Source organism: Acomys minous (genome assembly GCF_964271855.1).
Source record: "Acomys minous genome assembly, chromosome: 1".
NCBI classification, from domain to species: Eukaryota; Metazoa; Chordata; class Mammalia; order Rodentia; family Muridae; genus Acomys; species Acomys minous.
In genome coordinates, this window is record NC_140483.1 from 40815921 (window position 1) to 41082998 (window position 267078).

At 44.4% G+C, this 267078-nt stretch overlaps 2 protein-coding genes across 4 annotated transcripts; one reads left to right on the forward strand and one right to left on the reverse strand.

Annotated features, from left to right (window-relative positions):
• Positions 1 to 22857: 22857 nt before the first annotated feature.
• On the reverse strand, positions 22858 to 177141 carry NIBAN1 (niban apoptosis regulator 1). The gene is made up of 14 exons (XM_084782130.1): positions 176691 to 177141; positions 107949 to 108079; positions 103206 to 103337; positions 99992 to 100106; positions 96195 to 96359; positions 56487 to 56602; positions 50787 to 50891; positions 50333 to 50495; positions 45524 to 45711; positions 41760 to 41921; positions 38842 to 38952; positions 35590 to 35697; positions 29102 to 29213; positions 22858 to 27522 (listed from the first exon to the last, which is right to left on the reverse strand). Exons 1-14 carry the CDS (start codon positions 176743 to 176745, stop codon positions 26405 to 26407), a joined length of 2781 nt encoding a protein of 926 aa, XP_084638256.1. The 5' UTR covers positions 176746 to 177141; the 3' UTR covers positions 22858 to 26404.
• Positions 177142 to 235832: 58691 nt separating this feature from the next.
• RNF2 (ring finger protein 2) lies at positions 235833 to 261396 on the forward strand. Of its 3 annotated transcripts, none has more exons than XM_084782331.1 (7): positions 235833 to 236000; positions 248279 to 248367; positions 252434 to 252594; positions 253106 to 253321; positions 257703 to 257975; positions 259080 to 259251; positions 259471 to 261396. In XM_084782331.1, exons 2-7 carry the CDS (start codon positions 248281 to 248283, stop codon positions 259570 to 259572), a joined length of 1011 nt encoding a protein of 336 aa, XP_084638457.1. In that variant the 5' UTR covers positions 235833 to 236000; positions 248279 to 248280; the 3' UTR covers positions 259573 to 261396. The 3 variants fall into 3 exon arrangements, with proteins under 3 accessions (XP_084638457.1, XP_084638458.1, XP_084638456.1); XM_084782332.1 differs by having other exon boundaries at positions 235833 to 235985; XM_084782330.1 differs by lacking the exon at positions 235833 to 236000 and adding an exon at positions 236412 to 236436.
• The last annotated feature ends 5682 nt before the right edge of the window (positions 261397 to 267078 follow it).

The following is a 267078-nucleotide window of genomic DNA, read 5'->3' on the forward strand; positions in this document are numbered from 1 at the left end:
CAACAGGAGTATTTCATGAAAAGTCCTCAGTAAATATTATGGATTGTCTCCCGGAATGGCTGACTGGCTTATCCAAATTCCGGAAAGGAAGTGAGGAATTTGGATGACTCATTCTCAGCAATAATTTGAGATCTTCAAAGCACTTCAGATGGTTCTTATGTATGTCTGTTTCCCTGGAGGTCAGAAGAGGGCATGGGATTCCCCCTGGAACTGGAGTTATAGATGTTTGTGAGCCATCATGTGGGTACTGGGAGCCAAGCTCGGGTCCTCTGGAAGAGCAGTTAGTGCTTTGAACTATTCAGCCATCTCTCTAGCCTATACATGAGGTTTTTTCATTCTCGTATATATATGTTGCATGCTTGTATATGTGTGCGTGCATGCATGCATGCATGGGTGTGTATTCATATGCAGACCAGAGGTTGACACCAGATGCTTTCTTTCCTCCATTGTTTCCACCTTATTTTTTGAGGCACCATCTTTAAATGTACACTGAGCTCAGACTGACCAAGGCTGACCAGCAAGCACCAGGGTTCCATCTCCCTCACACCACAGCCAGGCCCACACCACAGGCAGGCTAATGCCACAGCCAGGCCCACGTCTCAGCTATGCCCACACCACAGGCAGGCCAACGCCACAGCCAGGCCCACGCCTCAGCTATGCCCACACCACAGGCAGGCCAACGCCACAGCCAGGCCCACGCCTCAGCTATGCCCACACCACAGCCAGGCCCACACCACAGCCAGGCCAACGCCACAGCCAGGCCCACACCTCAGCTATGCCCACACCACAGCCAGGCCCATACCACAGCCAGGCCAACGCCACAGCCAGGCCCACACCACAGCCAGGCCCACACCTCAGCTATGCCCACACCACAGCCAGGCCCACGCCACAGCCAGGCCCACGCCTCAGCTATGCTCACTCTTTTCCTTGGGTACTGGGATCTGAACTCAAGTCCTCACGTGTGTGCAGCTGTCTCTTTACCAACTCAACCATCTTTTCCCAGCCTTGCTTTGTTTTTGTAAAAGCACATCATGGGGTTGGAGAGATGGGTCAGCAGTTAAGAACTCATACTGCTCCTACTGAGGACCCAAATTCAATTCCCAGCACCGCGCGCGCGCACACACACACACGCATAAATATAAACAAGTCCTCATACTTGTCAAATATTTGAAGCTTACTATTTTTCACTTTCTTCTTCAGCTTTAAGTTATATGAAAGTACTGCTTTTCCTATTTCTTTTCCAAATATATTATTGAAAAATTGAGCTGGGCATGATGGCAAACACCTTTAATCCCAGCACTTGAGAGGCAGAGGCAGGTGGATCACTGTGAGTTCCAGGCCAGCCTGGTCTACAAAGCCAGTCTAGGACAGCCAAGGCTACACAGAGAAACCCTGTCTCGAAAAACCAAAAAAAAGAAAAAAAGAAAAAAAAAAAAAGAAAGAAAAGATAAATTGAGTTGTTTTTGTTACAATTTGCTTTTTGTTTGTTTGTTTTAACAATTAAGTAAAGCTTTTGGTATTTTAGGTAATAGCCAGGAGTATAGAAAAACGTTCATGATAAAAAACAAATAAGGGAGCCTCCCCTGTCCTAGAGATACCCCACACAGATTTCTGTTCTCTCTCCTGGTCCTCTCCTCTACTCCTCAGCCCCGCCCCCCACTCTGCCCACATCTGATTCCCACCTTCATTTCCCTCCCTTCTTCCCCTCCCTCCATCCCCTTCAGCAGTGATTTCCATTTCTCCCTCTGAGTGAGAGTCAAGCATCCTCCCTTGGGCCCTCCTTATCACTTAGCTTCTTTGGGTCTGTGGATTGTAGCGTGGTTGTCCTGTACTTTATGGCTAATATCCACTTATAAGTGAGTCCCTACCATATATGTCTTCCTGAGTATGAGTTACCTCACTCGGGATGATCTTTTATAGTTCCATCCATTTCCCTGCAAACTGCATGATGTCTTTGTTTTTAATAGCTGAGAGGGATTCCATTGTATAAACGTACCACATTTTCTTTATCCATTCTTTGGTTGAGGGTCATCTAGGTTGTGTCCAGTTTCTGGCTATCATGAATAAAGCTGCTATGAACACAGCTGATCAAGTGTCCCTGTGGTATCGTGGCATCTTTTGGGTATATGCTCAGCGTCGAGAGTCTATGGGCATGACCCTAGCTGAGACTCCTAGCAGCTAGGGATATGGAGTCTGAAGGTGCCACCTCCTGTGGCCAGGGGGGACTTCCAATGAAGGGAGGGGGACACAAATCCACCCTTAGAACCTTCCACACAAAATTTGTCTTGCCTACAAGAAGTGTAGGGATGAAGATGGAGCCGAGATTGACAGAATGGGAAACCAAAGACTGGTCCAGCTCGAGACCCACCCCATGGGAGAGAGCCAACCCCTGACACTATTAATAATACTGTGCTATGCTTGCAGACAGGAGCCTAGCGTAACTGTCATCGGAGAGGCTTCATCCAGCGGGTGATGGAAACAGATGCAGAGACCCACAGCCAAACAATGGGCCAAGCTTGGGGAGTTATGTAGAAGAATGGAGGTAGGACTGAGGGAGCCTGAAGGGTCAGGAACACCACAGAAAGACCTACAGAGTGAGCAGTTCAGGGCCTATGGGGTGGGGGAGGGGTGGGCTCACAGAGACTGAACCACCAGCTGAAGAGCATGCATGGGCTGGAGTAGGCCCCCTACACATGTGTAGCAGATGTGCAGCTTGGTCATCATGTGGGTCCCCTAAGAGTGGCAATAGGGCCTATCTCTGACTCTGTTACCTACCTTTGGATTCCTTTCCCCTAGCTGCCTTGCCAGGCCTCAGTGGGAGAGCATGCGTTTAGCCCTGCTGTGACTTGGTGTGCAGGTTGGGTTGGTACCCATTGGGGGCTTACTCTGCTCTGAGAAGAAGGGGCAGAGGGTGGGTTATGAGGGTGGGACTGGGAGGAGAGGGGAAGGGGGCTGTGATCAGACTATAAAGTGGTTAAATAAATAAGTAAATAAACGGAAGGAAGAAAAAAAATTTTAAGTGGGGAGGGGCTGGAAAGATGGATCAGCAGCTAAGAACACTGCTATTCTTCCAGAGGTCCTGGAGTTCAATTCCCAGCAACCACATGGTGGTTCATAACCATCTATAATGAGATCCAGTGCCCTTTTCTGGCATGTAGGTGCACATGCAGACAGAGCACTCTTGCATTAAAAAAAAAACATAAATAGATACATTTTAAAAATAATAAGACCAGCCTGGTCTACAGAGAGAGTTCCAGGACAGCCAGGGCTATACGGATAAACCATGTCTTTAAAAACCAAAAGAAGCCAGGTGTAGTGGCACACGCCTTTAATCCCAGCACTTGGGAGGCAGAGGCAGGTTGACCACTGTGAGATCGAGACCACCCTGGTCTACACAGGACCAGGAGACAGTCTAGGACAGCCAAGGCTACACAGAGAAACCTTGTCTCAAAAAACAAAAACAAAAAACCAAAAAACAAACAAAAAAAAAAAGAGGAAAGAAAGAAGGAAGAAAAACCAAAAGGGAAAAAAAATAGCATGTCTCAGGCATAGTGGCTCACAACTGTAATACTAACACTTAGAATGCTGAGGCAGGAAAACTGCTATGCGTTCTAGCCCAGTGTGGGCTACATAGTGAGTTCTAGGTCCTATATGCATCTTTGCTGGGGAGGTATGAACAAACATCTGTTCACCCATATTAGAGGACCAATAACACACAAAAGGAATGATTCTCCCCCTACCCCCCAAACCAGCTGAGTGAGGTTATTGGGCTTACTTCCGAGAACATGAAGAAAGGATTCTGCTCCAATCCATCTTGGTGAGTTTGCTAGGCTTTCTTCCAAGAGTGACCCTTAAAGCGCTATGTGCCTTGAAGCATTACAACTCAGCATGGCTGACGATCTCCCAGAGTGCCCCTGTAGTTAACCTTCCATCCGCACCCCACCCCCGCCCCCAGGACCATATGCAGCTGGGGAAGGTATGTAGGAAGGAGGAAGTAGTGGAAGTCCCAGGTGAAGGTATCCTCACCTTCCCCAACCTTCCTATGAGGCCCCGCCTTGGGAGTGTGTCTCTAGTGAGTATCACAGCTGCTTTAAGGTGACGATGGCTATTAAGGTGTCAGGACCGCAGTCCACAACACTGGGCTCCAGAAAGGACCCTGTCTCGAGAAACAAAAACAAACAAAAGCTTGTACCTAGTTCCCAGTCTCTTTACAGATCGATCGATCTCCTTGTGAGATCTCAGCTTACCACCTCCAAAAACAGGAGCTGTGCTTCAAACTTTGAGATGCGTGGTTTTTAGATCCCACCCACCCGTTTAAAGTCCATCGCCTCTTTCTGTGCATCAGATGATGAGCTAAGCACGAAGGCACAAAGATATGACTATCGACTCATCGCTAAAGACTGGTGGATTGTATTGCATAGGCGTACAACTAATTGATAAGCAAAATTTACCTTCGGAACCTTCCTAGCTTTTCTGTGCGGGCTTGCAGCCCGTTCTGGAGCCAAGGGCTCCCAGGATCCTGTTTGTCCTGAACCACTTGAGTTCATTTCCAATTTGTGAGTCATGCCTGTTCACAGACCCGTACATTGTGCCTACTCCTGACTGTTGAACTTTGAATAGTGTGTGAATGAGACGTGTTGTACATCTGAGACCTAGATATAACATTTATATTGTAAATGAACCAATTTCTCTATGATTCAGCTTTAGGTTGTATTCTTCCTAACGGAAGTTACCAAATTAAGTGAGCAGAGGTTCCAGATGTGAAGCTGATTAGTTTAAAGGTGGGGACTAACTGAACAACACAACGTTGGTGCTGGCTAGTTTTCCGTGAATTTGTCACAATCTGGAGCCATTTGAGAAGAGGGAACTTCAACTGAAAAAATAACCGGCCAGATTAGTGCAAAAGCTGGCATGTTGGAGGTTTTTGTTTGGTTTGGTTTTCTGTTTGGTTTGGTTTGGTTTGTTCGAATTAGATCTGCCTGCCTCTGCTGAGATGGAGGTGTGCACCACGAACTGCATTTTCTTGATTAATGATTGATGGGTGAGGGCCCAGCCCACTGAAGGTGGTACCACGCCTGGGCTAGTGGTCCTGGGTGGTATAGGGAATCAGGCTGAGCAAGCCAGGAAGCAGCGCCCCTCCACGGCCTCTGCATCAGCTCCTGACTCCAGGCTCCTGCCTTTAGTTTCTGCCCTGAATGACAGACTATAAGCCGAAGAGAAAATAAGTCCCTTTCTCCTCAAGTTGCTTTTGCTCACGGTAATTTTTGTTTGTTTGTTTGGTTTTTTGTTCGTTTGTTTTACAGCAATAGAAACCCTAACTAGGACACAGTTTAATCATACAAAACTTCTAGCTTGCTTTCAGCAAATAATTATAGCGGCCAAATTACAGGAGTTGGGAGAAAATTAACTGTTATCTGACCACCTTGGAGTGAGTTAACAAGGCAAGTCTCAGGCTAATTTCTCTTGGCAAGAAGTGACAAGGTAACACATCCAACCTATTTGAGTTTGGTTCAGTTCCAGCTTCTGTTCTTTCAGGATCACAACCATGACCTGCGTGAAACAATTACTTGAGGCAGGTGGAACGCACAAGAGCCTGTCAATCCAGACTCAGGGCTTTGCCAGGACCTTCTCCTGCCTTCTTCAGGCTCCCATGCTTTCATGTGTATATCCTCACCCCCACCACAGACATACACATAATTAAAAATATATCTTTTAAAAGAGGGGACAGTATTACCACTGGTCAGCAAGGTCAACTGGACAACCCGGAACACTTTGGCTGTAATGGTTTGTTTTGTTTTGTTTTGTTTTTTACCTTGGACCTTAGATTTGGTTAGACCCATTCTCTTTTCGTAAACTGCAGGAAGGTTTTGGGTGGCTGGGAACAAGCCAGTGGCAAGAGCATGAAGGAGAATTACTAATCAGAGTTACTTAACATGGTGTGCAAGGGAAAACAAGTTTCTTGAGCAAAGAATACTAAAAAAATATAGAGCGCAATGTTGTGTGAAATGTATGCCTGTTTGACTCTAAATCACGAGTCTCCGTAATAAAATCCTTCCCAAGGGCCAAGAAGTAAAAAACATTTTCTAATAAAATTGCTTTCTACAGTTTAATGAATAATAAATACTAATGAGTCTACCATTCGCTTCAGAGGATCAGAAAACACCGTTAGAAACAAAAATGTGTGCAGAGATATTACTGTACTGCAGACTCTACCATGTAAATGGTTGTGGAAAAGCTCCTTTTTGTTACTGTTTGCTAAAACAATATTTATATACATAAATCACTTAATAAACATTTACTAGTCCAGGCATGATACCTTACATCTATAATCTCCACCCTTAGAAGGCAGAGAGACAGGAAGACCACCACCAGCTAGGCTGGTCTTCATAGAAGTGAGTTCTAAGGCAGCCAGGGCTACACAGTGAGATCATTGTCTCAGAAAACCATAAATAAATAAATATTAATGAAATAAGCTTGATGTACACAGTGAAAACACCTGCTGGTTATCTGTGGTGTGATGGACAACATGGTGGTCATGGGAGTGTTTTCTCCTGGGAAGATGAAAGATTGTTCTCTTTCCACGTCTTCCGTTTTTCCCCTCGTCTACAGGAGCACTCCCCTGGCCGTCTACTCCTGTGTTTTCTTCCTGAAGAGTAATAAGAAAATAACGGTTTGTGTTCAATGAACTTGAAAGTAGTTCTGCGTGGTGTACTTTGGTTCTATCCACTAACAGCATCTTGGTAACTACTTCTGTGAGTCTCAGTTCCAGAAGGAGAGGAAAAAATAAATAAAAGAAAGAAAAAAGAAAAAGAAAAAGAAAATCAAAGTGGCAGGAGTCCCTCATCTCCCATAGTAGGAGCAGTGTCAACGCATGCAGTCGAGCCTTGAGGCAGCGTTCACCCACCCAGGCCCTGGCCTCCTCAACACTTCCCATGACGAGTTGGCCTGTTCCTTCTGCCTCGTTGATTAAAGCAAAACTCTAATGTTTCTTTAAACACTGAGCTTGCTGCTCTCATATTGAAAAGGATAGAATGGAGGCTGGAGAGATGTAACTAGTTAAGATCATTTCTTGTTCTTGCAGAGGGCTGGGGCTTAATTCCCAGCACCAATGTAGTCCCTCACATCCATCTGTAATTCTAGGCCCTGGAGGATCCAACACCCTTTTCTGGCCTCCAGGGCACTGTGCACATGGGGGGGGGGCACAAAATACATGCAGAGGAGACACTCACACACATGAAATTCTGAGATCAATACAAGCTTTATACACTCATAATACTTACTTGACTTACAGGATATTTACACTGCCCCTAAATGAGATTTTTTTTTAACATAATGAACTATTAACCCAATTAGGGACTACTTACTCTCCTCTTCAGAGTCTGCAGTAGGGTCAGGGAAGGATCTCTTTGATAGGGTATATGATAGACATAGAAACCATAAAGCAGTCAATATCTGCCACCAGCAAAATGTTTTGGTTTTGTTTTCTGAGACAGGGATTCTCTGTAGCCTTGGCTGTCCTGGCACTCTCTTTGTAGACCAGGCTGGCCTCGAACTCACAGCAATCTGCCTGCTTGCCTCTGCCTCCCAAGTGCTGGGATTAAAGGCATGCGCCACCACGCCCGACTGCCACCAGCAAAATGTAATAAAAAAACAAGAGTCCATGGAGGTGATGCTGCCAAATTTAATGACCTAAAACTCAAAAGAGTGCCCCACGTTCCCAAATATTCCTTAATAGCTACTATGCATAAGCCATGCTGAGACCCTTGGGTGACATAAGGAACAAGATCCTAGAGGAGCTATTAATAATTGAGCATGTCATAGCCGGGCATGGTGGCACACACCTATAATCCCGGCACTCTGGGAGGCAGAGGCAGGTGGATCTCGGTGAATTCCAGGCCAGCCTGGTATACAAAGCAAGTCCAGGACAGCCAAGGCTACACAGAGAAACCTTGTCTCAAACAAGCAAAGAAACAAATAAATAATTGAGCATGTCTTATTCATGTGGTAAAATTAATAAGCTTTCATAAATTATATTTATATCACCTGAAACATTATTTTCTGACCAACTCTGTTCCTTAATTTCCTGAAAATATGGTCAAATTTCAATCTTTAATGGAATCAATGCCTTAAGTTAGTAAATACTTAAAAAATACTCAACAGTGTGAAGAGTTAAAAATAGGCTCACTTAGCCAGGGGATAGTGGCACACACCTTTAATCCCAGCACTTGGGAGGCAGAGGCAGATGGGTTACTGTAAGTTCAAGGCCAGCCTGGTCTACAAAGAGAGTTCCAGGACAGCCAGGGTTATTACATAGAGAAACCAAAAAGGGGGGGGGGGGGGGAAAGGAGGCTCCCTTGCATCACTCTCAGTAGCGATCGACTATGATCTTCAGATTTGATCAATTTTCCCACTTGCTTATTACTTCAGGTATTCAACACACATTTGTTGATTAGTAGCAGTTCGGGATAAATCCCTTACTTCTTTATTACACAGGCAAGTGATTAAATGGTTTCCTCACTCACTACAGTGGAAGCCATAGGGTAAATGGCCATAGCAGAAAAAGAGGGGCCAGGTGAGCTCAACTGGGCATGATGACTTTCAGGTTCCTGTAAACAAGCTCAACCGGCAGTTGTGTGTGCATGACTCTGAGGCCAATTAGAAAAGGCTCGAGTGTTACCAGTCACCACAAGCTTTACTCATAGCAGTAAGAAAATCGTTTTTTCCAGCCAGTGGTGGCGCACGCCTTTAATCCCAGCGGTTTGACGCCAGCCTGGCCTACAAAGCTAGTTCTAGGAGAGCCAAGGCTATGCAAAGAAACTGTCTTGAGAAACCAAAAAGAAAGAAAGGGAGGGAAGGAGTAGGGAGGGGGAAAAAAAAAAGGCAAAAGAAAAGAACTAACGCCCAGACAAAGCATTGTGAGAGCAGCGACTAGGAACATTCAAAAATTCCACTGAGTTCGTTTTGTGTTGGCCATCTAGTGCTGGGCATGGGGTCTGTCCTTAAGTGCGGTTTGTATACCCAGTGAGACTCCACTGTAAAGGTTGTATGTAACCCAGGATTGCCCACTCAGGGAACAGTTCCACTCAGAGTCAATGCGTCTTCCTACACAAATGAGTGTAACCCAGATAAGCCCCCACAGACATCCTCAGAGACTAGCGTTCATCTAGACATCGCCTCACAGGCGAGCCTCGCGAGAGGCGGTTAGTTTTGACCATCACAGAAAGACTTAGCATTTCAGCTGTTTCCTTTTCGTGTGAATTAAATGTAAATGACATTAGACTCATCTCTGTTAGCCAGTGCTGACTTAGAAGCTACCTGAGAGAAATGAGAGATGGCCGCCTTTACAAGTTTCCATTGGCCTAAGCCACGGCGCTTTGTCTTGTCCCAAAGGCTATAGCGGTTTAAGCTTTTTCCACCGTAAAATCCTTTAGAGTCCAAATCAGTGCACTACTCAGGAGCGAGTGGCAAATCTGTTCCATGATCATCTGGGAACTCAGGTTGCTGTTTCATCAACTGAAAGGCTCACCAATGTTGTAAAACACCCAGGCTGCCTGAAGGTAGAAAGCGGGGTGGGGTGGGGGGTGCGGGGGAGGAAAGGAAGCCACTTCCTTTGAAAGGGGTGTGAACAGGAAGTTGAGCATGTCTCATTCCTCACGTCCTTTTCGAATGGAGTTATGAATCGCTCACACCTAGTTACAAGGCTTGGGATTTGCTTCTCAGTGAGCATAAATGTGCCCGACCTTAAACGCAAGGGATTCTATAACTTGAAAGGAGAACAATAGTCACTGGGAGTCACTTGGCATTCGGTGCCAAGTCCTTGCCCGCTGTCCTGCTTGCCTAGTAGAGTGCAAGTAAGAATTTTGGATACATCCGTAGATGCATTTATTTATTTTAATATTTTATTAATTTATTCACATTATATCTCAATTGTTAACCCATCCCTTGTATCCTCCCATTCCTCCCTCCCTCCCATTTTCCCCTTACTCCCTTCCCCTATGTCTGTGACTGAGGGGGACCTCCTCCCCCTGTGTATGCTCCTAGGGTATCAAGTCTCTTCTTGGTAGCCTGCTATCCTTCCTCTGAGTGCCACCAGCATCCGTAGACTTTAAGAAATGGATTAGTTGTGAAAAGCAAGCCCGTTAAAATATTATTATTATATATAGTTTATTGGTTGAAACTCCTAGCACAAGTTCACGGGGAAGTACTGGCATATGCATCACTTGTTATTTTTACTGGGAAAACCTAATCATTGCATAAGGAGCCATTTTTAACCTCATGTCTTTCCTTTCCTTGTCTGTGTGAGATGTGCAGAGATAATGTTACTGTAAGTGCCACGAGGCAGCTTCCCCTGTGAGTTTCCACGTCCCATGGTGATGAGAGCGGCAGTCAGTAAACAGTAAAAGCTGTAATATCAGTAACTGCAGGGGCTCCTAGAGCGGCACATTAGCATAAACAACCTGCAGGACAGATATTTACTATTCCACCTTTGGAAAGGAGGAGCCTGTTAGAAGTCAATAAGAAAGCTTAGTTGTTTGCAAAACTGACTGATATATTTAATAATAGGTTTGGGGAGAAAGCGTGGGAATTAGCAGTGCTGTCAACCATGGAAGCAAGGATGCGTATTTGTTAAACAGAAGCTCTTCTTTGCCATAGTCACTCCCCTAGGATGCCAGGGAACCTGGAGTTTAGAAATCATTTGTATGCATTTGTGAAGATTTCTTCCCTCCTGCCCCCCCCAACTCCTGCAAAACCGATTTATGGTTTTATCAATGGTACATGCTAGAACTATGCAGATCAGAACAGTGGGTACTAACAAATATACTTTGGGATTTTCTTCCAGGATACAAGATTTTTTTATTTTTCGAGACAGGGTTTCTCTGTGTAGCCTTGGCTGTCCTGGACTCACTTTGTAGACCAGGCTGGCCTCGAACTCACAGCGATCCGCCTGCCTCTGCCTCCCGAGTGCTGGGATTAAAGGCATGTGCCACCACGCCCGGCTCAGGATACTAGATTTTAAAGACTTGTTTAAACGTGTAAAATAAGGCCACTGGCGTGGCTCAGCAGGTAAAGTCACCTGTTTCCAAGCCTAATGACCTAAGTTCGAGTCCCAGAACCCACTTGGTAGAAGAGCGCTAGCTCCCAAAAATTGTCCTGTGCCCTCCACAGTCACGCCATGGTATGTGCAAACTCATTCACTCATCTCATAAAACGAATAAATAAAAAGTAAGCTCAAAAAAGAGAGAAATAGGGCTGGAGAGATGGCTCAGAGGTTAAGAGCTCTGCCTGCTCTTCCAAAGGTCCTGAGTTCAATTCCCAACAGCCACATGGTGGCTCACAACCCTCTATATAATAGATCTGGTGCCCTCTTCTGGCCTGCAGGTGTACATTCAGGCAGAGTACTGCATACATAATAAATAAATAAACCTTTAAAACATACTTATTTTAAAAAGAGAGTAAAATAACGATTTTAATGTTGATTAAATATGTAAATGACCACTTCAGATATATTGGGTTACATAAATATCATCACTAACTTTTACCTGTTTCTTTTTACTTTTCATGTGAAATAAATTAAATTTTAGAGTATGGAAGATGCAGTTCTGTTGGGCAGTGCTGATTTTAGAAGCTACATGAGAGAAGATGGCCACATGTACAAATTTGAATGGGCCTATTCTACAGCACTTTGTCTTAGCCTGAAGGCTATACAGATTTAAGCTTTTCCACCCCAAAATCTTTTAGGCTCCAAACCAATGCAAGACTACTGCTAGCGTTTCCAGGATTACTGACATTGGGGTGCGCTTTCTCCAATGGTGAATGTTTTACTATTCTGTTAAATACTCCCCATTTCCAACTATTCTAATTATCAGAAAGCCTTTCCTCACACTGGGACGAAATTTGTCCTTTGTCCTTTTAATGTCTGAGACTTTTTTCTCAAACATACTTAAGTCTAATCCTTGCATTGTTTAGACTTTTTGTTAGGTGACAAGAACCCAAGACAAGCAGTTTAAAGAAATGATTTATTTTGGCTCCTGCGTTTGGAGGTTTGGTCAGCGGTCTCTGTCTCTGTCTCTGTTTCTGTCTCTTTTAGGCCTGTGGTGAGGCAGAAGCCTTGGGGACTTCCTTCAGATGATTAACTCTCTAGGAGGTGACCTCTGTATAGAGTTTTATAATTATTTATTAATTTTTGTGTTGGAGGCATTGGGCCCATGAGTTGCGTAGTGCACACGGAGGTGAGTGGATAACTTTTGGGAGCAGGCTTAATTAAGAACGGCAAAGTCACTGCTTCCATGGTAGGTACTGTGTAACTATGAGGAGAAAGAGAGGGAAGGGAAGATTTCTCCCATTTCTATGGGCTTGCTGAATTATAAAGAGCATCTTTGAACCTATTCTGTTCATACAAATGTACTTCAATGCTTTTTGCTTATATGTTTAATCCCATTTACTACTAAAGTCTAGTAACTTTATCTTCTTTGGTTTTTTTTTTTTTATTGTTTTTTGTTTTTGTTTTTGTTTTTTTCTGAGATAGGGTTTCTCTGTGTAGCCTTGGCTGTCCTGGACTTGCTTTGTAGACCAGGCTGGCCTCGAACTCACATTGATCCGTCTGCCTTTGCCTCCCAAGTACTGGGATTATAGGCATGTGCTGCCTGCTGTTTCCACTACCACCATCTAGCTTAGTAACTTTATCTTAAGGTAACTTTTTCCCCAGAAAGAAGAAATTTCTGTTTTTGTGCCTTTAAGCATTATTTGATATTTTTTAAAAAATCATTTAGACACCAAAAGATGTGCAAGTGAAAAATTTTAAAACTCAGTATGTTTTTTCAGACTTCAAACGCCATCTGTTGTGTTTTCTCAGCATGGGCTGGCACCTTTCTGAATATGAGAGCTCTCATGTCTTTAACTTATTAAAGTGTATCGAGGAATGGGACCGGGCTAGACTGTTGGGAGGCCTTTCTTAGCAGGCCTGTTGGGAGAGGCCTCAGTAATACACAGCTGAAAACACACCTCAGATGTTTCTTATTCGCACCTGGGCAGTCTGTCATCTTACTATGTTTAGATGCCTGGCTTCCCATGGAGGAAGGAGAGTGCCAGCAAAGTGGCTTGGAAGCCCAATAGGGAAATCTTCATTTAAAAAGATCCAAGGCAACATCAGAATGTCATCCACACTTTAAACAAACATATTACTTATTCCTTGAAAAGTCCATAGATGCATAGGAAGAATTCTGATCAGATCTACCCTAACTTCCCTCCTCCAATTCTCCCATGGCTTCCCCTAACACATCTCCCTCCCAAATTCACATCTTCCTCCTCCTCCTCTTCCTCCTCTTCTTCCTCCTCCTCTGCCTCCTCCTCCCTTAATAATTCACTGAGACGGGCTGGAGAGATGGCTCAGAGGTTAAGAGCACTGGCTGCTCTTCTAAAGGTTCTGAGTTCAATTCCTAGCAACCACATGTTGGCTCTTACCATCTATAATGAGATCTGGTGCCCTCTTCTGGTGGTCACGCACACATGCAGGCAGGATGTTGTATACATAATAAATAAATAAGTCTTGAAAAAAAATAATTCACTGAGTCAAACTCATGCTGTTCCCATGCACAAGGGTACATGGGTGTGAGGTCATCTACCAGAGCAAGAGTAACCTACGCCCCCCCCCCAAAAAAGCTGACTCTGCTTCCTCCAGAAGCCATCAACTGCCAATGGTTCCTCAGGCGCAAGCGGCCCTCAGGAGCCCCTCTTCCATCTGCACAGGAACTCACTGGCTTGATCTTGGTCAGGTCTTCTCGTGCAAGTAACCACAGCTGCCGTGAACCCCTAAGTTCACCCCACTCCTGCCCAACTTTGGGCTCTTATGCTCTTCCTGTTTCTTCCTCCAAAGAGCAGAGCAGTGGCGGCCTTCCGGAATAGTATTGCCAAGTGATTCTTCATGAAACCACATGTCCATTTGTCCTTTGTCTGTTTCTGCGGTGCTGGGCATCTAACACACGGCCCTAGGCAAGTGTTCCATCTCTAAGCCGTATCACTAATAGCAGGGACCCAACATTAAGTTGTCAAAGCTTTCTGTGACTTCTTCCCTTCGCTTGTCAGTCATTCCCAATTATGTTTTGTTGTTAAAGGGACAGCACTTGGGAGGCAGAGGCAGATGGATCTCTGTGAGTTCGAGGCTATCCTGGTGTACAGAGTGAGTTCCAGAACAGCCAGGGTTCACAGAGAAACCTTGCTTTAAAAACCAAACCAAACCAAAACAAATGCACCAAAAGAGTCCCTTAACCCATGGGATTCTTGGAAAACAGGACAGTTTTGCAAAATTTGTATTTTAATTATTTTTAATGTTCTTTTTTCTGATTTGAAATTGTAATATACATTATATTAGTAAGTTGTGTTTGCTTGAGCTCACCAGGAAGTGGGTTTTGGAAGCAGGATTACACACAGCCTCCCATCTCAGCCCTAAGTGTATTTATCTCAAAATGTCCTTCTAAGCCCTTTGTCTGGGGACAGGCTAGCCCCTCTAAACTCTGTGTCAGGGAGGAAAAAGCCCAGGAGTAAAAATATAATATCCTCAAAAATAGCTAAATGGGGGTGGGTATGGTGGCGCACGCCGTTGATCCCAGCACTCAGGAGGCCGAAGCAGGCCGATCGATGTGAGTTCAAGGCCAGCCTGGTCTACAAAGCGAGTCCAGGACAGCCAAGGCTACACAGAGAAACCTTGTCTCAAAACAAGCAAACAAATAGCTAGATTGTAAGCCATTTGCAACAGAGGGTACTCTGTCCTTCTTTTCTTGCTTTCCTTGTGGCACGCATCACCTTGAAAATGGGCGGAGACTATGAATCAAGTACAGACAAGTAATGAGGTGAATCTGGAGTTGCTCACCTGAGCATCCACACAGAGGTTATAAGGCCCTGGCCCTTAGAGAGGAGCCAGGGGCCTGTCTTATATCATGCCTTTGTTTTTTTTTTTTCTTTTTAACCCAAAAGCCCTTGGGATTTTTGAAGGACTCGAGCCTTTGCCTATGGAAAAGAGGAAATAAAAGCCAGCTTGTGCATTCTCTCCACTGAGCCCGCCATGTCTTTGGATGGTCCTTTACTTTGTCTAGATTCTAGATCTGTCCTTTGTATTAAATCTCTTCACGTAGGTTGTGACCTGGCTCTGTTCCTGGGTCCCACGCCATTCCTTCACCGCCGCCCTTCCCCTCCTCAAACAACTCTGGTACCAAAGCAATTCCCCTAGCTCTCCGCCTGCTGATGTCAGCATTTTGACGCTTGTTATTGGCCTCGGACCCAGGCATGTCTTCCACCTTCCACCCCCAGCTCTTCTGCCTGGGGGGTATGGGAACTGACATTGTCGGTAACTTGGATAGAAACAACAGTAGGTGAATCTGGTATAAGCAGGAGAATAGCTACTATAGCAAATGACAGAATTATGCTGACAATTTCCACCAGCCAGAACAAAGAGCTGAAAGTGGCCATCAGAAGTCGGAGCAGAGTAGGAGTCTATGTAAGCACAGCATAGGAAGTCATGCGTTTCTCCTGCTGTGGATGAAAGTGTCACATAAGAGACAGGAAAGCAGATTATATTGGATATGAATCTGTTGGATGGTGTACTGAATGGTATTGTCCCCAAAACCACAATAATTAAAATAATCCTCGTCTCCAACTTTAATATGGTGTGATGTTCTATTCATAGAGACAAAGCAGATCACCAAGTGAGATGACCTGAGCTTACTGTACCAGTCAGACCACACATAGCACTTAAAACATGAGCTTCAGTTGGGGTGTAACACACATCAAGACAGATAAAGAGAAACCACCATGTCTGCCCTCCACCCACCCCCCACCGCCTCCATCCTACCAAGGTACTGATGGCTTTTTTAGAACAAACAATGGACAAACTTCCTCCCTTATCAAACCTAAGCTGTCCAAAGCACTTGACACATTGATTGCTTCTTCCTTCAGGTTGTGTTCTCTGGCTTTTCATCCTTACACTTAAAAAAAAAAAAACCCCAACTTGTCTTTTTTCCCTCTTCATTTCACAAATGCTGTTGCGGAAAGTACCATGGATCACTTGTCTATAGATTTTCCATCTATTCCCCAAGAGCTTCAATCACCAAACTCTTATTTTCAGACTGACCTTTTTTTTTTGGATTCTTGAACTCTTGTACTATTTAATTTATGGAGCTTAAAGTATTTGGTCAATAAACATCCATTAAAAAACAAAGAAGTCTCAACGGGGAACAGGAAAATGTCAAAAGCAGATTGACAAGACAAACTTAGTAGAGATTTATTGCATTCTGGAAGCCTTGTAGATGACACCATGAAAGCCCTTGTTTTGTCTGAATTGCATTCTGGTAACAATTATTTTCTTCAAAGAGTAGATGTCTACAATCTGAGGTCAGAAAGAGAAGGGGGCATGGGGAGAGAGAAAGCTCAAAGCTCAGTCAGTGAAGTGCTTGCTGAGGAAGCATGTACACTTGAGTTCAATTCCCTGAACTGACATAAAAAAGCCAGGTGTGTTGCCACATGTTTGCAGTCCCAACCACTGGAGTCAAAGACAGATCCCCAAGGCTCCCTACAGGGCTAACCTGCCTCGCCTAGTGGGCAAGCCCCAGACCTATAAGAGACCATGTCTCAAAAACATGTTTCTGAGGAAGGAGAGTTGAGGTTGTCTTCTGATCTCCACACTCACGTGTACACATGTGCATGTGTACCTGCACACCTAAACACACATACAAACAACAGTAGTGGTAATTGTAGCAGTGGTAAAGACGTGGAAAGCATATGTTTGGTGAGTTCCACGTGTGTAGAAATAAGTAGTAAGCTGACAAGCAACCACTTTTCCCTTACTTTCTCCGGAGACAAAAACGGTTGCCTTGGAAACATAAGTGTAAATGTTTACTCTTGTAATTTTAGAGTTTTCAATCATTTCCCCTCCCTGGGCTTTTTTTTTTCCCATAGTGTTTGAAAACAAAAGCTATAGCAAGGAGGAGGAGGAGGAGGAGGAAGAGGTAGGTGAACAAAAGAGGAAGAAGGGAGAGGAAATCCTGTGAAGGGGAAGAAGCCAGGTTTGTGGGGGAGGCAAGCCTCAAGAGCAAAGGACTTAAACTAGGGCACTAGGGCACTGATGGGATCAGTGTTAGGAGGAACTTCAAAAAGGAAAACACAAAAAATTAGTTTATCTGGAAGGGAGGGAGGCAGGGGGCAGGGGAGGTTGATTTAAGATAGGAATTCAAAGCCAAAGAAGGGCTGGTAGAGAGAGTGTTGCAGGATATTTGATCCCATTGTGAACCCCAAGGTTGCGAACTATGAAAACCTGTTTCTTGTTTGGTGTGGCTCAGCCCTAGCACACACCTTTAATCCAAGAGTTTTCTGTATGCAGGATTTAATAAAGTTGACCCTAGGTCAAGAGATGGAGGAATAAACAAGCCGACAGGGATTAAGTGCTCAGGAGGGACTTTGAGAGAGAAGGGACTTTGAGAGAAGGGTAATTAAGACAGCGTAGAGAAGGAGCTCCTTAGCTCTGTGGCTTTTGGCTTTCCATGTTTGCCTTCTGGGATATGAGCTGAGTGGGAAGGTGAGCTGGGTACGTTCTCTGCCTCTCTGAGCTGGCAGGTTGTCAGCCCAGCATTTGGCCCGAGTCTTCATTGGTAAAAATCAAACAGTTTGGGATTTTCATTCTTTATAACACCGAGAGAGTGTGTGTGAGTTAGGGGTCTCCAGCCATTTGAGATGTTTGAGAGCTGTCATGAGGAAAGGTCTAGAATGCTGAGCACAGCCTGGATGGACAGAATCGAACCCGTAGGTAGAAATTATGGGCGTGGGGGGTTTGAGAGGAAAAGGAGACAGAGTGTCTTTCTGCTCTAAGTGAAGCTGTCTGGAAATGGAGTGCACTCCCCGGGGAGACGGTGAGTTTCCCACGCCTGGTAAATGACAGTATAACAGAAAAGGTGTAGAAAGGAACGCAGGCACAATGGACGGGTCTTCACTGCATGGCTCCCACCCCATGAATGCATGGTTTGCTGTACGTTGCCAGGCATTTGTAGAAAAGTCTCTCCTCTGAAAGCTGTCCCTCTGGTTATGAGTCAGAACACGCAGGAAATCATTAAAAGGTTCTGGGAGCTGTGGTGGTTTAATAGGGACGGCCCCCATAGACTCATGTGTTTAAGTGCTTGGCCGTAGGGAGTGGCATTATTAGGAGATGTGACCTTATGTCACTGTGGGGGTGGGCTTTGAGGTCATATATGCTCAGGGTGGCATACAACAGTTTCCTTCTGCTGCCTGCAGATCAAGATGTAAAACTCACCCAGCGTGGTGGTGGCACACACCTTTAATCCCAGCACTTGGGAGGCAGAGGCAGGCAGATCGCTGTGAGTTCGAGGCCAGCCTGGTCTACAAAGTGAGTCCAGGATAGCCAAGGCTAACACAAAACTCTCAGCTCCTTCTCCGGATCTGCCTACATGCTATGACAAGAATGGACTAAGCCTCTGAAACTGGAAGGCAGCCCCAAACTAAATGTGTTCCTTTCTAAGAGTCGCCGTGGCCATGGTGTCTCTTCACAGCAATAAAACCCTAACTAAGAGTATCACACGCTTAAATCCCGAAGCCAGTGTCCTCAGCAGTAACAGCTGAGAGAATGCGCAGCCAGGAGGCTTGAAGGCGTTGGGAACAACAGTGTTGAGTCTTACTACATCTTTATGGAAGGGGAAGAACATTCCTGGTGCCATAGCATGTTCTCTGTGAGGAAGTAGGACCAGGCTTGTACCCCCATGGTAGAGTGCTGGCCCTACCTAGCACCACAAGCAAAGTGGTATTCTATAGGTCTCGAAACCAAATTTTAAACAGTAAGGAAGGGCAGCACCTGCCTTGGGTGCTGTAAAGAACTGGGGCTCACACTTAGGAGGTGGGTAGTGGATATTTGCAGAGCAGCGACCGAGAGTACAAAGAATACAAAACGGTAAATGCCGTGAGATCTGTGTTTGGCCGTGGGAAGCTGAGTTTCTAGCTAACCTTTTGGGGCGAGGAGGTTGTTTTAATTAGAGCAGTGGTCCTCTACCCACAGGGGGTCCCATATCAGATATCCTGCAAATCAGATACGTACTTACATTTTCACTCCTAATAGTAGTAGCAAAATTACAGTTATGAAAGTAGTAGTGAAATAACTTTATGGTTGGGGGGAGGGTCACCACAACACAAGGAACTGTATTAAAGGGAGGTTGAGAACCACTGATCAGAGAGAGGAAGAGAGCTTCCTTTAAAGAGGATACAGATTTAAAGTTAATCCACCCCCGCCCCATAGGCGGCAGCCTTTCTAAAGACTGTGGTTAGTTGCTACAGAAAAACATGTCTGCATCTGAAATTATAAAATGTGTTCGTCACAGGTGATGTTTTGTCACTCATCTGGAGATGATAAACAAGTTGGCCATGGCCCCTGACTGTCTTGTGGTTAACCTCATGGTATAGAAGCAATGCAGATTTTGTTGCTTAGTTCCAGAGGGAAGCCTCATATTTTTAAAGAGATGGCTCAGTGGTTAAGAGCAGTTTCTGCTCTTTTCAAGGACCCAGATTTAGTTCCCGGCACCACACATAGCAGCTGATAGCTGTCCCTAAGTCCAGGTCAGGGGATTCAGAGCCCTCTCCTGGCCTCCCCCTGCACCAGGCATACATAAACCACACATACATACATGCAAGCAAAATACACATGCACATTCAAAAATACAAATAAACACATTTTTAAATATCTTAAACCTTAACTAAGCAAAGAATCATTTTATTTTTATTATCATCTCAAATGACAATAATTTCATTTTAATTTTAAAATTAAATTTAAAACTTAAATTCAAAAATAAAAAATTCAATTAAAAAATTTTTTTAACAGAGCATGGTGATGCACACCTGTAATCCCAGTACTCGGGAAGGCAGCCAGGCAGATCTCTGTGAGTTTGAGGGCAGCTTGGTCCACAAAGCGAATCCAGGGCAGTCAAGGCTACACAGAGAAACCCAAATCAAAAACAACAAAAATCTTTTTTGTATAGGCGGGGGGTTCGTGTGCATGAAGCTGGCCTGGGCCTCCGTGTGAGCTGAGGATGACCTTGAACTTTCGATCCTCCTGTTTCCATCTACCAGGTGCTGGGACTACAGGCATAAACCACCATGAGGGATTGCTTTTGTCTTTTAATTTCCTTGGTTTTTAAAATTTTTTTAATTATTAATTTTTTTTTTAATGTTGGGTTTTTTGAGACAGGGTTTCTTTGTGTTGCCCTGGCTGTCCTGGAATTTGCTCTGTAGATCAGGCTGGCCTTGAACTCACGGAGATCCATCTGCCTTTGCCTCCCCGGTGCTGGGTGCCACAGTTCAACCTGACTTTCTCTTTCAGGAAGGGAGGTTTCATTGTGTTGCTCACGCTGTTATCCAGCTCCTCGGCTCAAGTGATCTTCCTGTTGCAGCCTCTCCATATGGAGGACACCACTAGGCCTGACCCAAAAGTCTCATTTGCATCTTCAAAAATGTTTATTTATTGATTATGTGTACAGTGCTCTGTCTGCATTTATACCTGCACACAAGAAGAGGGCACCAGATCTCATCATAGATGGTTGTGAGCCATCATGTGGTTGCTGGGAACTGAATTCAGGACCTTTGGAAGAGCAGCCAGTGCTGTTAACCTCTGAGCCATCTCTCCAGCCCCTGCATCTTTCTTACAGGATTTAAAAAGCAGGAATAGCACACTCCCTTCACACAAAGGGGGCACCCAGCTGAGTCTGCAGAAGGCTGGAGCAACATTCATGGAAGACCTAGCTTTCAGGAAGAGCTTAGGTAGGGGTTGGGTAGATGAACCTTCGGAAGCTTTTCCTGTCTCTGCAAAACTGGGACTGCCTCCTCTTCCCTGCCCCACCCCGAAAAGAGCGCTGTCCCCATAGTAATGCTGCCCTGTGGTCCATTGCTCATGTTTTGCAGACCTGATTGCACTGCAAGGGCAAATTCTTAACCTTTTTGTGTAGTTTACATGCAAGAGACCTTAGGAAAATCCAGTAATGGCTGCCTACTACCCTGAAAACTGTGCTTATAGTGGGTAGCTTGTTTGTTTGTTTGTTTGTTTGTTTGTTTGTTTGTTTTAATGACAAGGCTCTCAGCTCTCTCCCAGAGATGTGAGTAATTTCATTACTGCAACAGAAGTATCTGGGAAGGTTAAGGATGTGTGAATAAAGTTGCCAGCGTCAGAAGCCCTGTGCTGAAGGGACAGCATCTGTCCTACCTCCTCTTGTCTCTGTCCGGGATGGAGGGTCTTTTTCGATTCACCCAGTCAATGTGTGTTGGGCATTTTCTGTGTGCAAGCTGCTCTGCTAGAGACGCAAAGATTAAATACTGAAGGATCTCTTCCCCAGAGGCATAGGGAAAGTAGATGGCTGCAGTGGACATGGAGAAGATGACCAGTAGGCTGCAGTGGACACGGATAGGTGGGCCAGAAGGCTGCGGTGGACACACACAGATAGGATGACCAGAAGGCTGCGGTGGACACACACAGATAGGATGACCAGAAGGCTGCGGTGGACACACACAGATAGGATGACCAGAAGGCTGCGGTGGACACAGGCAAGTGACTAAAGGTTGGCAAGTAAATTAGGATCAAAGCTCAGAAGATGATGCTGAGTGGTGTGGGAACCGAGTAGAGTGTAACCTGACTTTTCATGACTCTTGGGGGTTGGGGGATGGGAATTGGCCAGCTGGAGAAGGGACAGTCAGTTGTTTTCGACAGGTGAAGAATGTGACAAAGACTCTGGGCTGTTCAAACAGAGGCAGAGCCAAGTGGCCCCTCCAAGGCCTCCATCTTCCCTTCCTATGTCACACTCAACAACCATCTCGCCGAAGAACGACCTGCAAGCATAGTTTTAAGTCACCTCCCTCACCCCCATCTCCTGGAGAGGCCACTCTAAATGACCTTTATACACCGGAAGTCTGACAGGCAAGAAGGGGGAGTGATGATGTAGCAACCACTTTGAGCGCCTCCCATCCCTACCGGACTGGATATCTCCTCTGTATTTTTTTTTCCTCCTGAATTTAGCTGTTGTTACAGAGTTAATACTGACATCATAGACGAGGTTTACATCATTAGAGGAAACAGATTTGTGCTTTAAGTTCTCCCTGGCTATATCCACCCTGAGAAATTGAGGTTGAAAATGTCCAGGGGGCTGCTTACTGCCGTCACTTCTATTTCTCTGCCATTCATGGCAGTGTCTGCATCTAAGAGACACACGGCGACTAGTTTTTGGGTTTTTTTTTTTAATGAGTAAATTCATGGGTAAATGAGCAACTGTGAAATTAGTAAGTAAACACTGGTTTATTTATAATCACAGAAGGAAGGAATGCTTTACTCAATCTCGCCCACTGAAAATATACCGAAGTTTGAACAGCCGTTCAATTACATTAAGAACCATTGCCCATTGCTGGATTATGGATTCGATCCAAGTCCTTGAAAAACAAGTGTGTTATTTATCAAAGCAGACTTTCACTGGACATTAAGTGGCACCCCAGCAGATTTCTCCCCAACAACGGAGAAGTTGGTCTCTGAAGCAAGCAAGAGTGACTTGCTTTTTCATTTCTTTCTTTTTAAAAATTTTATCTTATTTGATTTTTCGAGACAGGGTTTCTCTGTGTAGCCCTGGCTGTCCTAGACTTTCTTTGTAGACCAGGCTGGCCTCAAACTTACAGAGATCCACCTATCTCTGCCTCCCAAATACTGGGATTAAAAGTGTGCGCCACACTGCCCGGCCCCAACTTTTCATTTCTAAATATTGTTCCTTGCAGCTTGAGTATGACATTTGCTTAAAAGATAAAGCCAGCCCCATTCCAAATAAAAGGTTATCTGGACAGTCCTTCAAGGGAGAATGTTTTATTGAAATATAGGCACTTGGCAGAGTAAACACATGGTTACAAAGTATTCTTAGTTTACTTGCTTTATATAATGAGTGCAAAAATAAAACACAGTGTAGAAGTCCTTTTCACAAAGTCCTGGACTTCAGAAAGCAAATCCTCAGTCTTATGTGTGTTTGTGCAAAGAAGGCACACGTCACCAGTATCCTCACATAATGAAACTATATTATGGTTTATAGCAATGATGACATTCTGTCCACCATACTGAAATGACCGATGACTACTCAGCACATATAGCATATAGCTTTCCTCAACTCCAACCACAACTTTTGAGTTGAACTAGGGCCTCCAGCCTGCTAGGCACATACTCTATCTGAAACCATGCCCTCAGCTCATGTCACACTTTACAAAAATAACAAATTTCAATCACTTTTGTCTAGGAGAACTGTGAAATCATCTGAAGTCATTGGCTTCAATCTGAAGAATTGCAAGGGAAAACGTGAGGTCTGTATAATAACATACACAGAGGGTCAAACCTAATGACTTGCCGTTCTTCACACTCAACCGCTCTGAAAAAGACAGCTGGAATCTGAGCGTACAGTCTCCAGTGTCCTTCTCTCTCTCTCTCTCTCTCTCTCTCTCTCTCTCTCTCTCTCTCTCTCTCTCTCTCTCTGTGTGTGTGTGTGTGTTGAGCTTACTGCATAATTTCATACACTGCACCAAATTACATGGGATAAAATGACAAGTCATTTTTTTTTTCCCCAATGAAAATCCCTTTCTTTGTAAAAGGTCAGTAAGCAACATAACTAGTTTAAGGTCCTGGAGTTTTGGCCAAGACCCAGGAGTCTGTAACAGCTTTGCCCAAGGCAGAGATGGCCCACTCAGATCACAAGCACCTTGCTCCCCTGTGGAAACACTAGAACACACACAAGTCTATGAGAAGTGTTACCACACATACAGACTATTTTAACGCACTGCAGGTTCCTTGTCCATCTTCCAGTGTAACAGTTGTCTTGCCTATTTTGGAGAACTTGGTTATGTGGAATACACATGGAAGGGTTCTCGGTGTTTTCTAGAATGTCTTGCTGCTTAGTGCCAATTCTTCTCTGGCTTTCCTGACTGGCACTCATACTCACCCTGGCAGTTCAGTGACACAAACCCTCGTTTATTCTTAGCTTCTGGTGGAGGCATGACAGGTGACCAAAAGCAGGAGGGATGGGAGGCTCTGGAGTGGAGTTAGCATGGGCTGAGACTCCTTAGTTAGATAGACATGGCTCTCCAAGAAAGAAGGGCAGTATTTGTGGGACTAGACCCTGCTCTCTTGGCTCCCTGCCTTACTGGGCTGTGCTGCTGGCCATTTGGCCATCTGCCTCTTTAGCACTGGGCTTTATTCAACAAGGGAATATTCAACAAGGTCAGAAAGCTTAATTTAAAACATCTCCCTGCCTAGAAGCCAACCATCGTGCCCCCTCCACCCCCGTCCAGTAGTGTGCCAGGTGTTCAGGACCCACATTTCCGGAGCATCGTGAAAGTTACCTGGTCTTATGCTAGGCCCTGGGATGGTAACGTTACTTGGCTTGCAGGAAGCCATTATCCAGGGCTCTGGGTTTCCAGGAGAAAGACCAAGAGATGATTAATGCCCAGTTTCAGTCCTTGAAGGAAGGAGGAGGTTATGGAAGAGTCGGGAAGTAAACATAGTTTTGGTGCACCATGTTGAAGGCCATGGGCAAGATAAACAGAAACCACAGGAGCCTGAGTAGAGCTTCCTCACTTCGTGGTGTGATATCTCAAGGACACCGAGGATATACAAACATTCTAAGAAAAGGTGAAATGACTCAATATGAGCCCGTGCTGACGTGATTATTACTCATCCTTTATGACTTAGAAGTCTTTGTGGGAGAGGGTGGGAGGGAAATAGCTCGGTTGCTGCTTAAATGGCTGAAGTGTGGGGTGACGTCTCTGAAGGCCGTGTTTGACAGTGATGACTGAGACAAACTCTGAAGACAACGCGTGAGGTTCTAACGTTAAGATCTGAGAGGAAGCTTCTGTCTCACTACCTGGGCCTGAAACTTTCAGGGAACAGTCTGGGATTTATTATTTTTTTTTCTGAAACACTATGAGATTTGTTTTATTGTAACTGAGTATGCCCATCTCTTATACCAACAGTTCCAGGTTGCAGTCTATTTTATGGGTGACGTTCTTTCTGTCTCCTTCAGAAGGAAGGAACATCTTTCATCATGGCATTCCCCAGGCTTGGCACCTGAGAAGGTCCCTAAGAAAATAATCTGATGAGTGATCACACAGTTGCTACTTTTGGGAGAGTCCGTGGTAATGCCATAGACTTGAATGATTTCATTCATTGCTTCGTTTATTCATGCACCTAATTCACTCACTTGTTCCCTTCTGAGAATAAACCAGGACCGTGTGAGTGGGAAGAGTGAGAACTGTCATGGTTCAAAACTCAAAAATTGGAGGAAGAAATATTCTTTTCTTCTAGTCTAAGTTCTCATGAGCCTTTTAATGTGTATGAATCAAAGCACTTGATCTTCCACTTATCACTGTGACTAATAGAGCGTGCAGTAGCTGTTCAAATAATGTCTGTGTAATTGGTAGGTTTGGGGATAGAAAATTTAGCCATGTACTTTGCACAACCTACGGCTACTTTGCGCCAGTGAAATCTCTTGCCCCATCTGAATTTCCCTAAAAGGTGATTAAGTAATATAACTCAACAAAATTAACCAGCAAGGAATTGATAGCAGGATTAGGAGCAGGCCTAGAAGTTCCATAGACCTCTACCTTGGATTTCTGTTCTTTGTCACCTGAAATCTATCAGCCATGACAGCACTGAGCATGTCACAGGGCAGGGGAGCCTGGCTCGTGACTTCCTCTTTTTTATGACCTGACTGTGGACAAATGCTACTTAAGAGACAGTGGAGGTGAAAACTGGGCTTGGTGGCACACACTTGTAATCCCTGCACTCGGGAGGCAGAGGCAGATGGATCGATGTTAGTTCAAGGCCAGCCTCGTCTACAAAGTGAATCCAGGACAGTCAAGGCTTCACGGAGAAACCCTGTCTTGAAAAACAACAACAACAACAACAACAAAGAGACAGTGGAGGTGACTGAGCGGGTGGTGAGGCTGGAGTCCTTTGGGCTCTTGCTAAAAATGCCTTAAAGTGCAGCACAAGCTTTGTACCACATTTCAGTGATGAGAGTATTGAGGTGCCATTTCCTGCTCTTTCAGTCTCTGCTGCCTTATTGCCCCCTCTCTGGAGCCCCTTTAACTGCTTTTCACCCCAATGCTCCAGCTCTCTCTTACATTTCTATCAAATGCTATAGTGATCGATGATTCACAAAGAACAGTCCAGCTCCCCAAAGCCAGCGTCAGTGCTCACACCCTGTATACATTTCCCCCTGGCTTTATCATTCGTACTAAGGAAATATTTTTTATCATCTTTCATAGCAAACCGCATGCAATCCCCTATGGATACCCATAACTAAAACCCTTTGACTGACAGTTTCAAAAAAGAAAAAGGACTGGCAAACCGTTCCTACCAGTCCTCTGAGGGCTGCTCTGAGGAGCTCACATCATAATCGTGTGCATCGATGATGTCAGTGCTTGGAGCATCCTCTACCACCCACTGGCACTCATGCACATGCAGAGCATGGACTGGCTCTGAATCCACAGCAAGAGCTGGGCTTTCATTCCCTCCCGGCACATCTTGATGTGCAGAAACCTGGGGCATCTCATTGCTCTCCACAGGACAGACGGGATTAGAACTTAACATGGCCTCTTCTTGGAGTGCGACAGCCACAGCAGGCACAGCCTCACCTCCTGCATGGGTGGTGTCCTGTGTGGAAATGACAGCTGGGGACACCTCCTCAGTGGTATCTGGAGCCTCAGGTGGCTTCTCTACGGGGCTTAGACAGCTTGTGTCCTCAGTGGGACCCCCACCGGTGGACTGAGAGGTAGGACAGCTACCTTCTGGCAATGTCCCCAGCTCCACCCCAGGACCCTCAACCTCCGAAGCTCTGGCTTCACGTTCTTTACAGGTGTCCTGCTGGATGGCAGCTAGACAGCTGGCTTCTGGGCAGGTCTTGTTCTCTTTTTCTTTCTCATCTTCTTGGGGAACAGGCGCATCGTTTTCAATCACCAGGGCAGACTCTTCGAACACTGTCACAGTCAGCAACTCTTTCAGCTCCTTCAGGGATCCTGGAGTGGTGTTGGACTCTGGCTTTTCACAGATTGGCTCCTCATCTTTAAGGGTCTCCCCAACTTCCGCCTCTGACAAGTGTGAGGTAAGGGGCACTGCTGTATTCTCTACAGTGAGAGGATTGCCAGCAGAGTTACCCACACTGGACACAGATGCCTGCCCATCCCCACCTGAAGGAAGACTGGACCCAGGAATGGCGAGACTTTCTTCTCTGGCCAACAAGGCAGGTGCCTCAGGCTGCTGCTGCTTTTCCTCTGGCTCAGGGAACACTTCGTTACTCGATGGCTCACTATCTGGAGCTCCAGGAAGAACAGCAGATGCTCTTTTGGCTGGGCTGGCCTGATTCGACCCCATGGAGGTTTTAAGATCTGTCAGGCTGGATACACTTTCACTGGGCAAGGCCATGTTGTCTTCAAATAAGTTGTGTTTCTTCAAGACAGCAGCCTCCGTTATCACTGAGAGAGACCAGAAAACACAACATGGCATTAGCACTCTGTCCATCAAACCTGGATTTTTTTGGCTTTACCCAGAAGCCAGAACCCATTCCTGTCAATTCCTCTGGCTCTCCAAATTCTTAGTTTCGGGACCCAGCTTATGACCACCCTGTTGCAGGTGCCTGTCCTGATGATCAAGACCTGCAAACTTAGGCTGGGTATTGTGGCACACGCCTTTAATCCCAGCACTCAGGAGGCAGAGGCAGGTGGATTGATGTGAGTTCGAGGCCAGCCTGGTCTACAAAGTGAGTCCAGGACAGCCAAGGCTACACAGAGAACCCCTGTCTTGAAAAACCAAAACAACCAAACCAAAACAAAACTCTGCAAACTTTCCAGACATGGAATCTTGGTAGTGTCTTTAACAAATTTCTTCAACCAAGAAACACTTGCCAGGCATCTAATCTGAGACCAGTTCAATCAAGAGGGAGAAAAAAAAAAACAAATCCTCTATTTCAAAGAGCTCAAGGTCTACAGGAGTACCACATTTGTTGGTGTCACCAGTTGCTAAAAGGAATGGCTAATTTGGAACACCAGTAGGACAGGGGCAGGGCTTTCCACTTCCTCACTTCAGCCTTCCCTGTGGTCCTGACTATATAGTGAGTATTCAGTGTTCCCTGTAAGGCTGAGAGCTTGTTTGGCCTGGAGTGTTCAAGACGAGCATTATGTGCACCTAGCTCAGTCTCAAAGGCATGGAGAGGACCAACCGGAAGTGACAACAGAAACAATAGTGCCTGACAATCTGGCCACAGACCTGTGCAGGGCTGTGGTGTCCAACAATGCCATCTCAAACAGGGTGTCGCTAACGACAGAGCTGCTGAGGGCAGGCAGCACGACTGTCCTGCTGTAACAGATGGCATCGTACAGCACACTTCAGGCAGAGGGGACGCTGCAGAGGACGAGAATCTTCTTGCAACTTACTTAGACATGTCTGAGGTGGGCTTTGTGCACCATGGCCTCTGTGCACAGGCCGTGTCAGCACTTTTGCTCTCCTCATCTCCTGGCCTTCCTGTGATTAGCCACTGTGACCCGAGGCTTGTGCTGGACAAGCTTTCTCATTGGAGGCAGACCTCCTGCAGGGTATTTTCAAAGTCTAACTACTCACACTGTAATCCCAGACAAGGCCCCGCTGCACAGTGCAGTGGATGCCAGAGTGCTAACTACACTCTCAGAGTGCTGTGCCATTGTCTTGTGTCTCTGTCTGGCTGAGAGTAGGGGAGGAAAGCGCTGAGAGAGCCACTGTTGCGCCTCACTGCTACTGGAGTCACCTCTGTCCAGCCCTGAAAGCCTTTCGTTGTTCTGACACAGAGCAGCAAAGACAGATCTTCACGGCAGATCCACTAAGCCCTGGTTTCCTTCCTCTTCGACGATAAAGCTTATACCCTCATTCTACAGAATTCATGCACATGGCGCAGGCCACATTGTGAGTGAGTCAAGGTTGGTCCTCCCTCCCTTCCTTCCTTTCCGCTCTCCCCTTGCTGTTTCCGGAGCACCCCCAGTTATGGAGAGTCCTCTCCAGGGCGGGGCAAGCCGTCCTCCTCACCTTTCAGCGTTTCATCAAGGAGGATCTGATACAAAATCTCTTCATAGACGTTCTCAACATGAATCATGTGGGTGTGGTCTGCGAAGATGAACTGCTCGTACTTCTGAAGCTCCTGGAGAATGAGAGATAAAAGGACGAAGAAGAAAAGACAGAATGTCAGACGAGTGCAACTCAAAGCTGCATTGAAATTCCACCTAACGCTATCATTGTGGCAAGAAAATCAATGCTGGGGAGAATGGGGAGAAAAGGCAACTTTATACATGGCTAGTAGGGATGGGAGTCAGTTGAGGCATCACAAAAATTACAATGGTCTTTTCTCAGAAAACTAAAATCATGACTACCATGTTCTGGCTACCACTCTGACAGATGTACCTGAAGGGACTGTTCAAAGCAGCCAAGACATGGAACCTAGCTACACGCCCATCAATAAATGAATAGATAAAAAAGTATGTTATATATACAATAAATGAGATTATGTCATTTGCAGGAAAATGGATCAAATGGAGATCATTATCTTTAGTGAAATAATCCACACCCAGAAGGATAAATTCACTCATTTCTTCTCACATGCAGAATCCAGATTTAGGGGGAAAAATTAAGAAGACATAAAAGGAGAAGGCAGGACATCTGGGAAGAAGAATGACAGGAGGGAAGAGTGGGAACAAGAGCAGGTGATGAGGTGAAGACAATCGAAGTGCATTATGCACACATGTAAAAATATAAAGGAACTCAGTTATTTTTTGAAATTAATGTATGGCGATAAAAATAAAGGAAAGAAAAAGGTACAAAACCTAATTTCAAAAGAAATAAGGAAAAGGAAGACTCTCACTTACGACCTCCTCCTTGAGAAGTGTGGGAGGACAGTAGCTGGTCCTTCAGGGTAAAGATGCTTAGATAACAATGTAGCCAGCATTGGCTCCTGTGTCCTCTTTGCCTCAAGCCTATGTACTAAGCACCTAATAGGTACTAAGGTACCTATTAATTGTCTGTGATAAGGAGGCATCCAGCCACTGGTCATTCCCTTCCCTTTCTGTGTATTGGGAACACATCAAACTGTACACTTCAAATGAGAAGAGAATAGAGATTTTCTCCCTCCTTTTCTCAATAATAATCAATGTTTCCTTCTTGATTAAAAAAAATTATTTATTTATTTATTTATTTATTTATTTATTTATTTAGATGACTGCTCTATTTGCATGTGTGCCTGTATAACAGAAGAGGGCATCAGATTCCATTATAGATAGTTGTGAGCCAATATATGGTTGGTTGCTGGGAATTGAACTCAGGACCTCTGGAAGAGTAGCCAGTGCTCTTAACCACTGAACCATCTCTCCAGCCCTCCATCTTCATTTTTCATCTGATGTAAACAATACTTTACCAAAGTACAAGTTATATGCAGTGAAATGCAGATTTTATAAATATAACTTGATGACATTCAACGTGAATATATTCATGCGACTATAACTTAGGTCCTCTTCCAGACCTCACTCCTCCACGAAATAAGGCCTGATCTGACCTCTTCACAATAGGCTGGATTTTGCATGAAAATGAGACCATATATTGTTTTGTGTTTGTTTTTCAGATTTTTCCATATTGCTACATGGGTTAGCAGCTCATTCCTCTTTATTGATGGATAAGTTGGAATTGTTCATCCATATTCATTTAACATTGGCTATCGTGGTATGAATAAGAATGCCCCGTAGGGTCATTATTTGAATGCTTGATCACCAGGGAGTGGCACTATTTGATAAGGAGGTGTGGCCTTGTTGGAGTAGGCGTGTCACTGGGGTGGGCTATGAGGTTTCACAAGTCAACACCAGGCCTAGTCTGTCTGTCAGTCTGTCTCTCTCCCTCTCTCTCTCTCTCTCCCTGCCCCCTCCCCTCTGCCCTCTCCCACTCCAGATCAGGATATAGTTCTTAAATACATCCTCAGCATCATGCTGGCCTGCCTGACACCATGATGGTTATGGACTCACCCTCTGAAACTGTAAGCAAGTCCCTATTTAAGTGCTTTCTCTTATAAGAGATGCCTTGGTCATGGTGTCTCTTCACAGCAGTAGGACAGTGACTAAGACGTTGACTTTTTGACTGATGAACATTTTTGTGTGTGTGTGCATATTCCATTCTGTATGGATGACTTAAGGACTCACTTCTCTTAGTAGATACTGAGAAGTGAGGTTGCTGGATCGGGCATGGATATGTGTTCAGCACTATTGGCCCAGGTGCCCTTTACCACCTGAAGAATCAAGGAGTCTTCTTCCTCTTCACCTGGCACTGACAATCTCCAGTTCCAACAGCTCAGATATGATACAAAACCCCTCGACTTCCCAGCCCCACAAGGCCTTCCAAGTGCCTTGTTACCAGCATGAAGGCCAGACAGGGATAAATGGTACCAATCATATGCCAGAGATGAGTTAGGCTATCCAGGCGCATGACAGAGCAGGAGGGGGCTCCCTGCATGCAGGAAACTACCACATTTAGACAGTGTTCAGTGCTAAAACATGGGGGTGCCGAGGCCCAGGATCTTATTGTACCATCAATGGATAACAATGGGGTCTCGTTACGCCCACCTGAGAAGAAAGGTGAAAGACTAAACAGACAGGAGCCTCAGTGATGTCTACAAGGTGTAATAGGCAAGAGCCATGAAGTAATGGACCAGACCTGACCAGGAAACTGGACATTGCTCATGGGAGCCTGGGTAAGCCAGGACACCACTTTGCGCCTTTGTATTTACTTCTATTACATGAGGGGCGCTAGCAGAGGCCTTAACACCCCTTTATCTTCCCTTGTTGGTCCTCACTCCACTGTCCTTCATCCTCCGGCATCAAGTTAAAGCAGGACTCTGGGAAGACCCTGGGAAGACCCCATGCACTGCCACAGCTCAGCTAGCAAAGCTGGTACCTTCCCTAGAAGGCTTCCCTGTGCAGCCATTGCTGTGCTGCCATCTTGTGCACCTCGCCTCTGCCCCTACACTGTGAACTCCAGGACAGCAGCGACAGTAACCTGGATCATGTTTGATACATTTTTGAGGTGCGTTTGCTGAATAAATACAAAACATTTTCATCCAGTTAAAGAATTCTGTGGGAAGGGAATAAGGGGTCATTTGTGTGGCTGGGATGTGTCTCACTTTACAGAGCACACCTTCCATGCTGAGACAATTGAGCTGGGTCGTACGGTTAATTTTCTGGATCAACTAAAATAGACTCCTGACATTGGGACTTGGAGAGTGGCTAATAAAAAGGAAACATACCATAGGCAGTTTACTACACAGCTAGGGCAACGTCAAACGTCACAGGTCTAGGAAGCTTGTTATTGAAAGAAAGAAAGAAAGAAAGAAAGAAAGAAAGAAAGAAAGACTCACTTTAGGAAATTAAACTCTCTTATGAAGCAGAGAATCTCCTAATATGTTTACTTATGAACCCAGGGTTTCCAAAAACACTCTTGACACCAATCCACAATATCCTTTATCATTGAAAACTCAGGGTTACTGGCTTTTGAAAACAACCTCTTTCAGCTAAAAGTGGCAAGAGCCATGGCTGGTACAAATGGTTCACTGGATAAAGCACCATCTTTGCTTGTATTCAGATCCCTAATAACCTCAATAAAGGTGGGGGTTGGGGTGGGAGGATTCGACTGCCTGTAAACCCAGTGCTTAGGAAGCAGAGACAGGACCCCTAAGCCATGCTGGCTAGCTGGCCTAGCTGACTGGCAAGCTCCACACTCAGAAAGATGGAAGAAGACACGCTGTGTCAACCTCTGCCCTCCACATACGCAGACATACATGCCTGAGAACATATGCACACCCACACCTACAAAACACATGTTGCATACATGCCACTCACACATGTGCAAAAACAAAACCAAACGGCTACAAGAGCTGCACAGACTGGGCACAATTCATTCCTTTAATGTTAGGAAACAGAGGCAGAGTAAGAAAAGGAGGCCTCTTTCCTCTCCTCAAACAAAGGAAGCCGTGAGGCCTCCGTGCTCTCCTCAGGAGTGAAAAACAAACCGTTTCTGAGGTGGATTGGTAACCCGCCAGGCCACGGAGTCATCCATCACATACAGCCAAGGACACTCCTTTGCTTTTGTCAGAACCTTTCCCCAAAGAAATACTTCAGGACAGGACTGGGTATGTCAATGACTAGCTGAAGAAAAACAGCACTTATAGACTATGAAAACAATAGTGTAATAACCCAGACAATGGATTTTAGTGTTCAGTGCTTGGAGACTCTCCAAACTGTCAAAAAGCCATTGAAGCATTCCGTGGTGCTCTTTCCTATTGGCTCCAAGGGGGAACAGGCCTTCCAGAAGGCTAAACTCCTAAGTCATTTTTTTTTTTTTTTTTTGGAATACAGGAACAGTCATAGTAACAGTTGTAGGTGTGGCTGATGCCATTTGCTGAGTGTCTGCTATGTCATAGGTAAATACAAACTGGATTCAGCTGGTGATAACCAGCTTTGTGACCTTGGGTCTGCTACTACTTGACCGATTAGCTTCCCTCATTAGCACAGTGAGTATGTGAACAGACTCTCTCCTCCTCCAAGGGCTGCTGTGAAATTCATTTTGATGACCCATAAGACTCCTAGTAGCAAGGGCCATAGAGACTGAAGAGGACTCCCCTTAACTAGACAAGACTCCTAGTAGACAGAGGGAAACACCAACCCACCCACAGAAACTATGGCCCAAAATTTACCCTGCCTACAAGATGTGCAAGGACAAAGATAGAGCAGAGGCTGAGGGAATGCCCAACCAATGCCTGCCCCAAGCCAAAGCCACCCCATAGGAGAGAACCACCCCTGACGCTAGTCACGATACTCTGCTATGCTTGCAGACAGGAGCCTAGCAGAGTTGTCCTCTGAGACGCTCCACCCAGCTGTGCTTTGAAACAAATGGACTCACAGTCAAACATTGGGCGATGCGTAGGGAGTCTTGTGGGAAAGTTGGCAGGGATGGGGGGTATGGAGAGGTGTTGGGGGGTGGGGACAGGACCTGGAGGATACAGGAGCTCCACAAGAAGACCAACCAGGGCCCAGAGGGGCTTACTGAGACTGAAGCACCAACCAAGAACCATACATGGACTAGACTTAGGCCCCCTCCACAGATGTTGCTTATGGACATCATGTGGGGTCATCTAGTAATGGGAGCAGGGGGGCAGGGGGTACAGGGAGGGGCAGGGGCTGTCTCTGACATGGACTTTGTTGCTAGCATTTTGATCACTTCCCCCTGGCGGGGCTGCCATGCCAGGCCACAGGGAAGAGGACACGCTCAGTCCTGATGCCACTTGATGACATGGGGTGGATGGGAAGGGGGGCTCCCCTTTTTCTGAGGAATATGGGAGGGGGTGAGGGAGAGGGAGAGAAAATGGGATTGGGAGGAGAGGAGGGATGGGGCTACGACCAGCAAGTAAAGTGAATAAACAAAAAAAGAAAAAAAAAAGATAGAAAAAGAAATGTTTACTTCTATGCCTGGCATATGATATGAACTTAATCAGACGACAAATACATCATTCTAATTTTCTCAGTCTTGAGACAAATAATCCAAGCCAGGTGTGGAAGTGTAATTTTAGTGTGTGTGTGTGTGTGTGTGTGTGTGTGTGTGTGTGTGTGTTTGTGCTGAGCCAGATGGATCAAAAGTTCAATGCCTAGCTTAGGATACACAGCAGGGTGCTATCAAAAACATAAATAAAAATAAGGAATTTGCTGAAGGGGGGAGGTAAAAGAAAAATAAAAAGGAAGATACACATTATTAGATAAATTTTATAAATGATGAAAGTTGATCAAAACTAGGAAAGCAGCTTGCCCAGCGGCCCAGAGCAGAGCACAGGGAGCCGGGACTTAAACAGAAACCTTGAAGCAGCTCCCAGATACTTCCGGCCTGTTGCTCTACTCACACCTCACACCCATACCTGCTCTGGAGCATCATGCTCACAAGGGCTTATGGCAGAGATTTCAGTAAACTGAAGTGGCTAAACACAGGAGAACAAACATCTCTCTGTGATCACGCTTAAGATCTCTTCTGGGCGTAGTGGCCGACTCTGAGTGTGCATGCTGAACAAGACGGGCAATAAAACGGGAGAGCATCTCTCCTTTTGCCAGCCATGACAGCCCTTAGAGCTCAGCTCAAGGCCAAGATTCTGACTTCCCATAGTCCAGGAGTCACAAATCCTGGGCTTCCCGTGTGTGCACCCACGTGCTCGCACCCACGTGTGCGTGTGCGTAGGTGCTAGTGTGCTTGTTAAATTTATCGAAACGCACACTTTGATGATATATTTATGCATTATCTCTGGCTGCTGTAGTACACAGCAGAGCTGAGGGGTTGCAACAGCAACAGAGCCGTGAAGCCTAAAACATCTACTACCTGACCACGTACAGAGAATCTGCCAGCCCCTGGTTTAGTCTACTATTTGTCAGTGCAGGAGTGCAAAATAAAGCATTTGAACGTCAAAGTCAACCGGAGCAGGCTCGCAGGAACAGCCATCTCCTTACTGGTTTGCATGTGGATGCCAGGGCCTTCTGCACAGTGGGCAGTGTGATTTGAATCAACGCCTCCTGAAAGATCTTCTTCCGGATGGTGCTGCTGTCATAATCGTATTGCTGTGAACACAGAGATGCACGCTAAGTGAGCTTCCACTTCAACAAGAAAGCAATGCAGCCACCCACACCATCGCCCTCCCTCAGCCTTCACTAATTTCTGAGGACTCTCATACATATAGGGGCTCAGGGATTTTTTTTCTGGAACTTTTGCACAAACTGGGTATGGGCAGAGAACTCAGGACCCATTTCACCACCCCTTTCGCAAGTCCGGAAACCTAGGCAAGATCAAAACAAAGAAGTGAGATCTGATTTATAAAGATCGGGTCAAACTGGTGAATGAGTCTGTGCTTCGTTATACCGGGCTGGGCAGACACAGGGGCTCCACAGATGTCAATTACTCGCTGTCCTGTAAGTAGGTAGCTTTGTAAAGATGTCCACAGGGAGAGAGGCCATGGCTCAAAACTCCGTCAACACAGAGGGTGATGGTTAACCAAAGACGTTTACTATCCCAAACTGGAGAGCACACAGCAGAAACAGGCCCATGAAGACTAAGCCATCTACACCTGACACCTACAAAAGACCTCACCCACTCCTCTCTGGGTTAGTCTAGTATTTTTGAGTACAGGAGCATGTGTGCACGCGTGTGCATGCGCGCACACACACACACACACACCAATTTTGAACTTAAGAGTCCACAAGAGCGGGCTCTTGGGAGCAGCCCATTCTTTACTGGTTTGCATATGAACACCAGTGCCTACTGCACTGGCGTGCTGGAGAATGCTGTGGGCATTGTAGGCGCAATGGTTCAGCCGAAAGAAGAATGGCTGGAGAGGGGAGCACTCGCACTGGAGATCATAAACGGGAGCACTCGCACTGGAGATCATAAATGGGAGCAGCATCTCTATTCAAGCCACCAGAGGCAAACCAGGCAGAGAAGGCTCCGAAGCAGGGTATAAGACGTAGGATCACCAGTTTGGAGAGCCTGGATCTGACATCGGAAAGCGTGCTCCTGTAGGCAAGTTTGTGAAAGGCAGAACCGGCTGTCTTGGGAGGTGGAATCTCTTCTGATTTTAGAGGTGTCTGAGTACTCGAGGGACTACCACTTTTTATTGTATTGTATTTTATTTTATTTTTTGGAGCAGCAAGTGGTTTAACTGCAGTAATAAGTTCATTTGAATAGGGAACAATAATAAAGGTCAAATAAAATAAATGCTTGCTGATCACCAGAAAACCTTTGGGCTGTCACACAGAAATCCGAAATCTCTGAGAAGCAAATTCTTGAAGATGTGTGCTCTCAGGAGTCCAGATGGTGCGGGTTCATGGTACTTGGCATCTGTAGCAGTTTTAAGTTGTCACCTTCTATCTAGACATATAAACACGGCTTTTAAAGATACCCGATGGACCAGTGCTGCCGGTTGTGGTCTCCTTCCAAACAAATTACTCTTTTACAAGTATTTGATTTTCGTATCGCTTGGGCTCTTCGTAATTACAATGGTAAAATACAGCCAGTCATCTCAGGATGTTTGAGTTCAGAAATGTGAAACCATCCATAGCTAGACCCTGTCACATAGGTCTGTTCTATGGCCCATTCAACCTTTAGGATGGCCCCAAGGTTTCCAGGAAAGCCTTGGCCTAAAGCAGGCCTCAAAGTGAATGTGAGTAAACCATGGTTGCATATTCCTGCAGCCCCAAACTACACCAGAAGTTCCCCACCCAGGACTCAGGAACTTTTGTTTTTGTTTTTGTTTTCCCAAGACAGGGCTTCTCTGTGTAGCCCTGGCTGTCCTAGTTTCACTTAGTAGACCAGGCTGGCCTTGAAACTCACAGAAATCCACCTGCCTCTGCCTCCCGAGTGCTGGGATTAAAGGCGCGGGCCACCACGCCCAGCTGGGCAGGAACATTTTTAATGCAGGCTACTTTAAAGTTGAACTTAGGATACTAAGTTCCTTTAAATCCCAAACCAAAGATTGGAACCCCTTTCTACTGCCTCTTCTGCCTTCTGAAGAAGGCAGTTTGTAGTTTGACTATCTCCTTCAACACAACTGCTAATGTATTTTTATTTGTTTTTTTCCCCCCTATGATCAACATTGCTTTTTATCTCAACAGTTTGGTTGCCACAGTAGCACCAAAATAAGGTCTGAAACTCTGGGGCATCCATCCCTTAGACGCTGGGGGGGGGGGGCTTTAACCTTCTGTCCTGAGGCACTGTGTTGGGAAGCACAGGCAGCAGAAGTGAGCGGGCCAGGTGTAAATATGCTTCTGCCTCAAGCTCATTGTCTCACTAGCCTGCTGAGCCAGAGTGAGTCCGACTCTTTCATCCGCTGTGCGGTGTGGTCCAGTCCTCTCCTAAGCTCTGCAGGAGCCAGTCGAAGTGGTAGTTCTGGGGTCTTTTCCTTAAAAGACTTTGAAATAAGCATGGAGAGATGGCTCTGTGAGTAAGAACGCTTCCTGCTCTTTCAGAGGACCCCCATTCTGGTTCTAGGACCTGCAGGCTGGCTGACTCAAAGCCACCTGTACCTCCAGCTCCAAAGGATCTGATGCCCTCTTCTGGCCTTCATGGGAACCCACACACACAGGTGGCATTCATTTACACAGACAAATGCAAACACATATAAATAATAAGAACCACAAATATAAACCCTTAGAATGACAACTTAGGAACAACCCATCTTAGGAACATAAATTTCAAAAAGGTTTTAAGTAAATGCTAAATATGTGCCAGGTCCTGTTATCATAACAGCTTTATTGCACGTTTCTACATAAAGTCCATTAAAAACTACCTCATGTGGCAGGCATAGTTTCCCTTGGGGTAGTTCCTTTGGCTCTAAGCGTTGATTTTTATTTAAAACGTTGACTAATTTAGTGAATTTTATTGTTCTTGGAGAGCTCGGCTGCAGCTGGCCTATTGTCATATACCACACACCCTGTTTGCAGCAGCCAGCCAATAAACATTTGTCAAGTTGCTAAAGTCACACCTAACTGGGTCTTAGTGCAGATGACATGCAGTTCCCTAAAAAGCCACTAGATGGCAGACGAAGCATGCGAGCCAAGCTGGGGAAACTGCTGGGAACAATGGTTATCTGTGTTTGGGGAAGGGGGTAGGACGTGGTAAAAGGGAGGTCAGGGAGGTTCCCACTGAGGAACAGGAACAAGGGGGTCACAGTTTTGTCAGACGCTCCCCACAAAGGAAGACAAAGCTCTTACCTTTAAAACACGGAGTTTAACCTTCTCGACGGCCGCTTCTGTTCTGGAAGCCTCTCCTTGGAGATGTGGGGAGAGCAACTGCTCAAACGTGAACACAGCGTTCTCCATGAGCTGCCCATCAAGCCAACACAGAAAAGAGACGCCAGTCAGAGGCTGGGAACAAGGGCCCCGGTCGGCCTGCCTGGGCTCTGAAGGAGGAGATGCACCGCAGCTGTGGGCTGACCCAGGGCTCCCCCTAACTCCCCGGAGTGTGAAATAAGAAACCTGGAGGCCACTGTGAGATAGGAAGAGGGTGGAAAACGCCCTTCTCTATACATGTGTGCATGTCTGTCTGTCTGTCTGTCTGTCTGCATTAATGGTATCCCTTTGTCCCCTCTTCCACCCATCATTCTTAACGGGAAAGGAACTCCGGTGCAGAGGCGCTCAGAGCCGTGGTCCTCCTCCGTGCTCTGGCAATGCAGACACAGATCACATGACAAGGTGGGAGCAGGCTGCACCGTGAGTCACCCTGTAGCACATCCTCCCTGTTTTCCATCCCGCCATCCCATAGCCCCTTCCTCCTCTGCCAGGCTAGCGTTCCAGTTTCAATAGGAAATGGTCCCTAGTAGGCTCATTCGTGTATTTGAACACTTGGCCTCTGGCTGGCTGCACTGTTCTGGGCGGTTATTGAATCTCCAGGAGGTGGCTCCTTGCCGGGGGAGGTGGGAGGCTTAAGGAATATAGCTGGCTTCATCTCGCTTCCAGCTTGAGGCCTCTCTGCTCCCTGCGCACTAACCTTCGAGGGGTCCCACCCCCTATGAACTCCACCATGATCTCTTGCGTTGTTGCACTGTCTCCATCTCAAGCCATAGGGCAAAAGGAAGCCTCCCTTCCTCAGATATTCTGTCTTGGCAATAGGGAAGGATATCGCCAAGGCTGAGGGGAGAGGCAGGGGCAGGCTCCTTGGCACTGGTCGTGATCACACTGGGGACAGGGCTTTTATTGCTCAGAAAACTAATGCAGCTCAGACGTCTTAGGCTGTCGTTGTGACTGTGCCTGCTTCTCCAGGATCCAGACTTAGCCAAGGTACTGTTGTCACATTGTTGCCGAGTTCTGTCATTTATCCTTTAGATTTTTTTTTAGGGAGGGTCTCATTCAGCCTAGGCTGGCCTTGAACTTGAAATCCAGACAAAGAAGGCCTTAAGCTCCTGATGCGATCCTCCTGCCTCTACCTCCTCGATTCTGGAATTCTAGCCGTGCACTACCACATCCAGCTCCCTGAATCATCTTCAACCACCCATAATTTAGAGGTTAGGTAATAAAACCCAAAAACTAACCCTGCCTGTCATTTTTAAGTAAAATACTTTATCACGGCACTTTCAACGCTACTGAATTTACCTAAGATTTGGTCTTACTTAGAATTTGTCATAACTCTAGATCCCTGAAGTGGCATCCGATTCAGTGTTTAGATGCAGCAAGCTCCGCACAGAACATGTGAGGAATATAAGTGTGTCCAATCAGGACCTTTCCTTCACTTAGGGAATACTATTATATGAAGGAATCTATACTATTTACTCATTTTTGTCTCTTTTGGATAGGGACCTCCTTATAAGGGAAAAAATCTATAGTATGGACTCAAGAAATTCAAATATCAGGGCTGGAAACATGGCTTAGCAGTTAATACTTGCTGCTCTTCCAGGAGACCCGAGTTCTCTCCCCAGCACCCACAGGGAGGCTCACGGCCATCTATAACTCCATCTCTAATTGTGTAACACCCTCTTCTAGTCTCCTCAGGAACCTGCATGCACATGGTGGACAAGCATGCATATAATAAGTTAAACAAATAAAAGTCAGCTACGAGGCTGGAAACAGGTCTTCTCTAGTGAGGTGGGGATTTGTTTGGCAAGTGTTTCTAGATCCTAGCTGCATATTAGAAACAGTGGGATAGGAGAAGAGAGAGTTCTCTGAGACTTTCAATTATATTGTAACACACACACACACACACACACACACACACACACACACACACACTCACACACGTGTTTGAAGCCATTAGGGGTGAGGCAACACATTGGTAGTTCTTTCGCTGCTGTAGTTTTAGTTTTGGTTTTTGGTTTTTTGAGACAGGGTTTCTCTGTGTAGACTTGGCTGTCCTGTACTCTATTTGTAGGACAGGGTGGCCCCAACCTCACAGCAATCTGTCTGCCTCTACTTCCTAAGTGCTGGGATTACAGGTGTGTGCCACTATCACCCAGCTACGTCAGGAGATCTTAAATTTTCCCTATGTGTTTCTAATGTGCAGTCAAAGTTTGAAGCTTTGACTCAACCGTCAAATAATTACCAGCTAATACTACATATTTTCTGAGGAAAGACGAAGCTGGAAGTACACTATGTGTCCTCAGTCAGCATGACTCTGGAAACAGGTCTCAATTCCCTGAGCTGCAGAGCACTCACTCCAGCCACATCTGCAGGCATGCATTTCTCCTCTTCTTCCTCTCTCTTCTCTTCTTTCTCATCTCACCCTCACCCTCACCTTCATCCTCACCCTCACCTTCATCCTCACCCTCACCCTCACCCTCACCTTCATCCTCACCCTCACCTTCATCCTCACCCTCACACTCACCCTCATCCTCAGCCTCACCCTCATCCTCATCCTCACCTTCATCCTCACCCTCACCTTCATCCTCACCCTCACACTCACCCTCATCCTCAGCCTCACCCTCACCCTCATCCTCATCCTCACCTTCATCCTCACCCTCATCTTCATCCTCACCCTCACACTCACCCTCATCCTCACCTTTATCCTCACCCTCACCTTTATCCTCACCCTCACCCTCATCCTCACCTTCATCCTCACCCTCACCCTCACCCTCACCCTCAACCTCACCCTCACCCTCACCCTCACCCTCAGCCTCCCTGAGTACCCTTCTGGCTCCCACCTCTTGCATGTAGTTCTGAGTCCTCTGGACCACCAGGTCAGCGTGAGGGAATCTGAAGCGGCTCTGAAGGTCCTGCAGGCCCTCAGGAAGCTGGGTGACTTTAGCGTAACAAGGTTCCATCTTCACAGAATCCAGAGGAAGCTTTGCAAGCTGGTTTAGATGCTGCATTTGGCGAAGGAGAAAAGCAAACACCCTTGACTTTGAAGTATTTCCTCTACAGTACATCACATGTATTAGGAAGCAATCACATGCATGGTGTTTTCATTACTACTTAGAGCACTGCATCTGAGGTGTCCTCAGTTGTCTTCTTTCTTTCTGTGATTCTCTGGGGCAGCGCTACTGCCAGGAAGGAGACACAGAAGAGCCAGAGGAAGACTCAGAGGCACACTCAGCACGGCTTTCCCATCTTCTTAAGCCTTCAGTAGCCTCTCAGCCCCCAGTTCTTGAACTCAAGACCAGCCAGGCAGGAAACTTGCTCCACTTTCTAAGCTTAATGTAAATGCTTTCAAACTTAAACACTGTAATCTTAAATAGGAGAATGGGTGAAGACAGAAAAAAAAAATGCTGATAATGCAAGATCTCTGGAGAAGCTGTGAGAAGGCAGGTGAGTGGGAGTGACGTAAGAGACGCTGTCAGTCATGAATTTTCAAGGGCCCCTTCCCATTGTGCTTTAAAGGGGAAAAGCATTCACTTTAAGAAGTGAACAACAGGTACTGGAGGGATGGCTCAGAGGTTAAGAGCACTGGCTGCTCTTCCAGAGGTCCTGAGTTCAATTCCCAGCAACCACATGGTGGCTCACAGCCATCTATGCTCTCTAATGCCCTCCTGGCCTGCAGGTGTACACACAGATACAGCACTCATACATAAATAAAATCTAAAAATAAAGTGAATAATGGAGATGTCTCCTGAAGGGGAATTAAACATTTAAAAAGGAAAAGGGGTACATTGTTACATTTTCTTTTGTCTTACCATTATAAGTATATCACTTTCTTTTTTAAAGATTTATTTTTAATCATGAGGGAGAGAGAGAGAGAGAGAGAGAGAGAGAGAGAGAGAGAGAGAGAGAGAGAGAGAGAGAATACGAATGTAGGTATGCATGAAGGCCAGAAGAGGGGTCAGATCCCCTGGATCTGGAGTTACAGGTGGTTGGGAGTCACCTGACATGGGTGCTGGGAACTAACTGTGGGTCCTGTGGAAGAGTAGCAAGTGCACTTAAGTGCTGAGCCATTGCTCCAGCAACAACAATGTATTACTTAAAAAAAAAAAAAGCTGGGTATTGTGATGTACACCTATAATCCCAGCACTCGGGAGGCAGAGGCAGGCAGATCTCTGTGAGTCCGAGGTCAGCCTGGTTTACAAAGTGAGTCCAGGAAGCCAAGGTTACACAGAGAAACCCTGTCTCAAAACGACAACAGCAAAAAAAAAAAAAAAAAAAAAAAAAAAAAAAAATCAAATAAGCAAAAGAGGAAACATGGGTGCCAGTTTTACTACTAGCAAATTGTTTAGAGTTTAAATAAGTGATGACAGCATCACAAATGGTAACATGGGGAGAAGGCTGCCTGCCACAAACAAATCAGTACAATGCAAAATTTAAAATCTTTTAAAATTTAATGGGAACATCTGTTAACATGAAAATATTTTTTTAACCTAGGAATCTTGGCTACTGAAATAAAAGCATCAAGATATAAGGACTGTATATGTATACACATATACATGTATCTATAATATGACAGGATATATGTACAAAGTTATTTATTATGGCTTTGCTGGTGATGTCCCCAATAAAGGAATGGCTGAATAAACCATGGCATTTCTAAACATGAAGTACTATGCTGTCATTATGAAATGTGATTTATAACTACAGCAGTTACCTTGGAAACAGTTTCATGAAATCATTTTGAAGAAGAAACATGATAAGCAGCACACTGTATAAAATAACTGTATATTTTAACAAGCAAACAATGTAAGACAACAGCTCTGAAGTGTGTTTGTTTTATATATCTTCTTGGAGGAAAGTACAGAACAGCATAAGCCAAGTTGGTGGTAATAGTTATTTGCAGAGAAGTGAGTGGTACCAGGAAACAGAAGGGACTAAAGGCAAGTTAACACACACACACACACACACACACACACACACACACACACACACACACCACAGGTACCCATGTACATATAGCCATGTACACACCCACCCATCCCCATGCAGGCATGTGCATGCACACACGCCACTGTAATAAGAAACATCTAGGCATTTTGGAAACGATCTTGGTTTTGTGCAATCATGCATGCGGGTATGCACATAAAGAAATAAGGAAAATGCAGCTCGGGAGGGTAACTACGGCTTACCACAATCTATCATGTATTCTATAATGAGCTCGAAGAGCTGCCAACACACAGAAATGAAAAACGTTTAAGGGAATAGAAGTGGTAATTACTGACTCCATCATTCTGCGCCATCGACATGTATAAACCGCTGAAACAGGCACGTGGAAGCTGCTTTTGCTAAATAAAAAAAAAGCACCGACTCCTCAGGTGGGTCCACAGGTAAACAGAGCAGGGCGAAAGGCTGGCATCTCTACCTTCACTTAGCATCTGCCTGTCTACTTTATTTTGGCCAAAGGCACAGAGATAAGTCATTGATCTAAAGCTACAGTCAATGCTGGGTCCTAGGAGGAGAAGAATCTCCCAGGATACACCCACAGTACAGATGAGGGCAGTCACCGTCGCAGGCCAGCCTACACCTGGAGCAGAAGGGATCATCCCACAGGACCCAGATGGGTCTCCTTAAAGGTTAATGATGGAGACTACATGGAACCTCAAGAGTTAGAGCTGGGGCAGTGCTCAAGGAGACCAGGAGCTCCGATCAAGGCCCCGCCCCAGCTCTCCCTCCATCTAAGCCTGAAGCTCATGTCAGCACTGGGAAGACAGACTTGGGTCTCTGGACCCCTGTATCTGTTCTTCTTCCCAAGATGGGCACATTGAACAGACCTCTTTCCTCTGCCTCTCACCATTACTCATTTCTTTTATTGGCATGTTGTGACAGGTGGCTGAGCGTAGCTTCTGCCAATCAAAGCTCTGGGTAACAGTGTCACACTGTAGCCACTAACTGTGTATAATTGCAACGCGCCAATTAAAAAGAAAAACACTTTAACTGATTATTAGGAAGGGAAGGGGAAAAACAGTCACCCCAACACCTTAGTGGTATGGAGAGTGTAAAACAAGCTGTCAGTGTCTGTGCCGGCAGATTCCAGCTCCTCCGGAGTTCATAGTCGAGCAGATTACAGGCCTCCCCTACGTGCTGATTCAGTAGACTGAGGTGCCACTGCTGCTTGACAGCATAGGCTTATATTAGGAGTCTAAAGCTGGGGAAACTAAGCAGCAACTGTTACTTAAAATACGAAGATATGCTTATATATGAACAAATTAAGCAAGCAGGAAAACGCACACCAGACTGTTTATATCAGTCAATTCAATGGCTTGGGAATAGAGGCGGAGGGACTAGGGGCAGTAGGTATCAATTCTGGCTACTAATTTTGCCTCTTTACGGACACAGAATTATATATTTGAGTTGGTTGCTTCACTTGTACAAGCATTATTTTTGCAACTTAAAACCATGAGTAAAGAAAATTAGGCGGATTTAGTCATGAACGGATGGATGGATGAGTCTGTTGGGTTGATGGCAGAAATGCCACATACATGGGTGGAAGGGAAAAGAAAAGAGGAGAGGCAGGCTGCGGCTCCTCTGCCCTCCATTGCTTTCCTACCTCCTTCAGCTGGGCGCCATCCTGGCTGGCATGGAAGCTCTGGCTGACTTCGTCTACTTCTTTTTCGAAAAGGGCTCGGACTTCACTGAAGCCTGAGCTCACCGGCCCCATTAGCTCCTCCAGAATGGACGCCAGGAACGGCTGCACACTCTCCCCACAGCTCTTCTCAGCTGGCTCAGCCACCATTGCTGAGGAAGGACAAGGTCAAAGGAAAACATGACTTAGGGCAAAACTGGGTCCACAGGCCATGTCCCAGCTATATGGCCACATGGGCACGTTGAGAAGGGCAGAGCAGGTCTAGATCCTTTGCCGGCAATCATCAGGCTGGAAACCCAATGGATGCTCTGAGACCCAAAGCATCTCCAGGATGTCTGCTTCCCCAAGCTTCATCCTGCCTTGGGAAGGACGCGGTCCTGGGCTCCTCAGGTGTCAACTCTAAGCACCATAATAACCCAAAGAACAATTCTATGATTTCCATTTTATAGACAGCAAAACTTAGACCATGGTTAAGGAGTTTTCCTGTCACCCTGAGGTGGCATGCAGAGGCTTATGACCTCAGCCCCACCAGCCCCAGCCTTCTAGGCTTCTCAAAAGCTGCCATATGTCAAGGAGGCTCTTTACTTAGTGTCACACCCATCTCGGCCATCACAACCTCCTCCCTGTGGGTAGCGCTGGGGCTATATCCCTCAGCTTTCTCTGCCTGCTCCTGACTGCAGTGTGCTCCACCCTGACTCCCCATCCTGTCATCCAGTGCCCTTTCACCTGGGCCTGCCTCCCTCCCCTTCTGCTTGTGAGCAACCCTTCAGGGACCAGTTCAAATGTCACATACCTGGGGACAATCTAATGACCCCACCATCAAACTGTGACAAGTCACTGCAGAAACTCAGTGGGTCACACAGCTCTGTCACATGTCACAGAACTAAAAAGGGAAGAGCCAACGGGCCTGGATGTCCATCCCTTCCACTTTACATATGGAAAAAAAGAGAAAGCTGGCCACCTTTTGTCCCATTCGTGAACTCACTGTGCTGTAGTTACCTGCTCAAGACCTGTACGGAGGCCAGCAAGATGGTTCAGTGGACGAAGGCACTTCCTGTCATACCTGACGACCTGTGTTTGATCACCCAGGACCCACATGGCAGAAAGAGAGAACTGACTCCTGAAAGATGTTCTTTGACCTCCACACATGTGAAATGCGCATACCTGTGCACACGCGTGTGCACACACACACACACATATGCACACACACTCACAAATAAATGGTGTCAAAAAAAAAAGAACTGCATAAGACCAGCCAACATTGTAGCAGGTAGCACTAACTGGATTCAGTGGTTTACTGGGAGGGAGGGAGGGAAGGAGGGAGGGAGGGAGGGAAGGAGGGAGGGAGGGAGGGAGGGAGAGAGGGAGGACAAATGAAGATGGAGGTGGGAGGGGGATGCAGAGGGAGAGTGAAAGAGGGCAGTTGGATGTAGATAAAATCAAGATATATTGTTTACATGTACGAAATAATCAAAGAATAAATGAAAGATCCTTTTGATGATATATTCAAACATGAAACCATTTGAGTTTTGTAAATTTAAAAAAGGACTCGTTTGAAACCAAATTGCAAAAGTGCTTGCCAAGAAAAGAAACTGTCAGTTAATTAACTTCGTGAGAGGAACTGTTTGAAAGGCATCTAATTGGAGGTCCAGAATAATCCTGAGCACTGACAACACACAGTAATGATCTGCAGTGCTGGGATGTCCTTGGTGAGGTGGGTAGTGATGGGGCCATATTCCTCAGCTTTCCCTGCCTGCTCCACCCCGACTCCATCCTGTCATCCAGTGCCCTTTCACCTGGGCCTGCCTTCCTTCTGCTTGTGAGCATCTGTTTCCTCATGTCCTCAGGGTCTAATTCATAAGTCACATACCTGGGGACAACCTAATGACCCCACCACCAAACTTCCTGAATCGTGGCCTTCAGGTGTTCCCTCCCAGGCCGAATCAAACCTGAATCTCCTATATATACACTGTGCCCTCTTTCAAGTACACAGGGATGAGGTCGTGATGACCCAGGTGGGTATGACACTAAGTAAAGAGCCTCCTTGCATATGGCAGCTTTTGAGAAGTCTAGAAGGCTGGGGCTGGTGGGGCTGAGGTCAGAACCCACTGCATGTCAGGAATACACCTTAACCACGGTCTCAGTTTTGTCACCTGTGAAATGGCAATCATTGAAGTCATTATCCTTGGGGTGATGAGGAGGAGGAAACAAGTTTACCATTTTCAGAGTGCTTAGATTAATACCTGAAGAGGCCAGGACTGAGGACTTCTCATACTTTCTAACCCACCTCACTCTAAAACAGTACCCTCCTGAAGAGTTCCTCTGTCCTTTCTGTTCTGGTTTTTCTGGGAGCATTTATCATGTCTTCCATCTGTCTCAGCATCTACAAAATGCTTCGTGTCCTCCGTGTGTAAGTGCGTTGACCTGGAGCCTCTCAGTCCTCGGCTCAGCTTGAGCAGATTAAGTCCTTGCTGAACAGACACTTGTAGAACAGAACTGCAGATCAATGGCTTTACTCCCGAGTGCCATATGGGGGGAAATGGAGGGACGACCCACTGTGGTGGCTTGAATAAGAACGGCCCCCATAGGCTCATATATTTTAATGCTTAGTCATCAGGGAGTGGCACCACTTGAGAAGGATTAGGAGGTGTGGCCTTGTCAGAGAAGGTGTGTCATGGGAGCAAGCTTTGAGATTTCAATAGTCCAAGTCAGACCCAGGGCCTCTCTCTTCCTGGCACCTTCGGATCTGAATGAAGACCTGTGGGCTGCTTCTCCAGCACCATGTCTGCCTGGGAGCTGCCCTGCTCCCCAGCATGATAATGGACGAAACCTCCAAAACTGTAAGCCAGCCCCAATGAAATGCTTTCCTCTACGAGTTGCTGGGATCATGTCTACTACTTAAAGCCCCCAAACCTTTCCTGAAATCTACTCCTCTTCGTCAATGCAGCTGGCCTCCTTCTTTGTTTTAAAGGGGGAGAACCAGAGGCCGAGTTAAAATGTGTCTGACATGTTTTTGTTTTTCTCTGCCTTTCTCACCTCCCTCCCTCCCTTTTCTCCCTCTTTTTTTCTCTCCAATGTCACACTTTCTTTCCCATCCCCCACACACCTGGAACTTACCATCCTCCCTCCTGACCACAGTGCTAAAAATGACTGTTAATTCCACTGAACCTGCCTGATACTTTGTTTTAAAAAAGGTTTGTCTGCTACTTTCTTGCCAGATTTCTTTTAGGGAACTACTACTAGTCTGGGAGCCACAGAGGATGATGTGAAAGAGATAGGTCTAATTTCAGCCTGGGTAGTTAGGCCCAGATGGGTCTGAGAGAACAGAATGTTGGCAGTTTTAGGTATAATATATTGCAACAGACACTCATCCTAGATTGGCCGTGAGGCTGGACCATATCTAACAGAAATCACACTGATGCTAATCTGTATCTGGCCTTGGAGGCACTGCAGAAACAGGCACACGGACATCACACTTGCATAGCTAAGCATCTTCTAATCTCCTCTTAGTGGTACCCATCCCAAGAGCTCTAAAACATGATGGGCTGTCATATAAAGAAGATGTGAACTGCAAAAGATAGCATGCCAGGCAGCCTCAGGAGCACAGGAACTCAAGCTCCATCACTAGCTCAGAGGGTACTCAGCAAATGTTCAATGTGTGAGTAATCACCTGAGCTATTCAGAAATACGGCTGAGAAGCAACTATCACTGAGGAGCTTACATGCCCTTCCTCCGCAGCAACATTGGCATACTCCCTGCACTGGGTACAGGACAACAGGGAACCTCAGAAAGTATCCTATAGACCCCTCCAAGCAACCCAAGGCTTTGGGGAGGTGGGGGTGGGGGTGGGGTATGGGTGGAGTGGGCCAGCCATTGTCTGTCAAGGGTCAGACAATAAGTATCTGTGGTTACGTGGTCCTTAAGCTTCCACTTAAGGTTCCAACAGCTCAGGTCTGATGTGGTAACACAAAGCAGCTTAGTCCATGAACACATGAATGAACACGGCTGTGTTCAATATGACGTCACCTACAAAGTCTAGGGGGCCAGATCCATCTTGATGGCCACAGTTCGCCACCCACACTTTAAACTGCAGATTAGGAGTCTAAGGCAAATAAAAGCCCAGTGGCCTCCAAGGGCACTTGACTGGCCAATATGCACACTGACTTGGCACCACAAACACAGATTTACTGATCCTAAGCCAAAATTGGGGGCTTGTGTCATCAAAATACACAGGCACATTATGAAACAGGAAGCAAGATTCCATCCACCTTGAGTCTACGAAGCATCCAGGGTAAAAAAAAAAAAAAAGAAAAAGGCCCTTACTAATACCACAGCATGCTCCTACTGTCTCTCATCAAGGCCCTCAGCTTAATTCTCCTCTGAAGCCAATATACTATCTGAGGGCAATCAGTTCTGATATTGCCCCCCAACCCTACTTCAGAGGAGGCCAAAATCCTGGGACACTAAAATTCCTGCTATCAAATGATACAGTCTTTTAACATAACCTGTGTACACCCAACTATATACCTCCTATGGTTTAAGACATCTTTAGTTTACTTATAATACAATATAGACGTCACCTAGTTGTCACACTGTATTGTTTGGGGAATAACAGAGGAGTTGGCACCTGATCACTGCAAACGTGTTTTCCTTGGGCATTTTCAGTCTGCGGTTGGTTGCATCCACACATGTGAGACTCATGGACACACAGGGGCAGCACAGTCTCTCGGTGTGCACATCTCTATAGGAGCAGGAAGGGGGTGTTCCACCAACCTCTGATCTTCCCGGTTAGAAAGTTCTTTGAGTTCACAATCTGATCCATGTCTGAGCGGATGGTCCCTTCCAGGCCCTTCGTCAGAGCTCTGCACTCCTCCTTCAAGGCACTTAATCCCTCTGACACCTGATGCTGAACCAGACTGTAGGCTTCCTCCAGGAGCTGCAAAAGGGAACAGCACATGATCTACAACTGAGTAAGTTACGGCTGGGAGGGAGGCGGACCCGTCACAGTCTCGCGCATGAACAAAACAGAGCACACGCTCAAATCTCAGGTTCAACTCTGACATCATTAGTTCGGATGTCAGTGGGGTTGAGTTGCCTCAAGGTAGACATTTTTTTCTACCTAAGAAGAACACCACCACCAAACACCCTAAAAAAAAAAAAAAAAAAAGGTAAAGAGATGATAACGTTCATTTTGACAGCGCGGTTGCCAAGCAGCCTTGTCACTTACTCCGAACCAGGCCCTCTTCCTGTCATTCTTCTTCCCCTTCAGCTTAGGCAGCAGGTCAGTCTGAAGGGTGGGCACGAGCTCCTCCATCACCAGATTGCTCAGGACCTGCAGAGTAAACGAGACGCCCAATGGGCATCAGCGGATGGTGGCCAACTAGAGACCTCACAGGCTCTGAAGTAAACAGAGGTGGGGGCGGAGGCGGAGAATGAGAGGCCTTGAGTGTTGACGCTGGGAACAGAACTCAGGGCTGTGCATATGATCAGCGCATAAAATCTTGGTTCCCGGTCTCGGAGGTGACTGTCCCCCAACGTTCCCCTGGGGACAGGAGTGTGCCTGCCGGCGTTCTCTATTGCTGTTATCTCAACAGGAAAGGCAATTTCCTCAAATTCACGCTCCTCATGTTCACACTAAAAAGACCTCACGCATTTGGAACGAGAGGAGAGCTTTCAATGGCAGATAAGGCATCGTTAAACGAGAGAATCCAGTCTGAACGCGATGGCTTGAGCCTGGTCTGGGGTCCTAGGCCCCCACTCTTCCTCAAGCCTCCACATGCCTCATTCTCTCTACTCCTACTGTTCCTTAGACACGCTTCCCATCCTCTGATGCTTACAGAAGGGAGGGACAAAAATGGAGGAACAGAGCGAGGAAGAGCTGAGAGCATGCCGGAGCACTCCAAGCCCTCTCTGCACTGCCTTCCATCGATGCTACTGTGCCAAGGGCTGGAGGGGCTGGTACGGGAGATAAAGCCAAGGTAATGGACAAAACCAGAGACGCTCTCCAAGGTGGCTGGCTAAACGTCTTCTGACGAGACCAAGCTGGCTAACGGGTCCTGTAAAGAAGGAAAAGATGGTACCAACGTGGCAAGAGAGAAGCTGATGCTGGCAAAAGTGGGAACAGCCTGCAGGAAACAGAGATGCCAAAACAAAGCAGGCTCAGAAAGCCAAAGGCACTGTTGATGCCAGGGAGAAAGTGGGGGTGGACGGGGGTGGGAGGGTGGGGTGCAGGGGCCGAGGAAGAATATAACTGTGCATACCTGGGGTGCTGCCTAGATATTTTTAAAATAAATGTTATTTTTAAAAGAAGTTTTATAAAAACGCAGATTTTTGCTGGGTGAGGTTGCACATGCCTATAATCCCAATACTTAAGAGGTTAAGCTGGGTGTGGTGGCGCATGCTTTTAATTCCAGCTCTCCCAAGGCAGAAGCAAGCTGATCAATGTGAGTTCGAGGCCAGCCTGGTCTACAAAGTGAGTCTAGGACAGCCAAGGCTACACAGAGAAACCCTGTCTGGAAAAAACCAAAAAACAAAAACAAAAACAAAACAAAACAAAACAAAAAACCACAAAACAACAACAAAAGTTAAGGCAGGAGGATCCCCAGGTCAGTGTGAGCTACATGGCAAATCCTGTCTCAAAACAAAACCAACCAAGACAAAGCTGCAGTTTTCTTGTTTTGAAGCTTACCACGGTAAGCAAAATATTTCACTGTTTCATTGTGTCTTAAAGGGGAGTGGCATATGTCATAAAGAAACATCTCCTAGGCTGGAGACCTAGGTGGGAGAAATATTTTTGCTTTATAGTTTAGAAGGCTCCCAGGAGAAGAGATTTCCTTCTGGGGACACACGGCTACCTGGGCTAATGCCTATGGCATTAAAAACCAAAACCAAACCAACAAAAAATTGCTAAAATTATTTTTTATGTTCTCTTCTCTCACTCTTCTTTCTGCAGTTAACAACACTAAACCCAGAGACCTGTTAGAACATGACCCTCCCCGCCCCACCGCCCCAAACTGGCTACCGGTATCCAGCTTTGCAGCAATGCCATGAAGATGGAGTCCCTTAAGAGAGCAAGTGGCTCCTTTGCTCTAGATCATCAGATGGATAATTCTGCCATTTCCCACTGCTTCCTGAAAGCCAGGCTAGGCTGGTGAAAACGTGTTCAATAGCATGCCAACTGTGAAGTGCCAACCTGTGAAATGCCAACCTGTGATATGCCAACCTTCACTTTAACCGTTCCTGTCCACGGGATGAAGAGAATATTGTGTTTTACAGTAACTTTCTGCTGCAGCCATGAGCTGAAGAAAGGGGCTAGAGAGTTGCTATGCACTGTTCATTACCCATGTACTGTCTGGTATACTGTGACTGTCTAGGAAAGGTATCATTAGGAAATCTCTCCAAGCTGGCTCGACAGTTAAAAAAATCTGGACCCTGCTAGGCAAGCAAAAAGAAAGATAAACTAGCACCAAATACTATGAAACAATTCAGCATCTGTGAGCTGAGCAGAATTGAGGGCACACTGAAAGTTTTCGGAGTGCTTTGTAGGAATGTCCCCAAATCTATCCTAAAACTTTGTGCTGCTCGGCGCTCATGCTCGCTCGGATCTGAACAGTACTCCACATGTCCACTCGTAATGGCCCCACCCTTCCTTCGCTGCCCCTGGCCCTGCCTTGGGGTAGCTCTGCTGCCCAGACTCAAGACCACAGCTCAGCAGCTACAGCAGGCTGCAGGCTGCAGGCTGAGGTCTGCAAAAGTGTTAAGGACAACACGGTTGAGAACGGCAGCAGGCAGCAGAGCACACAACCACTCAAGACATCTGGTCTGTGAAGTTGAAATGATATTTATCCAAAACAACTGACCTCCTCCTTCCATAAAAATTCAGATTACCCTTTGGGGATTAAGGAAGCTCTCTCTGAGCTCACTGCTCAGCCACAAGCCAGTGGAAACCCCCACAAGCTCACTGGCCTTGGCCGGTCTCCAGAGCGCCATTATGGCGGGGTGTGACGGGCTAGCTGGACTGAACAGGAATGCATTCAGGCTGGAAAGGACAAGCAGGCTGGTCCCCTGGGCCTGTGAGCTCCTGGGAAAGGAGCTGTGAGGCAAGGCTCAGACTGAAGGGCTGTCATCTGCTTCACTGTGGATCCACCTCGCAGATTGAAGAAAATGCACAGGTCTTGAAAGTTCACTAAGAGACTTGTGTTCATCTTTCTTAATCACTCTCCATGTCCAATTAAGAGATGAGTCACTATTTCTGGGGAATCTTATAAGGGACTTGACATATTCTGTTCAGTAGGTAACTGATGGTCCCCAGGCCCCATCCTGCCCAGGTGGGTAAGTTCTTGTTAGGAACCTATGCCCAAAACTTATCAAGTATGGCATAAAGAAAGAGAGCTACAAGGGATGGAGACTAAACCGAACAGGAAATGCTGTCACGGTTGAAAAGCCTTGAGCTCAAGAATCACAGTTATCCTAATTCATCTTCCTCAGGAGACTGGGTTGGTTTTGAGCTTGAGTGTGAATTGATCTGAGAAGAGCCAGAGAAGCAACATTCCATTTGGGTGGGCTTTCATATTCCTCTGGTCTTTCCCACACGACGTTCCAAGAAATTTGCTTCTATTTTACAGCTTAGGGACTTGAAAAGAAAATATGTCTGGGAAAAAGAAAAGAAAAGAAAAGAAAGGGGGAAGGGGACAAGAGGCTGCAAGGGTGGTGGGGGGTAGGGGTCGGGAATAACCCTGAAGCTGGCAGAGCCCTTGGTGCCAAAGCCCAGCCACATCTCATGCCAACACTATCTCCTTCGTCCTCTCATCTTGACTCCTCTGTGTCCCTCTCCTGGCCTTTCTGGTGTTACCTGCCCTGGCCAGCTCTCTTTATGGAAAAGAGAAGCCTGTGGGATTTTTGAGGGAAGGTAGCTAATCAAATAAATAAATAAACAAAACAATTAAGGTCCTCTTACTTCCTTGTAAAACAGGGCACACTGAGTTTTACCATAAGGAATCTAAAAAAATATAATGTTTATAATTTTGAATTTTTTCTTTATTACTTTTGTTTTTTCAAGACAGGGTTTCCTCTGTGTAGCCTTGGCTGTCCTGGACTCGCTTTATAGACCAGGCTGTCCTCGAACTCACAGAACTTACTTGCCTCTGCCTCCCCCGAGTGCTGGGATTACAGGTATATACCAACGTGCCTGGCTTAATTTTGTATTTTGAAAAGGAAGAGAAGATGGTAGGAAACCAAGTGTGTCATCAGATTAATCAAAATGAACACACCAAGCAGGGCATGGTGGTGTCTGCCTCCATTATGTGACTAAGGAAGCTGAGACCCACTCTCCCAAACCAACCAGAGCACACACACTGAGGTCACACCACTGCGCTTCCTTTCTGACTGGCAGCCGTGAAAAGGGGGTGAGGCTAGGCAAGGATGCCCCTTCTGACTGCACGCTGGGTCCATGGCCCCTGTGCTACTGAAGGGCTGTAGGTGAGCGTATCCACTTAGAGGGTCAAAGCTCTTTTAAATAAAAATGAGTCAATAAGGAATAGGCAAGGCCTCAAACGTGGGACATTTTCTGGTCTTAGAACCAGGCAGCACTGGGAAGCATGTGCCGTTCTCACCCACCTGGCTAATTTAAAGGCGAATAATAAATACACCTGTACCTGCAGCTACTTGACATTTTTTTGCGGATTGCTTTCTCTCGTGATTTCATTTGACAGTGCTCATAGCTCATATTGACAAGCAAAAAATACGTTGATGCTTTTACCAGCAGTCAAATATTTTCACCTGAACAGTCTCCCAGGCAAGTTACTCTGAGACACGGCTCTGCCTGGACCTTTGCCTAAAACAGCCATCACCAGGAAGGCCTGCCATCCTAGCATGAGTCATGACTGCCAAGAGAACAACGTGGAAAGGGCCATGCAGGTCTCTGGTGCTTTAAGTAGCACCTAGCACAGGTTAGCCTAAAGGAAAAAGTGGATAGAAAACACAAAAAAAAAATCCCTGAAACACTCAACCCCAGAAAAGACCTACTAAATTCTTGTTTTCGGTGGAAAGGAACTGACGTTGGATTAAAATTTTTAAGTGAAAGGAAACATGAAGCAAGTGGCATAGCCAAACCCCAGGAGATGATAACGGTGTTAGGCCATCTCCGGGGTTTGCATTAGTCTCCTGGATCGGGAGCAGAGGACAGCTTTCCTTTGTCATCTGTGTCCTCTGTCCACTCACATGTAACCCACATGAAACCACCATCTGTGCCGGCACGAACTATTGTCTCTCATGAGCTCTGAGCCACAAGCACCCAGCACGAAGCCTGGCCTGGAGCGGGCGCCCAGTGGAGTTCCTGAATGCACAGGGCTGCACAAGTCACTTAGCTGTTCTATGCTTAGCCCAGTTCCCTCGTACTACCTGCCCTTCCCACTCCTTCTGACGACTGTCAGCAGACTTAGGATTTGAACATTTTTAACACCCACAAGAGCATCTGGACACAGGTCTCTCTACTAAATATCTGTTAAACATTAAATGCTGTCTATTTGCTAGGTTTCCACTTCTTATGCTTTGGGGCATAAAATACTGTAAATTTTTCATCTACTCAAAGTTTCAAATAGACGCACTTCTGCAAAATATCAGAGAGGGGAAGCCTTCTGAACACTAAAACAACAAAGAACACTTCCGTCGCTGTGAGCAATCTTCTGGCTTACAGATTCAGAGACCTAAGCAAAGCGTTGTGAGGTGCCCTACTGAGCGCCAGGTCTGGTGGTTTTCATACTAGGTACGCAACAACGCACTGACTAGATGCTTTTAGATAGCTTAGGGACATGGCCTGGAAACCACATCATCTGTTTATATAACTTTCTGTGGACCATGCGATGCGTTAAATGGCTGGACCTCTACCGCGCAGATGAGGGAGGAGCCATGGCTCTGAGCCCTGCGTTACCTGGACTTCATCCCCAGCCATCGTTTCCCATGCTCCGTAGTGACCCTTCTCCTGCCGGAAGGACTGCACGGCTTGTAAAAAGGCTTGGGCTTCAAATGTCATCTGCTTCGTGTAATCTGAAAGAAAGAAAAGGGGCGTTTAATAAAGACGAGCGGTATTTTGCATTTTTCTGTGGTTCTTCAAGTGTGATGGGCCATTGGGGGAACATTTTCTATTATGAGGCATGAAACTATGAGAACACAGAAGGATAAGCGGGTGGTCCACCAGGAGCTCGGCTGAGGTGTACCTCACACTGCTTACTCACCTTCCAAGCTGCTAATTCCATCACTTACTGAGCAAAGTGGTCAGGACCACCATTGCCTTCCTTCCTTCCCTCCCTCCCTCCCTCCCTCCCTCCCTCCCTCCCTCCCTCCCTCCTTCCCTCTCTGTTGCCTCAAATGCTTTCCCCAGGTACCCAGTGACTGCAAGCCACCAAAAACAAACTTCTCATATGAGCCATCCATTGTGATGCATCTGAATTCAAACTAAAGCCCAATTTCTTTGTGAGCTGATATTAGCCCTTTCTGTCAAAGGCAAGTCTACATAGTATGCTAATTTATGCAAATGAAACGGTAAATTGATGGCTCATAGCAGTCTACTGTTTATTTAAACGCATCACCTATTTCATTCAGGACTGACAAAAATCCCAGAGGAAAGTATCGTTATCACCTCACTTAGCAGATGAGACTGACAAGGCCAAGCAAGCTGAATTAACTGCCTAAGGTCAGACAGACAGTGAGTGGAGGACCCAGGTGAGAACTGGTAGGCGTCCTACTCCACATCCTAACTTGACTGAGTTTGCCCCTCCAAAGATATTGCACGTTAATGGTGTCAAATCTGAGAAATAATCTATCAGAGGAATGGAATGACTGCCCAGCAGAGGGATTTAAAGTATGGAGAGGGCAGCTGGGGTTGAATAATGCCTGAAACTCCATAAGTCACATTGTGTGCCTTCCTGCTGGCCGGTGGTGGCACATGCCTTTAGTTCCAACACTGTCCTGAAAAACAGAGAGAGAGAGAGAGAGAGAGAGAGAGAGAGAGAGAGAGAGAGAGAGAGAGAAAGAGAGAAAGAGAGAGAAAGAGAATGAATTATGTACCTTCCTACCCAACACATAAAACTAGCCTGTGGTCTTTTGCTTGGGGTTTGCTGAGGGGCGCACACTGAAGCCCAGCACACGCAGAGCCCAGTGTAGGCTGTCCTGGAACCCATAATCCTGCCCCGGCCTCCTGAGTGCTAGGATTACAGGCATGTGTCACCACACCAGCTAAAACTAGCTCTTGATAGAGGAAATGATAACAAATGTGGAGATTTTCACTTGGGAAATGAACTTTAAAAATAATCTTGGAGTAGCAAGATGGCTTAGAGGAGTGGTTCTCAACTTTCCTGATGCTGTAACCCTTCAATACAGCTCCTCATGTTGTGGTGACCCCAACCATAATACTATTTTTGTTGCTACTCCATAACGGTAATGTTGCTACTGTTATGAATTGTAAAGTAAATGTTTCTGGAGATAGAGGTTTGCTGAAGGGGTCTTGACCCACAGGCTGAAAACCACTGGCTTACAGGGTGAAGGTGTTTGCTGCTGCCAAGCTTGATGACCTGAGTTCAATCCGTGAGACTTACTCGGTTGAAGGAAAGAACAAACTCTTTCAAGTTGTCCCCTTACCCATGTCATGGCACATACACAGTCACACCTAAACACACAATAAATCGATAAGTAAATGTAATTAAAATTTAAAAAATAATCTAACTAGGCATTTTCAGAGTACAGCTCACTTAGCATGCATTAGTCCCAAATTTAATTATGTTTCATGCCCAACACACACACACACACACACACACACACACACACACACACACACACATCTAATCCACTTGTAAAGAAATCCACACCTAGAAAGGAGACGTGAAGGGAGGTAAATGGCAAGCTTCCATTACTATATAGCACATAGCTCCTTGCTAGAAACTATAATCTAGAATCTGTATGTGTAGATGCTATTAGAATGAAGGCAGCCATTTCACTGCGGAGATGGGTGGCATCATAGCTTTAGCCCAGCAGAATTACTCAGTCAAAGTGAAATGGTTGTTATGGGGACTGGACGTAACTTAAGTGAATCCGTCTGCCCTGGCAGGTGACAACCAACTAGCAGGCTGTGAATTACCTTCTTTGAGGTTTACCAGATTATAAAGTACCAGGCACCTAAAGGAGAAAACACAGCTCAGGCCACAGCATCTACAAGAGCTAAACATTCTTTATAAATGAGAGGACCACGGAGCAAGCCTAGGAGCGACACCTTCAAAACCATAGAAGAAGAACTGACATCTCTAACATCAACACAGAGATTTGCTCAAAAATGGAAAATTGGGGAAAAAAAAAAACCTGGCCCATCCCACAAATCAAGTTTTCAAATTGAAGTATCTCCTTTCTTGTTATTTTTCTTGGCTTGGCAACTCATTCAGTGTTTAACCTCAGAGGATTAGAAAAAAATTTTAAATTAAGGTTGTCCTATAGACTTGCCAATACCAGCAGTGGTCCTCTGTCTCCCCACAGCGGGATTGCGATGTGGGCCTCAGCACACTGGGGAAGGACTGGACAGAGTGGCATGGGGACTGTAATTACCACGTGGAGCTTCAAGATGACTCATACGCTCCGATTTTTAACAGCTGGTTTCATTTCCAACCGAAGGAAACAAAGAGATGAGAGAAAATTTGACTCTGTTCGGATGGAGTAAGGATGGCCAGGCTTCAATTCCTCGGTGCTTTACAAGCAGAGTGACTTCGCTTTCTTCTTCCCCTGCTGACCTCAGTAATCGGAGGAGATATTTATATCCTGCCTGTTGCCTTCTGTGTCTACATCAAGACAAACTGACATGTGTACTGATGGGTACCTTGCTGAAGATCTTTGGGGTGGGGAGACTGGAAGGAAATGGGATTTGGAGACAATGATAATAACTTTAGACAAAAGCCAAAGAAGGGTGTCAGAAAGTGAGCATGGAATGGGGTGGGAATGAAGCGCCTTACCTCAGGCAGAAGAAGAGAAGGGACAGGAAACCACATGGGCCACAGGAGAAGCCACAGTCAGTCAGAAACGGAATCCGAGAGACACAGCGCTTTTACCATTAGGAAAATGAAAATTTTAAATCCCCTTTCCTATAGTGGGAGAAAGATGTACGTTGCTAATTTGTTGCTAGATTTTCAGCCTATAAACTAAGTAAACAAAGTGATTGATGAAAAACATGAAGAAGAAATCTGTTACAGAATAAAGTTCTCTGGGAGTGTCTGTTCTGGTGATCAGAAACGAAGCTGAAAAGGCAGTCACCACCAGCTCAGTGAGCAAACCAAGGACAGAGCTGTGCGGCACAGTGGGAGCGTGACCTCCGTTTCTCTTCGGCTGTTTGCAGAGGCTGAACTCGGTACAGGTGTGCGAGAGAAAACAGATGACCAGTTATTTGATCAGCTTCCTGGTTGAGTTCTCAGGAGAACATATAGTCTCCTCACAACTGCCTTTTTTCCTGCCAATAAGCAAACCAAAGGCCTCCAGGACCTCCCTGCTGCTCCATGAAGCTGTCCCTTTGCAGGAAGACTTACGGCAGGTAGCAAGCAGTCCAGAATTTCCTTTTTCCCACATGCTATAATTTTAAGACTATACAAGGGATCAGATAACAACTTAGCAACTGAGCCATTTGTTAAAGCCAGATGAGGAAGCTGGGGGGGGGGCGTGAGTTGGGGGGAAGGAGTCAATTTCTTAGCTGAAGGTCACACAGCTGGCCAGAGTCAGAGCCAAGTGGCCTTGGCATTCACACTTACTTAGATCATAGACTATGAGAATCAGGTGTGACCCTCATGGTCCCTGACCCAGAGTTCTTCTTCAGTGCTGAGAACCTTTAGAATGTCAGAGCAAATGCTCTCTCGGCCTTGGCTCAAATAGTTCCAGTGGCAGGAAGCTCAGAACGGTAAGGAAATGGTTCTTTCCATTCCTGAATGGTTCTAATTATTTTAAAATTTTTAAATTGCCCCCTTCTTTCAAGTGACTATGTTTCCACGCGCACACACGCCATCTGATCTCTCCCTTACAGAGGGAGGCAGTTGTCCTCACTCTCCTGCCATATGGAAGGGCTAAATCCCAGGTGGACTGACCCTCCTTCAAGGACTCTTTAAACAGTTTACCCTTTGGATCTTTTTAATTTGACCCTCTTTTCTCCTCAATGGTGCCCTCTAAATTCATCATCCTCTTGGCCCCAGCTCTCAGAGGAAGGGATAGCGCCTTGCCCTCTTTCTGGTTTCTCCTTTAATGGGGCCACAGCATCCGGGTGACTCATGCCTTTCTTGAAATCCAATAAAATCCATAAACTTTTTTTTTTTTCATATGAGATGCTTGCCAACCTAAGCGTCTCCGAACTTGCACTTCTCCTTTTGAGTTTAGGACAGCCTTTAAAGCGCATCCATATGAAGTGACAACTTGCTGTGATCAGGCCCCGCTAGCCCAACCATTTAAAAACAGCAATTCTGTCCCATAGCCCCTTTCACCCAGGAACCAGAAAATCTGCTAGATTTGCTTTCTTCGTTTCTATCCAGTTGGCAGTTAAACCATTCATGGAGTCCAGGGCACAGACAAACCCTGGGAAACCGTAAGCATCTGAGGAGACATGTGGGAGACACATTGTTCATTCAACACTCAGTATCCCCTGGGCCAAGGAATGTGTAGGAATGCACTGCCGGCCTTAGTCTCTCCCTGGGTCTTCATCCGTGCAGCTGCAAGGAAAACTCCTATTTGAAAGAAGTGAGTAAGGATTTTGCAAGGGGAGCTTTGCTTTCCTAGGCCTCTCGGGCACAGTTATTCAGGGGTCCAGCCAGAGACACATCATTTTTTTGTTTCTTCCGCTTCTACAGATTTACAACATGCCTGAGTTAGCCTAAACCCCAAAGCTCCCAGGCCTGTGGAGTCAGTGTGTGCTGGGACTCCTGCTGCTCGGCCAGAGCTGGGCTTGGAAGCCACCTTCTAATTCTATTTTATGGACAACCTGTACCAAGTCATGCTAGCTGATCTGCCTAGTGATTTTGGCCAAGTTATGTAATAGCATTTCCAGGGCTGCTGTGGTTCCCTTAGCCACAGACCCTTCTAAACTGTCCTCAGTGGCAGTTCCCAGGGTCCTGCTAGGTGAGCTCCAGTGAGGACGCTTGTCCTGTGTTTTATCTAGAACAAGGAAGAGCTGCTGTGTGGTGAAGAAGACCACGATCTGTTGAGTCACTACTGTGGATTAGAAACTGTCTTATAAAACCCCCAGCTTGCAAAAGATTAGGCTTAGAGGATGGACAAGGCCCACCCACCTCTGGATCCTTTTCTTTTCTTTTTTTTCCTTCTTTTTTTTCCAGATCCTTTTCTAAGCTTATATTTTACTGCTTCAAAACTACTTTGAGATAATTCACACACTATTATGTAATATATATTCTATATAATACATAGTGTGTATGTGTGTGTGTTGTAGTTTAATGTTTGAAGGCCTTTTTTTTTTTCCCCAAGACAGGGTTTCTCTGTGTAGCTTTGGTTGTCCCGGACTTACTTTGTATACCAGGCTGCCCTCAAACTCACAGAGATCCACCTGCCTCTGCCTCCCTGTTGCTGGATTAAAGGCCTGTGCCACCACATCCAGCTGACGTTATTTTCAAGGGGTGTTTCATTGCAAAGTTTAGAATCATATAATTCAGGAATTTGATCACATGCCAGACATTATCTACCCTAAACTCTTCATTTTACAACTGTCCAATCAAGGTCTAAACAGACCATGAATTTATATTATTAAAATTAAAGACAAATTAATATAAAGTTCCTCACTAGAACTAATAATAGCTGGTGCTCACTCTAATAATGGCAGTGAGTGCTTTTTGCTTTAAAAACTATTTATATATGACCAGCCTAAAAGGATATCCATTGCTACATTATAGGGGCTAACCTCAGGTACTGAGAAGAAATTCTTAAATTACCAGACATCCTTGAAGCATATCCTAGAAAAGCATTAGATTAACTGGGCGTGGTTGCACGCGCCTTTAATCCCAGCACTTGGGGAGGCAGAGGCAGGCGGATCTCTGTGAGTTCCAAGCCATCCTGGTCTACAAAGTGAGCCCAGGACAGCCAAGGCCACACAGAGAAACCCTGTTTCAAAACAAAAACAAAAACAAAAACAAAAAAAAAAAAAAAAGGAAGGAAGGAAGGAAGGAAGGAAGGAAGGGAGAAATTACACTAAAATGTAAGTCCAATGTTAGTTGCTCTAGGTGAGAATACAAAAACACAAGAACTCGGAGAAGATAAAATACTTCTCAACCAATTAAAAAAAAATCATCTCCAGTGAAGAAAATTGTTTTGTGAAAACTCTTAACCACACAGAAGAAAACCACATAGATGAACCATGAGCAGTCACCTCATGAATTCTTGGCTTGTCAATAAAAACTAAGAGGCTGTCAAACAGAGAAAAGGAAACAGCGGTCTTGAAAAGAAGCGAAGGCAGACCGGCCTCATTTCCTTCAGATAAACATATCAGATCAGCTGATTGGAAGGCTGTTGAAGACTTCTTGTGTCTAGACTCCAGCAAGGCACTTACCAACGGCTTGCATGACTTTGATTGACACACTGAAGGAGTTCAGGTTGGCTGATGATGCCAATGGACCCAGCAAAACCCATTAAAACAAGTGATGAGTGCTTGTTAAGGAGCCGAGTTTATTAACATCATAGAGGGAAATCTGAAGCGTACCTTCACGCATTGTCAGCTCCTTGGAAACGTCTACATCTATCTACATAATACAGCAAATATCAAATCTTATTTGCCCACTAACACATCACGAATTGCATTGCGGTAGGCCCAGAGGATATAAAGGCAAAATGGAGATAGTTTTTAACTCCAAGGTTTCCACAGTTGACTAGATGACAGAATCTGAATCTAAATATAATATGGAGAAGTGAACTTAAAACTTACTCCAAAAACACAACCACAAAATCATGTGGCACGTGTCCTACAACTTGTAGGTTTGCAACAAAAGACTGGTTAAGTGCATTCTTTTTTTTTTGGTGAAATCCTAATCTTTAATTTCTCTTCTATTTCTGGCATGTTGTATATCTGTGCACATTTGAACATTCTACAAGAAGAGGAAATCTTGTCTTCAAACACACACTAGTCTGCCAGGTAAGGTATGAACACTGTAAAGTGCTAAATTTGAAGACTGCCCGTAGTCTGGCTTTCGTGAGATCAGTGTGAGTCAGAGGCCCAACACAAAGCAAGTGAGGCTGGGCTTCAGACGTGTGGGTTACAACAAAGACATAGGTTGGTTCTGAGATTTGCTTCCCCAAGCTTATCATGCCATACGATCTCTTTTGCAAAACACCCAGATATATTGCAAATATTTTAAAATAAAGAGGAAAAAAAAAACTGGGCAGAGTATTTCTGAATTTGACTAACATAATGCAGAAATCTCACAGCCTCGGAGAGAGAAATCCAGAAGGAAGGTACCCTTGTGAATGAGATTTGCTTTGGCCTTGCTGTGCCTAGACTCAGATCCTAGAGCCAGGATGGCAGAATTAGATAGAGTGTGGCTGACTCTCACTCAGCACAAGGAATGAATTCCTAACACCTAGGCTTAGCTCAAAGTGAAATAGGCCTCAGTAGGATGTCAAACATTCCCCAAAGGGGAGCTGTTATGTCATCGCTGGGCTACTCTGGAGAAGACTCACTCAGATCCCTTTAGCAAATCCTCTGTGGCATCACAGAGCACAGCGGTTATCCTTTTATAGCTAGTATGAGCATGTCAGGCGTGCCCCTCTTTCATCCAGCAAGCTCCGAGAAGATGAGGGCTACCTACTGTCTGGGTTAACCGTGGCTTCCTCCGTCCCCAGTGCACAGGACTTAGCACAGAAAGACGAATGAGAGAAAGGAGGGAGCAAAATGGGTGAGGGAGTATTAGAGTAAATCTCCTATAAAGTCCCATCTAATCTGAAATTTCACAGTTACAATCAAAACCCAGGAGATGAAAATAATGAGATTGTCTTAATGAGTCCCTCCCGTACTGTTTCAAAGAGCCACCGAGGGAATATAGCTCTACCGTAGTGCCACCCCCTCCCCAGATGTCAGGAAGCATCAGCATACCCTAAGTGACTTGTTCAATAAATTGCCGAACGTTGCACTCCCTCAGGTCTGACTCGGTGGAGCTGAAGTGGGGCCAAGAGTTTGCATACGTAATAAGCTACTGGGTGATGCTCATGCTGCAGGCTCGGGGACACCCTGCTGCCCCATTTGGTTGTGACTCTCTCTAACAGAAGAAGCACCAGTGGTTGATATTTCCCAGCTGTAGTCTAGCACATCCGGGATTAGAGAGAGGGTGACTCCGTACCAGGGGTTTACAGACACACATGGGGGATACACAGAAGAAATACACATAGAAAATTGTGATGCTTGAATACTTAGGGTCTCGATAACTTTGTTCCCCCATCAGCTGGTTAAGAACTGTCCCTTTTGTCAGATGCCCAGCCACTTAAAGAAATGAAAACTTGTAGCTACCAAAGCTAATATTTAAAAAATTGGTACAAGGATGAGATTGATCTGAGAATATACAAAAACAAAACAAACAAAGAACAACAACAACAACAAAACAGAAACAAAACTGTCACTCAAGGCTCTAACAACTCCTTATTTCATCAAGACACTAACAGGGCTTCTCTGTCCTGCCCTCTCTTTGTAGACTATGCTGGCCTTGAACTCACAAAGGCCCACCATCTCTGCCTCCCTGAGTGCTGGGATTACTGTGTGGAACACAGTGCCTGGCTTCGTTCCCTTTTTAAAAGGTGAGTTTCACAGTGTCTACCATCACGTTTTATCCTAGAGAAGGCAGGTGTGGTGGTGCACACACTTGCTTGCCTTTCAGCCCCAATCACAGATGCTGGGTCATATGTCTCTCTGTGACATCGTGGTAAGTGGTATTGCTAACCCTTTGCAAGCAAACTTTTTCCATACAACCCAGACCACATGTAGTGCATGCCTGTGCTTTTAAATAAATGAGGAAGATGCTCTCCTGGTCTCAGACTTGACTTTGGTCCATGGAAATGGTTGCTTACAAACTAGTATAATGTGTTCCAATAGCACAGGAGATGTGGGAGGGACTCTTCCTACCTGCTTCTGTGGACAGTCTTCCCTTGTGAACCTAGAACACCAGTTTTAGCTACACAGCAGCAGGCAGTATAATGACGTCAGAGAACAAATCACTGGCATGAACTGGCATCACTTCATCAAATCCCAGCCTGACACACCCACAGGGTCCAGCGCAGATGTGTGAGGCTATCTGGCAGTATTCCAAGCATCGTCATTACCAGTGATTGATAGCTGCATCTACCTTAAACTTATCAGATTTTATAGTTTACAACATCTCATTTGATTCCCATAGCAATCTCAAGAGGCAGGCAGGCCAGACATAATCATTCTAGGTTTAAAAAAAAAATGGGAAAAGCTGAAAAGCAAAGAAATTTATATCATGGCCCAGGGTCAGAGCAATAAATAACTCCTTCTATCAGGCCATCAAGTGAGAATAAAACACTGGGCAGACAATGAATTTCTAGCCTCATGTAGGTTCAACTTCAGAATGGACCTAACCTTACTTAGAACCTTTAACTATGGTCTAGCTATCTAGATAATAGATTTCACTATCCTCATTCATAACTTTCCCCCAAAGACCTAGAAAATCCAGTCAAGCCACACTTTTCTTTTTTCTTAAGAACAACAGCCCCACACACCCCGAAATCTATCACCTGCCCTGACTAGGAAAGTAAGAACTCGGGCCAATTCATGGCATCCTCCTTAGGTTTAGAGGGACAGTAAACTATTTAAGGGCTCAAATTCTTAGGGACCAAGTCCTTTTAAAATAATGGGAACCCCAGCAATCGTGACCAAAAAAAAAAAAAAAGTACTGTCTACATTCCTGACCCATGACGAGGAGCAATTCTGCTAACATAGTAGTGTTTAATTTCTGGTTTAGCTAGTCCCACATAGTATACCAATTTTCATAACTGCTCTAAGCCAAAAGACACTTGGCAAGCATTTTACTGCTAGGGGTTTTTTGTAGGCCTGGGGCTCTGTATCCATATGTGGTGTCTCCCAGAGTAGCCACTTACTAAGGCTTTTCACTTGGGCTCAGCTGTATGCTTTGTGAAAACTTTAAGTACTTTTGAGATACTTTCAGGAAAGGCCAAAGATGTCTTGTTAAATAACTAACTTACAGCAAGTTTAGGCAAAGCAAGATAGAGCTCCAGGCTGTATATAGTACCCTTAATCTATAGAAAGTCATGGAAAGCAACACCACTTTCCACGCTGTCACAGAGAGGCATATGACTCAGCATCTGTGATTGGGGCTGAAAGACAACCCGAGTGTGTGCACCACACCTGACTTCTCTAGGATAAAACATGATGGTAGACACTGTGAAACTCACCTTTTAAAAAGGGAATGAAGCCAGGCACTGTGTCCCACACCTGTAATCCATCACTCAAGGAGGCAGCGTGTAATGACTAAACAAACAGTTGAGCTAGGAAGGTCATGGAAAAGTAGTCTAGGATCATTTTAATTGCAAAACTTACAAAATTATGTACCCATTCTGATTTAGCAATGTAAAATGTACAGTGAAAGAAAATAAATACGAAATGGAAAGAGTTGTGGGGAATTTTGTATTTCTGACTTAACATTTATAAAAATGTATTAACTGTCCTTTGGAAGATACCTATCGATTTTAAAAACATTTAAAATGTACTAGGCGCCCTCAGGAGACAGAAGAGGCTAAGGCTGAGGCAGAAGATTGCTAAGAACGAGAAGCCAGTGTGTATTCCAGGCCAGTCTGGGGTAGACTGAGACCCTGTCTCAAAAAAAAAAAAAAAAAAAAAAAAAAGAAAACATGGAGTCAAAGTAGCCCCATGGCACTTTGCAGCTTAGAATAAGAGAGCTCCCAGGAGCACCACCAGTTGCTAGCTCGTAGCCGGATGTGCTTGCCCCCCCCCTGCCCCCCCTGCCCCCCCCCCCCCCCCGCCGGGGCTGTGCCCAGGAGCCAGAAAGTAATTAACATTAATGAGTGGGACGTTACAGATAGAGCTAGCTTTCTAACCCTGGAGACAGGCAGTGCTTGGGCCCAGCTCTCTCTTTCGCCCTCCCAGCAGTTACTTAAGGAGGTCATTCTCGGCTGCTCTCCTTATCTGCTTAGTGGGGTTCACTCAGAGGGCCCCACTGCTCCCTTCCAGGCCAGGGCTTAGCTCTTCTTGAAGAGAGAACAAACCTAAACATCATGTGGTACTTCAGGGCTTCTTTACAAATGTCTGTCAAAGCATGACTAGCGTCAGGTTCCTGGTCAAAGCTGAGCAAGGTGAGAGAATGTGTACACACATCAGCAGGTAAAGATGTCATCTGCAATAACACCAGTTGCATTGGTTTTTTTTTGGGGGGGGATTGTTTTTCTTTTTTTGAGACAGGGTTTCACTGTGTTATCTTGGCTATCCTAGACTCGCTTTGTAGATCAGGTTGGCCTCAAACTCACAGAGATCTGCCTGCCTCTGTCTCCTGAGTGCTGGGATTAAAAGCGTGCGTCACCACGCCCGCCAGTAGGATTTTCATGTGGCATTACTACCGCCTCCTTAGGGGCAAGGCCTGTCCTGTTTATATGGTACCCTTAATCTATAGAACAGTTGTGACGGCCACTTCTATTGTGGGGCTTGAGGTAAGTTACTTTGCTTCCACGAGTCTAGTTTCAAGTGAGAGGCTGACTAAGCCGCCTAAAGGGCAGCTAGTTTGTTATCATCATACAGATAGTGATTTCCATGGCTGTATTCTTACTTGGGGACAGACAGTTCTAGAGTCAAAGCCACATCTCCCTTTTCTTTCCTCACCTTCTTGCCCACCCCCCAAGCTCGTCTGTCTCTGGGCTGCAGGAGGTTACCAGTGTGGCCATAAGAATGCACCAAATGACAGATGTGCTTTCTGAATGCGTCCACTGACGGTTTGTATACCTCTGCCCTCTACTTCCCTGAACAACAGTTCATGCTATTTCCTTCTCTGAGCTCATCAAATGGGCAGTCTAATTAACTGAGCTCATAAAACAGTGAAAATATTTCAGCCTGCCACTTTATGCTCTATGACGAGGTTATAGTAAAACTGACACACAGAACATTAAATCATTAACTTACTCACATGGGCTTGGTTGTTTAAGTGCCTTTTCTTTTTTTCCTTTGCAAAAAATTAGACTGTCTAATAGAAGCCATTTAACATCAATCTAGGATGCCGAAATTAACGGAATCATCCAGTTCTTCAGAAAAGCTATCACATGTCTTTACATGTAACTGTTAGACTATTGAACCCGTCTATTTCATTGAGCCAGAAGTTTTTCGTTAATAAAATGCTATAGAAACAAATTAGTTTAAGCACGTTGTTCGAACCAGAACTATCAACTAGTGTGTCTGTGTGTGTGGTGTATGTGTGTGTTTGTATGTGTCTGTGTATCAACTAGGACACAGGGCGGTCTTTGATCATCCATGTTAACCAAGAAAAGGGATGACACTAACTCTTAGAACTTCCTTGGATCTGTGTGTGTGTGTGTGTGTGTGTGTGTGTGTGTGTGTGTGTGTGTTTCTGTGTATGCATGTGGGTGATTTATGTGTGTCTGTGTCTGTGTGTGTCTCTATGTCTATCTATGTGTTTGTATGTATCTGTATATGTCTATGTTTACATTTGAATGATGCTGATTCTGTGCTCCAGTAACCCCACTTACTTTAAAACAAAGAGCAAATCTGCCCAATGGAAAGCCAATTTGTGCTTAGCTAATCTTTGTTCTTCAAGTGACATCCTAGACCAATGCCCAATCAACTTGCTTCTTCTCCCCTCCTTTGCCCTTTAACTTCTCATGCAGCTTTCTCCCACTTCTCATGCTTGTACAACACACACACACACACACACACACACACACACACACACACTCACACACTCACATTCACATAGGTACATATACATACACATGCACTTATCCAGGATGCATAAAATAATGAATACTTAGTTCTAAAGACTTTCTATAGGGAATAAGAGGAGAAATGAGAAAGCAAAGAGATTCTAGCTTCTGTCATTCAATAGACAGATCATGGAAACTACATATTCCATTTTAAATTCATTAATAGCTGTAGCCACACCAAAAGGTAAAATAGATAAAAGTTAACTTTAATAGCACACTGCATTTGCACACAAGTATCTAAAATATGTAACCAGTAAATAATGCTTAATTTTATTTATTTAGATTTATTTAATTGTGTAGGGTTTCAGGGGAGGGGGGCATGTTTTGCCAGCATGCATATGTGTGTACCATGTGCGTGTCTGGTACTGTTGGGGTCAGTAGGGCGTCAGATCCTATGGAATTGGAGTTAGGATGGCTGTGAGTCATCATGTGGCTGGGTCCTCTGTAAAAGCAACAAGTGCTCTTAACGTCTGAGCAGGCTCTCCAGCACCACAATGTTTTATCTTGATTGTCACCTACTTGGAAAGTGCCTGGGACGTTAGTGAAGCACTCCTCTCTCAGAGGGCATGGCCTCACAGGATTAACCCAGGAGGAAGACCTGCCCTAAATATGAGCAGTGCTGACCCACAGGCCAGGGTCAGCAAAGGGATGGAGGCAGGTGGCAGTGGCGCACTCTCTCCTGGCTTTCTGGATGCCATGATGTGAGCTGCCCTGGCCCATCCTCCTTGCACGATGGTTAAAATCATGAACAAAATAGACCCTTCCTTAGCTGTTTCATCAGGTATTTCATCACTAAGACAAAAGTATGGCTAAAAGGACAAGTGCTATCAAGGAAACATCTCTCATCTTTTTTAGTTCTAAGCCTCTGGGATCGGATGCAACTGTCACACATACAGTGTCTCAGTCCAGATACTTCAAGTGGTCAGTGGCCATGTGTGACTAGCGTCTGCCTTAGGAATCAGCAGAACTCAGGGTATAAGAGGGAGTTTGCTTATCCCAGTGAGTACAGAGGTAGAAAGAACATCTAACCACTGTACACCTGGTGAAGTTCAAACAGCATCATCAAAAATGGACCTACTCTACGCCAATAAAGGGGGCTCTGAGTCATTGTCACACACACAGCACAGCTCACCTCATAGATAAGTAAGCAAAATGACTTGCGACAAATGCCTCTGTAAATTAAGCTTGGCTCAAGCTTCACACCCTTGACAGGTAGGTGTCTCTTGCACTCCCTGCTGATGGACAGCTTTAACTCTGAGGGCTGTCCGCCAGCCAACGCTGAGTCATAATAGCCCTGCTCGGTGTATTAAACTTAGTAGAAAACTACTAAGTACCAAAGGACACGGGAGATGAAGTCAACTTCCAAACAGGATGCAAGCCTCACAACAACCTGCTTTATTTATAGCAACAACTTGTTCACCTAATCCTTACCCTCCGCCAAGTAGAAAACCAGCCAAAGCATTCATTAAATGTAGGCGTCTCTGGTACCTGTTGGCGGTGGTGGCTAAAACTCAGAGTTACATGGTCTAATTACATCCCTTGGAACTTATCAAGGAAAGAAGGTCCCCATCCCTGATGGACAGGCCAAAGGTTTGACTAGATGAGCACATGTGCCTTGCTTCCTATACGAGTGTGGTTTTGGAAGCCAGCAAGTGCCTCCTGTGAATTCATAGTTCCGGGCGATATTTTCGTGATGAAGGAAGACATAGTGGAATTGCAGAATTAGACCGGGCTCTTGATGTCTCCTCAATTACTCTTCAACACAGCAGTGTTTACTTATTAAATGACTATGATAGCATATAAATTATTCCAGGCCTATTATCATTACTGATAATGGTGGAAAAAAAACAACAAAACAAAACAAACTACTGTATATTATAAATAGCGTGGGTTTACAGATCAAAACTAATCAAATGGAAGTCATACAGGTAGCCTGGCTTTAACCCTTCCACATTTCACTTACTAAGCCCATGGACACTCTCGTTATCAAGCCGGTCTCCTCATCGTACCCTACACTGCTTAGGCTGCATGTGACAACATTTCTACAGGTCACATCTTGAAGGCAGAGGGACACGTCACCGGAAAATCACCATGTCTTCCCAGTACTCTCTCTGCAGCTGAGTGCTATGGGCTGGATACTCGTTGACTAGACTCCCATGCCCCAGATTCCACACAGTGCTGTGCAGGCCCCATTGTGAGGAAGTGAGAGGTGGAACTCAATATGGCTGCACTGTTGTTGATCGAGGCCTTCGGGAGGCAGTCAGGACTAGAGAGGGGCAGTGGTTAAGAGCACTGACTGCTCTTCCAGAGGACCCAGACCCACTCCCAGCCACCACATGGTGCCTCACAACTGCCTACAAGTCCAGTCCCAGGGGATCTGATACCCTCTTCTGGCCTCTGTAGGCACCAGGCATGCACACGATACACTGACATACAGGCAGGCAAAACCCATACACATAAGATAAATTAATTGGTAATGCAACATGTCTACAGCTCCACGTTTCTTTCAAGCTCTAGGCTGGGTACAGCTCTCCCTAGCTAAGTGTGCAAATGTAATACAATTTATTACACATTTCAGCCTGCCATCACTCCTCTACCCAGCATGCCCGGACTCCCTTAATCTATTGTTTTTCACGGTGTTTATGACATTTATCCAAATTAATCACTTGTTCTTAGATTTATGGTTAATTTTCATTTCAGACATTGGCTCCTAACTATACCATACACTCAATAAATATCTGTTAAATGAATGTTGGTGTGATGCGTACAGACAAAATTAATGTGAAACTTTTCATCTAGGCCAATATTTCTAGTTGGCTAGTAAGTGTTTTAGGCAAGACAACAGTTAGTGCCTAAATTAAAAACAAACATTACCATAGTCAAGAAAGCAGCCAGGAACAGCAGCAGCAGTGGTGAAATAAGGCCACAGATGTTCATGGCCGGATCCCTGGAGCCGCGAGGAAACGCACAGCAACTGCTTACGCTGTGTTTGGCAAAAGAACGCACAGCTACTTACTCTACAGTGTGTAGTTGCGGAACAGTGAGGTAACACAAGTGTAGGCTGAACTGTAGCAGGTGGGAGGTGTTCAAGGCAAAGGGAGGGGTACGCCTCAGCACAGAGGCAGAGCACGTACACAACCTCCCCATCCGTGCCAAATGGCATTTATCGCTTCAGATACCCAAGCTATGGAGCTTTCAAGCCCGCCTGGAGTAGACACTTCGATTTATGTTCTATTCAGATGCAGAGACCTCCAACGGAGGTCCATGGGGTGGGTTCCCAGGCTTAGCAACTACCTGACTGTGATCACAGTGGGGCGTGTGAGGTGACACACGATGAGTAAGGGACCGGAGACAGAGCCTGCCATGTGGTAGGCTCTCTACAGACACTCTTTCCTTCCTCTCTTTCACTCAGACCCCAACTGTGGCCTCAGACTCTACCAGGGCAGGGAAAACACCCAGCACCCAGGCTAGCCCATGAGTGGGAGTCTAGTCTTCAAAGTGAATTTCTAATAGCACCGGTAGACTATGTCATGTGATCACTCAAATTGTTTTTCAAAAATAATGTATAGCTTAATGAGCTTGCAATTAGCCTCCCAGCAGGCATTAGGAGATAATTAGCTACAATGAAGACAAGTTCACAAATTATAATATATGCTTAAAATAGTCAAGAAAGTATGATGTGAAACAATTATAAGGGGAAATCTTTCACGTCAGGTGTAATATTGTACAACAAAAACCTATAATCTATCTGGGTAGTGGTGGTGCATTCTTTTAATTCCAGCACTCAGGAGGCAGAGGCAGGTGGATCGCTGTGAGTTCGAGGCCAGCCTGGCCTACAAAGTAAGTCCAGGACAACCAAGGCTACACAGAGAAACCTTGTCTTGAAAAACCAAAACAACAAAACAAACAAACAAACCTTATAATCTACCATAAGTCAAAATTGCAACCATGTGGGAATAATTATTTGTCTTAGTGGAGAAAAGAATGCCCTGATAACCTCAAGATATATGTATATCATCTTAATATTCAGTGGAAAAGTTATATTAGTTCATAAATGGTGCTGATACAATGGTTTGTCCACTTAAGGAAAAGCAGTAGAGCACAGGTGTACAGTACACGTAAACATGATCCCCACACAGATGAGAGACTTTAGGGTAAAGACATAGCAATACAGGGTGCTGCAGAGATGGCTGGGTGGTAAGAGAGCACCAGCTGCTCTTCCAGAGGACCCAGGTTCCATTCCCAGCACCCACAAAGAATTCACAACCATCTATGAAATCAGGTGCCCTCCTCTGTTCTCTGCAAGCACCAGACATGCATGTGGGTGTATAGCCATACATGCAGGCAAAGCACTTATGCATATAAAATAAAATAATTAAAAATGCATGTAGCAATATAATTTTTTAAACAAATAAGAAAATTACCCATATAATCCAAGGTTAAGGAAACTCTCAACAAAAGAAGAAAAAAATCCACAAAAATATAGACATATTTGACTATATAAAAATTAGATAGCTTCACATGGCAAAGTATATTCTAATTAAAGGCTAACATAATGAGCTAATAGTAACAGATAAGTGATGAACTTAAATAAAATGCAATGGGGGGATAAACAAAGGGTTATTATTTAAATGTTCATAGAACTCTTATAGAACAGTAATAAAACAAAAGAACTGGAGAATGAATGGGTGAAAATGGAAATGGAAAATTCAGGGAAAATAAATCTAAATGTCTACTAGGTAAGATGCTCAGACCCCACATCAGTCAGGGAAGGTCCATCGACATGAAGAAGAAATTCACTTTAACCTGTCGGCTATTGGTACAGATAAAGATCAGAAACCCCTATTGAAAAGATCCTGCTAGTGGTTTGAAACAGACACTGAGACTCAGCCAAACACTGGGCAAAGCATAGGGAGTCTTGTGAAAAAGTGGGGGGAAGGAGAACAGGACCTGGAGGTGACAGGAGCTCCACAGGAGACCAACAGAGCCAACTAAGCATGGCCCAGGGAGGCCTGCTGAGACTGCAGCACCAATCAAGGGCCATGCATGGACTAGACCTAGACTTTTTACATAGACATAGCCCATGGGCATCACGGGGGGGGGGGGGGGGGGAGGGGGACTATGACCAGGATGTAAAGTCAATTAATTATTTAATTAATTGATTAAAAAAAGAAAAGAAAAGATGCTGCTACAAGAGCACTCTTGGGTACTGTAGAGATGTGAAACTTTACAGTCCATTTGAACATTAACCTGGTAGAATTTATTACGTTAAAATGTCATTTTACTCAGCAATCATACTTCCTGGGCCCGGCTTCCTAGAAATAAGAAGGTGGGGACATATGCACAAGGATGTTAATATGACTGTGGAGTTTAATAGCTGAGCGAGAACAAAGGAAAGGCTATTGCTAAGAGCATAGTTAACCAATGTGGAATACAAGCCACAGGATCTTACAATCTGCTCATCAATGCGTTAAAAGGGTGCTGACTCATGGAAGAGGTTCCCGCGAGGCTGCGCTCGGTAAGAGAAAGGAAGGCGGAAGAAGAAGAAGAAGAAGAAGAAGAAGAAGAAGAAGAAGAAGAAGAAGAAGAAGAAGATGAAGAAGAAGAAGAAGAAGAAGAAGAAGAAAAAGAAGAAGAAGAAAAAGAAGAAGAAGAAGAAGAAGAAAAGAAGAAGAAGAAGAAGAAGAGAAGAAGAGAAGAAGAAGAAGAAGAAGAAGAAGAAAAAGAAGAAGAAGAAAAAGAAGAAGAAGAAGAAGAAGAAGAAGAAGAAGAAGAAGAAGATGAAGAAGAAGAAGAAGAAGAAGAAGAAGAAAAAGAAGAAGAAGAAAAAGAAGAAGAAGAAGAAGAAGAAGAAAAGAAGAAGAAGAAGAAGAGAAGAAGAGAAGAAGAAGAAGAAGAAGAAGAAGAAGAAGAAGAAGAAGAAAAAGAAGAAGAAGAAAAAGAAGAAGAAGAAAAAGAAGAAGAAAAAGAAGAAGAAGAAGAAGAAGAAGAAGAAGAAGAAGAAGAAGAGGGATGAGACGCTCTGACTTTTCAAACAGTGACCAAAGAACAAACCTTATCATGGGTGTCTGTACACGGGAAAGCACACAGAAGATACAGGGTTTAAATATGGTTATGGAGGAACGGAAGGAGAGAACAAGGAAAAATAGCCTCACTGTTATGATATGAGCTGATTTATGCATTCATGTAGACTGTGTGCATTTGTCTATACTATATGAAACTTTAGAATCAAACAAAGAAGGGGAAACACGTGACTCAAAAGAGACCACTGGCTTCGTACTTCTTAGGTGCAGGCCCTAGTCTACGGCTCTTATCAATACCTGTGTTCCCCGTGCCCTCCCATAGGCCACTCTGCCTCCCAGCCTTCCCACAGCCAGCTATCAAATGACAGCCACGGGGCACACCATCTGTAAGATAATTCCCAGGTCCGGCGTCCTTTTTTCAATGCGCTTTCTTCCATGGCTGTTACGGTTGGAGAACACCAGTCTGATTTCTGTTTCCCCAGTAAACACTGTATGTAGGTTGTGGAAACTAGGCAACGGGGTCCAAAACAGAAACTGAGCAAATTCCACTACCTGTTTTCTGTTTCAACCACTCTGACTTTTGTTTTCTTGGCCTGGCCACGCTTATTTTCATGACGCTGTGACACTGTCACAGCGCATGAGCCATATGTTGGCCACATGGATACCCCACAATGCAACTGGAAAGTCTCGGTGCCAGTTGCGTGGACAGAAGAGTGGGGATGCCACTGCTCCGGAAATTGAGGTCTGGGTGAGGAAAGGGGACAGTTAGTGCTGGGGAGCAAAGGAGTCGGTCCCCACTGTCACACCCCTTCACCTCAGATCCTCCCTATAGCTTTTAGAATCTTGGTCAATCAGCAACCACAATCAGTCAGCAACCACGCACTTCTACAAGCCAGGAAGAAACCAAAGCCGGAACTTCAGGAAAGAACAGGCTAAAAGGAGAGAAAGGCATGGCGCTAAGATCAATGCAGGGGCTGTGGGAAATAAAGTGACAGAAAGCCAGAGACGATACAAGGAAGATACAGAGTCCCCAGCCAGGTGGTGGTGGCACACGCCTTTAATGCCAGCACTTGGGAGGCAGAGGCAGGCGGATTGCTGTGAGTTTGAGGCCAGCCTGGTCTACAAAGTGAGTCCAGGATAGTCAAGGCTACACCAAAACAAAACAAAACAAACAAAAACAAACAAACAAACACCAGAGTCTCCCCTGAACCAGCTGGGGAATTGAACTTTAACCGTGGGATTAATTCAGGGCTGGAGCCCAAGATGGTGACAAGGAAAAAGACATGCATCGGTGGTCCCCCACGAACGCCAAGGCTGTAGGAAGACGGGCCTAAGAAGGGCAAGGCTTCGGTGGGATGTGTAATCCCCTGCTAAACGGGAGTGAGAGGTGCGGAGACAAACACCTCAAACTTAACAGAGGAAGTATAATTTTGTAAACATACTGAAATTTTCCAAATATTGTGAAATCACCTTCAGAGGACTGTGGAATAGTAATTTATATCCCAGTTAGCTTTAGTTATCAGCTTGTCACAGCACAGCACCATCTGAGAAGAAATCCTCATTTGAGGAACTGCCTAGATTGGGCTATGGGCGTGTGAATAGGGGCTGCAAGAGGGTCCAGCCCACTGTGGGTGGTACCAGCCCTAGGTAGGTGGCCTTGGGCTGTATAAGAAAGCTTTGTAAGCATGAGGCTATGAGAGAACCAGGAGGCAGCATCCCTCCATGCTCTCTGCTTCAAGTTCCTGCCCTGACTCCCATCAAGGATGAGCTGTGGCCTGGGAATATAAGCTATACAAACCCTTTTTCTCCCCGAGTTGCTTTTGGTCAGTGTGTATGTGTGTGTGTGTGTGTGTGTGTGTGTGTGTGTGTGTGTGTGTGTGTGTGTGTGTAACAGCAGTAGAATGGAACTAGAGCAATTTACAAGCTACCATTTTTATGTGAGATTAAGCATCGTGAAAAAAAAAGCTGGGTTAGTAGGATAGAAAATGAGACAGAAGCAATGATCATTTCGTGAGATAATCTATCAACTGGGGTGTTATTTTTATGAAGTTATTTTTGTACTTACTAATAATGTCTATGGCCTATGAGGCATTTGCTCTGGGTCAGCCATCTGTAATGGCTACCTTACATCATTTGTGGAGTAAGCGTGCAGGTGGGCACTCAGTGTCTCTCTGTCTTTCCCCTGAGGACAGTGAGGAACGATGAAATTAAGTAACACAGGCTCTAAGTGTCAGCGTCGACATTTGAGTCCAGCGCAGCCTGACCCCACACACAGCTCACACCCACTGCACCTGACACTTTTCTTCACACAGAGAACATTCCTTTGAAATGTGTAATCTGACTTCAGGAAATGCCTCCTACCTGCTTCGAGTCTACTTCAGGAGACATTCACTATCCCTTCCAAGTGTTACACACACACACACACACACACACACACCTCAGTCTCCCAGAGTCTGTGCCTTACTTTGTGGCAGGGTCTCCCTCTGTAGCCCAGGCTGGCCTGGAATTTATAACAGTTCCCCTGCCTCAGCTTCCCAAATTCTAGGACTCTGGTTGTGAGCCACCACAGCTGGCATATAGATCTTCTTCTCCTGTGTTTTCTGGACCAAAGGTCAGAAAGATTTTCTGTGCAAGGCACAGCATTATAGTATTTCAGGCTCTGCTGGTCACAGTTTCTGCCGTGACTGCTTCTCTCTGCCCTTCATTCACAAAAGCAGGTGAGAACACCTGGGCTGAACACACACAGAACACTTGGATAAGAACACACACTGAACACCTGGGTAAGAACACACACTGAACACCTGGGCTGAACACACACTGAACACCTGGGTAAGAACACACACTGAACACCTGGGCTGAACACACACTGAACACCTGGGTAAGAACACACACTGAACAACACCTGGGTAAGAACACACACTGTGGCTGAGCTCCACACAAAAGAGCGGACATCCAGGCTGAGCCTACAGGCCACATATGTCAAGTCTTGCTCTAGCCCACATGATTTTCAGGGTAATATTTGTATAATTGCCTCACAGATTCCTTGTCTAAAGCAGTGTAATCTGATCCATCTCCTGCAACTTTTTGGTACATGGCTTACACACACCGCAGTCTGTAATTACTTTTTCCTGGTTATTACTAGCCTGTGACATCCAAACTGGATTCCCAACAATCGCCTGGGATAAAAAGATGCCCAGTTGGTATTTGTTGGCAGAACAAATGTGGGCAATGGAGAGAGAGGGGGAGAGAAGGAGGGAGGTGTCATGAAGGGGAGGTAGGCCAGTCCTCATATTTAACCCGATTCTGTGTTCCACAGTGGGGCTCATCAGAAAGCCGCTTTCTCCAGCACCCCTCTCACTAGGACTGTGAATTCCTTTTCTTTCATTAAAAGAATTATTTTCTGTGTATCTGTGTTTTGCCTGCATATGTGCCCGAGTACCGTGTTCATGCCTGGTGCCAGCAAAGGCCAGGCAGGATATTGGCTCCCCTGGAACTGGAGCTCTAGACTGCTGTGAGCCACCATGAATGCCAGGAATGGAACTCCAGAAGAGCAAGTGCTCTCGACAGCTGAGTCACCTCTCCAGCCCCGCTGCTGACCATTCTTAAGGTAGCATTAGAAAGCAAATGTCCCAATGTCCTTCGTCAGTGGCCAGGGATAGAGATGTGCCTGTGAGCTATCACTGGCCCACAACAGCCTGAGGAGTTCCCTACATCTTTTAGGACCTCAGTTCCAGTGAAACCACATCCTTGGCTTTAATGCACAAAAGGATTTCAGGACATCCCAATATGAAGCAGAGTTAGAATTTATTAAAAATAAAAGAGAGGGCTGGAGAGATAGCTCAGCAGTTAAGAGCACTGTCTGCTCATCCAGAGGCCCTGAGTTCAATTCCTAGAAACCATATGGTGGCTCATAACCATCTATAATGTAATCTGATACCTTCTTCTGGCCTGCAGGTGCATATGCAGGCAGAACACTATATACATAATAATAAATAAGTTTTTAAAAATTAATTTAAAAAATAAAAAATAAAAGAGAGACTCAAGGAAAGGATAGAGTAGAGGTGTGTGCTTCTGAAAGAAGGGTTACAACTACAGGTCTAAACATCAGCCATAGTTAATGTCTTAGTAGCTCAAGTTACATCTCAAAGGGTGGCTAAGAAACCTCTCTCTGGTCTGGTGCAGTGAAACACGCCAGTAATCCCAACTTCTGGAAGGCAGAGGCAGGCAGATCGCTGTGAGTTCAAGGCCAGCCTGGTCTGCAAAGTGAGTCCAGGACAGCCAAGGCTACACAAAGAAATTCTGTCTCAAAAAAAAATAAAAAAATAAAAAAATAAAAATAAATAAAAGAAAGAAAAGAAAAAAGAAAAAAGAAAGAAAGAAAGAAAACAGTCTCTCCCTCTTTGTGATAATAAGATTACAGGCAGCTCCAGAGAAGCCTTGGATGAAAGTACAATATAAAGCCAGGAGCGACACAAGAGTTAAAAAGAGAACTTTCTGGAAAGATCCTAGATAATTGTGGGTTTACAGCAGGGAAGGAGGAAAAAGCCTCGGTGGCTACTGATAACCCTTGACTGTCAATAGCAGAGGCTTCAACCAGATTGCTAGGTGAGGAGTCCTTTTCCCTGACATGTCCTTAAGGGATACTGTCTTTTTATCCTGTCTTGCTTCTACATAAAAATCACTTTTTGCTGGGCAGTGGTGGTGTATGTCTTACACAGGCAGATCTTTGAGTTCAAGGCCAGCCTAGTCTACAGAGCAAGTTCCAGGACAGCCAGGACTATACAGAGACACCGTGTCTCAAAAAAACCAACCACCCCCCAAAAAAGTTCCTATCATTTTCTTGGTGTATTCAAGAGTACCTGCAGATAGTGTGCCATTCAAAGAGAGTAGAAAACAGTTGTTTTCTTACAAAACATCAGCATGAGACCATGCTCAACACATATTACAAAACTGCCTACTATCCTGGCTTGCTTTTCTGTTGCTGGAATGTAGAATGTGTTTATTTGGCTTACCAGTTACAGTCATCGGCGAGGAGTGCCAAGGCAGGAACCTGGAGGCAGGAACTGAAACACAGTCCATAGAAGAACAGTGCTCGCTGGCTTGCTTCCCCTGACTTGCTCAGCTATCTTTTTTACACAGCAGAAGGCTTTCCTGATCAGGAATGGCCCTGCCCAGAGTGGCCTCAGCCAAACATACCACATTAATTAGCAATCAATAAAATACCCCCCACAGAGGTGCCCACAGGCCAATGGGATGGAGACAACTCCTCCATTGCCTTGTCTTCTCGCCAGGTGCATGAGGTACCAACCCGCAGTAGCCACCACACCTCGACTTGACACCTGAAGACCCTCCTTGTTCCTCTCTGAAGTCTCTCCCACCTCTCTCTGCTGCAACCTTCTAAGTCTGACAACAGCTATTGTAATGGGGGTGGAGCAACTGATGGGCTAACCTGTGTGATCCCCCTCCTCCCTGTGGTGGTCCTCTTGCCGGCCAGTACTGCATCTCTCACCAGGTTCTATCAGTTTCACATCACCTGCCTCCTCTGAGCAGTGACAGGAACTTCCTGCTTAGTGATACAATCTCTTACGCCTTCTCCACAATGCTCACACAGCTGGTACTAGCCGATGTGTCTGAAGCTGTCTGTGTCCTCTTCATCCCCCCTCCTCTCCCCCCGCCCTCATCCCTCTCATCCCCGCACCATCACTTGACCTTAGATTTCTCTAAAACAACTGACACTATGCCCTTAAGTGGACTTCTTTTCACCTGGCAAGTTGAGGAGCAGCCTAAGGCTTTTCACCTCTAGTGTTCAGGAAGCGCCATTCCTTTAAGACATGTGTGACAGAAGCCACCCAAGGGCTTTAACTAAGTTCATAGCTGGTTTTCTTCATTTTAAATGGTAGATCCACTTCAAATGACAACCGACTCCCTCTGTTCATCCATCCAGTTAAAAAAAGAGAGTGAATGCACGTCCACCACGCACACGTGCAGGTCCAGTGCTAGGTCTGAGGCACAGGGAGAAAGAAAGCAGGCAGGAGGCACAGCCTCTAGTCACAGAGAGATAAGCAGTCAGTGATGAAATTATGTAATTAGTGCTGGGATAAAAGGAAGAGGGAAAGAAAGACAAACAGGGCGCCAGATGCCTACCCCTGACAGATGAAAGGCTTGGAAGAGCCTGGAGAAACTTCTCAGAGCTTAAGAGGACTTGCTGCCCTCCCAGAAAACCCACGTTCAGATCCCAGCACCCATGTCGGGCAGCTCACAACCGTCTGCATCTCCAGCTCCAGGAGAGCCTTCTTCTGGTGTCTGCAGGAACCCACAGCCACGTGGCATATACATATACACGCATGCACACACATTCACACTCACGCATATGTTTTTAAAAATAAAGTTTTTTGAGGAAATCACATAGATCCTCAGGCCTTCAGAAAAGTAAAGAACACCAAAGTGAGTCACTAGCCTAAGATTTAGTTCCAAAGGGAGGGAAAAAAAAAAAACAAAGAATAGTGAAGAAAATAGTAAATGAGAAGATAAAGATTATAGTATGTAACAATCCTTTAAAAATAATTGTTAGCTCCCTATTATACGGTATTTTGATTTCAAATATGCTGTCTTCTTTTTGGTTATGATTTTTTTTTGTTTTTTGTTTTTGTTTTTGTTTTTAAAACCAGGCAAGGCGGCACAAACCTTTATTTATTTATTTATTTAATTTATTTATTATACAGTGCTCTGCCTGCAAGTATACCTGCAGACAGAAAGAGGGCATCAGATCATGTTATAGATGACTGTGAGCCACCATGAGGTTGCTGGGAATTGAACTCAGGACCTCTAGAAGAACAGTCAGCGTTCTTAACCTCTGAGCCATGTCTCCAGCTCTGGTTTTGTTTGTTTGTTTGTTGTTTTTTGTTTTGTTTTGTTTTGTTTTAGACAGGGTTTCTCTGTGTAGCCTTGGCTGTCCTGGACTTATTTTGTAGAACAGGCTGGCCTCAATCTCACAGAGATCTGCCTGCCTCTGCATCTGCCTCCCTGAGTGCTGGGATTAGAGGCATGCACCACCAGACCCGGCTCTCAGTTATGAAATGTGTATTTCCAGAGACATCTTCATTAGTCCATAAACTGGTAGAAGGAACGATACAGTGTTAATTTTAAGCCATCAAATGTGAAACTAGAAATGAGAAGCGAATCTAGACATGGCTGCTGGCAAATTAAGTCATCATTGCTGGGGATTTCCCTGTTCTTCATCATGACCAAACCCAACTATAAAAATCAGCCAAGCTATCAGATGAGCAGGTGTTTATAGCCACCCTTGACAGTCTACCTTAGGAATCTTTAGCTCATGAGGTATCTGCAGAAGAAAGAACCGAAGTTTTTCACTTCTTCCAGATAACCAGAATCCACGACTCTTTAAATGTACTGGTGGCCAGATGTTAGATCAGTGGGCTAAAACAAAATGGAGAAGCTTCTACAACCCTCCCTTACTGGCCATTGGTCAGCACCCCACCCACGTCAGCAAGGTGATTCATTTCAAACAGCAAACATTCTTGTCGTATCTGTTGCTGGTTTCTCTTCTTTTCCAAGCCCTTTCCATGGTGAGGATGAAGCCAGAGGAAGGCTCCCCCGTGGCTGGAGATGCAGCAGTTGTGAGCTGCCTGATGTGGGGGCTGGGGACTGAGTGTGGCACACATCTACACAACAACCATGAGGCACAGGACTGAGAGTAACGCGCACCCGGAGCACGCGTAGCAGAAGTTGCTCTCCTGCCACACTGACCATCCTCGGCAGCCTTGCTGCAGAGTACTGCAGGTTGCAGTTACGGCGCACAGTTCCAGACCACACAGCTCATACTCCACTAAGATTCTTCAGGCAAGACGCGCTGGCCAGATGCAAACAACCTTTGCTCTCAGCGAGGATGACTCACCGATGCTGCCGACGGGAGTCAACAACTTCACGGAAAACACTGCTGACCTCTCAAATTTGAAAAAAAAAAAAACACGTTGAATCCAATATCTCGACACTTGGAAAAGGGAGCTTGGGCCCGTCACAGAGCACTGGCCTAATATGTGTGAGGCCTTGGGCTCAATCCGAAGCCTGGGGAGGGGTCTTGGAAAAGAAAGACGGAAAGGAACCATCAACAATTGTTCTCCTTGTGGGGATCAGAAAGGACCAGGCTGTGATCAGAAATGTCCCCAGGAGGACATCCGGCCTGATTCAACATGTTTTCTGGAACAGAACCACTCGGGGCTGGCCAAGATGGACCAGGCAGAAATGACTTGCCTACTTCATGTGTCTTTTATCCCACCTCTCCTTCAACACCAGGAGATAATTCCACAAATTCTCCACTGTTGACAGGATGGACTGGCTTCACAAACGCAGCCTATGTCTCTGTTTTGCACTCCCGCCCCACCCCCACCCCACCCCCAGGATCTAAGACAATGGTCTAGACAAGACATCCATTAATGAAGGTTCTTTTTTTAAAAAATATTTATTTACTATATATACATTGTTTTGCCTGCATGTACCCCTGCATGCCAGAAGAGGGCACCAGATCTCATAGATGGTTGTGAGCCACCATGTGGTTGCTGGGAATTGAACTCAGGACCTTGGGAAGAGCAGGTGGCGCCCTTAACCTCTGAACCATCTCTCCAGCCCCTTAATAAAGGTTCTTTTGTTCAATTTTTGTCTCTCTCAGTGACGGCCACTATCGTGAGCGGCCACCTAATTCAGATGATGCAGGAGGCCTCAGCTCTTCTCTCAGCTTCTCCCAGCAGAGGCCACACCCTAACCTCCCACAGGAAAGGAAGTTGGCAGGGAGTGACATGGTCTGGTAAGGTGTGAAAGTGGGTCTTAAGATGTGGCTTCTCCCCAACTTCCCTCTCCTTCACTCCCTTTTCTAAGCCCCGGAAAGCAGAAGTGCCTCCTTGGCTTCTGGATGTTGGTGACTTCAAGCATGCCTTTTACTCTCCTGAAGAAATCACTAAAGGAACAAACTCAGGTCAAGGCAGGGCCTGCTTCCTCTCGGCAGCAGCCAAGACTCTACCTAACAAGCTGAGCATGGTGCCTCAGAGCAGTAGTCCCAGCTCTCAGCAGGCCGAGGCAGGCAGATTAGAAACCCAAGGCTAGCCTGGCCATCGTAATGAGTTAGAGGCCAGCCTGAGCTATGTGTGATGCTGTCTTAAGCAAATAGGCAGTCCAGTTAACAGGAAAAAAAAGTTCTGAAGGGAAGACAAAGTAAATGATAAGATATTTAAAACATAAGTAGTTTATGTTTCATGTAGAAGCACCAGAAGTCCTCAAACCCCGTGCGTGCAATAGATCTGGCAAAATTATTCTCATCTATCCATTCACATGAGCAAAGCAATTCAAGCACTGGAGAGCAATGTTATGGTATGCAGTTGACCACAGAAACCCCCATTTGGGTTAAGGCACAACTTCATGTTTCAAAGCGAAGACTTCTGCATCTCCATCACCACCCGAATTTCAACAGATGCACAGCGATTCACTTCCTCTCAAACCAATACTAAGAAAGCATCCGTGCCAGGCTTACTATGAAATGACTAACCTCAAGTCACCAGGCCCCAAGCAGGAACTGGATTAGATTTTTCTCTGAAATACCAGCTCGTCAAAGACTGGCTTACAAGAGGTGCTTAATAAGTACCTGCCAATGAAGAATGTTCACACACACACTATAGCGCTCACCTCAGAGGAGTTTATTCTTAAGCGAAATATGAGCAACCGTGGCCTGGGATCATGGATTCAGGTTGCCCCAAGCAGTATGTTCCAATGTGGAAACAGTAAAGGCGTTCATAGTTACAGAACAAAAAAAGTCTTAAGTCACGACTCTTTAAATGTACTGGTGGCCAGATGTCAGATCGGTGGGCTAAAACAAAATGGAGACGCTTCTACAATAGGTTTCAGATGCCACCCCACAACATTATTAGTTCTTGGGTGGAGGAAGCCAGTGGCATGTTTGAGTGCATTCCAAAAGGCTCCTCACGCCAGCCACAAGGTTGTTAACCCACCCGCAGAGGTGGATAACAAGTGGTCATGAAGGAGCCTCAAGGTATCTCAAGAGTCTGGTCCTGCAACATTCCAACTCTCCACAAGGTTTTAATCAGTCTTGGAAAACAGAAGGCTGGGGTATGGCTTTTCTCTGCAAACTCCAATTCACAGGAGCATGAATTTTGATGGCAAACTGTCTAGGTTTAGAACCTTGTATTGAACCAGCCGTCATCACTGAACTGCTGCATGGGAGTCTTCATTCATACAGTAAGAAGGAAGCGGCACCCAGGCATGCTTTGGAGACACCAACAGAGTGGTTTCCCAAGTACAGCATCCTAGGCCAGTAGGAAACAAAGCCCTTGCAGACGCCCTTAGTTAAATCGAGGTCATTCTGGGATAGGTTAGGTCCATCATCTGGTGTGGCTGGTGTTTTTAAAGGGGAAATTTGAGGTCAGCAAGATGGCTCAGTATGTAAACATACTTGCTAAATACCCTGAGTCTCATCCCCAGGACCCACTTGGAAGGAGAGCCCCAACTACTGTCTTCTGACCTCCACGCTACCCCCCACATATAAATAAATATATAAATAAATGCAAGTGTTAAAGGTGAAGGAAGGGGACATTCAGCCACAGACACAGTCACAGACACAGGGGAGATGCCACACCACGTCAAGACAAAGGCAGGTCTCAGGGAAGTGGCTAAAAGCCAAGGAGAAAAAAAGCCTGCGGTGGGGCCCCTCTCACTGTCCTCAGAAGAAACGGCCATTGCCTGCATCACGACATAGGGCTCCCAGCCTCTAAAACTAGGAATAAATTTCGAGTACTGAGGTCACTCGGCCACAGCAACCCTGGCAAACCAACTCAGAAACCCAACTCAAAAAGGACCTTGAAGCGATTTGAAAGTGTTACTAGCGCCCAAGGAAACTCACAGCTGGATTTGAAAGTGTTATCAGCGCCCAAGGAAATGCACAGTCGAGATGCATTTCTCATAAAATCCCAGGATACCAAGGGTGAAGAGAGACTTTGTGTTTCTTTTTGAAACAGGCTAACTTCAAACTTGCTATGTAACAGAAGTTGGCCTTGAACTCTTGACACCCCTGCCTCTACCCTCCCAAGTGCTGCGATTACAGGCATGCGTCTCCACAGCCAGCTGAGAAAATGTTTTTGAAATAGTTCAAATTATTCCCAAAGGAGCAATTAAGCTGACAGCAAATATTTCAACTTCAGTGACGGAAGCTAATGATCACCGAGGACAGTGATGACAGAAAGATAGTGGCCGCCCTAGAATTTCATATGCACTGTAAAGAAATAGAACCCTGTTATAGTCCTAAAACAATTTATAAATACAAGTCACTAGTTTAAAATCTTCCCTCAGAAAAAGCCCCAAGAGGGGCTTACTCGCAGGTCCCAGCCCTGAGGAGCTGTTAGCATTCGGTGGCTTGCTGAGGGGGCGTTGCTTTTCTGGGGCTGGGCAGATGGTGTCCACTGGTAGATGACACACACTACAGGGCCTGAGCTCACAGCATGCCCACATGGGCAGCACCGATTGGACTCGGTGGATTAAAATAAATAAATAAGGACATGAAGTTGGGGCAGAAATGGGATAAAGGGACCCAGGAGAAGGTGAAGGGGGAGAAGAGGGCAGAAATTATCAAGACATTACACTTGTCAAAAAATTGTTATTTTTTTTAAAAAGAGCCTTTAAGCTAAGATACATTTATGTGAAATTTCTAGCAAATACTAAACATAAGAACAATTCCAGCCTTACCTAAACTACTTCCTGTTATAAAAATAGGATGAGAACATTCTGTACATGTCTTCAGGATCCAACCCAGGGCCTCATGCGTGCTAGGGACGTGCTTGACCACTAAGCTACATGTCCAACCCTCCAATCCATTTTATAAAATATGAATGATCTTAATAGCAAGGTCTGAGAAAGCCATTAACCAGCAGGAAACTTACATACAAAACACACTCATCAATTCATAACAGATGAGAAAACTCCTTAAAGATATTGATAAACAAAATAAAAATCAAATTCCTATAAGCAAGCAACAAACAGAACGTGCTCACAGTGGCACTGTGAGTAACAAATTCTGGAAGCAGCCCAGGTCCCCGTCAACAGCAAACTGAGGCTTAGAAATTACAGCACATTAGTACGATGGAATAGATTTAGCACTGAAAGGCAGTGGCTGACAACTTGTACAAGTGAGGCACAGGAACAGAATATTAATACAGAGGTCATGGGAAAAGACATGGTTAGATTTTAAGTGGATAAAGTTTGAAAATATGGTAGACAATCACTCATACATGATAAAACTGCAGAAAAAGAGCAACACAAAAACATCTAAGATGGCCAGGTGTGGTGGCGCACGCCTTTAATCCCAGCACTCGGGAGGCAGCGGCAGGCGGATCACTTTAAGTTTGAGGCCAGCCTGGTCTACAAAGCAACTCTAGAACAGCCAAGGCTACACAGGGAAACCCTGTCTCAAAAAACAACAACAACAACAACAACAAAATCCAAGATGGCATGTTATCAAAGGAAGGATGGAGAAAAGGCTGGAAGAGGTTTCAGAGGTAACTAATGCTCATTACACCTGATAAATATTTCATAAGTATTCTTTTGTATCTACTCAATATTTAACTTAAGAACCTCGAAACAGCTAATAGAATGAAGCCACTGCTCCTGGTTGGGGCTCTTCCTCTCTCATCCTGCGAATCTATTCACACCATGGGATACAGGACACACTGCTCATCTTTCTACACTGTGTCAGAATTTCCTCCAAATTCTCCTGTGTGCTGACTTTGAAAAGACTCATAGGCCCGGGCGGTGGTGGCACACGCCTTTAATCCTAGCACTTGGGAGGCAGAGGCTGGTGGATCGCTGTAAGTTCAAGGCCAGCCTGGACTACAAAGTGAGTCTAGGCCACCTAAGGCTACACAGAAAAACCCAGTCTTGAAAAACCAAAAAAAAAAAAAAAAGAAAAAAAAAAAAAAAAAAAAAGAAAGAAAGAAAGAAAGAAAAAGACACATAGCACATAGGCCAAGTAGAATCCTCCCATATTAAAGCAGCCATCACACAACGTCTCTCACTCTAAGTGAGTTTCAATCTTAACATAGCCTAACTACAAGTTAAAAAAAATAAAAATAAAACTTGAAAGCTATTCAAATTTCCCCACAGGCAATAATAATATATTTTAAAGATCCAGTGATTTTGGAGCATACCCAATCTTAATGATACAGATCTTACATTATTGCATGAATTAACTCTACAATTCTTTGCTTGCATAACTGCTTTCCGTTATTGGTCTGACTGGCTAGCCCTTAAGTATTATAGCTATATTATTTTTAGACCTCTACGCCAAAATAACTATTTAGCCCAGCAGAAGCGGGAAAGGGAGTGGGTGCTGGTGTCACAGAAACATCATTGTTTGGCAAGAAGTATTCAACTGTATGTAGTTCCCTGGCAACGTGGTTTTAAGCACCAAAAGACCTAAGACTGTGCTGGGGTGATGAACCCAAATGCCTGAGAGGCACGATTTCCCATACTCTAGCCTCTGGGGGCACCCCTCTCCCACGTCCACCTCTTAGGCTGCATTGAGAACACTAAGTAACCTAAGTAGAACCAAAGGGTTAAGTATTATAAAGGCATGTTTTAGTTCAATGACGTCTACAGTGTTTCAGCCCATGTACTCATGCGCAATAAATTCTTTAAATTTAAATAGTATAAATTCATATGCATTTACATTTTAATTACATATAATTTAGCCAACTTACAATCTACACTATCAAACACTTTATATTCTAGGTCTATCTAAGGTAAGTGATCTGGTCATGTTTAGCCAGTAGGCAGAACAGCAAGGTCAGCTTTAGATAATAGCACTAATCAAGAAACCTACACATCTGAGGTCTCCAAGGACCTTGTGTGACTGCTTTAGATCTGTTTCACTGTGGAGCACGGCACGGGATCATGAGAGGAGTTTAAGAGTCACGTGTTCAAAATGTCCGCAAGATTGCTTGTTCTTATATAAAGTAATGTCGAGGGCTGGAGAGATGGCTCAGTGGTTAAGAGCACTGCTTGCCCTTCCAAAGGACCTGGGTTCAATTCTCAGCACCCACATGGCAGCTCACAACTGTCTGTAACTCCAAGATCTGACACCCTCACACCAATGCACATAAATTAAAATTAAATAAAATATTTTAAAAAATAATGTCAAGAATCAGTAGGCGATGTCTACCTGAAATAGATGTCCAGGGGCCTGTCAGAGCATCCAGGACAAGCGGTGTCCTACCTAAGCTTTATCATGACCAAAGTCTAAGGTATAGAATAGGTGACCACAAAGTTTCTTTCCAAATCTGGGGTCTTATATATAATCAGCAAGGTTCAGAAAAGGAGGTGATGGCTTTGGAGAAACCCTCTCTCACACTCACAGAGGACAAAGGGAAATACTTGCTATTATAGAAAGTATTGGCCACATTACACAGTAAGCACAGGCGACAATCAGAGAGAAGCAGTCTGTGCACAGAGAACGAGTTTAAGGGATGTCCTTTACGCTTATCCCTTCTAAAACAAGATGCTGACATGTCATTAATTAGGAAACACTAGTTACCAAACGCTTTGGTATGTGTTTGTGTGTTTTTTTTTTGGGGGGGGGTCACAGCTGTGTGCTTGCAAGTTAAAGCATTCAAAGAGCTGTTTATAAAAATTGCAGTTTTTACGTTTTGCTATCTTCCAATATTGTTTATTTGTAGTACACTAGCCAAAAATGATTAGGCATAAGTTAGAATTTTCCAGCTCCTAGATCTGTTGTCCACAGACATGCATGCCACAAATTCAGAAGTGTGTTCTCATATATTACGTAATAAAAGTCACTCTGTATTTTCAGTTGGAATTGATTGGTGCTCATGCCAGACAGTCCCTCAAGTAATAAATTTGCTTTGGAGGTATTGCTAGACTACGTGTAGATATTAAGTTGGTGAAAATAAACCCCAAGACCTGCTGCCGAGTGCTGAAGACCATAAAACACTAGGTTGAGGTAAACACATTAAAGGGATCGGCTGCATATCATTTGAATCGTAAAGTCTTTTTCTGTTCTGAAATCCAATTTAGCTCGGCAACGTGTTCTGAACACCTAAAAACGTGAAGTGTCAGAATCAAATTTAATCAGAGTGTTTGCTTTCACGTGAGCGTTCTGGCTAAGAGCTCAGGGCACCCAGCACTGACAAAGGAACCACTTCTAAAATGTGACCGCCTGATGGCTTCACATCCAGCCTGGCTCACCCCACCAAAGCCCCTGGAGGTTACAAGCGCGATGGAATTGCTTTCAGGGTGGCCTCCGTTACATCGCCGTGATCTCTCAGCCTGAGTCCTCTGGGGTCTTGTGGGTGTTCTCAACCCATTGCCCTCCTCTTCCCTGGAGATTCTACTGTCGCTCTTCCTGAGTGAATGCACCAGCACTTGCTTAGTGGGAGCCCTGGCTGTCCTTCAGGCGAGCGCAGCAACCCTGCCCAGCTTTCACTTCTATCACAGAATCACCAACCACTCCAGCCGTACTACTCTGTCAATCTCACCCTCTCCACTTTCCAAATCCCTTAAGGCAAGAACAATGCCTATCTGGTGACGGATTCTCTCACTAATTCATGCCCTCTGTCTGGGCAGGCTATCTGTTGTCGCCTGCCCAGACTTCCTAAACGGCCTCCTGGCACCAACAAAATGTTACTCTCCCATCCAGGCTGCTGACGCTGCAGTCACGCGACCCCCCTGAAAGTAAGTGAAGATCAGGCCACTTATCTGCTTGCAGCTCCTGCAGGGAAAGTCCAAGTTCCTAACACAGAACACAGAGCCCCTTTCTAGCTGGATCTAATCCATCCCCCCCCCCCCCGTTGTCTCCTCTTCCTGATCTGCACCCTCCAGATCACAGAGCCCCTTTGGTTCCTCTGAGAGTCCATAATCTGCGTTGCTTCCCAGCTCTTGGGTATCCTATTCCTCCCAGAGGAACACGGTCTCTCTCTCTCTCTTTTCCTGCATCTTCGCTGCAGGAGAAGCAGGCATTCATGGATACTGGCCATCATGTTCGGCTCTGTATTCATGAAGCACAGGGCTGAGTTTTGGAGAAGAAAGATGCCTCAGAATATCCTGGAAATATAAACCCCACCACTGTGTGCGCCCCCCCCCCCCACATGGTCAGGGACTATGGGCTGCAGTGTGAATTCTAAATGGGCAGGTGATGGCAGCTACTGTACACAGATGCCACGTGAGAACTGAGTTGGGATGCGACGGTCTACAAAGATCTATCTTGTGAGGCCGTCTTACGTTTACCCAGCACACTTGGAGCTCCTTAGTGAAAACAATCCTAGTGGCTGCTCCCTGCTCCTGAAGAGCGAAGGACCGCGGATCTCTCCACTTGTCCTCATCCATCTGCAGACAGCCATACTATGTAAGAAGAGGCTAGTGACGGGACCTCTGTCAAGCTTTGAGAGGAAATACATACACCTCTTAAGTACAACAGAAGTGCTTCTGGATTCCGAATGAATGGATATGAATACGTAGAACAATTTGTACATTTTTGGGACAAGCGGGCTGGGCTCTTGTTGGCCTGAGCACTAGGGGATGTATCTTAAGAAAACCCAAGTGGGACCGACAGTGGCTGACTTCACGGACTCAAACATCTAGGACCCCGTCCTCAATGGGGCTGTACAGTGGCCTGAGAGCCAATGGAGCAGTGACAATAGCAGACTGAGTCCCTTCTGCTTGCTTGAGGCAGAAGGCAAGAGTGGCAGAAGCCCCTTCAGAGTCTCAGGCCCTAGTCACAGGCAGTATTTTCTAGCCCTTTCTGAACAACTCTGGCAGCTACAGTGAACTGGCAGCGCGAGAGAGCCTCTTAATAGCTTATTCAAGGCCACACAATGAATAATAGGTAGAGGCTTGGGACAGAAAAACTGCTTCAGTAAAGACAGTGGTACATTGTGCCATCAAATACAAGGGGGGGAAAAACCAGGGGGTGGGGCAAGATGGGAAAACCCCATGAGCTCATTGGTGTGCAACAACCAAGGACTGCTCTCTGTGGTGCCGTGATGGCCTATGCCCAGTTGTCTGCAGAAAGACTCAATGGGCGAACAAATGCTCTTTGGTTTGAAGAGTCCAGGGAAATATAACTAGACTCCATTGTCTTCATGTCTTGACAACATCCCAGAGAGCAGAGCTGGCTTCTGAACGGACTGAGATCTTCCATAAATGGTGTCTAAATGCAGACTACACACCATCCAAAACTCCTCAGAGAAATTCCTATTATGTACAAGGAATGGGGAATGCAGCGAGTCCCTTTAACTGGGCAGAGCACATCCTCTGTTCAGCGCAACTTTGTATTTCTTGGGTTCTATGCCAGCCATGTGCTCTCACTAGACCAAGACCCCAAAGTACAGAGGTTCTAAGTATATTGAAAACTGAGTCAATGGCAGGCAAGTTTCTGTCTCTCACACACTAAAGACACAAGGCATGATATTCACAAGGGAATCGTTTCCATAAAGGCTCTAGTTAAGAGACAGGATTATGTTCCTCGGAGCTGGTGTAGCAAAACAGAGTTGCATCTTTTATTAGCTTCCACTGACACACACGTTTAAACCCAGAATTAGGAACTGGCAAGAGGGCTCGCCAGTAATGGCGCTTGCTGCCAAGCCTGACAAAATGAGTTTGATCCTCAGAACCTGCACAGTAGGAGGAAAGAACAAATTCCCAAAATTATTATCTCATCTCCATATGCATGCCACGGCATGTGTACACATACATGCACACCCATATACATACATACATATATATATTCATGCATGTGTGCATACATATATACATGTATGCATATACATACACACAAACACATACAAAAATACATATATACATGCATGCATACATATATACCAAGAACTGGCTGAGTTGTAGCACCAGTAACTGTCACTCCATGAAACTGATAGTTTCAAGGAAATCTCCAAACATGAAAATAGGTGTACGATAAAATTAGCTGCAGTGTGTGTGGTGGGGTACTTTTTTACTGTGACTCAGCTCAAAACTAATGTGTTCAGAGGCCTCCCCCACAAAACAAACTTAAAATTCTGTACAAGGCTGGAGGTATGGCTCAGTATTTGACAAAGTGCTTACTTAGCATGTCCTCAGCACTACACATGGACAAATGCTTGTTGACTTACATCATGTGCACCATAATTTGAAAATGCATCTAATATAGCCATGCGGTGGTGACACACAGCTTTAATCCAAGCACTGAGGAGGCAGAGGCAGATGGATCTCTGTGAATTAGTTCAAGGCCAGTCTGGTCTACAAAGTGAGTTCCAGAACAGCCAAGGCTACACAAAGAAACACTATCTCAGGAAAAAGAAAAGAAAGGAGAGGAGAGAGAGAGAGAGAGAGAGAGAGAGAGAGAGAGAGAGAGAGAGAGAGAAGGAAAGAAAAAGAAAATGCCTTAAACATGCTCAAACACATACCTAACCCTACAGTTGTGTAAAATCATCTGCTGCAAAGCCAGTTTTACAATAAAGTATTGGATTCTCCCCCCACCCCCCTACAGTGACAGGTGGGCGTTTTGTAGGCTGGTCAACTGCAAAGCCACAAACCACAAAATGCAACACAGCAGAGAGAGAGAGCTCTTGTTACACATCAAGGGGGAGCATCACACTGCACATAGCCATCCCAGATGGGAACCACTTTTGCACCATCATGATCTGGAAGATTCTGCAGTTGAGCTATTTCAGGGCTGGGAGCGTCTGTACACACTTCTCTTGGCAATGTCTTCTCGTTACTCTGTAATGCATTAGCTTTGCCAGCTGTCGAATTAGAACTTGTGGGTGTACTTGTTCTTCCATCCTGTTTGCATTTGGGCTGCAAAAGAGAGGAACTTCCTGTGCTTCATTACTCTACAGCCATACAGGGCTGGCACAGACCAAGCCTCTTCTGTGACATTTGACTGCCTGCCTTTCCAAGTGCCAAGGAACACAAAGTTCAGTCACCTGCAAGCCCAGACAAGCATACATCCATATAAAAATGTCACAAATGACACACTGGAATAAAAAAAAAATCCTTTAAAAATTTTTATTTACTCATAGATGAATGAGTAAATCCATACCTAGAAGCAAAATAATGCTATCTAAAGCAGTGCCACTCTGAGTGTGCCCAGTAACAAGACTTCTTAGTTTGTCAGAAAAGCAAACACTTCCTCCCACCAGTCACAGTGACTCAGACTGAGGGTAGAAACCAAGTTCCTGTGTTTTAGTTAAAATGTAAGGTTAGTTTTCTTAGCCAGGCGTGATGACTCAACGCTTTTAATGCCAACACTGGGGGGGGGGGGTAGGGGCTGGAGGGTGGTGGCTGGGGCCGAGGCAGGCGGATCTCTGTGAGTTCGAAGCCAGCCTGGTCTACAGAGCAAGTGCAGGACAGCCAAGGCTACATAGAGAAACCTTGTTGGGGGCGGGGGGAGAATTAGTTTTCTTTTAAATTATGTGTGTTGAGTATGCTCACATGAATGCCGGTGTCCACCGTGGCCAGAGAAGGGTATCAGATCTCCCTGGAGCTGATATTACAGGCAGTTGTGAGCTACCTGACGTGGGTGCTAGGAACTGCCCTCTAGTTCTCTGTGAGTGTAGCAAGCACTCATGACCACCAAGCTACCAGACTTTAATCGGGTTTTCCCTTCAACTTTTAAGAACTGCCTCTGTGGGTTAGGTGAAGTCCTCCTAAGGGCAGCATGTGAAAGGCTTGGTCCCCTGCTTTGTGCTTGTGGTAGAATCTTGAAAGGGATGCAGTGTGGTGGAAACACTTGAAGATGATTGAGGACCGGCCCTTGAAGTAGATTATGGGCCCCTAGCCGCCTCCTCCCTCTTGCTTCCCTCTTGCTGAGACGTGCAGCCCTATCATAGGCCCAGAGCAACAGGACCAACTAACTACATGCAGCAACCTCCAAAATGTAAGCCAACATAAACTTCCTTCGTTACAGCGATAGGAGGCTAAGCAAGAGGACCGCTAATTGAAAAACAAATATTAGATTACAGTGAACCGTGCCACTGATCTTTACTGAGTAACTGTTACACAGAAATAAACGAGGAAATAAATGAGAAGTGATGTAAAGACTAGGGCCAGCCAGGGTCAATTGGCACATTCTTGCTGGCATATAATTAAAAACACCAGGGAAGCTGGGCACGGTGGCACATGCTCATAACCCCGGTGCTCGAGAGCCTGAGGCAGGAGGTTCACTATGAGTTCAAGACCAACCTGGGCTGCACAGCTAGTATTACATAGCAAGACCCTGTATTCAAAACCAAACAATCCTCCAAAATGGACAAACCAACAAAATAAAAACAGCAGGAGAAAGGAGCAGGGGGAATCATAGGAATAACAGAATGGGCAGGATAATGGCTCACCAGAGAACAGCTTAGAGCTGGCCCGAACCAGCCATCAAGTAACTGCTCTATGCTCCACTGACACTCCAGGCTCCCTGTGCTCAAAATTCACTGCCCGCGCCCACCTTTCCCTCCCTAGGACAATGCCCTCTGGGGCTCTAAGAATTATGGTAGCGGATGACTGACCAAGGCAGTCCGGAAGAAAAGTGGCCATCGGGGGAAGAGAGCAGCTGAGCCTACCGTGGTTCAGGTGTCTGATGCAGTCATTCAGAAGAGCGCTGAACTTCTGCTGTTCCGCGGCCTCGTGGAAACAGAAGTAGCCATGCCTGAGGTACGGCTGCCACAGGTACACCGGGAATGCCTTGGGCAGGACCACAAAGGGCTGAGAGCTCTTCTCACTGGGAGCTGGAGAAATAGTGGAAACACGGGTTGTTTCTAGGCACGAGTCTCGTGTCTTAAGTACATATTTCAATGTGCAACAGTATCTGCAGCAGCCACAGGTAGCGAGGTGGGAGGGAAATGGGTTCATAGCCCCTTCAACATGCTGCCAACACAGCCTTTCTTCCCGCAGGTATAGAGTATGCCTCTCCAGGGAGAGACACAGACAGGCAGCACATCTTCCTCACCTGCCTACTGTCAAGCGCATCTCCAAAGCCACGCACACACACGGGGCTCCCTTCTCATGTCCCTGTGGAGCTCCCTTGCTCCTTGCAGGCTCCGGTTCCCCAGGTTTCTTCCTCCACGGCAAAGCTGAGCAGCATCTGCTGACCTCACAGTCTATTCCTATTCTTACTTCAGTCCGTTCCCCGCCCCTCCAGCTCCTGAACCCAATGACTGAAGTCACTAGTGCCATCCTGGCCAGCAGCCCATGGTTTATCTACTCACTATAGATAAGTGTTTCTTTAATCTCACCTGTAACACTTGTGGCTGCTGCTGGCAACCTGTTCTTTGGACAACAGTTCCTCGCACTGAGTGCATCTCTCCTGGTTCTCATCATGCCTTTTTTTTTTTTTTAAATATTCTATTATACCTTATGGCTTCCTTTGCCAGCCTTCCATCTCCCTGCTAAACAGACGCATGTTTGGCTCCCCTCTCCTCTTGGTCTGTCTGTATCCCTCCAAACGATGTCCATCCATCCCACAACCTGAAGTTATTCCCATAATCCTTATCACCTTCCTTCTTTTTCCATCATGCTATTTTAGAAAAAAACCATTTCTCCCTTTATGGGGTGGTTTAAAAGTCTCCTTTTCTGGGAAGCCTTCGCTGGCACCTGCCATGGATACGGAACTCTGCATTCTCTATGTTCTCCTAAAATATGGCAGTGGCGGATTTCCCTGCCTGGTACCCCCTGGAGATGAAGGGGGGGTAGATGAGCCCTGCTTCTTGATTCTTAAGGGTACACCCTTCCCTGAACAGTGGCTCCCAGAGGACGGAGACCACTTCTGACATATCTTTGTATCCGCAGCCCACAGCAGAGTTGTAGAGCCTCGAAGACATTCAACTGAATGAGCTGGTCTGCTCTGCTGGTCTGGAAAAAATTTAGAAGCTCCTACACCAGACACCTAGCCCCACACTCATTTTCTGTCACTGTCGCTTGGAGGTTGCAGAGTAGTTACCCAATATCTGGGCTCAATTCTAGACACACACACATACACACACATACACACAGACATACACACTAAAATGGTTAACTATTTCTTCAAAATCAAATGTTAGAAATTCGTGTGAAACCATGTCTGTCTTGGAAGCCATACCCCAGGCCATGCATGGTGATGCACACCTTTAATCCCAGCCCTTGGGAGGCAGAGGCAGGCAGATCTCTGTGAGTTCGAGGCCAGCCTGGTCTACTAAGTGAGTCCAGGACAGCCAGGACTACACACAGAGAAACCTTGTCTTGAAAAAAAAAACCAGAAAAAAAACAAAAAAAGAAACTGCATCCTCCTCTTCCTCCCCTTCCTCCTTCACACTATCCGCGGCACCCATGTTGTTGTTAGAATAGTAGGTGCTAATAAGTGCCCAAGCCTAGAAATGAAAGAGGAGAAAGGAAGACGAGCCACGCTAACCCTGGGGCACACTCAAATGTTTGTAAGAGGATAATAACGCCTTGCACATTTAACTTGAATTACATTGTGTTCAGCAAACCAGACTCCAACCCATGAAGTGCCAAATACATGACTCACCGTAGTGAAGAGCGGGGACACTTTTGACCAATCACCCTGGCTGAACATTCCACAAAAGACATATATAATTACCCATTAGGCTCCAGTGCTTTCCTCAACCGAAGTCAATCCCTCCCATTTTTATGTGTTTAAATTTGTTCTTTTGGGTAGAAAGTAGCACCACGGGATAGGGCTGATTAATGTGGCTTCTGAAGCAAAGTCTTCGTGCCCTTTCCAAGACATCCTGATTTTATACAAACAACAGAAAGTAACACTGTCTCTCTATACTCAAAAGCTTCAACAGTCCCCCCAAAATTCAAAATTAGCCTCTAGCTACCGCTCGATAAACCTCCCATAACAATTTTCTAGATTCCATCCATCTCCGTTTTTTTTTTTTCCTGAGTTGAAATGCACAAATGGTCTACTGTGGAATATTCTATATTTAAAACTCATCAGGCCGCAACATACAATAAAAATAGTCATGGAAATGCTGTGTGTGAAGCCCTGGGCTATCTCGGTGTGAGTCACACAGGCCCTGTGCCTCTCATTCCTTCTGATATGATCTCATCAATAAATCCATAAGAGCATCATCTGTTCTGGCAGATTACATTGCGAAGTTCTGGAAAGACTCTCCAATGCCAACACACTGGTATTCCTATTTTCAGCTGCAGGTACACAGCCAACATGGCAGATCGGTAGATGTTGGAAGAAAATATCATGTATAATACTAGTTACTAGGCACATAAAACATTGCTTCAGCCTGAATTATTTAGTAATAATTTGATAATCCAGGTTTATGGTCCATGTACTACCTATAATTGTATTATTAAAGCACCACACTAAGCAATCTACACCAGAATAACAACCAATAGAATGATTATATAGTTCTCCATAAATTCTAATGAAATGATGGTGCCCATTAATAAGATCCAAGGCTGTCTTCAAGGAGGCAGGTGATGAATGTGTGCTGTGATTTACCAGCACGGAGGGAGTTATTACATTATGCACAGTTCATGAATTCCTATGAAATGCCCTATTTAGCCTATACAGTCCCATCATCTTCTCTACATAAAAATAAGTAAAATGAATAGGAACCATAGAATTTTAAAGCTGGCAAGATTCTCCCAAATTTTTCAAGTTCAAAGCTCCATGTTAAAGCAGAAGGAACAGAAACCATAGATGCTCAGAGCCCGCTACCCTGAAAGCATTCCCTACGTGGCACAGTGGGGAGCTGCAGCTCCCCAGCTCTCAGGCCAATGCTCTCGGCAGCAGCACTCCGCGCGGTTATTTATAGACTGGTGAACAGAGGCAATGCTCTCTTTGACTCAGTAGCTATGAGTCCCTGTAACCTTTATTTTATGTATTTAGATGATGATCCCTAACAAATCAAGAGCTGCTTACTGAGAAACGAAATCGTACATGTCCCCCGGGATGCCTAACCTGTTCGTTTCTGCTGTCTTGAGTGTCGTTATTAAAGTCTACAGCGTAGCCCTGAAGCTCCAAGACACCCGACCAAGAACACCACACTCCATGTGCCAGGAACGCAGCAGCTGCCTGGGTGACTGAGTGGACGGGAGGTAACGGGAACAGTATAATGTGGACTCAGAGTAAAGTAATTCCAGTTTCCAGCTGATGGTGGAGTGTAAGGAATCAGCACCGGGTTTCTCCACCCTGGCATTACTGGCACCTTAAACCACTCATCTCTTATGGTCACGGTCACCCTGTGTACTGTGGGTTGTTTAACAGCATCGTCTACAGCAAACATCTTCCAAGTCTTCAGCTACCACCAACTGGCCCTGGAAGGGGACCGTTCTCCCTCTTTGAGGGCTGCTTGTCTAGCTATACAAAGTAACTTTAGAAAAAGACAGAGCGACTCACCAGTGGGGTCTGGGAAATGCTTATCAGATAAGAGGCTATATTCCTCTTCTGAGGTTAACACCTTGCCGCCTGCTGGAAGAATCCTGCTTTTAGGAACAGCTCCTCTCTGATAGGCCTGAGAAGAAAAGGGAGGAATGAATGATTTCCCCCAATATATATTTTTGGAAAATGTTAGAAATATTTTTTAAAAAAAAACAAACAAGTCCAGACACATATACCCAGTGTCGTCACCATGCTATGTCATTTATTTACTTTTTTTTTCTTTTTTTCTTTTGGTTTTCATTCTTGCTGCTTACAAGGTGGTATGTTTTTACTTCTGTTTGATGGTCATTCCCAGCATGGGAAACCAAAACCTCTAATCTCAGGGAGATTCCCAGGAGGTGTGTTCTTAAACAGAAGGACAGAATATCAGTAGCATCTAATGGTCCATTTCAGATGCTGATGTCTCTGGCTCATCCTGATAACCAAAAGCTTGGCAATCTTCTCTCTTTCTCTGTGTGTGTGTGGGGGGGGGGGAAGGGGGGAGAGAGGGAGAGAGAGAGAGAGAAGAGAGAGGAGAGAGGAGAGAGGAGAGAGGAGAGAGAGAAAGACACACTGCACAAAGTACTCAGCTGGCGTGGGCATATGATACTGAGCCAAACTGTGGAACGTGTAACTACAATAATAGTTACTATGGAGTTTCAGCAAAAACACAAAAAATGTTACCATAATAAAATGTGCAATCATTGCCCTGAAATGTGACTGGATTTTCTACAGTGGAGTCATCAGAATAGAAGTGCAGTTTTATGACATCAGAGGACATTCTGGCTGGCAGATAAGACATTTTGCTGTCTGAGAAACCCGAATGACATCCAGTGCCCCGCTAAGTGCCTGTGCCGACACGCCCCAGGGACAAACAAATGAGACGCAGTGCAAACGTGTGCATCCGATGGGTGTCCAACGGACAAGCTGACTGTCAAGGCAAATTATTGAAAGTGGCAACTTGGGGGCAAGTTGAGAATTGAAACCAAGAAACTGTGGGACCCAAACTCTGAAGTGTGCCTTTGGGAATAACTAAAATAACATTGATCTGGGCAACAAACTCAAAATAGCAATAACACAGTCTCCATCTGTAAGACGGTGCCTGGAGAGGCCAGAACAAAACAGACACTCAGAGTGCTAAGGAACCGTCTTACCACTTGGAAGAAGCACTGGCCAGCTGCTTAAACACACTGGCACCCAGAGCATAGCAGGACAACCTGTCTTCATGTGATGTTGAGATAGGTGTGAAGTGGTGTGATTCAGACAGGACTCAACTGTGAACTTTGTCTGGGGTCCTAATAAGCGTCTATGCACATCCTGTCATTTGATCTTCAAACAGCACCACGGCATTATCTCCATTTTACAAGTGAGAACCTAAAACTCACTGAGGTCAATTAAAGTGCAATGACCCAGCGGTGAGGGACAGACTCCAGACACATCCTCGTATCTGTCAGGTCCCCAGGAAACGTGAGGGAATTTGGGATGGACTATGAAATGAGAACACTCTGATGTCCCTGTGCTCAACAGCAGTTGTTGGACTTTTAATAAGATAACAAGGCATTTATAAACAGTTAATATCTAACTCTTACATGTGATTTAAAAAAAAACTTTGATAAATTAACAAAAAGGACCTTTCTATAATGTCAAACAATGACCATAAACCACATAGACTTTTCATTTCAATACCCAGGTGGCTGTTAGAAATATTTCACCATTTTCAAACTTACTCATCCTATCTTTATAACTTAAATAAATTAGTTGAAAATAATGAGCAAAGGAAAGAAAGAATAAATTTCTAATTAAGGGAGAGCATCTTTAAAAGTAAAAATAAAAAAATGAAGGAAAAAATCACCAAAATTTAATTCACAAAGAAATTTAATTTACTGTCAAAAGTGGGGAAAAAAACTCAATAAATCTAATAACAAGATCTCCCAGCTCATTAGTAGCAATCATATCAACAATTGCTCTGTCCTGGACTAAACCATGGGCCGGATGCTCGGATGCTCAGCGCTTCAACGCACTTATTTACTTTCACTCCGAGGAGTTACACTTGCCAGCCTGAAGAAGAGAAAGCTGAGACTAGAGGAGATGCAGGAGATGCATAAGGTAGCTAAAGGAACTGTCAAAGATGTAATTCAAAGCCCGGTAATGTTACTGAGATGCCCCACCTCTCCTCAGCCTTGTAAGGGGACATTGCAGCACATCTGTGAAACGTCTATGATAATTTGTTGCCGTTGTTCAACTGGGAGTGTGGGCTAAGGGTGGAATGAAATTCTAATATGGTAAGCATTTCAAAGGGTACTTGAGAACGCATCCGGATGAGAAATGTGTATGGTGTGAGGTCACAAGGGTCGCCTGGGACCATTTGAGTCATTCCTCGGTTCAGCTGAGACCTGGAGACAGGTAAGTCCTTCTAATTACTTCTAATTAGCGACACAACTTGACTGAACCTTAGCTTTCCAAATTCACTGCCCGGTGTCCTTTCTGCTCTAGCTGAACGCAGCCTCTACAGAGGGAGGGAAGCAGAAACAGTAAAACCTGAAGGCCTCTAGGTATAGACGCTTTAAGCACCCAAGCTCATTTTTTTTTCCCACTTGGTGAAGTCAAGACAATCAGGAAAAAGTCTAACTAAATAAAAATCCCAAAGTCTAGGTGGAATGACGCATTCAGAGTGCTCTAAGTTTGTAGGAAAGCCTGCGAATGCAGCCGCTGTCATACTGACAACAACTCTTCAGCCATGCCTCACATGTGACACTCAAGAGCAGAGGAAGAGCGGCAAGCCAGTGGCCGCCAGGAGCCTTGGGGTTGAATGAATGATGACTGAAAAAGCTCCTACACCGGACACCAAGCCCCACGCTCATCTTCCGTCACTGTCGCCAAGCCTGTCTGCTCCCTAGACTGCAGCGTCTGCTTAGCCAGCTACTGCCCATTCTGGTCGATGTAAGACACGGACAATGCTTTAAGAGTACCACAAGAGCCGGGCGGTGGTGGCGCACGCCTTTAATCCCAGCACTCGGGAGGCAGAGGCAGGCGGATCTCTGTGAGTTCAAGGCCAGCCTGGTCTACAAAGAGAGTTCCAGGACAGCGAGGGCTGTTACACAGAGAAACCCTGTCTTGAAAAAAAATAAAACAAAACAAAACGAAAGCAAAAAAAAATACTGCGAGAACTGGTGCTAACAGGAGCATGTCTTACCTCTTTGTTCTCATAGCTTTCCACAGCAAAATCATTCTTAACCACAACGTATCTGTCCTTCCATTTCCTGATGTCTTCAGCGAACTGTGAGAGCTCGGCTTCATACAACACGGTTCCCGGTTCCAGCGGGGGCTTAGAGAAGATGAATATGGTTAACTGTCACCACAAGAGATAATATGCCTTAATACCACTGCACTATTCATGTGTAATTTAGGAAATGATGGTGTGATCAATCCTGGGGAAACTGTTGCTTTCCCCTGGCTACCACGAATGTCCCTTCCTAGTCCTTCAAAGGAAATGGAGACATTTGTTGCATGGTATTGCCCTGATTTTCATTTCCTCTGTATAGATTAGGAAGGGGGCGTATGGTAGAAGGTATTGCAGAAATATCGTTGGCATGCGCGCAGCACTTACTACATCCTCCATCAACTGCAGGCAGGAATGAGTGAGACAGTGTAATGCGCTCACATTAGGGCATCTACCACAGCTCACTGACAGGCCCCAAGCATCAGCCAGCTGCTTTCCCGTTGTCACACCTAGTGTCATTTCTGTTATCATGATAAAAAAAAAAAAATCTTGACTTCCAAAAGCAACTTTGAGAGAGGCTGTTTGGCTTGTAACTCCAGGCCACAGCCCATCATTTCAAAGAACTCTAGCAGCTAGTCATGTCAAAGCCAATCTCCCCAGACACAATGTGGTGGTTTGGATGAGAATGACCCCCATGGACTCATATGCTTGCATGCTTGGCTCCACGTTGGTTGAACCGTTTGGGAAGGATTGGGAGGTGTGGCCTTGTTGGAGGAAGTGTGTGGCTTTGAGGTGTGTTGGAGGGGGCAAGCTTTGAGGTTTTAAAAGGCGTGCACCATTCTAAGTCTCTCTTTATCTGTGGTTGTATCTCAAGATGGGAGCTCTCAGCTCCACTCTCCCGCCAAGCCCATGTGCCTGCTGCCATACTTCTTGCCATGGTGATCATGGACAACAGTACCCTGGAACTGTACGCCCCAAATAAACTCTTTCTTCCGTAAGTTGCTTTGGTCAGGGTGTCATATTGTAACAATAAGAAAGTACCTAAGACACATGTCCACAGGCCAACTTGATGTGGATAATTCCTCACTAAGACTCTCTGCCCAGGTAATTCTGGAGTGTATCAAATTGACAGTCTTGCCAGATGTGTTAACACATGCCTTTAGTCCCAGCACTTGGAAGGCAGAGGCTGGTGCATCTTTGTGAGTTCCAGGCCATCCAGGGCTACACAGAGACATACTGACTCAAACTACTACAACAAAACAATTACTACTACTACTGCTGCTGCTGCTGATGATAATAATAATAATAATAATAATAATAATAATAATAATAATAATAGACAGTTCAAGACAGCCACCTAGTCATCATACATTTTCACACACAGTGTGGATCCAGGCTGTGAACACTTTGCCCATCTTCCTGCTTTTTGTTTTGTTTTGATTGTGGTTTTGGTTTTTTGAGACAGGGTTCCTTTGTGTAGCCTTGGCTGTCCTGGAACTCACAGAGATCACTTGCCTTTGCCTCCCGAGCACTGGGATTAAAGGTGTGCTCCACCACTGCCAGACTTCATCGTCCTGCTTTTTAGAAGTGCAAATTTTGGTTGAAGGAGAAGGCAAGTCAGCAGCCATCAGCTCTATCTCTTATATTCATGAGCCTCTCTCACTAACCTTGATGTGTGTGGTAGAGGAATTTCTATTAGGTTCTTCATTAGGCTTTTATTGAGCTTTCGGTATAAGGAGAACACATCCTGCTTTGCGGTACAATTTCCATATTATTGGGCTTATATAAGAATGTGCTTCTTGCCTTACATGTCACCGACATTACGTTAATTTCTCCCTTTTAAACAAACATGCTTTGCCTTCAAAACTTATCACTTTACTTTAAAGCAAAAAGTTAGATGTATAATACAGAAGAGATAGGCCTATTTCCTTTAAGACTCATCTAAAGGATGAGATAAATTCCATTCCAAATTCCAGGCCTTAAAAACTGTCCTGACAGATAATGAGAAAACCTTCTATCTTGCCTCATTAAAAGATAAAAAGGACCTCACTCATCTCTTTAAATGAGGCTGAAAGCAACTTTATAGTGCTTATGTGCAGCTTTTCTCAAACTCGGGCCACTTAATCAGAACTGTGGTCTGTTGACAGGCTTACTGTGTCTGGGTTCGGGAAAGAGAATTTGGGTTGGTTTTGCTTAAGGTAAGGAGTCTGTTGCCCAGGCTGGTCCCAGCTTGGGGGAGCAAGTGGCCTTCCCTTCACTGCTCCCCAGGGCTGAGGCTATGGCCACATCCCACCATACATGGTTGGAACTTGATTTCTTTTCTCTCTTTAAGTTTATTTGTGTATTTTATGTGTATAAGTGTATTCCCTGTGTGAATATATATGCACCACATGCATGTGTGTGGTGCCCACAAAGGACAGAAGAGGGCATTAGGTCACTGGGAACTTGAGATCTGAAGTTCTGAATGTTTGTGAGCCACCATTTGGTGCTGGGACCCAAACTTAAGACCTCTGTGAGAGCAGCAGGTGCTCTTAACTGCTGAGCATCTCTCTAGCTCCCAACCTTGCATCCTTAATATGCTCCCTAAATTCTGAGACTATTTTGTGGGATACCTATGCTGCTAAATTCCCTGGCCAACTCAGACTTTCAACCGTAGCTGGCCCATTTATCACTCATTCCTTCCTTTCCTGACTCACTTCTACTCCTCAGGGTGTTTCTTCCTAGTGTTTTTTTCTGGACTCTCTCTCCTCCTTAGGATCTGAAAATGCTGCTGAGGCTGGGGCTTCTCCACTCTGTCTCTGCCCTCCTCCCATCATACCTCACTGTTCCTCTGCATTATTAGCTAACAGTTGCAGACTACATCTGTCTACTACTGGGCTCCAGATCAGAACAACCAACCCCTGGTCAACCTATCCACAGACAATTGTAAAAATCACAGTCACCATCATCATTACCACCACCATCATCACCACCACCGCCACCATTACCACCACCGCCACCATTACCACCACCACCATCACCATCACCACCACCACCATCATCACCACCACCACCATCATCACCACCACCACCATTACCACCACCACCATCATCACCACCACCACCATCATCACCACCACCACCACCACCACCACCACCACCATCTCAGGCTAGAGAACTGGCTCAGTGGTTAAGAGTGCTTGCTGCTCTTGCAGAGGATCCAAATTCAGTTCCCAGCACCCCCATCAGGTGGCTCAAAGCCACTTGTAAGTCCAGCCCTAGGGAATCTAACATCATTTCTCTACTCCCTAAGCACTTATGCATATAAGTGCACACACACGCGCGCGCGCACACACACGCACACGCGCACACACACACACACACACACACACACACACACACACACACTGACCACCACACCTTTCCTTTCCTCATGGTCTAGTCCAAAAAGCCCATTAAAAAATTTTTTTAAGAACAACAGCAACAGACTAGACAGTTAGAGCTCTGTGTCAGTCTGTATTTGGTGCCCTGTCATGGAACTTCCCATCCCACTTAAAATCAAGCCCTTACAGTGTTCCTACAGCTTCTAGTCCCTACCTATGTCCCTGCAGTCGCTGCCTACCACTCTCCCTCACTCACAGAGCTCTGGGCAAGCTGGTAGAGGGTTTTTTTTGGGGCGGGGGAGGGCTCAGGCCTAAAGGGACTTTGCACTTCCTGCTCCATCTTCTCGGGACATTTTTTTCTTTTCTTTTTTTTTTATTTAATTAATTTATTCAGATTACACCTCCATTGTTATCCCATCCCTTGTATCCTCCCATTCCTCCCTCCTTCCAGCTTTCACCCCTATTCCCCTCCCCTGTGTCAGTGACCTAGGGGGAACTCCACCCCCACTATATGGTCATAGGCTATCAAGTCTCATCTTGGTAGCCGGCTTATTCTTTCTCGGAGTGCCACCAGGCCTCCCCACCAAGGAGAAGTGGTCAAATATGGGGCACCAGAGTTTGTGTCAGAGTCAGTTGCCTCTCTCCACTCAAGTGTGGAGAAGGTCCTGTCCATAGGCTAGATCTGAGTAGGGGTTTGCTGTTTACTGCATGTACTGTCCATGGTTGGTGCAGTAGTTTGAGCAGAACCCCTGGGCCCAGTTCTGTCTCGGGACACTTCTTTCCACAGCTGTTCTTTGCCACCTGTTCCTATTCCATCATCAGATGCGATGCCATCTCTACGAGGGCTTCCTTCCCAGTCAGCTTCCCCCAAACAAGACTCTGGCTCAGTTTTCTCTGTAGCTTTGTCATTATCTTGCTATCGGTTTCTTCCACTGTTTACTGTCTGTCTCCCACATTTGAACATACACTCCAGGAAGGGAGGGAGTTTTGAAACGCGCATACCAGATCAAAGACAACTCAGGGGAAATTGTGTTTGATCGTTGACCAAAACAAACCTGATTGTGAGGTTTTTGTTTTTGTTTTTAGACTGAACTTCACAACATCAAGCTAAATTTCCTGGTATCAAAATATCAGTGACGAAAAACACATAGTGAGATTTGAACTCTTCTAGGTTTCTTTTCATTATACAATCAACAAGAAATCACATATATTCTCACTTTAAGGCAGCTTTTTTATAAAAAGCATGAGACAATTTTAGTATAGTTTTAAAAACTGCATTCAAACTATTGAAATATTAGCATTTATAACCCCTTCTCCAGTGAGGGAAAGCTCTAAATCAAATGTCCATGGTTACCTTGGTCTTCAGAAGTTGTGACGTCAAATCTCTTTGCTGTTCCACCTCGCTGCGCACATGATTGCAGAAAGCCACAGAATATTGGCGGCTGTAGTAGGGACTGAAGTTTTTGATAGAAACCTCAGTTTTCCCTGGAAAAATATGAAAATAAGAATTTTGAAATGAAGCACACCTCGCTGAATAGACATCAAATTACTTGGAACATCCCCCCATCTCGCAGACCCCACTGCTGACCAGGGGTTGTTAGCAACCTGCATTCTCCAGAAATGCTGCGCCTGCCTTGAACCCTCTCTCACCACATCTGTACAGCATCACTCTGAAGAGCTCAGGGTCCCCAGGTAGTCAGTATTAAGAGGAGTCTTTTTCGGGGTACATTTTACTCACTACTATGACTGTAACATCAGTCTAGCCACTCCAGCTTGTTATTTATTCTCCTACATGTCACTGGTCTCGGAGTCCACCCCTCCAAACTCTGTATGCACATCTCTCATTTGTCTTCAGGGCCTGGAAGCTGAACCTCTAGTCTTTCACCTCCGCGGTCTCGGATAGAAACACAATACTGAGGTGGGAGGACGGCTCAGTTGGTAACGTGTTGGTGACGCAAGCACAAAGAGATGAAATTAGACCCCCAACGTCCATGCAAAACTCCTGGTCCTGGGAAGGTGGAGACAGGGGGATTTTGGGTATTGACGGCTGGAAGGCTAGCTAAATTAATGAGATTCAGGTTCAATGAGAGATCCTGTCTTAAGTGAGAGCAACGGAGAAAGTTACTTGACATCAACCTCTGGCCTACACACACACACACACACACACACACACACAAACACACACAGAGTGGGGATGGGGGGAGGGAGGGACTGACTTAATAGTCTAGAGACCTGGACTGTGGGCCCCTCTAACTGTGAGACAGAAATCACCCATCTAATAACTGCCAACTCTCTCTGATCTCCTGGCCCTGATTGTGAAGGGAGGTAAACTTGGAGCCATGATGTTCTCTGAGTTTAGCTCACACTCAAGTGTGATCTTGAAGGTACAACTACATCGCCACACTGACCAGCAGTGACATTTTGGTCTCTTGGTACAGGGGTAAATCTTGCTGTCAATCGTGTAGGACCTGAAGCTAGAGAAAGGGAAAAGACCCACTTGCCTTTCCAGGCCCTGCTTAGACAGGAGAACGGAGAGCAAGTGGGCTCTGAACCAGACTGGAAAGCCTCTCAGCAGTTGCATCCTTGTTCCCAAGTGTATCAGTAAATGTCCGTTTTACCATCTATTCTGACCAGCAGTTACAGCATAGAATAGGTAGGACAGGAGCTTGAGAAAACATAAACCAGGTATAACATTCCAAAATATTTCTAAATACTTCCAGAGAGGCCTGGCTAAACTTTTATTTTGAAAATATGATTTTTTTCTTTTGAGACAGGGTTTCTCTGTGTAACAGCTCTAGCTGTCCTGAAACTCGCTCTGTATACCAGGCTAGCCTCCTCTGTCTGTCTCCCAAGTGCTGGGATTAAAGGCATGCACCACGACCACGCGGTTGAATCTGATGTTTGGGTTGACAGAGAAATGTTAAAATATAGCTTACTGGCAAGATCTGCATAGGGCTATTATGTATGTAAAAATTTCAGAAACAAATGAAGAATTTGATCCAGGTATATGGAGATGTTCGGTAGAACGCCTGTTTGTACACCTATGAAATCACAGCCAAACATCCATGCACACCAATACCCTCTACAGGCAACACGCCTACTTTAGCGTTGGCATTTTTCAGTCTTATAATGTGTATGAGAAAGGGGAGGTCTTTTGTATTCCCTTAATAAAATGACATTTATGGGTTATATTTATGGGCTTTAGTAATTATTACTTGTAAGGTCCTTTGAGACCCACTAATAACAGATTCTGTAGAAATGCAAATGAAAGCCCCTATAATTTGAATCAAGCATGCTTTTGCTTGCTCCCCGAGTTTATGGTATTACAATTAATCAGCATTTGCATAATACTTTAATATACTCTGGCTTTATAAGCATCTAATTGGTTATTATTTTATTAGCTTTTATTACAACGCAAAGGCAGTAATCCTATATCCTTGTCTATAATTTTCTTACATAGGAGTGGGACATCTTTGAGAATTCCCACAATGAGAGTCTTACTTTATAGAAACATGTAAATGATGTGCAAACTTTGCCCTTTGCTTCCAGGTAAATGCTGTTCGGTCGGTCTGAAGAGTACCACGCTAATTATTGGTACTGATTTTGGTTCTCTTAGAAGCACTGGAGTGAAATGAAAGGAGGTAGCCGTGCTTTTATGATGATTTCTGTGACGCTCTCAAAGCCATTTTTCTATTACCTCATCAAGCCTCCTGCAGGTGTGCCCTGCTTCTACCCAGGTGCCTCAATGCCACCCCTCCCTGGGTATGAGAAAAATGATTCTGAGATTTGAACATCCACACGTGGCACCATCAACACACCACTAACAAGTGACTCTTACAAAGAAAAGATTGCAGACTTTTTGCATTCACTTAATGACTGGTTCAAATGTAAGTAAAATGGCATCAAAAGATCCAGGAAGAAAAAAAAAAAAACCAAAACTGGTCTAAAATGCATCCAGACATTAGATTAAACCTGTCTGGACCTACATAAGGGAGCACCCAATGTAAAGACTTTGAGGCTAAAAAAAAAGTCTTGTCTGGCTGGGGTTGGGACAACATACCCGTGCCGTAGGATGGTGACCAGCAGCACGGGGTGGGTGCTGGGAGCTGCACTCAGGTCCTCCGAACAGCAGTGAGTGCTCTTAACTGCTGAGCCCCTTTGCACTATTTCTTAAACCCGTGCCCTTTTCCCCATCTCAAGCCCCATATCATCTACTGAGCCTTTGTTAACTCTCCACATCAAAAGAATCCCTTAATTTGCTCTGTGCAGGCAGCACAGCTCTCTCTGCTCTAAAATTTGTAACCAAAACATGTAAAGCAGAAGAGGGGAATGCTCGCCTGAGTCACAGATCCCCGAGACGACCTCAGAAGCAAAGCCAACACTCCACTCATGGAGTAGCAGCAGATTCTAAGAAGGGCTGGAGTCTAGGATAAGAGGACAGGATAGGAGAGGCAATGACAACCAGCCACTAGGACCCAGTCAAGATAAAGCTGCCGCAAGCTGCAAAAGACCAGATGCTAAACTGGGGGGGAGGGGGAGTCTGCCCAGCAGAACGGAGTCCTGGCACCAAGACTCCGGGAACATTCTTTTGAATGCTGTAAGTCACAGACCTCATTAGTTGTAGAAGTCACAGATCTCTGGGTCCTGGCCTGCCAAGTTCCAGTGACAGGGAGCTGTCAGATCATGTCACTTCTTGTGTGACATCCCTCAATAAGTCTCCAATGCCTGTAACTCCTCAACCTGCCACCAAAGGAACCTGTGACCCCACCTGCCTTCTATCAGGCCACCTTCACTCAACCCAAACCTTGCCAGGTGCATGTCCAGGCCTTATTTATCCCTTTCTCCCCATAAGTGTTTCATCAGTCATTTCACACTCTTTGTGCCCAGAGGCCAATGCCAACCCAAAGGGATCCTTTTCAGATCTGACCAGCTGGAAACAATCTCACCAATGTTTCACATTCTCCCAAACTGTGTGCCACTTTTGCTACAACTGTTTAAATATGGCTTATCTCTCCTCCAAGGGTATACTGTGTTTGCACACTCAACAAATATTTGGTGAATGGATGGGACAACAGCTGAGTAAATACTCAAGACTAAAGAAAGTATCAAAGCATAATAATAATGACCCATGTCACCATTACAAGAAGGAGGGTTTAGGGCTCAATGACCGTATATTCTGGCATATAAGACAACCCCCAACTTTAACTTTTCCAGTTACAATACAGAGTTTGGAATATACTTGCCATATAAGACTACCCCTCTTCCAGTGCACACCCTGTGCAGCAGAATCAGCCTTGCAAACTCTATATTTTAACTGGAAAAGTTAAAAGTTTAAGTTGTGGGTCATCTTATATGCTAAAAAAAATACGGTACTTATTATTAAGGTCTATACCATGAAGCCCAATGCATATTTGTTTACAGAAATCAGAATCTTACGGGCTAATTCCTCTTAGTTTTTGAGTAAGTTTTGCCCATGAAAATATCTGAAATTATTAACAAGTCCTGGCTTGTTTGACTCGATCAGTTTATAAAGATGGCAAACGTGTGACAGTCTGGCTGAAATTTACCTAAAGCCCAAAGAGCTTGAATTTTCAGTGCCCACACCTGCAAAGGTCCACTCAAACCCATTTACCTGTGATATATTAGTCTTCACTGCCCATCATTCCCAGTGTGACTTCAGTAACTGAATACTCTTAAACCAGCGGTTCTCAGCCTGTGGGTCTTGACACCTTTGAGGGGGGAGGATTGAATGACCCTTTCACAGGGGTCACCTAAGACCATTGGAAATATCAGATATTTATATTTCTATTCATAAAAGTAGCAAATGTACAGTTATAAAGTATCAATGAAAATTATTTTATGATTGGGGTCACCACAACATGATGAACTATATTAAAGAGTTGCAGTGTTAGGAAGGCTGAGAACCACTGCTCTAAAATCTAAAATTGTTTTAAAAGATTTTTCCTCTATTTCAACTCCTTTCAGAAAGCTAGTTCATAAGGAAAAGAGAGCCTGCTCGGTGGCGCACACCTGTAATCCCAGCACTCAGAAAGGCAGAGTTCGAGGCCAGCCTGGTCTACAGAGTGAATCTAGAAAAGCCAAGGCTGCACAGAGAAACCCTACCTCAAAAAAACAAAACAAACACAAGAACAATAAAAAACAAACAAACATATACAAGAAATTAAAACACTATCTTATGTCACAAGACACAAAACAATTCAAACACTATCGTTGTTTTATTCTTTTCCAGTTTTTATCCAAAGTTATTTATTTAGCCCTTGATCTGTGCCTTTTCCTGTGAAATAGAAAAAACAAAAACAAAAATCATTGTTTTGAAGATTTCTATTATGAAAGGTAAAAGTATAAATATCAAAAAGGTTTTAACGAGATGGCCATTTCACAGGTACTGAGGAGAAAAGCCAGTGAGCTTTCCGTGCCACTTCTTCAGACCCGCTGAGGTTGCAGGTGAAGATTAACTTTGGAAAACAAGAAAAATGCCTCCAAAAAGTTCAATAATTTTAAGGTATAATATATGCCAATATGCATTTCTCCTGGGTGTCTAAAATTGTGGAGATTTATAAGCCCTCATGAATTATAGCACCAGCTATGATCTGGGGTTGGGAGGCCCCATTACTTCACACCTTAGGGTGGAAAACTGGAAATCCCAATTCACAATACAGAGGTGCAAAAATCTAATTACATACAATGATGCCCAAGGACTCTCTTTCTTCATGGAAATGCCTTAGAGAATGAGGATAAATTGGCTTCCCCATAATTGAACTAAAGAAAGAAAGGGAGGGAGGGAAGGAGGGAGGGAAAAGGGAGGAAGAGAGAGAGAGAGAGAGAGGGAGAGAGAGGCGGGGGAGGGAATAAGAACACATTTATTACTAGTGCTTGGGTGACAGGCTTTTAACAGACTCCACTAAGAAATGGCAGGATGATTCATGGGCAGCCTTGACTCTGCAGATTCCACAGGCTCCTTGCAAAAACTCCAGCATGAGTTAAAAGGTGAGAGGTATATAAACCAACTTAAGCTAGCTGTGATTTACTCTGGATGTTAATCCACAGAGAAATACACAAATACGTATGCTTCCAGGAGCCGACGTTAAGTATATTGAAGTCACGAGAAGCTGCTCCGGGCTCAGCGTACATCTGGATAAAGCAGGCATATTAGGAATAAACAACACAACCCAGGTTCCTGGGTTTCCAAACTCGGTACTCAAGAGGTCCAAAATGGTGAGGGCGGTGTGCAGTGAACGTGCCCTCAGACTACCAGAGACCCTGATGTTTCATAATCCCTGTCCACAGAGCAAGCCCCCGTGTCTTACAATGTGACAACAGAGCTCAGCCCTTTAAAGACGCGTAGACACTGTCTAAGGGGGCACCGGCCAGCTCCAGAGACAAAGACAGTGTTTCCTGCAAAGGGCCACAGTCACTCAAGTAAATGAAGGTTTCATCTGCGCCACATGTTTGCAAAACAACCGGCTCGTGAGTTAATACAAATACATGAAGCAGGAGAAAACATAACAGAGTGGGTACTCTACCACTCTACGAGTTTCGATTTACTAGCCCATTCTACAGGAAAATAAAAGCCCGACCTCGGCCAGCTTTCCCAGGTTAAAAAAAAGAATCTGGGGCAGATGTATAAAACTCAACCCGAAGCCTGACCTGGCCTGAGCTCTGGTTTGGTGGTGTTTGTCTTTTAGTGTGGTTTAAAAAGCCCACATGTTCTCTCTCTTTCTCTGTCTCTGTCTCTGTCTCTGTGTCTCTGTCTGTCTGTCTGTCTGTCTGTCTGTCTGTCTGTCTGTCTGTCTGTCTCTCTCTCTCTCTCTCACACACACACACACACACACCTTTTTTTTTTTTTTTTAAGCCATACTTAGGTAGAGGTGATAATGTGGCCCCTATTTTGTTTTGGGTTTTTTCCCCCTCTTCATTTGGCTAAAGAGCCTGGAAACTTCCAAGCTCACTTTGCCATTTCCCACGGCTTGCTTGCTTCCAGTTGTCTCGAGACAACATCTGATGAGAATAAATCTTATTTATTTGGCCAGTTCTCTAAGTTGCCTAATGCTCTCTACGGAGCAAAAAAGAATTTAAGCTGCTCTGACAGCTGACTTTCCAGACTTTACACAGGGAATAAATGCTTTCGTCCGTCAGACACCTGAAGACAGCATATTACTGCGTCAGGATCACAGAGGAGAGTCTCGTGGTTGTTTGGGGCGGGGTGTCTAATCATGATTTTTAAAGCTTTTTTTCTACACATTTTTTATTATAGGCTTTCAAAGTATTCTGAAATCATTACAATATTCCTTGCAGGTGAATGTAACGTACACATTGAAAGAAGTCAGAGCCCGCTCAAAACAAATCGGAAGCCAAGCCTTGTGACTTCCCTGGCTTCCCCTTCAAATGTTCTCTGCTACCTCTTAAAGGCTTCTCACGCTCTTTTTCTTTTTTAACTGTGCCCTTCATTTTCTTATTTCACTTTTCTTGTCTCCACAGACGTTTATCAGCTTAATATACTTTATATTTTCTATCTCTTCTGTCTCTAGAGTCTATGCTGAGCTGGCAAGATAGCTTTTTTTTTCCCCCAAGGCAGGGTTTCTCTGTGTAGCCTTGGCTGTCCTGGACTTGCTTTGTATACCAGGCTGGCCTCAAACTCACAGAGATCCACCTGCCTCTACCTTCCTCCCAAGTGCTAGGGTTAAAGGCGCATGCCACCACACCTGGTGCAAAATAGCATATCAGGAAAAGGCACTTGTGCCGAAAGGCTGGGGACCTGAGTTCAACCTGCAGAATCCGTGTAAAGGTGAACAGAGAGAACCGAGTCCACAAAGCTGTCCTCTGATTGCTACCTGTGCAGCATGCCATATGCAAGACCCCTCCAATGTGGAAAATACATTTTTATTTACTTATTTGAATAATTCATGTCACTGATGTGAAAAAATCATCTATGGGTAAGTGCTTGGGGCCAGTTATACCTGTATTTGCTCATCTAGGATAAGGCTATCAGTAAGGCGGTGGCAGTAACAAACTTCAGGAAAAACTTTGTAAAACATTCAGCATTTCTGTGGGCAGCCAATTTTTGAAACCATTTACAAGGCTGGTAGGGTACTCATTAATAAAAATTATTTTTGCATGCCTTAATTTGTAAAATTTGAGAGCTGCCAAAATGATTCAGACCCACTTGAATTTAGTAGGTGCCAAACCTCTGTGTTCAGCTTTTTTCCTTTCTTTCTTTCTTCCTTCCTTCCTTTCTTTCTTTCTTTCCTTCTTTCTTTTTGGTTTTTCAAGACAGGGTTTCTCTGTGTAGCCTTGGCTGTCCTGGACTTGCTTTGTAGACCAGGCTAGCCTCAAATTCAGAGCAATCCACCTGCCTCTGCCTCCTGGGTGCTGGGATTAAAGGTGTGTGCCACCGTGCCCGGCTTCAGCTTTCTTGATAACAACCCAAACATCATCCAAAATGGAATGTGCCTGATGACAGTCTAGGACACAGCTCAGCGAAGGAGTCAAACTTTATTTATTTATTCATTCATTCATTCATTCATTCATTCATTTATTTTGGAGACTCAACAGATGCCAGCTGGTCACATGGCTCAACCAATCAACACTGTGCTTAACCTTCCCTGAGTGACACACAACTGAAAAGCAGAAAGAATGTATAAAGTGTGATGCTCTAAACATAGAAATTGCTTAGAATCACACAAATTCCTAGAGTATCCCTATTTAGATGGTACTAGGTTGTCCCATATCGTCTCCCTTTTCTATGGAAATTGTAAATTAAGTTCACATGCCAGTTAATAGCTGTTCTGGGGCCTCATGACCCCAGCCCCTACTTGGACTCCAGCCCTCACAGGTGAAATTTACAGACCTCCAGGATGCAATGGATGACGGTAGTCTCAAACGCTCTCCTCTTTACAAGTAAAGAACTTGCCAGTCCTGAGGACATAGCATCTAGTCAGTAATAGAGCATTTGTGAAATTTGTAGGACATCGGTGCCAAGGTGTTAAGAGAATTTTCCTGTGTTAATACGACATCAATTTACGGAGGAACTCAAACATTTCTCTTTACTATGAAGGACTGTAAGCAGCCCTTGGTGATACGGAGAACTCGGTCAGGGAGCCTGGTGGAGCGATGTGCAGGCTAAGTTGTGTTAGCCTGACCCAGACAGTCCTATCCTGAGTGTGTCCGTCAGAGCATCTATGCTTGAGCCCTTCTCACGTGGCCAGGCAAGTTTCTCCTGCCTGCCTGCTCTGAGCTCGGACAGTAGTCCTTTCCAGCCTCTGGACTCTTCCACAGTCTGCAGCCCTTCAGTGTTTGGACTGAAATCCCCTGTTAGCTCTCCTGAGTCTCTAGCTTGCCAACTGCAGACTTTGAAACTTGTCAGCCGCCACAGCGGCACGGGCCAATTCTTTATACTACATATATGTATCAGTCAGATACAACGGATTGAGGCACATTATTGAACCCCAAACAACCATCCATTTATTTCATTTAATAGGCATCACAAGGTTAGATCAATAACAAGTTAAAAGCAATGCAAATGTCAAGTGCCTCTATCTATAGTTCTAATCCTCATCAGTTAAAAAAAAAACACTCTGTAAAACATGGCATCTATACTTAAAGCATTTCATCAAATCATCTGTGAAAGAGAATTAAAGCGTTTGGCTCAAGCTGGATGCGGTGGCACAAGCCTGTGATTCCAGCACTTGGGGAGGCAGAGGCCAGCCTGGTCTACAAAGAGAGTCCAGGACAGGCAAGACTACACAGAGAAACCCTATCTCAGGGGGAACGAAAATTGGCTCAGCTTCTTCCCGGTTGGCAGAATTTGGCATAAGAAAAGACAGAGAAAGCCAGGGAAGTTCTGGGTACCAGGGGAACCGGCTACCCTGACTGAACCCTCTTTAATCCTACTCAGGTGTTCCAATTAAGTGGCATCACCGTCTCAATTAAAGCTGCAGTCTTTGCTGACTGAGACTAGAAGGTCCCCTGGGAAAGGCACTAATTAAGTCAGTTCTCTTATCTAGTGACTACAAATTTGTTTGGCACCAATCAGGGTTAAGAGGTGTCAGCATGGACGGACTCCGCCATCTGCATATTGGAAATGGGCTCTAAGAATGCTTCTCCAGCTGCTGACGGGCACCCAACTTTATTCCAGCTAAGAGGTGAGGTAGGCTAGCCGCTAGCACAGTGTTTGTCTATTTGTGAGTTTTCTTTAACCATGAGGTATTTCCAACATATACAATAGTATGTTGGATAATACATATGGAAAGCCTGCCTGGATAAGTAAAACGCTAATACTACACACACTACAGTGAACTTAATAATTTTTAAAAACAAAATGTTGTAACTCCATCTGTAGGCTTTATCATGCACCACAACTTCACTTGGCACCATTATGTTGAACTTAGTGTTTATTTCTATAAATTATCTTAGACTCCTACAATGTATGTGGTGCCTATATATAATTAATAGCATTGTCATGCACAGTCTCATACTTGACTCTGCCTATCATTCTGCTCCCTGAGTTCTGACATACATTTTGTTTTATTTATATGCGTACATGTATATATAATAATATTATAATATAAATTACTCCACCATTATAATCGATATAGTATTGTACTACTAGTAACCAGATGAACATCAGACCACTGGAATACAACAGAAAAATTCAAAACAATGAGTTTAAAAATGGAAATTTGATATCAGTCAAACACACCACACCACACACACACACAGAATGATTTACCATATTCTTTTTTTTTTTTTTTTTTGAGGCAAGGTTTCTCTGTGTAACAGCTCTGACTGTCCTGGACTCTTTGTAGACCAGGCTGACCATGAACTCACAGCGATCTGCCTGCCTCTGCCTCCTGAGTACTGGGATTAAAGGCATGTTCCACCATGCCTGGCACTTTTTTTTTTTTCTGAGACAAGGTTTCTCTGTGTAGCCTTGGCTGTCCTAGACTCATTCCGTAGACCAGGCTGGCCTCGAACTCACAGTGATCTGCCTGCCTCTGCCTCCCGAGTGGCTGGGATTAAAGGCGTGTGCCACCATGCCCGGCTACCATATTCATTTTAACTGCAATCTCTAACAGTTTAGTTTAGTTTCTTTTGCCTCTCACTTATTTCCTCTTTGGCCCTTGCAATCAATGCTGATGTGAACATTGGTGCCCAAACCACCCCGTGCATATGTGTGAGTTCCTCTAAGTGTTCTTCTAAGTCCAGAGAACTGGGCAAAGCTGTAAGTCTCCCAGTGCCCTCAATATTGCCAAACTACTCACCAACGTGACAGTAACTTATATCCCAATTTTTAAGAAATATTGACATTGTCTATTTTAACAGGTGAAAAAATACACTTATTAGTAAGGCTGAGCGTCCCTTTAGAGGTCCCCGGCCGTTTAGTTTTCCTTTTCCATAAATGGGTTGTCCTTTCCCCATATGTGTTTCCACTGACATACGAACATTGTTTATAAATTTCAAGAAAGAATCCTTCTCAGACATAAACATTAAAAGTGTCATTTCCCACTCTGTGGCTTTTTTTTTTTTTCCACTCCTATTACGGTGCTCTCTTGAGCAAAAGTTGTAGAGTTTAGTGAAGTAAGACTTAAGCCGTGTCTGCATTAGGAAACCTCTTCTCCCTCCTTGGCTCACAAGGCTAGTATCCTACACTTTCATTTAAAGGTGCTTTGACATGAAGGCCTTTCACAGCCTGGAATTTATTTTTATGTATGGCTTGAGACTCCATATTTTCCTTGTGTAACATGTGCATGCATGCACACACAAACACAAAGACAGACAGACAGACAGACAGACAGACAGACACACACACACACACACACACTTTCCATACTTGAGTGTTTTGCGAGGAGCTCTCAGCTTTGTCCAGTGGCCAGATATTAACCTCAGAAGTATCAGTACCACACCGTCTCAATTATTGTAATATTAGATTTCTTTCTGGAGAGCACTGTCTTCCCATATGGTGGTTCGCTAAATGTTCACGTTCTTCCACATGAATCCAGGGCAAGTTATGCCAAGTCCAGTGGAGAGCATAGTAGCATTGTAATCAGAACATCAATGAGCTTATGTTTGCTGTGGTCCGGAGGGTTTTATGATACAGTATGAACTAGCAGAGTCTCCTGGCCCCACATGAATGGAGAATACAGCAGGGGCCGAGCTCTAACTCTGCTTGCCCTTGAACCCTAGATCTACTGAGTGGCAAATTCTGGGGGTGTAAGTCAGCCAAGTGAGCTTGAGCAAGCCCTCCAGGCCACAATGATAGAGTCCCAAGTGAAATACCCAGTTACCAGCTCCCTGCTGAGGATGCCTGCAGTTTGCTGTTATAAGCAATGCAGGTCATAGGCACCTTTTGTATCCATGCACAGGTACACAGAGAAACATGGGATAAGCTTGCAGAATGGAATGACAGTCCACAGAGCAACCGCATCTCATTTTAGTTGAAGTGGACCCTCCCTGCCACTGTATCAAATGAGATTGCCAGTGGCCCATGGATGGATCAGAAACATGCCCTCAAACTCCTGTAACCTTGTCGACAAGAGGTGCCTATTGAGTAGCTACAGAGTTAATGAACAATCACCCAAACTACCTGAGATTAGATTGTGTCTGCCATCAGTGACGCACAGTTAACACAGACTAAGAATTTCTCCAGGATAGGGACTTGGAATGCGTATTTATAGTTCAATCATAGAAGAGCTATAAATGGCCTTTACATATAACTAATATTGTGGTCATGATTACATATTATTAACTCGGGTATACTGTTCTTTTCATGTACATTGCAGATTTTTGCAAGCCAGCCTGGGTGACGCCTTCTTTTTTTTGCTCCTTGGTAAAGGTACTTGCCTCTAAGTGTGACAACTTGAGATGGCTCTCTGGGGCCCACGTGGTAGGGCAAGAGAAGTGCCACAAATTGTCCTATGACCCCCACAAGTATATAAAGGCATGTGGTCATGTGGACACACACACCAAGTAAGTGAGTAAATACAACTGTACATATTGAAAATTTGGAGTACAAGAAAGACTGTGGATATGAGAAAATGAATTGCTGTTTCCACTTGGCCAAGAGTCACATTTAAAAATAGTCGCCTTTGGGGGTAGGTGGGACTTTATATTGGATACAGGAGAGCTCCATTGCTTTTGTGAAGTGTGACTTTCTATGCACCAGAATTCTGGCTGTCATCTGTTTGCCTTCCTCTGAGCATGTCACCCCTAGATGCTCCTTGGAGCCTCTCTCGAGGAGCCCAAGGAGCTTAGGCACTGACACACCAAACGGGAGGCTCCTGGGGTCTCAAATGCATCAGAAAAGAGCAGTTCCTTCTTATCTCATGGCAGGGCCTCCGCCGTCTCCCTGCTGACGGAGCTGGGCTTACGGCTGCACCAAAGTGTACTCCACAGAGCTGCCGGTCCAAACCCCACGACGTTGGCTCCGCCGCTCGCTGGTAACACAACCTTGAGCTTGTTCTTTTTACCTCTAGAACCCACTCAGCAGATGTGGAAGCCATCTGCTCATCCACTTTGCTAAAGGGAATATAATGGCGTCCCTTCAGAACACACGAAGGTCTCCAGATAGAAGATGGAAACATTACAAGAAAGGCAATTACTTACACATGAAGAACTGTCCCGGGCTTATCTGAGTGTGCTGCCTAATAGAAGCACCGCTGTGAAGCAGGTCAGCGGATCCAGCACCTCATCAGTTACTTGTCTGAGATTAATTCTACTTAAGTTTTAATTAACTTTCATCTTAACAGTCTGCAGAAAAGCCTTCATGTTTTCATCTTCAAAATGAGAATATGGGCCATGTTTCCCTTCTCTCTTACTGCTAGTAAGATTCTCCTCAGTGGTCTGATTAAAAAGCAGAAAACTCTCCTCCCTGCTCCAGACCTACTGAACCCAAGACTGCCTGAGAGAGGCCAGTGGATCTCAGGGAGTCTGTTAGGATACAGCCAGTTCAGTGTATTCAACAGCACTATAATGAACAATAGAAATGGACATTCAAAAGCCTTAGCAAGATGCCTGAAAATGAACACACTCGGGAGGGAGGGGCCACTGACCTAACACACCAGCTCACGAACATCCAGGATCCTCCTCAAGACTCTCTAAAGACTAGAGATGCACACAGGTGCTCCAGGGAGCCAGTCCATTGTTATATGTGTGTGTGTGTTGGGGTGGGGGTGGGGACACGTCCCATGTTTTGCGTGTGGGCACGCAAGTGCTGTAGCACACCTATGGAGGTCAGAGGACAACGAAGGGCACTTAGTTCTCTCCTCTACCACCTGGGCCCCAGGTTTTGTCAGGCCTGGAGGCCACCACGTTCACCCACTGAGCCATCTCTCCAGCCTGAAAATTATTGTTTTAAATCAGATGAGTTAATTAGGGATGGGAGGTAAGAAAAAACAAATCACAAATATGTAACTGCCATGAGATGTAAACGACAGACAGACAGCTGTAGGAAGAAGAGCCTGGTCCTCATTGATGGTAAGGTAACTGGCTTCATAAAACAGAGGGGAAAGATCTCTGGGTTAAAGGATGCTTTTGGACACATGGCCTGCATGCTAGTCCATTCCTGAGTCTGCTGCTGCTTTGGAGGCCTGTTACATAGCATCCGTGGAGAATTCCAAAGCTTTGTCATCCCTGGGCATCCCTTCCTCATAGATATTTTTCTTAAGGGATGGATTGTAATGGGGGTTGTCTCAGAGTTCATGAAGCTCCCCAGCGCAGGATGCAGACGATGCAGGAAAAGTGACCACTTGCAGAAATGCCCTGCGCTAGTGAATGCTTCCATGGTCCTACTCATCCAGAGAGCTGATCTGATAATAGTAGTAAAAATCACTGTGCCTGCTTTACAGCAAACACCAAACAGAAAGTTGCAGCAAATAATTTATTTACATGCAAATCTAAAAACCCTTGGGCTGGAAGCATCACTTGAGCTTTGCATTTAAACATTTCAATTTATTTAATTGTAACATTTACATGACACTGTTGGTCTAACTACAAATGTTTGATTCTTGTTTGCTACTGCAATAAGTGGAGGACAATGCAAAATAGAAAATGGCACATTAAATTCCTTGTTTTGCCTTTGTATAACTAATATATACATATAAGTACATATACACATATGGACATGTGTTGACGGTCTTTTTTCTTTTTTAAAGATAATCAGCCAGGTATGGAGGCACACACCTTTAATCTCAGCACTCAGGGAGGCAGAGCAGGTGGATCTCTATGAGTTCAAGATCAGCCTGGTCTACAAATCGAGTCTAAGACAGCCAAGACTACACAGAGAAATCCTGTCTCAGAAAAAACAACAAAAAAAGAAAACTATTCAATTTTCAGGATAAGATTAAAAGTTGCCTTTAGCTGGGCATGATGGCACATGCCTTTAACCTCAGCACTTGGGAGGCAGAGGCAGGGGATCTCTGTGAGTTCAAGGCCAGCCTGGTATACAAAGCGAGTCTAGTACAGCCAGGACTACAAAAGAAATCCTGTCTCATAAAACCAAAAAGAAAGAAAGAAAGAAAGAAAGAAAGAAAGAAAGAAAGAAAGAAAGAAAGAAAGGAAGGAAGGTTGTCTTTAAATTTTTCACTCTAACACAGGAAGATAAGTACTTCATATACATAAAACATCACAAAAAGTGATGTCATCTCCTTCTCCTTCAGATTTTGTTGTTTGTTTGGGGTTTGGTTTGGGGTTTGGTTTTGAAACAGTATATCAATCACTATGTGGCCCACATTGGCCTTGAACACGCCGCCATGCTTCAGCTTCTTGAGTGTTTTCCATTACAGTTGTGATTCTCTCTTTCTCTCCCCCGCGCCCCACACACACCCCCACCCTGGCTTCTCTCTATCTCTGTCTGTCTGTCTGTCTCTCTCCCTCCCCCACCCCCCTCTCTCTCACACACTGGCGTATGTTTTAATATCTCAGTCAACATTAACATCAATCTTCTTATCTCTCATTATATTTTTCAAACCTTCCCCAGTGTGTAACCCTGATCAAACTATCTGCCTGTTTTTCTCACAGCTTCTTGTGAGTTTCCCAGCTACACAGCAAATCGTGGCCAAAAAAAAATGAGCTCAGCCTTGGCTGGACTGTCACTATTCATCAACCCTTTCCTCGTCCCCAACTCCACTTCTACTGTTCAGAGCGTTACTACATCTTTGCAAGTGTCCTTGGCCCTCATAAGTACCCTTTCTTTACTCTTGGAAGACTTTTTCTTTCTTTCTTTCTTTTTTTTTTTAAGGAAATAGAAGTTTCATTTCTCTCCTACCCAGCTCCAAGTTCATCTCACAACCAACTATATACTTTCTTCCTTCATGTTTGACTAAAAAGAGAAGTGTGACACGATACTGATCATCTTCTCTGTCTTGGATCCTCATTTACAAACAATTTTCTTCAAGTCCTGACAGAAAATAAAGCAAAGCAAAGTCAACCTCCCTCTCGGTCAACAATGGCCCTTTTTCTTCTTTCCTAAGTAAATCTCCTGAATCGGTACTTTTAAATCCCCTGTTCCTTCATCCACTACTTTTATTGTCTACTGCTCTGTCAACTACTCCTTGCCCGAGTGACACAAGGGCCACTGGGCAGGCTGCACACCCAAATGAACCCTCCCTGCACACCTGCTGCCCCAGGCTCTCTAGAACCCTCATATGTATGTCCAACTGCTAAGTAATTCCATATGAAGCCTGCCCTTCAGGAACTACAAAACTGTTCTCCAGCTCAGTGAAAAAAAAAAATATCACTACCTGGGTATCTGAAGTGGAAACCTCAAAAATATTTTTCCCCTTTATTTTCCACCTTCTAGGGCTATACTCACCAAATCCTACCCATTTGACCTCAACTATTGTCTCTGAAATGCAGCCTTGCTACCAATATTTGATACAGATGTTCATCTATTCCAACAGACACTACATCAATGAGCCTCTACTCAAATCAAGTTGGGCACAGGGGTGAGGCAAGGGGTCTGCTGCATCGGTTTGAGGTCATCTTTGGTTATATATGAGTTCCAAGCCAGCCTCCTCTATACAGTGAGACTTGTCTCAAACACCCTACTAAGTAAATCTGACCTTCACCCACCAGTAGAGGTGACATGCTATTCAGTGCATAACTGAGCAGGCTCCTCTTCTGGTTAAAATCACCTCTACTCTGGCCTCAGCTCCTATCTCTAGCTCCTCCTCTACCCACAGAGCGCACCTGACACCTGATGACAAGGTGACATCATCTTCCAAGGTGCTCTGGTGATGTCACCTTGCTCATGGCTTTTAAGCACAACAAATCTCCAACCTTCTGCTGATACTGTCCACTTTCCTGAAACCCACAGACCCAGACAAAGTCCAATTCGTCTTCAAAATCACATTGAAAACCTGCCCAGAAGGTTCTGCTGACTCCTGGCCAGCCACCACTTGTGCTGACATGAAATGCTTTCTTCCCTCTACCTTTGCGTTCACACAGCCCTTCCCCTAAAGTCCCAGCATATCTATTTCTACCCTGCAGTTGGTGACATGTTTAGTTGCCCTTTCTCTCTGGCACAGCAGCTCATTAAAAATACATTCCTCTTGTTGGTTCCTGGGAATAAGAGGCCAGCACACAGCACATCAATAAGACTTCATAAATATTTGTTGGTTTACCATTTAGATATCGGCTCTATATCATGTATATTTTCCCCGCACACTGTTCCAGACTCCCCCATAGGACTCCAGAGAAAGCAAACGTAAAACTAATTTTCCACACACACAGAGCTCACACATGCCATTAAACTTGGAACTCATACCTCTGAAATTCTCTAGGAAATTCCATTTCAAAACCACTCTGTTTTTCATGCCCCGTGCATTTATTTTCCCTTCATTAGAGTCCCAGAGAGTTCAAATAAATAATAATTTGTCGCAAGGCTCATCCTAAAGAAATGTGTTTAATTATGTGGTCACTGAGCTTGAGACCAACTGGGAAAAGGTGAGTGAGTGTTTACAAATCTAGGACAAAGAGGTATAAGTGAATCAAGCTAAGCTTCTGGCAGCACCCTGAGGCTAAGGCGAGGTGATGTGAGGTGACCAATTCCCTTCCTTTTTGCTCAGTCCCAGCTAAAGCTCTCTCTTCCTCTGGGAGTATCAGAGGAAACATCACAAAAGCACATTTGCAACAGTGGCTTCAAGGTGGAACATACATAGGACCAGGCTTATGTGGCACAAAAATACTTAATTGATTTAATCCAGCTCCGTGTGAGGCAAAAAAAGGCAACGGTTAGCAGTCTGGATATCAGAAGCTGTTTACTTACTGGAAAGAAAGATAAGAGTCAGATTTACTTTGCAAATCATTCACAGAGAGAGAAGCCCTCAGGAGGAAAGAGGTGAGTGGCCGTCTTGTCATCTTATGCTTGGCTGGTTTTCATTGGGACCTCTGTGGTTCTGTGGCACCGTATCTGGGAAGGGTGGCAGGTGAGGAAGGAGAGGGAGGCAGCTGTTCACATGTCACCTCCCAGAGGAACAGGCTCTGTAAACATCCTCAGAGCGCAACTGCACATGAGTGGACAATGCCTTCTCTGAGTCACAGGCTCCTCAACAATCTCCATATTAGTAACTAACTATACAAACCATGAATAAAAGCCCAAATACATGTTTGTCCTACATTCTCAGAAACAATCACTAGATTGAAGGAAATGCCCTTACAAGGAAAACTGGTAAAACAAACAAACAAACAAACAAACTTTTCTCATTCAAGCAACTAGGCACAGACAGAAAAACAAAAAACATAGCATCGTTATTAATATTATGGGTAAGACATGCCAACCAAAGGAAGGGAAGTAAGCGGGAAGCAAATGAGGCAAACAATACAAAGGAAGTGGAACTGAGCTTTCATCTCTGGGGCACTGGGACCAGGACACGGCAGTGTGCAAACACGGAGGACCAACAGCAGGCATTGTCTTAAGAACAACACTCAGAGCCTGTAAGCGCACAACCAAAGGGGCATCAAGTGCATCCCAATTAGCCTTTTGTGACCATGTGAAAAGACTAAGAGAAAGTGATCAAGAAAGATCAGGAAAAGAGAAAACAATTATTTAGAAAGCCCTTTAAATTTGCCATCAAATGCACACAAATTATTAAATAATAATCTAAAGGAAACATTTTAAATACAAAACCAATGTTTTTATATACACAATCATCTGAGATCATCCATTTTTTTTCAATTACTCCGTGTGTGTGTGTGTGTGTGTGTGTGTGTGTGTGTGTGTGTGTGTAGAGATCAGAAGGCAATTTATAGTAATCTGTTTTCTTCTTCTACCATGTAGGTCCTGGAGGAGGGATTCAGGTGGTAAGGTTTGGTATCCGGCAACTTTATTCACAGAGTCTTCTCACCCAGCCAAGCTTATATAGCTTAATTGCAAACATTGGTAATTTACCTACTGCTATGTTATAATATAAAAATCGAAGCAAATAAAAAGTTTATCACATGCCAGGCGGTGTGATAATCCCAGCACTCAGGAGGCAGAGGCAGGCAGATCTCTGTGAGTTCAAGGACAGCCTGGTCTACAAAGTGAGTCTAGGACAGCCAAGGCTACACTGAGAAACCCTGTCTCAAAACCCCCTCACCCAAAAAGTTTATCCTATCAAAAATGTGTCTCTTGATTTAGTCAAGCACAATACATGATAAAGCACAGTGATGTTAAAGTGAGTGTAATTTGTACTCATAAAAAAGGATCGAGGTGTAAAAATGTGCCAGTAAAGGAAATAAAAACGCCGCAAATATAAAGTTTCTCCTATAGAGGGATCACAAAGAAATAAAAAGTAAAACCCACTGAGCAGAATAAAATGCCCAGGAGGAGACATGTCAGAAGCTATAGGTGACCTTTTCCCTCTATGTTCAGACAGAACTATATATACTTTATAGACATCCTTCATTTTATAACAAGAAAGATTTTAGTCAAAAATTGGTACCAAATAATCTGCTTAGAAAACACACAATATTTGCCCAAATTAAAACGGTTGTATGATAACCATGTAATCATGACATAAACTATTTTTGTGACACCAAAAACCCAACCTGAAATAAACAATTCAGGATGTCTAACTACTTTTCTTCTCATTTAAACACTTGTGTACCCTAAAATCACCATGTTTTAAATACTTCCAAACAGGGCTGTCCTTTGACTTCCTACATGATAAATACAAATCTCGTTTTCTAAAACTTGATTTTTGTGAACAGTAACTGTCTGGGGTACTTTCTTCTCTCTCTCTCTCTCTCTCTCTCTCTCTCTGTGTGTGTGTGTGTGTGTGTGTGTGTGTGTGTGTGTGTTAAATAATCAAAACTTACTTTTATGAGAATTTCCATTTAAAGTAGGCCTCATTATTTTTTAATCCATCAGATGGAGCATACATTTAAATTTGAATTGTATGTTTCCCATAGCAACAGCACAAGCGCTGGCTAACTGTGTTAGCTGCTCGACGCCTAGTCATTGTGTTTATCTAATTGATAAGTTATCTCGAAATGCTGAGAGGGAGATGTCTGTTGCTGAGGTTGTGCTTGGGGTTTTAAACACGGTTGTATTCCATCATCTACCAGACTGGCATTGTCCTCTCAAAACAATAATCAGAGGAAATCGAAAACAGGAATTAATTCTGCCACCTCTGAGTTCGAGACCAACCTGGTCTTTAGATCCAGTTCTAGGACAGGCAGGACTACACAGAGAAAAACAAAACCCTGTCTTGAAAAACAAAACAACAACAACAAAAACAAAAAACCCCTATTCCTCCCCGTGGGAACTCGTGAAAAATCGGATCTGTCCACTCCGTTCCATGGTGCAACACGTCCTGCTCTTGTGCCGGTGACCCTGGTGCTGGAAACAGAAGCAACCAGGCTGGCACTTAGTCCCGCACAGACTCCTCGGGGCTACCTACAGAAAAAAAGCTTTTCCTTATCCTCTTCCACAACTTCCCTCGGTCTTGTTCTAGTCAGCGACTGGAGTAAAAGGGATGGAGTAAAGCTCATAGCGACCCGTCTTGCAAGTCATGAGCAACGAAGAGAAAAGCCTGCAGAGATTATTAACCTCAAGGCACTCTGCCGAGGAGAAAGTACAAAGCCTGCTCAATCCAGAGTGATGGCTGCCAAAACAGAGACAGCAGAGACTTCTTCACCAGGCAAGGAAAGAACAGCAGCTTAACTTCCCTTGGCAGGGTGCCCACATCTCTATTTGTAGGGTGCACTCTGTAATATGGGGGTCCCTGAGACGAGCGTGCTCAAACTGAGATGAATGAGATTCACGCACGGAGGAGTAAAGCGAGTTAGAGACAGCGATAGATTAGTTATGAAATGTGGGATTTCGGGAAGTGAGGCATACAAAAACACCGCAAAATAACTCATTCAATAGACTTCGGACTGTAGCCATCAGCAAAGGCAAGTCCTTGCTTCTTCACATCCTCGTTTGGAGAAACGCAGTTCCAGTGTGCAGATGCTCAGTATATCTACCTCCCACTCTTTGCTAAGGTGAACGTGGCCAGGGTCTACGCAGATTGGCACAGGGCACATGTTCGATGCATCAGGAAGCCAGGGCCTCCAAGGGAGGCAATTCTAGCTCAAGCAACTTGGTCCTTTAAAAATAACAGAGCTGGACAGAGTAGTGCATGCCTGTAATCCTAGCACCTGGGAGAAGAGGCGGAATGATTAAGAGTTCAGGGCTGGCCTTGGCTACGTAGCAAGTTTAAGTCCAACCTGGGCTAAATGAAACACACACATGCTCTCTCTCCAATAAAGAGGGGGGGGTGGTTCCAGGAGGTGGCTCAGCCTGTAAAGGGCCTGGAGGGCAAGCACAGCGACCTCAGCATAGAAGCCCGGCACCATACACAACCTGGGTCCAGCAGAACACTTAACATGGGACCCCTGGCTCCCACGTGGGCACACAAACATATGTGCACACAACATGTGCATACAACACAGCAGGGGGGGGAGGGAAAGAGAGGGTAAGAGGAGTGCGTCAGCACAACTTAGGCTGGCCCACAGTCATATTTTAGCTAGTGTATTCCACTGTTTCTTAGGTGCACATTTTCTTCTCATCTTAGTATCTATAAATTTTGGAGTGTGACAGGCCGGGTGTGGTGGCCCACACTTTTAATCCCAGCACTCAGGAGGCAGAGGCAGGTGGATCTCTGTGAGTTCAAGGCCAACCTGGTCTACAAAGAGAGCCTAGGATAGAGGATGCTGTTACACAGAGAAACCCTGTCTCGGAAAACAAAGAAAGAAAAAACAAAAACAAAAAATTTGGAGTGTGCCTTTAAAAGGAGGGGTCTCATGTACCCCTGGCTGGCCTGGAGCACACTAAGTAGCCCAGAAGGACCTTGGACTTCTGATCCTCTGTCTCCCACTTTTGCCAGCATGCCCAGCGTTCTGCAGTACTGGGGATCAAGCTTATCATGCGTGGGTAGGCAAGCACTCGACCCCCTGAGGTACAACCCCAGAGTGTGTCTTATAAACAATGAAACCATCCTCCAGCTGCCATCAGAATGTGGCCATGCATGCATTAACTTGGTCATAGCTGTTCATTATCCTGTCACTTAAAGCCTTGTATATAAATTCCAGCCAGAAACAAACAAACAAAACCTATGGTGTATGTAGAAAAGGATGAAATGGAGTTGCAGCGTACGTTCAGTACGGGCGGAGCAAGTTCCGAAGGGTGCCTACAAACCCTTGCTATTGTCTGAAGCCACCTTCAGTTGTTTTCTCCTACCTAAATAATAGGGAAAGGAAGCCGAGTTGCCTTTTACTACAGAGAAACAAACAAAGGACGGCCTGTCTCATGCCAAGCAATACAGGAAAGCAGGCAAAGGTGCGAAGTCTCAGGAGAGATGCAAGAAGTGTCGAAGCAGTAAGAAGTCAGGTGGCCCGTCTGGATGTAGTACAGGGCGCCCCTTAAGCACAGCTGGCAGAACATCTTCCTAAGGGCCGTGAATCCCTGAAGCACTTGCAGCTGAGGTCACGGTCAAGTCCACAAAAGCCCAGGGTTCGTTCTGTCCTAGTGCCCTCTCTGTGGCTCTCTCTTCATGCAGATATGACACCGCCCCAGCTATGTCTGCATATGCAGTCTATCTAGCGGGAACGAGGAATGGTTGAAACGGAGCAGCTAGCTATGAAAGAAGTGGTGAGCAAAGTTGGTTGACACTATAAGACTGTGGTGTCGGTTTGTTTGTTTGTTTTTTCTAGACAAGGTTTCTCGGTGTAGCCTTGGCTAGCCTGGACTCACTTTGTAAACCAGGCTGGCCTCGAACTTACAATGATCCACCTCCTTCTGCCTCCTGAGCGCTGGGATTAAAAGCGTGCACCACCACACCCAGCTTCAAGACTATGATTTTTAACTCTGGTGTGTGTGTGTGTGTGTGTGTGTGTGTGCGCGTGCGTGCCTCTCCCAAATGCTGCATCTCCCATAAGCTCTTTTGGATCCACTTTCTTCTTGCGTTTCACTGCCTTCTCTGACATTTAAGAACCCCTGACAACCCCCAACTGTAAACTGGAGGTCATGCTGGGCACTTCCCCATATGTTTATATTAATTTCACACTCACATTTTCAAACAGGAGTCTCCATAGGGCCACTGGGCACATGAAAAACTAGTGCTCATAAATTCACATTCAGGGCAAGAGTTCCACTCATGACCATAGCCTAGATTTATTAACTTTTGCATCTGGGGCTATTTCCATCAATATTTCAGCAGCTCCTATTTAATGTTATTATTATTTATATCTCTATTATAACAGGACAGGACTGGGATCTTACTCTATTTTATGTAGAGTTTTAACATTGGCTACAGAAATGTCTGGTCTAAATATGGCGCAGGTCTGTCACTTTTGGGTATATATGCAAAGGACTCTAAGTCAACACATCACAGAGATACTTACACATCTATGTTGATGGCTGCACTATTCACAATAGCCAGGAAATGGAACCAGCCTACATGCTTATCATAAAAAAAAAAACTAGATTTTTTTTTTAAATGTGGCATGCATACAACATGGAAGTTTATTCTGTGGAAAAGAAATTTACAACCCACCACATTTCCAGGAAAATGGATGGAATTTATGTTAAGTATAATGAAACAGATGGAAAAGAAGACAAATGCTGAAAGTTTTCTCCCATATGTTGAACCTAGATTTACAGTTAAATATACATGTGTGTGTGTGTGTGTGTGTGTGTGTGTGTGTGTGTGTGTGTGTAGGTTATGAAACTAGCAAGGTGGTCAAGATTGTTACTTTAGGTAATTAATATACCATAAACAAGAATTTATTTATTATTGTGTGTGGTTTGTGTCTGTGTGGTGTATGTAAAGTGCACACGTGTGTGCATGCACATGTGGAAACCAGAGGTCAACTTTGGATGTTGTCTTTAGCCACTCTCCATCTCATTTTTAAAGACAGAGTCTCAGCCGGGTGTGGTGGCACATGCCTTTAATCCCAGCACTTGGGAGGCAGAGGCAAGAGGATCTCTGTGAGTTCAAGGCCAGCCTGGTCTACAAAGTGAGTCCAGGATAGCCAAGACTACAAAAGAAACCCATCTCAAAAAACCAAAATAAATAAAATAAATAAAGACAGAGTCTCTCCCTGAACCTGGGGCTTGCTGATTTGCTGGCCAGTGAGCCTGTGAGATCAACCTGTTTCTGCTCCCTAAACAATGGCGTTTTGTTTAGAAAAAATCCACTTAAATTATGAGCCAGCTTTGGAACAGAATTTTTACTAAATATAGTGCCCCTAGACTCAAGTTGATCTCTTGGCACGTAACAGTTCCTGGGGAAGAAGTATGTTTTGTTTTAGAACTGAGGTTAATACTTTAGAGACTCTTGATTCAATTGATGTGCCTAGAACCCATGATTGATCCATACACACTGTGAAGTCCTCCTCCCTTCTCCTCCTGGTCTCCAGTAAGAGTTTAGTACATGCCCGTGTCACACAATGTCAAGGGATCAATGCGTAGAACTGCTGGAATGTTGCTTCTCTTTGGCCTTTGTACATAATATTCGGATCTTCCTAAATCCATTCACACTCAAGCTCAAGACCAACCCAGTCTCTGGAGGAGGATGAATTAGGATAACTGTGATTCTTGAGCTCAAGGCTTTTCAACCGTGACAGTGACAGCATTTCCCACTAGGTTTAGTCTCCATCCCTCGTAGCTTTCTTTATGCCACACTTGGTAAGTCTTGGGCTTAGGTTCCTAACAAGAACTTACCCACCTGGGCAGGATGGGGCCTGGGGACCATCAGTTACCTACTGAACAGAATATGTCAAGTCTCTTATAAGATTCCCCAGAAATAGTGACTCATCTCTTCATTGGCCATGGAGAGTGATTAGGAATAGAAACACAAGTCCATCAGTGGATTTTCAAGGCATGTGAAAATCCTGCCTCTGTTATCATCACCACTTGAGGTAGATTTGAATGCTCCAAATTCAAAACTTTTTGAGCATCAATGTGACCACAAGTAGAAAATTCTATAACCCAAAGCTATTTGGGCAAGATTAATGAAAATACTGCATAAGTTATTTTTGGTCATTATGCATAAAGCATATATGAAACAATGAATTCTATGCTTGTATTATGGGCCTCATCCCAAAGATATCTCATTATGTAGTATCCATAAATACCCCAAATTCCAGACTCCCTGGTCCCATGCATTTCAAGCAAGTGAAATGAACTCAAACTGTTCTCCCATACTACTGAGACTTGACATGTTTCCTGCAGCTGATGGAATGAATCAATACACTCTTAGTTGCTTCAAATGATAGAAACATAGTTTCCTGTTGCTCTGGAAGTCAGACATCTAAGCCAGAAACTCTGGGATGAAGAACAAGACAGTAGCATACTTAAGACAAATGGTTACTATTCCTCACATCTTCCACGTCTGGTGACTGCTGGCACTTCTTGGCTTGGGAGTGTCTCACGTCACACTGCCACAGCCTTCACATTTCCTCTGTGTGCACAGCACAAGGGCACAGGTCGGCCCAGCCTCCTCTACCTTTCTCTTATCAGGATTCACGCAGTTATATGAATAACTGCATCTCAACGTTTGATTTAGATTCTTTTGACTTCTGGGGACTTGACTGCATGTAACCCAGGCTGGCCTTGAACTCCTTATGTAGCTAAGGATGGCCCGAACTTCTGAGCTTCCTGCCTCTTCCTCTCAAGTGCTTGGAACACATGCCTGGGCAAATTAGTACATCCAGCTTTCACCTCAAGATCTTTAATCAGAACTGGAAAAGAAACTTTTCCAAATAAGGTAGGTAATGTTGGAAGGATCTGGCAACCAAGACCATCTCTGGGGGTAATATTCTATAGCCTTTTATATTGCAGCAACAACTCACATGACCACTGTGAACATAAAGAATATTCTCGAATAAAGAAACCAAGGTTCTCTCTCAGGCGGCATTATGGAGCGAGCACTTCGCCTTATTTCTGCCTCCTCTTCCCCCTTCTCTGTCCACAGGAATGTTTATTTATAAGGAATAGTCCTCATCCAAGAAAGCAATAAATGTTAAGTAATGTAAACATCCAAAGGCAAGCTAATAAAAGCACCTAGCTGTTTCCTCCTCATTTCCTCAAGTAGTCAACATTCAAATCTCTCTTAACTTGGTTCTGGAGGTCACACAACAGTCATTGTCCCATTTCTGCTTAAGAAAGTGGCCCCATTATTTTTCTTTTTGTCTGCTCCTTCACACAAAGGCCAAGATGTATGAGTCCCTTGTAAGTGGGCAGCATTGGTATATTGTTGAATTACCCACTGGTTATATCAATAAATAGTATTTAACTCCTCTCATGAATTAGACACCATGGTAATCAATGAAGATGTAAAGAACAAACATGGGGCAGTGAGTAGACTGTAAATGGAAAACAGCAATCAATCAATGGAGCGCCACAGTGAAGGTAAGTGTCATGGTGCTAGGGGGAGCTGCTGTGGCTGAGCAAGGTGATGAGGTATGAGGTGGGGCTCTTGAATGATTTAAGAATGTGGTCCCAGCCAGGTGTGGTGGCGCACACCTTTAATCCCAGCACACTTGGGAGGCAGAGGCAGGCGGATCACTGTGAGTTCAAGGCCAGCCTGGTCTACAAAGTGAGTCCAGGGCAGCCAAGGCTACACAGAGAAACCCTGTCTCAAAAAACAAACAAACAAACAAACAAACAAACAAAAAAGAATGTGGTCCCAATCCCGGTGCACCGCTCCTTACTGTGTGACCTTTGGAATATTGTGTAAGTTTTTTTTTTCCTTTACCTGTAAGGTACAGCCAAAGGCTGCTCACTCTAAACAGCTGCTGTGATAACTGAGCAACAGGATGTACTATGTACATATACCAGAAGCATCTAGCTCTGCAGGTGGGCCCAAGGCGGCTTGACGCAGAAAAAGAGCCTGAATTCAAATGCTTCAAGAATGTACAGACTTGTGAGCAGTCCATGGCGTAATCGGGAGGGTCAGGAGATGAGGCTAAGGGGGTAGACAGGACGCCTTTTAATAGGTCAATAAGGATTCATTTCTAATGGCAAAGTCACATGCTCAAGTTTTATAGACATATCAAAGGTGGTCTGGGGAACACCCACACCCACACGCACGCACACTTGTCTTAGGAAGTCAGTGGTGCAATAGCCCTAGCAAAAGGATATTAGTTAGCACAAAGTTGGGCAATGACCCAGAAACAGATAAAAGGGAGTCAAGAGAAGTTAGAATTTACCATGTAGGTCATGGGTTGTCGGGAACAGAGGGAAGAGACAGGATGGCCTAAAATGTCTCAAGTTATAGCTGCACTAAAAGCAGCTAAGAGAATCAGTTTCCCTCCTCCCTCCCTCTCTCCACCTCTCTCTGTCCTCCTCTCTCTCTTCCTCCCTTTATCATCGTTGCAGCTTTTCTTTCTTTCTAAGAAAACCAATCGTTCCTTGTAAAACTAAAAAGAAAGTCAAGCTGGGGCACAAATAGTAGTGTATGTCAGACATATTTTTCAGTGTCCAACTGGTCATTTTGGCATCATGAAGCCACTGTAAATGTATCCCTAAGTCCTGCTAAGCTTTTACATTCAGAAAAAGCAACAATTCTGATGGCCTTCTCAAATTAAAGCATACTTCCGGCCAATAAGAAATTAGAGTGTCAACTGGACTTAGATGCCAATACACACAAAACTTTAAACATAGAATTTTAAATTCCGCCGGGCAGCCATGAGGAACATCCCAAGGCCAGAGGCTGAACAGCATCTTCAAAAGCCAAGCCAGACCAGTCAATCACTACTTGGGTAGGTTACGTCACTGAGCAAGCATCGGCTGATTTGCTTCTGAGGCAAACTGATTGCCATTTCACCCAGGAAGGATGGCTGGGCATTTTGGACTTCATGCAAAGTTTGCATGTCGCCTGCAGACTAGCATCATTTGAGATCCAGGGCCTGTGATGCGCTCTCTCGTTCTATGGCAGTGGGACTAGAAACCACAGAATTCTGAAGAAGAGTTTGGTGCAAAGCTGAAGAACAGCAAGTTCGTCCAGGGCAGAACACACTGGACACTGTACAAGTTCTATAAGCAAGGCTCGGAGTTCAGAGTTCAGTCTCGGTCTCCCGGGGAGTGATGGAAGGCAAACACAAAGGAGAGAAAAAAAAAATCATAGGCAGACAGACTGCATGGAAAAGAAGCAGGAAAATGACAGGGTCAAGACTGGTCCCTTTACTGACTGAACCCAGAAAAGCATTCTCCTCTCAGCCAGGCTCCTTTCCCTAAAATACTTCACCTCCTTTCTTATTCTCCTGGCCTCTTCTCCCCCATACTGGTCTCAACTCAGAGCTTACTTCCTCTGGAAGCTTTCTTGTCCTCTTTGGGTAAAATTTAAAGTTTCCTTTTGGAGAATTCACAAAGCCACTGGCAGCATATTTTAAACATATCTAGTGTGCTAGTGATGTATGCACAAAGCCATGTGCTAGATCTCCAGCTCAAAATAAACCTCAGGGTACTAGTGCACTCCTATAATCCTAGCACTTGGGAAGCATTACAAGTATGCAGCCAGCTTAGGCTACAGGAAGTCCTGTCTCAAAATATAAAATACATTTATCACTGAATATCTCAGAACGACTGATAAATGTTACTTACCTGTATACAACTAGGCTCAGCCTAGCACTTGGAAAGAAGTTGACTCAACTAAAATTGGTTGAAAGTATCTTGGAAGGGAAAAAAAATTAGGAGAAAATATCCAATAAGTGAATGATTGTTTTAAGTTTTAAAGTTGGGTTCAAACGCAAATCGTTCCTGTGTAAGTTTCAAGAGTTGAGCGCACAGTGGGAAATCTCAGGAGTGAGACTAAAAAGACAGGCAGGATGGGAAAGAAGTGATGGAACGCACAACGATCTCGCACGTCCCCATCCGGAGAAGGACAACCAGGGACATCTTGAGGATCAAAGATGGAGGAAACTCGAGGACCACAGGAAGTGAGGGCTTCAGGTGAAGGCTGCTGCCCCCAACACAACAAACACTGGACGGAAAGAGGAGGAAGCGGGGGAAAATGAGATCTCATGAACAAAAGCCACTGGTAATATGAAAGCACTGGTTTTCATAACCAAATGACAGAGCCAGGTGTACAGGGCAGTGTGTATAGCAGTGAAACGCAAGAATCAGTGCAATAAAATCCTTATCTGGACAAAACATGGAGGCTGGCGATGGGGGGCCATGGCGGCGTCCACTGGTCCTCTGAACGGTGATCAGTCGTCAGAGCAAAATAAGAGGCACCTGGCCATGGGGAGGGGAGTGGGATGGAGATACACAGACACGTAGAGGGGTACACGTCGAGGGGTGCACATTGAGGGGTGCACATTGTTGGTTCTTCCCATAAGGAGAAACCACAAGGCAGCAGGATCTTTAGATGCCCAAGGGTGGTAACTGATGAAGACCCATGCTGAGTTGCATCATGGGGCAGCAGGAGTGAGCAAGCGGCTGTTTAGAGGAAGTGCTACTAAGACACCCTGGCAGCCAAGCCCCCAGAAGTATGGCTTGACCCCAAGGCTAGCCAAGAGTCTCCTATCTGTGGCCCGATACCCAGTTTTGAAGAAATGATCATACAAAAAAGTTATATTCTAGTGAATAAATTCCCTCAAATTACTTTAGCAGGCCCGGCTACCACTCAGAACTCTTACCACAAACTTCTGTCACACCACTTAACAATACAGCTTTAAAATACAGTGGGAGAAAAAAGTAATTTCTGATTGGTTGCTTCAAAATGCTTTCCTGCTGAAAGCACAGTGATTTAGTTTCTGCTGTCTTAATTAGCACAAATTAGCATAGCCTCATTTATTTTAGTAGGGACCTGGAGAGAGGACTCCCTATTGTCTTATAAATCCCGTGACAATAATGCAATTTCTTATTAACTTATTTATTTGTTTGGTTTGGTTTTCTTTGAGACAGGGTTTCTCTGTGTAGCCTTGGCTGTCCTAGACTCACTTTGTAGACCAAGCTGACCTCAAACTCACAGAGATCCGCCTGCCTCTGCCTCCCGAGTACTGGGATTAAAGGCGTGCACCACCATGCCCAGCTTCTTATTAACTTATAAGGCATCTCACCAATAAGCAAGTTAAACAAAGCTCTTATGTAATAACCTAACGTTTCCCATTCTGTGGGGGAAAACACTCAGGCATATTCACATGCTCAGTTAGCAGACAAAATAATCTTTGTAAGAACGTGACCAGCTCTTCCTAAATATGAAAAGAAGGACATTCTGTCGCTCATTCTGTGTGAGAGGGAACTTCCTTCATCCCTCAGTGGGCTAAAGAGCAACATAAGTGCGGACACAGCAGAAAAGGCGTCCAAACACCGTTTGGATGAGCCTTTCTTCTGGCTCAATTATTTTCTGGTTCACATGATGGGAAACTCCAATACAGAGTTTATCAACAAAACATCACCCAACAATAACACCCAAACCATACAGGGATTCCGTACACCAGAGGAGGGAAGGGAAAGGAAGCAGGCAGGGCTTTAAAAGGGAGAAAAGACAAATAAACGAAAGCCACGGGAAGGTATTTGGCATTCCTCCCTTCCCAATTCCAACAAGTCTTGTGCTAAATTAGGAAACCTACATGTCTAAAATGTCAACACTTTCACTTAAAGAATCTGGGCGAGAGGCCCATGGGTCCCCTGGATTCCGATCCCAGAGGGAGGCGTACAGAGCAACACAGCATATCCCTTTGATACCAGTTGTTTTACTCTGGTTGCTAAAATATGCTAAATAATATCACAAATGGGGCCTGTTGCCCATGCTCCAGAAGCATACCTAGAGGTGGGTCTGTAAGTGGACTGAGCATCACCCTGGCCACTCAGAGATAAGTAAGGGAGATCATATTTGCCTGAATTGGCAGCAAGCGAGCCCTGAAGGTCTGGTCCCCACAGCGTGTGGAAGTATTAGTCCCGTCGCAGACTGGTCTCTAGGACCCGGGGAAGACAGACAAGAGCACCACGCACTTCTATAATAGGTTTGGAGGTTGTTTCTGAGTTCAAGGGTTTGGGTGCTCTACTAGAAACACAGGGTCCAGGTGCACATCCGACCAGAGGATGCTCACAGGTCCCAGGAGAAGACGGAAGCTTTTAACCCAAGGAAGGACATGGAGACCACCACGCAGACAGGTGATGACAAAACAGAGGACACGCTTTGATGCAACTTCCCACAGCTCATCCCTGAGCAACAAAAGGCAAAGAGAAGGTGCAGTGGTGGCTCATCACAAAATAAAAGACCAACTCAGTAGAGGAGTGTAAAGCTCACTAGGGTCAGGAGCCACTTATTCAAATCCATACAAACTACTGGATGTAGTCTAATTTCTGAGGAAGCCAAGAAAGTTCACGACGACCATAAGATAGAGAACTGTTGGAAGGCCCCTGCTGTCTGAGGTTGCAGTCCTCCCAGTCTGAATAACCATTCTGAGCTTGGCATTGGGTGCAGGACTCCCTCTCCGCAGCACGGCCTCCAGCTCTCTGCCTGACTCCATCTGGACAGTGTCTTTAGACACAGATGCCCCTAACCACACTTGATATATGGCCCTTGACACAGTTCCCTGCAAGCTCGCCCCTCCCTGCTCCTATAGGATAATTAGGTGCTGTGTTCCTGTTCATTTGATAGGATTGTGCTGCCAAATGCACAAGCATCCTAAAAGTGCCTGGATTCAACCAATTCTGTACACCTATCCAGGAAGCACCCCACCCATTCCCCAAGGCTTATATAGCCTTTGTTCTCCCAGAGTAGAGTTGAACTAGTTCCTGGAGTGGTTCCCGGACTTGGTTGTGCTGATGGCCTTCCAAGCCTCACCTCTGCTCTGCTTGCCATCAGCCCCCCCCCCACGACCCCCAGGGAAGAGGAGAACCACAGAGAACAAAGTAACTACTCTAATTTCTGTTTCCTGTATGCAAAAAGTGATTTTTAAAGTCCTTTTTAGCGGTTTCCACCTTAAAGGAGGACATGCATGTGGCAAAAATATAAAACACAAAAGCAAAACATGACGTTTAGCTTCAGAGCAAATCTCTATCAGTACAGGGAAAGTGCAAGTGAAATTGAGAGGAGCCTTAACTTTCACCGCCTGTTTGCAGAAAATCTTTACAAGTGTATTTAATGGAAAACTTGAGCCTCAGATGTATGTGCAGTGGAAACGCACGGCTGACAGCCATTTTCAGAAGGATCCAGTTCCTCCGATAGGCTGGCTGCTGATGGACCTGACGGGCAGCTCACACTTAGCACTGGGGTAGTGACTGCTGAGAGCCATCCCTCGCCGTGACTCTGTACACTGGCACTTCAGCCTGTCCCCATCACTAGTCACGCTGAGTATGAAAAGGGCACCTCCTCGAGACTTGAAAAAAAAAATCAACGTTATTTCCGAGACGTCTTCAACAGGGACAAGAAAATGTCATGCGTGAATATAAGAATATCACTGAAGATATAAGCAAAGTGTTTTGCTTATTTTGTAGAGAAAGCGATTTGTCATAATCTAAGAAAACGGGTATGAGTTGTGGTTTGTGAGCCACTTTATTAACCTGAGGAAAGCACTGGATGCCAGGGGGGCCAATGTGTAACAGACATAGAACTCTGCTGTGTCAATGTCCCAACAGACTTGATTTAGATGACTATGGTGAGTCCTTCTAAAGCTAACAAGGCTGATGGTCTCAGCTCTACCTTAGATCAGGAGTCCCATTGAAAGCCTGTTGTTATCATTTGAATTTCAAATACCAGCCAAACTTCCAAAAACTCACACTGGAGACTTGGTCTCCCACCTGATGGTCTACTGTAGTTCTTGACCTGTGGGATGTAACCCCTTTGGGGCTTGAACTCTTTGGGGTTCGAATGACCCTTTCACAGGGGTTGATATCAGATATTTACATTACAATTCATAACAGCACCCAAATTACAGTTATGAAGTAGCAACAGAATAATTTACGGTTGAGGGTCACCACAACATGAGGAACTGTGTTAAAGGGTTGAGAACCATTGGCCTACTGCAAAGTGGTCCCCACCTGATGATCTACTGAGAAGTGGTATGAACTTCAGGAGATGGCCCTAATTCATGGAAGGTAACTGGGGGTGTGTCTTAGCCCTTTCTCATCCCTGTTCATCCCTCTCTCTTCTTTTGCGCTCTCTCTCTCTCTCTCTCTCTCTCTCTCTCTCTCCTTCTCTCTCTTCCCGAGACAGGGTTTCTCTGTGTATCTCTGGCTGTACTGTACTCACTTGTAGACCAGGCTGGCCTCGAACTCACAGAGATCCGCCTGCCTCTGCCTCCTGAGGGCTGGGATCATAGGTGTGCGCCACTACACCCAGCCTTTTGGTCTCTTAAAATGAGAAACTTCCTTTCATCTCATTCCCATCACGCTTTACTACCTCACCCCAGGACTTAAAGGCCGACCTAAAGACCAAACTACACGTCACCTCCTCTACAAGTTGTCTATTTCAGGCATTTTGTCACAGCGATAGAAAGTTGACGGACATCCTTGTGTGCTGACAAATAGAAAAACAGTGATCTCAGCCAGGAAGGAAAAAAAGAGGAGACTGTGTCTGAATTATTTTATTCTATAAATTTTAATTTTTAAAGTGACAATCCTTGGGATTAATATTAATATTTACACTTTAATATGTGTGCTAATCCCACTTTTAGGGATAAATTTCTATTTCTCTTTCTTTCTTTCTTTCTTTCTTTTTCTTTCTTTCTTTCCTTCCCCCCCCCCCCGCCCCCTTTTTGCTTTTTTTGAGACAGTTTCTCTATGTAACAGCCCTGGCTAGCCTGGACTTGCTTTGTAGACCAGGCTGGCCTCAAACTCACAGAGATCCTCCTGAGTGCTGTGTTTAAAGCTGTGTGCCACCATGCCTGGCTAGAAATTTCTATTTCTAATAGAGGCAAAGAGGATCTATGTGAAGCTAATAGTCTGGATGGCACAGGAAAAAATACTATTAAGACATTGACTGTGTATCCATACACTGCCCAAATATCTGCAGTGTGCTAATGAAACTGTAAGGCAAGACCAAAGCTCAGAAGCTAACTACCTAGCAGTCAAAAACAACTTCGCACATCTCAGCTTTATACATGCTGGGGTCTTCTAAGAAGTGATTAACTTTGAAATGTTTATTAACCACTAAATTTTCCAGACACTGGGAATGATATCCACCCAATGGGGAAACATGGTAGTTCAAGAGGTTAGCCCATCATTTAAAAGCATGCCATAAGATAATTTTCCAAGGGAAGTGTATATTCATTTGCCCCTGGCCCTGGAAAGATGGTTCAATGGTTAGTAGCACTTACTACTCTTATAGAGGACATGAGTTCAATTCCCAGAACCCATGTCATGTGAACTATAAATTTAACTCCAGGGGACCCCATGCCCTCTGCTCCATGGGCACCTGTACTCACAGGTACATACCCCTACACAGACACATTCTCATGTAAATAAATAAATAAACCATTTGACCCTGGCTCACTGGGCAGCCACAGCTATGTAGTTCTGGACATCCCTGGCTGCTGTCTTTATGTGTATGGACCTCTGAGAAGCCACACCCAGAAGACAGCTAAAGTATCACCACATATCATAGAGTCAGGACATCTTTCTAGTGACTAGTTCTAGAATGTAATAGTTTACAACACACAAAACACTAACCCATGACCCAGGCTTTGGGTCTTCACAAGAATGCCTATACTGCTAGAAATAAAAAAGAATGCTGTTGTCTTTTAAGAAACCACAGGGAGAAGTCTTGTGGCCTCTTCCCTTCCGTGTGCAGGGCTGGGGAAAGCAGCTTTTGGGGAAGCAATGGGCAGTGAAGAGGTGAATGGTGAACAGCGCGCCACTTCCTGTTTGATGCTGTGGGGCAATTCAGTGGTGAACTTTAGACAGTCCAGTACATCTCACGAGGACAGTGAAGAGGGCCTTCGAGAATGTTCGTATGACTTTAAGTTGAATATTAAAAATAAAAACAAAAATAAAACTAATGATCACATAAAATCCTAAGGCTAGTTATCATAAAAACCTATGGAAAAGATTCCAAGATTATAATCTGGGGTTGCGGGGACGGGGGGAGAGCCTAACAGTTATATAGGAGCAGTACAAAGCCAGAGAACTTGAGAAATAGATTATAAACACAACCACCTTATCATATGTACTAGGATTTGGTTATACTACAAAATATCACACACAAGCAGAGAGGTAAGTCACTGTGTGGACGTTCACGTACCTTGGTGGTAAGGATGGTGAAGAGTTGTTCAAACAAGGATTGAGTGAGCAAAGCCAGAAAATATACACCAATGCTTTAGAGATGAATAAACCAATCGGCCAAATGGCTGGGTGCTGTGTTACTAATTTAATACACAGGAGACAGTATGATGGAAAACTTCAGTTACATTTGATTGCATCCCAAAATCAGAAAGTCTGGCAAAGTTAATGCTTGGGCTAAACAGCAACTTTATGTTTCTTCAGAGAGGAAGTAACCAAGGGAACTGCTACTTGGAGAGGGGGGGAACAGAGAGAGAAACTTGGGTGAAATCAATGACACCATCACAGCCGTGGCAGAGCTGTCTTAGCTCGACCCACCCCCACCGCACTGTTCATCACCTCTGTAAAATGTGCCTGCCAACACCCAGAGAGCAGAGGAGGCAGCTCAACACACCACTCTCCAAGATCTCTTTTCCATCTGCCAGGTGATGTATTTATCAACCTCCAGCCTATGTCAGTCCTGGATATGGCGGATACATTGTTTACACTATTTCAAGCTGAATAAATATTAGTGCAGAAAGAAAAAAAAAGCTGTTATGAATTGAATGTTTCAGAGTTTGATAGCTACTAAAAAGAACTGCTACTAAATTCTATGTAGGCAAGACAGCTGTATAGGTTGTTTGAAAACTTAAAACCTGCAAAGAATGCAGATACAGGTGGAGTGTGTTGCCACATTTCTTCATGAAGTCTTATCAAACTTAAAGAAACAAAATGTGGGTCACAGGCTGGCCATGCCCCTGTGAATGGCGTGTACTCACACATCTATGGGCGGCAGTAGCTGGGCTTAGCAGGATATTTGTACAAGGGGAAGAGGGGAAGCATGGGGAGGGGGCAGACAGGATATTTTATCTGGGAGGAGGTAGAAGGAGAACTGGAATGTTGTATGCATGTATGAAATTCTCGCTGGGCGTGGTGGCGCATGCCTTTAATCCCAGCACTTGGGAGGCAGAGGCAGGTGGATCTCTGTGAGTTCGAGGCCAGCCTGGTCTACAAAGTGAGTCCAGGACAGCCAAGGCTAAACAGAGAAACCCTGTCTCAAACCCCCGCCACCCCAAAAAAAGAAAGAAGGAAGGAAAGAAAGAAAGAAAGAAAGAAGAAAAGAAATTCTCAAAAATAAATTTAAAATATTATATTAAAATCTAGATTCAAGATAATATTTCAAAACTTACAACTCTATTCTAACAACAGCGTTAAAAGCTTCTATCCAGGTAGGTCAGGGTTGACAATGTGACAACAAAGCCCTAACTTCAGGAAAGCAGACTTCAAATGGCTAAGTAGAAACAGAACCAAGCAGCACACACCGTCATCACCCGGCCTGCCTTTCTGTGTGCAGTCACTGACTGTGTGTGTCAAGACAGCAGAGGCTCAGAGCCACTCACGTCCACTGTGACTTTCAAATGGGCTGAGGTGGAAAAGACAAACAGGGGTTCTCCTCAGAAGCAAACGGATAAGTGTGGGACATTCCTCCCCACCACCACCACCATCATCACCCACAAAAAAAGGTGTCAGGTAGATTAACAGCTATAACTCACAGAAGCCACAAAAGGGGGCTGGGGTGGCTGGAGGGATAGCTCAGGGGTAAAAGCATCGTCTATTCTTCCGGGAGACCAGGGTTCAATTCCCAGCAGCCACATGGCAGATCACAACCATCCGTAACTCCAGTTCCAGAGGATCTGAAGCCTTCATCTGGTCTCCGCTGGCACCAGGAATGCACATGGTACATAGACGTACGGGCAGGCAAAACATCCATACACATAAAATAAAAATAAATAAATCTTTAAAACGCACACACAAAAGGACCATCAGGAAGAGGACACGGTGGTGCTGGAAGGGCAAGCTCTGCGCGTTCTTCTTCACTGGTAGAAACAGAAACAGAATAGAAATAGAAATAGAAAACAGAATAGCAGTTAGATGTGATTAGGAAGGGAGTGGAAGGGACGGAGAGGATGGGACGTGGGCCTGAGAGCAGGGGTGGGATGTGGGGCTGCAGACAGGGCACGCTCTGTCCCATTAACACATTAAGTCACTATGTGATAATAAAAATATATAAATAATACAGTGGGGGAAAACAATTATAATCTAGTGCACTAGAGAATCTACTGGAAAGATTGCTAAGCTGCTGTCAACCAGTACAGGTACAGGGAGGGCTGAATGGTCAGGTTTAAATCTGATTTCCCCAAAACATGAAAAGGGAATAAATGGAGAGTTGTGCATAACATGTGCAAGACTTGAGCTTATTTCTAATGCCAGGAAGGAAATAAGGGAGTTGGTGCTAATACAGGGTTTGAAACTTCGTGATTTAAAGAAATGCATCATAAGCAGTGTTTCTTTCTTTCTTTTTTCGTTTTGTTTGTTTGGCTGATTGGTTGGTTTTTTTGAGACAGGGTTGCTCTGTGTATCTCTTGTGTATCCCTGGCTGTCCTGGATTTGCTTTGTAGACCAGGCTGACCTCAAACTTGCAGAGATCCACCTGCCTCTGCCTTCCGAGTACTGGGATTAAAGGCGTGCGCCACCATTGCCCGGGTTAGTAGTGTTTCTTTCTAAGCGAACAGTTGCTATCAAATTTATTAGAGGAATAATAGAAACATGTAGCTTAAAGAGTATGAGAATTAGAATGACTGCTTACTGGGCAGGAGGAGCACTGATTCTCTACTCTGGTATCTTTTTTTTTTTTTTAATAGAAATCTGGCTGAACAGGACGAAATTGCCTAAAAGGAACAGAGCGCAAAGCAAAGGAACGCAATGTTTCTCCAGCCTTGCTGTCTGTTGGATCCAAGTGACACGCAATCACAGAGCCCCTGCCCCCATCTCTGTAAAAGTGTGGCAAACCTTGGGCCCCAGATCGGTTAAAAGGGTTGGGTCCTCAGGTCAGGGGCTGCTACAGAGGCGATAGTAGGGGTGCTGGTCTCTTCCACTTCCGTAAGGTCCCACAAACAGGCAAACTCCCACAAAAAGCATAGGAGAAGCAAGAGGCTGGGAGAGGAGAGGGGAGGCAATGATTTACTAGCGGTAGGGCTTGTACTCTGGACTGCTATGATTTGGGTATGGCTTGACTGTGTCCCCATGTAAAGGCCCATAGGTTGGAAACTTGGTCCCCACTGTGGCAATGTGACATCTTTAGAAGGGGGAATCTAGCATGAGGCGATTAGGCTATTAGGGTTACCAGCCTCAGAAAGGATGAATGGAGCACTCAGGGGACCACAATGAGTTCCACTAGAGAGGGCTCCTACAAAGGCGGAAGCCTGGCCCCCGGGCTCCCTGGCTTCCTGGTCTGCTACATGGGGTGCTCAGTCTGCATGTGCTCTGACTACTATGGTGCCATCCAGTCTGAGGTCCTCACCAAAGGCCAAACAGATGTGGCTGTTTAAATTTGGACTTTACAACACCATGAGCTCCATAAATCTCTTTTCTTTATATACTACATGGTCTCAGGTATTTTGTTATAGCAACAGAAAACTGGCTAAGACAAGCATGATGAAAAGGTGGGTTTAGACAGTATAAATGGTTTTTTTTACGATATTATGGATTCATTTAATGCCACTAAATTGCACATATATCAAATCATTAAAATGGTAAATATTGTGACGTATGTGTTTTACCACAGCAATGAAACAAAAAGGCCTGCTTTTGACCAGAAACCAACCATGCAGACGTAGATTTGAATTACAGATTCTTGTCATTTGGGCTACCTTCCTACATAGCCTTGGTATGGACTAGGGCTAATGACCAGAAGTAGCTGGGCCTGGGCAAGACAGAGTGGTGGAGGACTTGGCATGAAAGCCAAGCATGAGATAAGTGACAAGGGCGGGAAATACCAAGAGCTCGGCCCTGGCAAAACTCACTGACAGGATAACTTCCTAAGTACTGATCGACTCACTGTAGGAGACGTGAGTTCCCACTACTGGGAAGATGGAAGCTACTCATGTCTTTGGTAAGAGCATTCACACATGGGGCAACTTTGTGTTGTTGTTGTTTGTGTGTTTGTTATTTGTTTGTTTGCTTGCTTGCTTGTTTTGAAATACAGGGTTTCTCTGTTTAGCTTGGCTCTCCTGGACTTGGTTTTTGTAGACCTGGCTGGCCTCGAACTTAGAACTTTCAGAGACTCTTCCTGGAATTAAAAGAGTGAGCCACCACGCCTGGTCCACAGGGTGACTTCTAATGACCTTTCGGTTCCCTCCCAAAAGGGCAAGCGGGTAATGTTTACTCCTCTACCATGATCTCCTAGAACCATAGGGCATTTTTTTGGAAATGTCCCCACTGATAAAGTAGAAAAATAAGAGAGGTGGGAGGGAATTTAGCTACTCCATCTGCTCTTGGCGAAGCACGGTTGGGATTTTAGAGCAGGCAATAAAAGGAAAGAATTCTAAACAATGAGATTGCCAAGCAAGGCAGTCATCAAGTCATAAATTTATGGGATTGGTTTTTGAGAATCCCTCAGTTTCCCAGAAAGGACCATTTGGGTACATTTCTATCTTAGAAAGATCTAAAGGCCCAGGGAGATGCTCAGTCAGGGAAGTGCTTGCCCTGCAAACAGAAGGCCCTGAGGTGGATTCCCCAGATTCCATGTAAAAAACGAATAAACCACACCAACAAGCCAACAAAACACAGGAGCACATTCCTGTAACCACAGCCCCCAGCCTGGGGAGCAGACAGTCCCCTGGGGCTCATTGGCCATTGCTTGCCTTCTTGCCCAGCTCCAGACCCATGAGAGGCCCTTTCAAAAAGAGAGCAATAGTGGGCAGAATCCAAGGACCTGTATGTAAGGTAAAGTCCTGTAGCCTCCTCAGCACATGCTCAGGCCTGTAATCCCAGCACTCAGACACTGAGGTGGAAAAACAGCTGAGGGCAGCCTGGGTTACATAGTGAGCTCCGTGGGCCAGCATGAACTGAGAGTGAGACTTTGTCTCTAAAAACTAAAATAAAACTGTTTAGGATTTTGAAAATGCCCAACAAGAGAAAGATGGGTAACTAAGTTACAGTATGTATAGGATCTAGCCCTCTCCTCACTGGGAACGTTTAGGCATTCCGTGGCTGAAGAGACGCTTCAGCAGTTAAAAGCTAACGCTCCCCTAGAAAAGAATGAGAGTTCAGTTCCCAGCGCTGGGGAGGTGACTCACAACTGCCTGTAGCTCCAGCTCCACGGAGGTCTATCTTCCAGAGCACTGTACTCACATGACTCACATGAGGAGACACACACACACACACACACACACACACACACACACACACACACACACCTAAAATGAACAGCCAGAGCTATGTAGAGAGACCCTGTCTTTAAAAAATAAAATAAATCGTGGTGGTGGTGGCACACCCCTTTAATCCCGGCGCCTGGGAGGCATAAGCAGGAGACTCTCTGAGCAGGAGGCCAGCCTGGTCTACAGAGTTTCAGGATAGCCAGGGCTACGTAAAGAAACTCTGTCTCAAACATTAGAAGAACAGTTAGCAATAAGGAACTTATATGCAATAACCATGGTGTATACATGGTGCATTGAATATAACATATGACACAAATTTTTTATTTTATGTGTGAAGATATAGAAATGTATATGAAATAGAAGAACAGAGAGGCAGGTATAAAGGGAGAGAAGGAAAAGAAAATACTTAAGAATATACCAAATGATTGTGGATAATTTGGTTTTTTTCCTTCTATATTTTCCTTTATGCTTCATGGGGTGATGAATATTGAGAATTACTTGTTAGTGAAAATATTCTAAATAAAAGTGATGGCCTTTGGTTCTTTCTCCTAATTTTGTTCTAAAGTTTTCTGGGTGTGCTAGAGTCCTGATATTTAATGAGAAAGTGTTGAAATTGGATTATTGCTCAAAGAAATAGAAGTATCGCAATAAGAGACACAAAAGCCTTTGAGAGTGTTTATGCAAAGCACACATGGGCTGACCCTCATAGCAAAACCAAGTTGACTGCTATTTTCCATTTTACATATTGAATCCTGAGGCCCGATAAACAGAATATGCAAGGTTTTCTGAATGGGACCCAATTACAAGCTGCTCTGAACCCCTGTGATTCTCTTTCCGACTGGTCACATGACCGCCCAAATCTCCTCTGTGAGGGTCAAACCTACTCAAAGACAAGGGAAAGCCTAGGCCGCTCCCTTCTTTCTTGAGATAAGATTATGTCATAATTCTCTCTTGAATCTATGAACACTAAACTGGGGCAATCAATGTCTTACACATATTCAAGTAAAAAAAAAAAAAGAAAAGAAAAAAGAAACCTAGAATTTAAGTCAGATCCTAATTTGGAAATTGAGGATGACGTTATCCACAGAAAATTACACAGGATGAGGCTGGGCCCCTGCTCTGCCACAGACTAGCTATCGGCCAGCGACCACACATCACCAGGTGGTCCGCAAACTCAGTGTCATCACTACCAAGCTGAGACCAAGAAAGTCTCAAATCTCGGGGCTGGAGAGATGGCTTGGTGGTTAAGAGCACTGACTACTCTTCCAGAGGACCAGGATTCAATTCCCAGCACCCACATGGCAGCTCACAACTGTTTGTAACCCCAAGATCCGACACCCTCACACAGACATACATGCAGGCAAATCACCAATTCACATTTTTTAAAAATTAATGAATTAAGAAAGAAAGTCTCAAATCTACTTCAATCCAGTACTCTTACCATGCCTGCAACTCCAGTGATCAGGAGGTTGACATGGAAGAATTCCAAGTTCCAGACCAGCCTGGGCTACATAGTGAGTTAATGTGAGACAGGATATATTATGAGACCCTGACCTTTCCTGCTCGCCCCTCCCCCCCAAAACCCGCTACCTTATAGTGAATAAGAACCTCTCCCAGTCTCACCCACGTGAACACACTGGTCCGGTTCACTCATGCCTTGTCTTTGTTAACTCACAGGCAGGTCTCCAGATGTAATGGCATTGGTCTCAATATATTATCATGACTCTGAGGGGATCAGAGTCTGCTATGAGAAAGTGACTCCCCTCCCCCCGCCCCACCCACCCAGGCACCCAAGATTGTTTAGCCCACCGAGATGAAATTTTCAAAAGGTAACTGAATGATGAGAAAGAGTTAATATAATTTCTTCCGCCAGAGTAATTTACTTCCCATGCTCAGGCAGACAGGCCCTGGCCACACGGTCTTTTCACTCCATTATCCCCCCTGCAGCATAGCAGGGGCCATTAAGCTAGGTAAAAAAAAAAAAAAGATGAATTGCTAGAGATGATTATGCACGCCTCCAGCAGTCCAGGAAATGTACTCAAGGACAATAAAAATACCCGATGACCTGTCAGGGAGATGCTTATGCAAATGAGGGCATCACCATTCGGCTCGTGCTTGTTCATCGAACTCCTATCGCAAAATATAGAAGGGGAAAACTGTAGCACTGCAAAATAAGAAGCTAGCTTCCGAGTAGGGTGCACTAAAAATGAAAATTCATGCCCCCAAACGCCTAATTCAGCTATAAAAGGAGACAATGACGGACACAGATTGGCGCCCATGCTCACATCCTTTGGAAACAATAACTCCATGAGATGACAGCTCTTGTTGCTCTCCTGAATGATACTGCTAGGTGCTGAAAATTCTTTTTTTTTTTTAGTATGTTTTTACTTTTTAAAAAAGATTATAGTATATCATATCATTTCTCCTTTATCTTTTTTTATTGTTAAAAAAATATTTATTTATTTATTTATTTATTTATTTATTTATTCCTGTTACATCTCAATGGTTATCCCATCCTTTGTATCCTCCCATTCTTCCCTCCCTCCCATTTTCCCCTTATTCCCCTCCCCTATGACTGTTCCTGAGAGGGATTTCCTCCCCCTGTATATGCTCATAGGCTATCAAGTCTCTTCTTGGTAACCTGCTGTCCTTCCTCTGAGTGCCACCAGGTCTCCCCCTCCAGGGGACATGGTCAAATTTGTCACCTTGCACAAAACTCAAATCCAAGTGGATTAAAGACCTCAACATAAAACCAGAGACACTAAGTCACTTAGAAGAAAAGGTGGGGAAGAGCCTGGAACATATTGGCACAGGAGACAACTTCCTGAACAGAACACCAACAGCCACGGCCTTAATGTCAACAATTAATAAATGGGACCTCATGAGGCTGAGAAGCTTCTGTAAGGCAGGAGACACAGTCAAGAGAACAAAGCGACAGCCTACAGACTGGGAAAAGATCTTCACCAACCCTACATCTGAAAATTCTTTGTGATCCTCAGATGTATGATACATTGTAAATCTACATCGACAGAATCTTTCAGCTCTTAATCAGTAAACGGTATTTCTTTTTTGTTGTTGTTGTTGTTTTGTTTTTGTTTTTTGAGACAGGGTTTCTCTGTGTAGCCTTGGCTATCCTGGACTCACTTTGTAGACCAGGCTGGCCTCGAACTCACAGTAATCCACTTGCCTCTGCCTCCTGAGTGCTGGGATTAAAGGCATGAGCCACCACCGCTGGGCTGGTAAATGGTGTTTCTAACCCATGGTGCAATAACCTTCAACAGATCCACAGGAACCAACAAAGAAAGAAGTCGAGGCCACTGATGTAAAGGCAAGGAGCGATGCGCTTGTGGACACTGGAGCTGAGCTCTGTGGCTCAGCCTCTTCCTTTCAGAGCTGCAAAGCAGAGAGCTCGGTAGGTAAGAGCCAGGCTACGTCTTCCAAGCACAGCTTTGTGGGTTACGTGGGAGGCCAGTGGTCTTCACCACAGCTTCCATGGGGGCTTGGGCTTGCCCTCTGCAAAAATAAGCATAACGGCACCTATGGAAGAGGGTTGTGGCGAGAATTTAAATGACGTTTTATGAAGTTCCTGGTAAGGAGCTAAGGTCTCACTTAGCACATGCTATCAGATAAGACACCCACCTGCCATGCCCACTAGAACCACTGTCTGTAGGACTGAAAAAGAACCTGACGCCTGGCGGTGGTGGCCCTTGCCTTTAATCCCAGCAGTAGGGAAGCAGAGGCAGGTGGATTGCTGTGAGTTCGAGGCCAGTCTGGTCTACAAAGTGAGTCCAGGACAGCCAAGGCTACACAGAGAAACTCTATCTTAAAAAAAACTTTTTGAAAGAAAGAAAGAACACAAAAAGACTTGTCACTTGCACCCTTCAGTGTCTCCCCTAGTCTCCCCGCTCCAGTAAGCTGTGCTGAGCAGAAGCTTCGGAATTATTCTACCCCCCTCCTTAATGGAAATCACGTTCTTTTCTTACACAGTATATCCCATTACAATTTCCCCCCCTCTACTCCCCCCCACGTCCCCTCCCACTGGGATCCACTCCCTTTCTGTCTCTCATTAGCAAAGGATGGGCTTCTATAGTAAGATAAAACAACAACAGCAAATCACATCAAAGTTGGACAGGCAAACCAACCAACCAACCAACAGAAGGAAAAGAGCCCAAAAGAAGTCAGAAAAATCAGACACACACACACACACACACACACACACACACACACACAGTCCGGTAAAAAGACTAAACTGAAAGCTGTAATATTACGAATAATTCTTTGTTTGTCTTTTTGTTTTTGTTTTGCTGTTTTTGAGACACAAGTTTCTCTGTGTAGCCTTGGCTGTTCTGGACTCGCTTTGTAGACCAGGCTAGCCTCGAACTCACAGAGATCCCGCCCACCTCTGCCTCCCGAGTGCGGGGATTGAAGGCCACATCGTGCAGGCTCTATCTCCCATACACACTGTAACGCCACTCCTTCCTACAGCCTGCAGCTCCCACACAGACCAAACCGCCGCCGTCGACCTTGAGTGCCTGCCTGATAGCACTGCTTCCTTCTGGTCCCTGTTAAGAATCTGTCCCCCACTGCACAGTTACAAGAACCACTCTGCGCGGCGTGAAGACTCTATGTCCGTGTGAGCCTGTGAACCCCTCTGGGCTGTGACTTCGCCTCTCTCCCGGTGCCCTGGCCCCTGCCCAAGCCTCCATTGCTCATTCTCCTGTAGCCATGCTGGCTGTGTGTCAGGGCGCTATTATCACATGCCATCCTGCCGCTTCTTCATTTCCCCCCACCACTGCTTTCCCGATAAGAGTCCCTTTTTTGTTCACCGCATCTCATAAAACAGGGCACATACTCTATGTTGCGACCACAATGAATGACAGACAGTGAATGCCTCACTGTGAGAAATAAAGTATAAAAGTGAATATAAATTGATTTGTTTCCAAATGGCTGACTAAGGACTTTTCTTAAAGGAAGAGATTTAATATAGTGTAAAATTAATTTGCAACCTTTGAGTCTGAGGTTGGGGAGACAGTTGAGTGAGACCTCAATATGATCTGAAGAGCCACGTCAAAAGCTGGGCATGGTGGTGCATGCTAGGAGCAGCCCTGCCGGCTGAGCCTCGCTGTGAGCACCAGATAGCAAGAAACCCTATCAAAAGAAAAAAAGGAAGAGAGGGAGAGAGGGAGGGAGGAGGCAGGGAGGAAGAGAGGGAAGGAGGGAGGGAGAGAGGGAGGACTGTGTTCTGACCTCCAAGCGTACACATGCACAAACAAAATAAAACAATAAAAATTTTGACTGTAGTTAAACTGATATAGTATGCTAATACAAATGATAAAATGGCAGCCAGCGACTGAAGTTCATGTCCGGCTCACAGCATTAAGAACCATATAAGGACGGGCATGGTGGATCTCTGCAAACACCTTCTGAGATATTGTGGCTCCATTTTGCAAACGCGGAAAGGCTGCACTTGTAGCCAGTGACTGAACATGAGACGAAGCTCAGTAGTGAGAGAAAGCGACACAGCCATTTAACCATGAGGATAAATGCTTTATAGGCATTCGCCTGCTCTGCAGGGTTCTTGTATTTTGTGTGCTTTTCTGAAAGCAAGACAGACATGTCGTGTATATTATTTTGAAAATTCTTAGTACAAATCTTTACAAAATTTGTAAAATATGGCATACCTATATATTTCTCCTTTTAACTAACAACACAACTAAGAAAAAGTTCTAAGAAGAACTGATGAGCTTGGGATTATTTAACACATTTTGGGGGGTGGAGTTAAAACAAGGAAGGTATCACTATATAATCCAAGCTGGTCCAGAACTTGAGATCCTCCTGCCTCAGCCCACTAACTGCTGGAATTACAGGTGTTCACCGCTATGCTCAGCCGCTTCAGATACTTTTAGAAAACCATATCCTAGAAGGAAGGACCAAAAGGATGGCTCAGCAGTTAGCAGCACTTTCTACTCTTCCAGAGGACCAGAATTGGTTCCCATCAAGCATCCCTCTTCTGACTTCTACAGGTACCCACTGAATTAGTAAGGGTTCCCTGGAGGAACAGAACTGATAAAATGAATATATATATATGGGATTCATTAGAATGGGCTACTGGCTGTGGTCCAGCTAGCCCAACAGTGGCTGTCTACTGACAGAAGATTCAGGAATCAAGCAGTTGTTGAGGCTAGATGTCTCCACTGGTCTTTAGTAGTTGCTGGAATCCCAAAGAAGTAGGCTCTAAGGAAGGAATCAACTTGCCAGAGAGCAAGAGCACGCAGGCAAAGAGAGAAGCTTCCTCCTTCCATGTCCTTTATATGGGCTTCCAGCAGAAGGTGTGGCTCAGACTCTTCCTACCTCAAACGATGCAGGATAAGAGTGGATCCTCCTGCTGGGTGGTGGTGCGTTCCTTTAACCCCAGCACTCGAGAGGCAGAGGCAGGTGGATCACTGTGCATTTGAGGCCAGCCTGGTCTACAGGTCGAGTCCAGGACAGCTAAGGCTACACAGAGAAACCCTGTCTCAAAAACTCAAGAAGAAGAAGAAGAAGAAGAAGAAGAAGAAGAAGAAGAAGAAGAAGAAGAAGAAGAAGAAGAAGAAGAAGAAGAAGAAGAGGCAGGTGGATCACTGTGCATTTGAGGCCAGCCTGGTCTACAGGTCGAGTCCAGGACAGCTAAGGCTACACAGAGAAACCCTGTCTCAAAAACTCAAGAAGAAGAAGAAGAAGAAGAAGAAGAAGAAGAAGAAGAAGAAGAAGAAGAAGAAAAAGAAGAAAAAGATGATGATCACTCACAGGTGTACAGGCTGCTTAGGTTTTAGTTCATTCCAGATGTAGTCAAGTTGACATCCAACAATAACCATCTCATATATACATACGTGGAACACACTCACACACACAACACATGCACACACACATGTGTATAAAAATAAATCATTTCTAGCCGGGTGGTGGTGGCGCACACCTTTAATCCCAGCACTTGGGAGGCAGAGGCAGGTGGATCTCTGTGAGTTTGAGGCCAGCCTGGTCTAGAAAGTGAGTCCAGGAAAGCCAAGGCTACACAGAGAAACCTTGTCTTGAAAAACCAAAAAATAAAAATAATAAAATAAATTATTTCTAAATGAGCAATAATATGAAAGGTTTGAGCCCCCCCCCCTTTTTTTTTCATAAATCCATGATGCCGGGGCCTGTGATGATCTGTGGGGAACAGTTAAGTTTACAGGAAATGGAGAGGTCCTCATGAAAGTGCCAAATAACGATATAAAAAAGCACAGACACCAAGATGTGAGGTGTGTCAGTCATGGTTCACTGACGTCATCACAGGTCAGCAGGCATTCCTTATGGCTCATTTCAGAACTTTAGAGTTCCCACAATCACTGAGGACTCAGAGAGCTCAGAGAAGATGGGACAGCCCCAGCGTCTTAGGGGACATATGATCTTTTCAAACAATGCTGAGTAGGGGGTTGATGCTAGTCAATTTCAACAGCATTTTTTTTTTTTAATTTTTCTAACACAAGGTTTCCGTATGTAGCCTTGGCTGTCCTGAACTCACTTTTGTAGACCAGGCTGGCCTCAAACTCACAGAGATCCACCTGCCTCTGCCTCCCAAGTGCTGGGATTAAAGGCGTGGGCCACCACCGCCGGGCCTCAACAGCACTTTTATGTGATTCGTAGCACATTTTGTGGTAACCTGCTTAAACTCTATGGCTCCTCTGTAGAGGTCTACTTTAATTCCTAGTTTAGCTCCTCTGCTAACACCAGCTCTTAGCATAAAGAAACCATTTTTACTCCAAGTCTCCATTTTGGTTATAAGGTGAAATCCAGTTCAAGTTCTCAGGCCCTATATGCCTGAAACCAGGAAGATCAATACTTGCTTCTTAGAATGAAACAACAGATGATAAATGCATGTTCCGCTTGGGTTAAAGATAAATGATGTTCTAAGGACACACAACATCCTGCTGTGTTCCTTACTCCCAGAGAGCTGGAAAGCCTCCAAGAGCTCTCCTACCCTAAATCCTAGCCAATCAGCTTAAAATGCTTTGTCTAGCTACCTGGACATTGTGCTCAGAACAAAATCAATTCTTCCTGTGTTTAATTGGTCAAAATTATGTAATGCTGCCTTCCCCTTTGCTTTCAACCTAGTTACCTGGTTACAGCTTTTCTTATAAAAAGCCTGCCTTAGAAGCATACCAGTGTCACAGTTAGGCTCCCAAGTTCTTTCTGTGTCCCTGGCCATGGTCAGTCTTGGGGTGTGGCATTCTAATAAACCATCAATATTTCACCGAGATTGGTGCTAGAGAGGTTTGTGTGGCAATTCTTGTATTAGAACAGTTTACTTTATGTAATATTTCTGAGAGGAAACCATAAGTGGTAGTAGCAATTCGATGTTTAAGATGAAGACCTTATTGTCTGCATGTTTTTACCTTACCAGTTACCTAAATACACATGGCTCGAGTGTGGTCCTGTGGAAATTGAGGTGCTATGGTTGGGGGTCAGAGGGGATGAGGAAACCCATGGGAAGCCCGGGGTAATTGTGTGTGTGTGTTTGTGTGTGTGTGTATGTGTGTGTGTGTGTATGTGTGTGTAATCCCAGCACTCAGGAGGTTGAGGCAGGAGAATTGCCAAGAGTTCAATGCAATGATGGTTGACACAGCAAATAACAGTCCAGCTACATTGCAAGACCTCAACCCAAACAACTAAACAACTCCACCTCACTCATATGAAGAAATATTCTGGGACCAAAAGGTAAAAAAAAAAAAAAAATCAGAGACATTTTCCTATATGTGACTGCAGACTCTAACATGAAAGGGAAAAAATGTTTAAAAGAAAGAGAAACCCTGCTGAGTGGTGATGACACACACCTTTAATCCCAGCACTCGAGAGGCAGAGGCAGAGGCAGGCAGATCTCTGAGTTCGAGGCCAGCCTAGTCTGCAAAGTGAGTCCAGGACAGCCATGACTGTTACACAGAGAAATCCTGTCTCGAAAAAACAAAACAACAGCAACAACAAAATGAAATCCTTCTTTTATTGCTCTTGGTTGTTATCTACCTGTATCTATTTTGCCATTACCTGGCTAGAAGAAAGTAATGTTAAATACTATTGATCCAGACATTTCTGTTCCCTGAAGACAAAATCCTGCAAAGATAAGGACAGCTTATATCTTGGGCTTTTTGCAGAGGTGGATATAGGGTTAAAGACTGTGTGTGCGTGCGTGCGTGTGTGTGTGTGTGTGTGTGTGTGTGTGTGTGTGTGTGTGTGTGTGTGTGTGTGTGTGAGAGAGAGAGGGGGGGGGAGGGGCCTCTGTATGAGTACCCAAAGAGGCTAGAACACAGTGTCAGATTCTGGAGGCAGAGTTAGAGGTGGCTGTAAGTTACCCAGTGTGGTTGCTGGAGTTGAACTCAGGTCCTCTGGAAGAGCAGAATGAGCTCATAACCACTGAACCCTCTCTCCAGCCCTGACATTAGAGGCTGACCTCAGGCCTCTCTTATCAGGGCTGAGAGGAGCCATGCTCCCACCAGCCTGCTTGCCTGCGCCTTAGACAACAAGGAGTTATAGTAGACTTTACATCTGGGACTGAAGAATAGGTCAGACTAGGGAAAAAAGAAAAGGCTTGTTATTTTAGGCTTCCTATTTATAACTCTGAATTAGAGTAATATTCTGATCTGGGCTGGAAACTTCCATTTTGGGGTTTGGGGTTTGGTTTGGCTTGGTTTGATTTGGTTGGAAACCACAGATTGCTACGGGGTGGGGTGGGGTGGAGTGGGGGAAGAACCAAAAACATGACCACCTAAATTTCAGTCCTGCATCTGCCACTACGAGCATTGCAGGTAGAATTAGTTCATTCACCCTCTCACTTACAGTGAGTAAAACCCTGTAAGGCCCTGAGACTTTTGGCATCACTGTGAATCCTCTACATATCTTTATACAAATACAACAGTATAAAAAAATGGCACATGAAAAATAGGCATGAGCCACAAATGTAATTTTTTAATTTTTTTTTTTAGCTTTTACTTTATTTTATGTATGAGTATATTTGCCTTCATATATCTGTGTGCACCGTGTGAGTGCCTGGTTGTAGAAGAATTTTAATCCAGCAGCATGGCTGCTCTGACGAGGGATCACAACTAAAGACCTCCTAGGGCTATGTGATCCAGCTAGAATACAGACATGCCCTTAGTAAAGCCTTTAATCCCAAATCATGAAGGTAAGGTTAGTTTATAGAAGGAAGCAACTCTGTTGGAAAGTGATGTCTAATCGAGGGGCAGACAGAGTGATGTGTCAGAGAAAGATTTGACAGTGAGTCAGAGCTACGATACGCCCAACTCTCATGAGAAGAGACAGGAAAGAGAAGCTACCTGAGTGTAGTGCAGGGAGAGAAAGAGGAGTAGTAGGAAGTAGTATAGTGTGAGCGTGTGTGTGTGTGTGGCAGTTTTACAGAGACAGATTGCAGAGAGAGTGAGCCAGAGAATGAGAAGGATCCAGAAGATTAGAAATATAATGCCAGAGTTAGTTTGAGGCCAAACAGAGCAGTTTAGTCAGAAGCCAAAAGAAGCCATTTTGAGTCAGTCAGCTTGGTGAGGAGTTTGGGCCAGAGCAACTGAACTGAACCGCCCAGCTAGAGTTCTGAAAAGGCTAGAAAAGGTGAGTTTATTCAGCAGTAAGTCTTGAAGGTTGAAGCATTGTAGGCCTAGGTTAGCAGACAGAGACTGGAAGCTGAAGCCTTCAAGGTTCAGGTTACAGACGATTAGGTTGTAGGGAGGCTGGAAGCTTCCAGGCCTCAGCCTAGGGATAGCTAGGACAGAGATAGAAACGCTCTGGGCTTGGCCCAAACCGTGTATTTGTACACCTTGGGTATGGCTCTCATCCTATGTCCTCATCTGAGAAAATAAAGGCAACATTTATACTGGTGTCTGTAGAGGTCAGAAAAGGGTGTCATATTTCTGGAACTGGAATGCTAGGATTTCTTTCCTTCATTCTTAATACTTCAAAAATTGGTATAGTTTGAATTTACATCTTTGAATTTCACAGTAAATCATCAAGAGGACATCATGTTTTAATTCTAGCTCCCTCTTTCCCCCTCCCCCACCCCACCCCCTGCCCCAACTTACATAGAAATGATACATAGCACCTTCAAACCTGGCTCACACTTCCCTCTCACCTTAGCTGCAAACCCACATACAAGATTCATTAGAAGTTTCTGTGACCCTGAGAATAACAGAGCCAGCAGGGCAGGGTTCTTAAATTGAGATCCAAGGAGCACCACGGATTCTGTGGATAGGATTCAGTGGCTCCAGAAAGTGAATAGGGGAAAATAGCATCTTCATTTCTATTAATCTCCAACTGCAACTCAGTATCCTGCTCAGTTATGAGTAAAGGCAATGAAACACTGTAGAACTAGCCGATCCTGTCATCCAGATCACACATGTTTTTACAGTACAGTTTAATTCCCACGTATCCTAGAATAGCACTTGCTCAAAGTGACAGTAGTTAATTAGCCTACATAAGACCTTTGTCACTGAATAAATGAATAAAGAAGCAATATCTTACTATAGCACAGGACTTTAAAAATATTTTGATTAAAGTATTTTTTAGTAAAAGTGGTTCCTTTTTTTAAATCCTGCGATAATGTCCTTTTTTTTTTTAATTTAAAAATGTCATTCTGACAAAAATAAATAAATAAATAAATAAAATGTCATTCCAAGAGGAGGTCTAAAGGAATCCATGTTGCGCTTGTACTAGCGAAAGAACGTTTGTCCCCAAACAATGGCAACTTCCATTCATCTGGTCACGTGCATCGCTGAGATCTGAGGTGGCTCCCTCAACTCCAAGCCCATTCTGCCTACTGCATACATGAAATGCAGCGTCAGGCCACTGCCCAGTGGCTCCCACTTCAAGTGCATAAGCACTGAAAAGAAAGGAATTGGCATGGTAGTGCATGCCTGTAATCTCCTAACATTTGGGTGCTGGAGGCCAAAGGATCGAGAGTTCAAAGTCATACCCAGCTATATAGTAAATCTGATGTCAGTCTGGACTACACAAGATTCTGTTTCAAAAAAAAAAAGCATAGAAATTAATAATATAATGTAATAAATGTAATGTGGTCCTCACATCTTCCATCCCTACAATTATGCTAATCAATGTATTTTCCTATCAGTAATGACATCGGGCCTTTGCAGAATAAGTAATTGGCTTTCACATTCTGCCATATAGTACCTAGCTCGCACATTTGTTCTGCAGACTAATTAATGTTTGAGTGTTTAAACACAATGCCTCCACAGAAGCAATGGCATTATAATGTGTTGGGACACTCTAGCATTGTAATTAGTACTAATTAGGTTCTTTTCAACAGCTTGTTGAATTTACAAATTACTGCATGTAAGGTATTCCGCTTTACTTGTTCACTATGAGAGTCAGACACAATAGTTTAAGCAGAAACCTTTAAGTAACTGTTCTCAAGGTTTGACACCAACTTCTCCTCTAAAGCCAGGAAGGGCATTAGGAGGAGACTTTTGTAGGGCAGACCAAGCCATTGCAGTGGTATGCCAGGACCTGCCAAGCCATTGCATGCTGGGACCCGCCAAGCCATTGCAGGAGTATGCCGGGACCTGCCGAGCCATTGCAGGAGTATGCTGAGACCCGCCAAGACAGTGCAGGAGTATGCTGAGACCCGCCAAGCCAGTGCAGGAGTATGCCGGGACCTGCCGAGCCAGTGCAGCGGTATTCCTGGGCCCAGCTCTTGGGGGTTGGAGGAGTGGGATGGGAGAAGTGGCTTTGGGCTTCCTCTTTAAATCTAGAGATCACTGATACCATATTGTAATTGAAGCAGCCATTGTAGGAGTGGCTTCTCTTCATCGTGATTCCCTTTCTCCTTCCCTCTGTCCCTTCCTCCTTCCCTCTCTCCTTTACTTCTTCCTTTCTCCCATTCTCTCTTCCCACGTTCCTGAGAGTCCTTTCTCTCTCTCTCTCTCTCTCTCTCTCTCTCTCTCTCTCTCTCTCTCTCTCTCTCTCTCTCTCTGTTTTTTGTTTTTAGAGACAGGGTTTCTCTGTGTAGCCTTGGCTGTCCTGGGCTCACTTTGTAGATCAGGCTGGCCTCAAACTCACAGCGATCCGCCTGCCTCTGCCTCCCGAGTGCTGGGATTAAAGGCGTGCGCCACCACTGCCAGGCCCCTGGGCGCCCTTTCAATCCCACCCAGCACTAACGCTCTCCCCATGTTACTCATGAGGAACTCAAGGCAGACAAGTTCACAAAGAATTCAGCTTTAGACTCAGCAAGTCCTCAGGAGACTGTCATATTCGTTCTTAACATTTGACGGCTCCATTCATTAGCCATTTGTACCTTGCTCCTCAGATATAAATAGTTCCTTTATAATGGAGAAACTGCCTAAAGTCATCATTTTCTTTACAGTAAAAAAAAAAAAAAAAAAAAAAAAGGTGGTAGGGGTGAAACGCTTCTTTCACCTGGTTGTAAATTTCACAATGCTAGTATCTGGATGAATTTTAGATTCTGGATTAAGCTATTTATGATCTAACATCCCATCGGTAGCCCCCCACAGTCAGGCCATCGTGCTCCTTGGCTGGGCAGGTGTGCCTGTAACCCCAGTGCTGGGGGTAGGGCAGGGTGCAGGGACAAGAAAACCACTGGGCCTGCGGGCCTTCAGTCTAACCAGGAAAACAAGCTCCAGGTTCAGGGGGGAGACTCTGCCTCAAAGAAATAAGGCTGAGTGGTAGAGGGGGACACTCAGTGTCCCTTGTACTGGTTAGTTTTTACACAAAGTGCCCACCTCCAGGTCCTGCCTTGAGTTCCTGCCCTGACTTCCCTTAGCGGTGGACTCAGACTGGGATATGGAACCAAATACATCCTTTCCTGCCCAAGCTGCTTTTGCTCATGACATCACACAATAAAAAAAAAAAATCAAAATAAGACACCTCCATGGCCTGAGTGCACAAACCACAGGCATTTTACAGTACACTCACGCATGCATATGGACATACACATCTAAACTTGGTTTAAATTAAAAAAATAAAAAGCAGATCACTTAGAGTTGAGATATCAAACCGAAAGCTCGGTAAATGTTTTAGTTTCTACCCTGGGATAAGTTATAGGAATGAATTTACAGAAGGCAGCCTCAGAAATCTAGAAGAACATTAGCTATCACAGTTTCCCCCTCTGAGACATTTACTTGCTAGGCGCATAGTAGGCACTTAATAAATGTCAATTTTACTATTGCCCTTATCAGGCCTCACAGGGAGAGTTATTCTGAATTAAGAGCTGACATCTCAGTTGCTTTGCACGGGTCTTAGTCATGCTCCAAAACTCTTATTTACTTTAAATTTAAACAAGACATTTCAATTCGTGTCACTCATTTAATCCTCCTCTCCAACACAGACATTTTAAATATTTATCCTCTAGATATTACACACTAGCCATTGTTGCTAATAAAACCTGTCATTATCCTAATGCTAAGCCTGTTTCTCTTTGTTTGGGCAATTACTCAGACAGATCATCTCACACATTCAGCATGACTTGCATAGGAAATAATTCTTTAAACAAACACATTCGATCCAAATTTGGAAAATGCTCTGGATTCTTTTGAGAAAAACACAGACATTTTGCCCTATGTGAGCCCTTGGAGAATCCAAACTTTGCCTTCACTTCTGAACTGACCCCTCACCTGCCCAGGCCCAGACCAGCCCTGGGGCCTCAACAGCTCCCTCCCAACCCCCTCCCTGGCCCCACCCCCACCCCCTCCCCCCCCCCCCAGTCCTCAGAGGGACAGAGAAGACTGCCAGTGGGTGGGGACAGCTTGTCTCCCCCAGAGGTTCCAACAGGGAACAGAAACACAGAAATCATGCCGTCTTCCAAAATACTGGCAACTGCAGGCATGACTTCTATTTTCATTTCTCTTCTCGTGGCATTTATGTCTTCCTCTGTCATATGGAGCATGCTCCTAAATTACTATCTTAATGTCACCATTAAATTTATTGCACCTGGAAACTCTGAGTGTCTCTCTATCTCTCTCTCTCTGTCTCTCTGTCTCTGTCTCTCTCTCTCTCTCTCTCTCTCTCTCTCTCTCTCCCCCTCCCTTATAGTTATGGACATTTTGTGTGTGTGTGTGTTTCTTCAGTTTGCCCAGTGATTTTCAAATGAATGTTGAACTTTATGGGTTGCACGTGTTGGGAGTGTGCTTGCTGAGTCCTATAAGGAATCAGGCATTTGGTTAGGTGTACAGTTAAGTTACTCTGGATGAGCTCTGTAGTTGGCTTCTGACTTTGCACTAGCCAGGTGCAAAAGTCCAGACTGGCCTGTGCTTCAGGGCTCACTTCTGCTCACCAAGGACTCTGCTTGTGTATCACGAGGTCATTCTCCCTTTGTAAGATGGAAGCATGACCAACCTCTATGAGCCCCAGAAATCGTCTGGCCCTAAAAATCCACAAGCATGTGTTCTTCTATTCTAGAAGACAGCTTTCTGTTACTACTTTGGTAATTTTCCTCTCTTATTTTCTTTATTCTCTAGTCAGATGTTAAAATTTTTATTGAGTCTTCCTTAATATTGTCTTCTTAATTTTTCCATCTTTTGATGTCTGTGCTGTTTACTAAAATATTTCAATTTTGTTATCCAAGAAACAATAAAAGTAATTTTTGATCACAGGATTTGTTTTGTTTTGTTTTCTGAGACAGGGTCTCTCTGTGTAGCCTTGGGTGTCCTAGACTCGCTTTGTAGACTGGGCTGGCCTCAAACTCACAGCTATCCGCCTGCCTCTGCCTCCCAAGTGCTGGGATTAAAGGTATGTGCCACCTCACCCGGCTTCTATTTTTTTTAATTTTTAAGCGTTCTTTTTTTAAAGTTTTTCTGATTGTATATGTATATTATGCGGGGTTCTCACACTCCTGCACATGCGCAGCTGCCGTGACGTAAGTGTGCAGAGATCCCAGGACGACTCTGTGGAGTTGGTTCTCTCTTTCCACCTTCACATGGGCTCTGGAGATTGAACTCAGGCCAGGCAGCAGCCGCCTTGTCTCCCCAGCCCCAAGAGCTCTCCCTTATTCTAGTGTCACTGTTACTTGATCACATCCTAAGCTTGTTTTTACAAACTCAATACTTCCTTTACCCTGTGAGGAAGTCATTACATGTTTTAAGTCTTCTCCTTTCATTCACTTATTACGGGTACAGAATCATGCTCTAGAGACTGACCTATTGCAATTGTCACAGTGAAGCAAAGGCGAGACCCTGCTTTCACAATGCAAAGGCTTCAGTGGACACTAGGACAGCAACAAACTGCTGCGACCAGGAACTCCCTCCCACTTCTCACTATTCCAAACACACCAGCACACACCCTTCTTCAGCCCCTTCAAGCCCCTCCCTCCCTGTCTTCCCCTCCCATGAAAACCCAACAGGCCCTCGCCCTGGTGTTCTGGTAGACAGCAGCCATGATCATCTTCTTCTTCTTCTTCTTCTTCTTCTTCTTCTTCTTCTTCTTCTTCTTCTTCTTCTTCTTCTTCTTCCTCTTCTTCCTCTTCCTCTTCCTCTTCTTCTTCTTCCTCTTCCTCTTCTTCTTCTTCTTTTTTTTCGGTTTTTCCAAGACAAGGTTTCTCTGTGTAGCCTTGACTGCCCTGGACTCAATTGTAGACCAGGCTGGCCTCGAACTCACAGCAATCCGCCTGCCTCTGCCTCCCAAGTGCTGGGATTAAAGGCGTGTGCCACCACCACCCAGCCAGCCATGATCTTCTTAAACACCATATGTAACATACACCTCATCACCCTCCTTAGCAACACCATGGATCCTGTCATTAGCCCCTTCTATTCCCTTCATGACCCTTATCAAATGTGTAATGTATTTGCCTACCCAGTTGCCACTTCCTTCTTGTAACTCCACCTGATTTTGTTCAAGAATCCCATGATCCTGCTGCTCACCATATGCTTCCCAGAAGCACTGGGCCAGGAGCGACCTTGACCAGTTTAGCCAACCATGCTAATTGCACGATCTTGCCAGTTGTAGTGGTTTGAATAAGAATGACCCCCGCCCCTGGATTCATGTGTGTAAATGTTTAGCCCATAGAGAGAGGCTCTATAAGGAGGCATGGCCTTGTTAGAACAGGTGTGGCTGTGTTGGAGGAAGTGTGTCACTGTGGGGGCGGGCTTTGAGATCTTATATGCTCAAGCCAAGCCCAGTGTGACAGACAGTCTCCTGCTGCTTGCTGCCTGTGGATCAAGATGTAGAACTCTCAGCTCCTTCTCCAGCACCATGTCTGCCTATGTGCTGCCATGCTTCCCGCCATGACAGTAATGGACTAAACCTCTGAAACTGTAAGCCAGACCCAATTAAATGTCCTTTATAAGAGTTGCTGTGGTCACGGTGTCTCTTCACAGCAATAAGACTCTTACAAAGACACCAGTGATAACTTAGGAAGGGATGTGTGACTTGCCTCTGACCAGTGGGGCTATCAGAGAAGTCTCAGAAGACAGTGAACTAATGAGTCCTGGAAAAGAGCACCACAGCTTCCTGCATTGTGTAAAGCGAGGCAACCACACACACAGCAATCAGCCTTCCAATAAAGACCCCAGCACTGTCTCTGTGCTGTAGAAAATACAGAAGTGGATGGGCGTGGTTGCGCATGCCTTTGTTCCCAGCACTTGGGAGGCAGAGGCAGGCGGATTGCTGTGAATTCAAGGCCAGTCTGGTCTACAAAATGCGTCTAGGACAGCCAAGGCTACACAGAGAAACCTGTCTCGAAAAAACAAACAAACAAACAAACAAACACAAAAAAAAGAAAGGAAGGAAGAAAATACAGAAGTATGTGTGGAATTGCACCATGAACAAACTGCAGACGATGGAAAATTCCATCTGTTAAACAGATAACTGGCAAGCAAAAGAAAGATTTAGAGGAAAACTTCAACTTCAAGGAGACTTGAAAGAAGACATGCATTTAAGTATATAAGATAATAGTGATTCCACTAGGAAATATGAAGAGGCTATTACAAACTCTGAGATTAGCGGCCTGGTAGACTGTGATTGGCAGCCCTACACAGCCTGTGTGTAGTCCTTCCTCGAATCTGGGATGACTGGGACATCCCCTGATCATCAGAGTACAGCAGAACAGTGGCGTGCATCTCCATGCCTCCACTTTTTACTTTTCTTGTTGCCATGGCAAAGCACCCGACAATCAACTTAAGGAAAGAAAGATCTTCTCTGACCCACAGTGTGAGGGCTTCAGGATGTCAGAGCGGAAGGCTCTCACTAGCAGGGGCAGGAGGCTTTGGTCACACTCACCCACGGGTAGAGAGCAGAAGATGGGTGCTCACTCACCTTCTTTTATTCAGTCTGGTGTACCAGCCCATGAGGCAGGCATGCCCACAGTCACTTTTCTAGAAACTCAGAAACGTGTTTCCACAGTGATTCTAAACCCGATGATTACCCATTACAAGGCCTAAGCCATATGTGATGGCCACTCTGAATTGTCAACTTGACGTTGACTGGAATTACCTAAAACCCAAGCATCTGGGCTCACCTAGGAGGGATTTTTTTTTCCCTTAATAAAATCATTTGAAGAAGCAGTTGATTCGATTTCAGATCTTTGAAGTGGGAAAATACTCCTATAAGCCAGATCTTGTAAGGTAGGAAGATTCGCCTTGAGCCTGGGCCACACCTTCTACTGGCAACCCATATAAAGGACATGGAGGAAGCTCTCCCTCTGCCTGCTCGCTCTTGCCCTCCCTGCAAGTCCATCCCATCACTGGCATTAGAGCCGACTTCTTTGTGATTCCTGCATATACTGAAGAGCAGCTGAGACATCCAGCCTTGTGGACTGAACAACTATTGGATCCTTGGACCTTCCATAGGTAGACAGCAATTGTTGCGTTAGCTGGACCACAGTCCTAAGGCCATTCTAATAAATCCTATGTAGACAGATAGACAGAAGATGGTATACATAGATGATAGAAGACAGATAGAGATAGATGACAGATAGATAGATAGATAGATAGATAGATAGATAGATAGATAGATAGAGAGTCTATAACTTCTGTTCCTCTAGGGGACCCTGACTAATACACCATAAGAAGTCCTAGCAGCTTCTAGGGGTTCTGGGAAGTCTGGTACCCTACTGAAGAGACCACGGAGAAAGGTCACCTGGAGAGAAAGCGCTCCTCTGGTAACTTCAATCACCAGCTGACATGCCAGCCAAACAGCCACAAGAATAACCTCCAACGAAGACCACTAGAACCAGCCATCTGGACCCAGCTGAGATAGCAGGCTTATAAGCAAATAAATATAAGTGCCAGCATCTCGAAGGTTGTTTGTTGGGCGGCCATAGAGTGCTGCTAAAGATGCGGCTGTTCTGGAGAAGCAAGGACACATAGAGGCTTCTGCATGGCCAGTGAGGTCTGTCCTTCAATCTAGATGGTGGCTGCACGCAGACTGTGACTTATAATGATCTGCCGAGCTACGCATCTGCTCTGTGTGTTTTTCTGCATCTGTGTTTTATTTTAAAATAAAAATAGTGTTTAAGAAGGAAAGGGAAATAAATATCCACGTGGTTTGGCAAAGAGAAATAGGCTTTTCTTCCAACATTCCTTCAAACCTTTTAAACACCATTTCTGAGATCCTAGGAAAAACTACTCTTTAATTCCCACTTCACAGACTCACTCCACACAGCATCAAGCACGAAAAACAAGTTTCTTTGGGTCCTGGTCCTGGCAATTTGCAGAACAGAATTAACTGTTTTTGTCTCTGTTAAACCGCCCCCCCCCCTTTTTTTTTCCACAGTGAGAACAACCATGCAATACCAAAGAAAAGGACACGTTTGAAAGCTGGCTTGCACTTTTCCTATTGGCAACAATTTGCTATTCTTTTTTAAATGTATTTCCCAGTTTCAGAGAACAAAATCCGTATTGCACTTGTATGCACATGTGTGGCTGCGCCTGTGTGTGTGTGTGCTGCATCTAACAAGCACTAACCCTGAGCTTAAAGCTCTTAGAATCTTAGCCTTTGTGTCTGATATTTTCTACAAATGTCTTAAGCAAATGAAGAGATTAATCATGCTTTATTCTTGTCTTCCCTCCACTGTCCTCCACTCTCCTCACATCTGATTTCATTCCCCATCTCCATGGCAAATTGTTGGCCTATGTATGTTACCTCGCTTTACTAACAACAACAACAAAGAGTAATCAAGGTTTCTGTTTAGGAGATTAAAATTCCCTGCCATAATTCACACTGCATATTTTATAACATGTTCACAGTACATGTATTTTAATTAAATTATAAATTCCTGCTAAGCTTCTGTTCCTTCTGTTGCATTTTCTACCTGCAAGCCCAGTCAGACCTTTCCAAGGATTACAGGTGAGCAAAACTACCATTGATCAGACAATCCAGAGCAAAATTCAAATAATAGGGGCCGGGGTATAGCCCGGTTGGTAGAGTGCTTTCCTGGTAGAGTTTGAGGCCAGCCTGGTCTACAAAGTGAGTCCAGAATGGCCAAGGCTACACAGAGAAACCCTGTCTCGAAAAACAAACAAATAAATAAATAATAAGAATAATTAAAATTGCTACTGTCACCTTAGTAGTGATGAGCACTAGCAACCTTGTTGCTGTGGTCCTCTCACAATCAATGTCTACATAAAGGGAAAAGTTTTATTAAGACCAGGCCTTAAATTTATTTATTTGTGGTGTGTGTGTGTGTGTGTATGTGTGTGTGTGTGTGTGTACTTGGTGCAGCATACTTGTGAAAGTCAGAAGACAACCGGAGGAGTTCTTGCTTTTCACCATGTGGGTCATGGGATTTGAATTCATGTCATCAAGCTCGGTGACAGGTGCCTGTACCTGCTGAGGCATCTCACCAGCAAAAACTCAGGTCTTGATTAAGCATCGTACTCTTATGAAGTTCAAAGCTCTCGGGAGGCAGAAGCAGGTGGATCACCTGTGAGTTCGAGGCCAGCTTGGTCTACAAAGTGAGTCCAGGACAGCCAAGGCTACACAGAGAGACCTTGTCTCAAAAAACCAAAACCCAAAAACCAAACCAAAACAAAACAAAAAGTTCATATTAGGATTCACATATAGTAAAAAAAACAAAATGTTCATCTCAATCTGTCTTTATATGATTTTTTTAATGGAATCAAAAATTAAAACAAACCCTTCTCAAGTCACAGAATCTTTTCTGATTTTGTACATTAGACTCGGGGTTCCTTAAAGAATATCTTTCCATTCCTGGTGTCTTCGTTTCCGCTCGTTAAAATGGGTAGAAGCAGAACGAATTGTTGACACTATTCCAAGTCTTCTGTAATTAATGTTCCTTACTTATAATTTTCTATTTTGAATTTCTATTTCAAAATTTATATTTGCTTCATCAGTAGTTTGGAATTTTTAAAAATATTTTTTAGGCCAGAACAAATTTATATTGAGCTCTCCCCTTCTTTTTGTTACACCTCTCTATTCTTTTCTGGGAGCTGCAATTCCTCACTTCTTAGAAAGAGGCTGTTCTAGGCTGGGGAGAGAAGTGAACAATGTCTTTAATCCCAGCACTTGGGAGGCAGAGGCAGGTGGATCGCTGTAAGTTCAAGGCTACCCTGGTCTACAAAGTGAGTCCAGGACAGCTAAGGCTACACAGAGAAACCCTGTCTCGAAAATCAAAAACAAAACAAAAGACAAAGAATGAAGAGTGCAGCTGGGCACAGTGGCACACGCCTATAATCCCAACACTCAGGCAGGCAGAGGTAGGAGGACCTCTGTGAGTTCGAGGCCAGCCTGGTCTACAAAGCAAGTCCAGGACAGCCAAGGCTACACAGAGAGATGCTGTCCTGGAAAAAGGAAAGAAAGAAAGAAAAGGAGGAGAAAAAGGAGGAGGAGGAAGAGGAGGAAAAGGAGGAGAAAGAAGAAGAAGGAGGAGGAGGAAGAGGAGGAAAAGGAGGAGAAAGAAGAAGAAGGAGGAGGAGAAAGAAGAAGGAGGAGGAGGAGGAAGAAGAGGAGGAGGAGGACAGTGAGCCTGGTCTCTGTGGTGCACGCTGTTAATCTCAAGCCCTGGAGGCAGAGGTAGGGGGACCTAAGGCTGATACTAAGGACACAATCATTACCATTTACTGCTGTCTTTGGATTACTTTGCCTTAAAGAAGACTTTGAACTCCAGTTTCTCCTGCCTCCACCTCCCTGATGCTGGGATCGAAGAAAGCCAGCAATCATTACGATTCCAAATCAAAGAGGATTTAGCTTCTCACACAAGAGGTACCCAAGCCATAGTCAGGCCGGCTGTTAACAATTTCAGAGAGTCCGGCCTTTTCTGAGAGGTGCCCTCAGCTTTGCGGTTCAGTGCCAAGTGGGACGACATTTAAACGGGAGAACACCATTCTCCCTGTCACCTTTTATTTTAGTTTTAGTTCTTGGTTTTTATTTGTATTAATTTTGAGATAGGGTCTCCCTGTTTATCCCTGGCAGGCCAGAAACCTGGCTAAGTTAGCATGTGGCCATCATCCTGTCTCTGCCTCCCTAGTACAAGGATTATAGGAATTTGGCCCAGCCTTCTCTCCCTTTGTATGGACGCATATCTCCGTGTGTTAGTGTATGTACGAGTACAATGTGAATGTGTGTGTGAGTACAACAGAGGTCAGTGTTGGGTGTTGTTTTTTTAATCACTCTTTTTTTTTTTTTTTTTTTTGAGGCAGGGTCTTTCACAGAACCTAGACCTCATAGATTCAGCTAGACCCGAGAGCAAGGCCACAGGAACTCCTCCACTCCACACAAGTAACAGGCAGGTGTGCGCCCCAGCACCCAGTTCTTTACATGGCTGCTGTAGATCAAGGTCAGGTCCTCCCAATTGAATAGCAAGCACTTTCAGCTGAGTAGAGGGAAAAAAAAAAAAACTCCCTCCAGCATCACTGGCTAGGCTCCATCACAATCCCGCCCCTAATATAATCACTGGCTAGACTACATCATAATCCCGCCCCCAATATAATATCACTGGCTAGACTACATCATAATCCCGCCCCTAATATAATATCACTGGCTAGACTACATCATAATCCCGCCCCTAATATAGCCACTGGCTAGACTACATCATAATCCCGCCCCTAATATAATATCACTGGCTAGACTACATCATAATCCTGCCCCTAATATAATATCACTGGCTAGACTACATCATAATCCCGCCCCTAATATAGCCACTGGCTAGACTACATCATAATCCCGCCCCTAATATAGTCACTGGCTACTTCTCAAAAAATATAAGAGCATTGTCCTGAGGAAAAATATTTTAAAGAGTTGGGGAGTTGGTTCACTAGTTAAGAGTACACTGTTCGAGGGCGAGCATAAATCCTACAAGTCGTCCTTTGACCTCCACATGTATACTATGGTACACACACACCATCCTCCCACACACTCACACAAAATAAATAAAAATAAATACTTTAAAAAAAAAAAAAGAGTACGCTGCTCATGCAGAGGATCTGGGCTCAGTTCCCAGCACCCTAATCAGGCGGCTCACAACTACCCGTAAATCCAATTCTGGGAGGCACTACTGCTCTCTTCTGGCTTCCAGGGGCACCCACATAAACATGACACACAGAAACCCACAAAGGTATACAGTGATCCATATAAGTCTTAAAAATAAACCCGAAACTCATTAAAGGCATCAACTCATTGATGAATACTTCAACGGAAGTCATTGAGCCCTCCTCGGGCTGCCATTTGCGTAACAGTTAGTTCAGGGAACGATCTCCTTCTCCCGCTCTCCCTCCTTCCCTCCATCCCTCCACTCACACAGGCTAAGCTGGCTTTACCATCCTGATGCTCCTGACCTCCTGAGTGCTAGCAGCACACGTACATCACTGCCCCCAACTGAAGAACAGTTCCCTTTACCATTTGCTTCGCTGTTTCCCCCACTCAGGTCACCAGGTTAGCGGCAGGCACCTTTAACCACTGAGCCATCTTGCAGGCCCTAAGTAGGTCAGCAACCGTTTCCTTAACTACTTTCTGGTAGCAGGCCTATGTGCGTCTACCACACCATGCAGGGGCTGTGTCACCCCGGTTCTTGGCTGCCACACTGTTTTTTTGCCATAACTTTCACACTCCTCTGAGGATATCTTATGTGAGGGAGTTCCGATTTGCTCTCCTTTTATCCTTTAAAAAAATCCAATACTATTTTTTATTGTCTACACTTACTTGTTCTTTGTAGAGGCAGGAGTGTAATGTCACTGCATGAGGGTGAAGGTTGAAGGACATTCCGTGGGAGTTGGCTTTCTCCTTCCACTCATGTGAATCCTGGGAACTGAACTCAGCTCACCAAGTTTAACAACAAGTGTGTTTACCTGCTGAGCCATTTTGCCAGGCCTTCCTGTAAAGTTTGTATTGCAATTATTTGTTTGTTTGTCGAGGGAGCATGTGTGCCACAGTGTGGTGTTTCAGGGTAACTGTGGAGGTCAGTTCCTCCTTCATCAAGTGGATTCCAAGGATCCAACTCGAGGCCTTGGTGAGTGGCTTTACCTACTATGCTATGTCATCAACCTGCAATTGTCTATTTTTAAAGGAAATAAGGTTATTGTTTCAACAAGAAAATATATTGTACATGTGATTTTTGTTTGTTTGTTTGTTTGTTTTTGTTTTTCTCTTTCATCTAAAGCAGTAGTTCTCAACCTTCCTGGTTCTTTGGCCTTTCAATAGAATTCATCATGTGGTAGTGACCCCCAACCATGAAATTATTTTGTTGCTACTTCATAACTCTATTTTTGCTAGTGTTGTAAATCACAGTGTAAATATCTGATATGCAGTATATCTGATATACGACTCCCAAAGGGGTCACAACCCACAGGTTGAGAACCATTGATCTAAAATTTTAACAATGCCAATTTTGTGGGGGGTTATTTTGTTGTTGTTGTTGTTGTTGCTTGTTGGGGGGTTAGTAGTTTTAGGGGGATGTTGTTTTCTGTTTTTAAAACTTTGATTTATTAATTTTTTTTCGACACAGAGTTTCTCTGTGTAGCCTTGGCTGTCCTGGACTCTGTAGACTAGGCTGGCCTTGAACTCACAGCGATCCGCCTGCCTCTGCCTCCCACGTGTTGGGATTAAAGGCACGCGCCACCACCGCCCGGGTTGTTTTTTGTTTTTTAAGACAGGGTTTCTCTGTGTAGCCTTGGCTGTCCTGGACTTACTTTGTAGACCAGGCTGGCCTGGAACTCACAGTGATCTGCCTGTCTCTGCCTCCCAAGTGCTGGGATTAAGGGTATGTGCTACCATAGCTGATTGCTTTTTGTTTTCTTATAAATGGCACAAAAAGGGCCAATAAGATGTCTCAGTGAGTAAAGCAGCTGTCTTGTGAGCCTGGTAATGTCAGCTCAACATCTGGAACTCACATAAAGATCAAAGGAGAGGATCAGCTCTACACAGTTGCCCTCTGACCTCTGCATGCCTGCAAGGGCACACTCCTCCTCACACATCATACACACAATAATAATTATAAATAGCTTTAATGCATACAAAGAAAAGAATATCTTAAGCTGACCACTAATACCCAGACTCAATGAGCCTCATTCCTCATTAAGGGAAAATATAATACTTGAACACAAATAGTAAAATAATCACTAGAGCCTAACAGGTGGCATTGTGACTACGTGTCTCTGCACTACTTATTAATAAAACGGCCTCATCGTGGGAAGTTACTAGAAGTCCTTTAAGCTATCCTAAAATGAGTCCCTTTTAGGAAACCTGGGGGCATTGGTAATATTCAAAACTGGCACATCAGGAATGAAGTAATTTGTTTAGTACACCTGGCACCGATTTATCTGAAGACTGACTGAATTCGAAGCCACAAAGTCTTTTCAAGACATCCAACATTTTGAGGCACACAAACCAAACGGTACTTGCTAAATGACTGGCCTGAGAGTGAGCAGGGCTGGAGTGTTAGCATGCTAAAAGTAAGTACAGCTGCTTCAAACAGATACAAAGTTAGCACACCTTAAAATGTGTAGACCAGTTATGGCAAAGTATATCAAGGGCGAAAAAAAGTTACTGCCTTGGCAGCAGCTTTCAAATCCATCTTTCACTGCGGCTACTTTATGGCAAGCAGATCATAAAACCGTATTTAAACTCGACCTTCAAGCCTCCGATTGTTTTACTTCCAATTAAATCAAAGCTTGAAGATATTTATGGGCTAAAGGATGGGCAGAGGGATAAATGCAGGGTTATGGTTTTATTCAGGGACCTGAAGCTTCAAACCCGCTGGGAAATCAGAGCCCCGTGATCTGCCCTTGCTCATGCAGGAACAATTCCCAGTGCCCCAGCATTTTTCCAAGGCTCTTTTCCCTTTTGGCATGATTGGTGCCGTCACGTGAAGATGAAGGCTCATTTTCCCTGGAGGCATTTTAACTCTTTTCTTCCCTCCCCAATACACACACACAGTGGTTTGGATGTGTAATGGTTATTTCAGAACAAAGAGGGGTAGCACACATAACACTTTTTTTTTTTTAATTTATCGAGACAGAGTTTTTCTGTGTAGCCTTGACTAACCTGGACTAGCTTTGTGGACCAGGCTGGCCTCAAACTCACAACGATCCACCTGCCTCTGCCTCCCAAGTGCTGGGATTAAAGGCATGTGCCACCACACCCAGCCTAACACTTTCTTATTTAAGGGCAGTACTTTTATGAAATCACAACAAAGGTTATGACCTTGAGGTTTGTAAACCAGGTGTGTAAGCCAGCTCATCTCCCATCTTGCCGGTTCCTGATACCTGTAGCTGGCTATACAGCAACTTTGCTTCTTAAGAACTCCAAAAGCACGATTTTGCTCACTGGACAAAAAGCAAACACAAGCCCCTTGTTAGTGTTCTGTGACATCTCTGACGCCAGGACTAGGGAAAATAACAAATAATAGCTTAGTCTTCAGCTAAATAAAAATCCATCTTTTCTCCCATTTCCAGAGGGACAAGTCCCCCACAGAGGGACAAGTGACTGAGTTTTATGCCATGCCATTGTCAGTTGTTGAGGATTCCCTATCTCGAAGAGTACAGAAGCAAGGATCTGGAAAATCAATTATAGCCCTTGCCCTTAAAGTCTCTGCATATGGTATACTTTAAAAAGATTTTTTTTTTAAAATCGTTTTTGGAAACAGGGTTTCTCTTGTAGCCCTGGCTGTCCTGGGCTCGCTTTATAGACCAGGCTGACCTTGAATTCACAGAGATCCGCCTGCCTCTGCCTCTCTCTGCCCGGCTAAAAATATTTTTGAAACACTGTAACTGAGAACAAATTTAGAGTAAAGAAATGGATAGATGCTTTTCTTTTAGGCATAACCTCAATGTCCAGAAAAACTTCATTGTTTCTTTTAAAGAGTTACAGTAAAACTTGGAGCTTGGTACATACTAAATCGCAAGGAGCTGAAGTCAAGATTGGGGTGGGTGGGGCAGGAGCCAAATACACCCATGATAAGGAGTCAGGACTTCCTGCAGTTCGTTTGGTTTTGGTTTCTTCTGCTTGTCTCTCTTTACTGAGTCACTCCGTATCTCAAGATCTCCTAAAAAGAAGAGGTTACCCATCTACAACTTTAACAGCAGTTGCAAAACCCGCCAGGCTTCCTCTTTTGTTTTCCTCCCTCTCTGGGGAAGGAAGGGAACCATCCAACCTGAAATGGTAAAGACTTCATCCTTTCTGCTTCTGGCGAAATCGCCCAGCAACTGGCGTGAAGTTCAAGGGAAGGTGTGGCCTGCCCTGCACTTTACAAAACCAGGCCAATGTAAACCGGAGGGAAATTCTGAGAGCCCAGGAATCCCCCGCTGCTTCACCAAGGAAATCTCTAAACTCCAGGGGATATCCCCAGCAACCTTTGCAGCCACTTTTAGAAACCACTCAAGCCAAGCACAAGCAAGCCAGGTGTTTCCCCAGCAGGGAAAGAACACATCCTGAAGCAAGAGGGGCGGGCACGGCGGGAGTGGGGGGGAAGAGGGGGCGAGGGAGGCACAAGAAAATCGTCTGAGAATCCACCCTGAGAGTACCTGCCCTCCCCTCACTCCCGTGCGTCCTGAGGGGTTCTACACCATCCCATCCCTAGTCCCCACCCCACCGACACGGCGCGGGTGCTGGAAACAAGACAGGGGTTCCAGGAGACCAGCGCTTGTCTGGACTAATGCCTGGACTAACGCTGCGCTCCCTCGGGGGACCCGTGCGCAGGTGACCAGGCTGGCCCCGGCTCTGGGCCACCCTGCAGGCCCGGCCTTCTTACCTCGGATGTAGGCGCACTTGCCCTCGTCCAGCTGGCTGGAGGTCGAGCCGCCCATGGCCGCGGTACTGCACCCGAGTCAGAGGACTGACTGTGCCTGCTGTTCGCCGCTGAAAGTGGCTGCGACAGGGAACTGGCTCTGTAATTAAAGCGCCAACTTCCTCGAGAGGCGTCGCCGGTCCGGGCGCCTCCTCCGGGCCCCGCGCCCTCAGAAGATGTGTGGGCTGGCCCGGGGGACTGTCTTCCCGCCCCCGCTGCGAAGTTGAGCCCTGGGAGCTGTCCAAGGAGCTCCAAGGACTGTCAGAGGTAGAAGGGCGTCTCTCCTTCTCAAGGCTGACTTTCCTCTAGTTTGGGAACTGCGCAGGCAAGTCCTAGAGAGGGTGGAGAGAGTGGACCACTTCCAGGTGATGGTAAACTTCTGCCTGCAGGAAGCTTTTTAACCCGGGTCCCACCAGCGGAGATCAAGAGCCTATTCGCCTTCCTGTTCTCCAACCACCTGTCTGCAAAGCCTTCCAGGGAATTCCCTTGCCCGGAAGTATGGGACCCATGGCGACCCATACCTTCTTTGAGCAGTCAAAAGGCTGTTAGAATAGAAGGGAAAGCACTCGGTGGATGGGGTTAGGGGTGGGGGCGGGCGGGAGGGGGGAGATGATGGAGAAGCCTAGAAAACACCAAGACCAGACCCCATACCCTCTAAACCTTTCCCCACAACTGCTCTTCAGCTTGGCAAGCCTCAGGCAAGATCAGCCTGGGCGGGTGAGGGGGAGGGGGGGGGCAATCTTCCTGATTTCTTTCTGTTCTTAGTGGCCAGATTTTGAGCTATTCCTACCAGCTTAATTAGATCTGAAGAGGACTTCGAGGGTTCTCCACACCTGCTACTAAAGGGGATTCGCCTGAACTTTTAACACAAATATTTCTCACAACTCACACGCCCAGTCTCCCACACCCTGCATAGCAGCAGTTCACCAATAAGTCCTGTCAAGTCTAATTTCAAATTATGTCCAATGTCCAGCGAGTTCTTACCTCCTCCACTGCCCTCGTTTCTCACACTGAGTATTACAACAGCCTAATAGGTCTCCTTGCTTTAAAGAAAAAGCCAAGGGCCTATTATGGCCTTGGGGCGGGGGGTTCAGGAAAGGGGCCTCCTCTCTCACTTCATACCAGCAGTCTTATTTTGTTTTGTTTTGTTGAGTTTCTTTTTTGTTTATTTGTTTGTTTTGTTTTTTTTCCAGACAGGGTCTCTCTGTGTTAGCCTTGGCTGTCCTGGAGTCTCTTTGTAGACCAGGCTGGCCTCGAACTCACAGCGATCCGCCTGCCTCTGCCTCCTGAGGGCTGGGATTAAAGGCGTGCGCCACCACAGCCTGCACCATACCAGCAGTCTTGTTCTTGCTTTCGAGGTTCCAGCCCAGCAGCGCTCACACTGTGAGAGGTACCAAGGGGAAGCACTCATGTTAGGCTCTGGGTTCCTGTTTCGTTCAAGTCAACCCTTAGATGCTAAGATCTCAGGCCCGGTGGGCAGAGTCCTGGCAGAGTGTCCTGTCAGCTTGAGTCTCAGCACTCAAACCAGGCCTGTCAGTGCTCACCTGTAATTCCAGCTCTGTGGGAGGCGAATGCGGGAGGAGTGGGCGGGCCACGCAGAGAGTCAGAGGCCAGCTTGAACTATGTGAAACCTGTAGCAAAAAGAGGAGCAAGAGAAACTAATCTCAAAGACACTTCTCTTGAATCCTCCCTAAACAGCCATCTCTCTTTTCTCCTTGCTTTTCCATTTCTAGTCCCAAACTTTTTAAAATTTTTTTATTTTATTTTATTTTTATTTTTCAGGAGAGGGTTTCTCTGTGTAACAGCTCTGGCTCTCCTGCACTCTCTTTGTAGACAGAGCTGGTTTCGAACTCATGGAGACCTGCCTGTCTCTGCCTTGCGAGTGCTGGGATTAAAGGCATGTGCCACCTGGCCGGCATTATTCCTAACATTTAACGTCATTCATCCTGCCTTTATTTCTTCGGTTGGCTCTGTTCCTCCACTGAGACACTGAGGGTGAGGGATTCTCTGTTGTTGACCGTGCTGTTTTCCTGGTTGTTGTTTTTGGTTTTTGTGTTGTGTTGTTGTTTTCTCTTAAGTATTTGTTTTCTTGTTTTCTCTCTCTCTCTCCCTCTCTCTCTCTCCCCCTCTCCCTCTCCCTTCCCTCCTCCCTTCCTTCTCTCATGGCATGTTTTCTCATCTATTCTCCTCGCTGATACATCCCGAATGCCTGTACTGGTGTCTCACATACAGTGGGCGCTCAATACCTAGCCACAGCAAAATGCCAGGCAGTGGTGGCTCATGCCTTTAATCCCAGCAGAGGCAGAAGCAGGCAGATCTGTGAGTTGAAGACCAGCCTGTTCTGTAGAATGAGTTCCAGGATAGCCAGGGCTACACAGTGAAACCCTATCTCAAAACAACAACATACAAACAAACACAAAGTTGAAGGGCTTGTGCTTAGTGAAAGCTGAGAGCTCCATGAATGAGGAGTATTTCTGGGTACTACTCAGAGATTTAAACTGTTTAGTTTCAACTCTTCTGTCAGAACCATAGCTGCCAGGGCTAGAGAGATGTTAGCAGTCCAAGCATGGGTTACTCTTCAGAGGACCCAGATTCAGTTCTCAGCCTCCACATGACAGGTCTCAACCTTGTATAACTCCAGTTCCAGGGAACCCAGCGCTCTCCTCTGCCCTCCTCTGGCACTGCATGCACATAGCAGACAGACAGACATGTAGACAAAACACCTATACACGTAAAGTAAAATCTTTTAAAAAATCAAAAAACAAAAGTCTGGCACTTGCAGTATATTTTTTTCTGAGTAGCATTAATTCCTTCCATTACATAAATTCATCTAATTGCACCTCAGAATTCTGCTCTTGTTGTTAAGGAATACAGATTTGGATCTCCTGCCAAAAGCAGTTTTAGTTTGCCACTACTAGTATAGTTTATTTGAGTGTGAAACAAGTGGTTGATCTGATTCATCGCTCTTCCGTCTTTGGGGCATTCCCAGGTGGAAAGATTTGTGTGGGGGTATTAACACGTTTATAACCTGGCAAACTCAGCTTGGACTCACAGACTGCCATGTGACCTCATCAGGTTGCCTAACTGCCCAGTTGTGTTAGTCGGCTTTCCTCGCTGTGAAAAGGGACTCAGGATAATCAGCTTATAAGAATTAGGGTTTATTTGGCCCGCAGTTCAGACGTTCAGATCAAAGCCTGGTGGGCACATTGCCTTCAAGCTTGTGTCAGCACAGTATATCAGGAGGTGGTTTGGGTTTTGGTTTTTACTTATTTATTTGGCTTTTTCCCACCCCACCCCATCCCTTGGTGTTTTTTTTTTTTTTTAAGACAAGGCTTTGTTATGTAACCCTGGCTGTCCTGGTACGTACAGTCCTCCTGCCCTGCTTCTTTAGTGCTAGACTGGCACCTGGCTCAAATACATCATGTGTGTACATCATGTCTGGAGCATGTATACTACTCATCTGGGAATGGGCCAGAAGGCAGGAGGAAGTAAGTCCTAGAATCTTCTTCAAGAACAAACTTCTCATGACTTAATTTCCCTTAAATCTAAGTGGATTTAGACTCCACTTCCTGAATGTCCCACCACTTTTCTGTAGTTCTTCTGCTGAGGGCTAAGGTTTCAATACATGGGCATGTTGGGAAAATCTCTATGTGGGTATCTTCATCAATTATGTAGAGCTAGCTATAGATGCTTTATGGACCATTATCAAAATCAAGTTTCCTCAGGTCTTGAATCACTTAATGTATTCCAAGGAGCGTAATAAGGATGCAGTGGCTGGATGCTGCTGGTATTTATCAGCAGGAGAAAGGCTGGAACTAAAGGAAGTTGCTAGAATTTTAATTGAGCCTTCAAATCACTCTCATGCTACATCAAGAAAAAACAGGTGTTTCCCCCTCCTTCTGCCCAAAAACCAAAGACATTTTTCTCTCAATGGCTATAAGAAAAAGTAAGATTCAATTCTTTGAATATTTTTTACACTTATTTATTTCAGGTGGGGAGCACACGCAACACAGTGATCACATGGACCACAGAGGATTGTTTGCCAGAGTTAGTTCTTTCCTGATCAATTATGTGATCCCAGGAATTGAACTCAGGTCCTCAGGCTTGGCATCCTTACCCATTAAACTCTGGCTGGCCCCCTGAATTCTTTTTTTTTTTTTTAATTTCAGTCATAGTATTTAATATTCGCAAATCCTGTGTGAGTGTTATTTTATTAGTTACACTCTAAAATGAGCCTCCAAGGAATTCAATAGTTTTATGAACCGAATTCATACAACTCAAACCAGCTAGTTTAGAAATCTCCTGTGTAGCGGGGCGTGGGGCCCACACCTTTAATCCCAGCACTCGGGAGGCAGAGACAGGCGGATCACTGTGAGTTCGAGGCCAGCCTGGTCTACAGAGAGAGTCCAGGAACAGCCAAGATAACATAGAGAAAACCTATCTCAAAAAACAAAAAAAGAAATCTCCTGTGTAAGGTTAGTTTCTGCCTGCTTTGAAATATTTGGGGGGCGGAGGCGGGCAGGGCTTTCAAAACATGGTTTCTCTGTGTAGTCTTGGGTGACCTAGAAGTTACTCTGTGGACCAGGGTGGCCTTGAACTCAGAGATCCACCTGCCTCTGCCTCCTCAGTGCTAGGACTGAAGGTGTGACAACTTTGAAATATTCTTGAGACTTCTTTCAGATCAGTATCACAAACTAAAATGATTCACATATTCATTAAGATATAAGTCAAATGCTATAAAATTCATTCATTTGGATTATCTTTTTTATTTATTTATTTTTCAAGATTTATTTATTTATACAGTGTTCTGCCTGCATGTATACCCACACACCAGAAGAGGATACCAGACCTCATTATAGATGGTTGTGCACCAGCATGTGGTTGCTGGGAATTGAACTCAGGATCTCTGGAAGAGCAGCCAGGGCTCTTAACCTCTGAGCCATCTCTCCAGCCACCTGGATTATCTTTTTGAGAAGAGAAAAAATTTAATACATATTTAATACCCTTGTTTGGTTGCTTTTTTGTTTGTTTGTTTTTGAGACAGGACTTCTCTGTATAGCCCTGGAACTCACTCTGTAGACCAGGCTGGCCTCCCAATTAAAATGCTGGGATTAAAGGCATGAGTCACTACCCCCCCCAGTGTGGAGAGAGAGAGAGAGAGAGAGAGAGAGAGAGAGAGAGAGAGAGAGAGAGAGAGAGAGAGAATTTCTCTATGTAGCCCTGGCTGTCCTGGAACTCACTTTGTAGATCTGGCTGGCCTCAAACTCATAGACATCTGTCTGCCTCTGCCTCTCAAGTGCTGGGATTAAAGGCATGCGCCACCAGGCCTACCCACCCAGCCTATATTTAATGGTCTTAAAGCCTATGTGCTTGAGGCCTTCCTTGCATGTCATACAACCCCTTATTTTCTGTGTTCCTATTTGGGATAGAGGACTCTGCCTCTTGGATATTTAATTGCTTGCACAGCAAGTCACAGGCTTCTTTGTATTTCTTCAAGTACCTCACTCTGCTGGGTGATATTAAAGCTGGAACTCTGTAATTGCATGATTGCTAAGTACCCGGGTGTTATATCAGTGATCCAATTTAACCTCCACAAACACTGCTGTTACTACCATTTTTGCAGATGAGGCTAACAACAGTAGCAAGTAACCTAGGTTACTTATAAAACAAACAAAATCAAGATTTAGGGCAAAAGAATCAGCACAGGGGTTAAAAAAGATGAACTGTGACTTCTGGTAACCCGGAACACAGGTGACCTTAGATACACTCCTTAAACTTCTTACTGTCAGTAAATGACAGGATAAAGATCACCCCCCCCACACACACACACAAGCCAGTATCAGTATATTCACATAAACCCAATTATCAGCTTGATGTAACTTCTCACAGATTCATGGAGTATGAATGTATGTGCAGCTATGATTTATAATTATATATAAATTTACAATAGTTACAGTTGTATCAGGAATATTTCTACTTAAATCAATATCTAGCCAGGCAATGGTAGCACACACCTTTAATCCTAGCACTTGAGAGGCAGAGGCAGGCAGATTGCTGTGGGTTCGAGACCAGCCTGGTCTACAAAGTGAGTTCAGGACAGCCAAGGCTATACAGAGAAACTCTGTCTCAAAAAACCAAAAAACCAAAAAGAAGAAGAAGAAGAAGAAGAAGAAGAAGAAGAAGAAGAAGAAGAAGAAGAAGAAGAAGAAAGAAAGAAGTCCACCTGCCACTCTAAGTCCACCTGCCTCAGTTTACCCTGACCTGTAGTGTTGAAACTGATCGGCAACACAACATAACTCCAGCTTTCTAAGGTTCGTATTTCAGACCTTTAAACTGGCATATGAAAATTAAATAATTAAGCCAGGTGGTGGTGGCACACACCTTTAATCCCAGCACTCAGGAGGCAGAGGCAGGTGGATCTCTGTGAGTTCAAGGCCAGTCTGGTCTACAAAGAGAGTCCAGGACAGTCAAGGCTCCACAGAGAAACCTTGTCTTGAAAAACCAAAAGAAGAAAGAAAAGAAAAAATTAAATAATTATATATAATACATTTTACATATCATGTTAGCATATATTCTTTAATTGAAGCTAGTGTGATAATAGTCATGAAAAGATACTCTGACTGGCTTTTGGTTTTTTTTGTGTTTTGTTTTTTGTTTTAAATCAATGTTGGTTCTTTCTCTTCATGTGTTTATCACAATACTTATGTGGCCAGCTTCTAAGACTAGAGGGAAGAGCAATATTAGTAGAATGGAAAAGCAAGTCTGTCTTCTAAAATTACTTATTATCATTGTGTATACATGTATGTGTGTGCAAGGTAGAGTGCAGCCCTTGCTGTGTGTGCATGTGCACTGGTGCCACAGCATTTGCTTGGAGGTCAGAGGGCAACTAGGGGAGCAGGTTCCCTCCATCTACCTTTATGTGGGTCCCAGGGGATGAGCCAGGCTTTCATGACAAGTGCTAGTACTTTTAGCCATTAAGCCATCTCACTGGGCTTTATATTTTAATTTTATATCTGAAATTATACACACACACACACACACAGACATGTGGGCGAGTAGTGGCATACACTTTTTTTTGGTGGGGGGCACAGTTTCAAGACAGGGTCTCCCTATGGTGGCATACACTTTTAAATCTTCATTCAGGATGCAGAGGCAGGTGGATCTCTGTGAGTTCAAGGTAAACCTAGTCTACATAGTGAGGTCCCAGCCAGCTGGGTTACATAGTTAGACCTTGTCTCAAAAACAAACAAATGAGAAAAAGAAAAAACAGATTTTTTTAAATTTTCCAGTGAAGAAACACTGTGCTTTTCAGATAGCAAATAAAGGCTTAGGGCTAGAGATGGCTGACTCTAGAACCAGAGACATTTAAAGGTGCTTACTACATCTTCAAACACTCTGAAGACCAGAGTAGCCCAGATTCCCTCGGGGAAAGCTATAGCCATGTTGCTGCCAGAGGTAGCCAGATTCTACTGAAAGCCAAGCTCTACCCCATCCTGGAGTTGGGGGCGGAAGCTGTTGAGTTAGTTTAGTGCACAAAGGGCAGAGCGCCACCTGCTGGGCTGCCAATGATACTCTGTGCCTGGGCGGGGCCGCCAGGCAGAGTGAGAAATGTTGATTCCATCCTAATGGGTTTCACCTAAGCTGCGTCCATCCAGCTAGAGCTGTTTAACAATCATTTGACACCACCATGGATTTCTTACAAACGTTTCTTTTTCTCAGTTCACCAATGAATTACTGTCTAGAAGGCCGTTTCCCGGAGGTCCAGTCTATTATTTAACAGTGCAAGCCTGTCCTCACTGTGTGTAACATCCATTTTAATATCCGTTTAATATTTATCAGTTTATAAAGAACAGAGCCCTGTGTTCTTTATAGTACAAATCACCAACTCATTAATTCTCCCAGTCAGGTGTCAGTCGTTGCTGGAAAGTGGCTTGCCAGGTCTCTGAGTTTGAGTCTGATGTGCTTACGTGGAGAACAGGGAAGACTCGTTGGCTGGAGAACCTGGAGGCCACGGGACCAGCGGGAACCTGGAGGCTACGGAACCAGTGGGGCTGGCTCGTCGAAGTGATGAGGGATATTACGGCCCTAGCATCGTGTAGTTTCTCTGTGCGGTGGTTTCAAAATACAGAGTGGGTTTTATTATTGCAGACCACATCCACCCAGCAGTCCCCCCGCTAAGTTTCTGTATATTTGCGTTCACGAATGGTCTGAGGATGGGGACAAGATGTCCAGATACTGATGATGTCTGTGCAGGAGGAGCATCCTCATTCCTAGCTGCCATGGCCATGTATGCCTGATTAAAACTGTCTTAATCCACACCTCTTTAAATTCTTTCTCCTGCATTGATAGTGTACCACTTATTCCTCTTATGGTAACACTACCATATCAAATAGAATCCTATTTAATCAGATTGTTTTCCACTTAAAATTTCGCTGAGATCAGCTCACTGACAGAATCATTTTTGACGGGCAAGGATGACTGCCTCAACCTGAGTATTTGCATAAGGACATTATGATAATCTATTCCTAGCCCAGGCCAAGCACGATCTCGACCAAGATGGTGGCTGTTAAGAAAGGACGGCAACCCATGTGCTTGCTAAGCTGGTAGGTACGCTATGAGTCCTGAGCTGCCAAATGGGTACTCCTCAACCACAGGGACAGCCGAGCCACCGATTGAAAGAAAAAAAATATTCTGGTGACATCATGTTAGTTTCACCCCCAGCTTATGCAGTTCCACAAGATGATAACTCTGCCTGAGTTTTTGTTCATTGTTGTTGCTTGTCTTGTTTTGCTTTTTACTTTGATTAAGGAAGTTTGAGGTGGACTTCTGTCTTCCTTCCCACCCTCGTAGTAAGTGTAGGGCTTGAATAGTTCTTAGTTGCAAGACACAATCATTCTGACAGGCGGTGGTGGTGCTCGCCTTTAATCCTAGCACCAGGGAGGCAGACGCAGGCAGATTGCTGTGAGTTCGAGGCCAATCTGGTCTACAAAGCGAGTCAAGGACAGCCAGGGCTAACACACAGAGACTCGTGTCTCCCAGGTTCCGCTGGTCCCGTGGCCTCCAGGTTCTCCAGCCAACGAGTCTTCCCTGTTCTCCACGTAAGTACATCAGACTCAAACTCAGAGACCTGGCAAGCCACTTTCCAGCAACGACTGACACCTGACTGGGAGAATTAATGAGTTGGTGATTTGTACTATAAAGAACACAGGGCTCTGTTCTTTATAAACTGATAAATATTAAACGGATATTAAAATGGATGTTACACACAGTGAGGACAACTTTGCACCGTTAAATAATAGAATGGACCTCCAGGAAATGTCCTTCTAGATAGTAATTCATTGGTGAACTGAGAAAAAGAAATGTTTGTAAGAAATCCGTGGTGGTGTCAAATGATTGTTAAACAGCTCTAGCTGGATGGATGCAAGCTTAGGTGAAACCCATTAGGATGGAATCAACATTTCTCACTCTGCTTGGCGGCCCCGCCCAGACATGGAGTATCATTGGCAGCCCAGCAGGTGGTGGTCCTGAAAAACAAACAAACAAACAAACAAACAAACAATACACTCATTCTACACCTCTACTATATATTTTTATATATGGTGAGTTACAACCGATGTAAGTGGGCAGCATTTTCTATGACTGACTGACAGTATATACTATCGAGGGTCAGTTCTTACAGTATATGGCCATTTATTTTTCTTTGTGATTTGTCATTTTTTTTAATCTATTTTATTATTATGTATACAGTGCTCTGCCTGCACATACACCTGCAGGCCAGAAGAGGGCATCAGATCACTTTATAGATGGTTGTGAGCCACCATGTGGTTGCTGGGAATTGAACTCAGGACCTCTGGAAGAGCAGTCAGTGCTCTTAACCTCTGAGCCATCTCTCCAGTCCCAATTTGTCCTTCTTTATAGGACGTTCAGAAAGTGCTTTTCTTTCATCCAAGACATTAGCTTTATTGTCAATTGCATTGTACACCAATTCCAACTTGGATTTAAAGATAGCTGGCTCAAATTTTGGCAAGAGACTCAGAGTCCTTCTACAAATCATGACCTTTGTGTACACGCACGCATACACACACACATACACACACACAATTTCCATTTGACTCCTTTTTTTGGGGGGGTGATTTCGAGACAGGGTCTCTCTGTGTTAGGCTTGGCTGTCCTGGACTCGCTTTGTAGACCAGGCTGGCCTCGAACTCACAGCGATCCACCTGCCTCTGCCTCCCGAGTGCTGGGGTTAAAGGCATGCTCCACCACACCCAGCCCCATTTGACTCCTTTTTTAATTAGATTTAAGAAATTGTGATTTTTTTTTTTTATCTCCAGTCACAATACAAGGAGAGAGCCACTGCAGACTTTTGAGTTTCAGCCAAATCAGACAGGCAGACTGTCTGATGCCTTAACGGCTATGCTTTACACAGTATTATTAAAGTTAGAGCCATATAAGTCACATCACTTCCTCCTCGGGTGGTTGGGAATTACTGCTGTAGGAGCTATGAAGCCTTAGTTCAGGGAGTACCTATGTGGGAAAACTAAGAAAAACTTCCCTGAGCATTAGTAGCAGCCCTGCCGAAAACAAGACAGCATCCACATCCTGGGTTGCCTTGTTTTGTTGCTGCTGATGGCATCGTTTTTACTTGCTTGTTTTTTGCTGCTGAAACCCATGCACTGTTATCTTAATGGCTATTACTAACACTGGGCTTTTGTTAAGTACTCAGTAAAGGTTTTGTTGAGTGTGTGAATGTTTTACACCAAATACAGACTGGTATAACACTTTATTTTGTGTTGCTTCAGATTCTGAGCTGGAAGGAATACAAGGTCATTTTTCCAAACTGTGTTATCCTAGTATTGAAGAAATGGAGACAAGAAGTGAAGTGACTGACCAAAACAGAGCTAGTGCTAACAAATCAGTTAACAGATATTAAGCAGTTTCCTTTTTGGGGGGGAAGGGGGCACTGTTTCAGATAACAGAGACACCAGCAAAATCTTGCCTTCAAAGAGCTTATGTGTGAATGGCAAGAATCAGGCAAATGAACAAACTATGGAAACACTAATGCTGGAAGATGGAAGGGAAACAGGTGATTTGACTAGATTCTGCAGCCTGGAGCTGTCCTAGGGACCGAGTGGTGAGGAGACACTACACCCAGACGTGGAAGAGAGGCATTTGAAATACAAGCCCAGGACTCGGGAGGTGACTCAGTGCTTAAAACGCTTGTCACGAAAGTGTGAGGTTCAGATCTCCAGAGCCACGTAGAAGCAGAGTAGCCATGGCAGCCGCTTGTCATCCCAGCACTCAGGAGGTAGACACAGAATCCGCACCATCACCCCACCCCATCCCACCCCCACCCCCAGGTAAGCTGGCTTGTGAGATTAGCTGGAATTGGCCACCTTTGGGTTCAGTAAAAGACCCTGCCACAAAAAGAAAAAGAAAGAACAGATAGGTGGAGAAAGACACTAGATATCAACTTCGGGCCTCTACGTGCATTCACACACACGTGTGCATAGCTGTACACACACGCACCTAAATACATGCAAAATATACATTTGAACATGCACTCACATCACACACATACACATGAGATACCAGAAGAACTAAAATTGGATTTCAGGGTTACTGGGGCAAAGGTTAAGAGATAGGCCTACAGGATTTAATCTGGCCAGCTGCAGAGAAGAGCCTCACTAGAGAGAGCGTTGCCTAGTGATTGACCAGAAGGGTCCCACCAGAGATAGAGTTGATAAGAGATCCAGTTTTATGGCCACATTCCTTCCTGCCCACCGGAGATAGGGTTAATAAGAAACCAGACACTTCCCTGGACAAGGCAGTGAACAAAGGGAACAAAGAAAGCTAAGCCACGGGCGGTCTTGGCGCCTTTTACTGTAGCTTTTCACCTTTATAGACAGTGGACCTCCTTATGTTTCTCAACCAATAGATGCTTGCCAGGTTGGAACTCCCCTGTTTGAGGGCACTAGGAGAGATAGGAACCTATAAATGTATCCTTAGCTCAGAGATTGAGGCTCTTTCTAGGTACCACTGTGTTGGTGACATGTCAGAGCCCGGCTTGAGTTGATTAAAGGTCCTCATGTGTTGAGTCCTGGTGGTCTTATTTGGGGGTCTTGCAATCTGGGTACAGCACACACACCAAAAACTGATGATGGTGCTGGTGGTGCTGATGATAACTGCAGAAGTGAGACAGGAACAACATTTGACCTGTTTAATAAAAAGAAAAACATTTAGCCAAGTATGGTAGCACACGCCGTTAATCCCAGCACTTGGGAGGCAGAGGCAGGTGGGTCACTGTGAGTTCAAGGCCAGCTTAGTCTACAAAGTGTCTCAAAAAAACAAAACCAACCAAAAAAAAAAAAAAAAAAAAAAAAAGGAAAACTTCTAAAGTGCTTCTACTTGAATGAAGAGGGGAAAACAAAGACTAGGACAGATGAGGACATGGGATTGCATTAGTTTAGTTTTAGTTTCCTAGTACATTAGTAGCAGTTTAGATTCTGCCCAGCCATAGTCCTTACAGCTTTGAATTACATTTTGGTCTCTTTGTGTCAGTTCTTGGCATCCTAAGTCATACAGATACAATTAACAGCAACAAAATTTACTGCAACAACAGCCTGTCACACTCTGTGAGCTGGGAAAGGAACTGGCTTTTTATTACAGAATGTGTTGAGACACTGTTAAAAAGGATTTTGAAGTTGGGTGTGGTGGCACAAGCCTGTAATCCCAGCACTTGGGAGGCAGAGGCAGGCAGATCTCTGTGAGTTCAAGGCCAGCCTGGTCTACAAAGAGAGTGCCAGGACAGCCAGGGCCATTACACAGAGTAATGCTGTTTCAAAAATAAAATATTTTGAGTCAGAGCTGGAGATGTGGTTTGGTTGGTAGAGTGCTGCCTTAGCATGCATCAGACCACAGATTCTATCCCCTACAGCACATAAACTACACGCAGTGATACATTCCTGTAATCTCAGACCTCTGAAAGTGGAGGCAACGCTACCAGAAGTTGAAGATTATCCTCAGCTTTTTTTTTTTTTTTTTTTTTTTTTTTGGTTTTCCAAGACAGGGTCTTTCTGTGTAGCCTTGGCTGTCCTGGACTCACTTTGTAGACCAGGCTGGCCTTCAACTCACAGCAATCCACCTGCCTCTGCCTCTGAGTGCTAAGATCAAAGGCGTGCGCCACCACGCCCAATTATCCTCAACAAGCTCTAGGCCACCCTGGGAAATATAAGACTGTCTAAACATAAATGAGTTCATTAAAAAGATTTTGAGGAGGGGAGCTATATAATTTGAGTTTCATTGTCTTTTTTGTTGTTGTTTTTGCAGGGATGGTGAGCAAAGCCAAGGCCTTGGAAGTGCTAAGCACGTGTGTCACCACTGCCCGACACCTCTTACCCTTCACTGTCATTTTAGAAAAATCACTCTGACTGACCAGAGAGGAGAATGGACGAGGAGTAAAGGGAGCGATGTGCCTGGGTGTTGGTGTCGGCGCTGGGGCGCGGGGCGGTGGCCAGCAGAAGGCATGAGATTCACAGTAGGGAAAAGAGCTTCCGGAGGAAGAGTCAGCCAGGAAACTGTACAACTGGTAAGCCAGCCCAGCATCCTGTGCAGAGGTACAAGTAGTCACTGACAGGCCTGGGACTCTGGCTTCTAGGGGAGAGGAGTATGGGTGAGAACACGTCCTTAGCAAACTGGATGAGTCACCACAGGGAGGGGGCCAGTGTGGGTGAGAGGGAGCTGCTTGCAGAAAGGTGTGGAAGGTCAAGGAAGGAGGAAAGTGATTGACGTTCTATAGCAACCATTGTTTTAAGCCTTGAGCTGGGCTGTGGTGGCGCACGCCTTTAATCCCAGCACTCGGGAGGCAGAGGCAGGTGGATCGATGTGAGTTCGAGGCCAGCCTGGTCTACAAAGCGAGTCCAGGACAGCCAAGGCTACACAGAGAAACCCTGTCCCGAAAAACAAACAAACAAAAGGATTATGAAGTGTGCAAGTCACCATATTTTGTTTTATCATTATCATTTTATCACTATTGTTGTAAATACCATTGCTATTCTCACTTTTCCCGTAGACACAAACAGAAATTTCATGGTCACTAGGCAGGAGCCTACCATCCCGTCTCTCCATAGCTTTGAAGCTACCTTCTGTCACTGTGAATATGCCTAGTCTGGGTTCCTCATCACAGCAGAACTGGAATATTTCTCCCTTTTGTTTCCATAATATTTCTTCTTTATTTTTAATCATGCCTATGTGTGTGGGCATGTGTACCTGAGTGTGGATGCTGGCAAAGGCCAGAGGAGGGTGTCAGATCCCCCACAACTGCAGTTACATGTGGGTGTCAGCTCCCTGACATGGGTGCTGGGAACAGAACTCAGGTCCTCTGCTCTTCACCACTGAGCCATCTCACCAGACGACCCCCTCACCTTTTCTAACATATTATTTCACTGATCACAATGTCTTCAAGTTTCAAATCCAGCATGTGTCAGAATGTCATTCCTTTTTATATACTGCGCCATGTTGTTTGTTTTGTTTTGCTTTAAGACAGGGTCGCATGGAGCCCCGGCTGGCCTCATACTCATTATGAGGGTGGCTTTGAACATCTGCTCTTCCTGCCTCCGTCTCCTGAGTGCTGTTGTTACAGCTCTGTGCCCTCACACCTGATTTTGTGTAAGGCTAGGGACTGAATCCAGGCTCGTTATCAGCTAAACTACATCTCAAGCTGCCTGGTACCTATTGTGATCAGGAAACTAAAGCAAGAATAGTAACAGTTGTGGGCACATCAGGATTGAACCCAAGGTTCCAACCACAGAGTTTTCTGGGGGATGAAGGAAGGAAGGAAGGAAGGGAGGGAAGGAAGGAAGAAAGGAAGGAAGAAGGAAGGAAGGAAAGAAGGAAGGAGGGAAAGGAAGAAGGGAAGGAGGGAAGAAGGAAAGAGACTGGTGAGCCGGGAGGCTGGACCTGACAGCTGACTGCAGAAGCAGAGACATTTGAAAAGAGCAGTCAGGCATCTTGGAGTTGGAAACTGCTACACAAGTATCAATCTGAGAAGCAGGTAGAAAGCTTCATTCACAGGCATGGGAAGGTCCGGCGGGCACTAGCTCTCCTTGAACAGTTGAGGGAGATGCAGGCTAGATGAGGGCACCCGTGGAAATGGGCTCTTGTTCCTTTACTATCGAAAGAGGAGTGGTTAGAGAGGCACATCAGTAGGAGGACCCCACGCAAGGGAGGACGGAGAAGAAGCTGAGGGGCAGGATCGACCCACACGGCAGAGGAGCGTGCAGATGGAAGGAGAGAGATCCCGGTTATGTAAAACAAACAAAAACCTAGATTCCGTGAGCTTTGTTGGAGATACAGAGACTGGAGAGACCACACGGATGAATTCAAGAGAATTCAAACAGTTGGAACTAAAGTACCCTGTACATCCAGAGCCATGGCCCCCAAATCCTTACGGCAGGTGGGTCACCTACCTATTAGTTCTTGACTGCTCCTGTGCTGGCGTTTATGCTTCTGAAACCTCAGAAGACATCAGTGCAACCTCCGCACAAAAGAAAAGCGTTCCAGCTGGACGTAGAGGTGTAAGCTTAACCCCAGCATGTGAGAGGCTGGGGTAGGAGGCACGAGTTCAAGGCTAGCCTATATTACATAGCAAGACCCTGTCTCAAAATGAAAGGAGACCTGAATGCTTTCAGTTTCTGAGGTGAGCACTGTGCATGTCTCCCCACCCAAATGGTTACGTTATTAAACAAGAAGTCAAGTCTCTCGCTAAACAGCATCTACCTACAATAATTGGGCCTCGTCGTAAATACATCCACTAAGCTCCTAGACCTTAGAATTTACTACTTCTGATGAAAACATCCAAGAACAGGGCCAGCAAGATGCCTCAGCGGATATAGGCACTTACCACCAAGCACAGAAGAAACCTCTGTTTCATTCCTGAGATGCACAGTGGAAGGAAGGCTACATAGAGAGACCCTGTCTGAGGGGGAGGAGGGGACAGCAGGAGCTGCAAGATGGCTCCGAGAGTAAAGTGCCTGCTGTGCAAACCCAGCAACCAAACTTTCAGCCCTTGGAATCCATTCAAAGGTGGTGGAGAGAGAGAGAGCCAGTTCCACAAAGCTGTCCCCTGACCTCTACATGTACACCGTGATGTGCTTGCCTTGCATACACATCACAGGCACGTGCACATGTACACATCACATACATGTGCACACCACATACACACATGTACACACACAAATAATGATGAAGACAAATGTATGGTTTTAAAGAGAAGCACTTACACAACTTCATTTTTGCTGCATAATATATATATATATATATATATATATATATAAAACCACCTAGCCAATTACTCTACTATGAGAGTGTCAAATTAAATAGATTCAAGGATTTAGCATTCAAGCACTATTCAAGGTATAAGATACCGTGGTCATATCTAGTACTGTTTTTATTTTCAAATCAGCCAGTCTTGAAACAGTTTATTCTTTCTGAATCCTCCGAGAGTTACTCGTAGTCTAGTGCCCTTGGACCTTTTGTTTGTTTCCTTCTTTTATCTTCTGGAAACTGGCTTGGATCAGCCTTAGCAGGAACTAACAAGCTACGGATTGTTTATTTTGCACCTCCTGGTACCCTCCAACGAGAACGACAGCTTGTAATAACTAACCAAATTAAATTACAGGAAGGTCAGCTTATGATGGGGCCACGCTAGCTAGATAATTAACAGATATGGGTCACCTGCCTGTCTGCCAAAAATACACTTAATAATGAGATAAGTAACACTTATTAGCATCTAGGATGCCTAGCATGCCAAATACATGCTCCCCTTTAACCCTTACAGACCGGCCGCAAGGTGAGTCTAAACTTTTTTTATTTTGTAATCTGGGAGATGAAGCTAAAAGAAGTTAATAATGGTCCCCACCCCAAATTAAGCAGCTAGGAAGCCAGGCAGAGTGGCACTCACCTATAACTCCAGCATGTGGGACACTGAGGAAGAAAGATTGTGACTGGAGGCCAGCCTGAGCTACATAGCGAGATAGAGGTTGGAGGTTAGCATGACGGCTTAGAGCATAAAGGCTGTTACGGCCAAGCTTGGTAGCTTGTGTTCAGGCCCTAGAAACCACGTGGTAGATGGAGGGAACCCACTCCTACAAGTTGTGCTTTGACCTCCACATGCATGCCGCATCACATCTGTCCTCAGTGAATTAATAAAGAAAAACTCCTTAAAGATCTGCCTGGGCTACAGAATGAGACACTGTCTCAAAATAAATAAATGATAACGAGGAAGGGACAGAACTTTATATAAACTCAATATTTTCCTGACTCAAAAATCTATATGCTTTTCTTTGTAAACATACTTTTTGTTCTTGTTTTTTAGCGTCAGGAAGGGCCTTGAAAATATTAGGCATAAGCCGGATGTGACGCCTCATACCTTTAATCCCAGCACTCAGGGAGGCAGAGGCATGCAGATCGCTGTGAGTTCGAGGCCAGCTGGTCTACAAAGTGAGCCCCGGACAGCCAAGGTTACACAGAGAACCTGTTTCAAAAAACCAAAACAACAACAACAACAAAAAAAACCAGGCATATACTCTCCATTGAGCTATAATCTCAGCCTTTGTATGCCCTGAATACTATGTTTTGTCCCATGAGGATGCTGTTTATTTTAACACATTCACTCACAGTTGGTATCTCATCTGAAATTGGGCATTAGAACAACTTCCTTGCTGCTACTGTAGCTCTGATGAGCAAATGCTGATCAGGTTGCATTGGCATTGGACTTAGAAAATCTGTACTTCTAATTTTAAGTAATTTAAAGCCTTTCAAGAAAGCATTTAAAATGTTTTTCAAAGAGTAATCTTACTGTGTTTGAGGGGAGTTTTACATATTTCCTGAATTATTTACTGAATTTCGGCAGGAGTTTATTTCCCCCAACATATAAAGCAAAATATTAAAATATACACAAACAGTCTTGGAAAGCTAGCTAATCTTTTTTTTGGGGGGGGGGTTGGGTTTTTTTGTTTGTTTGTTTTGTTTTTTTTTTTTGTTTTTTGGTTTTTTGAGACAATGTAGCCTTGGCTGTCCTGGACTCACTTTGTAGACCTGGTTGGCCTGGGACTCACAGCAATCCACCAGCCTCAAGCTAGCTGTTAGTATGTTTGCTTGTTTTTGTTCTCTGTTTTGTTTTGTTTTTCAAGACAGGGTTTCTCTGTGTAGCCTTGGCTGTCCTGGACTCACTTTGTAGACCTGGTTGGCCTGGGACTCACAGCAATCCACCAGCCTCAAGCTAGCTGTTAGTAAGTTTGCTTGTTTTTGTTCTCTGTTTTGTTTTGTTTTTCAAGACAGGGTTTCTTTGTGTAGCCTTGGCTGTCCTGGACTCACTTTGTAGACCAGGCTGGCCGTGAACTCACATGGATTCTCCTGCCTCTGCCTCCTGACTGCTAGGATTAAAGGTGTGTACTATGCCCAACTTTGTTATTTGTTTTTTCTTTCTTTCTTTCTTTCTTTCTTTTTTTTTTCGGTTTTTCAAGACAGGATTTCTCTGTGTAGTCTTGGCTGTCCTGAACTCCCTTTATAGACTAGGCTGGCCTGGAACTCACAGCAATCCACCTGCCTCTGCCTCCTGAATGCTAAGATTAAAGGCATGTGTCACCACCACCCAGCTTGTTGTTTGTTTTTTGAGAGAGGGTCTCATTATGTAGCTCAGGCTGGCCTGGAAGTCACTGTATAGACCATGCTGGCCTGGAACTCACAGTAATCTGCCTGCTTCTGCCTCCTGAGTGTTAGGATTAAAGGTGTGCACCACCATGGCCAGCCAAAATCCTCCTTTCTTATAGTTACTATCATAAAGTGTATTTTCACATTCACCGCTCCTTCATTTCCCTAAATCTAATTTAAAGTGCACAGCTGCACTTTGTTTTCTTCCTCCTGCAAAGACACCACATGCCCATACCCAGGATAGACAAGAGCCCTTGATGACTTTATGTCAATAAAGAAAAATTTTAAAAATGGCTTCTTTTCCTTTCCTCTATATAAAATGAATTTTAGATATGGATCATATCAGATTTAGATATAATAAAACTTCATATTCATTCAAACATGGTGACATAGGTCCGTAACCCTTATACTCAGAAGCTAAAACAGGAGAACTAAGTTTAAAAAAAAAAATCTCCAAATAGGACCTGGGGGATGGGAAGAATATGATCAAATTATATTTAAATTTAAAATTTGTTTAAAAAACTAAAATATATTTTTTTAAAAATCTCCAAATAAGGGCTGTAAGATGTCTCAGTAGATAAAGGTGCTTGGGAGTCTGATGACCTAAGTTTGATCCCCAGACCCCAGAACCCATATGGGAGGAAAGTACTGACTTCTCCAAGTTGTTCTCTAGTCCCAGATGTGTGCCATGGCCCGTGCAGTATACACACACACACACACACACACACACACACACACACACACTCACACACACACACACTTACACGCACTCACACATACACAGGCATACATACACAGGCACACACTCACTTGCTCGCTCCCTTGTTTGCATACTTGCTCACATAAGCACACACAGAAGGCTGCAATAAAAACTTTTAATTAAAAGAAATCTCCAGATGGATAGAGCAATAGTCTTTGGCAGAATCATGCTGCCAACCCACACTAAATAAACCCCAGAGACAAATAGTTTTTTTGTTTTTGAGACAAAGTCCCTGTGTGGTCCAGGCTGGCCTCAGACACCTTCATGATCATCGGGTTCACACCCAGTGGAGTCAATTTTGTTGTTGTTGTTGACTGTTTCTCTCTTCCTCCTTTCTTCCCTGCCTTCCTTCCTTTTTCACTTTCTTTGTTTCTTTTTGTTGTAGTGCTTTTCTTTTCTTTTCTTTTCTTTTCTTTTGTTTTTGTTTTTCGAGACAGGGTTTTTCTGTGTAGCCTTGGCTGTCCTGCACTCCCTTTGTAGACCAGGTTGGCCTCGAACTTACAAAGATCCGCCTGCCTCTGCCTCCTGAGTGCTGGGATTAACGCCGTGTGCCACCATGCCTGGCTTGTAGTTGTTGTTTTCAAGGCAAGGTTTCTCTGTGTAGCACTGGCTGTCCTGGAACTCATGTTGTAGACCAGGCTGCCCTCAAACTCAGAGATGCCCCTGCCTCTGCCTTCAAAAGTGCTGGGATTAAAGGGATGTGCCACCACTGCTTGGCTGATTGTTTATTTTATTTTTTCCTGAGACAAGGTTTCTCTGTGTAATAACCGTGCTGTCCCGGAACTTTCTTTGTAGACCAGGCTGGCCTTCGAACTCACAGAGATCTCCCTGCCTCTGCTTCCCAAGTGCTGGGATTAAAGGCATGCGCCACCATGCCCAGCTGTTTATTTTTTTTTAATTAATTAACTTATTTTAATTACTTTTCATTCTGGTCGCAGCTTCACCGCTCTCCTCTCCTCCCAGTCCCTCCCCTCCCTCCATCCCCTTTCTCCTCAGAGAATGGGAGAGCTTTCCGTGGATATCAACCCACCCTGGCATATCAAGTTGCAGTAGGACTAGGTACATTCATTGAGGTTAGACAAGGCAGCCCAGTTAGGGAAAAGGCATGCAAAGGCAGGCAACAGAGTCAGAGGCAGCCCCTGCTCCTGCTGCTAGGGGTCCCACATGAGGGAGGACCAAGCTGCACATGTGTTGTTACCTATGTATAGGGGACCTAGGTCCGTCCCATGCATGATCTCTGGTCTGTAATTCAGTCTCTGTGAGCCCCTATGGGCCCCGGGTAGTTGATTCTGTAGATTTTCGGGTGGTTTCCCTGACCTCTCTGGCTCCTTCAATTCTTCCTCTCCTGCTTTTACAGGATACGCCAAGCTCTACCTAATGTTTGGCTGTGGATCTCTGTAACTGTTTGTGCGTCTCTGCATCTGTTTCCATAGCGAAGTCACTCAGATGACAGTTATGCTAGACTTCTGTCTGCAAATATAGCAGAGTATCATTAATAGTATCATGGGTTGACTTGCTCTCATGGCATGAGTCTCAAGTTGGGCCAGTCATTGGTTGGCCATTCCTTCCATTTCTGCTGCTTTTTTATTTTATTTTATTTTTCGAGACAGGGTTTCTCTGTGTAGCCTTGACTGTCCTGGACACTCCCTTTGTAGACCAGGCTGGCCTCGAACTCACAGCAATTCGCCTGCCTCTGCCTCCCAAGTGCTGGGGCTAAAGGCGCACGCCACCACACCCAGCCCCTGCACATCTTATAGGCAAGAAAAATTGTGGCTTGAAAGTTTCGTGGCTGGGTTAGTGTCCCCATACTTCTGTTGAAAGTCTTGCCTGGTTACAGGACATGGCCATTTCAGGTTCCATATTGCCCATTGCTCCATTGCTAGGAGTGTTAGCTAGGATCACTCTCATAAGAATCTTGGGAGTTTCCCTTGTCCTAGGTTTCTAGCTCGTCCCAGAGATCCCTCCCCACCCAGACTGATTCCAGTTCTCCATCCCCCACCCCACTCCCCACCCCCCCTCCCGTAGCCTTCCTACACTTGATCCTCCTGTTCCCCCTCCCCTTGGGGCTAGAGAGCCGGCTCAGAGGCTAAGAGCACTGATGGTTTACTCTTCAAGACTAGGTCTAGCTCTGATGACCTAGATCTCACTATGCAAACTAGGCTGGCTTGAATTCACGGGGGCTCTTCCTGTCTCTGCCTCCTGAGGATTGTGGTCACTAGTTTTGCCACTTTACTGGCTTTAGTTAATATTCTTCAGGGTCGATTTGCATCTGTGGTTAAAATTAAATATGTAAATGAATTACAACAAATTAATATAACATCCTTCATTGAACTAGACACCAGTACGAGTGAGAAAAAAAAAACAAAGACTGCTAGGGCACCACTGATCTTGTCAATTGTTGGGCTTTTGACAGTTTCCCATGAAATTGAAAATAGGGTCTGGAGAGATGGCTCAAAGGTTAAGAGCACTGACTGCTCTTCCAGAGGTCTTGAGTTCAATTCCCAGCAACCATATGGTGACTCACAACCATCTATAATGTAATCTAATCCCCTCTTTTGGCCTGCAGGCCTACATGCAGGCAGAACACTGTGTAATTAATTAATTAATATAATTAATAATAAATAATAAAAACGTTATAGTGCCTAGTTAGAAGATATCAGGAAAAAGGTGTGTGTGTGTGTGTGTGTGTTAGGCACTGGGGAACCCAGGGCTTTGCTGTGAATGCCCAACAGGAAAACATTCATTTTAATACATAATTATTTGAACTATGATTGTATTTTTTTCAGTTGAAAAATTGAATAATATTCATTTTCAGGCAGGCATGAATCCTAGCACCCAGGAGGTCCAAGAAAGAAGGTAAGGATTTCAAAGCCAGCCTTGGATATATTTTTTAAAAATTATGTGTATGAATATTGTCTGTGTACATAAGTGTAGTGCCCTGTGGAGGTGAGAAGAGAGCATCATATCCCATGAAGCTGCAGTCACAGGCAGTTGTTAGTTATCTAACGTGAGTGCTGGGAACTGAACTTGGGTCCTCCGGGAGAGCAGGAAGTGTTTTGTTTTGTTTTGTTGGTTGAGACAGGGTTTCTGTGTGTAGCCTTGGCTGTCCTGGACTCCCTTTGTAGACCAGACTGGCCTCGAACTCACAGCGATCCACTTGCCTCTGCCTCCTGGGTGCTGGGATTAAAGGTGTGCGCCACCGCCGCCGGGCCAGCAGGAAGTGTTCTTGATCATGTAACTCACAAGGATTATGAGCCACTCTCCAGCCCCTGAAAAATTGTTTTTATTTTCAACATTGTAACTATTTGGGTGTAGCCAGGCATGGTGGCTCATACCTTTAATCCCAGCACCAGGGAGGCAGAGGCAGGCAGATCGCTGTGAATTCGAGGCCAGCCTGGTCTACAAGACAGGACAGCCAAGGCTACATAGAGAAACCTTGTCTTGAAAAAAAACTTTTTTTTGGGTTACTAGTAGTATTTCCATATGAAGGGGTACCTCCTACAGAGGTATTCAGTGCTGATAAAATGTATTTATAAGGATGTGTATGAATCTTACACAGGAAACGTGTGAAACCCTATTTCAAAAGAAGAAGGAGGAGGAGGAGGAGGAGGAGAAGAAGAAGAAGGAGAAGGAGAAGGAGAAGGAGAAGGAGAAGGAGAAGAAGCAGCCAGGAAGCTAGAAAGAAGCCATTAGGGAGGGTGCATGGTAAAGGCCTTCAGGTGACAATACAATAGGCGTGTTATGAAAACAAGAGGAGGAGGAAGACTGAGGCTGTAGAGGGTAGGTGGTGATAGATGTACAGATTACTCCAAACTAAGGACGTATGTAAATGAGACAGGATACCTGCTCAAAGCATGCTCATCACCCACGGGAGAGGCAAGATTAATATTCTTCAAACATGACGCCAATAGGGGGATGGATGTGACTTAGTAGTAAAGTGCTTGCCCAGAAAAATACAAGACCCGTGGACTAAAGCTCTAGCACTGAAAAGAAAGACGTGTGCTCTAGATCATGGCTACATGACTTTTACATCCATGAAACCGATGTAAAAATGGCAATTCTTTGGAGGTGTCTGATAAGCCACCCACTGATCTGTTGGATTCTATCGATAATATACATTGTTTTGAATTCCCTAGAGATTTCCCTGGATGAGGGAAACTGCTACCCTGTGCTGGATGTTGCCACCCAGGCCTTGAAAGGCTGAGGCCCATGGAGTACGTGTTCAAGGCCAGCCTGGTGCTACCATGGGCTTGTTCTGGGAAAGTCATTTGCTGAATTCATTGAGAGCTCACACAAGCTCCTGGCCTCGAGGTTCTAAGTGCCCTCTTTGAAGAGAAGACACTGGCAGTATTTTTGTTTGTTTGTTTGTTTTGGTCCAGGTTGTTTGGTCTCTTGCTTTCACTTTCAAAGAGATCTGTGTTGGTTGTTTGCTTTGGGGGAGGTCATTAGCAAGCAGCAGCCCACAGATTCTAGACCATGTAGTACACATGTGAGTTTAATTTAGAGCCTGCTTTTTGGTCTAGACACACATTTGCTTTGTAATGACAGGGGACACCGTCTCTATGTGGGACTACGATTTTCCTAGACACACTTGTGGCTGAAAGCACAGTGTTTTGGGGAAATACTGCAGAAAGAGTTCTGCCTGCACGGTGGGGTTGGGGGTGGGGTCACGGGAGAAGGAATGATGTATTTCTTCCATAGGTTATCATAATTAGAGATATTTGTGTGAAAATAGTATGTCTGTTGCTTAAGTGTTGCTCAGCTCCCACTGACGGGTTCTCACTCACAGGCAGCGTCCTTTGTGATATAATAGTTAGTTGCTGTGGAGATGATTATCCTGTCATGGCAAAAAGAGACTTATGAATTTAAATGAAGAATGAGCAGCCGTAGCAGAGGAAGCCAAGCACTTCATCTAATTTAATTTTCTCTTGCCTTTTTAATATATGTTACATCATAAAGTTGGATGTATCTGCTTAAATAATAGTTTCAGGGCTAATGATGAATAATGTTGAAAGAAATTTTAAAAGAAAAGGCGAGCTAGAATGCCGCCATCCTACGTAGAGGCAAAGATCAGTTCAAATCATAAAAAACACCCGACTATAAGAAGCATTTGCTATCAAGCCATATACCAATGTATAAACAAACAAGCGATTTAGGTAGTTCTATTGTTGTTGAACCTTTGATGAGTTAGTTGTTGAGGTGATTTAGGCTGTAGCCATCAAGTAGGAAGCAAAGGTTACTAGTGACGATGGGATTTATATCTGTAACAGAGCTGGGTAAAGTCTCTACTGCACCCTTGACGGGTAGTTGTCTTGGGCGGCCCAATTGCCACACTATGAACTTTAGTTTCATTAATTCTAAAGCTGAGATAAATTTGTAGGGTGTTTTTAAAAACAACTCAAGTGATATAGTGCCTATGATGGTAGCTCTTTATAGCTATGCTGATGTAACAAATTATGAAACCCAGTGAGCTTGTGAAATTGTCTGTCTGTCTGTCTGCCTGTCTTTCTTTCTTAAAGGGGAGGATGTATTTCAAGACAGGGTGTTGATTAATATTAATAATTAACATTTACTCACATATTTAGTAAAACCTTATTTATTCATTAATCAATAATTTCCTCAAATAACTATACATTGAGACTATGATTCACTCAAAATTAAGCAAAGAAGTGAACATAGTAACTAATCTATTGTCCCACTATTAATTCATTTTTCTCTCACCCAAGTACTTGCATTATCATCTTCTGTAGAATCCGACCATTCTCCACCTCTCCTGCACCTTCTCCTTGAGTTCCCGGACCTCCAGCCCTGGAACCTCAAAGCTCCACCCCTTTCTCTTCTGCCACATCCCAAGCTTCAGCATTTTTCAAAAATTTATTTTTGGTGTTTTGACTACACGCCCGTCTATGTGAGGGTGTCGGGTCTTGGAGTTACAGTTGTGAGCTGTCACGTGGGTGCTGAGCATTGAACCCAGGTCCTCTGGAAGGGCAGCCAGTGCTCTTAAACACGGACCCATATCTCCAGCCCCAGCATTTTAAAAAATTAACCAATCAACTTTAAATTAGGTGGATCAAGGCTTACATAACAAGGACAGGTATATGTAAGAATGTCTGAGTGGGAACCAGATCTTGGGGGCCAGTAATTAAGATTAAAATACATGGCACCAGACAAACCCCCAACAACAGGGTTTTTCTCTGTGTACCCTGGGTGTCTTGGAACTCACTCTGTAGACTAAACTGGCCTTGAGCTCAGAGATCTGCCTGCCTCTGCCTCCCGGAGTGCTGGGATTAAGCCATCACCAGCATCCAGGTGAAATTGTCCAATATAGGTCAGGCTGACTTCCTTCCTTTGAGGCTAATGGCTTTCTATAGTACGGGGAGGGAGAGATGAGAGAGGTACATCAGCTTTTTGACTCCCCGCACTCCAAATAGGCTGTTTCTATCTATAGACCATGGGTCAGAGCTATCTACACACAGTGGACCGGCTTCCCCCATCCGTTAGGGAGGCTCGGAAATGAAGTGGGAGTTACAAAGTTGTCTGTGAGTAGGAAGCATCTTGCTACATTGTTACTTGGATGAGACAGTGAATACCAAGGAGTTACAGTTTTGCGGATGATTGCTGGGTTTCTTTTGTTTGTTTTGTTTTTGTTTTTCAACACAGGGTTTCTCTGTGTAGCCTTGGCTGTCCTGGACTTCCTTTGTAGGCCTTTGTAGACCATGCTGGCCTCCGACTCACAGTGATACGCCTGCCTCTTCCTCCTTAGTGCTGGGATTAAAGGCGTGCGCCACCACGCCCGGCTAATTGCTGGGTTTCTGACTGAAGCTTGTCTCAGACTCAGCAGCCTTCGCTCCAAAACCAAAGAAATAAAGTGCCTTTTCTTCAAAACTTCTGATGGGCTTTACAGTGTAAAACTCAACCCCCAGGCCTTGTGTCTACCAAGGCCCACAAAACGCAGCAGTGACGAATGTCTTCAGTCCCTTATTTCGTCACAGCTTTTTCATTATCCACCACTGACCACTTACAACTCCCCAGCCACACCGTGCAGTTAGACTCTGCTCGTGTGCCCACTTGGAACATCTGGAATGTTCCATTCTCTGTTTATCAAAGAATCTTGCTTTTCCTTCAAGAACCGAGCCTCAGGTCTCCTTACCTGAAACCGTCTTCTCCTCTCAAAAACCACAGCATTTCGCTTACATGAGGCTTTGGGATGGCTTCGCTATGTTCCTCTCTGCCAGAAAAGTATGGTTCCTGAGAGAACACATGCCACATAGCATATTTGTTTTTAATGAAAAAACAAAAAACATTGAAGAGCCTGAAAATACTTTATCCTCCTTCTCCCACTTGCAGACATTTTATTTGCCCTTACAGGTGACAAAGTGTTCTGTTGAATGATTGTTAATATTTAATATTGATAATAATTTTAGTAAATCGGCTGTTATTCCTTAACCAGCTTTATACCCAAACAACCACAGAGAGGAGGATCTATTTAATTATCCTAAAGCACAATGCTGCGCAAAAATTACTCCATCCTAAACCTCCAAGCTAATATAGCTTCCTCCCATTCACATTCCTAACATTATACTTGCTTTTTACCCACATCCTAGGTCTGGCTCATTCCTCCTGGTGTTTCCCAAGTCCTCTCCACTGCATCCCTCCTTTCCTTCCTGCTCTTTCTCCTCCACTCACTGGACCAGGATGTCCCACCCTGTTCTCTGTCTTGTTCAGCATTGGCTAGTTGGTTTTTGATTGGCAATACAGAGAACAAATGGTGACGTGTTTACACAAACTTGAGACAGGAGATACTTAGAATAAACATCACAGTGTAATGTTCCATTGAAACCAGATAGTGGGGAAGAGAAATCAGCATTTGAATGAACATAGGTAAACTGTACAAAGTCCACAAGAACATTATATCAACAGTGTTCTTATATTAATTGTTAATAAAACATGCAGTTCTCTAAACTAGTACTTGAAGGTACTAGTTTGAAATCGTGGTACAGATCTTGTCTTAGAGCTGAAGAGTGATTAACGGTTACAGCACAGCTTCATCCTGGCACAGGACTAACGTCTGCTACCCTGTCCCCCAGCACTTTCCTCTTGGAGCCTTCATGGGAAACATGGTTCCGCCCATTCTTTCTGAAAGCTGAGCTCTGACAGTCTTATCATTGCAAGGGCTACCTCGTGCTCTTTACAATAAAACTGCTTTTCCACAATCGGCTAAGCCAGCTGATAACCAAGGACCCTGAGGGAGAAAGATATTTTCCTTGAGTCTCATGGACCTACTAAGTCAAGTCCAGTGCTTCTTTTAGTGGTCGGTGCTGGCGTAATAAATCCATAGCTGGTGTGCGGGGTGGTGGTGAACGTCTGTAGTCCTGGAACTCAGGAAGAAGGCATGGAAGGACCACCCCAAGCCCAACGCCACCCTGGTCTACATAGTGAGTACCAGGCCAGTCAAGTCCACAAAGTGACATCCTATTTAAAAAATAATACAAGGGGTCAGGCATGGTGGCGCAGGCCTTTAATCTTAGCACTCAGGAGGCAGAAGCAGGCAGATATCTGTGAGTTTGAGGCCAGCCTGGTCTACAAAGGGAGTCCAGGACAGCCAGGGCTACACAAAAAATCCTGTCTCAAAACCAAACCAAGGGGCTGGAGAGATGGCTCAGAGGTTAAAAGCACTGACTGCTCTTCCAGAGGTCCTGAGTTCAATTCTCAGCAACCACATGGTGGCTCACACCCATCTATAATGTGATCTGATGCCCTCAGAGGTACACACAGGCGGAGCACTGTATACATAATAATAAATAAATAAATATTTTTTAAAAATGTAAAAACCAAACCAAACCAAAAATAATACATGGACAAATAAACAAATTAAATCCCCAAATACCATCAACTGGATAGAAAATGAAATTTATTTCTCATGGTTCTGAAAGGAATCTGGTTTCGGGTTCCTATTTTCTTGTACCCTTACATGGCAAAACATGGGCAAGAAAGTTTTTTTGGGTCCCTTTATTAAGGGCAATCATCCTAGTCATAAGCCTTTAGTCCTTATAATTGAATTGCCTAACAAAGGCACCACTTCTTAATGTCCTCTGGGGCTGGGATAACAGCATGTGAATGAAGAAAGATAGAGCCACAGTGCTTTACAATAGTCAAGGAGACCTCACTGAAGGCTCTGGATAAAAAGACAGAGACAAAGTGCCACTGCTAGTAACCTCTGAACCCTGGTTTCTAATGTGTCAGTTCTTGCTAACTTGGTCTAAAGATTTAATGCAACCTCAATAATTTACCTTGTGGATAATACAAGAATGAATCCTGAGCAGAGGCACAAAACACAAAATAACTGGCACAGAACTGATGGAGAGGATAAGTTTGTTGGCTGTTGCCGGACACTACGCAACTTCAGGATTACTATTAAACTCTAGTAATCAATAAAAACAGAGCAGTGGAGCCAGTGAGAAAGCTCAATGGTAAAGGTGCTTGCTACCAAGCATGGCAACCTCAATGTGATCCCCAAGACCTGCAGGATAGAAGGTGAGAACCAACTCTAGAAAGCTACACACACACACACACACACACACACACACACACACACACACACGCAAGCATGCATGCACACAGGCAAGGTTTTTATTAAAAAGTAAATAAACGCAACAAAATAGGGAATCCAGAAGTCAATTCCTATAAATATAGTAAACTAATCTTTGACAAGACATCAAAATCAAAGCCAGTGCCGGGTGCTGGTGGCACACGCCTTTAATCCCAGTCCTTGGGAGGCAGAGACAGGCAGATCATTGTGAGTTCGAGGCCAGCCTGGTCTAAAAAGCAAGTCCAGGACAGCCTGGACTACAAGAGAAACCCTGTCTTGAAAAACCAGAAAGAAAAAGAAGGAGGAGGAGGAGGAGGAGGAGGAGGAAGAGGAGGAGGAGGAGGAGGAAAGAAATAAAAATCAATACAATGCAAAGGTAGTTTGTTTTGTGTTTATTTTTTGTTTTGTCAAGATAGTGTTTCTCTGGGTAACAGCCCTGGCTATCCTGGACTCACTTTGTAGATCAGGCTGGCCTCAAACTGACAGAGCTCCACCTGCCTCTGCCTGCCTGAGTGTTGAGATTAAATGTCTGCACCACCACGACTGGGTCAAAGGTAGTTTTTTTATATAGCATTTTTGTTTGTTTTTTTACATTTTCACTAATCTGTTTTTTGTTTTAGTTTTTAATGGGGTCTCACATAGTTCGTGCAAGCCTCAAACATCCTGTCTAAGAGAGCTAGCCTTGACATCACTATCCTACTGAGATTAACGGCATCTGCCACCACGCCCGGCTTACATCTTGTTTTATGAGACAGAGTCCTACAATGAAGCTATCACCTTATAACTCACTGCATAGCTCAGTGCTGAGTTACAGGAATGAACTACTAACAATGTAGCCTTTTCATCAGATGAAACTAAGAAAACTGGACAGCCAAGCCAGGCAATGGTGTTGCACACCTTTGATCCCAGCACTTGGGATGGGGCAGAGGCCTGTGGATCTCTGTGAGTTTGAGGCTAGCCTGGTCCATAGAAAAAGTTTCAGGACAGCCAGGGCTACACAGAGAAACCCTGTCTCAAAACAAAACAGAACAACCCAAAACACTGGACTGCAGCTTGAAAAAAAAAAGTGTGTGTGTGTGTGTGTGTGTGTGTGTGTGTGTGTGTGTGTGTGTGTAGACACTGATCTTGTACCAAATAAATAAATGCACATGCACACTAACAAAAACTCAAAGTGAGGCACATATGAATGTGCCTGGGTAAATTAAAATCTTACTGCAAACCAACTATGATGCTCCTAGAGGATAAATGAGAGAAAGCATGAATGTCCATGTGTGAGGATGGCTTTTTATTTTTATTTTTTTATTTTGTTTTTCGAGACAGGGTTTCTCTGTGTAGCCCTGACTGTCCTGGACTTGCTTTGGAGACCAAGTGTAAGACTTGGAGGCTAGGTCCTACTTCCTGCTTGGGTCCTACTTCCCAGAGCCCAATGAGTCTAGTCTGATGTAATCAGCAATCAGCAAAGGATGCTTTATTGATTCATCCAAGTTCTATTGAGCTGGAGACCCTGAATAAGCAAAGCCTGGGTTTTTTTATACCCGTACAGAAGCAGAATTGGCAGTTAAGTAGAGTTGTTGGACCATGATTGGTTCTTAAGAATGCCCTTTAAAATGATTGGTTACTAGTTATTTTATCCCTGAGGGGGCAAGAGCTCAGCTTGAGACATCACGTGCTGTCAGGTGTTCGGGACAGGCTGAGCTTGGGAAATCATGTGCTGTCAGGTGTTCGGAACAGGCATGAGGGTGTGGTTTTTCTTGGAAATTATAGAACAGCCCTGAGGCCATCTCGGAAGCTACTGAGTAGCCAGAGTTGAAAAATAACTTTTTTATCTTTTCATTCCCCCATCTCTTATGTTAGTCTTTTAATCTTAAAAGACTGAGGCCATCACAACAATTCATGTTCTTAGAGGGCCGCTCCATCATTGAGCCTTGAGTATTGTTGTCTAACTATCATGACCTGAACCATATTTATACATTCCCTAATAAAGGATAGCAAGCGGTTAAGAACGCAGGGTCCAGGTACTTTGTCCTCATAACTATTAGCTGGATGGCACCCAATCGACACAAAGCATGACTGGTTTAAACAGCACTAAGAGTCTAATTTTTGTAACCATTTGTATCTCATGCCAGAGAGTTGCCCTTGATTTAACATTTCAGCCTATAAAGTGGGAAAATGGGCGGAGTCACTCTTTTCTTCTGTAGCTTCTTTTTGCTGACATTAGCAGTCTGTTATCAGTGGCCCCAGGGAGGCTGAAAAGCTAGTCAAAGGCTTCGGCAATGGGGCACTCATCAAAGCATCTGCTTAGCAGATCCAGTTGAAGAGACAGGGAGTAGTCACATCTGTGGAACTGGTTTACATCAGCTTCCAGCAGGTCCAGATCTCAGCAGCTCTGGATGGAGTCTGTTAGCCAGGTAAAATCTGCTGAGATAAAATCAGACTAGGCACAGAAGTTAACATCATGTCTATAAGACAGCTGCAGTAGGCTTATGCCTTTGAAACCCAGTAAAAGCATGAGCATTCTTTTCCCAGTCCAGAAGACTTGATATACAGATTGGACAGACTCATTTTTAGCTTGATGAGAAACACCCCTAAGTCTGTATTCAGAATATAACCAAAGGGATATTGAATCTTGAGCTTGGGACTGATTAATAAGCAACCAGTACCAACCAGCTTATTGATCTCATTTTAAATCTATAATTTGCACTTATGTACTTTAAAACTTTTCTTAAGATCCTTTTACTTTTATAACTTGCACTTACCAACATTTAAACACTTTCTTAGACCCTCAAATAATAAACACTTTCTCAGACTCTCAAATACATGTATTTCCACTTGAAATACTTTCTTATTAACATTTTTATCTTGCAATTATCAACCTTTAAACACTTTCTCAAACCCTCAAATGCTTTACTTGTCCAACTTAAATTTCAGATCCCCAGACCTTATATAAACTACACCTTTTTCTATCCAGTTATTCAGAGACCTGAGAAGGATAAATTGTAACCTAGACGATTTTATGTACCAATTAAAATGACAGAAGTAACTAGCTGTATCCTGGTACCTAGACAGTTGTCCCAGCCATCTCCTGTGGTAACATGGCACCATGGGCAGACACAGTCTGGCCGTCAGGTACAGAGGCACAGAAGATGAGAGGCTATTTCTGTGGAATGAGAATTCAGCAATGTGAGACAATGACTCTCTGGGTGTCTAGTTTGTCCACAGTACATGCTGGGCCCTAGTAGCAATTGAAGCATTGGGGCAGTTTTTCCCAGTGGTTAGGAACCACAATCCAGAGTTGGAGTCCTCTGCTATATCAAATCTTTTCAGAGATCATGGGTGTTACTGCTAGGATGTAGGATTCTCTGTCATAATTAGTTTAAATATTTAATGCCCATATTCAGCAGATCTCTGATAAGCTTGAGGACCAGCATATCTGTGCTCAATCCTTGTCTGTCTTTAGCTCTCTGCTCTAAACTACATCTTACAAACATAAAACAGAATGTTATCTATAATCTGCAAACAGATGGTAGAGGACCACATCTGTCTAATTTTAGTATATCCGAATTCCTTGTTTTTAGCTATATATTGGCTTATTATTCTAGAAAATACCTGTGATTAACTGAACTAGTCCCTAACAAAACCATAAGCTTCAATTATCCTAAACAGTTTGTGATAGCAGCTTTTTAAAAGGAATGGAACTGCACATAGCATTTTAAGACTTACATAGGCCCAGCACTCGGGAGGCAGAGGCAGGTGGATCACTGTGAGTTTGAGGCCAGCCTGGTATACAAAGTGAGTCCAGGATAGCCAAGGCTACACAGAGAAACCCTGTCTTGGAAAAAAAACAAAACAAAAACAAAAGCAAACAAATAAACAAAAAAGACTTACATAGGTACAATAGCTTAAAAGAGTTGATACATAGTATGTTGTAATCAAAATATAACCTTAATTTTTATCAATATACAAAGATTTTAACAACCAAAAACCATCTATCCCACCAAGGGGATGAGGCATCATTCTCTTGGAATTGTTTCATTAACTATCAGGCAACTGATTCACTGATATAGCTGATCATAAATTGTATCAGTTATTAGTACAACTTTAAATGTATTTCTGAACTAATATCAAAGCAAACTTTTAATCATAGATATAGTTCATTGATGGACTGTCAATCTTGCTGATTCTGTCACATTTTCTCATTAAGACTAAATAGCAAAAGCTAGCTTAAAGGACAGAGGTTGTTTTTGGTGCTGAGCAAGGCAACTGAGTGCAGTTGGCAGCCTTTAATAGAGAGGCTTGAGTCTCCCACAACCAAACTCTCTGCCAGCCTTGTGACTACCCTTAGCCAAGATGGTGGAGAGGTTACAGCAAGGTGGATCCCAGCCATGTGACTGTCCTTAGCCAAGATGGTGGTGAGGCTATGGCAAGGTGGATCCCAGCCATTCCACATGCAAACAGTCCTAGGAAGAGGTGCTGCTAAGAGAGCACTAGGGCAGCCTGTTCAGAAGGACTGGGAAGCCTTTCTCTAAAGTTCCAAGTGTTGTGACTCAAGTCTTTCCTGGTACTTGGGCCCCACCCCTAGTCTCAGCATTACATGGTTAGGACCCCAGGAGACTTTCTGAAAGACATGCTGCACACACACGGAAAGTTTTCTCCCTAGTTCATTAGCTTCCCTTGTAGTAAAGGTTACAGGTAAAAAGCCACACTTAAGTCAGAAAAAGCCTATTACACAAATGTACAAACCTGTACAAAGCTCATACAATGGTTCCTGCCTTGTCTCCTGTTAGCCAGGTCTAACCTAGAGCTCTGTACAACCAGAACTCTTCATGGGGGAGGGGGCTGAGAGGGGAGCCTCCAAACCAACAGGTAAGCATGTCCTCTTACCACAGACCTGCTCCTTGCAAAGTAGTCTTCCTGTTCAACAGGAACTGCCCCAACTGGTCACTCCCTGAAACACTGCCTGAGCACACAAAAGGTGTTGCCACAGGGAGAACAGCAGTTCTTGAACTAAATGAGAACTGGGCAAGTAGAGGATTCAATATGGACAAGGAAAATAGGCAAAGTCCAACAATACTGTAAAACCTATAACCCTGTGCCTGTGACAATGGCCATATACAAAAGGAACTCAAAATGACTCACTCCACCAGAAAGGACAGAGCAGAGAGGCCTAACTATTGGACCTCAAAACCATGGACCCAAGACAACACTTGAGTTTACACCTTGGTTTAGATGAACAAGGTCAACCAACCTGGGATCCACGGCAACCGCTTCGCTACCTGGGACTCACTAGGGGAGGGGAATGGATGCAAATGAGGCTCCTGCCCCTCCATAGCCCTGGATTTCACCCATTTTATCACTGAATCAACATGGCAGCCAGTCAAGTGGTGTTAGAGACTACGGCGGGCAATTAAAAACACAGCCATATTCAGAAAATAAAGCCAAACATATTCTTAAGGCAGCAACTTTTACCTTTTTGGGTGAAGGTAGAACATAATAATCATAAATTTAAAAGACAAAACCCACATTTTAAACAATTCAGTTGAATAGCTCTAAAATTAATATTTTTTAACTTAAAAGTATCTTTTAAAATTACCCATTTCCAAAGTCTACAGTACAGCAGTCTGTTCACCTGAATAGACCTTCATAACAAGCACAGAGCTCATTAGGACCAAGAGGCTCTAAAATTATTGCCAAATACCATGTGGCCATCTCAAGATGGTGGAATCACATGGAAGGCTACAGAATCACATGGTTGTTGTTTAAAAACATCTGTGTTACAAACACATATATGTTTTAAACAAGCATTTGCACTTAAATTTTAAGCATCATATCCAATAAGCAAATTACAAATCTTTAGATAAGAGTTCACAGTATACTCTTAAGCTATATAGCCTGGATATGCAGCTTTAATACCTTATTAAAGAAACATTGTTTTAAATCTTATCTTTTATAAGTATAGTTTTAAATACAGGAAAATAATTAAACAAAAACCTTAATTTAAAAGTACCTTTAGAGACCTGTTGGCTTATGCCATTTGCTTCTTAGAATGGCTCCAAATAGAACTTAAAAGTTTAAGTTACCCTGTTGTTACCAATGTTAAAGAATTTTTTGTTAACCGTCTTCTATAACCAGTAATTTACAAGCCAGGTGTGCAGAACATAATAAATTTGTACATTTAAAATCAAACATATATTGGCCACATACAATATTACACTTTAGGATAGGCAGACAAACTACGTTTGGAGGGCCAGGCTTGCAACCAGACTACGAGCTGGAAAAAGCCTTCACCAAGGCCAAACAGCAGCCGCCCCCAAAACTCTGCAGTTCCAGTGTCGTCTTGGTGCTTGTTCAGCCCAAATGGTGGGACAATTTAAAAGACAAGGAGGAAGTACCAATCCTTAGCAATCCTATTTCCACCAGGTGGGGAGCAGGGTGTGCCTCTGCTAGCTGAGGGCTCAGGTGTTTTGAACCAATAAAAATTTAATAGCCTCAGGGGTCCCCAGAGGGCTTTTCGTGTTTGGGACAAGCCTCTTTACCACTGCCATGCTTGAGACCTGGCCCATTTCTAGAACCGAGATGGTTACAGGCAAACAGAATGTTACAAGCAAACAGAAAGACAAAACAAATGTACTGGTATGGTGAGAGTAAAGGACCAAAATTCAGAAATGCCACTGTCCTGAGAGTCAGCATCCTCTCTTGTGCCGAAAACCAAACTCCAAGCAGCCTGTCCCGTAATCAGGCTCTGCCTGAATCAGAAAACCAGACTTGGTCTGGAATTCCTACAAAAGATTCTTAGTCACAAGAGTCACACAAAGACAAAAAATAAAACAAAGTACAAACTGACAAAATCAGACTGCGGGAGCGACCTGCTTTGTCTCCCAAGCTTGAGGTTGTCTGTCCCTCCTTCTGTCTGTCAGTCTCATCAACACTACACATACACATCAGTCATTGGACACACAAGCATGTTCATCTGGCTGATTTACTACCATCAAGGGGGTAGATTCCTTCTGTCCCATGTTTCTGACATAAACAAACGAGTAGACAAACACAAAAACAGAGGCACCTAAAACCAAAACCAAATCTTCTTCACAGGGGCCAAATCAGGAGACTGGATTGCTCCAGTTGCCTGTGAGTGGGGATACAGGTCCCTACCCGAACCCTGGAGAAAGGGACATCCCCGATCTCCCCAACAGGGGGAGTACACCATCCCCGGGCACCACTGCGATTTCCACGAGCACGGACCGGTCCAACCAAAATGAAACCAAGAGACAGACGATAGACACAACACAACATTCAACAAAGTGGTGGCCGCCTTACCTTTCCCTAGCTTGAGTCTCAGTTCTCAGGTAGGCTCTTATCTCCCTGGGACCTCCAAAATGTAAGACCCGGAGGCTAGGTCCTACTTCCTGCCTCGGTCCTACTTCCCAAAGCCCAATGAGACATGAGAGTCCAGTCAGATGCAATCAGCAAGGGATGCTTTATTGATTCATCCAAGCTCTATTGAGCTGGAGACCCTGAATAAGCAAAGCCTGGGGTTTTTATACCCTTACAGAAGCTGAATTGGCAGTTAAATAGAGTTGTTGGACCATGATTGGCTCTTAAGAATGCCCTTTAAAATGATTGGTTACTAGTTATTTTATCCCTGAGGGGGCAAGAGCTCAGCTTGGGACATCATGTGCTGTCAGGTGTTCGGAACAGGCATGAGGGTGTGGTTTTTCTTGGAAATTATAGAACAGCCCTGAGGCCATCTCAGAAAGTACTGAGTGGCCAGGGTTGAAAAACAACTTTTTAATCTTTTCACAAGGTAGCTTTGAACTCACAGTGATCTGCCTGCCTCTGCTGAGTGCTAGGATTAATGGCATGTGCCATCATGCCAGCTGAGGATGACCTTTTAAATACAGCACCAAAAACATGAAAGAAGTCAGTGGTGACCTTCACTAAATTCAAAACGTAGTTCTAAAAGACACTGTCAAGAGCAGGAGAGCTGGCTCAGCAGTTAAAAACACTGGCTACTCTCCCAAAAGACCTGAATTCCATTCCCAGCAACCACATGGCAGCTCAAAACCATTGATAATTCAGTTCTGAAGCCTCTTCTGGCCTCCTCCAGTAACGCATGTTGCAGTCCAAGACTAGGTGTACAATCAACCCCAACACCAATCTCTGTGATGTATTGATGGTTTATTGAACACAACACCCCAAGACTGACCATGGTCAGGGACACAAGCGCTCAAGAGATACCCGTCTGCTCCTAAAGCAGGCTCTTTATAAGAAAAACTGCATGGTGGTGCACGCCGCAGCACTTGGGAGGCAGAGGCAGGCAAATCGCTGTGAGTTGGAGGCCAGCCTGATCTACAAAGCAAGTCCAGGACAGCCAATATTACACAGAGAAACCCTGTCTTGAAAAAAAAGGAGGGTGGGGAGAAAGAAAGAAAGAAAAACTGCAACCAAGTAACAACCGTGTAACAAAACCATAAGCAGGTGCAGGAAACAAACAAAACTAGGTAACAACCAGACAACCAGGTAGCAAGGAGAGGGCAACATTATGTCTTTTTGACTAGCTAGATAAAGCCTTTCTTTTGTTATTGTTGCTGTTTTGCTTTGTTTTGTTTGAGACAGGGTTTCTCTGTGTAGCCATTGCTGTCCTGGACTCACTTTGTAGACCAGGCTGGCCTCAAACTCAGAGATTCAGCTGCCTCTGCCTCCCCAGTGCTGGGATTAAAGGTGTGCACCACCATGGTGACCTGATAAAGTGTTTCTAACTGACCTTTAATTTGACTAGTTATTCAGTTGAGGGACTTAACAAGGTGTCCAGGCAACAAAGTTTAAAAATCTTGAGAAATGAAACTGTAAAGACTCAATCGCTGGAAGGCAGAACCTGGAAACTTGAACTTAATTTCCCATTATAATCAAGATGGAGACCAGCAGGGCTCTGGTGGCGCATGACTTTAATCCCAGCTCTCAGGAGGCAGAGGCAGGTGGATCACTGTGAGTTCAAGACCAGCCTGGTCTACAGAGCGAGTTCCAGGACAGCCATTGATGTTATACAGAGAAACCCTGTGTCTAAAAACAGGGAAAAAAACAGATGGAGACCAAAACCAAAACGGCTACAATATGCTATGCTAAAAGCTGAAGCAGGTCTCAACACACACACACACACACACACACACACACACACACACACACACACCCCATACAGACATACATGCAGGCAAAACACTCATTCTGTGATAAAATAATTGAAATAATTTTAAAAAGATAATGTCAAGGGAATGAGAAGCTGAGCTACAGACTGAAAAAATATGGCATCATTTGCAAACTGTATGCCTGCTAAAATGCTATTGGTTATTGTATAAAGAACGTTAATAGTTCAATGAGAGGAAAATAAACAGCCCAATGAAAAGTGGACAGAATACCTGAGCAGGCATCTCTTTTCAAAGAGCATATGCTCAATATTGTATCTAACTTAAAATTAAAACACAAATGAGATACTAGTTGGGCGTGGTGGCGCATGCCTTTAATCTCAGCACTTGGGGGACAGAGGCAGGCAGATCTCTGTGAGTTCGAGGCCAGCCTGGTCTACAAAGCCAGTCCAGGAGAGCCAGGGCTATACAGAGAAACTCTGTCTTGAAAAAAAGAAAGAAAGAAAGAGAAGGAGAGAGAGAAATACTATCGCACATCTTAGGATGCCCGATATCCCAAATACCAATGCCATGAAATGCTAGTTGGACACCCAGAAATGGGAATTCTTCCTAAGGCAAAACAATGAAGCCATTGTGAAAGACAGAGGATAGCATGTTACAACACTGGATGTGCTCTCACCTTATAAGAGAGAAGTTGTATTTACAGTGTATATTTACACAAATGAAATGAAAATGTGCATTCATACAAAAGCCTGCCCACAGCTGGGCATGTTGGCACATGCCTTTAATCCTAGCACTCAGGAGGCAGAGGCAGGCGGATTGCTGTGAATTTGAGGCCAGCCTGGTCTACAAAGTGAGTCCAGGACATCCATGGCTACACAGAGAAACCCTGTCTTGAAAATAAAAAACAAAAACAAACCTGCCTACAAACATTTACAACAGCTTTGTTCACAATTACCAAAACTTATTCTTGTTTTGTTTTGAGACAGAGCTTCTTTATATAGTCCCTGGCTGTCCTGGAACTTGCTATGTAGACCAGACTAGCCTCCAACTCACAAAAATCCTCCTGCCTCTGCTTCCCAGAGCGCTATGATTAAAGGCGTGCGTCATTCAGCATCTAGAGGCCTAGCTTTTGCATCAGGAGGCCCAGAGGTCCAGGTGCTGCTTGCTTCTGGACAAGATCAGACAGACTTTGAGGTCAAAGGTCTGGTTCCTCTCTCAGGAACAGCTAGAGCACATTAAGGTGAGGCCCATGCACTAGGCCAGGGTGCGCCAAGAGGTTTTTTTCCCCACAGAGTGTTACAGTTTAGCTCTTTTAGAATGAGATTGCTGGCATCAGACGGCAGTGGAGATACTTGGAGAGGCTGGAGCGCCATAAGCCGGCGGTAATATCAAAAGTGTTACAGCTCTTCATTTAGCGGCTGTGCTAACATGGCAAAGGGAGCAAGTGAATGGCCGAAGCCAATCAGAAAGCAGGTCCAGTTAAGACCCAGGCTGGCAGTCAAGGCCTGGGTGTCCAGTGGTGGCTCTTCCCCAGAATAAATGGAGTCTCAGACGGTCATGGTGGAGGAATGGCGTGAGCCTGAGAGAGCAAGCCAGCCAGCCTTTATTTATAAACCTTGGCAGTGGGGAGGGGTTTGTGGGTAAATGTATCTGGTTTGCTGGGGCTACAGGATGCCAGAATACTTAATCTAGGTGTAGCAATACAGCACCTCATTTACATGCAATAACACGGGGTCCTATCACCAGAAGGAAAGCACAGTACTTAATTATCCTATGGGTGGGGAAAGAACTTCCAGTTAAAATTAGAAGTCATTGCCTGAAGGCTAGGATCTCCTTAGCAGAGGGTGGAGTAGTTACAGGAATCCCCAGGTGCTTGTTGAACAGGTTCTGTCAGGAAAGAGTCTGGGCCTATAATCTTTCCGGAGTGCTATGTGATGCTCCTTAGAGAATCTGGGGGTCCCCAGATTATAGGAAGAAAACCCCCCACTAAGAGAAGGAGTTCATCTAATAGACCAAGCTCAGTTGACTATCCAGATACTCCAGACTTCCGACCTCTCCAGCAGGGCCCCACAGGCATGCACCACCACATCCAGCAATTACCAAAAGGGGGGGAAAACCACCCAAAAATTCCCTTCAGTGGATGAAAGGATAAACCAACCACAGCATATCCAGATAGCAGACTGTTCAACACTAGGATAAATGAGCTGTCAAGCCACAGAAAGATGTTGGAGCTAGGAGGAAAGCTCAGCAGAGCCAGGTGGTGGTGGCGCATGCTTCTAATCCCAGCACTCAGGAGGCAGAGGCCGGTGGATCTCTGTGAGTTCGAGGCCAGCCTGGTCTACAAAGCGAGTCCAGGACAGCCAAGGCTACACAGAGAAACCCTGTCTTGAAAAAAAGCAAAAAACAAAAAACAAACAGAGAGAGAGAGAAAGAAAAAAAACAACACGGGTAATCTCCAGGTATTTATTGTTTAGCCGTTGCTAGGGGTGACCGTTAAATGTTACCAGAGGTGGGTGGCCAGCATTTGTTGAGAAGAACATCTGGGCTATGCGGTAATCTCCAGGTATTTACTGATTAGACGGTTGCCAGGGTGATGGTTAAACATTATCAGAGGTGAGTGGTCAAAGCACATTTTTGTGAGTTTTTTTAATTTTTATTTTTTTTCCGAGACAGGGTTTCTCTGTGTAGCTTTGACTGTCCTAGACTCACTTTGTAGGCCAGGCTGGCCTCAAACTCACATCGGTCTGCTTGCCTCTGCCTCCCTAGTGCTGGGATTAAAGGCGTGTGCCACCAGGGTTTGTGGGTTTTTTAAAAACTGGAGTTCATGCCCAGGCTATTTTCCCTTAAAAATGGAGTTTCCTTTTCAGAAATGGGGTTACACAGGCCTCACATAACATCTCGTCAGTTCTAGTCCTCTAGAGAACCCCGCCTAAGGAAGGTCTATAACTGCCATTTCATGCCATGAAGGCTGAAGCTCAGAAAGCTCTGGATTTTGGTTGCTGGTGGGCGGCATAGATCCATCATGCGTGTCACTCTGGTTTTTGTTTTTTGAGTTTTTTGTTTTTTTTTCAAGACAGAGTTTCTCTATGTTATCTTAGCCGGCTGGACTTGCTTTGTAGACCAGGCTGGCCTTGAACTCACAGTGATCCATCTACCTCTGCCTCCTAAATGCTGGGATTAAAGGCTTGCGCCACCATGCCTGGCTATGCATGTCACTCTACTGTTGAAAGTGGTGAGGATAAGCCTGCCTGAGGGTAAGATCAAGGGGGAGCTGGCCCTGATATTTGTCTGTGCATTTATGAGGTGGGGCCCAAACTGGAAATCAGCATCTTCAGCTTGACTTTGCTGTGAACCTAAAAATAAAAAAAAATTTAAAAATACTGCTTAAAAATCAAGGCATAGAGCCTGGTGGTCACCCAGAACCCACCAGCCACATGGCTGCCTGCAACAGGAACCACCACAGTGTGCAAGTATGTAGTGGACAGATGGAAGAAAAAGAGAAGAGGAGTCTGAGGAAGAACAACAGAAGAGGAAGAGAGCGGGTCAGTGCTGATGCCTGAGGCTCGTGTTACCACTAGAGACCATGGGGACCTCCCTAGTCTGGACTGCCACCTGGGACTACATAGATGTTCAAGGGCTGTGCAGAACTGGCCTTGCCTGCCACTGGCTGTAGCACTCTGGAGAGCTGGCTCCACCTCTCACTGACAGCAGATTCAGGAGAGTGGCCCCTGCACCTTGCCCAGGTAATACAATGGAGCTATCCCTGGTGGTGCGGGCCCAGGTGAGCCTACAGCAAGGGTGTGAGTGTGGCAGAGCTGACCCCACCACTCATCTGCTGTGAGGTGACACAGGCATGGAGGGGATGACTCACCCTTCCCTCGATACCTCCAGCAGTCAAGAGAGCTGGTCCTGCCCCTCACTGGCTGTAGCACTTGGGAGAGCGGACCTTGCAACTCACCTGGGCAGCACAGTAGAGCTAGCTCTAGTGGCAGAGGCAAGGATAAGCCTGCCCGAGGGTAAGATCAAGGGAGAGCTGGCCCTGATACTTCTGCCATGAGGTGGCATGGGCTCATGATGCCTTGTCTCTCATCACCTGTGGCAGTCAGAAGAGCTGACCCTGGGCTCATGAGATCATGAGCTGGTCTGTCCCTTCCCTTCACTGCCTACAGCAATTGAGAGAGCAGACCCTGCACCTTGCCTGGGCAGCACAGTGGAGCTGGCCTTGCAGGAGGGGGTACAGGTGAGCCGGCCCTGAGGGCATGAGTGCAGGAGAGCTGGCCCTGCCTCCTGCCATTGGGTGGCCTAGCTGGAGCAGTGCTGGAGAGTTCACCCTTGTGGTAAGGATAAGGGAGAGCCTGTTGGGCTGACCAGCTCAGCTACCACCTGGGCCCAGATCAAGGGCTTTGAGTTGGTCCAAAATCTACATCATCCGTCAACTGTTGGGGCACATGAAAGGGCTAGTCCTACTGATCCAAATCTGCAGACTCTCCATGACACAGGCAAACAACAGGAGAACCCGGAAGACACCTGGTGAGGCTCCAGGATTGATGGTATCACAGAATCCAGAGGCCAGATGACTCACTGCAGACCAATGACTCATTGCAGACCAATGGCTCATTGCAGACCAATGGCTCGTTGCAATGAGCATTTGCAAGAGAAGATGTGTGGACAGAGGGATATACTGCGTGGCACCCTACAGCTTCCATGGTGTTTTCTGCGCTTTGCTTTGGGGTGGAGGGGGGATGGGAGGTGGGAGGGTGAGGGGGGAGAAGTAGGTGTGTTTTTTATTTTCTTTTTTTTGGGAGAAATTGCAAAGGTAAATGGCAGACAGCAGGGGACAGGGTGAAGAGCAGGACTGGTGTGCATGGTGTCAAACTCACAAAGAATCAATAAAAAGTTATTTTTTTAAATAGACAGGAAAAAAAACCTTTGAACAGATATCTTTAAGATTTCACTTCAGTTTAGTATTATTTAATGTTTTTAATACATTATGTTTTAATCATACCATTTCCCCTCTCTAGAGTCCTTCCAGATTCTCCCCACGTCCCTCCCAAATTCACGCTTGTTCTCAAAATAAAACAGACAGAAAGAAAAGCATCAAACTATACAAAAAAGCATACATACACACAAAGCCGTGGAGTCTGTTTTGTGTTAGTCAACTTCCTATGGTATGGTTGGTCTTGGAGTGTAGTTAATACACCCAATGCCACTCTGTTGAAGACAACTGAGTCTTCCCTTTTCCAGCATGTATCAATTCACCATTTTCTTCCTCTTCCACTCAGAACCCTGAGCCCATGAGGGGCAGAGTTTGATATACACATTCCATTCTGGGCTGAGTGCTCCAAGGTCTCTCACTGTCTGCACATTTTGAACAAACATGTTGGAAAAGAAGACATGTCCAATAAGTACATAAAAAGTTGTTCAACTTTCTTACTCATCAGGAAAACATTAATTAAAACCACAGTGAAATTCCACTTCACACCCACTAAAACGGTTAAAATTGAAAACAATAACAAGTGTTATTGAGGGTGCGGTGGAACTGGAATTCTTACAAGTTATTGATATTGTCTAAAGTGACAAAATCACATTATAAATCCACCTAATGGCTAGCAGTCCCTTTTCTTTTTTTTTGTTTTTGTTGCTTGTGGTTTTTTTTGCTTTTCAAGACAGAGTTTCTCAGTGTAGTCTTGGCTGTCCTGGACTCTCTTTGTAGAACAGGCTGGCCTTGAACTCACAGCAATTCACCTGCCTCTGACTCCTGAGTGCTGGGATTCAAGGCATGTGCCACCACGCCTGGCTCTTAGCAGTCCCTTTTCTAACCATTTCCCCAGGTTAGCAAGATGCCTTAGTGGATAAAAGCACTTGAAACCCAAGCCTTAAAACCCAAGTTTGCTGGGCCGTGACACACTGTGACTACACTCATACACAGCATGTTATATACACACAATAATAGCAAGTAAAAATTTAAAAATATCAAAACTAAAGTATTTACCCAAATAAATAAAGATACATATTCACAAAAAAGACTTGAGATGAGATGCCTCTAGTTTTTAATGTTTATTTATGTTAGGAGGTGTAGCTTTATTGTATATACTGCATTAGGGCATCAGCTAGCTAGAAACTACCGAGTTCCATTTGATGTTTCTAGTTTTGTTGTTGTGTTGTTTTTCAAGACAGAGTTTCTCTGTGTAACCTTGGCTGTCCTGGACTCACTTTGTAGACCAGGCTAGCCTCGAACTCACAGGGATTCACCTGCCTCTGCCTCCCGAGTGCTGGTATTAAAGGTGTATGCCACCACTGCCTGGCTAAATGTCACATTTTCAAACCTTAACATTCCATCCCTGGAATGATCTCATGGTCATCTTAGAATGCAAAATTTGCCTTCTATCTGTGTAGAAGCCTCGGTGATCTTTTAACTCTAGCATTCTGTGTGTCTGCAAAGTCAGCATCACATGTACAACACCAAAACCTGCAAGGTGTAGGGTTCCTTTGAACCATGGTGGCAGCAGCCTCAGAGTACCGGGACAGCTGAATTGGAGAGACACTTTCCTAGGCAGCCCTGAATGAACAGCTTGTCCCAGAGGCACGCTCTTCTCCGGATAAAGGCCTTGGAAGGAGGTCGCCCCTGACTCTGTGAAGGGCAGGGTCTGGCTGATTCCTGGGTTGACCTGAAACCATCTTTCAATTGTGCTGATGCAAAATAGTTAATGCTATTAATCTCTTTAATAACCACACAATCCTTGGTTACAACTTTCAATATACTCCATTTCTGGCCAGACTGAATATTTCTTCTCCATGTCCTTTGTTTTTGACTCCAACTTTAATTCTTTTTTTTTTTTCTCCTTTAACTTTAAACCTGGTAAAAGGAGCCGGCAATAACTGCCACGGCCTAAATGCTGAGCTGTGGTCTAGTTCATGCCTTTCAAACTCTGCCTCCGAGGAAGCCTAGAGGCTTGGACAAAGCATTGTGAAGTTTTTTGCCACAGTTAAGAGTGTTTCTCGTTAAAGTCCTGAATCCTCAGAGGACACTTTTCTTTAGGTGTTCCTATCTGCGTCCCTCACACAACTGCCCATGCAACTCAACAAACCCCCTTTTAGGGCTTCTCTAGCGCATGACTCCAAAGTTCACTGTGAGATGGAGTCTTGCTAGGTAGGCCTGGCTGGCCAGGAACTGACTGTGAAGGCCAGCCGGGCCTTGGGAAGATTAGACAGAATGAGTCAGAGACAGGATATGCCGGACTCTTACAGTGAACAAACAGGAAAGAGGGGAGAGGGAGGTGGAGGAGGGAGAGAGAGAGTTTTCATGGAGACAGCACAGTAGATTTGAGGCGTACAGTTCAGTGCAGTTCAGCTTGTGGAATTCAGAGGCCGTTTTTTTTCTTTCCCCCCCAGCAGAGAAATTCAGTGAGAAGTGAGAGGAGCCAATTTGAACTAGTCAGCTTGGAGAGGAGTTTTGAGCCAGAACAGCTGAGTTGAACCAGCCAGCAGGAGTTCAGAAAGAACTAGAAAGGGCGAGCTTATTCGGCAGTGAGTCTCGAAGGCTGAAACCATTCTAGGCGTAGGTTAGCAGACAGAGACTGGAAGATGAAGCCTTCAAGTTCCAGGCTTGCAGAAGACTAGATTGTACGGAGGCAGAGAGCGTCCAGGCTTATGGATTGTTAGACAGAAATGCTTTGGGTTCCGCCCAAGCCATTTAGTAGTAAAACTTGGGTACGCCTCTCATCTCATTCCATTATCTGAGAAAATCAAAAAGCATTTGCCCTCCTGTCTGCTTTCCAAATGGTGGTTATCACAGGCATGTGCCACCTTGACCAGATGCCCAGACTTCCACTGAGTTGTTAGTTGTAGTACTAGTAGTGGTATTGGTTTTTCGAGGCAGGGCTTCTCTGTGTAGACCTTGGCTGACATGGGACTTTCTCTGTAGAGCAGGCTGGCCTCAGACTCGCAGAGATCCACCTGCCTCTGCCTCCCTAGTGCTAGGATTAAAGGCATGTGCCACCACTGCATGGCTTTAAGTTAGTTCTTAATAATGCTCTCTTGGGGCCAGCTGTATAACTCTTTATTTCTTCTTAATTTCATCTTTATCAATATTTTCTTTATCTGATTATTTCTTAATAACCATTAAATTTTTTTCACCTTCTTGGGTATTTTCATGTTAGTTTGTTGGTTGATTTAATGTTTTCATTAGCATCTATAAATTCCATGAGAGCAGATAGAAGATGCATCCCAAACTGTCTTTCCATTTTGCTTCAGCAAAAATTTAATTTAATGTGTATACCCGTAACCATAGCATTTACCATGTTAAGTAAAAGTATATTCATTAGTCAAATATTGTGCTGGCTACTCTTTTTGTTTGTTTTCGAGACAGGGTCTCTCTGTATTAGCCTTGGCTGTCTTGGATTGGCTTTGTAGACCAGGCTGCCCTCGAACTCACGGCGATCCGCCTACCTCTGCCTCCCAAGTGCTGGGATTAAAGGTGTGCACCACCATGCCCGGCTGTGCTGGATACTCTTATATCAACTTGATACACAAAGTAGAGTGATCTGAAAAGAGGCAACCTCAATTGAGAAATGCCTCCATGAGACTGGGCTGTAGACAAGCCTGTAGGACATTTTCTTAATTAGTGATGGATAGGGGTGGGCCCAGCCTATGATGTGTGTTGTCATCCCTGGGCTGATGGTCCTGGGAATTATAAGGCAGAAGGCTGAGCAAGCCATGGGAAGCAAGCCAGTAGACAAGTCACCTCTATGGCCTTGGCATCAGCTCCTGCATCCAGATTCCTGTCCTGTTTGAGTTCTGGTCTTGACTTCTTCTCTGATGGACAGCACTGTGGAAGTGTAAGACAAATTAACCCTTTCTTCTCTAATTTGCTTTTGGTCATGGTGTCTCATTGAAGCATTAGAAACTCTAAGACAAATACCCTAGTCATATAAAAGCTAGTCCCCAAACCATGCGGCTCAAACACGGCATGCGTTTGCTGCATTTATCTGAAATGTTACACATGCCATGTAAAAGGAAAAAAATTGCAAAGATGATCCTTTTGCAGATTTTAATTGGCTTTTTTTTTTCCAAGTTCTCAAATGAGACATCAGTCTAGACCAAAAATGGTTCAGAATGTTCCACTTCACTGTTTAGGCAGGTTGTATTTATAGCCAGAGGAATGGAAATAATATACAGAAAACGGAAATGAAGTGCAGACAGCCCAGCTGTATACAGCTTTCCTGTCTCATTTTGAGCAGTTGGCCACTTGTGAGTGAGGCTCAGCTAGTTTTTGTAAGAGTCGGCAGCAATGCCTTTACATGGTGCACTGTGCATGGAAACTGCTTTAAGTGAAACTGAACTATATACAGAGGCTGCTTCAGACTAAGCTTCACAGGGGCGAGCCTTTTTCTTAACATAAACATTCTTTACAGGGGCTTCCATCTAGCCTCTTAAGCTGGCTGTTCCTTCTGTGTGTGAGCATTAAATCCAGCCTTCCGAGATGTCAATCTAAAAGATATGCTGAGGCACAGCAAATATGAGAACAGAGAGTTTGTTAGAGCTACAGTGAGGAGAGAGGGAAAGAAAGGGAAGAAAACAAGAAAAAAGGCAGAGCTGGGAGAGCTGGCTCCGTGGATAAAGTGTGTGCTACACAACCATGGGACCTGAGTTTAGACCCTCAGCACCCACTATGGTCTTGTAACTCTAGTGCTGGCCGGCAGAGGCAAGAGGACCCCTGGATCTTACTGGCCAACCATTCTAGCCAGCTGGCAAGCTCAACATCAGTAAGAGACCTGTTTAAGAAATTAGACAGAGGTGGGCGTGATGGCGCGCATCTTTAATCCCAGCACTTGGGAGGCAGAGACAGGTGGATCACTGTGAGTTCAAGGCCAGCCTGGTCTACAAAGTGAGTCCAAGATGGCCATGCTAACATAGAGAAACCCTGGCTCCTGTGTTGGTTAGTTTTCTACTGCTGTGATAAGACACCATGACCAAGGTGATCTATAGAACAAAGCATTTATTTGCTCTTATGCTTCCAGGAGTGCGTGATGGCAGTGAAGGCATGGTGGCAGGGGCAGGAAGCCGAGGGATCGGAAGTGGAACAGCAAGTGTGGAGCACAGAGAATGAACCAGACATGGAATATGCTTTCCAACTCTCAACGGCTACTTCCAGGAGCATGCTTCTTCCAGCAAGGCTGGGCCTCCAAAACCTCCCCAAAGAGCACTGCCAACTGGGACTTTGGGGAGCATCTCATTCAGACCCCCACACTTTCTAAAATATCTATGCTTATAGCTATAGATTTGTGTTGCTGTCAACTTTGGTCAGCAACTTAAAAAGCTGCTTTTTAAGCACAGCAGTTATGGTGGAGACTCATATCTGGTCAAAATGGCTCCATAGATAAACTGTCAGATATTACTATGTGAATTGTCCATACCAACCTTCCTCCTGCAAGGCTCAGAGAATGTCTCAGAGGAGCAAGCAGAAAAAATGTAAGAGCTGACAGATGAGGAGAGCTGTTAAGTGCAGGCTTCTGGGTGTGACATGGCCACTGCACACATCATCTCACAGCCCCTTGGGTCCTGCACAAGGCCAAACCAATCAGAATGCCAGCATGGATAACGGAAGGGGCCCAAGCTTCCACCCTTGCTAGAGGAGCTAATAGCAATTGATGGCTTCTGGGGGAAACTGATTTTCCTTTGGGGAAGTAGGTTGCCTGTGCCTCACTGGACAGCCCTATACCCACGCACAAATGGGTAACACTAATTGGACTCAGGGGGTTATTAATACCAATCCAAAAAGGGAGGCCATGAAGTTGGGAGAGTGGCAGGTTCGGGGCCGGGGGACACTAGAGTGTGTTAACTGATGCCATGATGCCATGGCTGCTCATGGTATGGTGAAGGCGAAGCTTTTTGTTGTAGATCTGAGAGAGAGGAGACAGAGAGAGAGAGAGAGAGAGAGAGAGAGAGAGAGGGAGAGAGAGAGAGAGGGAGAGAGAGAGGGGGGAAAGAGACAGAGAGAGAGGGGGGAGAGAGAGAAAGAGAGAGAGAGAGAGAGAGAGAGAGAGAGAGAGAAGAGAGAGAGAGAGAGAGAGAGAGAGAGAGAGAGAGAGAGAGAGAGAGAGAGAGAGAGAGAGAGAGAGAGGTGGGGGGAGGGAGGGAAGGAGAGAGAGGAGACAGAGAAAGACAGAGACAGAGACAGAGAGACAGAGACAGAGAGACAGGGAGGGAGAGAGAGAGAGGGAGGGAGAGAGGGAGGGAGGGAGGGAGGGAGGGAGGAGGATGAACAGCCAGAGGCATGTGGAAGAGTCCAGAGCAGAGAGAGAAAGTAGTAGACTTAATATGGGCAGCAGACTGGAGCTGGCCATGAGGAACCAGGAGCCAGAAGAAAGGGGTTGGGAACTGAGGAAGAGAGAGACAGAGAGAACACTGTATATATAATAAACAAATCTCTAAAAAACAAACAACAACAACAATAACTGGCACAGAAGAGGCAGAGCAACCATCGGGTGTCTTGACATCCCTGTGTGTTTTAATCCTGGCCTGCCATATTTTGACCATGCTCAGGGTAACAGCATGCCCCACAGAAATTAGTCTGACAGTCTTTGACCTGAACATCCTCAGTAATGAGCTTGGATTTTCAAAAAGCAACTCTGTTACTCTGTCCCTCAAGAAGGCTCACTTTATGGCCAGCATGTGCCATTTTGTTCCTCAAGTCCTGTGATGACTCTTTTTCCAATGTTTCTAATAATGAATATAGCTGGGATTTTCACAGCAAACTGATCTTCCTTAGAAAGTGGATCAGCTGGACCTGGGGACAAATGCTTTTTATCTCAGCACTTGCAGAGGCAGAGGCAGAGGCAGAGGCAGAGGCAGAGGCACGTGGATCTCTGAGTTCCAGGCCAGCCTGGTTTATAGAGGGAGTTCTCAAATAGTCAGGAATACATAGTGAGAGCCTGTCTCAAAAACAAATACAAAAAAATAAAGCAAAACCAAAGAAAAAACCTGGGTGGTGGGGTTGCATGGCTTTAATCTCTACACTTGCACTCTGGAGGCAGGCAAATGGAGGCTAGACAAAGCAAGTTCCAGGCTGGCCAGGGCTACACAGAGAAACTCTGTCTCTATTTAAAAAAAAAAAAAAAAAGCAACACCTGGTGGTACATGCCTTTAATGCTAGCACTTGGGAGCCAGAGGCAGGCGGATCACTGTGAATTTGAGGCCAGCTTGGTCTACAAAGTGAGCCCAGGACAGACAAGGCTCCACAGAGAAACTCTGTCTTGAAAAAATAACAAAACAAAGTTAGGAAGGAAGAAAATGGGTCCAACCATGTTCTTCTTGGCTCCCTTCTTGTCACTTTTGTTAGGCACTTGTTCTTGCTGACTGACAGTGCCACTCAGACAGCCAAAAGAACTTGTTTGTTTGTTTGTTTGTTTGTTTGATACAGGGTCATCTAGGAGCCCTGGCTAGCTTGGAATTTATGATATAGACCAGGTTGGTCTTGAAATTGTGGTGAACTATGAATTGTGGTGGTCCTCCTGTTTCTGCCTTCAAAGAGCTAGTCTTCCAGGTATGTGCCACTAAGCCAGGCTTCAGAATGCAAACTTTAATGCATTCTTTTGGTCTTTCAGACACATGCTAGTTCATTACTTTAATAAAACACACTAACAGATATTAGGCAGAAACAGTCACATCTGGGACATGTAAAGCACCATTCTAGGTCTCCAGGGGAAGCAAAAGCAATATTGACTCATCCTCCCGCAAAGCTGCTCTTGCTAGCCCATCCCACTTAGCCTTTTTAACTCCTTAAGCTGAGTATTTTGAGCATAAGAGAAGCACCAATTATTTTAGTTGTCTTGGGAATATTAAAAAGAGCTACAAGACCAAGGGGAGTGTTGCAAACAGAAACTCACTATGCTAAAATACAAGAAAAACTTCACTAAGGCTTGTGGCTAGAATTATAATTTTTCATCTGATGGGTGATAAATCTTGAATTGCCTGTTCCTTGAAGCCACTTTGAATTATGGGTCTCTTTGGGCCTTTCTACAATTTTAACTTAACTCAGTTCTTTCAGAAAAAGGAGGACACATCTTACGGATAGCAAATAAAGACTTGGTTGAGGCAGTCTCCTGACAGCAGCACGTTCACAGGTGAGTGGGTAAGCCCCGAGCTATTCCAGTCTTCTGCATACCTTTTATTTTTAATTTTGTTTTATTTTCCTAAGCCAAGTTTTCTAAGAAAACAAAAACAAAACCTGCCGGTTTCCTGTCAATGAACACATTATTATTATATTTGCATTATGTCTAGCCTCTTTCTTATTATATTTATTTAGTGTGTGTGTTTTTGTGTGTGCACATGTGTGGATATTAGAGGTTAATTTTAGGAAGTGTGCTCTCTCCCTCTACTGTTGATGTCTTGGGGATGGAACTCAGCTCATCAGCCTTGGTGGCGGGCATCTTTACCTGCTAAATTATCTTGCTAGCTTCTTAGGAATAGACCAAACTGGGGATATAGGCAAAGTCCTTGCTGTGCAAGCAACGAGGACCTGAGCTTTGATCTCTAGCACCCATGTAAAAGCTGGGCAAGGTGACACCTATTTGTAATCCAGTGATGGAGGGTGGGGGAAAATGAAAAGGAGAGGATCCTTGAACTTGGTGAGCAGCCAAGCTAGCCAAAAGGGCGGGCTCCAGGCTCAGTGAGAGACACTGTCTCAACAAACAAAGTGGATAGTGGTAAAGGAAGACATGTAACATGACTTCTGACCTCCACATGTGCAGACACATTTATACACACAAACATACAACACATATACACACACCAATAAGTACATAGAAATGTAACCATGGAGCTGGAGAGATGGCTCAGAGGTTAAGAGAACAGTCTGCTCTTCAAAAGGTCCTGAGCTCAATTCCCAGCAACCACATGGTGGCTCACAACTGTCTATAATGAGATCTGGTGCCCTCTTCTAGTGTGCAGGTGCATATGTAGGTCGAATACTACACAATAAATAAATAAATAGATAAAAATAAAAAAAAAGTAACCACACTGCTGATTAAAACAATAGCTGTGGTGGTTTGTCTCATCAAACACACTGTACAGTGAGCCAAGTCATCCCCTAACAGGTGAGGCCAGTGTGGCATCAGGAAGAGGGTAATGGCAGATCTTCATTGTCAACTTGGCTACAGCTAGAGTCAACTACAGCCCAATATATGGGGCATACATGTGAGGGCGATCTCCCTCTTCTTCCTCCTCCTTCTCCTCCTTTTCTTCTTCTTCTTCTCCTCCTCTTCTTTTTCTCCCCCTCCCCCTCTCTGTCTCTCTCTTCAAGACAGGGTTTCAAGACAGGCCCTGGTTGTCCTGGAACTCTGTAGACTAGGCTGGACTCAAATTCACAGAGCCCTGCCTGCCTCTGAGTGCTGCGATTAAAGGAGTATGCCACCAATGCCTGGCATTAAAACCAAAACAACAACAACAACAACAAACCAGATTATTTAAGGCATGAAGACCCATCCTCCTGGTGGCTGCCCACATAAACAGACTTGAAAGGATACTGCTTTTTGCCTGCTTATCTTCACTCCCCCCACCCCAGACAAGGTTTCTCTGTGGAGCCTAGGCTATCCTAGACTCACTTTGTAGACCAGGCTGGCCTTGAACTCACATTGATCTACCTGCCTCTGCCTCCCAAGTGATGGCATTACAGGTTGAACCACCATGCCCGGCTCAGCCTCTTTCTTCAGAGACCCTTGGCTAATACAAAGAACATCTTACACTGGGAGTCAAATGGCCCAGGATTGAGCCTCAGCTGTTCCATTTCCAAACCCAATGTTTGGGACAGTTATTGAGCCGCAAGCATCATTCTATAATCTTCAGATGAGGAATAAGCTGTGTGTTGCGGCTCTTATCAGTAATTCTAGCTCTCAGGGGGATCACTATAAGAGTAACTGGCTCGTTGTCATCTGGGAGGTTTACTACCTCCTTCTGCTAACCTAAGCCTAGTCCTAGAGGCTTTTAACCTCTGTACAGTCTAACCTAGGCTTAGAACATTTTCAGCCTCTGAGACTTCCTGCTTAATGAGCTCACCCTTACTTGTTCTTACTGAGCTCTGGGCTGCCTGGTTCAACTCAGCTGTTCTCGATCAATCTCTTCTCTCAGCTGATTTACTTAATCTAACTTCTCTCTCTTGGCCTGGAATTGCTCTGCTTGGCTTCAAATTAACTCAGCAATCTGCTCTAATTTTTTGGCTTCTTCTCATTTTCTGATTCACTCTGGCTTCACCTGAGTTCTCCCTCCCTCCCCCCCCCCTCTCCAACCATCTAGCACTGTCCTGATAAAAACTGTCTACTTTCTCTCTGAAAAACTGCCTCTTACGGAGCTTCCCTTTCCTCTCTCTTCTCGTGAGAGTTGGTGTATCCTATTCTGTCAAATCTTCTCTGATTCATCACCTTTTCTGCCATTCAGTTAAACATCACTTTCAAACATGCGTCCTTCACTGTTTGGGATTAAAAGCTTGTAGCACCACCCCTGGACCTAAGCTTTTCTTTACCTGATACTTGCTCTATACCAGGCTGGCCTGGAACTCAGATCTGTTTGCCTCTGTCTCCTGGATTAAAGGCGTGTTTGTATTCCAGCCAGATCACACAGACCTAGAAGACCTTTGGGTGTGATCTCTTGCCAGATTAACATTCCTCTACAGATCACTGCCATTTTGAGGCCAGCCTCAGCTACATAGCGAGTTCCAGGCAAGCCTAGGCTACAGAATAAAGTCTGTTTTGTTTGTTTGTTTAAGAGAAAGGAAGAGCCTTGGTGCTCTGTGAGCAGTGACGCATGGTAACAATAACCTGCTTGGAGTACGGCTGATGAGACCTCCGTGGGGTAGATGCATAGCAGGCTATCGTAAGGGAATTTCTGCTGCTAAGTAATGAAGTCAAGACAAAGCAAGCACGTGTGGGCTACTCTGTCTCACATACTCACTTAGACCAAAGGGTCTCCATCTGCTGTTATCTGAGCACGTATCTAAGTTTCTAAGTACCAAGCACTCTGCGGGTTCTCTAGGCATCCAAGACGCAGCTCCTTAAGGGTTGTATAGTGTAAACACATTAGTATTTATACTCAAAACACTTAACAAAGTGCATATTAGGTTCTCAGGAAAGCTTGGCTGAGCTAAACTAATCTCATTTTGTCATATAACCATAGAATAAAGCCACTAAAGAGGCGATTTTAAAAAATGACTCATCAACACTACCCAGCTCATAATGTGATTAGGTTGATTTTACTTCTAAAGTCTCTGGGGGAAAATACTATTTTGTCCAGAGTTAATCTAGTTACCCACCTATAATACTTACATATAGTACTAATGTGATATCCTCCAACTAAAATCCTGATGTCGATTTTAACCTGGTGTTATTAAAAATATTATTTCAGGATTTTATTTTGAGACAGGGTTTCAAAAATCTCAGGCTGGCCTCAAACTCCCTATGTTCCACTTGCCTCTACCTAGTGCTGGGTTACATGGTACAAATATGAGCTACCAAACACGGCTGTACGCAGGGCTAGGGATCAACCCAAGGCTTTGGGCATGCGAGGCAAGTACTGTCCCGGCTGAGTTACAGCCCTAGTCCTGATATTAGTTTTCAATTTTGTTGCTTTGTTCTTGAGACAAGGTCTTGCTATTCCAAAGGTTTGCCACCTTCCCGGTCTCAAGGTGCTGGGATTACAAGTGTGCATCACCATGTCCAGCTGCAGGATGGTATTCTTTACACGAAATGAGAAACATTAGCAACAAGAATGAAGCTTCCATATGGCAAACCACAGTGGGTGCACTGACCTGGATTGCGTGTTTATTAGTACGCAGATGCTCCCCTGTTGGTCAGGTTATTTCAGTAAGCCCACACTTAATGTTTATAACTGTGGAACGTTGTAACCTAGTCTCTCTTAACCACGCTCATAACACGTATGTAGTCCCAACGCTTCACAGCAGTATCTTGCATGTTATCTTAAAGCACTGACTACATCTTCTAATTTAATAAGCACTGTACCAGAAATGCAAACAGACAGACAGAACGGTTCTATGGGTATGCTTCCTTAGTGAGGCTGAAAAGATGGCTCACGGTTAAGCACGCTTGCTGCTCCTGCACAAAGAACCAGGGTTTGGTTTCCAGCACTCATATGGTGGCTTACAACTGCGCATAACTCCAGTTCCAAAGGATCGGATGCTCGATTCTCATTTCCACAGGTACCAGGCTGCACGTTGTGCCCTATATACATTCAGGCAGAACACTCATTCACATAAAATGGATAAATCTAAAAAAAATTAGAGTAAAAAAATTGTAGGTTAGTTATTATAAGGTGGTGGTCTGTATTGTACAACTAAAACAAAGGAGGAACCAGACACGGGGAGGTTGTTCATAATTCTAGAATTTAGGATGTTAAGGCAGAAAATTATGAGTTTGAGGCTACCTTTCTTTTTCTTTTTCTTTTTCTTTTTTTTTTTTTTTTGAGACACGGTTTCTTTGTGCAGCCTTGGCTGTCCTGGACTTGATTTGTAGACCAGGCTGGCCTCAAATTCACAGAGATCCACCTGCCTCTGCCTCTCCATGTGCTGGGATTCAAGGCATGAGCTACCACACCTGGCTTACCCTGGGCTTCTTAATGGTTTAGCTTTAAACAAAACAAAATCCTTGTATGGGCCGTGGTGTGAACTGTAGTCCAAGGATCTAGGTGATAAAGATAGTATTGTCTGTGAGGCTGTCCAAGACTACATAGCAAGACCCTGTCTCAAACAAAGCAAAAAGAAACTAAACAAATCCTAACAACAACAAAAAGCCAGGTGTGGTGGCGCATGCCTTTAATCCCAGTACTCGGGAGGCAGAGGCAGGCAGATCACTGTGAGTTCGAGGCCAGCCTGGTGTACAAAGTGAGTCTAGGACAGCCAAGGCTACACAGAGAAACCCTGTCTCAAAAAACAAACAAAAACCAAAAACAACAAAAAGCTAAACCAACCAACCAAGTCTGCAAACCCACAGATCGCCCCCAAACAAGCAAACAAGAAGAACGGGGAAGAAGTTGAAAAGTCTACATCAGGTGACAGGAAACAAGCACAGAGTTTATCTTTGAAAGGATAACTTTCAGGAACTCTCCCAAGAACTAGAGTTATAGAGTAAGGCTTCTTGGAGTGTTCTTCATAGCAATCAGCAGCCAACTAGCAGCATCTCCACAGCTAACATTGTAACTGTTCTCCCATATCCCCACTTTTCTTCCTAAACTCAGTTCACGTGCTCGCTCTCCTTGTAGACACATGGAATTTGGTAACTAGTTCTGGCCGGTGAAATTTGATCAGCCATCTGTGCCCCTTCCTTCCAAATTAAGCCTTTGAAAGCTCCTGGTTATTCTTCACTTTCTTTCTTTTCTTTTTTTGGGCGGGGGGGGGGTTGTTTTTTGAGTCAGGGTTTTTTTTTTCTTCTTTCCTTTCTTTCTCCCCCCCCCCCGGGGGCGGGGGGTAGAATCTGCTGTTCTTGGAACTAGCTCTGTAGATTCCTGCCTCTCTCTGCCTTCCGAGTGCTGGGATTAAAGGTGAGAGCCACCATAGTCTGGCCTCACATCAAGTTTTGTTGGAGTGAAGAGATAAAAATAGATTAAAGAAGTTACACTAATTTGTCAGAAGTGTCTTTCCATTAAAAGAGTTTTAGTTCAAGGTCTAACTTTTTTTCCCCCCTAAGACAGGGTTTCTCTGAGTAGTGCTGGCTGCCCTGGACTTACTCTGTAGACTATGCTGACCTCAAACTCAAGGTCTAATTTTTAAAACAACTTTGACTCTAAGTATCCCATTAGTTTTCTATTTTAAAAACAATCCTGTGACTCTAAACACAATATTAAATTTACCCCAAAGTTTCTATGCTGCCTATAAATGATCGCTGTCCTCAACATTAATGACTTGCTTAACCTAGTCAAACATGATTTCCAAAAGCATTTGGAGCAGAGCAAAAGGTTCTAAGTCATGAACATTCTGCTTTGACGGAAGGAAGATGGTTGTCCTGCGGACTCTCAGGAGGGCGGAGGAACAGCATTCCGGATTAGTCGGGTTTTTGTTAACGTGTGAGGAAAACTTGAGGGGCTTTTTTAAAGTCAGAGAATTGCTTGGACGGACAGTAAGTGTGATGACGAATCCTGGCTTTCAACTTGACCACATCTGGAATCAACAAAACTCATGCATCTGGGCACATCTGTGAAATATTTTCTCGATTGAAACATTCGATGAGAGAAGACTCACCCCAAATCTTTGCCACACCTTCTGGTGGCAGCCTATAGGAAAGGAAGTGAGGCTGGCCACGTTTGCTTTTTGCCTGCTTCCCCTCACTTTGCCTGTAAGCTCACGTATCCTGCCGCTGAAGCATTACTTTCCTGATATTATAACCTACTTCTCTGGATTCCAACAAAGACTGAAGACCAGCTGACACATCTAGCCCCGGGACTTAACAATGACTAGGCTCTGGGCCTTTCAGTTTGGAGACATATAGTCACCGTCTGACTAGCCAGATAGCCTGAAGGACACTCTAATACATCCCCTTTAAAGATATATATATCTCCTTAATGATATATATTATTGTATATTTTAATATATTTATTTTATTGTTCTGTTCCCATAGAAAACCCTGAATAATACAGCAAGTAAGAAAAACTTAAGCCACAGAAAAGGAATAATGCCCTAATAATGTTACCGGAAGCTACAAACCAGCTTGCCCAATTTCCAGTACTGTTTATTCTCTCACGGGGCAAGTGCCTTCCAATCTATCATCTGCTATTCTTGATTATCTTTCAAGAGAACATGACCGAGGCAACATTTTGAAGTTAGGGGCCTTTCATTTATTTATTTATTTATTTTGGTTTTTTGAGGCAGGGTTTCTCTGTGTAGTCTTGGACTCACTTTATAGACCAGGCTGGCCTCATACGGGACCTTTTTGAAAATTTATTTTAAAAAATTTAACTTGTTACATCTTCAGCTCAAAATTTAAATGCAGTAATAACTGAATAATTTCTTGAAGGCTACCTGGTTTTGTTTTGGGGAATGATTGTAGTTTTAGGTTTGTAATATAATATTTACTGAAAGAGATAAGGAGGTTGACATAAAAACAGCCACAAGAGAACCAGAAGGAACAACTGAACTTGGTGGCCCACATCTTTAATCCCAGCACTCAGGAAGCAGAGGCAGTTGGATCTTTGTGAGTTCAAGGCCAGCCTGGTCTACAAAGAGAGCCCAGGACAGCCAAGAAACCCTGTCTCGAAAACCAAAAAAAAAAAAAACCAAAAAACAAAAAACAAAAAAACAAACTAACAGGCACACCAGCTTCCAGAGTTGAAGGTCACTTTCCTTAGATCTTGCGGGTTTTACTCAGCAAGGATGAAGGCTCTACCAGACTGGGACGCCGAAGACCCAAAGTCTGGAAAGTTCTGCGGCTGAAAATTTTGAGGATTTCGAGTGCTGGGATGCCTAAGAGGACGAAGTCAGGGGCTGAAAGGCCAAGTCCAAACCTCCGCAGCGCGCGGGAAGGCGCAACCCGTGGGGCCTAGGCAGGCCCAGGAAGGCTCCAGGGAGTGGGGGGGATGCAGACTGGGAGGAGGCGCCCCGTCAGCAGGCGCGGGCTGAGGGCTGCGCGGGCGCTGCGGGCGTTTGGCGTGGCCTGGCCGCGGGCGGGCGGGCGCCTGGCCAGGATGTGGGCGTGGCCTGGCGGTCGGGGCCTGCACGAGGCACCGCCCCCTCCCCTACGCCGGGGGCCTCCCCGCGCGGAGCACGTCCGCGTCCCGCGCCTCCTCCGCCTCCTCCTCTCTTGCTCGCTCGCTCGCTCGCTCGCTCGCTCCTTCCCGCCCTCCCCGCAGCTCAGGCCGAGCCGGCTCCCCCCCCCCGCCCGCCCCCTCCAGCTCCCGCCCCCCCACCCCCCGCCCCCGCTCCCTCCCAGTCTCTCATGAATATTGAGCGGCCCCTGTTGTATTTCCCGAGCTCCATTGCGGAAGCCGAGGCTCGCCATATTGTGCGGCGGCGCCGGCGGTTGATCCTCGAGTCTCTCTCCGGCCGCGGCCAGCGCACCCCCGAGGTGGGGCAGGAGCCGGTGAGGCGGGCAGGCGGGACGGCGAGGGGTGCCGGGGCGGCGGGCTGCTGTAGCGGGGGAACGCGGGACGGGCTGCGGCCGGAGCGGCGGCGAGGCTGGGGGCGTGTGTGTGTATGTGTGTGTATGTGTGTGTGTGTGTCCACGGGCCGCGAGGGGCCGTAAGGCGATGGCGCCGCCGCCCCCGGCCGCTCGCGGCCCGCCCGTGAGGGCTCATTGTTCGCGGCCCGGGAGCAGTAGGCGGGAGAAGCGTCCGGAGCTCTTCCAGGGAAGCGCACCCGCGCCGCCCTCGGCTCACGGCGGCCGGGGGCCTCGAGGGCGGCTCCGGACCGAGACGCGAACTTACCCCCGGGCCTCCCGGTTGGGATGGGAGGTCCGCGCCGTGAGGGCGGGGCGCCCGGGGCAGACAGCTCTCCTTCCTTTGGGACTCGGGACCGGGGTGAGCTTGGGACTCCCCACTCACGGCCCCGCATTCCTGAAGAGCCGCCGCCTGCCCCGGAGTATCTGTTGCTGCCTCCGCTCACCCCCGAGGCGGCGTTGGGGGAGGGGGCGGCCGACTCGGTCTGCTCTGCTGGCAGCTTCGCGTTTTGAACCCCCCGGGATGGTTGGTGTTTGCCGAAATCCTTGGTCCGCTGTCGGCTCCCCAGTCCCCGGTCCTCGTTGTTAGAATCACTTCCTTGCTACAGAAGTCGCCTTTCTACTCTCAGAGATACTGTTGGTAAAAATCGGTCTCGCAAACTTCGATTTCGATTATTTTGCCCAGTGAAACAAATTACCGGTTCGTCTCCCCGGTGTCCCCACTGGGTGTCTTTAAGAGGCTGTCGGAAGTCTGTATGCCTTGTAACGTATTGTGAAAATGACAGACTTTCTATGCGGTGTGCGAGAAATCTTAGGTGTGCGTTTATTTCTTTTGAAACAAAAAAGCTGTGTGTCAGTAACGTAAGCTGATGATTTAATTAAAAGTACCATGAGCCATTTGCATTACATTATTTTTGGTAGCTTCCGAGATGATCAACTGGAGTACTTAGTGGAATTGGTAGCTGATGTTTTTAATTATTTGTAGTTGCTGAGTAATTTAGTAATTCAGATTGACGTTTGGTCTTGAGGTAGATTAATTTATTTTTCAGCTAACCATTCAGTACAGTCCTGGCGAGCTGGCAACCTCCTGCTTCAGTTTTTCTGGTGATGAGATTAAGGACATTCAACACCACAGCTGGCTTACTTTTTTGTGTGTCTTAAGTTGAAATTTGAGCCTTTGATTGATAAAGGACTTAAGTGGCAGTGATATTAATATTAACTCCTGGACATACCTCTTCGCCCTCGGAGGTTTCTCCATGTCACAACAGTTACCTACCAACAGCAAATACGGCTTTTTTTTTTTTTTTTTTTTACTTTTTTCAAGTGTGGAATGCACACTTGACATTAGTTATAGATGAAGACTAAAATGGAGCCTTTAGGTACACAGCTAGCTCTAACAGCTGTTAGGAGTAAAGACAGGATGATCAGGAGTTCAAGGTCATCATCCCTGGCTACATAAACGCATGGGCTTTATGAGACTGCCTCAAACAAACACAATCAAGCAAAAACAGAACAAAACCCTCTAAAAGGAGACTGTGAAGGATAATTGCCTGAGTCTTGCTAGGCTTTGATTTGAAAAATAAGATAATGGTACTCAAATGAGCTGCACAGAAAGCTTCAAATTAGAACAAGTAATATAAGGGACACCGCAGACATGCAAAATACTGGGAAGTTAGTGGACTTTGTTATTGTTTAATTTTGTTTTCTCTGTGCTGCTCATTCAAGGAAGTGCTGAGGTAGAGTATATGGAAACACAGACTTAAGTGCACAAATGTGTTTGGAATTTCATTAGTCTATTACTGATCTTAGGTTTCTGATGTCAGCTCTATACTGTGTAATCTGATTTACTCAAGGTTTATGTTCATACTGTACAGTTTTTTGAATAAAAGTGGTGCATGCCTAACGTAATGTATAACCAGATGTTTAGGCACAGTTTAGTTTCTATCTTATTAGCAAAGAAACAGGTTCTTCTAGTAAGAGAAATTAGTTCACATTAAAATGCACTTTACAGCCAGGTGTGGTGGCGCACGCCTTTAGTCCCAGCATTCAGGAGGCAGAGGCAGGTGGATCTCTGTGAGTTCGATGCCAGCCTGGTCTACAAAGTGAGTCCAAGACAGCCAAGGCTACACAGAGAAACCCTGTCTTGACAAACAAAAAAAACCACCACTTTATTAAAATTATGGGAGTGTATCTAGTATGATGTAAAAATAACTTCAAAGTTTTGAAACAATTCATTCACTGAATTCTGGAGAAAAGAAAAATGTACCGCAGTTTGAGGTAGGATTTTATTCCGTAATCTAGGTTTTCCTTGGACTTCTACAAGTCTTGTTGAGATTATAGGTATGAGCCACTGTGCCCTGGCACAATACTATTTCAGTCTCAACAGTACCTCCCCAATGGTAGCTTTTCCACCCAGGTATCTACCCAGCCCTAGGTTGTGTACATTCTGCAAACATATAAACCTGCTACTGATTTGGTGGATCTCTGAGTTCTGAGGCCAGCCTGGTCTACAAAATGAGTCCAGGACAGCCAGGGCTGTTACACAGAGAAACCTTGTCTCGAAAAACCAAAACCAAACCAAATAAAATTCAGAGTCAGTGTGTAAAATGTAAAAATTATTCTGAGGGGCTGGAGAGATGGCTCAGAGGTTAAGAGCACACTGTCTGTTCTTTCAAAGGTCCTGAGTTCAATTCCTAGCAACCACATGGTGGCTCACAACCATCTATACTGTGATCTAATGTCCTCTTCTGAACCTGCAGGTGTACATGTGGGCAGAATACTGTATAAATAATAAATAAATAAATCTTTTAAAATAATTCTGGGAGTATGGCTGAGCGGTGGAGATTGTGGTTAGCATGTGCAGGGCCCTGGACTTAGTCCCCAGAACTGAGGAAAATCAGCTTGAAAATATCCAGTCAGTTCAGGCCTGCCAGGGTTGTAACAGATTGCTGTTTCTTTCCTTGAACACTAGATGCTCTGGGGGCATTTCTGGGTCACTTGGAACAACAGCAAAAACAAAACAAAACCCGCATATTCAGCAGTCTCATCTCACACTTAGACTGAGAACAGTGGGGACTAGATCAACTCCACTGTGTCCTGGTTATCTTTGACTGTGTGGTGTAGCAGTAACAAGAGGGCAGTGAATATGTTTGAAGTATCCTGTACTATTTAAGTTATGTTTTTGTTTTTTATTCAAAAGCTTGATAGCTTGGATCACAAGAACAAAAATTCAGTGGCTTTTATGCTTCATGTTACAGAAACAAATGATTGATTTCACGTTACCTTTGTAAAATGGATTTTATAAAACAACTTCAAGTTTATTGAAGCAACAAGGCGTCTCAGGAGAGAGCAGTTAGACTCACTAGGTTTAGAGGACTGGAGAGATGGCTCAGCAAGTCTCTTCCAGTTCTCAGACTTCTCTTCAGAGGCCTTTGGTTTGATTCCCAGACCCACAAGGTGGCCACAGCATGACATACCGCCAATCCTAGCATATTTGGTGCCCTCTTCTGGCTTCTGCTGGCACTGCATGCATGTCGCACACAGACACACGTGTAAGCAAAACATCCATATATATATATATATATTTTTAAAAAACCACTGTCTAGCAGTGTGCTAAGTCCCAGTACAAATTTCAGGGCTGGAGAGATAGCTCGCAGGTTAAGACCACTTCCAGAGGTCCTGAGTTGTATTCCCAGCAACCACATGGTGGCTCCCAACCGCCCATAAAGGGGTCAGTCATTCAGGTATACATGCAGATAGAGTACTCATATACATAAATAAATCTCATGAGTTCTGAGAAGAGGATTTATGGAGTTGATGCTGGATTTTGGTAGAGGTCAACTGTTTATAAGGATACGTGGTGACTAGTTCTGGAAGTACTCAAAGATGAGCCTGTTTGCTGCCACCTCCACCAGGGACTGGCTACAGTTTTCAACTTAACAGCAACTTAAAAGGTTTCTCTCCTTGCCTTCCAATCTCCATTTTACTACCTTTTTAGCAGCCGGGAGTGATGGTACACCCCTTTAATCCCAGCACTTGGGAGGCAGAGGCAGGCAGATCCGCTGTATCTGCTGTGAGTTCGAGGCCAGTCTGGTCTACAAAGTTAGTCCAGGACAGTCAAAGCTACACAGAGAAACCTTGTCTCAAAAAACAAACAAACAATCCCAAACTATATTAGCAAAACCTAACAGAGATCCTACTGATAGGAATCATGAAATATCGGTGAATAATTTTGCTGTCACCATAGACTATTTTAGGAGGGTAGTGTTAGAATTGAGACAGTGAATAAAGGACCTGTGCAAATGGTACATGATAAAATACAGTGATGTTAATAGGAAACCATGCTCTTATCTTCCCTTTCAAAAAACATTATTTTCTGTGTGCCAGACCATTTTGCTCAGAATTAGAAATAGAAAAATACATTAAGGGCTCTGTCTTAAGGGAGTTCAGCTTAAGTGGGCATGGCAAATAAACTACTGTACAGTGTGTTACATGCAGTAACAGATGAGTGGTGGGTTTTGGGAGCCCAAAGGACATAGCAGCCAAGTTGCTGTTTCTTTGCTGAGCTCAGTTTAATGACTGTTATCTTATATTTTGGTCAGAGCCCCCTTTATTTCTGTGTCCATCTCCTGTGAAGGATGCTTTTGTGAGCTGTCTCAATTTTGTCATAATTATTGTTAAGTATTTTTGTGCCTTATTTATCCGAATTATAAAAACTCTTGTTTCCTTGTACTTTAAGTCTAGTGCTATGTATATAGATTGCTTAGTAATTTATTTTTTACTGGATAATGGGAATAAACTGTTATAGACGTATTTCCTCCTTCCAAGGTCATTCAAAAGTAGTTTGGGTAGTCAGTTTTTCTGGAGGTGACAATTCACTTTAGTTAATTGAAGCAGTTACAGCATCAGCAAATGATAGAAAAGCAACTTTAGATTTCTGATAGGCTATATCTCAGAACTTGTAGCATTTATTTTTTTATTGGCTAAAATAAGCCTTTCTTACCTTAAAAAGACATATTTTTATTCTGTGAGAGTTTCACATCATACAACCTATGACATTCACTTCCCAGCCCTTCCCCTTTTGACTCCTCACAAAAATATAAAAATAAGAATTTAAAAAACTCCAGTTTGTGTTATCTGTATATTCACTGGAGCATGGTCAAACTTTCAGTGGCCTGCCCCTTAAATAGAATGGAGTCCCTCCTTCCCCTCCCGCACCTCTTCCAGAAGCCAGCAGTACAGTTGTGGAGAGCTACTCTTCAGCATCCCATCACACTTTTTAAGAGTTCTTTTCAGTGGTTTCCTATCTAGGCTCTTACCTCTGTTTAATTTATGCTATTTCTGGAAGAGAAAACAAATTCCTCATTTGTTTTTGGCATATTTTATCATCAACTCTCCTCTATGTCCTTATTGTTGTATTGATGACTGATCTTTGGTAGCTGTTGTGAAATGTATAGATCCTACATAGTAGTTTGACTTTCTACCTGCTTCCTCCACCATACACATACCTATTGATTTAAAACTAATTGTTTACTTTTTAAAATATGTATGTATCCAAGCCAGTAATTGCATTAAACTTTCACTGTTTACATTACTTTCTGTGCAGAATTTAATTCAGCGTATGAGGGCTGTCTTGGAACTCAGCCAGATGTCTTCTAAAAGGCTTACTATATACTTCAGCATGAGTAGTGGGTATAGTAGAAGGAGCTTTAGAGTTGAGGGTAAGAGACCTGGTTTGTAAGGCTAGGATTGTATAGCTCAGGGAGAATGCTAGCCTTCCTTGCATATGGCCCTAGGCTCAGTCACCAGCCAGCACTTACAAAAGATGGGGAGGGAACAGACTCACTTCGTTTCTAGGTCCTGCTCCAATTACAAGCAGATCTTGAGCTGAATATGTTTGTGTATTCATGTGTCTTTATGCCCACCCAATTGACCTGATGGAGTATTTGTAAAGATAGTAAGAGATAACATAGGTAGATGACAGGGTTTTTGTTTGTTTGTTTTTCTTTTTGTTTTTTAAGTCAACAAAGCCAATTGAAAGGAATGTATGTGAAGAAAGAAACATTGATTTGTGGCTGGTGATAACTTTATGACTACATTTAAGTTTTTGAATTGCCATATTTGTAGACAGTTGTAAAGTTGAAACAGGACAGGGTTTCTCTGTGTAATAGAGCCCTGGCTGTCTTGGACTCTATTGGTAGACCAGGCTGGCCTTGAGCTCGTGGAGATCTACCTGCCTCTGCCTCCCAACTGCTGGGATTAAAGGCGTGCACCACCATCACCCGGCTGCTTCCATAAAATTTTCATTCATTACAGGATTATTATAGTCTTCTCTTTTAAAGTTTTTGTTTGTGATTTGTTAGTTTAAAACATTATGTAACCCTCCCTAACTGCCCCAGAACTTGCTGGATAGATCAGACTGGCCTTGAATTTATAGAAATCCATCTGCGTCTGCCTCTAGTGCTGGCGTTAAAGCTGTGCCACACCCAGCTAAAAAGAACTTGTCAAGATTACAAAAACCTCTCCTGGCTACTGAAATACAGACCTGTAATCTCTGTACTCAAAAGGCTGAGGCAAGAGGATCAAAAGTTCAAGACTGACCTACCTAGTAAGATCCTGAGCCAAAAAACTAAAGTAGGAGGGAAAAAAGTTATAAAAGCCTGAGCTGGGGATGTGTGTCATACAAGGTCGCTTGCCTAATGTGCTGTTCTGTGTTGTGCAGCAGTAGCACCACACATACCTAATTGATTATACAGAGCTTTGCTTTAGTAGGCATCACAAATATATAAACATATATGCTTGATATACACACTCATGGAGCTTTTTGCACTATTTCTACATCATTTTATCTTTTTCCTGAGATTATGAGATTATAGTCTTAAAGAATATGACTTTTTATCATAAATTTTAATTATTAGCTGCTTTTCAAAAGGATTGTTTAACCAGGCTGGCTTCAAACTGACAGAGATCACCTGCCTATGCCTCCCTGAGTGTGTCACCGCGCCCAGCTTCCCCTTAGCTTTTCAAACTGAACTATTTTTTAGGTCTTCTTCTTCTTCTCCTCCTCTTCCTCCGCCTCCTCCTTCTCCCCCTCCTCCTATTTTTTAGGTCTTCTTCTTCTTCTTCTTCTTCTTCTTCTTCTTCTTTTTAGGTCTTCTTCTTCTTCATCATCATCATCATCATCACCATCATCATCAATGGTTATTCAAGACACGTTTTCTCTGTGTCTCTAGTTGTCCTGAAATTCATGCAGTAGACTAGGCTGGCCTTGAACTTAAAGGTCTACCTGCTTCTTCCTGGGACTAAAGATATGACACACACACACACACACACACACACACACACACACACACAAAGTGTCACCATGCCCAGTTTCATTATTCTTTTATTACAAATATAATTTTCAACAATCTATACCGTCTCCAGAAACTTAAAACAGTTAGTGTATTTTTCTGCCTTGTTAGACTTTACTTGGTGGATCTGGGTGTCTCCCACCTAAGACTGCTGCTGCTACCCACCCTGCTGCTCTGGGTGTTGAAGTCAGGGCTTTGTGTGTGTTAGGTAGGACGTCTCCCAGCTGATCTATAATCCTAGCCCCTTAGTGCACATTCCTCTTGCTGTCACAAATACTGCGGTGGACTGGCTCAGTAGTTTGATTTGATTTTGAAGAGATAAAAAATTTTTAATTGCAGATGAGAACTGGGTGGTACCAGGTTTAAAGAATGTGACTTGTCATGTTGGAGAGATGGCTCAGAGGTTAAGGTTAAGCTGCTCTTCCTGAGGTCCTGAGTTTAATTCCCAGCAACCACATGGTGGCTCACAACCGTCTGTACTGAGATCTGGTGCCCTCTTCTGGTGTGCAGGTGTACATGCAGGCAGAACACTATATATAATAAATAAATATTAAAGAAGTAAAAAGAATGTGAGTGGTTGAAAGGATAGACATATGCTATGAACTAAATAAAACTAGATGGTTCTGGTCAAATTAAGCAAAACCCCTCCAAATTGCAGAAAGACCCTCATATAGTCTGTGGCACTAAGGATACTAATTCAGGTAAAACCTATGACTACAATTTCTTTAAATCTAAATTTAGATTTAGACAGACATGGAGAAGTATAGGATGATTATTCTCTTTCAGGTGAAAGTGTAGAAAGCCTTAAGTGCAGAAAGACTTAAAAGCTCTACATACATGCACACTTTCCCTCCTTTCTTGAGATAGAGTTTCTCTGTGTAGCCTTGGCTGTCCTGGACTCACTTTGTAGACCAAGCTGGCCTCGAACTCACAGAGATCCTCTTGCCTCTGCCTCCCTGAGTGCTGAGGTTACAGGCATGCACTACCAGGTTGCATACATATTGATCTTCTGATCTCCTGCCTCTACATCCTTGGGTTTGGATTACAGGTATGAGCTACTGTGTCTGCCTTCTTTGTAAAGACTAATGTATTATTTGCTTCTTTTTGTCTTGCTTTAGACAGAAAAGATAGCAGGTAATGATTGTGATAATGTTGTGACAAATGGTTGGAGTATTCAAGTTAGAAGAAAGTGTCAAAGATCAATCATAGCTCAGGAGAACGAGGCAAATTCTGTTGCTTAGAACATTGAATAATACTTTTAAGCTCTGTGTTGGTGGTACACGCCTTTAATTGCAGTGCTCAGAGAGACAGGCAGGCAGTTCTCTGTGGGTTCCAGGCCAGCCTGGTCTACAGAATGAGTTCCAGGATAGCCAAGGCTACCCAGAGAAACCCTGTCTCAAAAAACCAAAAGGAAAAAAAAAGCTTTTGATTCTACTTAACGTAAGTGTGTGAACAAGGAGACTGGATCTTCAGCTAGAATGATTAGCCTTAGTTCACCCTAGAGCGTAGAAGCTGGGCTTCTTTCCTTTTGGCGTGGAAGTTTGTCCTTCTATTTCTGAAGCCAGCGTTCTTGTTACCAGATTGTTTCCACCTTGTGGCAGCAGTGCTTTAGAAGCTGAATACAAATAGGCAGGAAGCAAAGGGATACCTTCACTGCTTTCTCTGTGTAAGCTGTTCTGGAACCACTATATTGAACAGGCTGGCCTTGAACTCACAGAGAGCTGCCTGCCACTGCCTCCTGAGTGCTGGGACTAAAGGCCTGCACCACCATGCCTTTTTTTTTTTTTCTTCTTGGTCTTAGAACATCCATTAATATGTTTAGAATAGAAATTGTAAAAATACCATTTCCTGTTCTAATCAGCACCTACATAGTCACAAGTTTTGGAGCCCTTTACTATTTTCTTCCTCATTTTCTATATAGTATTTTTAACAATCCAAAGGTTTCTTTTTTGTTTTGTTTTTAGTTCTGCTTTACCTAATTGGTCGTTGTTACTAATAGCTCTAACACAGCAATTTCTGGTCCTTTGAATATTATTGCATGCCTGTTTTAATTAGGAGTCTTACCTTTCTTAATTTGTCCTCTACTTTGGCCAGAGGTGTTTTCATTTTTATTTCTTTTTGCCTAAACTGCGTCTGACCATGTTATTGTGCTGTGGATCTTTTTTACATGGAGCCGCCTTACAGTCCTCTGGTTTACACGTCCAGCTTTACTACCTCTACTCTCCCTTCCTCTTTTGACACATTTCTTGTTGCTAAGTTTGGCCACAGCCTCACAAGCGCTGGGACTGTGTCGGCACACAGTCTCCCTGAGCTTTTGACTCAGACGCGGTGAGTGCCCTGAAACGTTGCTGAGCGTTGCTTTGCTGCTGCTTGTCCTGCCTTCTCTCTTCACTTAATTACTTAGTTACGCTTCTCCAAGGAGGAGTCCTTTCGCCTAGGGAGCCTTGTCTGGTTTCCCCCTCCTGTTTGACTGTGTCTTTGTGCTCTTGTAGTATTTATCAGGTGTGTGAAAACATATATTGGAGTTGTCATTTTCTATCGCAGTGAAGGCCTCTAGTAAATGTTTGCCCACTTTTGTTTTGGTTTTTGCTTTTTCAAGACAGGGTTTCTTTGTGGTTTTTTGGCTGTCCTGGACTCACTTTGTAGACCAGGCTGGCCTTGACCTCAGGGAGATCTGCCTGCCTCTGCCTCCCAAGTGCAGGGATTAAAGGCATGGGCCGCCGCCGCCGCCGCCACCACCACCAGGCCCTACCCACTGTTTTTATTATGGGTCTGCTAGCTAACTTACCATCAGGCAAAGAGAAGGAAAATAAAACTGCTGCTGAGGCAACTAGTGCTGATCATTGAAGGACCTTGAACCTGAAACCAGAGAGAAAGACTGAATTAGGAGCCATCAATAAAGCATCTTTGTGTATAGGCTTAGCGTTAGAGCATGAGATGAGATAACCACGGCAGGAGGATAGTGGGATACTGTATCCAGAATACTATGTTATATAAGTGTACATTTAAGTGAAATCTTTAAAATATTTATTTTCCTTGTAACGAGTAACTTACTTGTGGAGAGCCTAAAAAAATTAAGGTCTGCCAGTACCCAGAAAACAATACTGGATAATAAAGATTTGGAAAGTCAATCTGAATAGTTTTTTCTGTGTTCCATCATGTACAAAAAAATTACAATCCAATTAAGCATTAACGCTACTGCTTACAAAGTACTAGCTAACATAGTGAGTGTCCCAGATGTTTAGTACAATAGCTTTTCAATTAAAAAATGAAGAGCACTTTCTTTTTGTCTTTGGAAGCTTATAGAGATTGGTGTCTGCTTACAGACATAGCTTTAGTTTATAGTACTGAAAGTGGTGTGTATGAGGTGACAGCCACTGCAGTCAGGGTTAAGATGACAGTTTGCTTACTTGGACTTTCTTATTCTTTGGCTTGCCTAGTTTTGAGTACATTTCTAAAATCTAGCATCTTTATCCTGTTACCAAACATTACTTTAAGGAAGAAATTGTTGCTCTTTTGCATGTTATAATATAATGCAAGACATAACATGTAAAGCAAATGTTTAGAGATCGGACAGTGGATTTGAAGTGACCTTTATTTTGCTCTATTCAGAAAGGACACTAACCATGGAATAAAGTCATGAATATCTTTGTTAAAAATGAGGATATCCTGTTTTATTTTTTAGTGTTTAAATGAGCAAACGCTGGATGGTTTTAAGTGCTGTTTGTGGGGAATTAGTTCTATTGTTGTGTGTTACTTTTGACAGGTGTGATGGCTGAAAAATAGCCTCCAAAATCTATCTATGTTAGTTTCTGAAGGTATAAATGTTACTTTACTCAGAGAGAAGGCTTTTGCATATGTAATTAAATCAACAATTTTGAAATGGAGATTATACTGGATTACCCAAGTAGGCTCAAAATGTCAGCACATGTTCTTATAAGAAGGGGCCACTGAGGGACTAGGACCACAGAAAAGAAGGCATTGTGACCACAGAAACCAAAATTGAAATGATGTGGCCACACACCAAACAATGTGTTCATCTGAACAGAAACTTTCATAGAGCTCCCCTGCCCCCCTGCCCCCATGTGCTCCATGCAACCCAAGATAGATTTGAATGTGGGACAGTACAAAATCACAGATTTGAACAGTTAAAAAAGTATATATATAAAACACTTCAATTCTGCAGTTCTGCAGTGTAAACTTTGTAGATGACAATGTCAAAAGTGAGAAAGAGTAGCCCTGCCAACACCTTAGTTTATAGAACTGAAGTAGAATTTCTGGCTTCCAGATCTGTGAGAGATGTTTTGATGTACTAAAAGTATAGAAATGTCCTTTGACAGCTAGACAAATGCTAGGATAGCAGCCATTCTTCCAAGCATTTCTCAATAACCTCATTTATTCATTTATTCATATTTCTCCTATTGTAAAGGGAGTGTGATTATTGCTTACTTACTGGACTATAGTTTAACTTCATGTGTTGAAAATACGTTTCACAATTTGTATCATTGAAGCCCCTGGTAAACATTTATAGGCATTGAACGTATGAGACTTTAGCATAGTGTTTTCTCCCTCTCTCTCTCTCTCTCTCTCTCTCTCTCTCTCTCTCCCCCCTCCCTCCCTCCCTCCCTCCCTCTCATTTATTTATTTGGTTCCCTAGTTAGAGGGAAAAACCTTGCTTGTATTTGCTGTTTCCCAAGTGCTTGAGGATAATTGAACTCTGAAGGGGCATATTTTGAGATACTGATTTCTAAGCCATAAAATTTGAACACCAATTTGGGGACTACATATATGTTTGTACTATAATACCTCGTTTTCAAATACTAAAACTTTTTGTCTCCTTTTTATTCCTAGCAATGTCTCAGGCTGTGCAGACAAACGGAACTCAACCATTAAGCAAAACATGGGAACTCAGTTTGTACGAATTACAACGAACACCTCAGGTAATACAGACGACTGTAAGTTAGGGAAATGGGAGAAAAGGAAAGCGTAAAGAGAATTTGGCAGTAATTGTAAACTTACATGATAGCAGTCCTGAATCATGTGTTTGGCTGACGCTTCGGCCAACATTACATACTCCCATACCAGCCTCTGTTAGGCACTAGGGGAGCAATATTGAATATACTTCATGTGGGCTTAGCTTAAAAAATATTTAGAGACGAAACAACTTAATATTCATAAAATTACATGCATGAGAATGAATAAGGGGAAAGTCTCCTTTGTAGTAATAGGAAATATGGGGCAATTTGAAAGTTGGGGGAGGAATGGACACTTGTAAGAAAGCAAACATGCCAAGAATTGGAGGGATGGCAGGTTTGAGGCAAAGATGCTTAAAACTGTTCATTTTTAACATTTTTGTCCATGGATTGGACAGGCAGAGGAGCTCACTGGAGTCTGGAAAAAATATAAGATATTTAGGATTGTCAGTACATTTTAACCTGGATATGAGAATTAAGAGAAAAATCATCCAGAGACGTTCACCTCTTAGAAATTAAGTAATGGAGGGACTCCAGACTTATATTGCTGCCCGAGAGCCGGATACAGCTGTGCTGCGGCCGTACTGCGCCCAGTCTCCAACTAGAGGACCTGGAGAAAGAATGTTAATAGGAGCCAAGTGGTGTGGCACATGCTTTTAATCCCCACCACTCAGGAGACAGAGCCAGGTGGATCTCTGTGAGTTCAAGGCCAGCCTGGTCTACAGAGTGAGTTCAGGACAGCCAGGACTGTCACACAGAGAAACCCTGTCTCCAAATTAGACAAGAACAACAACAAAAAATGTTAATAGGAAAATATAGTTCCTTGGGCCACTTGCACTCTGCGTTGTCAGGATGGATACCAGCAGTCCAGTCTAATAGCCAACACCAAACAGCAGCAGGAATCTGAAGCCGTGGCACGATCCAGCAGAAATAGTATGGTTCTGCCAAATCAGCACAAGTCAGGGGAAGTGGCCAGAATGAGCCAGACCACCGTGAGAAGTTCTCTGGAAGTGAAGACCCATGAAGACCAGCGGAGAGTTACAAGGCGTAGCAGTGTGTAGCAACGCAAAAAGCGTCCTCCTACTGTCCATGATGTTCTATTTATACTTTACAAATATTATGTGCCCTCTCTGTTCACAGCAAAACATCACATGTCCCATCCAAGACTTCGTCTAGAAAAACACCACGATACAACTTAGTCTTCAAAGAAATCAGAAACTTTCACTTCATATTCTCCTTTCTGTTTAAAAAAACTTGTCTTTTTCTAACGTTAACAATCTATACATAATAGAAATGATTATGAGAACCATAAAACTAGAACTTTATATCACATTTTAAATAAGCTGCTTATATACAAAATATTAAACAATAGTCAGAACAACTTTAATTTTCTGTGAAGATATATATTTCAATATATAACAGTTTTTAAAAGCCCTCATTTTTCTAACAATATACAATAATTAAACAAAATAACTTTAAATTTCTATCAGTATACATTAGTCCGTACCAAAGTAAAATATTTAAGACTAGTAGATTCCACTTTATTTTTTAAAATTTTTACTCAATAATATAATGATGATCATGATATTATTCCCTTTCCCCCCATGTTTATATAAGAAAGATAAGAGAAAAAGAAAAATAGAAGAGAGAGATCCTTGATTTACACTTATTTTGAAGCCAGGTGTGGTGGCGCACAACTTTAATCCTAGCACTTAGAGGCAGAGGCAGGCAGATCGATGTGAGTTCAAGGCCAGCCTGGTCTACAAAGCGAGTCCAGGGCAGCAAAGACTACACAGAGAAACCCGGTCTTGAAAAATTAAAACAAAAAACAAACAAAGCCTTTATTTTGTTTCCTTTCTGACCATAACTAATAACAACCTACCACCCTAGATGATAACAAACACCTATAACACATCAAACAACCATAAACATCCATCCTACTTTTTGGGAGTGGGGGAGTTATGTTCTTAAAATTATTTGGGAGCAAAGATATCTTTTGCGTACCCTATGAAAATAGAGATAATGGCCAATTGCTGGGAAAGCTAGCTGTATCTTTCCAGTCTCTGTTTGACCAGTCTCTGTGTCGTTCGTCATTTGCACTAGCCCTTTTGAAGTTGATTTGTGTAAATGGTTTGGAGAACTGTGTGTGAGTAAATCACCTGAGCTATTTGCTTTGTGAAGCCATTGATGTCTCAACTGATAATTCCCAGCTTATTCCTTACCAGATTATTCCTGGTAAAATGTAATTCCCTGTAGATACACCAATCCTTTACAATCTTGGGGAATAACTCTGTGCTGCATAGCTCAGTTACTTAACATTTCTTTAATGAATGGAGAATGCAAGCCATACAATACAACAGCCTCTTTAACATGTTTTAGGTCTAGCATGTCTATTGGATGCCATGTCAACTCACAAGCATGGCTACTCTCATTACCAGGCATATGCTGCACAAAGACTAGGAAGGCTGATGGTGCCTGTGTAGCCCCAGGCATCTCCTGGTGGCACACTTGGCTCAGCACTAACCCCTTGTTTCTTGTACAGACTCCTGCTCTTCCTGGCCCCTTGCCTCACAGAGGTGTTCAGGACACCTGGTGTCGAAAGTGGGTGGGGCAGTCTGCCTTTCGGCCTAGTTTGCTTCCTCTTTCATTATGTGGGCAATGCCCTGTATTGGACACCAAGCCTGAACCCTGCTGTTCTCCCACTGGCTTCTTTTGTTCTCCAAGCACTTCAACCTCTGTTCACAGACTTTCTAAGTGCATAGCCAACTCTTCACACCTTTCTAACACAGGAGAATTGAGTGAACCTTCAGAGTGTTCAGCTTTCCCTCCAAAGTCTATTTCAACATGATATATATGAAGACTTAAGACGCAAAAACAGAAAAAAACCCCTCTGGGAGCAAGGCAGATCATCCAGCAACAGTATTGCCACCCCATCAAAACCTGCCGATTTCTCTACTGCATTAGAAGTGAAGTAACCCACTGTGCCTAAACCACCGCTGGGCGCCACATACAGGCTTAGGTTTTTGTTTTTGTTTTTTTAATTGACATTTATTATCATGTATTAGTATCCTGCCTGCATGTACACCTGCAGGCCAGAAGAGGGCATCAGATCACATTATAGATGGTTGTGAGCCACTATGTGGTTGCTGGGAATTGAACTCAGGATCTCTGGAAGAGCAGCCTTAACCTCTGAGCCGTCTCTCCAGCCCTAGGCTTAGATTTTTTTTAAAACCTACTTTATTTAGAGTTCTTAAACTTCACTTGTAACCCACTAACCAGAGGAAGGGGAAAAAGAATATTAAAGAAAAAAGGGTTGTGGACCTGTTTAGACATAGTTCCTTGGGCCAATTCCACTCTGTGTTGTCAGGACACCAGCAGTCCAGTCCAGTAGCCAACACCAAACAGCAACGGGAGTCTGAAGAGGCAGAAGGATCCAGCAGAAACAGCAAGGCTCTGCTGAATTGGCATGAGTCAGTAGAAGAGGCCAGAATCGGCCAGAGTATCAAGAGAAGTTCTCTGGAACAATTCTCTCTGCAAAGTGAAGACCATTGAAAACCAGCCAAGAGTTGGACGGCATAGCAGTGTAGCAAGCAAAAAGTGTTTTCCCATAGTTCGTGGTGTTTTATTTTGTACTCCTTCCAAACATCACACACCATCTCACAAGACTTCTGTAAAAACATTAAGTGCCCTCGCATGCCCTCTCAAAGACAGCCCCCAGAAAAATATCACATATACAACTGAGTCTCAAATCAATAATTTCCACACTTCATTTCTCCCTCTCTCCCTCCCTCCCTCCTTCCTTCCCTCCCTCACACCTACCTTTAGGGTTAAGGGCATTTAAATAATGCAGTGGTGTTAGGGTTTAAGAGCCTACAGGAATATTTTAGCTAAGAGAATATTGACTATGAGTTGGCCATAGTAGTGATTTGGATGATAGGTACATAGATGTTCACTTTTATGATCTTCAGTACTTTTGTGTGTTTGAGTTTGTAGACAATTTAAAAAAAAAGATTAAATAGTCATTCTTTTCCAGGAGGCAATAACAGATGGCTTGGAAATTGTGGTTTCACCTAGAAGTCTTCACAGTGAATTAATGTGCCCAATTTGTCTGGATATGTTGAAGAACACCATGACTACAAAGGAGTGTTTACATCGGTTTTGTGCAGATTGCATTATCACAGCCCTTAGAAGTGGGTATGTTGGAATGAGTTCTTACTGGACCCTTAGATTACAAGACAGTAGTTTTTTCTGGAGTTTGAAAAATATATTGCCCATAAGTGTTTGAGAACTAGAACCTTTCCTAGAGAGCGTACAGAATAGGTTTTAATTATTGGAGGGCTTTTGTCCTTCTTTTAAGATAGGATATTTCTTACATTGTGCCCATGCTAGTTGCCATGTGGTTCACACTTGCCTTGGGTTCCTATGTAGTCTCCTGCCTTAGCCTCCCAAGTGCTGACATTACGTGGGTGAGCCGCCATGCCCTGCTCTCAGGTGTCTCCCTGTCTCTCCTCACCCCACCCTTACCAATCAAATCAACTAAGGTTTCTGAAATCCTGATAAACATCTTTATTTGCTTTTCAAGGGGAGTTTGGTTAGCCATTTGACATTTTTTGTGTGATAGTAAAAATAACTGTTTAGAAATTGGACATTTTTCTTTTTAGCCCAACAATATTGTCATGATTACATTTTCTTTCTTTTTGTTTAGCAACAAAGAATGCCCTACCTGCCGGAAAAAACTAGTTTCTAAAAGATCACTAAGGCCGGACCCAAACTTTGATGCACTCATTAGCAAGATTTATCCGAGTCGTGATGAGTATGAGGCTCATCAGGAGAGGGTGTTAGCCAGGATCAATAAACACAACAATCAGCAGGCGCTCAGCCACAGCATTGAGGAAGGGCTGAAGATCCAGGCCCTGAACAGGTATGTGAGAAGGAGGACTACCTGACGAGCAAGGTGAAGTGATAAATAGCTGTTCTGTACCGCTGCCTTCTCTGACAGAGATTATACACACTCTAGGGAGTTGTGTTTAAAATGCTAGAACCTTGGCCTGTGACATCTGCTGAACCCATAGTGGGAGGAGAGAGCCAACCTCTAACAGGTAACCTTTGGCTTGGACACACATTCCCGTTCCCACAGATGTAACACACGCGCACGCGCACATGCGCGCGCGCGCACACACACACACACACACACTGAAAATAATAAATGTGAAAACCATCTTCTTGTGCCTCTTCGGCATGGAATAATTATATTGAGAGGGGAGTCTGTATATATCCCTGATTGTTTTTAAGGTCCCTTTTTAGTGAAGTTTTCATCATAATGGTTTGTTATAATGTCCTTGTGAAAGTTATTAGTGACCTTTACGTTAATTATACAATACAATGGTTGATTGAGCTGAAGACTTCATTGTGCCCAGCAACATTTAATGCAATTTATTTCTCTTTCCTCATGTAATAGTTTCTTGTCTGGATTTCAGGAGAGACTACTTGCCCTTTTTGTTGTTGTTATTAGCTATTCTTTCAAAATTAATTTATTAAGTGTTCATTTCTCTAATTCTTACAAATGGAGTGTTTCCAGCATCATTCTTTGTCCAGCTTTCAGTACAATAGCTTTTCTGCAGATCATTTCCTTTAGTTTCATGCTTTAATTACCATCCATTTCATACCTAGGCTGGACTGCTGGATTTTAGCCTGAATTTATTTCATCTTCAGTAGCTGAGAGATTGTTCTTTGTATTTAAGACAGGGTCTCACTATGGAGCCTTGGCTGGAACTTGAGCTCACAGAGATGGGCCTGCTTCTGCCCTCTGTGTGTTGGGATTAAATGTGAATACAGCCATAGGTGGCCTCCTCTTGCATAATTAAAAAGCATTTCAGAATTAGCATATTCAGCACAAAGACTGTATCAGGACCCTGCTTATTTCCGTTGTTTCCCTGCTTTTAGCTAATAGTTTAGCCAGCTTTCAGGGATAGTCCTCGTTTTTCAAATAGGAGATGCACTGGGCATGGTGGCGCCGCCTTTAATCCCAGCACTTGGGAGGCAGAGGCAGGTAGATCTCTGTGAGTTTGAGGCCAGACTCTACAAAGTTAAGTCTAGGACAGCTACACAGAGAAACCCTGTCTCAGAAAAACAAACAAACAAATCTCAAATAGGAGGTGCTAGTAAAATGGCTGTCATATGACTCAACAGCAGAACGGCTTGTAAAGTTTTTTTTTACCTCTCCATCTTCAGGTGTCATCCCAGATCAAGTAATTGGAGCCTCCACATACTACTGTTTCTGTGTTACAAATGATTCTGATGTGGTCAAAAACCCCTCTGTCAGCTGGGTGTGGTGGCGCACGCCTTTAATCCCAGCACTTGGGAGGCAGAGGTGGGCGGATCGCTGTGAGTTTGAGGCCAGCCTGGTCTACAAAGTGAGTCCAGGACAGCCAAGGCTACACAGAGAAACCCTGTCTCAAAAAACAAAAAACAAAACAAAAAAAACCAACCCTATGTCAGGCTGGAGAGATGACTCAGAGGTTAAGAGCACTGTCTGCTCTCCCAAAGGTCCTGAGTTCAATTCCTAGCACCCACATGGTAGTTCACAGCCATCTATAAATGAGATCTGGTGTACTCTCTTGGGGGGCAGGCAGAACACTGTATACATAGTAAATAAATATTAAAAAAAAACTCTGCTGTAAATGTTAAAAGATGAGTTCCATTCTGTGAATACAACTATATGTCTGAAAGTAAGATGCAGAGTTAAATGTTCATTGCACTTCTTTTTAGAGGATTGCACAATCCTGAGTTGTTAAGGCTTACTAGTTTTTTACTTTAGTTTCACGAGGAACACACTTTTCCTTGGTAAAATATTTCTATAGATAGCTTCTGGTTTTGCCTAACCCTTTGGAGATTAGAGGGTAATTTGTGGGTGTCAGTTCTTTGCTTCCATCAGATTGGTTCTGAGGTTGGAACCTAGATGTCAGGTGACCACAGGGCCCTTTTCTGTACCATCTGCATCGCCTGGCCTGTGCGATATACAGACTCTTGATTGGGAGCTACTTTGTAGTTTCCTTACTGTTCCTCAGTGCAGCCCCCTGTCTGCCTTCCGCCCTGGGCTATCCAGGCTTCAGGCTCGATGCTCACCAAGCTGAACTTGGGGAGGGAAGCTTAGTGGGGCTAGTGGGACTCTGTTGGTGAGTGCATGAGAAACAGCCTTTGGTTTAATTGAGGGGTACAAAGGCTATTTTTAAACCTTGGGGGAATGGGTAGAGGGTTTCGAGGTGAGTGTACATCATTGGCCAGGCCCACGGTGCTGGGAATACCTTATTTGCATGAAGAGGATTCCGGGTGCTTGCTGGCATAACCTTTTAAGGAGAGAAGAAGTTTAGTCTCTTTGGCCATCAGGCTATGTGACCAAGGGTGGCAAAGGTAGGCCTCATAAAGCTACATGCTCTGGGACCTGCAGGTTCAGGTAGGGAGAGAATGGTCCTGTTCCTGCCCTTGCCAGTCTCAAGATTCTGGGGGTTTGGACACAGCTTGACCTCATTCTTGCTCCCCTAGTCAAAAGGCTCCCCAGCCCCACACTTCATCTTAGCTTCTGCCTCTCAGGGCACTTGAGTGTGTTCATTCTTTCAGAGACCCTGTCCCAGATGAGGCATATGGTACAGCTCTTTCACTTACTTTGACAGTCTCTGCTGAGTGCTGTATATACTAAGACTCCATTCCATCCTTCCTGCCTGCCTTTCTTCTACAGCACTTACTTTCTGACATGGGTTCCCTGCTGCACTAAGAGAATGAGCCTTTAGGGAGTAGAGAACATCAGAATACCAACTCCTACAATCCCAGTACTTAGAACCAGGCTTAGTTTAAAATAACTAACTGCTCAGTAAATACCTCGAATATGTGAATTTAAAAAAATTTTGATAATGTGAAGTAAAATTATTTTCTGTGCAAAGTTTTGGTGTATCCACTGCTGGCATATTTACTTTGGAGTCTAGATTCCACTTTGAAATGTTTTTCCCTTGAATTTTTAAAATACGTTCATACACTGGGAGGTGGTGGCGCACGCTTCTAATCCCAGCACTTCAGAGGCAGAGGCAGGCAGATCCCCATGAGTCCGAGGCCAGCCTCGTCTACAAAGTAAGGCCAGGACAGCCAAAGCTACACAGAGAGACCCTGTCTTGAAAAACCAAAACCAACCAACCAAACAACTTTCATATAGATCTATTTTATGTAGTAAGTAGCTAAGTATTTATAATTTCATCCTCCATTCTAACTCTGTCCTTTTGTCATTTTGTGAGATAGGGTCTTGTCATATAATTCTGCTATATGAACTATAGAACTAACAGTATAGAGCAGGCTGGCCTCAAGTGTGTGGCAATCCTCATGCCTCAGTCTCTCAAGTACTGAGATTACAGTGGTGAGCCACTACCCCTAGCCACAATTTTAAGTTGTTTATTGCTCTTCATATACTAGTCAAGACTTGTAAAATTTTACCGTCAGGACAATGCATCCTACTTAGATGTCACTTATTTTTTCTTACCTGAACATCTTTTTTTTTGTTTGTTTGTTTTTTTGTTTTCTTGAGACAGCGTTGGCTGTCCTGGACTCACTTTGTAGACCAAACTGGGGTGGAACTCATAGTAATCCACCTGCCTCTGCCTCCCGAGTGCTGGGATTAAAGGTGTGCGCCACCACCACCCGGCTCCTGAATATCATTCTTCAAATGCTGCCTAACATGTTACAGCAGCTTTGCTGCTTTGGCTTCACATAGTCATTTGTTGCTGTTGAGTTAGTTTTTTGGTTCTTTTTCCATCATGTGGGTCTTTCCATATATTTAATAAATTATGTTAACCATATTTAAATATTAAGAGAGCTTATTTAACAGAATTCTTTTCATCTTATAAAACAAACTCAGCTGGGCATGGCAGCTCAGCCCTTTAATCCTGGGGGGCGGGGCAGCAAATGGACCGCTGTCTGTCTGTCTCCTCCTCTTCCTCCTCTTCAACTTTTTTTTTTTCTGAGACAGGGTTTCTCTGTGTAGCCTTAGCTGTCCTGGGCTTGCTTTGTAGACCGGGCTGACAATTTACAGCGATCTGCCTGCCTCTGCCTCCCAAGTGCTAGGATTAATGGCATGCGCCACCACACCCGGCCTCCTCTTTTTTTTTTTTTTTTTTTTTAAATAAGGTTAAGCAAACAAATGTCAAGGTATCAAAAAACAAACAACACCCAAATTCTGAACTTGAGTAGAAAACTTGGCTTGAAGTTTGATGCTTTAAAGATCCTAACGAAAGCTTTATTACTTTTCTCTTCTTAATTAGATTACAGCGTGGCAAAAAGCAACAGATTGAAAATGGCAGTGGTGCAGAAGATAATGGCGACAGTTCACATTGTAGTAATGCATCCACACACAGCAATCAGGAAGCGGGCCCTAGTAACAAGCGGACCAAAACATCGGATGATTCTGGGCTTGAGCTTGATAACAACAATGCAGCAGTGGCCATTGACCCGGTGATGGATGGTGCTAGTGAGATAGAGTTGGTATTCAGGCCCCATCCAACACTTATGGAGAAGGATGACAGTGCGCAGACAAGGTAAGTGTGTGAATTAGTTACCTGATTTCAGAGGGTTTAATTTGGAGTGTAGTAGGACAGTTTGTATATGAAATAAAATCAGTATTTGCCATCCTAGTTTTATGGTTCGATTTGAATGAGATAGCTTGTTTGCCCATTCCTCCTCCCTCCCTTCCTCTCTTTGTATGAAATGTTGTTCTTCATAAAGGAACAAACCTCATAGGCGATGAAGAAAAAGGTAATCCAGAGTAGGTGCTGAACTAACACTGGTAAGGGTGAGCTCCAGTGAGTGCAAAGAAACATCAGGTGTTTGTTGAATGAGTAATTGAATAGTATACCTTGTTAAAAAATCCTAAGGTCAGCACTTCTGTGTTCACCTTCATCCTTCAAAACCAGAATAATTCTTTTCTTTTTTTCTTTCTTCTGTTTGTTTTTTTGTTTTTTCTTTTTCTTTTTCCCCCTTTTTTTGTTTTGTTTAGTTTTAGACAGGGCTTCTCTGTGTAACCTTGGTTGTCCTGGACTCACTTTGTAGACCAGGCTGCCTTGAATTCACAGCAATCCACCTGCCTCTGCCTCCTGAGTGCTGGGATTAAAGGCGTGCGCCACCACGCCCGGCTGAAATGTTAATTCTTAGACAATTCTTATTCTTTTTTTTTTTTTTTAAGATTTATTTGTTTATTGTATATGAGTGCTTTATCTGCAAAAGAGGACATCAGACCACATTATAGATGGCTGTGAGCCACCATGTGGTTGCTGGGAATTGAACTCAGGAGCTCTGGAAGAGCAGGTGGAGCTCTTAATCACTGAGCCATCTCTCCAGCCCCAACAATTCTTATTCTTAATATTCGTCGTGTTGCATCCAACAGATTCTTGTAATTGGGTTTGAAAGGTTTGCTGATTGATTTATTTTTTAAAATTGTAAAATTGTTTGATTTTTTTGTTGTTGTTGCTTTGTATTTTAGAAGGTAAAGGTGATGAACTTTCATGTCTTTTCTTTTTATAAAGCAGTTAATTTCTAATGTTTTTAGAAATTGGGACATGTTTTACATGGCTTTTTGGCTATATAATTTAGGAACATTTTTGTTATAGTCAACAAATTGAATTTTTGATGCTTTATTCTTTTAGATACATAAAGACTTCGGGTAATGCTACTGTTGATCACTTATCCAAGTATCTGGCTGTGAGGTTAGCTTTAGAAGAGCTTCGAAGCAAAGGAGAATCAAACCAGATGAACCTCGATACAGCCAGCGAGAAGCAATACACCATCTATATAGCGACAGCCAGTGGCCAGTTCACCGTGAGTATTTACATTAATGGGCTGTTGAATGTGTGAGCTCCTTGACCAAGTGGCCAGTAGTGGTGTGGGGTCTGTTTGGAATAAGAACCCTGAGGCCCCGAAAGGAAAAGTAGCAGATAAGTGGCTTGTGGTGCCCTTTGTTCTGCTGTGGCCTTTGCATTAGTTTCCCTATTACTGAGCACAGTACACTCTCATGACATCACCTCTCTTTTGTTACAGGTATTAAATGGCTCTTTTTCTCTGGAATTGGTCAGTGAGAAATACTGGAAAGTGAACAAACCCATGGAACTTTACTATGCACCCACCAAGGAGCACAAATGAGCTTTTAAAAATCAATCCTGAGACTGAACTTTTTATAGCCTATTTCTTTAATATTAAAGATGTTCCATCATTGCCGTTAGGGACAGATCTGGGATAATGTTCAGTTTTCTTTCTGAGCCAGACTTGTTTACACTATTAGATTCATTTCCCCTTAATTTAAGACTTACTTTTTGGAAGGGACTCTAGTAACTTAGTAGTCCCTTGCCCCTTTAAGAGTATAACTAAGTTATATACTTACAGGAAGTGTGGTTCCTTTGGGGAGGACACTTAGACTTGGAGTGTTTCCTAGTTCTCTATTTTTTCCTTCCTTCCAGTTTTTGATCTTTTGAGACAGGCTCTCATTATAAAGCCCTGGCTAGCCTGGAACTCATTGAGTAGACCAGGCTGGCCTTGAATTTGGAGTGATAACTCCTGCCTGAGTCCTGGGGTTTAGGCATGGATTACCATGCCTGGCTTAAGATTCATTTGGCCATCAGCCATCTTTCCCCTCTCAAAAGTTTTTTAGCCTAAAGAGTGTTAGACAATATGTATTCTGACTTTTTCCCTTGGAGTCTTGTATATTTATAGTTTTCTATATAAACTGTAGTATCTTCATGAAGACCGAGGCTCAAATTTACTGTGCTTAAAACAATTCTCATAGGATTATTATTTTCATGGTATTTTCTTACATAATATCTCATTTAAAAAGAGGTTCTTTATGAACTTGGTGTCCATTGTCATGCAATGTCTTTTGTTTCTTCATTTGTTTTCACTATAAGCTTAGGATTTCTGGTCATGGGAAAGAAAACTAAAGTTCTCTGAGAACATGGTTCATTACAGGTTTCACTCAAGACAGAAAAGTTGGAGATAATATGTATTGCTCTGTGCAGTTGAGAGTTCATTTCTTCTGTATTAGTTCTGCTGTTCAGTTCCTTTATTATGTATGTTTAATGCTTTTCTTTATTAAAATACCAGAGATAACGGAGATATTTTGCACTTTAGCCTTGATGAAAAAGTACAAGATATGTTCAAAGCTTCCCTTAATTTCTTATTAATTCTAGAATAACATGACACCTAGAGTTAAAAAAGGGAAAAGAAAGGTTGCTTTTGTTGGAAGAGTTCTTTGTATTTTGAGTTGCTATGTTTTTATAAATTTAGTGTGCTGCTAATTACACTCTAGAAGCAGGTTATGGAGTGTGTGAACATTGCTCTGATACATAATGAGACAGTCCTGTAGAGAATTTCTGCCAGTTGAGTAGTCATTCAAATATTCTTAGTTTTGTATTAAGAAAGTATTGATAGTTTGGGAGCCACAAGGCTTTATGCTGACCAGTCAGACTTAAGTCTTATTTTTCATTTCTGTCCTGATTCTACATATGTCTCCAAGTTTATATTCTCACAGTATTTACAAAGTCATGTTTGCATTGAGAAATTTCACCCAAAAGGGGTTTGATAGGAGGAAGTAGACCTCCAGTACCATTTGTAACTCAAGTCTGTCTAGTCGTTAAAACTACTTATCTGTCAGTATAGACAGTTGGGGGCTAGCTTGATGCTTTCAATCTTGAGCCAAGTATGAAAACTTACAGGCATACTCAATTTTTTACAATTTTATTGAAAATATTTGAAATCTGTTTTTACAATTTTTTTGGTAATCTGTGCCATAAGATTTGAAAACCACCAAAAATTATAAGAACTTTTCTATCTAATTCCTTTTCTGGGTTAATGTTAGGTTGTATACATTATTAATGCATGTTTGCTGAATATAACTCTTGTTTTGTGATGTAATGGCTTAGATTTTATTGGTGACATATTAGATTAGTAGTTGTATTAAATGATTAAATTCTCCTTGTGGTTATTGTGAAATTTATATAAGCTTTGTGCTTAGAGAATGTATGTTTCTGCCTGTCAGTATGGGAGCACATAAACTGTTTGCATCATGTAGTGAAGTTATTAGATGTGGACTCCTTTGCCAAATACATAGGTCATTGGTAGAACACTGAGTGCAGAGTGAGCGTGTGTCTGTGTCTGTTTATGTGGGGCTGGTGGCTAGATTGGCAGGAGAATATAGATGGCAGAAGAAATGCTGTTACCAACCAAGGATTCCAGGGACATTCATCTCCTCCCTGCAATCACTGATACAACCAAATCTACAGATCTTCCTTGTTTGGGGAACTTAGAAGTCAAAAGGTGTACTTGTGTTGCATAGCCACCCTTGAGCTCCAGGGCTCAATTAATTCTCCTGCCTCAGTCTCCTAAGTAATGAGGTGCTAACTATAGAGCATAATGCTCATTTTAAACCCTCTTCCTGGGAATGGGGTGGTATCTAGTGACTGTATGTACATCTGTACTATATGTTAGAATTACCTCTATTTCCAAAACTTTGAACTTCCCAAACAGAAACTTTACACACTAACCAGTCACCCTCATAAACTCCTCCGCCCTATTTGATCATTTCTGTTCCACTGAGCCCTCTTTCCAGCTTCTAGTTTGGATTTTGTTGTTGATGATGATGTTGTTTTTCAAGACAGGGTTTCTCTGTGTAATAACCCTGGCTGGCCTGGAAGCCACTTGTAGATCAGGCTGGCCTTGAACTCAGAAGAGATCTGTCTGCCTCTGCCTCCCTAGTGCGGGGATTTCAGGAGAATACCACCACACCTAGCTTCTAGTTTGGGTTTTTTTGTTTTGTTTTGTTTTGTTTTGTTTTGTTTTGTTTTGTTTTGTTTTGTTTTGAGACAGGGTTTCTCCGAGTAACAGCTCTGGCTGTCCTGGAACTCGCTCTGTAATCCAGGCTGGCCTTGAGCTCACTGAGATAGATCCACCTGTCTCTGCCTCCCGAGTGCTGGGATCAAAGGTGTGCGCCACTACCACCTGCCTAGTTTGGGTTTTTATACATTAAGGACCACCTCTTCAGGACAGCCCAGGCTACACAAAACACAGTAAAACCTTGTCTGGAAAAACAAAAAAGTAATGCACACTTTGAGTATGTAACGAGCAGTCACATCTGTGTGTGGGAGCGTGGGTTTTAGCCACACTTTCCTGTAGATGGAAGGTTCAAGAGTATCTTTAAGACCTAGAATTAACCAAAGGCTTCTGACAGTTTTAAGAATATTCACAAACTTAGCATTTACATAGTATTTCAAATTGACCCTTCCCTACTTTCCTTAGCTTTCAAATACATGGTTTCACAGAGATAAGAAAACCAACTGCCCTGTATAAGCAAAAGTTGAAAACTGAGGCACAGCACGAAGTGCCTTACTAGAGTGTTAAGGGCATAACTTATCCAAATAGTAAGTGACCAATAAAGTAATGAAGGAAAGATGTGTGTGATCTGGACAACAGATGAATACGCTACAAACTTCAATGAGGTCATTAAGCAGGAAACACATGGAGAGTAAACTCTGATACCCAATGTTGTTAGTGTCAAAAGTTTGAGACAGCATTTCCGGTAGCCCAGGCTGGCCTTGAATTAGTTTAAAGAGTGACTTTGAACTTTTAAATCTTCTGCCTTTACCTCCTCTAAGTACTGGGATTACAAATGTGCACCAAGACCACACCCAGTTTTATGCTGACTCTGGATTGCATTCTTAGCCAAAAAGTCTAGTTGCTGACAACAGTATATTAAAAGACATGGAGGGCTGGAGAGATGGCTCAGCAGTAAAGAGCGCTGGCTGCTCCTCCAAAGGTCCTGAGTTCAAGTCCCAGCAATCACATGGTAGCTTACCACCATCTATAATGTGATCTGATGCCCTTTGGCATGCATGTGTACATGCAGATAGAGCACTCCTACATTAAGCAAATAGTTAAATCTTTAAAAAATGTTTAAAAATTGTTTTTATAAAAGACATGGAAAGGTACAGGCAGGGAAGCATCTATGAGGAATTAAAGATGTTGAACTTGTATTCAGGTTTTGTGAACCTGCCCAAATAGCAGAGATGCTATGGTTAAGTAAGTTGTGAAAATATGGAAAAATGTCTTGCCAAATAGGAAATACCAATAAAGAGATAATTAGGGGAATCTCAATAGAGATTTTGATTGAAAAATAAATTCGGGGACCAGGGAGCAGAAAGGTGACTCAAGTGTTGAGAGTCCACTGTTTTGTGCAGGGCCGTGGTTTTGTTCACAGTAGCTGCATTAAGATGGCTAACAATGGTTCTAGGTGATCTGATGTCTGATTCCAGTCTTTGAAGGCACTCACATGACACATGTAACTCATGCAGGTACATACATAAATTAAGGGGGGCGGGAACTGTTTGGGCCACTGGTGGTATTGCATACCTTAAATCCTAGCACTCAGGAAGCAGAGGCAGGCAGATATCCAAGTTTGAGGCTAGCCTAGTCTACAGAATAAGTTCCAGGACAGCCAGGGCTACAAAACCCTGTCTTTAAAAAAAGAAAAAAGAAAAAAAAAAAAAACAGCTAACACAGAATGAAAAGAGTATTTGGAGAAACCATTTCTGCAGACTTTAAACTTGGACAACAAAACAACAGGGGGTTGGAGAGATGACTCAAGAGTCTTCCAGGGGACCTGAGTTTAATTCCCAGCAATCACAGGGTGGGATCTGGTGCCCTATTTTGATGCGCAGGTGTATATAAAGACAGCACTCGTATACAATACATCTTTAAAAACCTAACAAAACCCCATCAACCTTCACATCTGCATTGCAAACTACACTCTACAGTAGACTGAACCTTGTCTTCCAAACACTTGTAACTAGCAAGAGAAAAGGAATTCACATTCAAAGACTCCTTAACAAGTTTCCCATCAAACCATGGGTGTGGGGAGTTTGTGGTGGGGATACCATGGCAGCCCCATGCCAAGATATGCCCCTGAGGAATTAGACCACATAACAGATATGGTATAAGAAGGCTTATTGGGGGAAAGGGTGAGGCAGTGAGCAAGACAGAAAATAGGGGGAGCTGGGCGGCAGGGAGTACTCTTATTTGGTAGTCATACCTAGTGGGCAGAAGGTGATGTAAGATGTTGAAAGGGCCCTGCGGGCAGACCAGCTTAATCTAGCAGTAGCGAATGGCATTTTAAAGGACTAAACAATAATAATAAAAAATTTCATGCTTAAGATGGTTATACAAAAATACAATTAAGGCATTCTCACACTAGGCCAGAATGTATAATATAAAAAAGACAGAACAGTACAACAGGCTATATGGTGACATTTATCTTTTCAGTTTGAAGGGCAAAAGGTCTTAAGGTCAAATAGCTAGCAATAGATCTGAAAACCTTAGTTCCTCACCCTGGGCACCAAAATATGGAGATGGACCACATTAAGGATTCCTTACATGATCTTAAATGTTCCTCACATAGAGCACCAAATTGTAGTTGATGTGAATAATATTAAAAAATAATAAACTGAGCAATCAATATGAAGAGTTAAGGAAACAACACTCTTATTCTATTGCTGTGAGGAGACACCATGACCAATGCAACTCTTACTAGAGAAAGCGTATAGTTGGGAACTTGCTTACAGTTTCAGAGGATTAGTTTGAAAGCATGGCAGCAGGTTTGGTTTTATAGTAGTTGAGAGCTACATCCTGATTCACAGAGGGGACAAGGACTTTTGAAACCTCAAAGCCCACTCTCAGTGACACATTTTCTCCAACAAGGCCACACCCCCTAATCCTTCTATGTAAGCCTGTGGAGGCTGTTCTTACTCAAACCACCACAAACAGTTAACCCTTGGTGTCAATTAACCAAGAAAGTTCTCTACTTGGATCTCTGTGTCTTCCACTGTTTCCTGTCTGTTGCTTGAATCTGAATCTGCTTGCCTGAATGCTATCTTGTGTATCTGTCCCTGTGTTGGAGTGTGCCCATCTGTTGGCTTATCCTTAACAAAAGGTTTTGCAAAAATACAAAAAACAACAAAAAACCCCCAAAAGTTTTGCTCTTTCTTTTTGAACAGCACAGAACAAGCTGCTTCAACTTTATGATGGGGTTGAAGGAGATGGCTTCGTGGTTAAGAGCACTGGTGGTTCTTGGAGAGGACCTGGGTTTGATTCCCAGCACCCACATCATGACTTACAACCATCTGTGACTCTAGGTCCAAGGAATCTAATGCCTTTTTCTGAACTCCTTGGGCACCAGGTATGCATGTGGTGCTTATACATATCTATAGCCAAAACCTTAATACACAAAACAAAACAACATGATGGATATTCATTTTTAAAACTGCTTTCAGTGGGGCTGGTGAGATGGCTCAGTGGTTGAGAGAGAGCACTTGGTTTTGCACAGCATCCATGTGGTGGCTCACAATTGCAGTTCCAGGGGACACCAACCCTCTTCTGATCTTCAAGCATGTACATGGTGTACATAAATACATGGGAATGAAACACAAAATTAACAAATCTAATTAAAAATGTAAAGACTACTTTCAGTCTATTTGCTGTTTGCAGCAAATGATTATTCTGGCACATGTATTTCTCTGGGTCAGGGGCATGGAAGAATACATATTTAAGATTATAGCTATGCATTGGTTTAGACCAGAAAAGAAGCTCCTCGTGGCAATACATTATGGTAAAAATATAAGAGACTAGAACTTTTGCTGGATTTCACTGCCATCCACATGTTAAATAACACCGCTGGTTTGTGCAATCTGCCTCCAAGACAGCAGTTTTCAACCTTTCTAACACTGCAACTCTTTAACAGTTCCTCATGTTATGCTGACCTCAACCATAAAATTATTTTTGTTGCTACCTCATACCTGTAATTTTTGTTATGAATCTGATGTGTGACCCCTAAGGGGGTCTAATCCCCAATTCTAAGAGAACATTATGGCCACTATTTTTTGCCTTGGGGTTCCATGTTAAACCTTTACAATCTAAACCACGGCCAAATGTAAAGAGGACCCACATAATGTTCCCAGCACCCACTTGGAGGCTCACAGCCATCTGTAACTCTAGTTCTAGAGAATCTGGTGCACTCTTCTGACCTCCAAGGGCACTGGACACACATGTGGTGCACATACATACATTGAGGCTTAACACTCATATGAAAACAAATAAAATTTCCAAAAAGTGTGGGGGTTGGAATTTGTGGGGTTGGTTTTGTTCTGAGGTATACATATATTTTGTTATGTAGCACAGGATAACACAACCATAAGATCAGTAGGGTCCTCTGCAAGAGTAGCCAATGCTTGCAACTGCTGAGCCATCTCTAGCTCCACGCCTCTCCTGACATGGCAAATTTACTTCTGAGTGGTGTGGTGACACACTAAGCTAGTGGGTATTGGTGTATACATTAACCAAGGTACCTGAGGAGCACCTAAATTGTTTAATTAATAAAACCTCTGTGATTTCATACGTGTGGACATTATAACAGTGACATCAGTTATTTTGACAAAAATCTTACTCTGAAGTTTAGTCATCTAGAATATAAACTTGTAAAAAATATAGTACTGTAGCAGGCAAGTACTGAATTTCTCAAAAGCTACAAGGAAAACAATGAAAAGTACTGTTTCTCAAAAGTAGGAAAATATTTTGTAACTGTATTTTAAACAAGTCATCTAGAAGAACACT

What these genes read in the sequence shown, in the direction of transcription:
- RNF2 (XM_084782331.1), top strand. Translation starts at nt 248,281, where the DNA reads ATGTCTCAGGCTGTGCAGACAAACGGAACTCAACCATTAAGCAAAACA. An exon ending in AATTACAACGAACACCTCAG is followed by an intron (nt 248,368 to 252,433) that starts GTAATACAGACG and finishes ATTCTTTTCCAG; the next exon opens with GAGGCAATAACAGATGGCTT. An exon ending in GATGACAGTGCGCAGACAAG is followed by an intron (nt 257,976 to 259,079) that starts GTAAGTGTGTGA and finishes TTATTCTTTTAG; the next exon opens with ATACATAAAGACTTCGGGTA.
- NIBAN1 (XM_084782130.1), bottom strand. Translation starts at nt 176,745, where the DNA reads ATGGGCGGCTCGACCTCCAGCCAGCTGGACGAGGGCAAGTGCGCCTAC. An exon ending in GCATTTCCCAGACCCCACTG is followed by an intron (nt 96,360 to 99,991) that starts GTGAGTCGCTCT and finishes CTATTTCTCCAG; the next exon opens with CTCCCAGTGAGAAGAGCTCT. An exon ending in CATCAGACACCTGAACCACG is followed by an intron (nt 56,603 to 96,194) that starts GTAGGCTCAGCT and finishes TCTTTCTTTCAG; the next exon opens with ATTACACGAAGCAGATGACA.